This window comes from Budorcas taxicolor, chromosome 15 (genome assembly GCF_023091745.1).
Source record: "Budorcas taxicolor isolate Tak-1 chromosome 15, Takin1.1, whole genome shotgun sequence".
NCBI lineage: Eukaryota > Metazoa > Chordata > Mammalia > Artiodactyla > Bovidae > Budorcas > Budorcas taxicolor.
In genome coordinates, this window is record NC_068924.1 from 15,055,564 (window position 1) to 15,343,921 (window position 288,358).

The 288,358-nt window shown below is 44.6% G+C and overlaps 1 protein-coding gene across 5 annotated transcripts; it reads right to left on the minus strand.

Annotated features, from left to right (window-relative positions):
- Window positions 1–29,805: 29,805 nt before the first annotated feature.
- AMOTL1 (angiomotin like 1) lies at window positions 29,806–229,548 on the minus strand. 5 transcript variants are annotated; one of them, XM_052653103.1, is made up of 16 exons: window positions 229,425–229,489; window positions 213,457–213,506; window positions 193,210–193,344; window positions 179,344–179,394; window positions 118,753–118,899; window positions 111,383–112,316; window positions 94,640–94,931; window positions 87,269–87,413; window positions 85,992–86,081; window positions 61,521–61,666; window positions 57,016–57,165; window positions 50,856–51,046; window positions 45,423–45,548; window positions 44,121–44,347; window positions 36,264–36,539; window positions 29,806–34,590 (listed from the first exon to the last, which is right to left on the minus strand). In XM_052653103.1, exons 3-16 carry the CDS (start codon window positions 193,292–193,294, stop codon window positions 34,484–34,486), a joined length of 2,967 nt encoding a protein of 988 aa, XP_052509063.1. In that variant the 5' UTR covers window positions 193,295–193,344; window positions 213,457–213,506; window positions 229,425–229,489; the 3' UTR covers window positions 29,806–34,483. The 5 variants fall into 5 exon arrangements, with proteins under 5 accessions (XP_052509063.1, XP_052509064.1, XP_052509065.1 ...); XM_052653104.1 differs by lacking the exon at window positions 213,457–213,506 and having other exon boundaries at window positions 229,425–229,548; XM_052653105.1 differs by lacking the exon at window positions 179,344–179,394.
- Between the last annotated feature and the right edge of the window lie 58,810 nt (window positions 229,549–288,358).

A 288,358-nucleotide genomic window follows, 5' to 3' on the forward strand; every position in this document is an offset into this window, starting at 1 on the left:
CCTCCCATGGAGCTCAAGGCTTCAGCATAAGTCCTCTCAGTACTGACTCCATGTGATCTCCCCCGACAATCTCAAACATATTTGCAGGTTTAATTCCCACCTACAGACCTATGACAAGGATATTTACTTCTCTAACCCAGGTATCTCCTCTGACTTCCAGACGAATTCATTCGGTTGCTTCCTTGATGTCTTAAACGCCATCTCAGCGGCATTTCAAACTCAGTTCAAAATGAACACGTGATCTTTACTTTTTTGCACTGTCACTTGTGTTGGCCAATGGCCCTGCCAGCTGTCCGGCTGCACAAGCCAGATTCAACTGTCCTCTCCAACACAGGCATCCTCCTCCAGCCCCATGTCTATCACCGAGTTTTCTTTCCATCTCCATCATTACTACTCAGGAACAAGTGACCACAACATGTCACCGCAGTTATTACAACAGCCTTTCAACAGATTTCTGTGGACCTTTCGATTCTTCCAAGTAATTCCTGTCCACTGAACTGCAGATCTAACTAGCTCCCCACTCCCAACAACCTTAAAAAGTCAGTGGCTTTTCCCAGGAGTCCCAAACTCTCCTGAAGATAAAGATCACCTGGAAAATCATTGAAAACAGTTTTCGGGGGCCTAATACAGATCGATTGAATTAGAATTTCCAGAAGAGATGTCTAGTAATCTGGTTACTAAACAACAATTCCAGCGATTCTTATCACTGGGAAAAATTTTAAATGTCCCATACACCCTCTCCTTCCCTTCTTTAATGCCACCTTTCACGTCTACCTGCAGGCCTTCAAAACTGGATTCATTTATTCCTTCTGGGGCTGGGGGTGGGAGGAGAAGTCAGCACCCGGGATAAAACTGAACCAGACTTCTCCAGGTTTCTAGGACTCTCCAGAGAGCTTGTCCTTCTGCCCTCACTCTCCTGTATGAAATACAGAGCTGACCGATGCAGAGATGACCTTGCCACCAACTAGGGCAGTATCTTTTCCCCTAATGCTCCCTCCCAGCTCTATCACCCTTTCTTTTCAGCTCAGAGGGTTCAGTGCAGATGCTGCTCTCCTTGCCTTCCTGGTCGAGGGGCCAGAGTAAATTTTAAGAGAGCTCTGTAGAGCTTTTTTCCCTTTGGGGTCCTGGCTGGGTGAGGAAATACCTTAAGAGACCACCTCTCTGTTGGGATATGAAAGTGAAAGTGTTAGTAATTCTTTTTGACCCCATAAACTGTAGCCCACCAGGCTCCTCTGTCCATGGAATTTTCTAGGCAAGAATACTGTAGTGGGAAGCCATTCCCTTCTTCAGGGGATCTTCCCAACCCAGGGGTCGAACCCAGGTCTCCTGCATTACAGGCAGATTCTTTACCATCTGAGCCACCAGGCAGGTTGTTGGGATGGAGCCCAAGGAAATGGCTTCTTCCGGTGAAAAGAAGATGATAAGATGGGACTGGTCCTGGGGCAGAAGGATTTATGCAAGAAGAAGACAACCTGTACTGCCTGTAAGATTCGGAGAGAGTCTGGCATCTTTGTACCTTCCCTGTCTTTGCTCCTTCTAATGTCTAGCATAGTGTATAATGTGGGATTAGGCCTGGGATTCAGACCACCTGGGTCTGACTCTCAGCTCAGCCACTTACTAGCAGGGTGATGTCACACAAGTTACTCAACTCTTCTACACCTCCATTTCCTTATCTATGAAGTGGAGATATTGGTGCATATACCATAGAGTTGTTGTGAAGAGTAACTGTGTTATACTCAGAACATGTGAAACAGTGACTAGCCCAGATTAGGAGCTAAGAGTTCATTATTCCTGTTATTGCCTGTATTCCCATTATTAGTGATAATTATCAAGGGCATCAACAGAAGAGATGCTGGGGTCCACTGAGACTCCACAGTGTCTACCTTGTCTAGGGGCAAAGAGTGTGAGGAGCAGAGAAGGTGGCCAGAGGACTAAAGGAGAAAGACGAGACCCTGGATGGCCAAGAGGAGACCCAGGTTAAGCAGAAGCCCAGGGGTCAATGGAGGTCTATGAGATATAGGGGTTCAGAGTGTGAGCCTTAGACTCTTTCAGACCTGCACTCAAATGCCTGAAGGGATATGGATGGACTATGCCCCAGGGTTTGTTTGTCTTTTTTTTTAATATATAATGGAAATAATATTAGTATATGCTAAATACTGTGGAAATAAAGACCACACAGATTGGAACATACAGAGGCCATTGTTCAGAGTTTTCTATAACAAGGGCCAGCCACCATCAGTCGGGCTTGGTAAACAATCAAATGCAGGCAGGGGAATTAGAAGGTCTGTCACGGGTAGAAGAGAAGGCTTCAGGTGATCCCTGACTGGAGGCTGTTGGCACCGGGAAGCTAGAGACTGGCTAAGGAAGCAGAACCTCTTTTGTGATTGGTTAAGGAGGAACATTTGCCTTTCTCTGATTGGATCAGAGTTGGAGGTGGAGGCAACAATTATGGAAGCTGTCAGTCACTAAGTTCTAATTATTTGGGGCTCTTTTGCTACTGGGGTTGTGGTTGGGCCTCTGGGGCTGGTTGCTGTAGAGTTCTATCTTCATATAGGGTTAAGTGATTGTCCATTTGTTTATTCAGGCTCTCAGTATTAACTTCTGTTTATAATTATCAGTGACAGATTCTACTAAAATGACTAAAGTGCTTAGCAGAATGCTTGGCACATTAGTGTTTAAGCATTCTTGGGAAAAGGAAAACATAGTGAAAGGAGATCTTGAGAACATACAGTTACGAACCACATAAATCAAACATTGTGAAATCAAGCTTAGTGTGTTTGACATTGGAAAGGTGGAGGGGCTGGACAAAATGCTTTTCTAGCTCTAAGATTCAAGGACGCCGAAGGGAACATGTGTGCCTCTCATTGCATGAGCATTTATTTGATTGTCAGCATTTCCCAGTGGAAAAAAGCCTGTTCATGTCCGCACTCGCACCCTCCAACAGCACCCAGCTCCTAGCAGACACTCAGGGAGCATCACCTTTTCATTTAAACCCTTGACCAGCATGGGCTGTGCTCTGGCTCATCTTTTTACTTGCAGAAGGAAGCTTGGTCCTACCAAGCACAACCTAAGTGACACTCGACAAGTCATTGCTCCATTTGAGTTTCCTTCTCTGTAATGTGGGAATAGTGATTTCTGCTCACTCAACTTCACGGGGTTTGTAATGAGGATGCAGTGAATCAATGTGCCCGAAAGCACTTTGTACACTGTCAGTAGGGGCTGGATTGTTAATGTGTATTCCTTGTCCTTCTCTGTGCTCCCTTAGACTAAATTCCCCGCGTGCTACCTCTTTGACCAGGAAGTGAGGCTCTGGGAAGGAAGGATCATGGAAGGCCAATTCTAAGAATGACATGAAAGACATAAATGAGCTTGAGGTCGTGGGTGTGATCGGCTCAGGGGCCAGTTAACTCCCCCACAAATGGGACTTCAGTCATAAACAAGCACGGCAGAAACCCAGGAACCTTAGAGACAGGCAGGGCCTCACTTTCAAGTCCTCCAAGCCAGCCCCCACCCAGGGCAGACTCATGTATCCAGGCGTCCCGACAGGTGGTCCGAGACTAACCTGGGAGCACCTTTCCTGATGGAGAGCCCCTTCTCTTTTGGGGGTGTTCTGGTTATCTAAAAAGTCCTCCGTAGGGCATAGTATAGCCAAGACTGTTTCTCTGTTAGGCCATGCTTGGACCACTGCCTCGAGTGGCTCACGGTGAGTAGACATTCCTCACTGCATGGAAGTCCTTCCAGTGTTTCTGAACAATAATTGACCTTATCATTATCGTCAGCTGAAGAGGAATGGTTACACAGCACCAGCCTGGAGCTTCTGCATGTGGGAAGGTTGCCCAGGCCTGGTCAGGTTCCCCACAGATGGAATCTAGTTTAAGCTCAAAGCTCATTTGGTTTAGAACAGTTACACTTCCTGACCCAAAGCAAAGAGAACAATCATGCATTGAGAGGGAGCCATTAACCTACCATGACCAGAAATCAAGAGCTTTATGCAAAGGGCATACTGCTGCTGCTGCTGCTAAGTTGCTTCAGTCATGTCTGACTCTGTGCGACCCCACAGATGGCAGCCCACCAGGCTCCCCCGTCCCTGGGATTCTCCAGGCAAGAACACTGTGGGTTGCCATTTCCTTCTCCAATGCATGAAAGTGAAAAGTGAAAGTGAAGTCGCTCAGTCGTGTCCGACTCGTAGCGACCCCATGGACTGCAGCCTACCAGGCTCCTCCGTCCATGAGATTTTCCAGGCAAGAGTACTGGAGTGGGGTGCCATCACCTTCTCCGATGCAAAGGGCATAGAAAGAAGTAAATCTCCTTAGAACATAGATCATATTTGCCACGAAAAGTGAATTCTAATCTGTAACAAATGCAACATTTTTCAACATTTTAATAAGAAGCACTCTGTTACAGGGAAACAGCTGCTCAGAGCATACTAGAGGAGGCAAGAATAGGGCAGAATAGGCCCATGAAGAGATGTTCAACATTGCTAATTAATAAAGAAATGCAAATCAAAACTACAATGAGATATTACCTCACACAAGTCAGAATGGGCATCATCAAAAAATCTATAAACAATAAATGCTGGAGAGGGTGTGGAGAAAAGGGAACTCGCCTACACTGCTGGTGGAAATGTAAACTCGCACTCTGACAATGGAGAACAGTATGAGAGTTTCTTAGAAAAATTAAAAATACTGAAGAAAACCATAATTCAAAAAAGCCCATGTACCCCATGTTCATTGCGGCACTATTAACCATAGCCAGAACATGGAAGCAACCTAACTGTCCATTGAAGGAGGAATGGATAAAGAAGATGTGGTGTGTGTGTGTGTGTGTGTGTGTATATAAATGTATATATATATAAATTATGGGGGTGGGGATGGTTTTGGTGAAGGGGAGGAGTGATGGCAGAGAAACATGTAGATTAAAAGAGACTGAAAAACATATCACCCAAACACAGTGAGTAGACCTCGCTTGGATCCTTATTTACACCAATGGTAAAAAATTAACATCTATTACATTCTGAGACAAATGAAATTTGACATTTCATTTGATATCAAGAAACCTTGAAGTTTCTTCAGGTGACATTAGTACTGTGGTTTACTTCTTTACTCTTTTGAAAATTTTGTTAAAGTAGATTTACAATGTTGTATTAATTTCTGCTATACAGCAAGAAATACGTATATACATATGTATCAGTTATACATATATATTCTTTTTCATATTCTTTTCCACTACGATTATTAACACAGGATATTGAACGTAGCTCCTTGTGTTATACAGTAGGATCTTGTTGTTTATCCATCCTATATATAATAGTTTGCATCTGTTAATCCCAAACTAGCAATCCTTCCCTCCCCACTGCCCTTCTCTTTGGCAAACACATGTTTTCTATCTATGAGTTTGTTTCTTACATTCATTCATTCATGTTGTATTTTAGGTTCTACATATAGATACCATATAGCGTTTATCTTTCTCTTTCTGATTCACTTCACTTAGTATGGTAATCTCTAGGTCCATCCATGTTACTGCGAATGTCAGTATTTCATTTTTTATGGCCAAGTAACATTCCATTTTAATCTGTACCACATCTTCTTTATCCATTCCTCTGTTGATGGATATTTAGGTTGTTTCCGTGTCTTGTAAATAGTGCTGCTATGAACACAGGGGTGCATGTGTCTTTTCCAATCCTAGTTTTGTTTGGGTATATGCCCAGGAGTGGGATTTCTGGATCATACGGCAACTCTATTTTGAACTTTTTGAGGAACCTCCATACCATTTTCCATGGTTTTATTTTTTTTAATATCCTTATCTTTTAAGGATTAAATTACATAATGCTTGAAATTTGCTTCAAAATGATATGAGAAAGGGGAAATTGATGAGGATACGGGTTGTGAATGGAGTCACGTGGAGCAGCTGGACCGCTCTCAAAAGCGCAATGGTGGAAGGTGCCAGGCCTTCCTAAGGCTCAGGAGGCCTCTGTCTCCTCCTCAGAGGGAGCCACGGGCCGGTCCACGCACCGGCTGGAGTGAGCCATCCTTCTCAGGAGCGCCCTTCTCCGGGGGCCTTCCCTGGAGCCCCTCTCTCTCCTAGCAGGGGCTCAGGCCTCACGCCTCGGAGCCCCACGCACCCCCATCTGCCAGCCCACCCTCCGGAGCAGAGGTCAGGGCAGACTCCCCTGTAAGCGCACCTCCACGGCCCTTGGGATGCAGTCCAGACCCCAGGGAGGGGCCCTCGAGGCCCTGCGCACTTTGCCGTCTCCTGTCCCCCCTGGCCGGGCTCAGCCCGCTCCCGGCCTCCTGAACCCTGGGCTTCCTCTGAACGGCCACACACGCCGTTCCCTCCACCTGCTCCCACCCCCTGCCCAGCTCACATGTGTACCCCGTGTTAGTCCTTCACGTCTGGGCTTGGATGTTACCTGTTCCAGGAAGCCTCCTCCCAGGCAGCCACGAGGCCGGCAGACCCGGATCCGCCTTCGGGGAGGCTCCTCTCGTGAGGAACGCTGCGCGGGGCTGGGGGCGGGGGGGCAGGCCCAGCAGTCTCAGCCCCACCAGGGACCCCGTGACAGGCTGCCTTCTCTCCGGAGCCCCCCACCCCGCCAGCCGGAGCTTGCTGAGGCGACACCGCCGTTCAATTTCTTCCCTGGCCCCATCCTGCCTCCTCACCTTCCTTTCCCAGAAGTTCATCCCACGCAACATCCCACACCCCAAACTCCATCTCAGCATCCTCTTCCCAAGAATCCAGCCTGCCATCCTGCCCCTAGCCCACATCTCTGCTGATCCCAACTCTGGGTAAACGCCTCTTTTAGCTCATCAAACAACACCCACACTCATCCCATTCTTTCAGGTCACCACCTCCCTGCATCATCATTGTCCATGTAAGAGTCTTTAGCCCCCACTGGATGAGAAGCTCCACCTTGCAGGCTCACCTGGCTGCACTCCAGACCTAATACAATTCTCAGGACTTAACTGACCTTCAGTCAACTCACAGAAACCCCAAAGAGGAGGGAATTGGAAATCAGTATGAGAATCCTACTGTTCATGGAATGCATAAATGACTTCCCCACTTTTTTTTGATATTTTGCACCATTTGGTCTAGAAAGCCATTGTTAATGAAATGGAAGCATTAACATTTCAGAGTCATGAGAAACTTTAGAGAAGAAACACTGTTTTTTAAAAATAGGTGGATTATTAAGAGAACCGTGAAAGATGAGTTATGCAATGGACATAGCTATCCTTTGGATCTATTAATAAAGAACTTTGTCGCCTGGGCAAGACATTTGAAGACACCATCCTATAGACAGGTTCAAAGAAAAGTTTTAAAAATACTCATAAAGGCTGAGCAGTGAATGGGAACTGACCTCCTCTGGGATGTGGAGGGCCTGAGGAGTGGTGCAGGTATGTTAAGTCTTCCTTAACATTCACGGGGCTCTTTGGGGCCATTTTAGACCCATTTTTCATAAGGAATCTGCAGTCAGAGAGAGGCTGCCTGGATTCTCTTCCTGAGTAGCTGCACGGTCATCAGAACACAGAGGGAAAAAACCCCTCTTCTCTCTTTCCCGTGCCCTACAAGCAGATGAGCCGAGTCTCCACAGAACAAAATGAGTAAAAAGAATATCTGGCGTGTGCTGACTGCTTCATATGCACCAGGCCTGTGCTGTGAGCTCAGTGTTGGTTATCTGAGTAAACAGGATGCAGGTTGCCTGCAGCAAACCTGGGAGACAAATGTTATCCCCAACCAGATGCAGAAGCTGAAACTGAGAGATGAAGATGCCCAAAGTTTGTGGGAACATCCAAATCAAGGTTTGAATCCAGGGCTCTTTGACTCCATAACCCATCACCTGAGCCACAAGTGACGTCACCTCACCAAGACGGTGCCCGTCATAGGGACTGACAATGGCAGCTCTCAGGGCAAGAGGAGGCCCCCGAGGGCAGAGGGACAGCCGCTTCACTGGGCTTATGTTCTGCTGTGTTGGCAACGACCCGGTTTATAAAGGCCCAGAGCCTGCCTTGTAACTGACTTTCTGAAATATGCTAAATGTATGAAAAGTTCTGGGACCAGTTCCAGTGTTGGGGTGGTAGGGCGGAGGGATGGCGGTGAGGGTGGTTTTCATACATCACCAAGCAATTCTCCAAACACCAGCTGGGTGTCCTACAATTGAACCCAATTCTGACACTTTCAGATTCCAGTCTAAAGGCTGTATCTCCTACGAGACTGCCACCCACTCTCCACCTACTGAAGACGCTAATTGTAAACCCAAAGCAACTGACTACAGACTGGAGCTTTCTCAGGCTTGTTTAATCTGCCAGTATGAACTTTAGATGCCCAAGTCCAGATTGTTACCTATGCTTCTGATCAACTGGCTATAAACTGGAAGTTTCCACAACCCTCTTTTTGAGTTCTGTTAGTTTGGTAGAGGAGTTCATACATGCGTGTGTGCTAAGTCGCTTCAGTTACGTCTGACTCTCAGTGACCCCAAGGACTGTAGCCCACCAATCTCCTTGTTCATGGGCAAGAATACCAGAGTGAGTTGCCATTACCTTCTGCAAGGGATCTTCCTGACCCAGGGATCGAACCCATGTCTCTTATGTCTCCTGCGTTAGCATTCCAGTTCTTTACCACTAGCATCACCTGGGAAGCCTAGAGCAGCTCCTAGAACTCAGGAAACCTGTTTACTTACTAGATTACCAATTTATCTCAAAGGGTATTAAAGGATACAAATCAATAGCCAGATTAAAAGACAGATAGGGTGAAGTCCTGAACAAAGGAGCTTCTATCTTCATGGAGTTTGGAGCCCGGCATGGGGCATAGGAAGTGTCCTGTTTCCCCAATCTGGAACCTCTCTGCACCTCCTTTTGGGTCTTTATGGATGCTTCCTTACACAGGCAGGATTGGTTAAATCACTGACTGTTGGTGATGGCTTTAACCTCTAGTCCCTCTCCCTTCCTTGTAGTGCTCTGGGGTAGGACTGAAAGTTGGAAACTTCTATTCAGGGTTGGTTCCCTTGGCCACCAATCTCCATCCTTCCTGCTTTTCAAAACTCACCTTTTTAATATAAACCAAGTTATGGTGGAAAGTGGCTTGTTATTAATAAATAACAAGACACCCATTTAGCCTCTAAGGCTCTCATGTCAAGAACTGAGGACAAGAGATCATAAATGTAAGGGTTTATTGCTAGGCTCTCGATTCCATTCCATTGATCCACACATCTAAATTTATGTCAGTTCTATACTGTCTTGATAAGTGTAGCTTTGAGGTAAGTTTTGAAACTGAGAAGTGTGTCTTCCCACTTTGTTCTTTGCAAGTTTGTTTGATATATTCTCCATCTTTTGCATTTCTATGTGACTTTTATGCCTATGTCTGCAAAAAAAAAAAAAAAAAAAAAAAAACCAGAAGCTGGGATTTTGATAAGGATTATATTGAATCTGTAAGTATTTGGGGGAACTATTGCCATCCTAATAAGATTAAATATTCCGCTCCCTGAACATGTATGTTTTTCCATAGGTTTGCTTTCATTTCTTTCAGGAGCGTTTTATAGTTTTCAGTGTACAAATCTTATAATAATCTTGTTATATTTATTCTGAAATATTTTCATCTTTTGGATGCTATGACAAATGGAATTGCATTGTTAATTTCACTTTCAGATTATTCATTGCTAGTTTATAGAAATATGATTTTTCATATATTTATTTTCTATCCTGCCTATTAGTAAACTTATTTATTGGTTCTAATTTTTTTCTTTTTCCTGCTATTGCTGTGAACTCTTCAGGATGTTCAATATACATGATTATGTTATCTGTGAATAAAAATAGTTTTACTTTTTCCTTTTCAACCTGGATGCCTTTTATTTCTTTTTCTTGTCTGATTGCCCTGGCTAGAACTTCCAATATAACATTGAATAGAAGTGATGAGATGAGAGCAGACATCCTTGTTTTGTTCCTGAACTTGAAGGAAAAGTATTTAATCGTTCACCATTAAGTATGATGTTAGCTGTGGGTTTTTGGTAATTGCCCTTATCAGGTTGAGAAAGTTTCCTTTCTATTCCTATTTTATTGTGTGTTTTTATCATGAAAGAGTGTTGCATTGTGTCAAATACTTCTCCATATATTAAGATGATGATTTTTTTGATCTTTTATTCTATTAATATGGTTTATCACACTAATTGCTTTTGGAATTTGAACCAACCTTATATCCTGGAGAAGGGAATGGCTACCCACTCCCATAGACTTGCTTGGAGAATTCCATGGGGTTGCAAAGAGTCAGATACAGGTGAGTGACTTTCACTTCACTACATCCTGGGATAAATTAGTTATGATATATAATCCCTTTTATATGTTGCTGGGATTAGTTTTTTATTATTTTGTTGAGGATTTTGGCTCTATATTCACAGTGAATATTAGTCTGTAGTTTTCTTTTTTGTAATGTCATTGTCTGGTTGTGGTATCAGAATAATATTGACCTCATGGAATGAGCTGGAAAGTGTTCCCTCCTGTTCTGTTTTTTTGGGGGGGGGGGTGGAAAGAGTTTGTGGAAAATTGGCATTAATCACTCTTTTAAGCTTTTGATAGAATTCATCAGAGAAACCAGGTTTTCAGTATATTCACAGAGTTGTGCAACCATTGCAGCATTCTAATTTTTGAGCATTTCTGTCATCCCAAAGAGAAGCCCTGTGCCCATTAGCGGTAACTCTTCCTTTCTCCCAGCCCGAGGCAACCAGTGCCCTACTTTTGTCCCTATAGATGTACCTATTCTGAATATTTTATACAAATGAAATCATGCAAAAATATGGCATTTATGACCAGTCTCCTTTACTGAGCATATTGCTGTCAAGTTTCACCATCCTTATATTAATACTTCATTCATTTTAATTATTGAATAACATTGCTGTAGAGACATACTAAATTTTGTTCACTGTCAAATGTGAGACATGGGTCATTTCCACTTTGAGCGACCATGAGTGATGCAGCTATAAACATTTGTGTACAAGCTTTTGTGTGAGTTAGCAATGTTTTTTCTTTTAATACAATTTAAAAATTTCATCTAACACTTTGTTTTTGTCGACTGAACTGCCAGAAACAGAAATCAAGTTGTGCTTTTTCCCACTCAGCTTGTGCTGCCTTTTTAGCCCTCACCCTAAAAAGCATTTGGTGTCCCAGCATGAAGAGAATCTCCAGCAGCCGTAACTGAGGGCTTTTTGCGGGGGAATGCAGGAAATCCGCCCATCCATAAATACCACTCATTAATTAATAGTTCTGAGCATCTACCATGTATGAGAGGCTGAAGATGCAAGGGAGTACGAGACAAATCTGGCTCCTACCTCAGAGTGCTTACAAACCAGCAAGCTGCAATACAGTTTCATAAGTGCAATGAAAAGGGAAGAACAGGGGAATATGGGAGGAAATAGGAGGACTCAGGCCGAGTGTGGAGAGGGCAGGAAGAGCTTCCTAGAGGCAACAGGAGCCACTTCAGTTTGTGTGTGAGGCAAGAGGTTGACATGCGAATAAAACTTCTTGCACTGTTCACAGCCTCTTATCCAGAGACTCTGATGCAGAAACGTATTTGCACAACCCAGGCCCTCCTCCTGGTAGGACGATGCGCTTAGTACAGTGCTTGGCCGAGACATGCAGGTTCTCTCTGTGTGTGCACTGTGTATCCTATGGGACACATGCACACAGGAAACGAATGAGTCCATGCCAACATGAACTGCATCCCCCAGGGTGGCTGTGATCCCGGCATCTTCCTAAACTTACACACCGCTGCATGAAAACTTTCTCCTTCAAGGGCCGAGCAGAAGGGGGGAATGTGAAGTTTGTTCTTCAGTTCTCGAGGCTGCAGGACTGTCCCACAGAACTTTCTGTGATGATAGAAATGTTCTAGACCTGTGCTCTGTAGTACGGTAGCCACTAGCCACACGTAGCTACGGATCACTTGAGATGTAGCCAGGGTGACTGAAGCACCGAATTTTTATTTAATTTTAATCAATTTAAATTTAAGTAGTTGCATGTGGCTAGACAGCATACAGAACTACCTTAACATTTATTTGTGGATGCAGTTTTCACCTCCTTTTTCCTTTACTGTCTCTTTTGATCCTCACAACAATTTTATGAGAGGCAGACACCAGACATCATTAATCTCATTTCACAGATAAGAAAACTGAGCCTAAACTGAGGCTAACGAGTTGCCCCTGCTAAAGACTGAGCTTGGCCTAGAGACCTGGTCTCTTGAACAATCTGAGGGAGTGAGGTTCTTGCCCTCTAGACATCAAAAGATGACTAGAAAGCGCAAATCATGTCTCACCTCATTGCTATGACTGTTTAAAGAGTGAGGCAGGCCGGAAGCCAGCATTGGACTAGCAGAACTTTCAAGTCCCCATCCTAGGAGAATGGTGGCCATTTCCATGGTGAACCACTAGAGGGATTTAGAGCAGCAAGTTCTGACACCAGGTCATCTCCTTTATTCTAGACATTTCAAAAGTAGAACAGATGGTCAACTTCTTGGTGATATTTCCATGTCATATGTAGGAACTGGCTCCCAAATATCTTTTCCTGAGATCCAAACACATTGATTAGATTCGGGTGTTTTTTCTTTTTGGTCTGAAGTTATTTAGAGGCAACTTCCCTGGTGGCTTAGAGGGTAAAGTGTCTGCCTGAAATGCGGGAGACCCGGGTTCGACCCCTGGGTTGGGAAGATTCCCCTCGAGAAGGATATGGGAACCCACTTCAGTACTCTTGCCTGGAAAATCCCGTGGACAGAAGAGCCTGGTAGGCTACAGTCCATGGGGTCGCAGAAAGTCGGACATGACTGAGCGACTTCACTTCACTTTTTCAAAGAATCGTCGTTGTTCAGTCGCTAAGTCACACCTGACTTTTTGTGACCCCATGAAGTTCAGCACACCAGGCTTCCCTGTCCTTCACCATCTCCCAGAGTTTGCTCAGATTCATGTCCATTGAGAATCATTGAGGCTTACCAATCATTTTCTGAAAGTAGATTGAATAGGAGAAAGAATAGAAAAGCAATGAGTTGGGTAGGATTTAGGGGAGGAACTGGTCACTGAGAAAGTAGGAGCAGAGGAAACTAATGGCAAACCTCAATTACTAGCCCAGCTGTCTCCCTATGTTAAAACACATGAGGTGTTAAAAGGACTCCATTATCCCCCCGTGGCTGGTGGAGAGGCTGGAAGGGTTGTGTGTCCTCCTGGGACAAGGCCCCAGCCTCTGATTTTGAGTATTTCCATCTTATTCCAAGAAGCAAAGCTCTCCCTCTGGGTCTTAAGCAACAGCTCTTATGAAAGAGCGTCCCCATTTAAACCTGTGAACAAGTTAGATAGGGGGCCACATGGACTCCATTCCATCAGAAACTGAGCTTCGGTGAGCCCAGTGACCTGCCCAAGATCACTCAGCTGGTAAATGGCAGAACCAGTGTAGAACCGGGACTGTGTGACTTGGCCTGACCAGTATGGTTGTATTGGTTGGGCACTAGCCAATTGCAGGAAGTGAATGAATTTAGGGACCTCCCTAGATATGTATGTTTACAATCATAGGTTTCCAGCAAATGTGCAAATGTTAATCAAAAGTCTTGAGGGAGGGTGCCTTTTTCTAATTTGCTAAAGGGGCCATTTGATCTTTCAGCATTCCTGGCATGGCTGCAGTCACTCCTTTATGAGGAAGTGGAGCCATGGTAGGTGGTTCCAGGTGCCCAGAAGATCAGCCTCGAGGGCTGGTCCTGCTCAGTTGACTCCTTCGTGTACCTTTACTCACCCTAATTCTATGAGGGTCTATGAGAACTTGCTGAATCCCAACCAGGCCTTTGGGTATAGATAGAAGCTGGAAGTCAGTGGAAGATGCCCTTCAGTGAGGAAGAATTTGCTAATAATAATAATTGAAAATAAACAAGAAAGAAAAAGAGAGAGAAATAAAGGAAAGAAGGAAGGAAGGAGGAAAGAAAGAAAAAATGAAAAAGAAAAACCCATTTCTTAAGATATATATATATTTTTGGGGATGTGGACCATTCTTAAAGTTTTTGCTGAATTTGTTACAATATTGCTTCTGTTTTATGCTTTGCTTTTTGTCCACAAAGGATGTGGGATCTTAGCCCCCGACTAGAGATTGAACTCACATCCCCTGCACTGGAAGGTGAAGTCTTAACCACTGGGCCACCAGGAAGTCCCACCCCAATCCCCCACCCCCCACTGTTCCTTCTCGACTAGGAAAGGAACAGAAACACTTTCAATGAGCTTGCATTGTGGAGGCAGCCAGACTGTGGCCAATACTCACCTCCATCACTTACCAGCTGGCTGACAGACAGTAGGTCCCTTACCTTCTCTGAACCTCAGTCTCTTTATCCGTCAATGGTAGACAGGGAGGGGTCACACTTTTTCAAAAGATGCGAGGATTAAATGAAATAAAGCACACAGAGGGCTTGGCATGGTGCCAGGCAGTGTCTAGGCCCCACAGAGTTCAGCCACCACCTTGGCTCGTGGATATCAGATCAGCAGTCAAGGTTGTGGACTTGGAGGGCTGTGGGCTGGGAATGTGGAAGTCACGGACCCAGAGTCAAGAAACCCTTGGCCATCCTGATTGGCCTGGGAAGTTGGGAAGTCCCACCCCAAATTTATCACAGGAAAGTTGTTGAGAGGGATGACATCTCCTGCGTATGCCAAGAATGCAAGGGCCTGACTGTTCTTTATCCAGACCAATTTTCAGGGTTGTATTTGCTGCAAGCACCTTTGAGGGTCAGGGTAGTGTCTCCCTCTGGACAAAGAGGAGGCTTGCTTACCATGCTCTCTGAAAGCATGGCTGCCTCAGTCAAGCTCAGTGATCTCCAGCTTTGAAGTAAACCCACTGCATGGCCAGCATCCACCTGGACCCAGCTGCATGGTCCTGTGTGATGTTGTCCCCAGTGGCATGGGGATGTGGGAAATGCCAGTGTGATGCTCACGCTGCTTTCTGTGCTGTGAATAACAAAGTCATTTGTCTCTGACTCAGGGGTGTCATGCCTTCTTCCAGCCTCCCTGGAACAGTAACAGGCTAGCTTATTACCTGGGAAGTGGGGCAAAATCCCAGACCCAGATAGGAGGGTTGGGAGCCTTCTGTTGGGAGGAAGGACTATGGAGATTTGTCATTTTATAATTCTTTCATTGTTAATTTTTTATTGACATACATTTGATTTATAATATTATGTTAGTTTTAGGTGTACAGTAAAGCAATTCTCTATTTACATGTACACATATATGCTTTTTCAGATGATTTTTCATTATAGGTTATTACAAGATATTGGACACAATTCCCTGCACTACACAGTACATCCTCATTATTTATCTATTTTGTATATAGTGGTAAGTATCTGTTAATCCCAAACTCCTAATTTACCTCACTCTCCACCACTTTCCCCTTTGGTAACCATGAATTTGTTTCTATATCCTTGAGTTTGCGTCTGTTTTATAAATAAATTCATTTGAGTTTTTTTAGATTCCACATAAAGGTGATATCATGTGATATTTTATCAGTATGATAAACTCTAGGCCTATCCATGTTGCTACAAAGGGTATTATTCCATTGTTTTTTCATGGCTGAGTAATATTCCAGTGTGTGTGTGTGTGTGTGTGTGTGTGTGTGTCTTATTGATCCATTCCTCTGTCAATAACAGCATATGATAGCTCTATTTTTAGTTTTCGTTTGGTGTGGTTTTATTTTGTATTGGAGCATAAGTGCTTTACAGTATTGTGTTATTTTCTGCCGTACAGTGAAGGGAACCAGCTATATGTATACACACATCCCCTCCCTCTTGGACCTCTCACCCACCTCCCCGCTTCACACCCATGTAGGTCATCACAGACACTGAACCGAGCTCCCCGTGCTTTATACCAGGTTCCCACTAGCTGTCTATTTTACACGTGGTAGCGGATATATGTCAGGCTTCCCCAGTGGCTCAGTGGTAAAGAACCCACCTGCCAATGCAGGAGGTGTAAGAGACGCGGGTTCAATCTCTGGGTCTGAAAATCCCCTGAAAGAGGGCATGGCAACGCAGTCCAGTATTCTTGCCTGGAGAATCCCATGGACAGAGGAGCTGGGTGGGCTGCAAAGAGTCGGACACGACTGAGCAGGCACGCAGTGTGTGTGTCAGTCCTAATCTCCCAGTTTTCCTCCCCCTTCCCCCTCCCCTGTGTTCATATTTGTCGTCTATGTCTGCGTCTCTGTTCCTTCCTGGAGACAGGTTCATCTGTACCATTTTTCTAGATTCCACATGTATCCATCAATGTATAAAGATGTTTGTTTTTCTTTTTCTGACTTCCTTCATTCTGTATGACAGACTCTAGGTTCATCCACATAACAAATGAGCTAATTACGTTCCTTTTTATGGCTAACGCTTCATTGCATTTACGTGCCATATCTTCTTTATCCATTCATCTGTCAGTGGACATCTAGGTTGATCCCCTGTCCTGATGTACATAGTGCTGTGATGAACATCGGGGTACATGTGTCATTTTGAATTATGGTTTTCTCAGGGTATATGCCCAGTAGTGGCATTGCTGTGTCATATGGTAGCTCTCTTTTTAATTTTTTAGGGAACCTCCATAATGTTTTCTATAGTGGCTGCACCAATTTACATTCCTACCAATAGTGGGAATGTCCACACCCTCTCCAGCGTGTATAGAAATTCTTGAAGTTGCATCTGATTATCAAACACACTAGGGGCAGGAGAGCACACTGAAATTGCATTGACACACCTGCTCCGCCCCACAGATTTCCCCTTCGGCATCAGCATGGTCTTGGACAGTGTCTCATGATTCAGGAGGCAAGTGAGTTGCCTTGGGAGGCTGGTCACCCAGGCCCACTGCTGGCTGTGTCCCAGATGGTGCCGCTGGGCTTGGGGAGGGAATGGGGTGAGCCTGCAACGCTTTACTGATTCTGGAGTGTGCAGACTGTCCTGTCTTCTAGGAAAGTCTGAGGCTGAGTGGCTTGACTTTCAAGAGGTTTTAAAATTCTATGTCACTGATCTTCAGCATTATTAAAGAAGAGCTGAAACTGGGAATTTGAAATCACAAACATCAAAGGTCTCCTATTTTTGTTTTATGAACCATTCTGTGTGTGTACTTTGCTGCTAGCCGCCTGGAATCCTTGTGGGAAAGATAAAAGATAAAAACAAGTAAGCAAACAAATGTCAGAAAGCTCACAATCAGATCTCCTGTGGGAGACGCTGGCCAACTTCAAAGGAGGTGAGAGAGGGGAGGGATGGAGATTTTGAGAACATGAAACTGATGTGCTTTTTGAAAGCTATGTGTAAACAGAAGCATTGTAAAACTCCCACTTGAAACGCACGGTGGGGTGGAAGGGATCGTTTCTTGACTTGGGACTCTCGGGGGCCTGAGTCTGGCATTAAGAAGGTGGAAATGTAAGGTATAGCTATAGTCTTTAATGTTGATTCTTGCTTTTCAAAAAGGAAAGGAGAAAAGGGCAGATTTAGCTAATAAGAAAGCCTGCAGAGTTGATACCATAGAAAGACGGGAAGCATTCTCACATTTTAAACTGTCAGAAGTCTGACAATGGGGTGCACAGTGAGGACACCCCGAGATCTGGTTTTGAGGTGTTTGGAAGGACACCATGCTCTGGATTCTCTACCCTCAAGGTGGGCATGGGGGCAAGCTGCCTGGGCTGATACAGGAGCCCTTCTGTGCCTACCTTACTTGGGACCCTGAGTGATGGGTGACTTCAGGGACACAGGTCACCAGCTTGGGCAAGAGGAGAGATGTTTTGGCACCTCACCAAGTCACCAGAAGGACAGGAGCACGGTGGGGCTGGGAGAGCAGGAACAAAGGACAGGAACCCAGCCGGGAGGCTCGCAGCCTCTCCTCTCTGCTATGATCTTTCAACTCTGATTCCAGACCACTGGGCACCTGTCCACCAGACCCCAGCTCTGCCAGCAGAGAAGGACTGCAGCCTGGCTTGAGCTGAAAAGGTTGCTGCAGAGTGCTGGGGAGGACCAGAGAGCTTTCTTTCTCCTTGAAAGCAAAAGTGGGTTGGGCCAAGAATGGAGGTGATAGGTGGTAAGATGCTAACAATTATTGGTGGCTTCATCCGTAGCACATCCATAGCTCTTTTGCTAACCCAAAGCACAGGAGCCTGAATCTAGGGCCTCTGGCCCATAGGGGATACAGCTGTATGGGCCCTGACTCAGGGCATCAGTCATGCCTCTGTGTTTGGGGCCAGTTCTCTGCACTTTCCAGCGTCTATGAAGCTGCAAGTCTGCAAACTGCTCTCCTCTGCTGTCTCATTGGTTGGCTTATCCCTTGCATCTGGCTGGACAGATTGACTCCATCTCCACCCCAACAAGGCCAGTAAAATCAGTTGCTTCCTGGACTCCTGCAGAAAACAATGCATGACCCTGGACCACGAGAATTCACCAAGAAGCCCTTGGCACCGGCCTGCACGCTAAGAACAATAGCTGGCATCTCTCAATTGCTTTCTCCTGGCCAAGGTCTGCACCAGGTACTACCCAGGGGTGTCTTGTACTTCTGATGGGAACCTCTGTGAGAAAGAGACTGTATTCGCATGTTACAGGTGAGGATGCTGGGGTACTGAGAGGCTGAGTGACGGGCCCAGGCTCACAGCTAGTAAACAGTGGAGCTGGTTTCCACTCCACCAGTCTGACTCCAGAGACAGGCCTTCCTGACCACTCCATGGCCAATGGTGCCATTAAGAGGGGAGGCTATTGCTTTATTTACTCATGTCATCGTGTTGCTGGATGGCAAAGGGATTCATACCAGGTAGGTGGGAAGTCCCTTGGGGGTGATGTCCTCTCTGCACAACGTTAATGAATGACTTGACACCTAATAACAGCACCAGTAATAATACCCGGGAATATTAAATTAGTTAATGCACAGAGAATACTTGGCACAGTGCCTGGCCCTTAAAAAGTGACAGCGGTCAGCTCTGCCTCCTCAGTGGCTGCCCTGCTGACATGGGAAGCGCCTGTCATCTGGCACCATGATGCAGACACAGTCCGAATCTGACTGGTCCTATTCAGCTCATCAGTCACCTGCCCTTCTTCCTGGTGGAAGCATTCGGGAGCAGAACAATGACTCTGAAGTCTGTCTCCATGCTCTCCTCCCTGTGGCTGAAGCTGCAGCAGGGAGCATACACGGGGCCTTGGGGTCATTAGACTCACACACAGAATCCAGCTCTGTCCCTTTGGGCAGACCTCTTAACATCTTCAGGCCTCAATTTCCTGATATATAAAATGGGCAAGCTAATACCTACCTCTTAGGTAGAGGGGAGAGGAAGATGAGAAAATGTATGTAAAACTTCAGGATACTGGGTTGGGCGGGTGCCTAGTGAGACAGACTTTGTTTTCCAAAAGAGTCATGGTAATGGACAGATCTCCAGGCACTTGTGCTCTTCTAGAAGCTTGCCATTTCCACTGGAAGAGATGAAGTCTACCCTGCCCTGCCCCCCACCTGCCCTTGAACCCTGGCAGGTCCTGGCAAATGCCAAATAGTTGTGGCAGAGAGATGCTGTGTGACATCTGGGGCCACGTCATAAAAGGCAGAATGTCTTCTCTCTGGCACTGTCTTCTCATGTGCATTTGGCACTCAAAACTACTATGTCAAAAGCCCATTCACCCCAAGGTCCACCCGTCCTGCATGCTGGAGAGAACCTGGGAGAGACCACAGCGGGAGATGCCTCAGACTCCCCACTCCTGTAGCCTCTATGCTTTTGAGCCACCCCAGCTGAACCAAGAAGAGCCAAGCAGAACTACTCCCACCCCCACCTTAAGTCCTGCCCAAATTGCAAAGTTTTGAGCAAAATAAACAATTGTTTTATGCCACTAAGTTTGAGAGTAATTGGGACATGGCCATAGAAATGGAAACATCCAATGTCTTTACTGTCCCTTCTTCATTGTGAAGACTCAATGCAGCCCTTGGTTACTTTCCTACAACATGGCATTGATGGAATCAGAGTATATACCTTTGCCAGCTCCCAACACCGATGACCACAGGACCAAGGCCAGTGTCTTTGGCACAGCAGACCACTTGTCTCATGCCCACTGGCCCCTGCAGCCCAGAGCCATGGTGTCTGGAGCACACCCGGCCTCTGTGCCTACTGTCCCCTCTGCCCTGACCTCAGCCTTCTCTCATTTTTCTCACTCAGCCACATTCCACCCACACACCACCTACCTTTCTGTTTTCCTGCTCTTTCAGACCAACAGAACAACCTGTATAACCCATGAGTTTGATGTTTATTATACATGGTATTGTGGTTCCCTCTGATCTTTTCGCCCAGACTATGAGCACGGGGTGTGGGGTGTGGAGATCAGGTATAGCATCTGGTTTATCCTTGCATCCTTCCTCTAATGCAATAAGGGTTCAGTTCAGTTCAGGGCAGTTCAGGGCAGTTCAGTCACTCAGTCATGTCCAACTCTTTGAGATTGCATGGACTGCAGCATGCCAGGCTTCCCTGTCCATCACCAACACTGGGAGCTTGCTCAAACTCATGTCCATTGAGTCGATGATGCCATCCAACCATCTCATCCTCTGTCACCCCCTTCTCCTCCTGTCTTCAGTCTTCCCCAGCATCAGGGTCTTTTCCACTGAGTCAGTTCTTCGCATCAGGTGGCCAAAGTGCTGGAGCTTCAGCTTCAGCATCAGTCCTTCCAATGAATATTCAGGACTGATTTCCTTTAGGATGGACTGATTGGATCTCCTTGCAGTCCAAGGGACTCTCAAGAGTCTTTTCCAACATCACCACAGTTCAAAAGCATCAATTCTTCGGCACTCAGCTTTCTTTATGGTCCACCTCTCACGTCCATACGTGACTACTGGAAAAACCATAGCCTTGACTAGATGGACTTTTGTCAGCAAAGTAATGTCTCTGCTTTTTAACATGCTGTCGAGGTTGGTCATAGATTTTCTTCCAAGAAGGAAGCATCTTTTAATTTCATGGCTGCAGTAACCATCTACAATGATTTTGGAGCCCAAGAAAACAAAGTCTGTCACTGTTTCCCAATCTATTTGGCATGAAGCGATGGGACTGGATGCCATGATCTTCATTTTTTGAATGTTGAGTTTTAAGTCAGCTTTTTCACTCTCCTCTTTCACTTTCATCAAGAGGCTCTTCAGTTTCTCTTCGCTTTCTGCCATAAGGGTGGTGTCATCTGCATATCTGAAGTTGTTGATATTTCTCCTGGCAATCTTGATTCCAGCCTGTGCTTCATCCAGTCTGGCATTTCACATGATATATTCTGCATATAAGTTAAATAAGCAGGGTGACAATATACAGCCTTGATGTACTCCTTTCCCAATTTGGAACCAGTCCATTATGTCTGGTTCTGTTGCTTCTTGACCTGCATACAGATTTCTCAGGAGGCAGGTAAGGTGGGCTGGTATTCTCATCTCTTGAAGAATTTTTTAGTTTGCTGTGAGCCACATAGTCAAAGGCTTTGGCGTAGTCAATGAAGCAAAAGTAGATGTTTTTCTGGAACTCTCTTGCTTTTTCGATGACCCAACAGATGTTGGCAATTTGATCTCTGGATCCTCTGCCTTTTCTAAAACCAGCTTGAACATCTGGAAGTTCTCAGCTCAAGTACTGTTGAAGCCTGACTTGGACAATTTTGAACATTACTTGCTAGTGTGTGAGATGAGTGCAATTGTGCAGTTTGAGCATTCTTTGGCATTGCCTTTCTTTGGGATTGGAGTGAAAACTGACCTTTTCTAGTCCTGTGGCCATTGCTGAGTTTTCCAAATTATATTGAGTGCAGCACTTTCACAGCATCATCTTTTAGGATTTGAAATAGCTCAGCTGGAATTCCATCACCTCCTCTAGCTTTGTTTGTAGTGATGCTTTCTAAGGCCCACTTGACTTTGGACTCCCGGATGTCTGGCTCTTGGTGAGTGATCACACCATCATGGTTATCTGGGTCACTAAGATCTTTTTTGTATAGTTCGTCTATGTATTCTTGCCACCTTTTCTTAATATCTTCTGCTTCTGTTGGGTCTATACTGTTTAAGCGTGCTTCTCAGTATGAATCATGAGGGGTTTTTTTTTTTTTAATACTATAAACTAGGTGGTTTTTGGCTTTGTTTTTTGCAGTTAGCTTATTTGGCTGCATTGAGTCTTAGTCATTGCATGCAGGATCTGTGTTGTGTCGTGTGCTCTTTCATTGTGGCGTGCAGACCCTCTGGTTGTGGTGCACGGGCTTAGTTGCTCTGTGGCATGTAGGGTCCTAGTTCCCGGTCCAGGGATCGAATCTGTGTTCTCTGCATTGCAAAGTGGATTCTTAACCACTGGCCCACCAGAGAAGTCCCAAGTCATGAGCTATTGGGATGATTTGGGACTCAGCCTGTTACATGTGATCCCTGCCAGACTGTCATGGGAGGTGCCACTCCAACTCTGTTTCTCAAACACAAAGGGGCCCTGCATCTGCCATCAGCTCTCTCATCTCTGGGAGAGGCCCCTTATCTGTTTCCACATGCTGTCTTGCTGCAGGGTCATGCTCATCTCAGCTCTGCTATAAGGTCATAGGTTTTGAGGCTGTCAGAGGAAGAGTCCTCAAGCACTGTCTTCTGCGTTCCCACGATCCTGGACCCCAGTCTCCTGGATCTGACACTGGGAGAAATCCCAACCTCCAAGTCTGGAAGGATGTCTCTGTGAAATCTCTTGGCTCTTTAGACACATGAGTTAGATGTGAAGCTCTTCTTGGGTGATGCCCTGATTGATCCACTCCACACCCATCACTTCTCCATTCGCTGCTTCCCAGGCAGGAAAGGGTGCAGGGCTCTAAAAAAACCTGATGATGCCCACACAGCATCAGCACAGATGGCTCCATCTGCTCCAAAAAGCACTCAAAGGGCTGCGGGAGGGCCCAGTTCTAATCTGGCTCAGCTGGCACTTCACCATGGCCTTGGGAAGGTGCCCCAGTTCTGTTCTCGTTCTCCCAGCTGTGTAATGAGGAATCGCATACCCATCCCTAGGCGGCTTTAATAGCATATGACCAAAGAGCAATAGGGGTTCCCTGGCGGCTCAGTTGGTAAAGAACCTGCCTGCAAGTGTGGGAGATACAGATGATGCAGGCTCAGTCCCTGGGTCGAGAAGATCCACTGGCAACACGGCACCCGCACCAGGTATTCTTGCCTGGGGAATTCCATGGACAGAGGAGTCTGCCAGGCTACAGTCCTTGGAGTCACAAAGAGTTGGACATGACTGAGTGTGCATGCACCCCACACCAAATGGCAATAAAAGACGCCCTTAGGTTCATTTTGCATAGAGTGGGAATGTTACTAAGTAGAGATTTCACATTTATCAGCCACTCACTGAGGCTGCTGCTGCTGCTGCTAAGTCGCTTCAGTCATGTCCGACTCTGTTCGACCCCATAGGCGGCAGCCCACCAGGCTCCCCGGTCCCTGGGATTCTCTAGGCAAGAACACTGGAATGGGTTGCCATTTCCTTCTGCAATGCATGATAGTGAAAAGTGAAAGTGAAGTCGCTCAGTTGTGTCCGACTCATAGCGACCCCATGGACTGCAGCCTACCAGTCTCCTCCATCCATGGGATTTTCCAGGCAAGAGTACTGGAGTGGGGTGCCATTGCCTTCTCTGCATTGGCTGTCTGGTATTACTCCACAGAAAGCAGGGGTGGGTGGTGTTTGCTACCAGAAGCTCTAATGCAAAGGGCTCCCCTCCAGCTCACTGTGATGGCTTTGACTGAGAGGGACAGAGGACTGAGCAGTCAGTGGCTCTGCCCTTTCGCTGTGTTTATTACTGAGGTATGATGTCAGTTGCACTGCCGGGACAGCCTGAGTTCATGAATCCAGTGGGAAAGGGGAGCAGTGATCAGACAGCAAGAAGAAACGGGAAAGGGAATTTTGTATTTTTTTTAAGATATAAATTATTGACAGAATTTAAAAATTATTATTATTTGGCATCAGTGCATGGCGAAATGTGGGATTTTAGTTTCCCAACTGGGATCGAACTGAGACCCCTGGTAATGAAAGCATGGAATTCCAACCACTGAACTGCCAGGGAATTTCCAAACATTTTTTTTTTTTAATTTTAAATAAAGGCACTGCTTATGGCTATCGGCTCCAACTACCTCCCTTCCAGGTAGAATGAAATTGAGAAGGTAATTAGGCCAGTGAGAGGGGAGGGCAGGGAGCACGCCTGGCTCTTGCCCTTTGGTGGCTCTCCCGGCTCCGCCCCCTCCATGGCCCTCCCGGCCCCGCCCCCTCCGTAGCTGTCCCTGCTCCGCCCCCTCCGTGGTTCTCCCGGCTCCGCCCCCTCTATGGCCCTCCCGGCTCCTCCCTCTCTGTGGCTCTCCCAGCCCCTCCCCCTCCGTGGCTGTCCCGCCTCTGCCCCCTCGGTGGCTCTGCTCCAGAGGCTGGCCCAGGACAGCTGATGGGCCTTGCTGGTGGCCGTGGAGCTTGCAGACACAGCTGAAGGGGGAAGAGAAAGGGAATCTGAACAATGGGGATATGTATATGTATACCTGAATTACTTAGCTGTACACCTGAAACTAACAGAACTATATGTAAATCAACAATATCCAACATAAAATTTAAAATTTATCCCCCCACCCCCCAAAAAATAGAAGAGGGAAAAGATGCAGTCCCAGCTGGGGATGGCAGTAGCTGGCTGGAAAATCAGCCAAATCCTTGCTTCCCAATTGCCAAGGGTGATGGGATCTTAACAGGTCTGTCCAGGAAAGCTGGTTTACATACCCCAACAAGGATGAGCAGGGAGCAATGTATTTCTTGTACCCGCAATCTCAATTAGACTTAAAGGCAGAGGCTGCCTGATATAACGGGAAGATCTTGACTTGTAGGCACCCAAGCCTAGGCTCAAATGCCACCCTGACACTTATCTGGGTAAGGGTGGACCCTGGTTACTTGCAGAAGCTCTCTGAATCCCCCCGTACTTGCTATTCTGAGGCTGCAGTGCAGTGACCGATATAAAATGCTTGCCCAGAGAAGGTGGTCAGCTCACCTGTTCCCCTCCTCTTCCTTCAGGAGAGGAGTCACTAGAGCAATCTCTACCCCTGGTTTCCCCTCGGGATCTGAGACGTGCTAGGTGCATAATTAATTCTCAGTAGTAGCACAATTAAGTGAGGGTTTCCCTGGTGGTGCCATCGTAAAGAACCCGCCCGCCAGTGCAGGAGACACAGAAGATATGGGTTCAATCCTCGGTTGGGAAGATCGTCTGGAGGAGGAAATGGCAACCTATTCCAATATTCTTGCCTGGAAAATTCCATGCATAAAAGGAGTCTGGCGGGCTTTAGTCTGTGGGTTTGCAGTCAGACATGATTGAGCAACTGAGCACACACATGCATGCATGCACAACATGGTAAGTGCATCATGAACTGGGCTTCTGTTTACAGGCTATTCCTAAATCTAAATATTTGAAAAATCTGATAGACGCTTTACAAAATGAAAGTGCCAGGGACAAGACAGGGATCAATGTCATCAACATCACTGGACAAAGTCAGACTGGGCTCACGTTGAGCTGGGTTATGCCAGGAAAATGTTTTTCTCAGGGCGAAAGGCTAGGACACTGGATGGAAAATGAGCCTGTCAGAGCTGGCAGGCTTTCTGGATAGACATAGAGCAGGCCAGGCCGGGCCAAGCCTGAGCCATCAGCTGGGGCCGTGGCATTGTCCAGTCCTTGGGATCCCAATGTCACCATGACAGGAATCACCAACTGGGGCTTGGATGGGCGCGTGGAAATGTTACGAGGCCTTGGAGGAACTCGGGGGCAGCGTTTGGCCAAGCCTGACTCATCCTGCAAGTTTGGGCCTGGTTCTTAGCTCTTAGCTGTCTGTCAACGGCTGGGAAAATGCTATGGGGTAGCTGTGGGAGAGGCAACAACGGAACATAGACGTCAATCATCTCCCCTCTTCCATACAAAACACTACGCAGCCACCAAAGATAAGAAGACAGGCGTATACACACTGGTAGAGAAATCTGCCTGTGATCTATTACTGAGTGGATAAAACACATGTGTGAACTAGCATGATTGTAATTTTAAAATTAATACTCACTCACATGTATCTGTACACCTACCTATTTGGCTGTACACAACTGTCCACAGTGGTGACTTATAGGCGTTTAGAGGGGGAGGTAGCTTCTATTTTGTGCACTTCCTTAAGGGATTGTTTTTGTAATTAATGTGCTTTTTTTTTTTTTCAGCACGATTTTACTCTAGCTTCCCTCTTCTGGTCTGCCTGAAAACTATCCTTGAAGATATGAAAGCAGCAGCTCAGGAGAACTCATATGTGGTTGAAATTTTAATTAGCATCTCCTCTGGATACAGGGTGGAGTACCAGGCAGCTCAGAGGAAAAGAAACTGCCTGCCAGTGCTGGAGGCACAGGAGACGAGGGTTTGATCCCTGGGTCGGGAAGATCCCCTGGAGGAGGAAATGGCAACCCAGTCTGGCATTCTTGCCTGGAGAATCCCATGGGCAGAGGAGAATGGAAGGCTGTACAGTCCATGGGGTCGCAAAAGAATTGGACATGGCTTAGCACCTAAACAATGTGCCATTCACAAACTCCAGAATTTGGGCAAGAGACTTAGTTCTCTGCCTCTTAGTTTTACCTCCAATAAAACGAGGATCTAGTAACAGTGCCGGCCTCAGAGTGACCATAAGAATTCAATGCCCTAAGGCAGGAGTGGTTCACGGGAGCACGTGTGCTCATTCGCTTCAGTTGTGTCTGATTCTTTGCGACCTATGGACTGTAGCCCGCCAGGCTCCTCTGTCCATGGGATTCTCCAGGCAAGAATACTGGAGTGGGTTGCCATTTCCTTCTTCAGGGGATCATCCCGATCCAGGGATTGAACCCACGTCTCCTGCACTGGCGGGTGGATCCTTTTCCACGGAGCCACCTGGGAAGCCCCAGGATTGGGCGTGCTGCTGATAAACTCTGGCTACCTCCTGTGGTGGGTAGATTCACTTTATTTTACTCCTAATTAACCAGCTACTCAGTCTGCGAGCCCTATACTCTGTTTTCACACGAGTTACTTGGGAAGAGTCACTGACAGAAAGCCACATCAGATGGGGAGGGTCTCCTTCTGGGGCTCCCTAAGGGGAGAGTTCGGAGGGAGACAGGCCGGCCGAGAGAGCTGCCTGCCAGGAACGCAGTGGCTAAAGGGAGCATGTGGGAGACAGGGCGGTGCCTGCTTAAAGGGCACCGGAAACGGAGACAGCAAAAGCTCCTGTTTCATCATCACTGAACTCTATATTTTAAGAAGGGCATTTCAGAGCTCTGGGTTTATTTCTCATTTGGGACCTGCCTCCTGACTACGATGAGCCCAGGCAATCTCAAAGGCCTCGCTACTATTCCCTGCAGTGCAGAGGCCCCGGCCCAGGATTCAGGACAAAGGCCAGAGCTTGCAGGCGACTCTCCAGCAGCAGGCACGGGGTTAGGGCAGGGAGATGGTAGAGCAGGGAGCCCAGCTCAGGAGCCCCCCTCTCCTCCTCTGAGCCCCAGGGCATGCGGGTCCTCCAGCTGTCTTCCCAAAGTCACGCTGGGAGGCGGAGGCTGGGGGCTGCCCAGTTTGCCCTTTATTCTCACGTGTCACATCTGCACGCATGCAGGGGTCCAGGGGTCCCCGCAGAAAAGAGTTCCTTTGGGTAGAAGGCAGGACAGGTAAGAACCCAAGCTCTCAGCCCCTACCCACATTTTATTGCCAAGTGCATGGGCTCCTGGTCAGATAGACCTGGATTCCAATCCTGCCATCTTTCACAAGTGACCTGTCCGAGGTTTTTGAGCCTCAGTTTCCTTGTCTTTAAAATGGGGCCAACCAGGTTGTTGTGAAGACTGAAGGCAGGAACATGTGCAGGCCACAACAGCCATCACTGCGGACTAGAGGTGGGCCCCTCTCTCTCCCGGCGCTCACATTGAAGAAGCCTTTGCCAAGCCTGGGTTGGGGGGTGGGCTGGGCGGCAAGAGAGGCTTCCGCTAAGACACAGGACTAGGGAACAAAGAGGGCATCTCGTCCTCCAACAGTGTTCCCAGTCTACTGTCCCCTCGGGACAGTACTACACCTGGGGACTCTCCCGGCATTTATTCTGAAGCCCCCACCATTTACCACGTGACTTCTTTCTACCAAAGCCTCCCACACTTCCTATGACCCTAAGAAACTAACAAGGCAGCAACATCCGCCACGTCCATCATGGGGTGCAGAAACACATCTGACCCCAGCCCAGACTCAGGGCCCAGGCTACTCAGGTTAATTCCTGTGTGACGCTGGTCGCTGGCAGGCCCTGAGCCCACGGATGTCCCAAGGGGAAGCTCAGATGCCATCAAAGTGGCCACCATCTCCCAGGCCCACGTCCCTGTGTTTCCTCTTTCCGTACTTGTCTGGAGGGGTGGGTGGGGGCTGGACGGCAAGCTCCAGTGGCCTGGATGACTCATTTCCTCCTTGGGATCAAGAGCAGGAGTTCCACAAGGAGGGGATGGTGGTGGAGGGGTGCAGTGGGGGACTGGAGGCCTCTGGAAGCAAAACAGCAAGTGAGGCCGCCTCCAGGAGTAAAACGAGATGAAATTCAACCCACACTGACTGAGCACCGGGTACATAAGTTCCTAGGGAAAGAAAAGAGCAAATGAGAGGGAAAGAATTTTTTTTTTTAATCCATTTATTATATACAATATTAAGGCACAAATTTAAGCAGCAAAGGATAGGAAAATCTTTGGCTGACCAACAGGATCAATATTTGCTGTAGGGGACACACCGTCTTCCTGAATTTCCCTGCTCTGTACACAGACCCATCCGGCCGTTGCAGCTCTGGGCTCCCCGCCCCCCAGGACAGACCAGCCATACAAAGATGCCAGAATGTTACATCAGAGTCTGCTGGAGAGAACACAGCACACGCAGCCGGTGGGAAGCGCGGTGGCACCCAGGCCAGTGGAGTTCTGGCCGAGATGGGTGCCTGACCCGCCTTGCCTCACAGAACGTCCCAGATTCTGCTCCGCAAAAGGGGGAAAACACCTTAAATCAAAGAAAACCACTATGGGTCAGTCTGTTCACATCCCAGTTTGTAATAAATACTTGCAGGTGTCTCTGCGTGAACAGAATTCTAGGTAAACCACATGGAAACAGACCACTGGGTACCAGAACTCCAGGAGCTGATACAAGAGAACGCTGTATATGGGCTCCATTATACTGAAAACAGTGTGTTAATTCCATGAAGAAGCCAAGTTTCACGACAAAGAAACACCCCGGTTTTGGCCTAATATGACAATAACATGCACTTAAGTCTAACATGGTTTTATGGAATTCCAACTGGAGGCAGATAGATATGCATGAATGTGCGTTTACATCCGTGTGTACGCAGAGATGGGAACATGTATAAGGCGTGACAAGAGAGCAGCTTTTTTTTTTTCTAATCCATTGGAAGTTACATGTACTAGTGACTACTGTTTTCCTTTGAAGTGGTCACTCTGAAAGGAGTCCAAAGATGCAGCATGCCCAGGCACATCTTAGGGACTTTTTTTTTCTAAAAGAGCGAGCTAAAAGGATGTGACTTACCTTCATCACCCATTTTTACTTATCCAACTGAGTCAATGACTTGGATTTATTTCCAAACTTAAACCCATTCTCAAAGGATGATGATCCCTCATCTCTAAGGACAACCAGAGGAACATGCCAGGCCCCCAGATCCATCCTAACAGAGGTGTTTACAGAACGTTTCTACTTGGACAGCACCGCAGTCATTGGCAAGAGTCTCACAAGGCAGGGTGAGATGAAACACTTGGATCTTCTGGATATTAAGAAAAGAAACTCGACATACAATCTTAGAGCCACATCTCATATGTATGGACTGACAATATATACAGGTGTTTTTTTTTTTAATGCATGTCTTTAGATACCTTTAAATTACCAAACAAGAAAAGGCGGGGGATACTACTTAAAAGTGAGAGGAAAAAAAAAAACTGCTTATTAGGTCCAGAAGAAATCCATTTACTGAAGTGCTAACCTTTTCATGCTCCCAGCTGATCAGCTTCTGGTAACTTCTTAATGACTCTGCCTATCTTCCATGGAGCCACACACACAGGCACCCACTGAACAACCCTCATGTTGAATGAAGACATTCTAAACACACTGATTAATTAGCAAAAAAAAAAAAAAAAACACACACACACACAGAAGAAGAAGAGAAAAAACATTTGTAAAGCATACACCGCAGCTGCGTCAAGCTTGGGGATAAGCAGGCAGCTGTGGGCAGGATGTTCTGTGTAAAAGGACTCCCTCATATCACGGCCACAGTCCTCCCTGGCTCAGGAGGAGTGTGAGATCACAGGGGGCACACAGAAGCACACCCACCGGCACCAGGGCACATACGCTGGCTGTAGGGCTTTTGTTTTGGAAGACACACCTCTCTGCTCACGTGAGCTCCCTGCCTCCAAACCTTGCAACCAGCCACCTACTCTTGGAACCCTGCCTCTTCTGAAGTTTGTATTCACACCAGGCTCTGGGACTCAGGATGCAGTGGGGGGAGTTTCTATCATCATCAGCTACCAAGGAGGAATGGAGAAGGAAATGGCCACCCACTCCAGTATTCTTGCCTGGAGAATCCCTGGACAGAGGAGCTTGGTGGATTACATGCAGTCCATGGGGTCGCAAGAGTCACACATGACTTCAAGACTACATCACCAGCACTGCAGAGGACGAAGCAGGAGACATCTCTAACTGTTAGCACTCAGCATCACAAGGTCAAAGCCACGAGACAACAAACAGCAGGGGTGGCTCACTGTTCTGCAGGGGGCATTCCGGCATGCCTGGATACCCAACCCAAGTCCTGTGTAGTTAAATGCTCACGTGAGTCCCAAAGAGCAAGCTCCGCAAACCTAAAGAGAGAAAGAAGAGCCCCCACTCTCTGCCTCCAACCCAAGTCCCGGGAGGGACATGGCAGCCCTGTCCCACGTGTCCACTTCGAGCAGGTGCAGCGTGACGCTGTGGCTGGCCTCCAACCTGTGGGAAGCCGAAGACAAGCTGAGAAGAAAATGTCAAGGAAAGGCTCTGCACACACTCGGAAATCAGTGCCAGAAAGCAGTGACATTGCCTGTTCCACACGGTACCCCGGGCGGCACGCGGAAACTGCCAGATGACATGCTCAAGGAGGCGGCAGGGTGACTCCGGCATGTCGTCATCACCCAGGGCCTAGGCCTTGACCCTTCACTCTGAGACAGGGACCAGGAGGTCATGATCAGACACCATACTGGGATGTTCTGGAGGAGGCCTGGCCTCTGGATTACATGCAAGTAAGAGCTTTATAAAACAGACTTTGTGGCCTAGTGTAACAGTACACAGACTCCCATCTATAGCTTGTTTACGGGCAGTCCTAGCAGTTCAGAGGGTCAGGGGGATGAAGAAGGAAGCTGTGTGTGTGTGCGCATGTGCACACACACACACGGGGGACAGAGCGGGTCAAGGTGTGACCCCAAAAGATGCTTATCACCCCCAAGTCAGAGGCAGTCCGGCCCGCGTCAAGGCTGCTCTCCCAAACCCTTGGTCCAGATGCCAGTCTCTCCTGCAGAAGGGACTTGACCTCCCTGAGCCCATTTCCTCCTCTGTGAAATACGGATATAAACCTGCCCCTGCTCCCACGTGGTCTGAGGATGCACTGAAAGGTACCCAGTGCTTGCACACAGTTGGCACTAAAAAATGCAGCAAGGATTCTTTTCCAAAGATCCAATGAGATCATGTATCATTAACGGCGAGAACGCACAGCAGGAGTTCAGTATCTGCTTTCTCCTAAAGGCAAGCAAGGCTTCAAGAAATCTACGGAGATGAAGAGCAGTGAGGCCCTTGCTGGGCTGGAAATCTGCCATAAAAAAAGAGATTTCAAAGCTGTAAGTCCCTTTTGTTGCAGAGGAGGCAGGTCAGAAGCAAAAAAGGTGCACAGACACCACAGCACAGTAGAAAAACGGTGACGTCTGTGCCTTGTGAGAGTTACCAAGCCTGGCAACTTGGGGGACCAAGGACAGTCAGTGAGCCTTGTGCCTGCAGTGCCAACAAGATGTGCTGGGGCCTAAAGATGAGGCTCTGGCTCTCACCCATTTCTGGGGGACACAGCTCACATTTGGGGTGGCCCAGGCGTGGACAGCAGTGGTGGTGGGGCCCTCCTATTTCTAGATACTGATTTTTTTCCATTCTCAACATTAATCAGCGGTCAAAAGGTCCTTGAGTCATGTGCCATCAACGGAGCCTCATCACTTGTTGAAAGTGAAAGAGAAGAGAGATGGGACGGGGAGCCCTCTGCCCCTCCACCCCCACGTGTCCATACTCGCCACGGCCTTGCACCACCCATGAGGTTCGCTGCTCTGGCGGAACCCGGGACTGCTCGGCCCTGCAAAGCCGCTCCGGTTCCTCAGGCTGCACAACCCTCAGTGATGCTTAAAGTGGGGCCACAGAAGGCAACACGTGTGATACACAGAGCCCCCCCCAGAGCCAGGCTTGAGGTGCCTCCCTTCTGCTCATTCTGACCACCAGGCAGCTCCAAGAAGCTCCTGGGCAAAGCCAGCAGTTTCCTTCCCTCCAGCCACACTCATCACCCTCTTCTACCATGTGGATCTGGGGAGCCTTCACCCAAGTTACAGGGCTCCCCACAGGTGGCCCTTGTGGTAAAGAACCCACCTGCCAAGGCAGGAGACATAAGAAACACGGGTTCGATCCCTGGGTTGGGAAGATCCCTGGGAGGATGGCATGGCAACCCACTCCAGCATTCTTGCCTGGAGAATCGCCATGGACAGAAGAACCTGGCGGGCTATAGTCCACAGGGTTGCACAGAGTTGGACACGACTGAAGCGACTTAGCAGGCAGGCAGGCACCCAGGTTACACTCCAAAGGCCCACCCTTCAAGGAGCTACCCCAGCCAACTTTCTGAAGTGACATGGTCTTCAGGGTCTCATTTGGGTGGGATGTGAGAAAGTCTCAGATCGTGGGCATGAGGACCTGGGGTGACAAAGATGCCGCTGGCCTGAAGGGAGCAAATTCATCAGGACCCCACAAGGGCATCTGATGGCCTGGCTAGCCTCTTTCCACTGATCCAGCACCTTCCAGGTTTGTAAAGGAAGCTGACATCTGAGAAGTCAGATGTGAAGCCCTAGAGCACGGGGAAAAGGGGGCCACGACCTCACTCATTCCGGGCTCTCTAACCTGGTGCTTCTGTCTTACTTTGGACCAGTTGCTTCAAACTAAACCCTTGAACAGTCCAACCACACTGTATTGATACTGGCCTATCAGGTTACGAAGCAAGTCCCCAGCAGGGCAGACCTGACCTGCTGACAACCACAGAATCTGCGTGCTCACCAACTACATCCAGAAGGATTCAAGGGGCTGGCAGAACAGGGGCCACAAACAGTAGCAAGCGGGACAAGGTGTCAGGGGAGATTCTAGATGCCACCAAGTCAAGTGTCCCTTGTTTCCTGGAGCGCAATCCTGAAAGTCTGACCTCAATGGAGCAGTGAGGTGGATACACCAAACTCCATGCAAGAGCTGATGTGAGGGGAGAAAGCGGTGGTGGCAGGAGCTTAATGCAGGACGTCACAGTGGCCATGAATCCTCTGTCTCATTGGAGCTGACCAAGTTCACTGTCAGAACGTCAACTGCTGCAGCCCAACTCCTCCAAGGCGGAGGAAGCTGCCAGGAAGACACCAAAAGGCTTTGTCCCACTTGTCACGGTGCATGATGACCGATCAGATACTGCTCTGGCAACCCCCAGAGCAAAGGAACTCTGCAAGGCTTATTACAAGAGGAAAAAAAAAATGAAGGAAAAATGGGTAAAATGAAAGAGAATGAAGCAGAGACAGAGATGAACTCAGAGAAGTCGGGGGGGGGGGGGGATGAACCCCAAGACCAGAAAGCTCCCATACTGCTTAGAATATACTGCTCAGTGCAGAAAAGCCAAGAAGGCCCATAACCTCCTGAAAATCCAAACCAATCAGGTAGAGAGGTGGAGATGGCCTTTTAAGACCTCCATCACCCCAAACATTTCTCTTCCCTGCCACACCCACACGCATTCACAGGACACATCACGGAGGGCACAGGTGAAATGATGTTATGTCAAGACAGACTACAAGATTTCTAGGAGGCTCTTCTCAAAACAAGCTAAGAGGCAAGGAGAATGGGCGTATTCCAAGGAAGATCCATGCTCAGGTTTATCTGTTTATAACCAGACCATGGGTGTACACAGACCCTCCCCGAGAGGTACATTTTTCTGTACAATGAAAAAATTTCATTTCCTAGATCTTCTTTGTTTCCAAACCTACATGCATCTTCTCTCTTCCACCATAAGCAGTAAAAATCCACGGCATCCTCTTCATCTTCAGTCATGTAGGTCTCCTGTTTTTGTTTTAACATTTATAAAAAGTATTCTCACTAATCTGAAACCCTTATCTGCTCAAACCATCCCTGATTTCCCATCCGCAACCTTCGTGATCTTTCTTTCTCTTTGCCACGTTCCTCGCGCCTCAGTGTTCCGCTGTTAAATTCAACAGGGAGCCCAGGGTTAGATGAGAACTTCCATCATCTCCCCGTCGGGGAACTCAGGCTTGTGGAGTAAGTTGCTGACGCGGCCTTTGTGGTCAGGCGACTTTCCGTGGCCGGGAGAGTTCTCTGCCAAACAGAAGGGACATATCAGCGGCCCGTTCCCCAGGAGGACCACAGGCCTACCCAGCTCTCTCTCAAATGGAACCACTTCAAGTACCACCCATCACCATCAGTGTACACAGGTTAAGGCCACAGAGCCCAGCTTTGGTGGACCAAAGCTAAATGCCTGCGCCTGGGATTCAGACACAAAGAACACAACCAGGACATGAAGGGAGAGGTCTGAGCGGGGGAAGGGGGCATTAGGACTTTGTGCGGGGACCTCACCCACCCTGTTCCCCTCCTCTCCTCTAAATTAAAATTATCAAGTGCCTACAATGAGGCAGGTCCCTCCCGGGTTCCCTGCCTTCTTGGCAAAAGGGTATCCCAGGAATTACATCTCCAAAAATCGAGAATATTATGTGTACTTGTTTATTTTGGAGGATGAACACAGGGAATCCCGTTGGAGAAAACAACTCATTTATGCCCAGGAGCCCCCACCTCCTCCAAAGGATTCCCTAGCAGAGGGATCCTCACCCCATGACTTTGAACAGTCCAAAGCCAAGTCTGCTCTCTCCAAGGACATTTCTGGACTTGTTGCAAAACTCCTCCCAACCTGTCTTCTATTAAATGTTTGAAAGCAACTCCTCAGAACTGGCCTGAGTGCTGGGCCAGTTCACCTACCTTAAATCTACCTTCTGCTTCAATCGGGACTGAATCAGTGTCTCCTTCAGTCGACACTGAATCCTTGGTGAGTAAACACCCTGAAGGCAACATCTCTGTATCTGATGCTCTTGATGGACCTGGTACCTGGTACCAGGTCCCAAACATACGGGAGGTGGGTGGGGGCGGGGCTAATTCCTTAGCATCCCTCGGAGGGTCTGTTTGCACACCTTCTGGGAAGGGCTAGCTATTAAACATACGCTAAAAGGACAAATGCCAATTTGTTTGCTCTTTTAAATGGTAATAAGTTAGGAGTCTCTACACACATTTTAGGGCTTCCCAGGTGGCACTAGCGGTAAAGAACCTGCCTGCCAATACAGGAGACATGAGACTGGGTCAGGAAGAGCCCCTGGAGAAGGAAATGGCAACCCACTTCAGTATTCTTGCCTGGAGGATTCCATGAACAGATGAGCCTGGCGGGCTACAGTCCATGGAATCACAAAGAGTCGGACACGACAGAAGCGACTTAGCATGCAAGCACACATATTTCAATCCCAGAATAATACAGAGCCTGAAGAGTCTAGGGCATCCCTGGTGGCTCAGATGGTAAAGAATCTGCCTGCACTGCAGAAGACTCAGGTTTGGTCCATGGGTTGGGCTCCCCTGGAGAAGAGAATGGCAACCCACTCCAGTATTCTTGCCTGGAGAATCCCATGGATGGAGGAGCCTGGTGGGCTACAGTCCATAGAACTGCAAAGAGTCAGACACAACTGAGCGACTAACCATATCACAGAAAGTGAAATCACTCAGTCATGTCCAACTCTTTGCGACCCTGGGGACTATAGCATACCAGGCTCCTCCGTCCAGGCAAGAATACTGGGGTGGGTTGCCATTTCCTTCTCCAATCATACCATAAGATAACCCATAAGTGAGAGTAGGTTGGTAGCCCGGCTCCCTCCCCAGCTCAATAGAAGCCCCTCCCCCACCCCTGACAGGATAGGAAGCTCTATGGAGCGTGAGAGCAGGTGGAGACCTCGTACCCAGTTTTTCTGCTGCGCCCTTGGCCGCTGGGTGCTTCAGCACGGGGCTGTTGGAAGGGGTCCCGCTGAGCCTGCTGCGCGTGGGCAGGGAGGCCACGCCGGGCCAGAAGAGCTCAGCACTCTTGTCTGTCTGCGTGCTGCTGTCCTTGCTGCCCGTCTTGGCGTGGGCGCTGCTGGCCGACGTGCCGGGGGCTGAGGGTGACAGCGTGGTGGCAGAGGGGGTGGGCAGCACGGGGGTGGACGCGTGGTCGTGGTGCTCCTTCCCCAGCAGCAGCCCTGCGGGTGGAAGAACAGCTTCTTCAGTGTCACGCCTCAAGAAGCAAGACCCATCGGCTGGGCAGGGATACAGACGCCAGCAAAGAGAACGGACGTCTGTACAAGGCTGGGGAGCCGTGAACCGGGAGATCAGGACTGACACACGTACACCACCTAGGTGGCACCTGTGGTCAAGAATCCGCCTGCCAGTGCAGGCGATGCAGGAGACTTGGGTTTGATCCCTAGGTCGGGAAGATCCCCTGAAGGAGGGCACGGCTACCCACTCCACTATTCTTGACTGGAGAATCTCATGGACAGAGGAGCTTGGCAGGCTGCAGAGCACGGGGTTGCAAAGAGTCAGACATGACTGAGCTTACACACACGTGTGTAAAAGAGGCAGCTAGTGGAAACCTGCTGTATAGCACAGGAGCCCTGTGCTCTGTGGATGGGATGGGATGGGGGTCCCAGTGGGAAGGGGGTCCAAGGGGGAGGGATTATATGTATATGGTTGGCTGATTCACTCTCCTGTAGAGCAGAAACTAACACAACATTGTAAGGCAACTGTGTTGCCAACAAAGGTCCATCAAGTCAAGGCTATGATTTTTCCAGTAGTCATGTATGGATGTGAGAGTTGGACTATAAAGAAAGCTGAGCGCAGAAGAATTGATGCTTTTGAACTGTGGTGTTGAAGACTATTAAGAATCCCTTGGACTGAAAGGCGATCTAACCAGTCCATCCTAAAGGAGATCAGTCCTGGGTGTTCATTGGAGGCACTGATGTTGAAGCTGAAACTCCAATACTTTGGCCACCTGATGCAAAGAGCTGACTCACTGGAAAAGACCCTGATGCTGGGAAAGATTGAAAGTGGGAGGAGAAGGGGACGACAGAGAACGAGATGGTTGGATGGCATCACCAACTCAATGGACATGAGTTTGAGAAAACTCTTGAGAGCTGGTGATGGACAGGGAGGCCTGGTGTGCTGCAGTCCATGGGGTCACAAAGAGTCGGACATGACTGAGCAACTGAACTGAACTGAATACCCCAATTAAAAACCAAAAACAAAAAACCTAGCATGGGGCAGGGGAGGAGCTGTCACATAAACTGGTTATAATGTAACATGACAAATGATAGGATGCTACTATTCTGAGGATGCTATGGAAAGAAGGAAGAAGAGATGCCTTACAGGCAGAGGGTCGAGGGGCGGGGGCACTCTGCAAGGCTTTCTGGAGACAATGCTTTCTTTCCGTATGCAGCCCAGGAGGGCTAGTCCTGAGCAGTGGCAGCCTGTATCGGCTTCTCTGCTCCTAGACACAGCCCTGTTGGCCTGCTGCTCTGCTCAACAGCCCCCAGCTCCACTCCTCTCTGGTAATGAATTATCTCCCCAGGGCCTGGGTCAAAACAAGCATGCCTCCTGGTCACGGCAACAGAGTTGTGTACAATATTCCCCAGAGAGCTGCCTGTGATGAAGAGCCATGTCCTCCAAGAGGCAGGAAGCCAGCTGGGTTCCTGCGGAGGGCCGCTCAGCCCTCTCCTCCCCACCCGTCCCAAGACCAAAGTGTCGGGGGTGGGAAGAGGGCGGCTGGCTGGGCGAAAGGGAGGCGTGATGTGCCCCGTTTCCTCAGTCTTTCTGCGAGCTGGACAGCACAGCAATTGTTCTAATTGTGAAATACGGCCCTCGTTCCACACCAGCCTACACAGAGTGCAATAAGCACAATCAAGTGTCTGTTCATTTAACGAAGTTCACAGTCTCCTTGCTAGGGCTATTTCAGGGTGCCCATTCATAATGCAACACAACTCAATCCAGTCTGTCTACAGTGATGCTTCTCAACATGCTCACACACACATCAATTACTTGCATATAGTTAAGATGAAGATTCAAGTCAGCGGGGGACCGCGAGCTTCTGTTTCTCTAATAAGCTCCTAAGTGATGCTGGTGGTGCTGGCCCACAGACCACACCTTGAGGAGCAAGAAGCCTTGACTAGGTGCTTCCCAGACATCATCTCACTTCGTATGAGGTAGGTCCTGTTGCTATCTTTTGTTTCACAGAAAAGGAAATGGACGAAATTAGTGTCTCACCTTTGAGAAGTAGCAGAAATGGTATTTGAAGCCAGAGGTGCCTGCCTTTAAGTCTACTTTGTGTCCTTTTCCGCCTCATCACCCTACCCCTGCGTGGAGAGCCACAGTCTAGCGAGGATACTCCTGTGCAACTAAGCCACTGGCCGGTCATCTCACCTGAGAGCCCGAGCCATCAGAAAGGGGTATGTTATCACCTCCACCTCCTTCCAGAGGTCCTCAGACAAGACACCGTGGGAACGCTGCGGGGCCTGTGCAGGAGGTCTGTGGGAATTGAACGTGTGCCTCCCTCTGCAGTGGGAGGGCTCCACTGTCTTGTGACATGTGGATGTTGATCATAGCAAGGAGGGGGAATACGAGTGTGGAGAACACAGGAGCTCTTCCTGCAGCTGAGTCCTCCGCTCCCTGGCCTGGCTGAGGCACATCAAATGCTAGGGCTACGGGCACAGCCCCCATGGAAATATCTGCCTGGCTGGATGTCACAGACAGGCTTCTGCCAGAGAGGTTTCTATGGGAGCTGAGCACGTGCTGAGTCCCCTCCCAAGGCCACATAAGCACTGCTGCTGAGGCTCTCTAAATGCGGAGGGGAGCTAAGAGTCCTTGGGAGGGGCTTTGAAGATCCCAGCTGCTGTCCACACGCCTCTTCTTTGAAGTGCATTTCCTTGGAGGGCAGGGGCTACAGAAGTAACCCATGGGGGGATTTCAAACGGAGATAATGGCTGGGTGCCTTTGATTCTCCCCCAAGTCTGTCAGCTTCCTCCTGGAAGCTCTTATCCCCTTTGACATGAAGCAGCCAGGCTCCTCCACCGTCCTGGGCTAACAAAAACAGGCTCTCAGCTCCATGGATAAACAAAACACACTCTGACCCAGGGAAATGCATCAAAGAAGGGCCAGGCCCCTGGGGCTGCAGAGTCAGGGACAAGAGCGGAAGACGTGTGACTGGGAGTGCCGCCTGTGACCTGGGCAGCTGTCTCATCCTCTCTGACTCAGCGAGCTGGGCTGCTGGTCCCCGTCATGGGGACCAGTTCATGGCTATGACTGTGTTTGCAGAATGCTCTTCCAAACTCTGCCTGTGCAACAACAACCCAACAAAATACCACCAGCAGCCCCTTATGCGAGAGCACTGCTTGCAAAGCGCTTTCTCTCTAGTATGTCATTTTGGCCTTGCAATGACCCCATGAGGTACAGCAGGGAAGACACCTCTAGACACCACCCAGCTTTTCTAGACACAGAAGCAGAGGTGGAGTAGTCCTGCCACTGGTTTGGGGCAGAACCAAGTTCAGAGGCCTGAAGTCTCAAAGTCTTCTTCCTACTAAAAATTTTTATAGTGTAAGACACCTTAGCTTTCAGTCATAATGATAATGATTATGATGTGAGTCAACTCATGGCTAACAGTGACTCTGGTGGGGTGGCCTTTGCTTCCACCACCAAAGTATGATGCATTATCCTTTCCACACCTCCTCTGGAGACTCCTGGACACTCACAGGCAATTCTGGCTCAGTCTCTTGTGGGGTCACTGCTCCTTTCTCCTGGGTCCTGGTGCGCACAAGGTTTTGTCTGTGCCCTCCAAGAGTCTGTTTCCCCAGTCCTGTGGAAGTTCTGCAATCAAATCCCACTGGCCTTCAAAGTCAAATTCCCTGGGGGTTCTCAGTTCCTTTGCCAGATCCCCAGGTTGGGAAATCTGGTGTGGGTCCCAGAACTTTCGCAACAGTGCAAAAACTTCTTTGGTATTAACTGTTCTCCAGCTTGTGGGTTGTCTGCTGGGTGGCTCTGTGGTGGGGCTCACACCCCACACCTCCCAGGTCTGCTGCAGCCAGAGCTCCTGTTCCCGTGGCAGGCAACTGGTGACCCATGACCCACCCATCAGAGCAAGACTCAGATTCCCCCACAGCCAGTCCCTCCCATCAGGAAGCTTCCACAAGCCTCTTATCTTCATCCACCAGAGGGCAGACAGAATGGAAACCACAGTCACAGAAAACTAACCAAACTGATCATGAGGATCACAGCCTTCTCTAACTCAATGGAACTATGAGCCATGCTGTGTAGGGTCACCCAAGACTAACAGGTCATGGTGGAGAGTTCTGACAAAACATGGTCCACTGGAGAGTGAATGGCAAACCATTTCAGTATACTTCAGAAGAACACTGAGAAGAACCATATGAACAGTATGAAAAAGCAAAAGATATGACACTGAAAGATGGACTCCCCAGGTCTGTAGGTGCCCAATACGCTACTGGAAAAGACTGGAGAAATAGCTCCAGAAAGACAGACGAGGTTGAGCCAAAGTAGAAACAATACCCATTTGTGGATATGACTGGTGTTGGAAGTAAAGTCCTGTGTTGTAAAGAGCAATATTGCATAGAAACCTGGAATGTTAGGTCCATGAATCAAGGTAAATCGGAAGTGGTAAAACAGGAGATAGCAACAGTGAATACTGACATTTTAGGAATCAGTGAACTAAAAAGGACCAAATTGGGCAAATTTAATTCAGATGACCATTACATCTGCTACTGTGGCAAGAATCCCTTAGTAGAAATGGAGTAGCCCTCACAGTCAACAAAAGAGTCCAAAATGCAGTACTTGGGTGCAATGTCAAAAATGAGGTTTTTTTTTCTGTTCATTTCTGAGGCAAGCCATTCAATATCGCAGTGGCCGAAGTCTATGTCCCAACCACAAATGCCAAAGAAGCTAAAGTTGAATGGATCTATGAGGACCTACAAGAACTAGAACTAAAACCAAAAAAAAAAAAGTCTTTTTCATCATAGGGGACTGGAATGCAAAAGTAGGAAGTCAACAGATACCTGGAGTAACAGGCAACTGTGGTCTTGGAGTACAAAATGAAGCAGGGCAAAGGCTAACAGTTTTGTCAAGACAATGTACTGCTCATAGCAAACACCCTGTTCCAACAACACAAGAGGTGACTCTACACATGGCCATCACCAGATGGTCAACACCAAAATCAGATTGATTATATTCTTTGCAGACAAAGATGGAGAAGCTATATACAGTCAGCAAAAACAAGACCAGGAGCTGACTGTGGCTCAGATCATGAACTCCTTATTGCCAAATTCAGACTTAAATTGAAGAAAGTAGGGAAAACCACTAAACCATTCAGGTATGACCTAAATCAAATCCATTACGATTATACAGTGGAAGTGAGAAATACTCAGGGGAGACGATCTGATAGAAAAGAGTGCCTTAAGAACTACTGACAGGGGTTTGTAACACTGTGTAGGAGGTGGTGATCAAAACTATCTCCAAGAAGGAGAAATGCAAAAAGGCAAAATGGTTGTCTGAGGAGGCCTTACAAATAGCTGAGAAAAGAAGAGAAGCTAAAGGCAAAGGAGAAAAGGAAAGATATACCCATTTGAATGCAGAGTTCCAAAGAATAGCAAGGAGAGAAAAGAAAGCCTTCCTCAGTGATCAATGCATAGAAATAGAAGAAAACAGTAGAATGGGAAAGACTAGAGATCTCTCCAAGAAAATTAGAAATGGCAAGGGAACATTTCATGCAAAGATGGGCACAATAAATTACAGAAACAGTATGGACTTAACAGAAACAGAAGATATTAAGAAGAGGTGGCAAGAATACATAGAACTAATATACAAAAAAGATCTTAATGACCCAGATAACCACGATGGTGTGACCACTCACCTAGAGCCAGACATCTTAGAGTGCGAAGTCAAGTGGGCCTTAGGAAGCATCAAGATGAATAAAGCTAGTGGAGGTGATGGAATTTCAGGTGAGCTATTTCAAATCCTAAAAGATGATGCTGTGAAAGTGCTGTGAGCCAGCAAATATGGAAAACTCAGCAGTGGCTACAGAACTGGTAAAGGTCAGTTTTCATTCCAATCCCAAAAAAGGCAAGGCCAAAGAATGTTCAAACTACCACATAATCGCACTCATCCCACATGCTAGCAAAGCAATGCTCAAAATTCTCAAAGCTAGGTTTTAATAGTACATGAACCGAGAACTTCCAGATGTTCAAGTAGGACTTAGAAAAGGCAGAGGAACCAGAGATCAAATTGCCAACATCCTTTGGATCATCAAAAATGCAAGAGAATTGCAGAAAAACATCTACTTATGTTTCATTGACTACTTTAGTCAAAGACTAAAGCCTTTGACTGTTCGGATTACAACAAACTGTGGAAAATTCAAGAGATGGGAATACCAAACCACGTGACCTGCCTCCTGAGAAATTTGTATGCAGATCAAGAAGCAACAGTTAGAACCAGACATGGAACAATGGACTGGTTCCAAATTGGGAAAGGAGTACGTCAAGGCTGTATACTGTCACCTTGCTTATTTAACTTACATGCAGAGTACATCATGGGAAAAGCCGGGCTGGATGAAGCACAAGCTGGAAGCAAAACTGCCGAGAAAAATATCAATAACCTCAGATATGCAGATGACACCACCCTGACGGCAGAAAGTGAAGAAGAACTGAAGAGCCTCTTGATGACAGTGAAAGAGGGGAGTGAAAAGTTGGCTTAAAGCTCAACATTCAGAAAACTAAGATCACGGCATCTGGTCCCATCACTTCACGGCAAATAGATGAGGAAACAATGGCAACAGTGACAGACTTTATTTTCTTGGGCTTCAAAATCACTGCAGATGGTGACTGCAGCCATGAAATTAAGTTGCTTGCTCCTTGGAAGAAAAGCTATGGCAAACCTAGACAGCATACTACAAAGCAGTCATATTACTTTGCCGACAAAGGTCCATATACTCAAAGCTATGGTTTTTCCAATCATCCACTCACGTATGGATGTGAGAATTGGACCATAAAGAAAGCTGAGTGCTGAAGAACTGATGCTTTTGAACTGTGGTGCTGGAGATGATTCTTGAAAGTCCCTTGGTCAGCAAGGACATCAGAGCAGTCAATCCTAAAGGAAATCACTTCTGAATACTCACTGGAAGAACTGATGCTTAAGCTGAAGCCCCAATACTTTGGCCACCTGATGGGAAGGTCTTTTCATTAGAAAAGGCTCTGATGCTGGGAAAGATTGACAGCAAGAGGAGAAGGGGACTACAGAAAATGAGATGGCTGGATGGTATCACCGAGCTGATGGAAATGAGTTTGAGCCAAATTCTGGGAGATTGTGAAAGACAGGGAAGCCTGGTGTGCTGCAGTCCACGGGGTCACGAAGAGTTGCACACAACTGAGCGAGGGAACCGAACTTCACATGTGAGTAAACTGAGACTTGGAGATACTCAAAATTCCTATTTTCACAAGGGGGTCTGAACTCCATTGGCCAACTGAGGTGCCTCAGTGTTTATGTGACTCCTGCTCTTCAGAGGCTCACATGAGGAGAGGATAGGCTCACCTATGCAGGGGTGGGGCTTGCCTGGGAGTGAGTGGGGCTCACTTACGGAGGGAGGACCTTGCCTGAGGGGGTGGGGCTCACCTGCAGAGGGGCATGGGTTGCTTGGGGAGGGGCGGGGCTTGTTGAGGGGTGGGGCTCACCTGCAGAGAGGCAGGGCTTGCTTGGGGAGGGGCAGGGCTTGTTGAGGGCGTGGAGCTCACCTATGCTCCCCTTCCAGGTCTTCTCCTCCTTTTTCTCCTCAGCCAACTGGCTGCTAGTGAGCGAGGTCTGGCGGGAGTGAGTCCCGGTGGCTGCTGCAATGGATGGCACAGAGCGGGCGGGTCTCAGGCTGGAGGAGTCCGTCTTTCCGGCATCTTTACGGGATCGCTGTTGAAGGACCTTAATCATGGCGTCCTTCTCTATGATTTTGGCATGGAGATTTTTAATACTGTGTAAGAAAACAAAACAGTCATGATCAAAATCCATGGAATGACAGGGATATTTATATTTCTCTCAGGACCCCACAGATTTTAACTATAATTCCAAGGACAGAGTTAATTGCCGCCTGAGTCTTCAGGTACAATCTCCATTGTAGAAGACTGATCTTTTATAGTACCTGAAAAGGGGGCACCTTCTCTGGCCCCTTAGGAGGCTCTGGGACCCTGAGGACACACAGTTTGAGTGCCTGTGGCCACCTGGCAGGGAACTCTTGACTGAAGTGTGTCTAGAAGCCTGGCAGTGGGAAGGGCGCGAGGAACTACGGGGAAACACACACAAACTCAAGCCTCACACAGGGTAGGCAGCTCACGAGAGTCAATTTGCCTATTTTCTGAGCGGGGTTGGGGGTGGGGTGGGCAGGAAATGGACAAGTTTTCTGTGAGAAGATGACGTTTTCCTCCCTGAAGGTCAAAGATGAGAATTAGGAGACACGTGAGTTCTTTTTCACAACCTAAGTAGTAACTTGCTGAGCTTATCAACGACTCAGCCACGCAGTTCTACTTTCACAGAATGAGAAGCTCAGCTTCCCAGGGCTTGACGGAGAGGGCTGGGGGTGGGTGGCAGGCTAGCTCTGTGATGTCACAAAGCCTGCTGGAGGACTTCTTGTTTACTTCAGGAGAAAAACACATTAGCTACATATGTTCTTTATTACTGGCTGGAATATATAAATACTGGCTCAAAAACTCTGAGACTCTGGCATATGATGGTTCCCTCTGTCCAGCTGATAATGTCAAGTAGGCTGTTGAGACAGACACCCAGAAAACACATGGGCTTCTAAATTCTTGTTATTAGCCTCCACCTAAATATCTGCATCTGACATGAAATTAGTTCCCAGAGACCTCGGGCTCCAGGCCCCTTGTTAACAGGACCCTTTCCTTGGAATGCGGACTGGGAGGGCTCAAGCTGAAGGGTTGTCTAGATGGGAAAGGGCTGGAGATGAGTGCACACAGTGGGCTGGTGGCCCTGCCGGGCTCATGACGGGTGGCAGGCGTGGGGCCCAGGGGCTGGGCACCGCTGTCCCTTACGTGTACTCCATGTCCTGACACCTCCTGGTGGCCTGCACCACCTCCTCCTCCTCCTGCCAGATGTGGGCCTCCAGTGAGCTCTCGCCATAGCTGCCATTCCTCGAGTGGTTGACGATCGTGGTGTCCCTGGCAACACAGGACACACACACAGACTGATGTCAGTCAGTTCTCTCCCTGAACCGCTAGAACGAAGCTAGTATCTAAGGAACATAAAATGCAAAATTCCAAATTCCCTGCCCTTTCTACCAACGATCCTGAATCACAAGCGACGTGGTGTGTGCTGAATACAGACACTGTATACTTACAGGTGTAAGGGCAAGTGTCTCCTAGCATGTGGACACCGGATAGTATCATGTCAGTTAGTATGTCCATGCTTTGTGCTCTTTCACACTTCTCCTTTCTTACTTTCTCAACCAGCATTCAGGTGTCATTCTATTTCTCCCCCATTTAGGAGCTATCTCAGTGTTTACAGTAAATGGGGACTCGGGAAATCCCTGAGATGGAGACTGGTCCTCCTGGACAGCAAGGCCCTGGCTGGAGTCCCCTCCACGCTTACGTCCTGCTCGCTTCTCCTGTGAGCTCCTGCCTAGGATTCAGGTCCGTTCAGTGTGACAACCATGCTGGGCAGCAGGACACAAACGTGAAGAAGACATACCCTATGTCCTGGCAAAGTCCAGTCGAGGGGGTGGAGTCGGGGAGGGACAGACAGAGGGAGACCGCAAAGCAGTGCAGCTGGCAGCAGGTGCCTGGCTGGAAACAGCCGCTCAAAGGGGACTGCTCTCCTGTCTCTGCTTCTGTCAATATAATTACTCCTAACAGGGCTTCCCTGGTGCCTCAGACGGTAAAGAATCTGCCTGTAATGCATGAGACCCGGGTTCGATCCCTGGGTCAGGAAGATCCCCTGGAGGAGGGCATGGCAACCCACTCCAGTATTCTTGCCTGGAGAATCCCACGGACAGAGGAACCTGGCAGGCATGGTCCATGGGGTCATAAAGAGTCGGATACAACCAACACTCTCTTTCAATGATGACTGGTAAAGACAAGATAACCATGTCATCTAAGTCAGTGGTCCTTAACCTTTTTGGCACTAGGGACAGGTTTCACGGAAGACTATTTGTCCACAGGGGTGGGGTAGGGTGGGGTGGGAGAGGGTGGATGGTTCAGGCGATGATGCAAGTGATGGGGAGTGACAGACAGGTGCAGAAGCTTCAGTCGCTGTGTTAGTCGGCCGCTCCTAAGAGCCCACGGTACTGGTTCTCGGCCTGGGGGTTGGGGATCTCAGAATTCTAAGAGATCTAAGCATGTCTGAGGCTGAAAGGCACAATCTTAAACTAGGAAGTGAATCTTTAGTAAGAAGTGATCCAGCTTCACATCCCTTTAACTTCACATTACAGTGTTAAAATCTTAAAGCTCTTTTCTGGAACACCTAAAAGTAGCAAAAAGAGGGGCCTTCTTGCATGTGTCCATGAGGGAGTGTTTCATCATGCCCGGACCTGGGTGAAGCACATTACCCGAGGTATCTCATGTAGCTCTCTCAGGAACTTGGGCAGTAAGCATTATTATCCTCATTTTACAGATGAACAAACGAGTGAGTTTCCAAGAGCAAATTTGAAGGCACATGGATTCAAATCCAGATATCCCTGACTCCAAAGTCCATGCTCTTAACCATCACTTCACACTCCTGAGCGTCCCGTGTCTTTATGAAGAAGGCCTCAGCAAAGGTACGCGAATGACAAGATAAACCGACAAAGAGGGCACACGTAAGAATGTGGCCAAGTGCAAACTGACTAAGACAAGTCCGAACGCCTAACGAGACAGGGAGCCAGCAGAGTGCTTTAAACATACTGACACAATTACAAATTCACTCCATGGTGCTCAAAACTCATCAATACAGGGAATTAGAGCCAGAAACATTTGCAACTGATTTATTTTTAGAGAATTTACTGGAGACATATTTAAAAATTCATATTTACACTATCAAGGACAGGAGGTACAATTAGATGAAAACAACTTAGAAGGTATACACGCACAACTCTCAACAAAATATTACATTGCTTTGAAATGTTTAAAAAGTTTCAAAAGTTCCCCACCCCAAAAAACAGCCTAGCCTCTCAAACTTATGATCACTGGTGCCAAAAATCCATCAAGGTGGCAAAAGCAGTTGGTACACAAATATCACACTGCCTATAAACATGAAGTATACAGCAGTCGCTGCGAAGTCACTAAGCTAATGGCTGGGAATAGTCATCTTTACCAGTTCTTACGTAGCCATTTAGCATCTCAGCAATAACAGCTCAGAATTTTGACCTTTCTCAAAAGTTTATTTTCCCTTTCTCCCTTTTTGTTAACAGCAAAGCCATGCGAAACTACAGAGGTTTTCTTTGAAAAGAACAGTAAGATAGGAGTTACAAATGTGATGTCCTCTGAACTGACTTTTCGTAAGACTGGGGGAAAAAGTGGTCAGTAGAAGGGAGGGAAGTTTCCCACGGAATTGTTAGATGCTCAGTAATGACATGTGAAAGCAAAGAAAGGGGAAGGGAGGGATGGTGCAAAGCATCCCCATCCACCTACAAATCCATCCATTCATCCATCCGGGACTTTAAACAGAGCTAAGGAGGAGAGCAACAGGGCTGGGTAAATCCCACAGGATTATTGCCTGAGTGCAAGAGGCCTTTCCCCTGCTTGAAGGACGACAGACGGCCAAGGCTGGGCCTAACATAGTGGGATGGGGCTGACTGCGTGTGGGCTCTGGCTGGTTCGACTCACAACACTCTGCCACCCCCATCCTGTGCCCACTGAGCAGTCTCATGCCTCAGACCTGTTCCATCCCCTACTTCTGACTTTACATTCCAGTCCCATTTGTCTCCGGAACCCCTCTTCTTTTTTTTTTTTTTGGTTGTTTAGTTACGAAGTCCTGTCCAACTCTTTCACGACACCATGGACCATAGCCCACCAGGCTCCTCTGTCCACGGGATTTCCCAGGCAGGAATACTGGAGTGAGTTGCCATTTCTTTCTCCAGGGTATCTTCCCGATCTAGGGATCAAACCTGAGTTTCTTGCATTGACAGGTGGACTCTTGACCACTGAGCCATCAAGGAAGCCCTCCTGGGGATCCCAAGCACGCATCTAATCTAATAAATCAGGAGTTGAGACAACAAGGACCCATAACAGCCTTGGGTCATGCTTCCAAGGTAGCGCTATTGGGGTTTCTGTGTTCTCAGCCAGGGGAATACAGTCTGTTTCCTTGCACATCACCAGTCAAGAACTATAATTTCCATTTTAGAAATTAGGTAATTTCTGTAAAGTAAGTGACACTCAGAAAGGCCTTGTGCAGTCACACACCTATAGTGGGCAAAAAGCAGGCAGTGAGAGCCCTGACTGGCAGAATGCACAGCCTTGCAGGTCAGCACAGTGAAAATGCATGCTGGTGAAACAGAAGGGCTGAAAGTGGATGTCCTGCCTGCCTACTCGGTGTTCTTTCCATCAAAAGTCATGCAGAAAGACAATTCCCAGGGCAACCACTGACAGGCAGGCGTGAGACTAAGCTGGCAAACAAGGCCACATCCTTCCATGCAACTTTATGATGGGCTGTTCTCTGCATCGGGATCCAGAGGTGATTTAGTTATTAGCTCAGAAAACAAAGAGCTGAAGATAAAAACATTTCAGTTATGTAAAAAATCAAAAGTGTTTCCAAGGGCTTCACCAATGTCACCCACACATTTAAAGGGCTGGCCTGAGGCTGCAACTTCCTCCACAGCTGGAGTTGCAACTCACCAAGCGATTGATACGCATCCTGAATGCCTATTTCCACTCCCAAAGACACACTAAGAGGGGACACTGTGGGCTGTTTTCCCTCACAGCACAGACATACAAAATCAACACTTGAGCACTAATAAAAGATCCCCAAATAGTCATTTTTCACTTGGGTCTGCAGATGCAAGTGTGTTGAGCACCCAGAAGGAGGCATCTGTGCCCACGTGGGTAGCACTGGTCTAAGTTCCTGGAGGTGCCATCTGGGCATTCAGCTAGCAATTCTCTACCTGGGTAATGAACATGCCAGCCCACGCTCAACTTATAAAGTAACTTCCCCGAACCACAAGGGACCTTCTCTACCTCATTCAAGAAGAAATCACACAGCCCAAGAAGTGGAGGGCTGACTAAACGACAGCATTCTCTTCTCCTGCCTGGTTCATACCCTACCATCCCCAAAGGTACAACAACAACCCTTATTTAGTCCAGGTTTATTGATGCTCAGTTTTATCTGAGGCTCTCTGCCAAATATGCTGACTCAAAATTTTGGTAAATTCCAAACAACTCTGAACTCAATGCCCACAACTTACGGGCAAAAAGGAGGGTGGTGAGAATCTGGACTAGCAGAGCACACAGCCTTGCAGGTCAGCGCAGCGGAAGTGAATGCAGGCTGGGCCCAGCAGTTGAGGGAAACGACCTGCTCATTCAGACAAGGGTAGAACCTAACAGAATTATCATGTGAATTATCAAGCATTTTGAGCTAATTTTTAAAGAAAGAATAAGGCTGTGCACCCACAACAAAGGAAATAAAGCAAGAGAGGTAGTAACTGATAGTCGCAGAAAACCATTTCAAACCAAGTGAAATCAGGCTTTAAGCCGGGCAAATTTCAATTTGGTGGGTGGTACCACCAATTACTACCACTGTGTCTCTCTAAACCCCAATTCTTCACCTGCAAAATGAGGATAATAGTAGTTCTCACTCTCAGGGCTGTTATGAGGATTGCATGTTCTTGTCTGGCCCATGAAACATACCCACTGTTAAAAAGAGCATAAAGTATACTTTTCCAGCATCATTCTGAAAGACCACATAGTACTTTGCTGAACAGATGGACTTTAAAGTATTGACTGACTCCTACTTGTTGGGCTCTACTCTGTTTTAAATGTATTGATGTTTTCAACCACACTGAGATGAACGTCCTTGGACATAAGTCTTCAGGCACTTATATGATTTCCTTAAAAGAAATGGTGAGAACCAGAATTGTGGAACCAAAGCAGAGGTGGTGCTGCTCAGTCGCTAGAGCCTATCCAACTCTTTGTGACCCCATCTGTCCACAGCAGGCACGCTTCCCTGTCCATCACCAACTCCCGGAGTTTACTCAAACTCATGTCCACTGAGTCAATGATGCCATCCAACCATCTCATCCTCTGTCGCCCCCTCCTCCTCCTGCCCTCAATCTTTCCCAGCATCAGGGTCTTTTCCAATGAGTCCTCCAAAGAAGACGGGACAGATTACCGAAATCATTCTCCAGAAATCTTACACCACAGCTTGCTCTCCAACTAGCACTACAGCCACGTTGAAATTACTTTTAACCGCTCTCACTCCCTGGGATGCACCCGTGAACCATTCCGGACACCCCGCGCTTCTTTCCAGTGTTTTCCGAGCCGCGCGGTGCCTGGCCTCACCTCTCTGCGGCGGCGGTGGCCGCGGCGCTCATGGCGAAGTGGCGGATGGCGCTCTCCTCCACGTACTTCTGCTCCCACTTAGTCATGTCAGCCTCCAGCGCCAGGATGCGCTCCTCCTTCTCCCTCACGAGTTCCATGAGCGCGGGAGCGTTGTACTCCGGCAGGCTGGCTGGCTGGCCGTTGCCGTGTTTCTGGAGAAGCGGAAGAAATAACACCTTGATGCTAAACCTGGCTGCAAAGGAGATCGCGCGTGGGCAGAGCTTCCCCCGGGGAGAGCGCGCGGTTCACGCAGGTCCTGCTGCGCGTTTCATACGCATCCGCATGCCCTTGCCTCCTCTCCAGCACTGGTGACCCTAACGGGTGGATTCCCACACTGTCAACCCCTATGTCCGGTTCCTCTAGCTCATTTAATTCTCCTGGAACTCTACCAAACGCACAATGTGATCCCAATTCTGCAGATGGGAAAACGAAGCTGTCGAGGAAGCTTGAATGCACTGTTCTGTGTCTCTAAGGCTATTCTTAAGCAGGTTCAGGATTTAAACCAGAAGTCTGTCTGGCTACATTCAGCTTCACCTGTCAGGAAGTGCCTTTGTGCAATGTCTCCCAGTTGATTTATCCCAAGAGTAAGAACAAGAAAGAAGACTGGGCCTCTGGGTCTAGGGCATTTCCTCCAGAGTTCAAGGAAGTGATTCAGCTGTTTGCTTTCCCTGAGGCTGGGAGTCAGAAGGGAGGCACAGGAAGTGGGAGTGAGGTGCCCTAAGGCAGCAGACCTCAACCTTTTTGGCATGGGGACTGGTTTCCTGGAAGACATCCACAGACTGGGGGTGGGGCAGGGGGAAGATGATTTCGGGATGATTCAAGCACATTAATTTATTGTGCACTTTATTTCTATTATTATTACATCAGCTCCACCTCAGATTATCAGGCATTAGATCCCAGTGGCTGGAGACCCCTGCCTTGAGGGCATGCTGCCCAGCCTCACCGCTGTCATCTGGGAAACAGAAATTAACACCTACCCCACGTGGAAGCCAAGTAATCAAATAGGACAACTATGAAAGCACTTAATACAATTTAAGGGGCTAAACAAAGTGCTACCAGAAAACCTCTGATGCAAGTCAAGCTCATTTCCCAGCCCCTTCTCTCCATCTGGGTCCATAAGAAAGCCACCTCTCAGTTTCTGTCTAAATCCCGTGTTGCATCTGAGGCTGGTGGCCTTCTTGGGTTAAGAGCTATTTCAGCAAATACATGCACTCAAGTGTTCAGAGACAGCACAATCTAATGGGTAAGTATGTTGGCCAGAAAAACATACGAAGAGTCAGGCAGGCCAGCTTCTGCTGCCTGTTCGCTAGTCACCAAATATTTACTAAGCATGCACTCTGTACAGGGGTACCACAAAGAACAGTGCAGAGAAAATCTTTGCCCCCAATGTGCTCACCTGGGAGAAATGCCCTAATTAGCACCTTGACCTTGAAATGGTCTCTCAGCTGTCCTTGACCTCATTTTGCTCTTCAAGGATATTTCCCCTAGACTTCCCTGGTGGTGCAGTGGATAGGAATCTGCCTGCCAATGCAGGGGACAAGGGTTCAATCCCTGGTCCTGGGAGATTCCACATGGCGTGGAACAACTAATCCAGTGTACCACAGTGATTGAGTCTGTGCTCTAGAGCCTGAGTGCCACAGCTACTGACCCCACGTGCTGCAGCTACTGAAGACCACGTGCCTAGAGCCTGTGCTCCGCAGCGAGAAGCCATCCCAGTGAGAAACCCATGCACCGCAACCAAGAGTGGCCCTCACTCATTCCAAGTCTGCACTGCAATGAAGATCCAGTGTAACCAAAGCAAAAATAAGTCAGTATATATTTTTTAAAAAGAATATTTTCCCTTCTCTTCTACCTCCTAAGACCACCTGAGCTCTGTTCAGGAAAGAGAAGATTGTGAGTTCTAAAAATTTTAATTTCCCTTCCCTTTTTACTGTTACTCTATTTCACTTTCTCCCAACTTCTAATAATGCTTGAGTACTACACTTCACCTCCCAAAGTAGAGGGAGGTGACTTCTAAAAAAAGAATCTGTTCGTGGAGAACTGCTATTTCCTGCTGGTCCTAGCGTCTTGATCTATCTTCCTCTTCCCTCTTCTCAGTCCAGCCACATTTGTCACTTTTTATTTCAGTGGCATTGGAAAAGTTGGAGTAATTCGATCAAACGACTCTGAAGGTAATGATGAGAAAAAACAGCAATGATAGTTATTCTTCCTTCATCAGTTGCTAAGTGTCAATCACTGTAAGGATTTTGTGCAGATTCTTATTTGTAATTACAAGTATATGGTAAGTATAATTTATGTGCCCCATTTTAGAGACAAGGAAGTGAAGGCTCAGACAGATGACTCTTCCAATAGGAGAAGGCAGGATTCAACACTGGTCAGCCTAACCTCAGTGTCCATGTTCTGAATTGATTTACGATTCCATGCCACTCTGCTCACCTCCAGTCTAACCATCCTTCTGGAAGGTTCCAGGGCACCTTGCAGGGATAATGGAGCTCATCTGGGGCTCGGTGTTGTTAGAGGGCTGGGTGGAGAGAGTCAGCAGTGTCTTGATGTGTGTCTAAAGGCAGAGCCCTTTTGCGGGGCAGTTGATTCAAAAGTGCTCTAAGCTGTTCTCTCAATGGTCCTTCCAGAATGACTTTCTATGGGGAGGGTGGGCAATGTGACCTTACTGCTTTGTTGAAGAGAGAGATGACCGGGAGCTTTATTCCTTTTGTGTAACCTCAGTATGCCTTCTGATAGGGTCAGATAAGTACTTGAGTGGCACTAGGGTGAAGGAGCAGGGTGCAGCGTGGGCTGCCCACATCCCAGGCGGGCAGATGCGTGAGCTCCTCACAGTGAATGAGGAGAAAGCGGGTCAGAGTATGAGTTCCTTGGGCGACGCCGAACTCCAGAGTGGATACTGGTCATCCCTGCTGAGGGTCAACAGAACTGTGATCGCCACACTTATTCACAGACTACAGGCAGGAATTGGACCAATCTATACAGCATCTTCCACATGGAACTATTAAAACCCCAAGGTGTTCTGGTGGGTTTCTTTGAAACAACATTTTTGCCTTTTCTGGTTATAGAATAACGTATGTGAAGTGTTAGTTGGTAAGTCGTGTCCAACTCTTTGCGACCCCATGGACGGTAGCCTGCCAGGCTTCTCTGTCCATGGGATTCTCCAGGCAAGAATACTGGAGTGAGTTGCCATTCCCTTCTCCAGGGGATCTTCCTGACCCAGGGACTGAACCTGGGTCTCCTGCATTGCGGGCAGATTCTTTACTGTCTGAGCCACTAGGGAGTATGCTCACTGGTAAAATGAGAAAATGAAGCATGAAAGGAAAAAAAAATTATCTTTTTAATGAGTAGGGAAAAGTAGGGAAACCCTCAAGTGCCTTTCATAACAGAGGAGACAGATTAACACTCTCATTAAAAAACAACAAAAAAACCCCTGTAATATTAATGTAAAGAAATGCTGGGCAATTCTGTTTGAAGATTGTTTCCCCTTTCTCTGGTCTCATGTCAGCCACACACAGCTGGGGTCTGCTATCCCCTCCAAAGACAAGTCCAAACTATAAGCCACATAAGAGTCCCAATTCTGAAACATCCGTCTTCCCAGTGCGTGCATGCAAAGCTAAGTCGCTTCAGTCATGTCCGACTCTTTGCAACCCACTGGACCCACCAGGCTCCTCTGTCTTTGGGATTCTCCAGGCAAGAATACTGGAGTGGGTTGCCATGCCCTCCTCCAGGGGATATTCCCAGCCCAGGGATGGAACCTGCATCTCTAACATCTCCTGCATTAGCAGGTGGGTCCTTTACCACTAGCACCACCCAGGAATTCCTCTGTCCTCCCCACGTAGCCTAACTACCTCCCCTAGCAGCTGACTTTATGTACAGCAGGAACGTTGTGTTTGCTGGTCTAAGGAAAAAATGGATGTGAGCGTGCAAGGGTCTAAGTGTGCATATGGGAACGGGCCTCTGTGGCAATATAGTTTCCAAATAATGTTAACTTCACATTTCTTCTGGATATATAACAAGGATAATGGAGTTGAGTCTGGCTTCTTTCTTTCCTCTTTTTTTTTTTTTTAAGAAAAAGACATCGTACAAAACTAAATGTTGTGGATAATGTACAGGAAGATATTCTTATACACTTCAGGTAAGAAATTGGTACATTTACTTTGTAGAGCGATTTGGCAATATCTAGCGATGTTTAGCATATGCATTCGCTATCCAGAAATTCCACTTTTAGGTATATCCTCTTGGGAAACTCTCACATTCTTTAGCAAGAAGACATGTAAAAAGGCAGCTCACTAGAGTAGTCTACAACAGCAATACCACTGACAAAAATCCAGAGAGTAATCAGTGGGGGAGAGATGGTTGAGAATACACAGAGGAGCTGAAATGAAGAGTCTGGTTTCATGGCACTCAGAAGATCCACGGGTAAGTAATTTAACTGTAGGGTGTGGGTGGCACATTAACTGGAAAGGAACATTCCTTTTTGCTCTAAGTACTGAGATGTGCCTATTCTGTCAGCCAGAAACTCGTAAATACCCACCAGGTGCCAGCACAGTACCAGAGGGTCTGGCACCAGAGAGCCTACCCTTCAGTTGGGAAGCTTAAGATCTCAATAACCGAGCAACAGAGACAGCCGAAGGGTGGACTTGAAATGCTGAGGAATGTGGCACAGGTTAGATAGATCGGAGACAGACTCACTTCTTCCTAAGAAGCCAAGTTGGTGGGGGCCTGGGTGGGCTCCTGAATTTTCCGGGCAATCTCGCCAACACCTCCATCTCCAGCCAAGTACACATGTGCAGAGGGAGCTGTGTGTGCTGCCACAGAAAGGGCTGAACTGGCCTGAGCCTATGCTTTCAAGCGTTTTCAAGTGTTTCAACCATAACCACTATGCGCTGTCCACTAGACAATTCCATGGAGCCTTGTCTTGTGTTTCCCTGGTTCCAAACTTACAGCACACCCTTCACCAGCTGCACAGAGGAGTGGGCCCACAGCGCTGGCCGATGATATGCTGGGAGCCCCTGACCAGCCTGTAAAGGGGTCTGACCCAGCTGGCGGATGTCTGCCCTTGTCGAGGCCCACATGGACCCTGGGCTGGGGTGTTTTCATCTGAGCTTCTTCATAGCTGCATTACAGGAACAGGTGTTACCAGGAGAAACAGGGAGCGGCAGACTAAGCGCCTATAGCCAATACTAGCTTTTCGGGATAGTCCTGACTTCTTTTGTCCTTTACCTCTGAAAACTCACTGATGGTCATGTCCTCCTTATTTCACCTCCATTCTAGGTACCTCCCCCACCCCGACTCCCACCATACCTACCCCCTTGAAGACATTAAGAGCCATTCAGGCTGGCCTTCCTGACTCTTGACACCTGTCCCTCCGGCCCCTCTGACACCACTGGAGGGCTCCTCCCTCGATCCTACGGGGGTGGGGGCAGGGGTGGGGATCCACTTTCCCAACCTGAGCAAACGCCCTCCACAAACTGGCAGTTGCCTCCTTACCAGCCAGCTCCTTGGACACACTCCCCCGACTGTCTTGGACTCACCGCGTGTCTCACACCTCTCCTCTATGCACTGAACTCCTCTGTCTCTGATGCTTCCTGCCGAATGGCCAACAAGCTCTTCTCTCCGAGTCCTACTCAAAGTCATCTTCTGTGAAGTCGTCTATACTTGCATTACCCCACGCTCAGCCCCCAGGGGTCACCTACTTCTTTCTGTAAGGACCTCTGTCCCTCCAAGGGAGTGGACTGACTGCTCCACTGGCTAGACCACCGAGCACAGACGCTCTCACTACCCCTGAGCTCTCAGCGCAGAGCGCAGCCCACCGACAGCAGGCACCCCGCTCCACGCATGCGCCCCCGCTCCACGCATGCGCCCCCGCTCCACGCATGCGCCCCCGCTCCACGCATGCGCCCCCGCTCCACGCATGCGCCCCCGCTCCACGCATGCGCCCCCGCTCCACGCATGCGCCCCCGCTCCACGCATGCGCCCCCGCTCCACGCATGCGCCCCCGCTCCACGCATGCGCCCCCGCTCCACGCATGCGCCCCCGCTCCACGCATGCGCCCCCGCTCCACGCATGCGCCCCCGCTCCACGCATGCGCCCCCCCCCGCCCCGCCCCGCCCCTCACCTGCTGGGTCCTCAGGGCGTCCAGCTCCCTCTCCAGCCAGGTGCGAAGCCTCCGCTCCATCTGCTCGCGCTTCTCACATGCTGACTGCAGCTGGGTCAGGGCCTGCTGCAGCTTCTCGACTTTCTCCACATATGCCTGCTTCTCTCGGAGCTGAGCAGAGTAAAAAGGAACGCGGGATTTAGACAGTGACTCTCGAAGCTGGGGTGGAGGTGAGGGCGGGGTGGGGGGAAGAAAAGGTCAAAGTACCTGGAGATGCTGTCCTTTCCCCACTCCTATACCTCAGCCGTGCTGAAACAGAAAAGATTTAGGCCAAGGCCAGCATTTACACCTAAAACGGCTGGGATGCTCTGAACTGAAGACCCTAGGAGGGCACCTGCTTTCAGTCATTTATATAGCTCTGGTTATTGCTTAGTAATTACAGCATGTATGGGCATTGGAAATGAGGTTAATAAAGAATTTTTAATTGTCATGAGGAAATGATTATTCTATAATGTTAACTGAAAAATCTAGAGTCAAAAGTTATATACAACATCATCACAAATATGTCTATCATCAATGTATGAAAAAAGACTGAAAGGAAACGAAAGCATTGTGTTTACCTGTATTGCAGAATAATAATTTCTCATCTTCTTTACTCTCTTCTGTATTTTTCAAATTTTCTATAGTATCAATTACTATTGTAACAGAGAGATTGTGTCTGTATGTACATATGCATGTGTATCAATTTGTGTATAAACATTTCTTATTATAGATATTTGGAAGTAACTTTCTCCTAAAGATTTCAGAGCCCTTTACGGATGAATAGCTGACAGCCCTGGAGAGAAGGAAGGGCCTAATGAATATGCAAACCACACAATAACTGAGGAGAGGCAGATTAAGGTAAAAATGATTTATGTAAATATCATGTCAGGTATGGATTTAGAACCATCAATCAACAGCTTCAAATTCTTACCCTCAGAGTTTGTTTCCTCCCAATTAGGTGTCTGGTCCATGTTCGTAAATTCCAGGCACATTTCTAACTTGCTGGGGATTGGCTGGGGCCAAAAATCAGACTGAGGCATTTATCTGATCTGGTCCTGGGTGAGAAGACACCAGATGCTACTTCCTGTCACTCTGCACCTCAGTGTACAGACACTTGGCAGGTGGTTCAGATCCTGAGTTCAACCTGACTGCACTGGCAACATGCTAGTGGAACACGCTAGTGATTAAAGTACTTGCTCACTGCAAAGGTCGGTGTCTGACTTCAGCAGGCAGTCCTGCCGTGACCAATGCCTGTGTCCTAGCCAAAGCCAATGCAATAAAGAAAGGAGAGGCTTCTGACCTTTTGCAGGGAGTGCAGACAGCAACAGCCTTTTCCACACCTGGTCTTGGGCTTAGTTTTCCTCTGGCTTTTCCTTCACTGTGACTTTGGTTGCTTGAGGACCTACTGACTGCAGGTTCCTGTGCTAGAACAGCCTCATCTGATAGAGTATTTTGTGAGTACTGTTCATATACCACTTACCACGTCCTGGATTTTATACCGTTCTGAGTGTGTAGCCCCTAACATACTAATATAAGTGCCACAAGACCTGTCTCCCCGGGGCAGAGTGCGCAGTATGTCCCCAAGGCTTGGGACAGTACCTGCCATCCAGTTCAGTAAATATTTGTTAAATGAATGAATTAATATTAACTCTAACTGCAGGATTCCTGAAGACATGGTTCTCTCTCATTCACCCTTGTAATAGCCCTAAGCTCAGCAAGGAGTATGTAATGATGAGGGTGATTAGTCATAACAGTAATTAATCACCCAACATTTTACAAGCACAGCATGCCAAGCCTTGTGCTTTATATGCAATATCTCGTTTAATCTGCCCAGTGACAGTAGAGAAGGTAAACTCTTACTGTCTCGATATAACAGATGAGAAAACTGAGGACTGAATAGGTTAGTGATTCACTCAAGGTTACACAGCTGATTTACCAGTCCTGGGGTCAGGATTCTAACTCATGTGGTCTGCCTTTAGAGTCCAAACACTTAAAGCGTTGTGGAAAGTTATGGTAAGCCCTCAGTGTGAGCCATCTAAGCTGAGTTAACACCCTTCTTTAATAAGAACAAGGAGGAATACTGGAAGCCAGACACATGAGACATTTTGGAGAAGTTATGTACAATCAGTCGAGCAAGATCTTATATAAATATAATGACAAGGGAAGATCCATAGTAGTGATTATAAAGAACCTGTCTTCAAGGAGTTCACAACTTTGGCTTTAACAGAAATATTAAATGAAAAGGTTAAAAAATAATCATTTTTCTTCACTCCACACATGGAGATGGGCCCTTGAGAAATGATCTTAGTTATACCGATAATGAGTCCCAGCCTCCATTGCTCAAAGCAGGCCTCCTGTCCTTCAGGGGTTAAGGTCACTTTCTGTAGCAAATGTTTTCCTATTTAATGAGCTGCTTGGTGGTGACAGGGAAAACTGTGGGGCTGTTGCCTGAGAAAACTCATGTAGGCATTAAAACTGTATGCGGGGACATTCCTGGTAGTCGAGTGGTTAAGATGCCACACTTCCACTGCAAGGGGCATGGGTTTGATCCCCAGTTGGGGAACTAAGATCCCACATGCCACATGGTGTGACCAAAAAATAGGGGGAGAAAAAGAAAATTAAGCATAAGTTGCTAGAAAAAAAATTGTACATAACACTTGTGGGATTTAACAAACAGATCTAATGGATGAAACCCTACTGACTAAAACAGAATGGGAAAAAGTGGAAATAGTGACTGATTTTATTTTCTTGGGCTCCAAAATCACTGCTGACTGCAGCCATGAAATTAAAAGATGCTTGTTCCTTGGAAGGAAAATTATGACAAACCTAGACAGTGTATTAAAAAAGCAGAGACATCACTTTGCTGACAAAGGTCCACATAGTCAAAGCTATGGTTTTTCCAGTAGTTATGTACAGATGTGAGAGTTGGACCATAAAGAAGGCCAAAGAAGTGATGCTTTTGAATTGTGATGCTGCAGAAGCCTCTTGAGAGTCTCCTGGACTACAAGGAGATCAAACCAGTCAATCCTAAGGAGATCAACCCTGACTATTCACCAGAAGGACTGATGCTGAAGCTCCAATACTTTGGCCACTTAATGGGAAGAGCCGATGCACTGGGAAAGACTGATGCTAGGAAAGATTAAGGGCAGGAGGAGAAGGGGGCGGCAGAGGATGAGATGGTTAGATAGTATCACCAACTCAATGGACAGGAATTTGAGCAAACTTCAGGAGATAGTGGAGGACAGAGGAGCCTGGTGTGTTGCAGTCCATGGGATTGCAAAGAGTCAGACATGACTGAGGAACTGAAAAACAACAGCTACTACTGACTTAACAATCTTTGCCTTTAACTGCTTCAGGCTTGAAGTTTGCTGAGACACTCGAGTCCCTTGGCACCAGGAGATGTTTTTGGAAGGAACAGTTTTTCATTTTCAACAAGAATAAAAGCACTTAGATTAATAACAATACTGCATCCTGAGTGTCAAGCACCAACTGGGTTCTGATGGAGTGTATTTCAGTCCTGTATCTCTCTGACTTCCAGTTCTTGCACTCCACAGCAGGTCTGTTCAACCCAGCCCCACCACACAGGGGCTTGTGCAGCCGGCTTCTCTGTGCTGTGGTATCTATACCCTGGATCCTGGAACTGGGGCCTCAGGAGTGGTCATTCTCCTTCCCTGGTCAGGCTTAAAGGAAAAAGTGCTTCCCTGGTGGCTCAGATTGTAAAGAATCTGACTGCAATAAGAGAGGCCTGGGTTTGATCCCTGGATCAGGAAGATCCCCCCTGGAGGAGGGCATGTCACTCCAGTATCCTTGCCTGGAGAATTACATGGACAGAGGAGCCTGGTGGGCTACAGTCCTTGGGGTTGCAAACAGTCAGTCACAACTAAGAGATGAATGCTTTTCCTTTCTACTTCTCAAAACTTCACCTAAAGGCTTGATTTCAACAAAAAAGCACTAAACCCATAATGCTTGAGCAGCATCGATATTTCCTGGACCGGGTGGGGGGCAGGGGTGTGGGCGGTGGTCGTTGTTAACTGAGCCAACTTCTAAAAACTGGAGACAGGTTTACTGAACAACACTCCTACCCCACCCAGTCAGAAGACTGGGCCTTTTTTATGTACGGGAGAACCCAAAGACACAACACTTGAACTGTTTTCTTAATTGAGTCTCTTTTCTGCACAGGCACCAGTGGTTCCCAGTCCTTCCATTTATTTCCAGCCCCTGGACACCTGCCAGGTGGTGGGCGGCAGGCTGGGTTTATCGCTAAGACTGAGGTCTTTGCTGATGGTATTCACCACTGCCTCTCATCCTTTGCCCGATGCTGGGGTGGATAAGCTCTGTTTTTACTCATTTTTATTTGAGAGGTCGCCTACATTGCTCCCCTGGTGTTGGCTCTGGTTAAAGTTGCTGGGTTAGGAAATGGACATGGAGGCCCTTGGGGCTCTGGGCACCACCCCTTGTACCCCCTAATTCCCCCACGAGCTCACCTCCTCTTCCAGCTTGATGACCCTGGCCTGGGCGTTGCTCAGAGCCTGGTCTAGGATCTCGATGTGTCTCCGGTGGTCCTCACTCGCGGTCCGCACTGCCGCCAACTCCATCTCTAACTTCTCCTTTTCCTTCAGGAATTCCTTGTCTAGAAGGGAGACAGGAACAAAACGAGCTCTATCAGAAAGCACTCCCCGTCTGGGCTCCCCGCCAGTCTACATCTGGCAAGGATTAGGAGCTGAAAAACATGCACAAAGTGGAGGCTGGAACTACTGCTTCTGCTTCTTGTTCATAGGGGTGGTGTGTAAGGCAAGGATTTTCTTACAAACCACTGGTAACTCTAGACATATTCCTGGTCACAGCTCCAGAGATGTACGGCACACACAGACCTAGTGAGCCCATATTCTCAGGGGTTCATTTCTGCACAACATTTGCTTTAAGGCTTCAAATTAACCTTGGGCCTACGATTTCCTTTTCAGCTCAAAAGCTCTCCCACTTCTAACTTCCAAACCAGTGATGGAAAGGCAGGCAATACTAATGATAACACTAACACTCCCATTCACTGAAAAATAAACCCCGGTCCAGGAGGTTCCGCTTTTGCTCTGAAGCCAGGCAGCAGAGGGGAGCTTCAACCCAGGCCTCCAATCTCTGGCTGGGTCCTCTTCCATGTAACCCAGCTTCACCTTTTCTCTTGGTTCTGTTCATGAGAGGAAAGATGAAGTGCTCTGGATGTGTGCAAACAGCCTTCCTCTCCTCCGCTGACGCTGTAACTGAGGGTGATCACATCTCTCCGCATGTGGCGCACAAAGGGCGCCTCCCCCTTGCCGCTCCCACCTGGCCCTCCAGTAGCCTCGCCTGCCATTTGACAAGCAGACAGGGCCCACGGTGTCATGAGGTCAGTATTTTTTAAGGAAAACATGACTCCTGTTACAAAGCAGTGCAGGCATACCTCAGAGATGCTGTGGGTTCTACTCCAGACCACCATAATAAAGCAAGTCACATAAATTTTTTTGGTTTCCCAGTGCATATAAAAGTTATGGGCTCCCCAGGTTGGTAAGGAACCCGCCTGCCAATGAAGGAGACGTAAGAGACACAGATTCAGTCCCTGGGTCCAGAAGATCTTAGATTATATTGTAGTCTACTAAGTGTGCAATGGGCTTCCCAGTGGATAAAGAATCCGCCTGCAATGCAGGAGACACAGGTGACACGGGTTCAATACCTGGATTGGGAAGATCCCCTGGAGAAGGGCAGGGCAACACACGCCAGTATTCTTGCCTGGAGAATCCCATGGACAGAAGAGCCTGTCGGGCTACCGTCCACAGGATCCCAAAGAGTCGGACACAACCGAAGCAACTGAGCCAGCACAAGCGTGCAGTGATGGCACTGTGACTAAAAACAATCCTCATACTTTCATTAAAATAGACTTTATTGCTAAGAAAGGCCAAACCAAAACAGTACTGTCAAAGATCACTGATCACATCACCATGACAAGTATGATAATAATGAAAAAGTCTGAGATATTGTGCGATTTACCAAAACATAACACAGGAACTGGAGTAGATACTTCTGGAAAAACGGCGCCAAGAGACTTACTCAAAAGTTTGTAACTACAAACCTTTAATTTGAAAGAAAAAAAAAGGCAACAAAACAAAGTGCAATAAAGTGAGACATGCCTGTATATTTTATTTTTAAAGTAACTTAGAATATTTAGATATGTTGATTTTAATATGGAGAAACTTGAATGGACTTAATGTGTAAAATTAAGGGATTGGTTAAATAAAGTACAGTAAACCCTACAGTAGAATAGGATGCTGCCATTAAAACTAAATAAGCGAATATTAGTGATGAGGAAAAAAAAATCTGCATTGTTGAAAAAAGGTGGTTACAAAACCCTGTGCATACACTTTCATATTTGTAGAAAACAGGGCATTTAACAGCAACAACAATAGTTACAAATTGACTTCTCCATACATGGGATTTTTAAAAGTATCTTTGATATCAATTTCTCATTTAAATGAGATTCTTCTCATTTAAATGAGATTCTTCTCTTTTAAGAAAAAAATTATTTCTTCTCTGCAATCACCCTCTGTGTTTTTTCAGTCTTTTAACTTTATTGAGGCTTTCAATGGCTAAGTCAAAGATCTCTCTTGGTAAATGTCACACAGAACCTGAAAATATATTGGTCATTTTCAAATATCTTTTGATATTGATTTTTAACATAATTCCACAGTGATAAGAGAACAGACTCTCTATGATTCCAGTATCTTTAGATCATCAAATTTCTGCACCTTGTTTTATGCCCCTGGATATGTTCCAATGTCTCCTGGTTTAGAGTCTATGGGAACTTGAATAGAATTTGTATCCTCTTGTTGTGTGAAAAATACATAAATCTTAATTATGTTGAATCGTTTCATAGTGCTTTTCAGGTCCACTATATCCTACCTCTATATATTCATTCTATTACCTTTTGAGAGTTTAATACTGAAACTCCAACTGAAAATCTTAATTTATCTACTTAAAAAATAACTGTAACATATGGTGGAACTATATGTAACCTTGTTCTGTATTTTTCAAGTCTCCTGTAAATGTGTTATCATACTTTCATAATTAAAAAAAAAAAAAGAAAGAAAAAAAAAAAGAAATTGATTTCCCTGTGCCCACACCACTCAAATGCCTCATCCTGGTTATATAGTCCTCCTAGCGAACCAAACTGAAACACTAAGAACCAAAGTCTGGAAGCTGTACAAGCTTGTGACAGTGGTTCCATTCATTCATGATTTCCTTGGATGGCCACTCATTCATTTAGCAGAGTTATCAAACATCAAGGACTGGTCTTACAGGCACTGAAGCAGTAGAAGGAATGCCGCTCGTAAGGAGAAGGGAAAGTGTGGTTCTGAATACAGGGCGAAGACATTTTAGGGCTGCTTATTATTGTTCATTTGCTCTGTTGTATCCAACTCTTTGAGACCCCATGGACTACAACACGTCAGGCCTCCCTGTCCATCACCAACTCCTGGAGCTTATTCAAACTCATTTCCATTGAGTCGGTGATGCCATCCAACCATCTCATCCTCTGCTGTCCCCTTCTCTTCCTGCCATCAATCTTTCCCAGCATCAGAGTCTTTGCAAATGAGTCAGTTCGTCGTATCAGGTGGCTAAAGTATTTGGAGCTTCAACCTCAGCATCAGTCCTTCCAATGAATATTCAGGACTGATTTCCTTTGGGATTAACTGGTTTGATCTCCTTGTAAAGGGACTCTCAAAAGTCTTCCCCAACACCACAGTTCAAAAGCATCAATCCTTTGGCTAATACTCAGTAAACAACTCACAATTTTAAAGCCAGAGGGAATCATAGGAAATATCACCATCCAGTTCTGTCCCCTTTGTTTAACGTGTGAGGAAAGGGAAGCCCGGGAGCAAAGGCACTTGCCCAGTGTGCCCGCCAGCTGGGGCAGAGCCAGGGACAAAGACCGGTCTCCTGACGGCGGCTGCGATGTCCTTCCCGCCTGACTGCACTGTCCTTGCCCTGTGAGCTTATGTCAAGGCAATCAGCGTACAATGGAACAGCTTCAGAATGGATGGCATGAACGAGCACACTTGTAAAGAGAGCACTGGCTGTGATGGCGAGAAATAATGGCATCTCTTGAAAACAGAGTGAGGCCACCAACATCCTGACCCGGAAGAGAGCATTACTTCTGGGCGCTCAGATCCCACTGCAACGGCCAACTGCCTCCTCTCTTCTCCCTTTCAGTGGCATGAGACGCCACTTCTGAAACTTCCTTCCCAGTGCGCGCAAGAGGCCTAAACAAGTGGGCCAGAAGCTCTGGGCATCCCCATCCACAGCCCCGGGCGGACCAGAGTATTTCACGCCTTCTGTGCAAAATTACTGACATTTGAGCACTAGCTCCCTGGGTTTGGACAACATCTGAACAGGCATGGTGCCCACTGGCTTTGTCCAGGCTCTGGAGGGCACCCAGGGGTTAGTTTCTCAGCAGGCAGACCTGGGGATGAACCACTGGATTTCAGAGTTTCTGCTTGGTTATCAACCTAAGTTTAACAGTTTCTATCTTTGTTGAGCGCAAAGACACCTCAGGTTTGACCAAAGGCAAAGTCTAGAAGCCACAACTAGAGCTTCTTGCAGCTTGCAAGTCGATGATCACAAACACTGCCTTGTCACAATGACAACTATGGCAACTCCTTGGATTTCTGGATTAATGAATACCTCCCACTTCCCCAACATATACAAGTCCAGCTTTTGCTATTCCTTTGATTGGCAGTATCAACCTGTGGATAGAGAATGGACTTGGCATCTGAAAGAACTGGATTCAAATCCCAGGTTCACCACTTTCCAGCTTTGAGGCCTTGGGCGAGGAATAACCTCTTTGAATCTCAGAGCCTTCATCTATCAAATGGGAAAGACAAAAGCTACATCATGGAATTGTTGTGATGAGTCTGTTGACAAAAATGAGGCAGATAAAGACTAAAAGGACGGAAATAGATAGATCTTTATCTCTTTAGGTCATTATTGACTCCGTGAGCCTAGACCATTGCCTGGCTCAGTAAACGTTGAATGAATAAGTGAATGAACGAATCTCTACTGGGTGCCAAGTTCACTGCCAACAGTACAATAAACGGCAGCTCTTGTTAGCAGTTAGCATTTGGCCTCCTTGAGGTCTCCTGACAGCCTTTGCTATGCAGCGGTCCACTTCACCTCTGAAGCCAGCACTCATCAGGTGGCTGCTACTGACCTGGAAGGCCTCTGGCTCCCTTCTCTGCACAGGCTCCCTGCATCTCACAGTTGGCGCATCAGGACAAAGATGTGCGTACTGGGTGGAGACTGCATTAGCTCGAATTCCTGCGTTCAGACATCTCTGCCCTGAGTTTGATGACCTTAAACTTCAGGCTGAAGCAATGTTAGTGTCATTCACACTGGCTCAGAACTCCTTGTCCATCGACAGGAAGTAGTGCTCCTATTTTAAAAACAATGTTCATGACAGCTCGTGTTTGTGAATGGCTACTGTGTCCCAGGAATGGTGACTTACATTATTCCCTTTCATTATTTCATTCTTGATCTCTCCTTTCAACTTACTCTATGAGGGAGGCACTGTTAGGATTCCCATTTTCCAGTGGAGAATAAGTAATGTGCCCACAGAGGTGACGCTCGTCAGTGGGAGAGCCAGGACCCTCACCACACCTCTCTAATGTACGTTCACAGGCAAAGTGCCACATGCCTCTGCTGTACAAGCATGAAGAGTGAAGACCCCCGGAATGACAGAACAGGAGGTGTGGGAGAGCACCATCGCTACCCAGCTCATCATGGCACAAGTCATGTCGTAAGTATGTCACGGGTCATATCATCATCTCAATACACAGCAATTGATACTACACGTGTATCTTTTTGCAAATATTAATTAAGTATTTGCTATGTGGAGGATTCAGAGTACTGGACAAAAACATGAATCTTTTTTCTTTTAATTAACTTTTACTGGAGCATAGTTGTCTTTCAATTTTTTTTTTAAACACTTTAAACTTTTTATGTTGTACTGGAGTATAGCCAATCAGCAATGTTGTAGTTTCAGGTGAAGAGTGAAGGGACTCAGCCATACATATACATGTAATCCATTCTCCCCCAAATCCCACTCCCATCCAGGCTGCCACATAACATTGAACAGAGTTCCATGTGCTATACAATAGGATTTTGTTGGTTATCCATTTCAAATGTAGCAGTGTATACATGACCTTCCCAAAGTCTCTAGCTATCCCTTCCCCTCTGGCAACCATAAGTTCATTTTCTAAGTCTGTGAGTCTCTTTCTGTTTTGTAAATAAGCTTATTTGTATCATTTCTTTTTACATTCCACATATAAGAGACACCATATGTTTTTTTCTCTGATTTGCTTCACTCAGCATGAAACTCTCTAGGTCCATCCATGTTGCTGCAAATGGTATTATTTCATTCTTTTCAATGGCTGAGTAATATTCCATTATAAACAGGTACCGCATCTTCTTCATCCATTCCCCTGTCAATGGACATTTAGGTAAAGAGTAAACAGTATGTTTACTGGTAAACAGTGCTGCAATGAACACTGAGGTACACATATCCTTTTGGATCATGTTTTTCTCCGGGTACAAAAGCACGAATCTAGTATCAAGTTTCCTATACAGTTTTGTGACTCAGAATAAATGAACATCTTTGTGCCTCCGTTTCCTTGTCTTTAAGGTAAGTATCCTACTCACCTACTCACCAACAGTACCTATTTCAAAATGCATATATGCATATAGCAAGTATCAACTATGACACGCTAAAGCTGTTCTTCTTGTCCAAAAAGTGTGATAAATACTCGAGCTACAAGGTGAGTAGGCCAGAGCACCCTGCTCTTAGTCGGGTGGGAAGAGAGGCACGGACACAGGCAAAGGCCCTGGGACCAGCTGCTCTAAGAGATGCTGGCGCAGTTTCTATGACAACACAGGGAGGACCCCTGCCACAGGCCCAGGGTAGGAGGAAGAGGGGGTGTCAAGGCAGTGAGCCTATGTGGTGGGGTCACTGTGCCCCTTAATCCTCTGGAGACACAGGGACTAGGTATGTCAGAGCCATCTAAAAAAGTCATCTCTTGGGAGATGCCAAGGGTAAGTCCTATAAATGAAACCATCTCATAGGAAGGGTCCCTCCAGTTTATTAGTGAAGCCCCTTGGGATGGATCTTGAGAAAGACCAGCCTCACACTAAACTTCTGGTTGAGCTCCAAGGTATATACTGAGAATTCTTAGAACAGGCAAGTTGACACAAGGGAACTCACGCCCAGAATGGTCTGTTTACTCAGTGGATATGAATTACCCTCGACTGTGTGGAGTGGGGCGTTGTTTAGCCTAATGGCTCCAGTCCCATTTACACAGAGGATGTCTGCTCGCACACTGTTGACTCTGGAAACCACAGTGATGGCATGAGCTTTGTAGCTGGCCGACCTGGTACGATTCTGGCACCTTCACAGAAGGCTGGCTCACTTTAAACACGTGACTTCCCCTTGCAGACTCCATCTCCTCCGATGCAACTAAGAAGACTGATTTTGCAGGAATGTAGTGAGGATTAAAATGACGACCTAGGTGGCACTAGTGGTAAAGAACCCAGCTGCCCATGCAGGAGACATAAGAGCCATGGGTTCACTCCCTGGGTCAGGAAGATCCCTGGAGAAGGGACTGGCAACCCATTCCAGTATTCTTACCTGGAGAATCCCATGGACAGAGGAGCCTGGTGGGCTACAGTCCATAGGGTTGCACAGAGTTGGCCATGACGGAAGCGACTTAGCACATAAAATACCTACCGTGGGGCTTGGCACTTAACAGACACTTAATAAACAACAAGAGCTGAGACGCATGACACTGGTGCTTCTCCTGCCCCGGGAACTGTGCCTTCAGCTTTACCACACAACCTCATTTCATGAATCCTCGCATCAACTCCATTTGCCAACTGGAAAATCTGAAGCAACATGAGCTATGACACTTGCGACAGGTATAACGGTAGCTTCATTTGTGCCTCTACCCATAGGGTCATCTCTTGGCTTGAAAAAGAGCAGAAGTCGATGGAAATGAGAACTGGGTCCAGAATTCAAAGAAGCTCCCCTCCCATCTTACCCTTCACCTTTGCCAGTTCTGGGCAAAGTCTGCAGTGGACTGTCTGTTGCAAGTGTTCCTGCAATTACTATTTGAGCACCAAGCTTAACTGCTGGCTGAACCACAGGGTGATGCATCCTAGTAACCTCTGTGGTTACTAGGGTAACTGAGGGTGGAGCCTGGGCTGTGGGGTCTGGCAGTGGGGGTGTCAGGGCACCGTGCCCTGCACTGCTGGGTTTTTGTTGTTGTTATTTTTAACTGGAGGATTATCACTTTACAATGTTGTGCTGGTTTCTGACATACTATGATGTGAATCAGTCATATGTATACATATATGTCCCCTCCCTCCTGAACCTCCCTGTCACCTCACCCACCCCTCCAGGTTGTCACAGAGCACAAGGCTGGGGATCCTATGTCATATAGCAGCTTCCCACTAGTTATCAATTTAACATATGGCCAGTTAGTCAGTCAGTTCAGTCGTTTAGTCGTGTCCAAGTCTTTGCAACCCCATGAACTGCAGCACACCAGGCTTCCCTGTCCATCACCAACTCCTGGAGCTTACTCAAACTCACGTCCATTGAGTCGGTGATGCCATCCAACCATCTCATCCTCTGTCGTCCCCTTCTCCTCCCGTCTTCAATCTTTCCCAGCATCAGGGTCTTTTCCAATGAGTCAGTTCTTCGCATCAGGTGGCCGAAGTATTGGAGTTTCAGCTTCAGCATCAGTCCTTCCAATGAATATTCCAGACTGATTTCCTTTAGGATTGACTGGCTGGATCTCCCTGCAGTCCAAGAGACTCTCAAGAGTCTTCTCCAACACCACAGTTCAAAAGCATCAATTCTTCGGTGTTCAGCTTTCTTCACAGTCCAACTCTCACATCCATACACGACCACTGGAAAAACCATAGCCTTGACTAGACAGATCTTTGTTGGTAAAGTAATGTCTCTGCTTTTTAATATGCTGTCTAGGTTGGTCATAGTTTTTCTTCCAAGGAGCAAGCGTCTTTTAATTTCATGACTGCAGTCACCATCTGCAGTGATTTTGGAGCCCCCCAAAATAAAGTCTGTCACTGTTTCCATTGTTTCCCCATCTATTTGCCATGAAATGATGGGACCAGATGCCATGATCTTAGTTTTCTGAATGTTGAGTTTTAAGCCAACTTTTTCACTCTCCTCTTTCACTTTCATAAAATTTCACATATGGCAGTGTATATTATATGTTTCAATGCTACTCTCTCAAATTGTCCCACCCTCTCCATCCCCTGCTGGATCCATCAGTCTATTCTCTATGTCTGTGTTTCTATTCCTGCTTTGTAAATAGGTTAATACAATTTTTCTAGGTTCCTTACATATGCATTAATATATGGTATTTGCTTTTCTCTTTCTGACTTACTTCACTTTGTATAACAGGCTTTAGATTCATCCACCCAACTAGAATGGACTCAAATTCATTCCTTTGAAGGCTGAGTAATATTCCATTGTATATATGTACCACAGATTCTTTATCCATTCATCCACTGATGGACATGTAGGTTGTTTCCATGTCCTAGCTATTGTAAACAGTGCTGTGATGAACACTGGGGTACCTGTGTCTTTGTCAACTATGGTTTTCTCAGGGTATATGCTCAGTAGTGGGATTGCTAGGTTATATGGCAGTTTTTTTTTTTTCCCTTAATTTTTTAAGGAATCTGCATACTATTCTCCATAGTGACTGCATCAATTTACATTCCCACAGCTGTACAAGAGGGTTCCCTTTTCTCCAGAGCCTCTCCAGCATTTATTGCTTGTAGATTTTTTGGATGATGGCCATTCTGATCAGTGTGAGCAAATACCTCATTGTAGTTTTGATCTGCATTTCTCTAATAAATGTGCTGCTGGTTTTTAATGCAGAGCTCCAACTCATGGCTGGAGCTGATGAGGGGAGCAAAGCTACAAACTGGCCCTTCTCAAGCAGGAATTAATTTTTTAGGCCTTTCTTTTTAAAAATTTATTTATTTTTAATTGAAGGATAATTGCTTTATAATATTGTGTTGGTTTCTGCATAACATGAATCAGCCATAGGTACACATATATTCCCTCACTTTTACACCTCCCTCCCATCTCCCACCCCTTCCCACCTCTCTAGGTTGTTATAGGCCTTTCTTGATATAAAGGTTTTTTAATAAGTTTTCCCCTAAGCCCAATATAGCTAGAGGGACAGAGGAGTCTGGCTACCACCAGCCTGACCAAGGGGTGACTAATTCACTAGAATGCTTGGAAGGCAAAAGAGAGGTCCCTTTCCAAATATCACATGATGTAATTTTTTTGTGGAATCTAAAAAAAACAAAAGAACTTATTTATAAAACAGAAATAGAGTCCTAGACATAAAAAACAAACTTATGGTTACCAAAGAGGATGGTGCTTGTGTGTGTGGGGGAGATATTAATAAATTAGGAGTTTGGGATTAACACATACACACTACTGTATATAAAATAGATAACCAACAAGGATGGACTGTACTGTATAGGAATAAACTCAATATCTTACAATAACCTAAAATGAAAGAGAATCTAAAAAGGATGATGATATATATATATATATACACACATATATATTTATGTATGTATATACATAAAGTTGAATCATCTTGCTGTACACTTGAAACTAATACGAAGTTGTAAATTAACTCGATACCCATCTACATAAAGAGGCAAGTACATCTTTACCTGGAGTAGACAGCTGTCACAGTGGCTGCTCAGAGAACTCTCCACTTGGAAAAATGTCTACTATGGTCCCTGTTTTGCAGGGCTAAATTCCAAGCAGCCACATCTGCATTACAAAGCCCTTCTCATCCCCCACCCCACTCTCCATGTGACAGGAGAAAACCTGAAGGGCCCCGTGATCCAAGCCAGGCGAAGCGAAATGTCTTCTCTGGAACTGCATGAGGGGGCACCTGGGCGAGGCGGGTGCTGACACAGACCGGCAGCCCAGCTCTGAGGCCAGGGACCACATCCCACATGCGCGCCGGACAGAGCGTGTACATGCAGAGGTTGAAGAATCAAACAGATGGACATGGAGAGGCCATGGTAGGAAGGGGAGAGGGAAAGGAAAGTCACCCCAAACCATCTCCCCTTGGATTCTCACAGACAGGCTGGCCTGGGCCCCTGGCCTCTGCAAAGCGTGTCTACACATCTCGCCTAGGGCCTCCTTCACATACAAAGATACTAAAGAAACAAAACAAAACAAAAAACCCAAATTCAACAATAATAGTTCTCTTATCCAGGGCTAAGCTAGCCCAATCAAATTTTTCTTTTTGTAAACAAAAGGTCACTAACACATTCACTGTTCTTTCTTTATACCTCTATTCTCTCCTCCACCAAAAAAGGACTTGGACTGCAAGGAGATCCAACCAGTCCACCCTAAAGGAAATCAGTCCTGAATATTCATTGGAAAGACTGATGCTGAAGCTGAAACTCTAATATTTTGGCCACCTGATGTGAAGAACTGACTCGCTGGAAAAGACCCCGATGCTGGGAAAGATTGAAGGCAAGAGAAGGGGACAGAGGATGAGATGGTTGGATGGCATCACTGACTCAATGGACGTGAGTTTGAGTGAATTCCCGGAGTTGGTGAGGGACAGGGAGGCCTAGCGTGCTGTGGTTCATGGGGTTGCAAAGAGTCGGACACGACTGGGCAACTGAACTGAGCTGATTCCCTCCTCCACCAAGAAAGGACCTGGTAGTAATGCCTCAGGACAGCCTGCCCAGGACTCATGGCACCAATTCTGGTAACTGGACACTGCTTCACCATGCCGATAAAATGGAGTCCTTCTTCTGGAAAGACATCTGAATAATTATTTGCCTTACTATCCCTTCTTAAAATGTCCCCTCCTGTTTCTTCTCCCTCAGGATTCTTTGGCCATATCCTGGTACCGTATCTTGTAATTCTGAGCAGACGTGGCGTAAGAGTTTATTCTAAGGGTTGGCTACGATTCACGGAATAACTGGAGAGTCAGATCCACTTGCAAGTCCCCTCTACTGGGGTTATGAGAGTGGAAAGACAAGAGGAAGGTACTCCAAGTACTTCACTATAAGCCAAGCTATTTAGGTTCATTCTGCCTCAAAGATATTCTCTTAATGCCCTCCGAAGCTCCTTCTTCCATCTGCCCTCACTCCCTCACTCCAGTTTGAAAGCCACACTGACACATCCAGAAAACATAATCCAAACAGAGCACTGTTTACAGCATGTAAGAGCGATCTGTTCACGAGGTTTATCTGATGCAAAACCACCTGAGAGATGATCCCCCTTTAAAAGCCACACTCATTCATTCAGAAATGCAAAAGTGACAGAATACAAAGCTGACCCCATATCCTCCTGGTTTGGCTTTTTGCTGTCTTTGTAAACTGAGCTGATAAAAGTTTCTCAGGTAAGGAAGCTCATTATTTCAGACCAGGCTGTTGGGCTCCCTGCCATCCTCGTATGCGCGTGCGTGCTGCCACGGTTCACGGCAACAGGGAGACCCGAGTTGTGAGTGGGCGGCTAAATAGGTCTGTGAACAAACACAGAACGCTCTAAGCCAAGATTTGTTTTAAATGGCTGAGAGTGAACTGTTTCAAAACGAATTCTGTAGTAAGAAAGATTAAGGACCAAACTCTGTTCTGCAGAGTCCTGTGGGGAGGAGGGGGAGGGGAGAAAAGGGATGCTGGGCCAGGCAGGAAGGAAGGGGCTCCTGACAAATGCGCCCCTGTCTTAACCAGAAACCTGTTCCGGCTTCGTGCGTTTTATCTGGGCTTCCAAATAAGCGTTCTTTTCTTCTTTATTTTGGCCGCACCACTCAGCATGGGGGATCTTAGATCCTTGACCAGGGATCAAACTTGCACCCCCCTGCCTTGGGAACATGGAATATTAACCCCTGGACCACCAGAGAAGTCCCCGGATAAACTCTCTTTAAATAAGACCTCTGAGGTTGACAGCCAATAGTTCAGACATGACAAGGGGAACACAGATTAGTGGATATGGCTGCTGTTAAAATGTAGGGAAGACACTTGGAGAAATGAATCAATCAATCAATATGGGAGGTAAAGCCTTAAGCGTGAAGGATTCATTCAGTCTTCATTGCCCAAAGTTAAAAAGAAAATAGAAAATTTACCTTTTACAAATGGACAAAGAAATGGCAACCCACTTGAGTATTCTTGCCTGGGAAATCCCATGGGTAGAGGCGCCTGGTGGACTACAGCCCATGGGGTCACAAAGAGGTGGACATGACTTAGCCACTAAGCAGCAGCATGGCAGCTAAATTACTCTAACATACAAACCTGTTTTCCAGGCCCACACTGAAGGCTACACACTGATTCTTGCAATAAAGGAGACCTCTCCTGCACGGGAGAACCTGCACACATACACTCTGAGGGGGAAAGTAGTTCTTTCACGAGTCTTGACAGTTTTCTACTTGTACTCCAGGGACAGTGGCCAACGTCTGAGTTAATCCTTCCACCTCCTGGACTTACTTTATACTTTGTCTAAATCCTTCTATCTTTGTAGGATTTTAGGGATCTAAGATAGTAGAAATGTTTCCTATGGGAAGAAATATAAAAAGTTTAGGCAACACCTCACCAAATGAGTATTAATCTATTAAGACATGATCAAATTCTAACTTAATCTTTAAAATGAAATTCAAAAATAATCCTTTTCGGATGCTTTTCCCTGGAAAGTAACGAACTCAAACCACAAAATCTATTGATCTAGTTGAGGAAAACAACAGATTTTGGTCTTATCATACTCTATTTATCTGTTGCTCTTTAGTATCTAGAAAGTGAGTTTAATACCCCAAAGTGCTTTTTATAGCACCCAATGTAAAATATCTCAGGCATGGATTTGGTAAAATATTTGAATAGCAGTAAAAGCTCTCTCAATATAACTTTTTCTAATCTAATCATTTTTAGTATTGCATTTTTATTTTAGAAACTATACTTATACTTTCAAGTATAATTCATAGGTATTTTTTAACCTGCCTAAATATATACCCAACCTGCAAACTTACTCAGCAAAGCCTTCTATATTCATACATTCATTCACCCGGCTCAGCCTCCTCATGCGCTATTTGACCTTCCACTTTATAATTTTAACATGAAGTAAAAACGTACTGCTCCTTCTGTGTCACTGCAGACAGCATAATAAATTATGCAATGCATTAAAAATGCCAGGACACATAGGGCATTTGATTTTGACTATACACCTATGCATGAACTGACTGTCAATGAAACCTGATGGCTTATGCTTTCTATAATCTCCACAGAAGTCCTTTTTTGCCTTCTCTCTTCACACAAAAAGATAAAGAACAGACATGTCTGTTTCCAAGTATGACAGTCAGAATCTACCAGACAATTTTGCTGCCCCTGCAGAAAACCACCACAAAGCCTGGACATAATGCAGAGACCAACGACCTGAAGGGAGTAAAACATGAGGCAGGCAGACAGATGGTGTGGGGAGGCCTTTCACTGCAGAGGTCAGAGCTGCACATGCTCGACCTGCATTGGGGCTGGACTGTGACAGCTGTCACGGCTTATCGCACTGTACACTTAAAATGTGTAAACTTTACTGTATGAAAATATAGGTATGTGTTATAAACCTATATGTGGTTTAATTAAGGGCCTCCCTGGTGACTCAAATGGTAAAGAACCTACCTGCAATGTTGGAGACCTGGGTTTGATCTCTGGGTCGGGAAGATCCCCTGGGGGAGGGCATGGCCACCCACTCCAGTATTCTTTCCTGGAGAATCCCATGGACAGAGGAGCCTGGCAGGTGACAGCCACGGGGTTGCAAAGAGTTGGACACAACTGAGAGACTAATACTTCACTTTCACTTCAAGGCATTATTATAATATGTATAATAAAGCTATGCTTTCTAAACGGGACCTCTGAACGGCAGATACGGCTTAACACCAAAACCTGGGTGAAAGAAGTAGATGCTGGGGAAACTGTTATATGTGGGAACAGAAGTGGTTTAATCTCCTGATCAGGGAGAAAGAAATGAGTCACCTGCAATTACAGATTCTCCCTTCCTTTAGCTTCTGTGAGCTCTTCCATTGTCAATTTTGTAACTTGCTTTGAGCAGATCCTTTTCTTCTTTCTACCAAACCACAGTCTTTGTCGGCAAGAAGCAAATTAGAAGCAGATGCAAGCTTATTTTTAATGGTCCAAGACCAAATTTTCTGAACTTAAAAGAAACACTTTGTCCCCTCAAAGTTCTTGGATTCCATTAAGATACAACCGCATATTCTCTTTCCAATTCATGAACCAAAAATAATTTCAAAAACTAATTGTAAGAAACCACACCCCAGGGTTACTTATTGTAATTTCTTTTTTAAATTCTTATCATCCAGAGAACAAAGAGTTTAATTTCATAGATATTTGAGAAAACTTTTAAGATTCTAGGCTGGTCTCAACAATTTTCTTGTTTTAGTATCTGAGGAGATATACTGAATTATCCAGCAAGGCTTTTTATTATAATTGGCTCAGGTTCAAAGACAGATGTAAAAGGTTAAGAAACAAAAAATGTTCATTCCAGTAGCTAGAACTCATTTGAGATGACTTGAATACACTATCATTAAGTTACAGTACTGGGCTAAATAATTTGCAGTAAAAATTCTAGTACAAGAATTATTTATGTTTGCTTACTAAGCTGGATTCTTCTCTGGGTAAAAAATGTGAAATCTCTTATTACTCCCAGAGCTAACAGAGATGACCTTTGGAGGCTGGGAAAAAAAAAAAGAAAAAGGAGGTCCCTATTCTTATCACGGTCTTGCATTAAGTACTGAGGGAGCCTTGGTCAAATCGTTTAGTCATCTTTGGTCACAGTTTCTTCTTTAATGAAGCATGGTGGCCACACTAAGTGAGCCCTAAAATCACTGGGAATCCAACTCTGCTACCTGTCTCCAATGCCCGGTACACAGGAAGCGGCTCTCGAGAATCAGGATGCCCTGGGTTCAAAGCCTGTCTACTCCACCTGCCTGTATGACCATGGACAAGTTCCTTAACCTTCTTGTGCCCTAGTTCCCTCATCCGTTAAAGACCTGTAATACCCACCTCACAGGGCTGCTTGCAGGATGAACCGGGACTGCGCACCAACAGAGGTCAGCACGGTGGTTGGTGAACAGGAAGTGCTCAATCCGTGGTGGCCACCTCACCATTTCTGCATGATCTGAACAAGGACCTGAAGGCTAGATTACGAGGGAGCATGCCTGCAACTCCACCTAAAGGTAAACTTTGAACCATCAGATCAACAGTCTCTGAAATCACTGTCACTCATAATGGCCATCAGATGGCTTTTAACGAGCTCCAGTTCAGAGGATACACGCGCTGCTGGTACGGCCATTCAGATACTCCTCAACCCAAGAACTGTAGACTTCACCTCACAGCAGGATGCTTATGGGAAGATTAATGGCCCCGCTGGGAGAGGGATGCCTAAGACCTCGGCACCCAGGAGGCTACCACCGGTGGCTAACCACAGGACTATCCTGCCCAGCCCTGTTTCCACCATTAGCTAATTATGGATTCCCACTGGGCTAACAAAGGCTTGTAACTGCATTCATACGTGTCTCAGTTTATCTCACGTGAAATAACCATGCTCACCTAATTAGGGATGAAGTAAGAGATGACTAAAACCCTACCAGGAAAAGAAAATAACAATTAAATCCTGATTTATAAATTCAGACAATTAACAAAATGAGATCTAATAAATGTTTCTGAAGTTCTTTATTTTCCATCCTCCTTTTTTGTTGGGGCTTCTTCTTTCCCTTCCTCCTCCATAGGCATGCATGCTAAGTCACTTCTCCATAACCAGCGCCTAAAACAGAAGTCCATACACTATGGCCTGCAGGCTGAATCCAGCCCACAGCCACAGCATCTGTCCATGGCTCATCTACGGTGACTTTCAGACCATAGGGACGGAGTTGAATAGCTGTAGCCCCCAAGTCTAGACTTATTTACATTTTGTCCCTTTATGGAAAGAGTTTCCTGATCCATGGTCTAGAACACAGCTCATTCATAGTAGGTAGCTAACAGCCCTGGGATTTCTTTGGGAGGAATGATGCTAAAGCTGAAACTCCAGTACTTTGGCCACCTCACGCGAAGAGTTGACTCATTGGAAAAGACTCTGATGCTGGGAGGGATTGGGGGCAGGAGGAGAAGGGAACGACAGAGGATGAGATGGCTGGATGGCATCACGGACTCAATGGACGTGAATCTGAGTGAACTCCGGGAGCTGGTGATGGACAGGGAGGCCTGGCATGCTGCGATTCATGGGGTCGCAAAGAGTTGGACACGACTGAGCGACTGAACTGAACTGAATAACTGTTTTGGACAAAATGATAATGGCCATCATTTCATTCAACATCCAGCAAGTGCTTATTAAATGCTTCCAAGCACCAGGCACTGTGCCAGCTTCTGGAAACATAGTAACTGAGACTATAGTGGTGGGAATGACAGGGTCCATGCCCTCATGGTGCAGACAGTTTAGAAAGGGAAGGGAGAAAATGGTCATCCGAATGGTTCCTTATTTACAGTATGATGAGTGTTTATAAAGGGAACGGGGGACTGGAGGGAAATATAAAAGGAAGACTGGAACTTATCTCAGGCAGCCTTCTCTGAGTAACTGCCATTTAATTTGAGCTGAGACCTGAACGTGGATTTCCTGGATCTGAACTGTCAGCAAAAGTGAAGGGTCCCTGATGCCACATGGAATGCAAATGGGTTTCAGTCTGTGCTTTTTCCATCCATCCATCTAGCTATGAGTGCAAGGAACACAGATCATAATGAAGTTTAAGACACTTGATTTTTCAACCCTCAGACAGGAATAGTAAGCAAATAATTTAAAAGCCAATGACGTGAAAATCATAAGCCACGTTCGCTCGTTAGAGACTGGACATCAACACGTGACCGAGAGACAGTTCTGTCATCAGCCAGCTTAAATTGAATAACATTAATTTTCACACTTGGGGAGAAGATTTGATGGAATGTAAACAGACACCCTGCAGGCTGGATGCACTGCTGGTGTCATGAAGGTCTGAAGTTTCTCAGTGCTGCCTGTCAGGGTTGATCAAGGGGTGTAAGCAGTCACACACTCTGCTTTCAAAACCTAGCAAGGCTCGGCAGGCCACACAGGCATTCCTTGGGAACACGGCCCATTTCCCCACCCTGAAAACTGGCAGGTTCTTCCAGAGAAGGTGGAGGAAGGATGCAAAGGAACAGGAAGAAGCGTTGCAGAATAAATGTATAGCCTAACAAATCCATAAATGCAAGTCTGCAGAATAAATGCATAAACTCTTCTTTGCATTTCCTATCACTGATGAGCCCACAGGGCTCTGCTGGCTGAATTGGGAAGATTTTGTTCTCTATTTCTTTAGATGAAATGTAGGTACAGGGAGATTAAGCATCTTACTTCAGGTCACTGAGCATGTGAGTGAGAACCCAAGAACTGGAAGATGTGGTGACTGATCCAAAATTAGGTTGCTTGAGCTTGTGCCTATAAAGCCTTTGCTTTTTAGGACTGAATTTTTAGTCCTAGTAAAGCAAGGAGATCAAACCAATCAATCCTAAAGGAAATCAACCCTGAATATTCATTGGAAGGACTGATGCTGAAGCTCTGATACTTTGGCTACCTGATGCAAAGAGCTGATTCACTGGAAAAGACTCTGATGCTGGGAAAGATTGAGGGCAGAAGGAGAAGGGGATGACAGAGGATGAGATGGTTAGATAGCATCACTGACACAATGGACATGAATCTGAGCAAACTCTGGGAGATAGTGAAGGACAGGGAAGCCTGGTGTGCTACAGTCCATGGGATCACAAAGAGTAGGACAGGACTGAGCAACAACTAAATGCAGAGGCCATCTAAAGGTTAATTTAGGGCAAGAAAATTTTCTCAGTTTAAGAAATGTACCTTAGCAGGCTTTTGCGGACATTCCCTTCCTCTGTGCCCAGGAGCTGATCTGTGGTGTCTGGCATGGTCTATGGACTGGTCTGTGCAAGAATATGGCCGGCTGCCCCCCAAATTTTTATATACCACAGTCAGCTCTCAACTTCAACACAACCACAGCAGAGTAAAAAAGGAATCTGGGAACCAACTATATTTTAGTACATAGTAGTCATTTTCATGAAAAATACTACTGTTCCTGGAAGTAGAAGGAAGAGTCCCTTTACCTGGATATCTTCGTATTTGAAAAAGCAAGAAAGGAGGTGAAGGGGGAAGGTGAAAGGCAAAAAAAAAAAAAAAAATCAAGCATTTTTAAGTTGCTTCTATTCTATTCTCATTAACAATTTCACCTAATATCTTGAAATAATTAAGCAGAACCAGAGGTAGCTCCTAACATGGGTGGGAGCTAAAAAGAACATTTTGATACTGATGTGCCATGATGAAAATTTCAAGCCTGTTCTTACAAGGATTTCCCACTTTTACTCATTTCCTCAATAAACATTTATTGAGCTCCAGGTACATAAAGATCCAAGGGGTTTTAATGAAGGCTGGGGCTGGATGTTGACAAAGAATGCCTGTAATTCTTTCATCTAGTGGAGGAGATTCACATTAAGAAATGGTGCCCACAGAGAACGTAGGCAAAATAAGTGCTGCAGTACGGGCTTTGCGCCCAGGTGGCAGCTGCAAGCACCATCGGGCCCACAGAGGAGGAGGGAACCCAGATGCATCCACGTGTGACAACATCTAGCCTCTCCTTCCTAATGAAGCCTAACAGAAACCCACAACAGAATGTAATGAAACACAATGAGGATTCAGAATAAGCTCCTTAGGCTCTATATGGGTCAACAGAATTAATATTTATGTCATTGTAATTTCTGCTTTGGGTTTCACATAGGCCCTTAGAGGAAATACAAAAAGAAGGATTTTCTTGTAGGGAATTATTTTTGTCTCTTTTATGTTCTAAAAAAGACAGAAAATCAAAGTATCTAAAGTAAGACTTAAAGATAAGATGATGATTGTAAGATAAATTGAAAACGGCAAATTATTGTTATTTCTAAAACAGTGGTCCCACACTTTTTCTGGGGGGTTCATTTTTAAACCCATGGGGATTATAAAGGAAATCAAATCCTATGAATTACTCTTATTTATACCCATAACTTATTAATTTAAACAAATAAATGAATGTCCCCAAAATATTTTTTTTCTTAGAGAGGGACATTTAACAGACAGAATTTAATGTACACAGACTTCAGTGTAACCAAATATGCTGAACCCATGAGGCCTAAAGAATCCCAAGGAGTGGATGGGAAGCGAAGTCTCTAGCCATCCTGTAACACACATGGGTTTTATCCTGGAATAATACAAGCTGCCAGAGCTCATCAGCTGCCCCTCCACTCAAGAACATAAGATCTCTGCCAGTCTAGTTTCCCCATATCTAATATTTTATTTTTGGCTTTCTGACCTACTAGTATGGGCTTCCCCGATGGCTCAAGCAGTAAAGAATAAGCCTGCAATGTAAGAAACACAGGAAATGCAGGTTCAATCCCTGGGTCAGGAAGATCCCCTGGAGGAGGAAATGGCAACCCACTCCAGACAGACTAGTGATAGAAATTCTGCAGAGTTACTAATTTTCAGAAAGAAACAGATAAAACGTTTCACTTATTGACAAGACAGAGCTGAGAGTGATGACAGACATTCCTGGGGAACTTCATTTGGTGGACAGTGGTCTCTTTGCTCCGTGTGTGTGTGTGTGTGTGTGTGTGTGAGAGAGAGAGAGACAGATGAGTAAATGGGGAAACCAGGAATCTCAGTAAGTTAAAAAAGCTGAAGTACCCAGTTTCACTCAGCCAGATCAAAAAAGAAATTGTCTAGATGCCCTGTTTTTAAGGAGTAATTTGGCTGTAAACATATTTGGAAAAACAAGAAGTAAAACCAGAAAAGGCTTCCCAGGTGGCTCCACTGTAAAGAATCTGCCTGCCAATGCAGGAGACTCAGGTTCGATCCCTGGATCAGGAAGATCCCCTGAAGAAGGAAATGACCAACCAGTCTAGGATTCTTGCCTGGGAAATTGCTACAGACCATGGGCTTGCAAAGAGCTGGACATGACGGTGCAACTGAGCACACACACGGAATCAGAAAACACACATACAAATTTTTGAATTCTTTGATAGAGAAAAACACTCCCCTGACTCTTGAGAGTCCCTTGGACTGCAAGGAGATCCAACCAGTCCATTCTCAAGGAGATCAGCCCTGGGTGTTCTTTGGAAGGAATGATTGAAACTCCAGTACTTTGGCCACCTCATGCGAAGAGTTGACTCACTGGAAAAGACTCTGATGCTGGAAGGGATTGAGGGCAGGAGGAAAAGGGCATGACAGAGGATGAGATGGCTGGACGGCATCACCGACTCGATGGACGTGAATCTGAGTGAACTCCGGGAGTTGGTGATGGACAGGGAGGCCTGGTGTGCTGCAATTCATGGGGTCACCAAGAGTCGGACACAACTGAGCAACTGAACTGAACTGAACTGAGTTTTAAAGCTCCTAATCACTTCATTCAGAGAGATTTTTAATTCAGACAATCTCATGTCCGAGAGAAGCATAATTATCACTCTGTTGAATGCTTATTTCGACTTGTAGAGCTACGTGTAACGACCCAGGCAGACCAACGAAGAGAAGAGTTTTGTCTTTAAAGGAAAACTACTCTGGGCAGCAGAGAAACTTGGAAATCAGGCCAGGGAGGACATTCCCTTCCATTGGTTGAGACTTTACAGAAATCCTCCCAACCGCTCATATTGCAAGAATGCCTTGGGTGTGTTGGGACCTGGACTCTGAGCTTCCGCTGGAACATGGACCAAAAACATCAAACATGTTATTCTCTATTTTCCCCTTTCCCTCTAACTTTTCCATTGGCCAAGGTGGTTGTCAGGGCCTTCCCAACGTAGCCTTAGCTCCTGGTAGGTAGGATCCAGAGACATCACTACTATTTGCTATGCAGTCAGTCTTACCTTTCTCTTAGCCAAGCATTAGACTCTCAAAAGGCTCACCTGGAAAACATGGCTCCTCTTGAGTGTACATTCAGTGTTTATGATTATGATTCTTAGGCACTGAAAAGTATTCTTATAATAGACTTTCTAAAAGACTATACAGATAATGGAACACATTAATAACTGAAGATATAGTGATTTGTGCCTGCCATTCTGTGCCCACGTGCTAAAAGGAAAGCCTGACAGAGAGCACCTCCCATCACCAGCCTCCAGGGTACGTCTGCACCTTTGTCATTACAGCTGCTCACTTAGCTATGGGCTGCAGCAGGAGATGACTCAACATGCTCAAACCTTCACTTGTTCCTGAATCCCCATGTCTCCTCCTCCTCTTTCTGCTTTTTATTGGTAAAGGATGACCATACACCCAGTGGTTCTAGTCACCCTCATTTCACTCTCTGTCATTATTCGATTGGTCACCAAGTCCTCTAATTTGTCAACTGTTGATTTGTCTCCTACCCTCCACTACTACTTCTTAGTTCAGGACTTCTACCTCTCTCGCCCAGACACTAAATTATCTGTTAACCAGTCTCCTTGCCTCCAGATTAGTTCTTCATGAATTTCCCTTCTTTTGTGCCTCCTTAACTAGCTTCTAAAACATAAGCCTTATAAACAATGAAATCATAAACATGCATGAAGAAAACACAGGTGAATATGTTAATAATTTTGGAGTAGAAAAAGTATTTCTCAGCATGACCTAAAACCTAGAAGGCACAAATATAGTCACTTGAAAAATCTATAAGGTAAAGGGCACTATATTCAAAGATACAAAAACAACTGGGGAAAAAATACCTGCACTATATACGGCAGGAAACATGCTAATTTTCTTCATACAAAGAATTCTTCCAACTCACTAAGGAAAAAAACTATTTGTAAATTTGAAATAACATCTCAAGTCCACCTCTTGGCCACTCCAGGAGAGGAAAAGCTAATGCAAATAATTATAAAGCTGGCAGGCAGGCAGGCACAAAGTGTCCTGCAAAGACTAGGTAATGAAACATTGGTTAGTTATCAGTGTCAGCAACCCTGCTTCAAAGGCCCTGCCGAGATGCAATTACATCACACATCAACACTGAGGCACCCTTCAGCAGTTGAAAAATGCCCCTGGACTCTCTTGTTTATACCTTTGGAACAGCAGAACATATTTGCACGGAACAACTCATTCCTTGTAAAGCTGCAAGGGCCTCTTTGCCTGCACTATTGATGCTTTAGCTTTGAGCCAGAAGGTTAAAGTTGTCGGAACATTTCTGAACTCACACAACACCAAAACCTATTAGTCCATCAGCATAGCCTGAGCTGGGAGGCTACAGCAAATGCTCATCTGATGAAACTCACTGACTCTTCCATTTTGACCTGAACTACATGACAAAATAATATCTCCTGACAAGAAGGCAGAGTATCAGCAGAGTGACATTGCTGACATAACGGCCACAAGGATACTTACTCTACCTAGTAATATGATCATCCAAAATTAAGGTGTCAAACCCAGAGGAACAGGGTGAGGAGGAAGGTGGGTGGGAGGTTCAGGATGGGGAGGACATATGTACACCTGAGCCAATTTATGCTGATGTATGGCAAAAACCATCACAGTACTGTAAAGAAATTATCCTCCAATTAAAATATAAATTAATTTTTAAAAATTAAGGTGTCAAAATCCTAAGTGCTAACAGTACAGATGACTCATTTATCAAATGAATGTTCAGATGAAACAGTAAATCCACTGCATCTATAAGTAGAAATAACTTTTGTTAGGAAAGTGAATAACTCAAGATGCTTATATATATATATATATAGCTTTGTACACAAGTCTGGAGCACAGGCCAATTCACCTAATGCAAAGGAATCTGGTGCAAAAGCTCAAGACTGTATGAGTGTCTATTTGCCAGAGAGAGTTTTAAAAATGAAGCTGAGACTCAAGCTGGAGTCTGATCATGAGAAAATCTGGGAAAAACTGGAGTGCAATTGTGAGTTAATTGGGGAAAAAACAAAGAAAAAACATTAACCCCAATGGACAGTACTGGAAATTAGAAAATGTAACCAAGCATTTCTCAGCTTCGAAAATGTAGACCTGTATTGAGGGGTCCGTGCACCAGAATATACTATCACTATACAGTGGATGGCTAGTGTTTGAACAAGACTTTTTGCTGTTAGAACTGTCTTTCGCTGTGAGCACTTAACTCACAATGCTGCTGAGAATTATGACAGAGAAATGAATTCAATTTTCTATACCGTTTCCCAAAAAAGACAGCTGGATTTTTTACGTTTCTGATTTAGACAATGAATTTGCAGAAATTCAGACCTTAATTGATGGTTTTTCAAAACCCATTTGCTTCTATTATTTGCCTCTGATGAAATTAGTAGAGTATTTCCCAATAAATCTAGAGGCAGAGGAAGCCAATTTCTGGCTGAAATGGGCTCGCTGGGTTCACCATCGAGCATCACCAATGAAGACCCATGCTGGGAACATCTCTATTGCTTCATGCTGCCAGGGGCGGACAGTTCAGAAATGCTCAACCTGCGTGTACACACAGCATGACAAAAGAGCAAATCCCACCACAGACCTCCTTCCTTTTCCATGGAGATAGAGAACTATGCCTTACTTCAGGTGGTGCGTGCCAGGGAATACCGCAAGAGTGCTATTCCTCGGAGGGTATTGTACAGAAACAGAAACTGGAGGTCAGAATAAACACTACTGAAGTATTACAACCTCGGCTTTGTCTTGGGCAGGCCCCAAGACATCTTTGGCCCAACAGCTTATTTCCCTAGTTAACAAACGAAAAGCAAGCAGCAGAAATCTTACTTAAAATGAACAGGCTACTCTCCTTAGGCCCTGAGCTTTTAAAACCACACAGTTGGGAAAGATAAGCAAGGAGACTCACTCTGGGACGCGTAAAGCCCCTCAGCCGCCCTGTCTTCATGTCCGTCATACTCCCTGCTGGACAGCTGTCTGTTGGCTGTCTCCAGTCGATCTGGACATAGAGAGGAGATGGTTACAAAGACACGCATGTGGATCTAAGTCATCCTGCGACTGACAAATGACCTGGGTGCTGAGAGCTGGTAGGGAGAGCTGCTCAGGCAGGAGCCCCAAACTGAACAACTCCTGGGGAGGAACAAGATGTTCCAAAACATCGAAAGGAAAGTCTTCAGTGGCCACGCTGTGTCTTTATGCTATCTACTGCCAAGGGGTTCACCAGCGGCAGGCAGTGAAGAGCAGGTACCTGCAAGCCTAGCAAGGTCCTCGCAAAGGGCTTGAGTTCCCCTGGCCTCAAACGCAGCCCTCATCTAAACTTGACTATCAGTTCTCTGTAGCTAGGAAACAAAAAAATTAAAAATAACAAATGAATAAATACCAGAAAACAAGTTAAGATGACCTAATGGATGAGGACTCTACTCAGTGAGTTCTAGGTTTGCTCATGCCATTTCGTCAGTCTTCATTTATTCAATTAAATAATTCAACCTAACAAGGTTTTATTGAGCATACAGCATACCCCAAACTGAAGGGTTTACAGTAATTAAAAACAAAAATGTAGGTTCCAGCTACAGAGTCCAAGTACACTGAGTCTTTTGACATGAGAGAACTGAAAAAAATGGCTTGGCTGACTGAAAGTGATGTACAAGTTCATGGGTCAAATCAATCTGCGTGTGGGAGGTTGTCAAGATCCTGCAACATGGGACCCGAGCTTTCAGGAAACTGATGTATGTTTACTCTTCTCATAACCGTGGGTTTGTTTTTTCTCCAAGAGGGACATGTGTCTAGCTCTGTCTTCTACACTATATATTGACCAAGTGTTAAGTGTTGGCTTTCAAAGAATGCAATCAAATGCTTCAGCTTGACATGATAAGGGTTGTGCATGCAACACTGGTCTTTTCAGACATTCCCATTCACAACAAGAATCATGCTAAGTACTTCTGAAGCAAGAAGGAGCTGCACACATATTCCCTCCCTTTCAAGGACTCATGCATACAGGTTGTCACTTCTCAGGCTCAGTGCTGCACTGGACAACCCATAAGGTGAAAAGAACACGTCTGCTCTTTGGTGCCCCTTCCCCAAGAGTTTGGGATTTACAAGGTTATCTAACACAACTTAGACTTGGAGTTAGACTGTCAGCTACATGGGGCGAGGGTGTTTAGGGCAGGGAAAACGTGGGTGATGTACCTCGGAGGTCTCTGTTGAAGTCATGGAGCCTTCGAATCTCGCCTTCGAGTTTGTTCCTCATCGCTTTGTCCAGCGACTCTCGCTTGGTGGTAGACTTGACCAGGCTCTCGTAGGCTTCCGAGATTCTCTGAAGTTCTTTCTCAAACTGAAAGAAAGAAACAGCATGGAAGTGGAACCTCTGACATTCTCAGCCGTGACTTAGTTATACCGATTCTTGGACATTCCCAATGTGAAGGCTGTATCTTCAACACAGCCTTTCTGCACCTCAAGTTTGGCTAGCAAATCCTGTAGTCAACTTTGCTCCCCGTGTCCCCCAGGACCACATTAGGATCCTGTGAATAACAGACTTGCAAGTCTGGTGGGACCATCTGATGTCACCTGGTACATCAGATGTCTCTCAGCACAATGTCCATCAGATGTCTATCAGGAAGGGGTGAATTTAAACATAACTCATACTCTTACATTTTGTATGCTAATTTATAACTATTATTTTTCCCAGTTAACTTAAGAAAAATGTTAAAGTACAAGAAAATGAAAGGATCACAGCTAGAACCCAAACTGCCTGAGTCCAAGTACAGTACTCTTCCTGAAACCCTCATCCCCAAAGAAATATAAAATCCACATGAAGAAAGGCTTCATTGCTTAGTTTTGTTACCCCTTTGTCTATGAAATTATCTATATAAAGGACTAATGGATTTGTATCTAAGTGTAATCTGCCAGATTGTTTCTCTTTATGTGAGGGAACTGAAAAGACATGAATTAAAACCACCTTTTCTCTTTCGTATTTCACTGAATCCGGGGCTGTCACTGGTAAACTCTTTAATCTATGGCATGTATAAATCTATAACAAGTAGCTGAAACTGTTATAACAGGAGTCTAACACAATAGCATGCTTTAAAGTAGATATTAATAAATCCCATTTTATTGCTGTGCAACATACATGCAGGAGAAAAAGTAAAGTGAAAGTTGCTCTGTTGTGTCCGACTCTGGACACTCTACAGTCCATGGGATTCTCCAGGCCAGAACACTGGCCAGAATACTAGAGTGGGTAGCCTTTCCCTTCTCCCGAGGATCTTCCCAACCCAGGGATTGAACCCAGGTCTCCCACACTGCAGGCAGATTCTTTACCAGCTGAGCCACAAGGGAAGCCCACAAAAAGTAAAGAGTGCCTGAAAACTTGGCTACTAAAAGTTGGAATCAGAGGCAAAGTGGCGGGGTTGAGAACTCCAGCACCCCTCCCTGGGCACAGAGACCTACACCGCGTTTTGGTCTCTTCAGAGGAGAGCTATGTCACCATAAGCCAGGTACCCTGATTGCCTCCAAATGCCCAGATCAGAAAGTCTCTGCTTAGAGTCCTGTAACTATTGCTAAACCAATACCTACCCTAACAGACACCTACCACACACTCACTGCGTGTGTGGGTGCCAGGGGAACAGAAATAAAACAGTGTCTGCTCTTGCGGGTCTCGCAGCCTTGCTGGCCTGTGTGTAGGCACACATGCCTCCTCTCCAGTGCAGTCGGACAAGAGGTGTGGTGTTAATGCTATGGTAGTCTACAGACCCCTTAGCAGGGGTAAGAAGAAGTTTCTTTAAAATAAGATTTCAGAGAAAACGCCATTTAAAATGAGTCCTGAGGGATGAACAGGAACTTGCCAAGCAGAAAAGAAAAGGCTAAAGGGCTTTGGCATTCAAGGCAGAAGACAGGGAGGGCGTGAGCCAAGACAGAGCCACGAATGAGTGTGTGTGTGTCTAAGAGGGCAGGTCATCTGAGGATGCCAGCAAGGGGCGAGAGGCAGGAGCAAGGCAGCCCAAAGGCAGGGCTTTAAAGAGAATGATGGGGATGGGAGAGCTTGGGGAGGGCAGGGCAGACAAATCTCACCTGAGGTTTTACAGAGTTCAGACTAAAGGACGGGGCTGCCGAGACAGAAGGCAGGAGAAAGGAGTCCAGGTTACAGCTACCGTAAACAGTTCAGTGACACATGACAAAGAGTGAACCCAGACAGCCAAAAAGACAGATCCCAAAGACACTGTAGAGAAGATTCAGTAAGCCTCCGTGACGGGTCTGGACGGGCAAGGGAGAAAGAAACCAAACACAGCCACAGCTTAGAAGACAGAGTAACGAGAGTCAGCCAAGATAAATGACGATAAGGCGAACACGTTTACCAAAGAAAGAAAACCAGGCTGCGTTTGGAGATACCAGGCCTGAAGTGCCTGCAGAACAACATGGCAAAGATTTCCAGCTAGCCGGGGAGAGACAGGTCTGAAAGTCGGGAGGGCAAAGTTGTGCCGCTGTGTGTAGAGGACAGATGAGGCCACGAAGTGGAGACTGCTTAGGGAGGTCACCAGATGCTCCTAGGGCCGAGGATGGAGGGCTGACACTGCAGGAGAAGGTGGGACAGGAGGACCCGGGAGAGAGACCAACACAGGGCCGCCTCAGCAGCCAGGAAGCCAGAAACTAAAGGAGAGTGTGGTCACTGCCCCAGAGGTTGCAACGGAGCCAAGACACATCAGAGAAGAGGTGGGTGACGAGGCTGCAGGGCGTCGGGCCTCCTGCTCGGTGGCCTCCAGCTGGGGCAGGGCCGAATACCGAGGCTCCACTCGGCATGGATGTTCCCAAAGGCCTCCGAATACCAGAGTGGGTTCCTCCACAGTCCCCTTATTTCAACGAGGCCTTTCTATCTCTTCCAAAGATATCATGAATTATTGGTCAAGTGGCAGCAGAAAGAACAGCCTGTCCTGAATCCTGCTCATAGTCCTACCGCAAAATTATGTTCCTTCCTTTTAATTTTGTTTTCAGAAGAGATGGCTCCAAAACATACCACCACTTCTATGCTAATTTCATCTGTAAAAGGTAGCCTTTGCTTGCAGACAGATGGGCAATGCTGCAGGGACAATCGCCCAGTAAGACAGGGCAGCGGTGAAGCCTTCTTCAACTAGGCCACCCATAGGAACTTCCCTCCACCTGATTTCATATACTCTCCTATGTTATATTCAGCTGACTGGAATTCTGATGCATTCTGTGTCTCTGATTTGACTGTCAACTCCTTGAGAGCAGAAACAGCCCCAAAGCCCTAGACTTGTGCCCTGCCTCATGACAAAAGTACCAACTGCATAATTAACCTTTAAATGTCTTACAGAACTAGAACTGTATGTAGGAAGTTAGCAAGATGAAATTGTGATTCAACCTCAGGCAAAATTTCCTAACAATCTCTTCCAGAAGTCTACCCAGTAGTGAGCATCTCTGCTCTGGAGGCATTCAAGTGAAAAAATGAATGACCTCCTTTCAGAGACATGAGATTTCTAAGGAGTGGGAACATGGACTAGAATCACTTTAAGAATTTTTAGTCTAAAGCTCTGTGGTTTCTGACTGCACGCTCCTTCAGGAGGACGACCACACCCTCTTCTTCAGCGCCTTGGGTCAAAATATCTTAACGCCCTCTTAATGTCACTTCCTAGGTGGTGCTAGTGATAAAGAATCCACTTGCCAATACAGGAGACATAAAAGACATGGGTTCGATCCCTAGATTGGAAAGATAACCTGGAGAAGGGCATGGCAACCCATCCAGTATCCTTGCTTAGAGAATCTGATGGACAGAGGAGCCTGGGAGGCTGCAGTCCAGAGGGTTGCACAGAGTTGGACATGACAGAAACGACCTAGCACACACACACAATGTGTGTCAGAGGTGAAAGGAGTTGGACAGGTTGGTCTTGATATACAGACCATTTGGGCCAGTCCCGAGTCTGAGCAGGAACATATGAAGAGAGTTTGCTTCCACAGCTCCCAGCAAAGACGTCAGAAAGCTCTTAGGGCAGGCTGCAGGAGATCCGGGAATCTCCGAGAAGCAATCTCTGGCCCAGAAACGGAACTCCAAGCAGAGTGCAAAGCTTACAGTTTCAGCACGGGCTGCCACCATGAAGCAAAGGGGCAGAGAGTGGCTGTGAGAAAGTCTCAGCCCTTCCCAGTTTAGAGACTGGCTTGTTCCCAGACACCTTCACATGCACAACTCAGGGACCTATAGGGTTGAAGACAGACCTGCCGTCCACGCCTCAGACTGCCCAACCACAGCCACTGCTGCTTTACTGACAAAAGAAGAGGGTCTTTGCTAGAGCAAGCACAGAGGAACCATCGACATGTGGCTCTTCAAACATCCACCTACACCCTGGTGGCTTCTGAGGCCAGCCTGCTCAGGAGCCCACAGTCTGGTTCTGCTGGAAATTCCATGCATGAATTATGCTTCAGGGAAACTGGGAGGAAAAAGCAGCAAAATGAGTGGCCGAAAGGAAGTGATGAAAAACCGCCACTCTCTCTGGGGGTCCGCGGTCCTCATTCCAACACTAACAGGGGTAATCACCACCCTGCCCCTCTCTGGAAACAGGGTCTTCACTTCCAGGTGGTTCTTTGGCAGCCTCTGAGCTCAGCCATTGTTTCCTGCTGTGTTCCTGGCGTGCTGCACATAGGCTAAAGCCCTGCAATTAAAAATTTATCTATTTTTGGTTCTGCCCTGGAGATGAATCTCTGAGCACTCCCAAGGCTGTGAAGAAGGATTCCAGAATGGGCGTTCCTGCCAACACAGGGTGGCCACATCCTACGATGTGGCACCACCCAAAGTGGGGGTCTTCATCCCTGAGGAGTAGTCACCTCACTGGACAAGCCTCTCCCCAGACCTGGGGCTCAAATAAGAGACACAGCTACAGAGACACACAGAGCAGTGGGGCCTGGACTAGGGCGACCTCGGGAACACAGGCCTTGAACCACCCAGTCACGATTTCAGGCCGCTCTTGTGTCTCTTGGTCCCAGTTGCCGAGAGCTACAGAACTAGTGCTGAATATGGCTCGTATCCATCGAAATCTGAGTTTCCAAACCCACAATTTCAATTAGATACACAACTAATTAGTGATTAATGAAATGTAATATTTACAGACCCATTCACAACATTCAAGGGACTGAAGGAGTTTGGGATTTCAGAAGGGGTACAGCCTTCGATTTTTCCCCTTTTCCAGAAGTTACCAAAATGCTTTTGGCCACGAAACTTAAGGATCATACCCGTGCAGGGAAATTGAGTCCCTGCGAGGCTGATTTTGGTTTTCAAAAACAAAAATGGTTATTGACATCAAGAAAGATGTGTGTTACAGGCCAATAAAGATACGTATGAATTTTTGAAAAGTCAATGAAGAATAATAAGAACTCCCAGTTTCTGCATCTTCCCTGTAACTGTTCAAAAATATTTATGGAAAAGCGGGAGAATGACACTGGGCCCTCAGGAGTCTGCACGGCTCCTGGACACGTTTGCCACTGGGCTCCCTCAGAGAGACAGAGAGGAAAAAAAAAAAGCGACAGACTTCCCAGGAAATGCTGAGGTGGCCCGTCCCAATTTTCAGCCTGGACCAGGAAAGAAGCTGCCCGGGAGGCGTGAGAGGCAAGCCGAGGCCTGAGCGTGACTTGCAGGCACTGCCAGGAGCCCGCACACGCACAACCGCGTGACAGGCCCAGGGCGGAGGCCGCCATCTTGGGCAGCCCACCGGTCCCCGCCCCTCGTCTGCCGCCTCCAGGAAAGGCGGTCAGGCCTCTCGGAGCCAAGCCTGGTCTTGACTTGGGGGAGCTCCAGACCCTCGCCGCGGAAGCTCCACACAAACGCGCTGGGACAGGTCCCGTCTGTGAACGGCTGCATCATCCCACCCACAGCACCCAGCCCTCGAGGGGCTGACGGCTCTGACACCCGGACCAGCAGAAAGGCCAGGCTTCACGAAGTCAACACTGAGCAGCCTTGTCATACAGACGCAGTGACCACTGTGGTCCAGCTGGGAGCAAGCCCTGGCCTGAGGAACCAAAGGGCAAGGCTGCTGTGCTCAGGGGGGTTTACGGTCCCACCTTTTCTCTTTACAAAAGCCCCCACCTGCCCAGGACAGAGAAGGCCCCTAGACTCTTATGAGATGGCCCCAACCACACATGCCGCTTTGTCCCCAGAAAGGAAACTCCGGTGCCCTGTGGCTCTGCTGCCTGAAACCATCCTATGACTTTTGTCCCTGACCTGCAGGGCCTTTCTACCCGCAGCTTTTTGGGTGCTGGCGTGTGGGTCATGGTGAAATCACTGCCTGTAACAGTTCACTCTGGATAGATGTCTCCCTGTTGACTTTGGGTCTCGGCATAAAGCCCTAAGAATGAAGGCTGCCGTGCGTCCTAATGATCCCATGACAAAGACACGGGCTGGAATTCTGCAGCATCTCCCCACCTGCTGAGTCACAAGCAGAAGGAGAGCATGTCGGAACTCGCACTCTGCCCTCGGTGCTGAGGCATCACTGCTTTTTTTTTGCAGAGACCAGCTAATGAAACCAGCACGGCAATCACCAGGTTCCTGTGTGAGATCCTAGATGTAAAGAAAGAACCTGTCTCTCTCAGCTTGCTGCTCTATATCCCTCTCGGTGTCCCCTCTCCCACACTGTCCATTTGGGGAGATGCTGTTTAGCTGCTGAGTCCCTGTCCAGGGGCACCTCTCCTTCTCTCCTGTAGCCCCTTGACATTCTACTGCAGGTTTAGCTTGGGTGACTCCCCCCCAACCCCTGCTTTTTTTTTACATAATCAATAGTAAAAGATGTATATCAGTTTTCACAATCAATAGCCAGACAAAAAATACAAGATAATTACAACTGCAAGCCATAATGGGAACATGAGTAACCTAACAATATAAAATAATTACCATTTGGCAGGAGGCCGTCAGGCAGAGTGATGAGGTAAGTGGAAGTACATATATGCACAGATTTTCATCTGCTCAGCCAGCCTATATCTTTTGGTTGGTGCATTTAATCCATTTATGTTTAAGGCAATTATCGATATGTATTATCCTATTACTGTTTTCTTAATTGTTTGGGGTTTATTTTCTGTAGTTAGGTCTTTTTCTTCTCTTGTTTCCTGCCTAGAGAAATTCCTTTGGCATTGGCGATAAAGCTGGTTTGGTGGTGCTGAATTCTCTTAACTTTTGCTTTGTCGGGAAAGCTTTTGATTTCTCCATCAAACCTGAAGGAGTGACTCTCCCTCTTTTGGAAGATAAGCTCCTCCAAGGGAGGCACCCTGGCATATTTATTTTTGTCTTCCTAAAGCCTTACATGGTGCCTGGCATAAAAAGGTGTTGAATTAAACGCTGGCCAGTGAGTCAGTGAATCAACCGCCTTGAGACGTAAGGAACTATGTGCCTTTCGAGAACCTTCCCTCCGGCCTCATCTCGTGCTGTTCCGACAGACTGGGCTCTGTATCCACTTGCTTTCTCCTACTTGATCTGCTCCTCTCACTCCTGCCTTAGGTCCCGCTAGCCCCGGATTCGATCTGTCTACCTGGAGTACTGAGAACCTTCCCCCGCCCCGTGCCAAGCTCCCCTACCTTGTGGAGCTTGTCGGCGTTGTCATAGTAACCCTGAAGCTCCTGGTGCAGCACGCGGTTCTCCTCCGTGAGGATCTCCACCATCTGCTGGGCTCGCTCCACTATCGCGAACGCGTCAGGGCCAAGCTGCTGGCTGGGCGAGGCGGCGGGCGGGGGCGGCGCGGCGCCCAGGGCCATGGGAGGAGCGAGCGGCAGGGGCACGGAGTGCAGCGCCCCGCTGACCGAGGAGTTCTGCGAGGACACCGGGCTGTGCTGCTGCGCCGTGGACGGGAAAGGAAGCTGGCATGGGCGGCTGCAAGGGAACAGACCAGGAGTCAGGGCCAGGGCCACAGGCTGGGGCGGGGGTGGGGGTGGGGTGGGAGGAAAGCCCACAGCACAGGCACTGTGGGTGGTCCCCACCCACAGTGATGCCAGGGGTCAGCATCAACGCAGGGTCCAGGCTGGGCTGAGAGATGCAGCTTCAACCCCCCATCCCACAGATATTCAGCGCTCTCCCTCTGAATCTGCACTGCTCTGGCCATCGGGAAAAGGTGGACCAGACAGACAAGGTCCTTCCCTGCTCTCATGAAGTTTATGTTCTTGGAGAGAGAGAGATGGGCACACCACCAAATGATGAACACACAAAGCTGGGTATTGAAAAGCAATGACACCTCTCCAAGAATCAACCTGAGGGACAGGGACAGGGAATCACTGAGTGGCCAGTTCATACAAAGGGGTCAGGGAAATGGTCTCTGAGAAGCGGACACCTGAGCTGAAGTCTGTTGACAGACATGGAGTAAAGAGTGGCTGGGAGCAGGGGGTGGAGAAGCGGGGGAAGTTTTCCAGGATCAGGGGCGAACGGGACCTAAGGCAGGACGGAGAGGAGCAGATCAAGTGGAAGAAAGCAAGTGGACACAGAGCCCAGATGGCAGGAGCAGCGAGATGAGGCCAGAGGGATGGGCATGGGCCTCTGGGAGCCAAAGCCAGACCCTCCCTTGGAGTGTGGAGGGGGCAGGGGAGGAGCTGTCTTCATGCCTGTGGGTAGGATGTATGTTGGCAAGGATGGACCAAAGGTGCCCAGTGAGGAAACCTGGGAAAGACTGAAGGCGAAAGGAGAAGGGGGTGACAGAAGATGAGATGGTCAGATAGCATCATCAACTCCATGGACGTAAATTAGAGCAAACTCCAGGAGACAGCGCAGGACACAGGAGTGAGCTGCCATCCACGGGGTCACAAAGAGACAGATATGACCTCGTGACTGAACAACAACAGCCAGGTTAAGAAAAACACAGATGTTCCTTGATGGTTCAAATTCTGGTACGAGCTTCTTTATCTGAAGCCATGAATTTTCATCTCCAATCCCCCCTTCGAAGGATCCCCGCCTCCTGATTCTGTTAATCGGTTTCCTAAGAATCACTGTATTTTCTTCCAGCCTACGCCAAGAGCTCCTAACAACAACTCTATAGTATAAACAGCAAAGACAGTCTTGGCATCTAGTTCTGCAACCATGGCTATCTCTGCTCTGTAGACTTGGGGAAACTGGTGTTCTTGTTTACCCCTTCAACCTTTAGGTCTCAGTCTGGGAACTGGGGTGCTAAGAATTATCAGCAACCCCCAAATCACTGACTTCTTTATATCAAAGGGTTGAGCGCCTTCTAGTCCGTAACAGTTTCATGTGTTACCTCCATTCCTTTTGATCCTCCAGGGCCAAATCTCTCAGAACTACCTCCCTTTATCCTCAGGGGTCATCTGACCTTATATTTCCTTTTAAGTATATTTAAGTATATTTGCCGCAGCGTTTTTGGACAGCCTCCATATCTCACTGTGCAAGTGTATCTTACAGCATTAAGCATCCTCTGAATGCTGACTTCTGCAGCTAAACGTCAAACTCTAGAAGAAAGGGTGTCACCTTAGCCCTCCCTACATGGAGATGCAAACGCCCCTAAAGATAACCTCAGAAGAAACCCAGGGATCCCACCCGAGTGACTAACCACTGGCTCTGTTCTGGTACCCAACATCAGAGTGCTCCACCGGGCTCCCAAGCCAGTTTCCAACTAGATCTCCTTATGGTTTTGACCTAGGAGCCCATCCATTTCATGTTAAAATAGCTGGGGTCTAAGCTCCCTGAGTCAAAGTAGGGAACCATGGAGCTTAAGGTGGTTCTTTACTCCTTAAGGGCCTCAGATTTCAGAAAGGAGTGCTCGGGGTGGGGAGGTGTAAACCCTCCCCCTCCCTCCCTTTCCACACCTGCGATTACTATCTGACCTTCTCATTAGAAATAAAGCGTTTCTGCAGTTTGATGAATTTGTGCCTCTTCTACACTGAAGTATATGTGAACGTATTGTCTCGTGTGCATGAGATGTCTGTGTGTACGAGGTCCAACTCCACAGTGAGAGTGAAATGCCCTTGGCTGCCTTTCACAATGCCCAACTTTCACCCCCACACAGGGATTCCTATCAGTTGTGGACCCAAAACACCACAGGTCCTTTGTGAATAAGTGCATTCCTGCAGCCTGGCTAAATTCTACAGTGTATTTTTCATGCAAAGAGGTTACCTTGACAAGAGACAAAATATCACAAATTACACTGCCTCAATCCAAAGGCAGACACCCATTCCCATCTCCAAGTTCTCCCTTCCCACTTCATCCAACGCAGACAACAAGCGTGGCATGTCTCCTTGGAGCTGGGGTGGGCACAGATGAAGCATCAGGCCCCAACAGGACCCTTCAGGCATGGGCTTCAGGGTGGGGCTTCTACCTTTTGATATTCACTGGGCTCTGGCATTTGGAACTCACAATCAAGGATGGGCCTATGTTCTCGGTCATCTTCCCTTATATAACAAAAAAGAAGTTTTCATAATGCCAGCCTAAGTCATCCATGATGGTGACTAGCCACCTGAGTGGCAATGCAGGAAAAAGGTTCTTGCCAAGTTCAGGGACAGAAAGAATGGGTTTTTCAAAATAGGAAGTCTTTTATGATAAGTAGAGAACACTGGCTTCAAAAAATAACCCAGTTACACATTCACGAAGCATGGTATTAAACAACGGACGATGTATAGCCAGGAGACCAAACCACTGTTCCTTGGCTCCACTTCTCAGCCACTGGGGCGGGTGGGCTCAAAGGTCCGTACAAGGCAGATCTGGATGAGAATAAACGAAGGGGAAAGAATGGTGTGTGTGTGTGGCGGGGGGGGGGGGGGGGGGGTGGGGTGGTGTGTGGTGGGGTGTGTGTCACAGGAAAATGTCACACACCATCAGACCAGCGCTATGAATCAAGATATCCTCCACTCCCAAAGATAATGCTACTGATCGGCCACCATTAGGGTAAAGACTTCTTCGCAATGAGGACACAGAGAAAAAAGAAAAAGAGGAGATGGGAACCAATATTTATTGAGAAACTACCTTGTATAGAATTCTATGTTGTGCTGTGCTTAGTAGCTCAGTGGTGTCCGACTCTTTGCAACCCAATGGACTTAGCCCGCCAGATTCCTCTGTCCATGGGAATTCTCCAGGCAAGAATACTGGAGTGGTTGCCACGCTCTACTCCAGAGGATCTTCCTGACCCAGGAACTGAACCAGAGTCTTATGCATTGCAGGGAGATTCTTTACCAGCTGAGCTAGTAAAGGTAAGCCCAGAATTCTATGCCACAACTGTCTATTTGACTAGAGTTCACTTCCTCTGCTGGGGTTTCCCTGGTGGCTCAGATGGTAAAGAATCTCCCTGCAATGTGGGAGACCTGGGTTCGATCCTTGGGTCGGGAAGATCCCCTGGAGAAGGGAATGGCTATCCATTCCAGTCTTCTTGCCTGGAGAATTCCCATGGACAGAGGAGCCTGGTGGGCTGCAGTCCATAGGGTAGCAAAAAGCAGGACACAACTGACCAACTAACACTTTCACTTACTTCCTCTATTAGAATGTGCAGGCAGAGAGCTGTTACTTGACACCTGTCTCGGTGTCCTGGGACTATACCACCACTTGGCTTAAGTTAAAGGACTGAAGGAGTTAATACGTATAAAGCTGGGCACAAATTAAGCACTGGACAAACGTTAGCTATTACCACTATAATTATAATTAGTATCATCTGTATCCCATAGAAGGCTGAGCACTGAAGAATTGATGCTTTTGAATTGTGGTGCTGCTGAAGACTCTTGAGAGTCCCTTGGACTGCAAGGAAATCAAACCAGTCAATCCTTCACTTAATCCTTAATCCTTCACTGGAAGGACTGATGCTGAAGCTGAAGCTCCAATACTTTGGCCACCTCATGCAAAGCGCTGACTCACTGGAAAAGACCCTGATGCTGGGAAAGATTGAGGGCAAAATGAGAAGCGGGTGACAGAGGATGGGATGGTTGGGGGACAGAGGATGGGATGGTTGGATGGCATCACCGACTCAATGAATGTGAACTTCAGCAAAGTCCAGGAGACAGTGGAGGACACAGGAGTCTGACATGCTGCAGTAAAGAGTCGGACACAGCTCAGTGATTGAACGACAACAACCCAGAGCCTAGCCCTGAGTGTGGCTTTCATGAGAAGTCCAATAATTTTCTTCTGTTACAGCTAACATTTATTGAGCACTTTTGACTCCAGCCACTGTAGTATGCACTGCTACACACACCATCTCACCTTGACCTTCATAACTGCCTTATAAAATAGGCATCACTATCAAGTCTCTGTATTTAGGTGAGAAAACAAGGCACAAGAAGGTCTGTGCTAAGTCGCTTTGGTCGTGTCCGACCCTTTGCGACCCCATGGCCTGGAGCCCGCCAAGCTCTTCTGTCCGTGGAATTCTCCAGGCAAGAATACTGGAGTGGGTTGCCATTTCCTTCTCCCAAACAAAATAGAGCAGAGATAACAGAAACATAAAGAAGATGCAAGCACAGGCTTTGGGATTCCAGAGCTTGCAGCTCACTCATTCCGTAAACAGTGCGGGGGAACACAGGGAGGACAGGCAGGCACCCTGTGACCTCTGCTGCCAGGTGCCACGTCCCTGACTCATACTCTAGAGAAAGCATCAGAGCTTTCCGTACGTTCGAGCCCCCTCAGGGGAAGCATGAAGGCTAGAAACCTGCCCCTGTGTTGTTCTCTTGGACTGTTACTTACCTTCAATGCTATTGTCTTTCGCAGGTTAATCTCTTCTACAGAAGCACTCAACTAACACTATTAAGGGTCTATACCATCTGCCAGGAAGCACAACTCATCACCTCGCTTTATCCTCACACACACCAAGACAGGACCACCACCAGGTTCTGCTCCTGTCTCACGGAATTGGAGAAATCTTGGAACACTGAAGAAAGGGATCTTTTCCCGCCTGCCATCGAACTGACTATTAAATATATCTGAGCAGGGCTGAAAAGCCTCTTTGCCCCAAGTCCACAGTGAGGTATTAGAAACAAGAATCAAGGAACATTTAAAGAGCCACATCTGGGATTTCTCTGGTGGTCCAGTGGTTAAGATTTCACCTTCCAATGGAGAGGGTGCACGTTTGAGCCCTGGTCAGGGAACTAAGATTCCACATGCCTCATGATCAAAAAAAAAAAAATCAAAACATAAACCAGAAGCAATACTGTAAGTAATTCAATAAAGACTTTAAAAATGATTCACATCAAAAAAATTTTAATAAAAAAAAAACAAAGAGCCACATCTATGATTCAAAACAGGGTCATACAGGGAATATATATGGGCTGATCTTCCGTCATCGATGATTTGGACCATGACTTTAAAAACGATCCACATCAAAAAAATTTTAATAAAAAAACAAAGAGCCGCATCTATGATTCGAAAATATAGGGTCATACACGGAATATATATGGGCTGATCTTCCATCATTAATGACTTGGGACCGTGACACATAGCCTGACCTGGAATCTGCACTCATTTCTTGCTTGCTAATTTATAGCCCTGCCTGACTCACAGTCTTGACAACCTACCACCACTGGCCTATGTCATGGTTTTGTTCTCTTGAATTTTTATTTAAATATAATTTCATTTTTCATTCATTATTATTCTTCCTAATTAGTAGCATGCATGTTTTCTGAGGGTAGAAAATTATGACTTACACTAAATTGGTACCCAGTACATTTTTGTCAGTTGATTTGGCCCCAGAGCCCAACAGCCAGTTAGGAGGTCATATATGCTCTATGAACTTCAACACTGTTTTATTGAGGAAGAGACCTCTGGTATTTATATTTGATCTGGATAATATAGTTAGAATCTCCAGTCAGGACATTGCTAATTTAATAACACAGCTCCATGTTGCTTCCTTTCTCATACACAAAATGCAGCTCAAGACTGAAGTGATAATGTAATTTGGATTAGGGAAGCAAGGTCATTGGTGACAGCTACTACTCAACAGCCCCTTTGCTTCTCTCTGCACACAACAAGCCTTCATAAATAAGCTTGTTTATATATTCTCTTAAAAAATTTTTTTGGGGGCCGTGCCTCACAGCATGTGGGATCCCCAACCAGGGATCAAACCCATGACCCCTGCATCGGAAGCACAGAGTCTTAACCATTGAACTACCGGGGAAGTTCCCATAAATAAGCTTGTTTAAACATTTGTATTTACACTACACCTAAATGTGTAACGTACTAAACGTGCCATGAATAGCACTTTACCTCCACTGTCATTTCATTCTCACAAGCTTGGACATTCCCTGCTCTCACAACATATATTATTATTCTGTTTTTAAAGTATGCAAACTAAAGCTCAGAGGATTAATAAACCAGAGATCTCAGTCTTTACAAAGCAAAACAATGGGCTATGAACTGGGGGTTGGAACTCACATACCTCTACCACACCAGGGCTATCGCCTCATGCTGGGACATGCAGTATTCCTTAATATGGGCCTCTTTTCTCTGCTTCTTTCTAGCCATGTAACCACGGGCAAGTTTTTAACTTCTTCTTCACCTTTAAATGGGGATAACGGTAGTTATCTACTTCACAGAGTTGTTATGAGAATTAAATGAGACCATGTATATAAAGCACTGCACACAGTGTCTATCATTGGGAAAATACTTAATAACTGCTAGCTAGCCTCTGTTATTCTTATTACACTGCTAATGGGTGTCAGGAGAAAAGCGAAGGATAATGCACCCTTGGGTGTCCCTTCCTCTTACACCCTGTGTGGAGAATCCCAGTCCCTAACACTAAAGCTTCAACCTGGAAACAAAGCAAATGCTAGCACCATAGAAGCTTCTATTTCTGAAGAGATTTCTTGTAATGCAATGCAGAACAAGAGTATAATGTGAAGGTGATGCACATGCATGTCGGGACACTCTCTTGAACACAGATCCTCACTTTCTTCTAGACCTGTACTGTTCAAAACACTAGCCACAAATCACATGTGGCTACTGAACACCTGAAATGTGTCTCATCTGAGCTGAAATGTGCACAAGATATAAAAGGCACATCAAAATTTTAAGACAGTACAAGAAAGGTAAAATATCTCAGCAATTGTTTTTTATGTTGATAACCTGTTGAAATTATAATACTTTAGATATAATGGGCTAAATAAAACATGCATCTAAATGTACGTTTTAAAATGGATTAACTAACGGTACGGAAGTTTCTTAAAAAAACTAAGAATACAGTTACTGTATGATCCAACAATCCTGCTCCTGAGCATATATCCACCAAACACAAAAACCGATTTGAAAAGACACATACACCTCAATGTTCACAGCAGCACTACTTACAATAGCCAAGACATGGAAGCAACCTAAGCGTCCACCCACAGATGAATGGATAAAGAAGATGTGCTAGGCGTACATAGTTGAATATTACTCAGCCATAAAAAGAAAGAAATGCCATTTGCAGCAATCTCTACGATGGACCCAGAGATTCTCATAGTAAGAGAAGTCAGACAAACACAAATGTATGATATCACCTGTATCTGGAATCTTAAAAAAATGAAACAAATGACCTGACTGACAAAACAGAAATAAACTCACAGACACAGAAAACAAACTTATGGTTACAAAAGAGGGGAAGGCTTCGCGGGGGCGGGGGGGGGGGGGGGGCGCGGGGCGGGGGTTGGATAAATTAGGAATTTGGAATTAGCAGATACAAACTACTATACATAAAACAGGTAACAAAGGGAACAATATTCAATAGCAGAAAAAAAATTTAATGTAGTAAGTAAAATGTATAAATGAATCACTTTGCTTCATAGCAGAAACTAACACAAACAACACTGTAAATTAACTATATTCAATTTTTAAAAACGAGTTAACTAAAACATGTTTTTAAATTAATTTTACCTGTTTCTTTTAACTTCATAAAAACGTGGCTGTGAGAAAAATTTTAATTAGATATCTGACCCACATTATATTTCTTTTTTTAAAGGATGTCAATGTCTTTAGTTTTTTAATTTAGCATTTTAAATTTTTAAATTCTTATTATTAGAGTATAGCTGATTTACAATGTCATGTTAGTTTCTGCTGTACAGCAAAGTAAATCAGTTACACACACAGGCACACAAACACACATCTAAAAAAGAGTGTGTGTGTGTATATATATATACAGATATATATATATATATATATACACACACACACACACAAATCTATCTCCACTCTTTTTTAGATTCTTTTCCCTCATAGGTCATTACAGAGTACTGAGTAGAGTTCCCTGCGCTACACAGCAGGTCCTTACTAGTTATCTATTCTATACATAGTGGCATCTATACGTCAATTCCAGTCTTCCAATTTATCCCTCCCCCCTCCCTCCTCAACAGTATATTTCCATTGTTCAGCACTGCTTTGGTCCACACTACATGTACATCAAAAGGTTTCATTTTGGAAACAATTCCAGAATTCAGTGAGCAACAGAGCATTTCATGCAAACAGACCAGTAGTCCCCACTCTACTAACCCCAGATCTGCAAGCATCAATGGTGACCAGCAACCTATATTCAAAATACTATATGTTTTGGGGGCTTCCCAGGTGGCTCAGGGGTAAAGGGTCCGCCTGCCAATACATGAGATGCAGGTTCTGTCCCTGGGAGGGGAAGACCCCCTGGAGAAGGAACTGGCAGCCCACTCCAGTATTCTTGCCTGGAAAATCCCATGGACAGAAGAGCCTGGCGGGCTACAGTCCATGGGTCACAAAAGAGTCGGACATGACTTAGTGACTAAACAAAAACAACAACAACAACATGTTTATCTACAATTAGGCCATCGTGCTAACATTTAATATGGCTTGTGTGATTGCCAAAAGTTGTCTAAAACATAACAGGAAAAGAGATATCAATGGATAAGAAGGATGTGTGACCAAGCAATTCAAAAGAGAAAATGCAAACAGCTAAATAAATTTCCCAAAGCAAAGTTATTAATAGACAACTAAAGTCAAAACAACTTTTTTCAATTTTTCAATATCAACAATCAGTTCAATGAATGTTTACTGAGCTTCAAAGCAAAGATTCTTTAAAATTCTCAAGACATGATACATATTAGGACTTTGCTTGAGTAAAACATTACAGAAAAATGACTAGAAGGAACTATGAAAAAGGACAGAATGACTATCTCCAGATGACAAATTCATGGATTTGTTTTCTCTCTTCCTATTTTTCTATTCTTTATGTAATCTCTACAATGAATATGGGTAGCTATTCAAAAAGTTCTGCACTAATGTATATGTTCATCATAGAAAAACATATACTAGCCACAGGGGCTTCCCTTGTGGCTCAGCTGGTAAAGAATCCGCCTGCAATGCAGGAGACCTGGGTTCGATCCCTGGGTTGGGAAGATCCCCTAGAGAAGGGAAAGGCTACCCACTCCAGTATTCTGGCCTGGAGAATTCCATGGACTGTATAGTGGGGGTCACAAAGAGTCAGATATGACTGAGAGACTTTCTCTTATAGAAAAATTAGAAAATAGAGATAGTAAAAAAATCAGCACTGTTATTTTAATAATCAGAGGAAGTAAACATGACAAAATAATTTTAAAATGAGGTGAAATAACAAATGGCAAGGTTCAAATTTTAAGACTTCTCCGTCAGTAAAAATACCTCTTCCCTAGAGGTTTCCAATTTAGAGTATTTTCTTATATTTTCTGATTGTGAAAGCAACAGTGAACAGAGTATTTAAGAGTGGTTTTGCCTGGATAATGGAACTGCAGGCAATTTCTATTTCCCTTCTTAACCATTTTTTAGGGAGTGGGGAAGTGGGAGTTATAGGATCTATATTACTAGATTTTTTATAATGAAAGCGTTTCATTGTTGTAAGGAAGAAAATCAGTCACTTTCAGGAAACATCAGCTACAACAAATTACAGATAAAGAAATTGAGGCTCTGAGAACTTAAGCAATTTGCTACAAAGTGGAAGAGCCAGGACTTAAAACCCCTCAAATCTTCTTTCCCAAACCCACAGCCTTCCCACCTGGACCCCTCTGGTGGTGTGACACAGGACTCTTAAGTGTTCAGACTGAGTCTAGACTCTTGGGTAAACTAAAACCCAAACTATGGCGAGGCAGGATGCGTATGGATGATCCTCTTGTTTGGAGAAGCCACGCATTTAATGCACTGCAGCTGGAGTTGTGTTACATTTCCTGAGAAAGCAACCTAAACTTGACCCCAGCCTTTTCAAATTCCCACACCGCAGAGTTGCTCCTCACAATAAACAGGGCATTTTACTTGGCTCACCCAGCCACAATTCAGCTTAAAAATTGTACAAACTCGTAAATTTGAATGCTGGTATTCAAAACACATGTTTAGCTGGTGGAATTAAAAAAAAAAAACAAAAAACTCCCTGGCCTCATTTCTGTTCAGAGCAACGCATGGTGGTTAATCCAAAAACTTTGGATTTAGCTCACCTTTTAATGCCACATAGCAATTCATTTTCGTTAACTATCTAAACTGCAAATCCGCACTTTGGAAACACACTCACTCCGAAAATCCCCCTTCCTCCTCTAGCCTTTTCCAACTCAGAGTGAGAGAGGGCCACTGAACATTCTCTGTTGTACTGCACAGCACATTTGAGACCTCACACCCACCCAGAGTAAAGCTGCTCTTCAGCCCGAATTCTCACGCGTGTTGCACTCTGGCCACACTGCCGTGTCTGCGTGGGTTCCTGGCGAGAGGCATGGTTTCTCTCTAATCGGCCACGTGGGCTCCAGGACTCTCCTCTTTGCTCCCCCTCTCCCCACTGCACTGTCTGACACGTTCCCAGAGAGCATGGGGGCTTCCCTGGTGGCTCAGACAGTGAAGAATCCATCTGCAATGCAGGAGACCCAGGATCCATCCCTGGGTCGGGATGATCCCCTGGAGGAGGGCATAGCAATCCACTCCAGTATTCTTGCCTGGAGAATCCCAGGGATGGAGGAGCCTGGCGGGCTACAGTCCATGGGGTCGCAGAAAGTTGGACACAGCTGAAGCACCTGAGCACCAGAGAGCATCAGGAACTTTGACTCTGTGCTAAATAAAACCAAACCAGGAGGTTTTTCCAGAGGAAAATTCATCGTGAATATTCTAAGGAAAACATGCATGATTTGGGAGGCTGAGCACACCGCAGGGTCCCTCCATGAATGCAGGAAGCCATGAGCCCCCTGAACTGATGGGAAGGATGGCAGTGGTGATAGCTGGCCTGTGAAGAGACAAAGCAAGCATGTTCTGTGGAAGGGGATCCATGGCACCACTGGCTCTGACGTCATCTCTTTTTAAATATTTATTTGGGGGATCTTTGTTGTGGCATTTGGAATCTTGAGTTGCAGCATGCAAACTTAGCTGTGGTGTGTGAGATCTAGTTCCGCAGTATTCATTCATGCCTTCACTTCCATTAATGGGACAGACCAGTCAGTCCTAAAGGAAATCAATCCTGAATATTCATTTTAAGGACTGATGCTGAGGCTCCAATACTTTGGCCACCTGATGTGAAGAGCTGATTCATTTGAAAAGACCCTGATGCTAGGAAAGGTTGAAGACGGGAGGAGAAGGGGACGACAGAGGATGAGATCGCTAGATGGCATCACTGACTCAATGTACATGAGTTTGACTAAATTCCAGGAGCTGGTGATGGACAGGGAGGCCTGGCATGTTGCGGTCCATGGGGTCACGAAGAGTCGGACACGACTGAGCAACTGAACTGAAGTGATGAAAGTCAAGGAGGCCTTGACCAGTGACCTGTCCATGGGGTTTCCCACAAGAAGAGACCATGACCTGTTACACAGCTCCCATGGTCCGCGAATCCGAGCAGGTGAGAGAATCCGTAAGCTATGGTAAATCAGTAACGAAGGCCAGAACTCCAGGTTCTTACTCATCCTAAGCTCTGTGCCCTTCAGACCTTTCCATCTCTAGACAGAAAGCAGTGAAGTCTCGACAGTGTGTGATGGATGGGGTGAGAGCGCTGAATATCCACAACATACTGAGCCCATCTTTGCAGCTCGAGGCCAGAACACGAGCCCAATTCAGACAAAGGCCTCCCTGACTCAAGGGCCGTCCATGACGCACTGACCCAACAGCCGGCGGCTTCCCAAACCATCACTGTTAATGACAAACTGTTAAGCACAAGGGAAGGTCACAGTGAAGTTAAAGGGAGACCTGCTCTTCTCTGGGCTCCCCAGGTGGCTGAGCGGGAAAGAACCTGCCTGCCACTGCAAGAGCCGCCGGAGGCATAGGTTTGATCCCTGGGTCGGGAAGGTCCCCTGCAGGAGGGCATGGCAACCCACCCCAGTATTCTTGCCTGGAGAATCCCATGGACAGAGGAGCCTGGCGGGCTGCAGTTCACAGGGCTGCAGAGTTGGAAATGACTGAGCACGCATGCAATGGCTCTTCTTTTGGGTCAAAGATAGCTTGAACATCACACCGTGCTGAGCTTCAGATCCAGTCCTTGGAGCTCAGACCACACTGAATGTGTCTGAAGCAGGGCTGGTGTGGACGCAACTCTGTTTACCCTGCTTGCCAAAGGCTGCCCTGGGGGAGCCATGCTGGCGAGCTGCGGCCAGGCTCACAAAGCCACCTTGTAGCTCTGGGGCTGAGCCTCAATGGTCTGTCTGTTACATCTTCTAGGGCATTTTGATGTGTCATGTGGACCCAGCTGCCAAGCCCAGCAACCAGCTCAAATCCTTCAGACACTGCTTCTTCTTTCTGACGTCATCACATCGAAACACATGACACCGCCCACAAATACCTGGGCAGCCCTCCAGGAATAGCTTCCTCCTCCCCCTTTCTGTCTTCCACTCACAGCATACCTACTGCCAAGTAGTAAAAAAGCAGCAAGACCCCTTTATGCCCTGCCACGTAACCAAGAATAAAGCCCGAGAGAAGTAAGGAGACTGGGGATATTTCCACTTTTGATCAAGCTCTAGACACAGGGTTAAATGATTAAGAGAAAGAAAATGTGAACTATCACAACCCAAACTCTGATATGACTCTGCAATCAGTACCATGGATTATTTAACTCTGGCAAATCAATGTGCTAATAACCAGAGATTTGAAGATATATTTTTCCTCTTCCAACCTGATAGCTTTTAAATTTCAATTTCTCCTTGGCTTAAAGATTCATAAAAGGGTGAGAACAAGAGCTCTCCCAGGCTGCATTTGGACACCCCAGTGGGGTCACACTGTGTCCACTGCATCCTGCTGCCTGTCAGGGGCCTGCAGGTCAGTACATTGCTTCAAAACTGCCACTGCCACCGAAGGCAGGGAAACGGGTCAGCAGCTGCCAAGTGAGTGACAGGCCAGCTCACTCTCTCTGCCAAGGCCCAGTCACTCTCTTTTCAGAAGATGTACAGCCAAAGTAGGCCCTGCACCCAGCCATTGGGGTCACTCGGGAAAATCTCAGCTCATTTGATTTGGAATCTGATCAATAAAGCCTCTGGCGAGAATGAAGACACAGCCATAACAGGCAGTGACCCACTTGTCTTCTGTTATGCTCCACAGTCTCCCCAGGCAGAGCAAGCTCAGAAACATCTGCTGCTGCTGCTAAGTCGCTTCAGTCGTGTCCAATTCTGCAACCCCATAGATGGCAGCCCACCAGGCTCCCCCGTCCCTGGGATTCTCCAGGCAAGAACACTGGAGTGGGTTGCCATTTCCTTCTCCAATGCATGAAAGTGAAAAGTGAAAAGTGAAACTGAAGTCACTCAGTCATGTCCGACTCTCAGCGACCTCATGGACTGCAGCCCACCAGGCTCCTCCGTCCACAGGATTTTCCAGGCAAGAGTACTGGAGTGGGTTGCCATTGCCGTTTCCGAAACAAAAACATCTAAACTCTAGCAATTTCCAAATGGGTATCTCCATAGCCAACTTCTCTCCTGAGAGTTTGCTTTCCAACTGCCTTATTTCCAAGTGTCCATATCTAATCAATCATTAAATGATGTCAGCTCTATTTCTCTTAGCATATAACGCTCCTCCATACCTACGGTCTCAAAGCTGGGCTACCCTCCCCAGGTCTTAACTGGACACAACTGACCCCATCTCTGATGGTCCTCATGGCTTCGAGGTTCCCCTTTCTCTAATTCATCCTTTGCTGCCGTTAACATTAGCCTAGTAAACATCAATACAGTCTTTACTGAAAAGCACTGGCTCTTGCAATTGTTTATGGATAAATTCTAAACTCTTTAGTATGACACTCGAAGATCTTCATCAACTGGTCTCAGTTGCCTTGTCCAAACACACTTTCTGCCACTTCCTACCCCGCCATGGCTCTTCATGACTGCAGCTCATGCCAGACAAAACCCCCTAAGCTCTGGTCTGAAGTAATGGCCTTTCCCTGCATAGCATCTCTGGCTACTTCACCTCTATCCCACAGCTCTGATTTATTCTTCAAGACCCAACTCAAACGTCACCTCCTCAATGCAGCTCTCCCCAAGCCCTTGAGCTGTGAGTCATAGCACTCTGTCCGGTTCTCGAATGCTCTCTGCACCTTTCTATCCTAAAACGGTACCCTGTAGCCCAAGGATCTGTTCAGATGCTGGCTTCCCTGAGACGATGCTGGGAGGACCTTGAGGGTGGAAACTGTATCTTTATCTCTGAACTGAGTACAGGGCTGCACAGACTACACACACGGTAAGTGCTGCTGAACCCATCAGTAGGAGCAATTAGGGCGATGGAGGGAAAATGGTTTTGAGAGTCAGGATACCTGAGCCTGACTCCAGCCGCCTCAGAGTTGAGTAAACTGAGTTTCTCATCTCTCGAATAAACAGAGCTTCTTCCCTGGTGGCTCAAACGGTAAAAGAATCTGCCTGCAATGCAGGAGACCTGGGTTCGATCCCTGGGTCAGGAAGATCCCCAGGAGAAGGGCATGGCAACCCACTCCAGTATTCTTGTCTGAAGAATCCCATGGACAGAGGAGCCTGGTGGGCTACAGTCTACAGGGTCACGAAGAGTTGGACACGACTGAGCGACTAACACTTTCACTTTTCTACTGATTAAAGGGGTGAGGCTGTATGATTTCTAGGTCCCTTTAGCTCCTCTGTTCTAGAATTCAGACTACATTTTCCTTTAAAATCTACAGTGAAGAAAGACTCTATAAAACCCCATGGTAATAACATGTTCCAGAAGTTTGGACACTCTCCACAAAGCCAGCCAGGAAAACCACTGCTCCTCTAGCCCACTGGGCCAAGCTCCCCAGGGACAGCCCGCAATGGAGGCTCCGCCCTAAACTCAGAAATCCCCACCCGCCTTCTGGAACACCTGGAGAAAATCCCCAGTTGACCTCTATTCTGTCTTACTCTATATATTTTGGCCAAAATGCTGCTTACTAAATATTGTGCACAGACCAAAAAAAAAAAAAAAAAAAACTGATGACAAAAACCTAATATGCCTTGAAAATAATGAGTGTTAAAACCATGAGTGAAACCACTAGGCTTACTGTGGAAAACGGTATGAAGGTTTCTCAAAACACTAAAACAGAACTACCGTATGACCCAGCAATTCCACTCCTGGGTATATATCTGAGAAAAATTAAAACACTAATTCAGAAAGACACATGCATCACAGTATTCACAGCAGCATTCTAAGTGGCTCAATGGAAAAGAATCTGCCTGCTAATGCAGGAGACACAGGTTCGATCCCTCTGCTGGGAAGATCTCCTGGAGGAAAAAATGGCAACCCACTCCAATATTCTTGCCTGGAAAAATCCCATGGACAGAGGAGCCTGGTGGGCTACAGCCCACGGGGTTGCAAAGAGTTGGACACAACTGAGCAACTGAGCACGCACGTTCGCAAAAGTGTTCAAAGGGGCACAGATCAAGAATCGTGCGTTCACAGATGATGCAACTTCACAGAAGATAGGGAAGCAACCCAAGTATCATCAACTGATCAATGGATAAAGAAGCTGTGGTAGATACACATGACGGAATACCACTCAGTCATATTAAAGAATGAAGGTTCGCCGTTTGCAGCAACACAGATGGACCTGGAGGGCACTCTGCTAACTGCAATAGGTCAGACAGAGAGAGACAAGCACTGTTTGATATCACTAATATGTGGAATCTAAAAAAATACAACAAACTAGTACAAGTGATATAAAAGAAACAGACTCAGGCATACAGCGAACAAACTAGTGGTGACCAGTGGGGAAGGGAAGGAGGAGGGGCAGTGTAGGGGCAGGGGATTAAGAGGAACAGACCATTAGCTATAAAACAGGCTACAAGGATACACTGTAAGACATGGGGAATATAGCCAATATTTTATAATAACTATAGACGGGGCATAATCTTTAAAAATTATGCATCACTCTATTGTACATCTGCAAAATAGTAATAATATTATCTATCAACTAGACTTCAATTAAAAGAATAAATTTTTTAAAATTCTCTAGGCTAGATAATCACCTTGTTACCCCGTACTCTGGGGGTGGCTGGTACCTCAGGACGGCCACTTCTGTCCTTGCAGGCTGGGGCGCAGGGTAAGGCTTGACCATCTCGTGGAGCAGCCCGGGGTGCTGGTCACTGTAGAACAGTCCATGCTCCTGGGTCTTGCTGACCGGGGACACCATCTGCTTGGTCTTGAAGGGGTACTCAGGTGGAGGTCCTCGGGGGTCCAGCATCTTGGCTGCAGGCTGGGCTGGGGAGGGGCCCCCTCCCGCCTTAAACGCCTTCCCGTTCCCGGGGCCAGGGAGGTGCTGCTTGGCGCCATTCCTCTCCAGCGACAGCTGCATGATCCTCTCGCTGAGAGAGCGGACGTGGCCCTGCTTGAGCTCCTTCAGCGCCTCGTCCTTGTGCGCCTGTCCGCTGTTGGCGCGGCTCACCGTCGGCCTGCCCTCAGTCCGGGCCTTCTGACTGGTGCCCCCGGCCATGTAGTAGCTGTGCCCCACGGCCCCTGGTTGCTGCTGCTGGGGCGGCGGCGGCGGCTGCTGTCCCCGGAAGAACTGGGACTGCGCCTTGGCCTCCTCGTACGTGGGCAGCTCCTCGTTGTTCTGCTGAGGCTGTGCGGACCGCACCTGTTTCTCCATCACAGTGTTGTCCACCTGGTGTTCCTGACCCTGCGGTTCCTGGCGTGCTGACTGGTAGACCATTTGTGGGTCTTCTTGAGCGAGGTTTTCCGTGGAAGAAAAGTTGTTGGTGGGGTGGGCTGGCCCTGCACTCCCTGTGGCCTGGTGCTGAATGGCCAGCAAGTTCATGTTCTCGGTCGGGGTGCCATAGCGCAGTTGCTCCTGGATCAGCCGCTGTAACACTGTTCCAGCTGCCGCATCCTCGGAACCTCTCATCTCCACCTCTGGGATCCTCGGGAAGTTCGGGGGGTGGAAGTTACAGAGAGGATCCTCAACTGGAAGATAAACATGGGAAAAACATGTCAGGCTGTTCCATACAGGTCTCAGTGTATATTGTGAATAATGAACTTTCTAATGATAGAGGCATTTAAAGTGTTCCAATACCCCGTCACCCCCATTTACCCTGCCGTTTATCCCAGGGAGCCTCTCTCCAGCTCAGTGCGCCTCTCCCACTCTTCCTCCCCTCACTTCCTGCTTCCTTCTAGACCCTGGTCAGGCCTTCACGCTCTCCCTTTAAGCTCTCCACTGACCCCTTCTCTTCATCATATAAACAGTCTTTCCCATCTTAAAAAAATAAAAATCAGAACAACAACAACAACCAAAGAAACCACCTTCTCACAGCCCAGTGTAAACCTCTAAGTGCTACCCGGCTTCTCTTCTCTCTTCTTTTCTAACTGTCCTCAGAAAGCAAGCAACCGACACTTGCCGTCTCCACTTTTCGAACACTCCAGCCACTGCCCGCCCTACTGCTCTGAGAGTTCAAGTTCCAGCAACACACCAAGAACATAGAGTTCCCAAACATGCTAGCTCTCTCTGGCCTCCAGGACTTTGTCCCCATTCATCCCTCTGCCTGGAAAGATGCATCTCACTACATTTTTCTTGGGAAAGTCCTAGATGTGCTTTGAGTGATGGCTCTAAGGCTGCCTTCTAAGTAAAACCCTTCTTGCTGCAGCCCAGCAGGCTTGAGCCCTCCTTCTCCGATATCGAACCTCTGTTGTCATATATCCCAAAGACCAATCATCACAAGCTGCGGTTTAGTTGCTAAGTTGTGTCAGATGGCACTTATTTATGTAAACAAGACTTTGAACATCTTAAAAGCAGAGATCGTGGCTCCTCATCTGGGTCTCCCTAGCATACAACTCTATGGTTTTTCCAGTAGTCATGTATGGATGTGAGAGCTGGACCACAAAGAAGGCTGAGCACTGAAAAACTGATGCTTTTGAACTGTGGTGCTGGAGAAGACTCCTGAGAGTCCCGTGGACTGCAAGGAGATCAAACCAGTTAATCCTGAAGGAAATCAACCCTGAATATTCAATGAAAAGACTGATGCTGAAGCTGAAGCTCCAATATTTTGGCCACCTGATTCAAAGAGCTGTCTCATTGGAAAAAACCCTGATGCTGGGATAGACTGAAGCCAGGAGGACAAGGGGATGACAGAGGGTGAGATGGTTGGATGGTATCATGGACTCAATGGACATGAGTTTGAGCTAACTCTGGGAGATGGTAAAGGACAAGGAAGCCTGGTGTGCTGTGGTCTATGGGGTTGCAAAGAGTTGGATTCAACTTAGCAATTGAGCAACAACAAGCAACCTAGTGCCTGCATGTAATGGGTGTCAAACATTTAACCAGTAAAAGAATACCATGAAATATATAATTCATGCCTTTTCACAAAAGTACTTAGAAGGAGTGTACTGAGGATATTTATAGCAACAGGCTAGTAAACATTCTACTACTTACTACTGATAAGACTCTGAGCAAATCACTTGCTGTCTTTGGGCTCAAAATCCTTACTTGTAAATGGAGGGAGCTAAGTGAGCCCATCTCTAAGTAGCCTTCAGCCCTACAATTCCAAGCAGTGATGGTTCTGTGTTTTATATATACGAAGGACACATTATTTCCCCCCAAACCGTCTCTCTTCCCCAAAGTTGCCTTTTTTCTGATAAATGGCATCCTCATCTATGACCAAAGAGTCATCCAGACACAAAGTGCAGATACCATTTTGTCCCTTTTGTTTCCTTTGCTCCCTCCATTTTTTTAAAGAAGTTTTTTTTTTTTAATTGTTGAATTGTAGAGGTACTTCATTAATTTATTTATCTATGTATTTGGCCACACCACATGGCATGTGGGATCTTAGGTCCCCAACCAGCGGTCAAATCCATGTCCCCTGCATTGGAAGCATGGAGTCGGAACCACTGAACTGCCAGGAAAGTCCCCTTTGCTCCCTACATTTAATCAAGTGCCAAGCTAGGTTTTCAGTTTATAGTAAAATAAGAAAAAAATGAAGGTGGTTGCGATACTCTTACAAGATATATAAATACACACATACTCACACATATATATGTGTATATACCTAGATACACATAAACTGAGTTTACTACCTTCTTTTAGCAGGGGCTGCTATCAAGGACTATATTCCTCTTATACTTTTCGGTATTAAAATATGAGAAAAGGTGACAGTAGATGATATTTTGGGTGTCTTTGTAACAGCAAAGACTGCAGCCCCAGCTTCTATGATCTCAACCATTCCCCGGGTTCCAGCTCCCCTACTGCTGCTGCTGCTGCTAAGTCGCTTCAGTCGTGTCCGACTCTGTGCGACCCCATAGACAGCAGCCCACCAGGCTCCCCCGTCCCTGGGATTCTCCAGGTAAGAACACTGGGTTGCCATTTCCTTCTCCAATGCATGAAAGTGAAAAGTGAGAGTGAAGTCGCTCAGTTGTGTCCGACTCTTAGCGACCCCATGGACTGCAGCCTACCAGGCTCCTCTGTCCATGGGATTTTCTAGGCAAGAGTAATGGAGCGGGGTGCCACTGCCTTCTCTGCCAGCTCCCCTAACCAGTTGCTAAATGTCCTGAACAGCCTAACATCTGGCCTTGTCACTGGCCTTCTCTTTCAATCAACAGTGTATTTATTACCTGTCTTCTACTAGAATTCTCTAGCACCAGGGAACAGACAGCCTTATCTTAACACATGCGGTGAACCCACTGTCTACAACACTACCACGATACACAAAAGGCATTCAGGAAAGAACTGCTGGGGGGGTGGGAGATATCTTAGAAGTTTGCGATTAACATATACACAGTACTATAGTGGCTCAGACGGTAAAGCGTCTGTCTGCAATGCAGGAGACCCGGGTGCGATCCCTGGGTTGGGAAGATCCCCTGAAATGGCAGCCCACTCCAGTATTCTTGCCTGGAAAATCCCATGGACCGCAGAGCCTGGTAGGCTACCGTCCATGGGGTTGCAAAGAGTCGGACACGACCGAGTGACTTCACCTTCACATCCACTTTTCATATATGAAATCAGTAACCAACAAGGACCTACTGCATAGCACAGGGAACTATATTTGATATCTTGTAATAATCTATAGCTGTGAAAAGAAGAGAAGTGAAAAGCCAAGGAGAAAAGGAAAGATATAAGCATCTGAATGCAGAGTTCCAAAGAATAGCAGGAAGAGATAAGAAAGCCTTCTTCAGCGATCAATGCAAAGAAATAGAGGAAAACAACAGAATGGGAAAGACTAGAGATCTCTTCAAGAAAATTAGAGATACCAAGGGAACATTTCATGCAAAGATGGGCTCGATAAAGGACAGAAATGGTAGGGACCTAACAGAAGCAGAAGATATTAAGAAGAGGTGGCAGGAATACACAGAAGAACTGTACAAAAAAGATCTTCACAACTTGGATAATCACGATGGTGTGATCACTCACCTAGAGCCAGACATCCTGGAATGTGAAGTCAAGTGGGCCTTAGAAAGCATCACTACGAGCAAAGCTAGTGGAGGTGATGGAATTCCAGTAGAGCTATTTCAAATCCTGAAAGATGATGCTGTGAAAGTGCTGCACTCAATATGCCAGCAAATTTGGAAAAATCAGCAGTGGCCACAAGACTGGAAAAAGTCAGTTTTCATTCCAATTCCAAAGAAAGGCAATGCCAAAGAATGCTCAAACTACCACACAATTGCACTCATCTCACACACTAGTAAAGTAATGCTCAAAATTCTCCAAGCCAGGCTTCAGCAATACGTGAACCATGAACTTCCAGATGTTCAGGCTGGTTTTAGAAAAGGCAGAGGAAGCAGAGATCAAATTGCCAACATCCGCTGGATCATGGAAAAATCAAGAGAGTTCCAGAAAAACATCTATTTCTGCTTTATTGACTATGCCAAAGCCTTTGACTGTGTGGATCACAATAAACTGTGGAAAATTCTGAAAGAGATGGGAATACCAGACCACCTAACCTGCCTCTTGAGAAATCTGTATGCAGGTCAGGAAGCAAGAGTTAGAACTGGACATGGAACAACAGACTGGTTCCAAATAGGAAAAGGAGTACGTCAAGGCTGTATATTGTCACCCTGCTTATTTAACTTATATGAGGAGTACATCACGAGAAACGCTGGACTGGAAGAAACACAAGCTGGAATGAAGATTGCTGGGAGAAATATCAATAACCTCAGATATGCAGATGACAACACCCTTATGGCAGAGAGTGAAGAGGAGCTAAAAAGCCTCTTGATGAAAGTGAAAGAGGAGAGTGAAAAAGTTGGCTTAAAGCTCAACATTCAGAAAACGAAGATCATGGCATCTGGTCCCATCACTTCATGGGAAATAGATGGGGAAACAGGGGAAACAGTGTCAGACTGTATTTTTTTAGGCTCCAAAATCACTGCAGATGGTGACTGCAGCCATGAAATTAAAAGATGCTTACTCCTTGGAGGAAAAGTTATGACCAACCTAGATAGTATATTCAAAAGCAGAGACATTACTTTGCCGACTAAGGTCGGTTGAGTCAAGGCTATGGTTTTTCCTGTGGTCACGTATGGATGTGAGAGTTGGACTGTGAAGAAGGCTGAGCACCGAATAATTGATGCTTTTGAACTGTGGTGTTGGAGAAGACTCTTGAGAGTCCCTTGGACTGCAAGGAGATCCAACCCGTCCATTCTGAAGGAGATCAGCCCTGGGATTTCTTTGGAAGGAATGATGCTAAAGCTGAAGCTCCAGTACTTTGGCCACCTCACGCGAAGAGTTGACTCATTGGAAAAGACTCTGATGCTGGGAGGGATTGGGGGCAGGAGGAGAAGGGGACGACAGAGGATGAGATGGCTGGATGGCATCACTGACTCGATGGACGTGAGTCTGAGTGAACTCTGGGAGTTGGTGATGGACAGGGAGGCCTGGCGTGCTGCAATTCATGGGCTCACAGAGTCGACACGACTGAGCGACTAAACTGATACTGAGCTGAATAATCTATAATGGAAAAAAATCTGAAATATAATCGACATATACAGATATACAGATATAACTGAATCACTTCGCTATACACTTGAAATTAGCACAGTATTGTAAATTAACTATACTTCAGTTAAAAAAATGGTTTAAAAAACAAGAAAGAATTGCTGAGTAAAAACTCTACAGACTGGTTTCTGAAGCTCACCTCTGATCTACCCTTCGTGAGCTCAGGCAATTACTTGGCTTCTCTGAACCTCTCTCTCCTCTGAGGTCAGGCTTCATATCTACTTCACAGGATGGTATGTGGAATAAATTCAAACTCACTGCTCATTTTCAGAGAATGTGCACAGTAACTGAGATATAAACCTGAACTTCAACAATTAGAACTTCGCAACAACAAAAACAGACCATTGAAAGTTCACCCAAGATGAACTGCTGAGTAACTGTACTAAGTGATGCACAATCCTAGGAAAGCAATTAACAGCGTGGGTTGAGTTGAGCCATCACTCACCCCACAAATACCAACTGCCAACCTGTGATATTCAGGCATTCTGACAAGTGCTGGGTTAGGAGAGTAAAGAAGACAGTTCTTACCCTCAGGGTTTGATGAACAAGCAAATTCAAATAAAAAAATCCACACTTTAAAACAAAATGGATAAAAATTTAAATAAAAACATATTTCCAAAGGAAAATGATTTTTTGGATGAATCATAAAAGGAATGGGGTCTCATTAGACCCAGAAACTACTGAATCTCCTTTTCATGAGCACATCTGGCAAGAACCTTAAGATCCTTCTTTAATGTGGTTTTGAAGAGTTCTTCATGGTGTAACCAATCTCATAAACCCTTAAAAATAGGCAGGAAATTTGTACAAAGGAAGCGGTTCCTTTCCAAATATAGTTTAGAATTACTCTGAATTTCTGAATTACCTGCAAAAAGAGGTATAAATGAAAGCAGAGAAGAAAAAAGAAATGAAAGATTCTAGGAAAGAGTACAAAAGAATATTTAGGAATTAGAGAAAAATTAGGCACTCAATACTATAATCTGGAAGTTCCTACATACTCAGGAACTCTCTCTGTTGAGTGAGTCATGTATTATAATAAATTAACACCAGTGGTAAAGAATCCGCCTGCAATGAAAGAGCCACAGGAGACAAAGCTGCCATCCCTGGGTCAGCAAGATCCCCTGGAGGAGGGCATGGCAACCCACTCCAGTATTCTTGCCTGAAGAATCTCATGGGCAGAGGAGCCTGGCCAGCTACAGTCCATAAGGTTGCAAAGAGTTGGACACTGCTGAAGCAACTTAGCATGCACGCACACACAATGTTAATAGCAAACATTAAAAATAAGGCACCTACCAATAAAGAAACAACCAGTAATCCAATATGCTGCTTTTTAAAAAGAGGATAGAGAAAAAATTATTCAGAAGAGTGAAAAACATAAAATCATCCTGCTTTGCCAAAATGAGTGCCAGTGAAAGAACTTACCAACTTTTTCTCTGATGCTACTGTTTGCCTCCACTGTCAAAGATGCTTCATGCCTCCCAGGATAGAGCTGAAAGTCTGGGAAAAAGTAGCTGGGGTCCTCCAGAATCTGGACGGGACTGCTGGGGCTGTAACAGGCTGGAGGGGCACCTGGGGGCAGAGAGTAAAGTACACCTTAGTGTCAACGAAGTCCTCCTCACCATGTGACTCACACCAGCCATTCTCCCCCATGCCTTTCCACTGGCAGGGGTAGCTCTGTCTTTTTGACTCATAAAATTCCAAAGTAACTATTCAGAATCATCACAAGTCTGGCACCCACCACAATGACCCGTGAGGTCATAATCATAATTTTCAAGACACACTGAGCAAAGGCAGGGGCCCTTTCACACAACTCATTACCAAGGCCAGCGGTAGCAGCACCCACAAACATTAAGCCCCCTGTGGAGCTGGACAAGCCACCAGGTTCGGAGTAGTCAAAGGGAAGGGGGCGGGGAGGCCAGACAGGGAAAACTAAAACGGAAAGAGCAGCTGTCTCTTGGAGCATCTTGAAGATGCAGAGGAGTGGTCATTTTGCCAGACCATGTGTTAGCAAGGGCTGGTTGCAGCCCAGCACAGCACGGCCCCACTCCGGGGGTTCTGGAGCCTTGTGCAGCAGTGTGAGCCTGGGTCATGGGTTCTGGCCCTCTGCCCAGCACTGGCCTTTCGGATCCCACGTGTCTGTTTCACACACAAAGCTGAAAAGGCTTCCTGTTTCAATTAAACGTGACACTGGGTTCAATCCTGCTCTCACTGAACATGAGGTACCATGACATGACGCTGATACACCACAAACAACACTGAGGGAGCACTCAGTGTGATGAGTGGGAGCACTCAGTGTGAGGGGAGAGTCCAGGCTCCGCCCTCTCTGCACTGACTTCTCCCCGTGGGCCAACAAGTTGAAGGCTCTTTTTGGCAAAGGTAATTTAGTTTACTCTGGGGAAAGAGTCATGCTTTTTTAAAAAATTAAAATCCCTGCCTCCAAGATCATTCCATTAGTAAAAAATACAGTTTTTCAGCCATCACATCAAATGGGTCATTCGTAATTTCTTGCTAGGAAGGTTATCTATCCATTTCCCATAAGACCAAAGCACCTAATTATTCCGAGAGGCCACAAGACGGAAATTTACTCATCCTCTTCCTGAGTTTCTCTCCCTCAACCCATGAAATGACATTTGGACATGTGCTCACATGTAGCTAAAGGCTTTCCTAGTGGCTCAGTTGGTAAAGAGTCTGCCCACTATGCGGGAGACCTGGGTTCGATCCCTGGGTTCAGAAGATGCCCAGGAGAAGGGAAAGGCTACCCACTCCAGTATCCTTGCCTAGAGAATTCCATGGATAGAGTGGGATACAGTTTATGGGGTCACAGACCAAGTGATTAGCTATCTTTCTTTTCACACGAAGCATAAGCATGTCTAGACTACAGAAAAAAAGAGAAAAAAAAAGATTTTGACAACTAGAATATTTATCTTACAATGTTAAAATAAATAATGCAGTTGTGAGTTAGAGCTTAAGGTTGAATATAATCCGAGTATGAATGACATACTATATAAAGATCAGCCTAAAATGACAGTTCCAGCGCCTCTGACAGCATCTGTCAGCACTCTTTCTGGCCAATCCGCAGGGACTACCATGGAAAGACACTCAGCCCCTTTTGGGCTTCACCCTCTCCATCTATAAGTCTCAAAGTCGAGAGTTAAAATTAGAAATCGTCAATGGCCTGGATCCAAAGGCAAATCTAGGCTGGCTTCTAATTCAGACAGGTGGAAAATGTTGGTGGAAAGTTGGAGAGCCGCATGGAGCAAGCGTGGCCGCCCGAGAGGATCCCCTGGGGAGCTCTCCAATGCCAGCACCCCGGCCTCACCCAGACCTGGCAGTCAGCGTCCCAGGATAGGACCCGGGCATCTGCATTTCATAGAGCTTTTCGTATGATTCCGATATGCAGCCACAGTTGAGAAGCCCTAAGCCAGAAGGAGAACAGTGTACACAGACAAAGAAACAGGCAAACACAAACACACCTGCTGCACCCGCAGCCCCTCTCCCACCAGATGAGTGTCAGGGGCAGCTGAGGACCCACACACTTCGGCAAAGAGGAGAGACTGCGACAGATACATACCACTGTGTATAAGATAGATAAACAACAACATATTATATACAAAATAGATAAACAGTAGCTAAACTATACAGCACAAGGAGCTGTATCCAATACCTTGTAATGAGCTAAATGGAAAAGAATCTGGAAAAAAATTATATATATATATGTATATATATACGCATACAACTGTATCACTTTACTGTACACCTGAAAGAAACACAACATTGTAAATCAATTACACTCCAATTCAACTTTTTTAAGTGTGGTATTCTCTTACAGTAGATCTGGTCAGGAAAGGCATATGCCGGCGGATTACAACTTCAGGCCCTACTATCAAATTGTATTATCAGATTGACCTCAAATTATAAGTGATAACAGAGAGCAAACTGCCAATAAAATTGAGGCATACCTAAGAATATACATGAATATTGTAGGGGTGTATAAAGGAATGTGTAGGGGATGTGTGTATGTATGGATACATGCTTTCAACATGGATGCCAGCTGTCATGCGCTCCAGGAATCCCACTCTGGGCATACATCCAGACAAAACTGTGAATTCAAAAAGACTGATGCACTGCTGTATTCACAGCAGCACGATTCACAACAGCCAAGACCTGAAAACACCCTAAATGTCCATCATCAACAGATGACTGGATAAAGAAGACATGGTACATGTAGACAATGGAATATTACTCAGCCATCAAAAGAACAAAGCAATGCCATTTGTAGCCACATGGATGCAGCTAGAGATTATCATCTTAAGTGAGGTAAGTCAGACAAAGACAAACACCATATGATATCAATAAAGTGCGGAATCTAAAATAAGACCCAAATGAACCTATCTATGGAACAGAAACAATGTCACAAAGAGAGCAGACTTGTGGCTGCAAGGGGGAGGGGGCTGGAGGAGGGGTGGGGTGGGAGGTTGAGATTAGCAGAGGCAAACTATTACATCTAGAATGGATAAACAAGGTCCTACTGCATAGCACAGTGAACTACATTCAGTAGTGAATCATCATGGAGAAAGGAGATTAAAAAAAGAATGCGTGTGTGTGTGTGTGTATATGTACATATATACCTGAATCACTTTGCTGTATAGCAGAAATTAAAACATTATAAATCAACTAGACGTCAGTTAAAATTTTTTTTCAAAAATAAATTAATTGGGGAAAAAAAAAAAGAAGCCCACACTAAGTCACTCCTATCACCACCAGACTGGTATAAATCACTTTTCCACATCTTATCCAACGGCCTACCAAGTGACAGCAAGCTCCCGGGCTCCAGGCCACAGAGCGCTGGATGCTGGGCGTGAGCACTGAGGACATCAAAGACGTGCCCCTGTCACCATTTCTTCCACAGGCTTCAGTATTAGGAAATAGAATGCAGTTCACACTCGTGCATGAACACACGCACCTATGGAGACTGAAGGACAGGATGCCCAGTTTCTCACCGACAGTCATTTAAGACGCGGCAGCCCCTACACTGAGTCCTGTTCCCACTCTGCCCCTCTTAGAGGGCGAGAGAGAAGGCTGGCCAAGAAGATGATCAGGACAGACCCTGCGGACAGACAGGCCCAGGGTTCATCACTCCACTGGGCGCAGAGATCCCTCCCCTGGAGCCGGGGGCCGGGGGGGTTAGGCGGGGCGGGGGGTCGGGTACTGCCACACCCAAAAGGAATCACTTTATTTCCCTTCCTTCGCTGGGAAGACAAGGGCAAACAACAGTAACACGGATCACAGGCTCTGAAAGAGCTTCCTGGGCTCTGCGGCAAAAAACACATACCAATCCCAGGCCCACGAGCACGTAATCTTTCCCTTCCTGTTCAGTTCAGGATCTTCATTAGGAACACTGGTCGTATAATTTGCATCTGTTTTCCTATGTAAAAACACACTGTCCATAATCTAACCAGTAGGGTCAAGGGTCTCTGAAATCAGAAAACTGGATGTCAGCATCCGTCATGAACAGAAACAGCGGTTTTCCTTGTTAGCACTTCTCCAGTCCTGGGAGCAGGAACTGCAAGAAACCACAGGAGACGCCTGGACGCCACCCCTTCCCAGAGAGTGCTGCAGGGCCTGGCTGGGGCCCAGGGCATAAGGAACACGGCAGTGTTTAGGGGCGTCCATGAAAGCTGGACCATAAAGGTTGAGTGTGGAAGAACAGATGCTTTCGAAGTCTCTGGAGAGTCCCTTGGATTGCAGAGATCAAATCAGTCAATCCTAAAGGAAATCAACCTGAATATTCATTGGAAGGACTGATGCTGAAGCTGAGCTCCAATACTTTGGCCACCTGATGCAAAGAGCCCACTCATGGAAAAGACCCTGATGCTGGGAAAGATTGAGGGCAGGAGGCGAAGGGGACGACAGAGGATGAGATGTTTAGACAGCACCACTGACTCAATGGACATGAATTTGCATAAACTCCGGGAGACGGTGGAGGACAGGGAAGCCTAGCATGCGACAGTCCTTGGGGTCACAAAGAGCTGGACACGACTGAGCAGCTGAACAACAACAACAGTGGCTGAGCGAGGATTCTGCTTCTGTGTAATCTTTACAAGGAGTTGCCTCTAGGGTTTCCAACAGTCAATCTCCACATAAGGTTCTCTTGACTCAGTAACCTGCAGTTACCTGCTTTCAAGCCAGACCTTCATCTAAGGACCACCAAGGGCACAGCTTTGGTCTGCATGGGGAAAGTGGCAGGAGCAACAGAAAACAAGCTCAGGGTCTCCCTCTGGGCAGGGGCCCCCACCTGAAGGAAAACCAGACATCTGTTTGTGTTGCAGTCCACAGAGGGTGAAATTCTGCAAGTCCAGTTTCAGGGTTCAACCTTTCTGCCTTGATTGATGATGACCCATTTCACCCAGAATAGTTTCTTTCTCTTTGCAAAAACTGTATGTTATTTGTCAACAAGAAGAACCCTTTGCTTCTCTATAAGCATGACTGCTTCTGGCTAGCTTCTAAAGCACTGAAAACTTCCTTCCCATTATGGTTCTACACTCTTACTTTCTTTGTAAATGTCCAGAGGCCTTTAGGCAACGCGACAAAGAACGAAGGAGGCTTTTTTCTGCCTCACTCCATAGTAGTGATGACAAAGGCCTCCTTGTTGAGGGGAAACGAGTCAAGGGAAAAATGAAGTGAGTTTCCTGGTGGAAGAGAGGCACAAGAACCCTGGTCACCTGCTCACCAGCTTCACCTTCACCGTTAACTAGTTTGTTCCCTAAGACTAGATCCAGAATCCACAAACAGACTAACGTAACAGGCTCGGGAGCCTCCTTCAGGTGTAGACAGCAGAGGACACACAGCTGGGAATCACCCGTCCTTAATTAAACTGCACTGCCAGCTTGTCAATCCCCTATACATAACCATTTCAGCTATAGCTTCAAGTTCAAACTCTGCTTGGTTTTCAAGGCCACTACACTCAGACCTTTCCTTTAGCTGTCACCAGTCTCGCTGGTCCCCTCAGCATTCCAGCATCCCATGAACATGCCACCTTCATTCTCCAAGGCCCAGTTTCACACTCCCTTCCTGAGGTCCTCTAAAGTTCACCCCAAGACATCTACCTCTTCAGGTAACTCCCTCTAGAACACCTCCCCCTACAATGGCCTGCCTGCCCCCAACAGCCACAGCAATTATGATCGAAAGCGCACAACTGAGCACTTAAACTGTCCAGCAGTTTGCAGTAGTCATTTAACACAGGCTGGTGCATCCAGCAATTCCACTCCTGGGCACATATCCAAGCAAAGCTGTAATTCAAAAAGAGACATGCACCCCAATGTTCATTACAGCATTATTTAAATTGCCAAGAGATGGAAATAGCCTAAATATCCATCCACAGATGAATGGCTAAAGAAGACGTGATTATATATGTATATATGGGGCTTTCCCGGTGGCTCAGCAGTAAAGAATCTACCTGCAATACAGGAGATGTGAGTCTGATCCCTGGGTTGGGAAGATCCCCTGGAGGAGGGTACGGCAACCTACTCCAGTATTCTTGCCTGAAGAATCTGGCAGGCTACAGTCCATAGGGATGCAAAGAGTCGGACACAACTGAAGTAACTAACCATGCAAGCATATGTGTGTGTGTGTGTGTGTAAATAATGGAGATTTACTAAGTCATTAAAAAGAATGAAATACTGCCATTTGCCGCAACATGGATGGACCTAAAGATTATCAGACTAAGCAAGTAAGTCAGAAAGATAAACACCAAATGATACCAGTTACACGTGGAATCTGCATATGACACAAATGAACAAACACAGACTCACAGATACACAGAACAGACTTGTGGTTACCAAGGGTGGGGGAGAGATGGGGGAAGGACTGGGAGTTTGGGATTAACAGATGCAAACTATATATATAGGATGGATAAACAAGACCCTACTGTATAACACAGCGAACTACATTTAACAGCCTATGATAAAACCATAATGAAGAATATACATATGTAGAATTGAGTCACTTTGTCATAACTGCAGAAATTAAACACAGTACCGCAAATCAGGTATACTTCAATAAAATTTTAAAAATACATATAGGCTGGGGCCAGTGTCCTGGAAAGCCAGGAGCTGGGCACTATCCAAGTCCTTGCTCCTTTCTGTATACGGCCTGTGTTCTCTTACTCCCTCCTTGCTGACTGATGGAGAGACTTGGCATATCCTCTGGGATGCAGTCACTGCCAAGTTTAAAGAGGTCCTTCCAAAGTGGGTCTCTGAGAGTTCCCGATGACTCCCAGGCCCTCTCAGTCCCCTAAGAGGAGGAAGCACTCACTATTCCCACTGTAGCTGGCAGTGATGCTCTGGGGTCTGCAGGCCAGGTTCCTCAAAGCCTTCACTCACTGCAAAAAAAAAGACAAAAAAGACCCAAAAACCTCCCAGGTGTCACTGCACCCAAGTGCAAGACTTTCCGCCAGGCCCACGTAAGCCAAAACCACCTAATGCCTTCAAAAACAACTTTACCAACGAGATGAGAATAACCTCCTCTAACTTTATAACAGAGATTTTAACCACAGGCAACAGAACAATTCTGCGGCCTCCACCTTCCTTTTCAAAGAGCTGAGGAATTTACTGAGTATGCCAGCGTCCTCAAAGTCAAACGTAAGCAATCAAGCCTTCTGATCCTGGCAGGACTGGAGGTTTCCCTGGGGAGCCGAATACTCCACTCCAGAAGACAGATGCCCTAGAAACGTCGTCTTAGGAGGAATCTGGAGACCCCACGGCCAGTACCAGAAAAATAAGGGCTGGTCTGTTCACAGGCCCTCATGTGAAGCCAAGCTCCCTCCCTGGGGTAGCCAAGTCACACTTTTGAACTTGAGGTCTGGGGGAAGACAGGTCCCAGCAACCCAGGCTATGAATACCTGCATGCATTGTAAAAGGAAACAGGAATCTCCAAAACAAAACTGAAGGCACATACCTGAAGAGGCCTTCTCACTTACTTTTCCCCAAGGAACCAGTATGTGAAACCTAAGGTAGGGTTGGGAAGAGGGTGGGAGCGGGGAAGGTTTCCAAACTTCCCAGTCCCTACAGGGTATGGTCATCCTGGGCACTGAACTTGAATTTGAATCCTTGGACCATCATAAAGTACACATACAGTAAATATACTTATTTAATTTAGACTCTCTCAAGGTGGAATTTGTGATGAATAACTTTCTCTAAAGTTGTGTGAAGTATAACTCTGTAATGCTTATTTAAAAATATCTCTTGAGATATTATCAGTGTGAACCAAAATGCGAATGTATGCTTAACCTTTAAAGTAACAGCTGAGTTCAACAAGGCACTGTGCTGGGAGCTATAAATAACAAAGAAATGACTAAGACTGTCCTTGGCCTTAGGATGTTATGATTTGGTTCTGGAGACAAGGTGCACACAGCGATCCAAATTTCACTGCAGAGCAAGTGCCCTATTACAGGGACACAAAGTTTTGGAAACTCAGGAGTAATTCCTTCCTACCTGTTGATTGATGGAGGTGATTTGGGACCTGAAATGACAGGGAGAAAGAGACTCCTAAGCTGAAGTGGAAAAAAGGAGGAGGCTGTTAATCCAATTCAGGGTGAGGAGAGGGTGCTAGTGAGGAAAGATGAGCCCAGTGAGGTAAAGGTGAGGCATAGGGACTGACTCCCCGAGATGCCTGGGCACTTTAAGCGATAGGGAGTCCACTGGCGCTTAAGTACGGGTAAGGAGCACGACGAAGCTGAATCTACAGATCCAGAATCCAGTATTTAAGGGAGGTTTTCAAAATCCAATAAAGTTATCATAGGATCCAGCAATCCCACCCCTTGGCATATACCTAGAAAATTCAAAAAGATACCTGTACCCCAATGTTCACAGCAGCACGACTTACACCAGTCAAGACACGGAGGCAACCTAACGTCCATCAGCAGAGGAATGGATAGAGAATATGTGATGCAAAATGGAATATTACTCACCCATAAAAAAGAAGAGAATAATGCCACTTGCAGGAGCATGGATGGACCTAGAGATTATCATACTAAACGAAGTCAGAAAGAGAAAGGCAAATACCAAGTGGCATCACTTACATGCAGAATCTAAAACATGATACAAATGAACAGAAAGACTCACGACATAAAAAACAAACTTATGGTTACCAAAGGGGAAACAGGATGGGAGGAGGAATTGTTTGGGATTAGCAGATACACACTACTAAATATGAAACAGATAAACAAGATCCTACTGTACAGGGAACTATATTCAATATCCTTTAATAAGCCATAATTGAGGGACTTCCCTAGTGGTCCAGCAGTTAACACTCCATGATCCCAATGCAAGGGGCCAGGGTTCAATCCCTGGTCAGGGAACTAGATCCCACATGCCCCAACTAAGAGTTTGCATGCCACAGTGAAGATCCCACATGTGCAAATAACGCACAGCCGATTAAATAAGTATTAAAAATAAACCATGATTGAAAATAATGACAATATATATATGTGTATCTATAACTGAATCACTTTGCTGTACACCAGAAACTAACACAACATTGTAAATAAACTGCACTTCAATAAAAATAAATAAATAAAAGCCCTAGTGCATTATAAACACTATAGAAATGGAAAATAATTTAGAATTACGTGCGTGGTTCAACTTTCAACTATTACCTATCATATTCCTGGTAGGCTGCTGCTGCTGCTGCTGCTAAGTCGCTTCAGTCGTGTCCGACTCTGTGCAATCACCTCTAATTAAATACTAAATTAAATAGTGTTGGAGAACTCTGAATTCACTGTGTAAGCCTTGGGGCTGAGTCTATCTCCTGTTACAGAAGCCAAAAGGTCCCCTCTCTGTTCTAGCAGTTAGAAGGACCTAGGCCTAGTCAACTGATATTCCAACCAAAGACTCTGAATCTCGAGGAAATGACACAAAAACAAAGGGTGTTGCTAACGTGTCTATGGTAACAGAACCCCCAAGAGTTTAAGAGCAGCAGTGGTGTCTATGGTGACCGCCATCATCACAAGACAAGTAGTCTAGCCCTGCCTGGCTTCCCAGTATATCTTCACCTAAAGATATACTGTTCATTTTCCGAGCCTTTTCATTAATATGTGAGCTGCCCAAGGTACTTCCAATAAATTCTTCTATTGCTTAAGTTGGCCACCTGATGCAAAGTGCTGACATTAGAAAAGATCCTGATGCTGGGAAAGACTGAAGGCAGGAGGAGAAGGGGACGACAGAGGACGAGATGGTTGGATGGCATCACTGACTCAATAGACATGAGTTTGACCAAGCTCTGGGAGATGGTGAAGAACAGGGAAGCCTGGCATGCTGCAGTCCATGGGATTGTAAAGAGTCAGACACGACTGAGCAATGACAACAAACTGCTTAAGTTAGCCAAACTTACTTTTTGCAACTTCCATCAAGAACTTCTGACAGACATACATCATATGATACCACTCATAGGTGGCATTTAAAAAAATTATACAAATGAACTTATTTACAAAACACAAAAAGACTCACAGACAATAGAAAACAAACTTAATGCTTATCCGAGGGGAAGGAGAAAAGGGATAAATTAAGAGTTTGGGATTAAAATATACACACTACTATATATAAAATAGATAAACAACAAAGACCTACTGTATAGCACACGGAACTATATCAGTACCTTGTAATAATCTATAATGGAAGAGAATGTAAAGAAATAATACATTTATACATATATGTATAACTGAATCACTTTGCTATACACCTGAAACTAACACATCGCAAATTAACTAAATTTCAATAAATTTTTAAAAGAGAACTTCTGATATCTAACTTACTAAAAAATTAATTGTTGTCACACCTATTCTAGGAAAATAATAGTTAATATCTAAAGTACTACACGACTTAGCACAATCTCGTGTCTATTAACCCAGATATCCTTTGCACAAAACCTAGAGTAAATACTTGCAGTTCCTCCAGAGTTTTCTCCATCTGGAGGGCCTTTCTTCCTGTATAAGTTGAGTCAAGGAAATTCTAACTTTAGCACACACTAAACACTACAATATACACCCTGACTATCCGAATGTCTCTGGAAGTCCTCCTCTAGTGCCACTTCCTCCAGGAAAGCATCTACTCCTCCTCTCCCAATTTTTTACATGCCACTCACTTGCGTTCCCATCACAGTTCATGCACGCTTATGCCACAACATATTAAATTCCCTGTGCATTTAATTTTTTAGTCCATCCCCCTAATAACTTATAATTGATTAACAGCAGGGGCCATGTCTTATTCATCTCTGTATCTCCAGTTTCTAGCAGGAATAAGACCAAAGTAAGTGCTCAATACGTATTTATTGGATCAATGACTCATCTGCACACATTCACGATAAGTGAACGTAGCAGTCTCTAGCATATAATGGATACTCAATGAAAAAGAAAGAAAAAGGAAAAATGTTAGTCACTCAGTCGGGTACAACTCTACAACCCTGTGAACTATATAGCCCGCCAGGCTCTTCAGTCCATGGAATCCTCCAGGTAAGAATACTGGAGTGGGCAGCCATTCCCTTCTCCAGAGGATCTTCTTGACCCAGGGATCGAACCCGAGCGTCTTGCATTGCAGGCTGATTCTTTACCATCTGAACTACCAGGGATACTCAATAAACATATATTAATGGAATTAAGGTACATGTAAAAATAACCAATTACAAACATATTCTCAATTCTACAGAGCTTAACTCAAAGGTGAGTTGTCCCTTTCAAACTGCTCAGGAACCAAGGCTTGGTAAAAGCTACTGGGGCAAAAAAAAAAAAAAAAGATAGCCATCTAGTGCTAAAACAGGTTAATTACAGGCACGTGTGTGTGCACGCTTAGTCGCTCAGTCATGTCCAACTCTGCGACCCCATGGACCGCAGCCCCACCAGGCTCCTCTGTCCATGGGGATTCTCCAAGCAAGAATACTGGAGTGGATTGACATTTTCTTCTCCAGTGCATCTTCCCGAAACAAAAATCAAACCTGCATCTCCAGCATCTCCCACATTGGCAGGCAGATTCTTTTACCACTGCGCCACCCTGGGAGCCCTGGGATTGTGTTCTCAATGCAGCCCTTAATTTCTGCTTCCTTCCCACAGGTCTGAGAGCTGGTGCAAAGTCAGGATACCTCTGAGGGTATCCACCATGCCCCATTAAAACAAACAAACAAAAAAGGAATCATCCCAGTCCTACCACCTGGATTCACAATGACAGAGTCCATGATAAAAGAACTTTACCTACCAAGAGGAAATAATTTTTTAAATTTGAGGTTTTTTCTGTCTAAGCTGGATCTTCACTGCTGCATATGGAATCTCTAGCTGTGGCTGGCAGGGGGCTACTCTGCAGTAGAGGTGCTTGGCTTCTCATTGCAGTGGCTTCTCTTGTCTCTGAGCGCAGGCTCTAGGGTGCAAGGGCATCAGTAGTTGCAGCTCTCAGGCTCTAGAGCTTGGCCTTCAGTAGCTGTGGTCCACGGGCTTAGTTGCCTCTTGACATGTGGCATCTTCCCCGACCAGGGATCGAACCTGTGTCCCTTGCACTGGCAGGTAGATTCTTAACCAGTGGACCACAAGGGAAGTCCTAAATTTGAATTTTAATATCAAATCCAAAGACTATGTAAATATCTTGACTCAAATGCACATAATATTATAATTGATATTTCACATTGATGTATTTGCTGTTTAACTTACTTAAAACTAGAGGTACCTAGACTTCAGAGATTCTTTTCCTCAAGTGTTTTTTTAAAACCATTTTATTAAGGTGTTATAAACACGTAAAAAGCTATACATGTTTACTGTATGCAACTCAATGAGTTTGGGGATAATATACCATGAAATCATCACCACCATGAACATATCCATGACCTCCCAAAGTTTTCTCTCACCATCTCTGTTGTTTGGTGCGAGAGTGATGTGTCCATGTGTGTGTGGTAAGATCTACATTAGACTCATCCTCTTAGCAGCTTTTCACATCACAATACAGTACTGTCAGCTCTAGGCACTACGCTGTATGACAGATCTGTCTCTAGAACTTATTTACTCGGATCAGTTTCAATAAATAAGTCCTATATAAATTGAATGACTGAAATTTAAATCATCTTTAAACATATGTATTTGCTTATTTCAGGACCACAAAGGGATTCTTTCAGGTACCCTGGCTCACATTTTGTTCCCGCTGAGGAAGAAAAATTATCACCAGCACGTAAGCTTCAAACGTGTTTCTATCACTGTATGCAGACAGTAAGTACTTAATGCTTGGGGAGCAAAGGAAAACAACAGGATGAAGAGCCTTACAACAAACCCCAAGACAGAAAATAAATGCACAGTTGTGCTCCTCATGGCTCCCTCTCACCCACACTGCGGCGAGAAGAGCAGCCCAGTCACGCCTGGCCCTGTTCCTTCAGCTTTCCAGATCTTACGGACGCAGGTTGCTGCGGCTGAGTGACACCCAGAGGCCTGCCAGGCAGCAGCGTCTTGTGGGGACTGGGACTCTCAAGAGGCAAAGTACCTTTCTTCTCATCACACTCACCACCAACTTCACAAATCAACATCGGCTCATGAATGAACTACACAATTTAAGCAGCCAATATCCCTCCAAGAAATTAAACATCTCTTTGGTAATAAGAATATAACCATTCAAGCAGGAGCTACCATTTATTGAGGGCCTATTAAGTGCAAAAGACTCTTGAGTGTTCCTAAACTGCAAGATCAAACCAGTCAATCCTAAAGGAAATCAACCCTGAATATTCATTAGGACTGATGCTGAAGCTCCAATACTTCGGCCACCTGATGCAGAGAGCCCACTCACTAGAAAAGACCCTGATCCTGGAAAAGATTGAAGGCAGGAGGAGAAGGGGATGAAAGAGGATGAGATGGTTAGATGGCATCACTGACTCAACGGACATGAGTTTGAGCAAGCTCTGGGAGACAGTGAAGGACAGGGAAGCCTGGTGTGCTGCAGTCCACAGGGTCGCAGAGTCAGACATGACTGAGTGACTGAACAACATTAAGTGCAAGGGTGATATAAAAATTACTGTATTTAATTATCACAACACTATTCCCATTTTGTAGACAAGGATACCAGGCTCATAGTGGTTAAGTCATGCCCAGAGTCACAAAACCAGCCAGCAGAAGAGTCCCTCAGCCCCACCAACAACAAAGTTCTTCTTACTAAGCACTCCTGCCTTCCAAAGATCAGTCAGTCGTGCACACAATTTATCAAATTATAGTTGAGGTACTATATTATATGTTACAAGTGTTCAATACAGTAATACACAATTTTATAGGTTATACTCCATTTTTAGTTATAATAAGATATTGGCTATGTAAGCTAAGTATATCCCTGGAGCTTATTTTAATCATAATAATTTGTATCTCTTAATCCTCTCCCCTATATTGACCTTCCCCCTGCTTCCCTCTCTTCCCACTGGTAACCACTGGTCAGGTTTCTCTGGATCTGTGAGTCTGCTCATTTTTGTTATATTCACTAGTTTGGGGTATTTTTTAGATTTCACATATAAGTGATATCATATAGCATTTGCCTTTCTCTGTTATGTCTTGCCCTCCAAGTCCATCCATGTTAGTGCAAATGACAAAATATCACTCCTTTTTATGGTTGAGTAGAGAAGGCAATGGCGACCCACTCCAGTACTCTTGCCTGGAAAATCCCATGGGTGGAGGAGCCTGGTAGGCTGCAGTCCATGGGGTGGCACAGAGTCGGACATGACTGAAGCAACTTAGCAGCAGCAGCAGCAGCAGTATTCCATTGTGTATACATATCACATCTTCCTTACCCATTCCTCTGTTGTCAGACACTTAAGTTGCCTCCATATCGTGGCAACTGTAAAAAATGCTGTTATGAACACTGGGATGCATAGATCTTTTTGAATTAGTATTCTTGGGGGTTTTTTGGATATATACCCAGGACTGGGATTGTAATGTATACTTAATTCTCTCTTTTTAACTGAAGTCGAGTCAATTTACAATGATCCAGGTATACAGCAAAGTGCACACTTGATTCTAAGTCCTCTTTTCCTGCCTAATTTCTTACATCAATATTAGAGGAGTTTTAATGAAATGTCCTTGCTTGTGAACAATGGGAAAAGGCTCAGAGAAAGCTTCCTTCTCTCCCTATATGCCTGCATAAACGCCAATATATACAAGCAGGTTTGTGTTATTACTTATAAAAGCTTAGGAGAGCAAGCTGCTGCCAACCACTGCAACACCAAGGCAGAGGATGAAGCCGCCCCTCCCACCTCTCTCATTTAGCCACCTATTATTTTCACGATAGTGTCTCCACTTTACCAATGAATTCCAGACCTGTGGTGCGTCAAAGTACTCAGGGACATTTTTAAAATGTCACCTCCAAGTCCCCATGTCAGACCTGTAACATCAAGATCACCTCAAGTATGGACCAGAAATGAATTTTGGAGAGCCACACTTCACAATTGATTTGAATGCAGATCAGGGTTGGGAAGTTTGGACTTCCCTGTCATATAAGATCTTGTACAACACACGAACTGAAAAGTTGTGGTAAACTGAAATTTTGTAAATCAATCATGTTTTAAGCCAAAACGTGTTAGATTTATGAACCAAAATGATGATGAACAATTAAAAGTGATAACTTTTCCTAAAATTAGTGAACCAACTAATCTGCATTTACTCCTTTAACGTGAAGAATTCTTTGCATAAATTTGTTACTTTTTAATAAATTTATATTTGAAGTTGATAGTTTTGGTACCCCGTTATTTCATAACTGCTAACCTGAATGACTGGTTAGCATAATGGAATATGGCTATTTCAGTTACATCTAAAATATTGTTATAAAGATACAATAACAAAGCAATCATACAAAAAATACATCTAATTCAATACGATGGAAAAAAGCCTGGGAAACTGCCTATCATATTATACAATAAATATGTCTACCTCTGAAACTCAGCAATCACATGGCCAACTATGTCACCAAGCCAAACATGACAAGCAGCTATCTAATTACAGGGAAGGAAGGCAGAGAAAGTAACATTATTGAGCACGATATGGTACAAACATTACCTCAGATAATTCTCACACCCCTGAGAATTAGGTTTCATTATCTCCTTTTTGCCTAAACAAAAACAGGAATGACACTCTGAGTCACAAAGCTCAGAGCCTTAAGGTTAAGATGCAAACTCAGCTTGGACTGTTCCAGAGCACACCACAGAATTTAAATGATATTTTAAAACACGTAGGTATCTGTGATAGTATCTGGGTTTCTTACAACTGCTATGAGTTACAAAAGCTCACGGGTCTGTGAGTTGGATTAGCAGCACCGTGCGGAATCACTAATTCACTCATCTCCTCATGCATGGGCTTCCCTGTTGGCGCAGTGGTACATAACCCGCCTGCCAATGCAGGAGAGGCAGCTTCAGCCCCTGGGTCGGGAAGACCCCCTGGAGAAGGAAACGGCTACCCGCTCCAGTATTCTTGCCTGGAAAATTCTAGGGACAGAGGAGCCTGGCGGGCTGCAGTCCCTGGGATCACAAAGAGTCAGACACAACTTGGCAACTAAACAACTCATCTATACATTCCACAAAGATCTATGACGTTGAGTGTCTGTCAGGGTAAAAGAGTGCCCAGTATGAGGCTTGTGACAAATATGACACGCTTGTGAGAGACAGCTGTACAAAGTGGAGGGCTGCTCACCGGTACGGAAACGTAACAACGCAAGCAGCTGGATGGCGGCGTGGAGCAGCGAGGAGGGATAGAGTCCCACATCCCTCTCAGGGCACACACACTGGATCTACTGGGCCACGCTGACCTTCCTCTCTTTCACCTGCATGTTTGGGATCACGGACAACACCTTTCAAAGACTCTGTCAAGAGCTACAGAGCTAGGTCAAGAAGAATGCACACATACTGAATTCATGAAGTTCACACACAATAATGCCAGTAGAAAAAACACTATTTATTTATTTTTTTAAGGTCTATGACATTGCTTTTATTTCTGCTGTTCAATTTCCCTTAATTCACATCTGATGACTTATTCAACTTCTAATTTTGTATTGGAGCATAGCTGATTAACAATGTTGTGATAATTTCAGGTGGACAACAAAGGGACTCACCCATACATATACACGTATCCATTCTCCCCCAAACTCCCCTCCCCACCAGGCTGCCATATAACATTGAGCAGAGTTCCCTGTGCTACACAGTAGACCCTTGTTGGTTATCCATTTTAAATATAGCAAGTGTACATGTTGGTCCCAAACTCCCGAATTATCCCTTCCCCCGACCCTTACCCTCTGGTAACCATAAGTTCACTCTCTAGGTCTGTGAGTCTATTTATGTTTTGTAATAAGAACCCCCAATTTATACTAGAACAGAGGGAAACCTGCTGCAAAATACAATTTCCTGGAGGCAAATGAACTACATGTCTTGGAAAGAGGGAAATGGAAGTAACCAAACACTACTGACAATTTCCTACGTGAAGGGCAATGAGTAACTCACATGAACTCGTTTAGTCCTCCTAATCGCTTTATGAGGCTTATCTTCATTTGTCAAATAAGGAAACTAAGGCACAGAGCATAACTTGCTAAAAACTTACATAACTAGTAAATGGCAAAAAAGCCCAGCTGGTCTGGCTCCAGAATCTATAGTCTTTGCCACTCAGAAAGGAAAAAAGTGCTCTCCTTTACATTTTTTAAAATTATTGAGGACCCATAAGTTTTTGTTTCCAGAGGTCAAATCTATCCATATTTACTGCATTAGAAACTAAAACTGAAAAACATTAAAATTTATGTTAATAAAATATATGTCAACCATTTAAAACCGATAAACCCAGTATAAGTTACACATTAGGAACACTCAATTCTAAAACAAAAAGCAGTAAGTGGAATGGTATTGTTTTATAATTTTGCCGATTTCTTTAATGTTTGGCTAATCAGAAGACAGCTGTACTCTAACATTCGCTTCTGCTGTCAATCTACCGCTACACAATTTTTAGGTGAAGTACATGAAGAAAATCTGGCCTCATTCAAACACACAGTTGGAAAAAGCATTTTAATACCCTTCTCATATATTTGTGACTATTCTTTGAAACTATATCAAAACACAGCAAGTGATAATTCTTTAAAGGTAGTTGCAATGTGCATTTTAAAACCATATCATAGACATTTCTCCAAAGAAAAAACAGAGATGGCCAAAAGGCACATGAAAAGATGCTCAACATACTAATTATTAGAGAAAAGGAAATCAAAATGACAATGAGGTATCACCTCACACCAATCAGAATGGCCATCATCAAAAAGTCTACAAATAATAAATGTTAGAGGTGTGCAGAAAAGGAAACCCTCCTATACTGTTGGTGGGAAAGTAAACTGGTGAAGCCACTATGGAGACCAGTTTGGAGGTTCCTCAAAAAACTAAAAATAGAGCTATCACATGATCCAGCAATCCCATTACTGGGCATATATCCAGAGAAAACCATAATTCAAAAGATACACGTACTCGAATGTTTACTGTAGAACTATTACAATAGCCAAGACATGCAAGCAACCTAAATGTTCATCAACAGATGAATGGAAGAAGATGTGCATATACATACATATATATATATATACACACACACATACACACACAATGAAATGTGTGTGTCAGTTGCTCAGTCGTGTCTGACTCTGCAACCCTATGAACTGTAGCCTGCCAGGCTCCTCTGTCCATAGAATTCTCCAGGCAAGAATACTGGAGTGGGTTGCCATTTCCTTCTCCAGGGACAATGGAATGTTACTCAGCCATAAAAAAAGAATGAAATAATGTTAACTGCAGCAACATCATGGACCTAGAGACTGTCATACCAAGGTAAAGTAAGTCAGACAAAGATACATATCATACACTTATATGTTGAATCTTAAAAAATGATACAAATGAACTTACAAAAGATTGAAACAGACTCATAGACTTAGAAAACAAACTTATGGTTACCAAAGGGGAAAAGTGGAAGGGAGGGATAAATTAGGAATCTGGGGATAATATATACACACTGCTGCTGCTGCTGCTGCTACGTCTCTTCAGTCGTGTCCGACTCTGTGCGACCCCATAGACGGCAGCCCATCAAGCATACACACTACTATATGTAAAACAGATAAATAACAAGGACCCACTGTATAGCAAAGGGAACTATACTCAATATTTTACAACCTATATAGGAAAAGAATCTGAAAAAGAATAGGTAATAGAACTGAATCACTTTGCTGTATACCTGAAACTAACACAACATTGCAAATCAACTACATTTCAATAAAAAATAAGCTTTTCAAAAAGCCATTTCAGGTGAACGTTTCCTGGATATTTCTCTATATTCTGTTATGTTAAAATCTATCAGTCCACCTTTCACTTTGGAATTTTCTTTATCAGTGCAGGATTTGCTAACATCATAGGTTGGTCATAGAAAAATAATGGTTCATTGACCTATACAAAATCTTCCATACATGGAAATATTTCAAGTAAGCAATATCAAGAAAATCACATTGTTAATACACCACAGATCACAATCATCAGAAAACTCTTTCACATATTGGGTAGCTGTCAAGCTCACAGTTGGCAAATGCCAAGTTTTTCAAAATTCTAATTTTCACTTGAAAGCTTGAGTTTTACCATCAGTAGCAAATGCTGTCCATTGATTTTCTTGACGTCTCCCTTTATTCACTTTTGAGAAAACAGCAGCTACCAAATACCTAACTTAGAATAACCATAGTTTGTCCACTGTTCTTTCAGCTAAACCTGAGAGAAGCTGCTAGTTAAACTCAGGACTCAAGTGCTTGTCACACAAGGACTCTTCTTCCCTTTGCAACAGAAGTACTTTATGTGTACCTCCCACTTGGTCACACATGACACTGAAAAGATGTACTTGAGCCTGGAGATTTAATAGAATTGATCATTTGTACCACTTCCACAAGAACATTCTTAAGTGAAATGGGCTTTCTATACCATGTTGGTTAGAAGTGGCCTGATTTCCAGTACAGTCGGAGGCCTCTGCCTTGATTCATATCAATCTGCCTGCAGTTTTACCCACTGTTGTTTCTGTACCATCAGTACAAACATCAATACAGTGGAAAAGACACACATCTTAGTAGTCTTAATATTATTATGAAGATAGTTATTAGGTCTCAGAAACCCTCCTGGTGTTCCACAAGACACCACTTTGAGAAACACTACTCTGTTCTATAACCTCTTCCAGGAAAAGATGTGAAACTTAAGGATAACTTTAAGATGAAAACGGCTGCAAGCCAGTCATACCTGAAAATGAGTTACCTCCCTGCTCAGGCAAAGAAAGATGCCCACAGCCCTCAGAAGCTGGTGAAACTTACAGAGAAGACGCACACAGCCCCTTTGATGCAAAGCCCTGCTTGAACTCTATCAGATGAACGAATCCTGCTGATTAAAGGAAATGCATCTGAAGAGAGAGAGCAGCCTCTCTAGAAAACACCTGCACAGGAATATATTTTCTTGCCCTTGAGGAATTCTTATAAAAAGGAACACAAATCAACAATGATATGTGATTGGCAAAAAGGCTCCGTCAGATTACTTTTAAGAGGTGGGAAGAAAAGAAATTGTAATAACTAGCTCAGCAGGAAGTCAGGCAACCCTTGGACAAAGGGAAGGATGTAAGAAAGGATGACTGAAAGGAAAAGAGAATGATACTCTCAAGCCAGAAGACCAGAGTATTAGAAAGATTTAAAGAATAAAAATGACAGAAGAGAAAATATCTACTAAATGGAAAGGATGTGCCACGCTTTTCATTTTATTTTGGCAAATCTGCTTCTTAAACAATGTACATTGAGTCTTAAACAATGTAAGAATCCAGGCTCTGCCATATATTAAACTACCTGAACTAGAGCAAATGAGTTAACTTCTTGTTGGCCATTACATTGGTATTAATAATTGGGGATAATGGAACCTACTACACGGGGCTGTTATAAAGTTTAACTGAGACAACGGCAAGGGCTACAAGCAGTTGCTCCAGCACAAAGTGTATGTTCAATACATTTTGGCTTCTTTTACGAGAATGGGGAAATGGAACAAGAATCATGGCTATTGGATGGAGATTATCAGACTAAGTGAAGTAAGTTGGAAAGAGAAAGACAAGTATCATATGATATCATTACATGTGGAATCTAAAATATGACATAAATGAACTTATCTCAACTTAAATGAACTTCTCTATGTCAGACGTAGAGAAGAGACTTGTAGTTGCCAAGGCAACTGGTGGAAAGATGGATTGGGAGTTTGGGATTAGCGGATGCAGACTAACATAAAAGGCAGAGCAGTTTCTACCTTGCTTGCTGGGACACTCACAGCTGGAGCTCTGAGCCACCATGTAAGAATTCTGACTAGCTTGATACTGAGAGGAAAGGCCACTTGCAGGAGCTCCAGTCTGCACACCTAGCCTTGAAGTGCACCCCAGCCCTGGGGCCAGGTTAATGAATGAAGGAGTCTCCAAATGACCCAATGCCAAATCATCCAGTCACCTCCGGCCTCTTCTCAGCACAGAGGACAGAAACAAGCCATCTCTACTAGGCGCTGCCACAGTCCAGACCCACGGCATTGGCTGTGAGCCTTAATTCTATTATTATTACTTTATACAGCTGAAATAATTATACAGGTGACCATACGACAGAATCAGGGGGAGTCCTGAGCTTGTTTCCCTGAAACTAGACAGTCCCATTTGGAGGTGATGGGAGACAGTGGCAGCCACTCCCCAAGGCTAGCCTCACCAACACAGATCATCAGACATTAGATTCTCCGAAGGAACCGGCAACCTAAATCCCTCACATGCGCAGTTCACAGTAGGGTTCGAGCTCTTCTGAGAATCTAACGCCACAGCTGATTGACAGGGGGCGGAGCTCAGGAGGTAACGCGATGGGGAGCGGCTGTAAATACAGACAAGCTTTGCGGGCTCACCGGCTGCTCACCCAGTTCCTGACACGCCACGGACCACTACAGGTCCATGGCCTGGGGGTTGGGGACCCCTCACCTTTAACAAACCTCCAACTTCTTACCCTCACAATCCCCACTGTCCTCAAGGTTTTGTGTAAATGGTATTGTGCTGCTGGTTACAGTACTTTCCCAGGTGCCTTCATTTAAGCCTACTGTGATTTCAGAAGGCATTTTCTTTTCCTCTTCTAGTGAAAGGAACATTAGACCACTCTTTTTTTCAGAAACTAGAGCGCAGTTAGGTGTGTTCTGCAGGGAGTTAATGTACAGACAGATGTCTACTGCATCCACAAGGTTCCATGATTCTGAAAAAACATTTCCTAGTCTCGGTTTCTACCCTTCCTCCTTCTTGACCTGTCCCTCAAAAAAGACCCCAGAGAGGCCCTCTTGTCTGCCCTCACATCTTTTTCTTTGACAATTAATGGCTCATCCTTCAATGTATAAGGAGATCTTGCAAATCAATATGCAAAAGTTTCACAGAAATAGAAAGTTCTCAGGAAAACAGTTTATAAATGTCTAAAATGATGCTAAATGCCACTCATAATACATAAATAAAAATTTAAAATATAACAGTTGTTTTGTTTACCAGTCGGTAAAATTTGAACAAAACTGATTTGAGGAGAATTTATGGAAAAAAACAGAACCTCTGGAAGGTAACTTGGCAATATCCATTAACATTCAAAAGGTACTCATATGTGGTTATCATTCTATGAATTTATATTAGATATATATTAGCACATTTGCAAAAAGGTAGGCACAAAGCTATTAAACTACTGCCTGCAATATCAAGCACCGAAAACAAACCTAACATCCTAAAATAAGGGTTGATTATAAATTAAAAGTTCATATGAATGGACAAATTGCCCTCACATCTTTCAACCAAATTTTCCCCCATCACCAGGATGAACAACCTGGGGGCCGTGATACTAGGAGGCCATCCCTCAGGAAACAGCCTCACTGGAGAATATGACATTCCCTCCTTTCCCCAGATTGCCCAGACAGAAAGGCTGACTCACGAGAAACCTGGATCTCAGAGCCCTTCAGAGCATGGCTCCTGTGAGGAAGGGCAAGGCGGGTCCACACCTGCTCCGGGGCCCCATGCCTGGGCCTCACCTCCCGGAGCAGCCCTTACGGCTGAGCAGCGGCTGCTGGCAGGGAGGTGCCAGGGGCACGTAGGGAGGCGCAGGGCCACGGGGCGTTTGGGGGCCTGACCTCACGCTGAGGAGGCAGAGCGGGCCTGGAGACAGGACACCTGCCATCCTCGTCTGGCTCTGCCAGTTCTGAGAGGGGTAGGGGGGAGGACCGGGCTCATCGGAAGAGGTGCGAGACAGCAGAGAGGGGAGCGCCTATCGCGTGGCTCCCACAGGAGCCCAGGTCACCAGAGTCCAGCCAGCGGGGCGGTGGAGACACGTGAAGGAAGGGGATGGGTCCAGGAAACTTCCTGGGGCCCACCTGGTGACTGAGCGGGCGCGGGTGAGGAGGGAGAGGCACTCGGTAGTCTGCGGAACACCTTCAAAGGCAGCAACAGCCAGAATGACGCAGTGGGGAATGGCATCCGAGCAAGTCCGAACCGGCGCCCTGAACCAGATGAACGAGCCCCCCGCCCACCACCCGCTGGCACAGGCTGGTGCAACGGAGCTGCCGACCCGAGGTGGAGGAGGCCAGGCTGATGGCAGGGCCTCCCCAGGAGAGGGGTTCTCAGGGCTAAATCCCACACCAAGAGAGGGGCTTCTCGGGGCTAAATCCCTCCCCAGGAGAGGGGCATCTCAGTGCTAAATCCTGCCCCAGGAGAGGGCATCTCAGGGCTAAATCCTTCCCCAGGAGAGGGGCATCTCAAGGCTAAAGCCTTCCCTAGGAGAGGGGCATCTCAGGGCTAAAGCCCTCCCCAGGAGAGGGGCATCTCAGGGCTAAATCCCGCCCCAGGAGAGGGCATCTCAGGGCTAAATCCTTCCCCAGGAGAGGGGCATCTCAAGGCTAAAGCCTTCCCTAGGAGAGGAGCATCTCAGGGCTAAAGCCCTCCCCAGGAGAGGGGCATCTCAGGCCTAAATCCCGCCCCAGGGGAGGGGCATCTCAGGGCTAAATCCTTCCCTAGGAGAGGGGCAACTCAGGGCTAAAGTCCTCCTCAGGGGAGGGGCATCTCGGGGCTAAAGCCCTCCCCAGAAGAGGGGCATCTCAGGGCTAAACCCACCCTGACACTTCCATTTGTTTCTCTCAAGGACTAGATTCCTGGAAGAACCCCACAAACAAATGTAGGAATACCCCTGAGAAACAGTAGACCCCCCTCCCTTGACAGCAGCCTGCTCAGTCGGTAAGCTCCACACCCAGATGCCTCACTGACCTACCTTCCAAGTGAAGAGTCTCAGAAACGCCAAGCGGCAAAGCGAGGTTCAAGCTGACAAGAGCATCCCCCATGGTATTTTCTCCCCATCAGTCCACACCAGACCTCCAAGGAGGAGTGGTTCATTTCATTCAGAAACATGTCCTGGTCCCACAGTACGAAGCGCAGTGATACTGCCTTCAGACAAACAGGGTTAGTATCTCTCTAGAATAGCACTGGCCAGTGGAACTTGCTGTGACGATTGGAAATGGTTCTTAGGCACCTGAATCGTGACTAAACTAAATTGAAGGTTTAATTTCATTTAATGCTCATTAATTTTAGATGGCCACATGTGGCTAGTGGTTACTGAGGACGGAGGAGATCTAGAACTTAAAAAAAGAAAAATAGACAGGGGCCAGATTAAGCTGCCAGGGAAAAAAAAAATCATGGAATTCTACTTCCCTACTGTGAGGAAGTGAACTTCCTTAACAGTGCAGCATCCGCTCAAGCATTTTTCCAGCCCTGAACTCTTCTCTGGTCATGACAATTATATATCAATGTGCCTCCAACACATCACAACTCGGAAGGCCCTTAGAGACTCGAGCCCAAACGGTCCACTGTAGGAAGCCACTCTACAATGTACCTACCATCTTTACCAGGTGCCCTCAGCAGCGGTGAGACTCAGCATCAATCCACCCCCAAAATCCTAGGATACTCTTTCAAAGGGAAATCAAGGATGCTCAAAATAATAAAAAATAAATTTTGCACCATGCTTTACCTCTTATGTGGTCCTTTCACATGCATTATCTCAGGTAAGCGTCACCTAACGTCAGGATATAAGCATTAGTAACACATTTATTTTACAAAAGTGAATTGGCCAAGGCAATATCGCCGGCACTTGGTCACCATGTACCCTAACCTCACATGTCTTCCAAGGAGTGAGAGGTCAAAAGACAATGGAAAAGTCGTGGTGGTAAAGGGGGAAGGCGTGGAGGAGGGATTAGAGGATGCAATCAGGCATATCAGCCAGGAGCCACAGAAATCAAACTGACGTTAATCTCAACTATTAAACAGGACAAACTCAGTTCCAAAGAGTAAAGCACCAGTCTAGGCTAACTTATAGGGGCGGGGAGGCTATGCCCTAAAATAGTGCTTCTCAAAGTGTGGTCCCCGAACCAGAACCAGCAGCAACAGTGGCCCCTGGAAACTTGTCTGAAGCGCAAATTCTGAAGCCCTCTCCAAGCCCTGTGGAAACAGAAACAGCCAGTGGGGCCCAGCAGTCCGGCTTAAAACAAGCCCTCCTGACGATTCCCATGTCCACCCACGTTTGAGAACCACAGCGCCACAATTCTACATCTGAAGCCCAGGCCATTTCCTCTGGGAAATAAACAATCTGGTCATCAAGGGAAAGGAAAGGGAGCCGCCAGGAGTGAAGTTTGAGACACGTCCTGGTGACATCAGCCCTGATGTACTGTACTTTGGGTAATAAAGGACTCAGTCCAGTCAGTGAAGAATCTGCCTGCAATGCAGGAGACCTAGGGTTGAGCCCTAGGTCGGGAAGATCCCCTGGAGAAGGAAATGGCGACCCATTCTGATATTCTTGCCTGGAGAATCCCATGGACAGAGCAGCCTGGCGGGCTTCAGTCCATGGGGTCACAAAAGTCAGACACAACTTAGTGTCTTAGTGACACCACCACCAAGCTCTGAACTAGCTCGGGACCGCACACACCTCCTGTGGTCAGGGCACAGAGGAAATTGTTCTTTACCAGGAAATCTTGGTTTAGGAGCTTTCCTGTTGGCCCAGTGGATAAGATTCTGGATGCAAGTTCCATCCCTGGTCTGGGAGCTAACTACATGCTGCGGGACAACTAAGCCTGTGTGCTCAGCCACGAGTGCAGCCAAAAAAAATTTTTTTATATAAATTCTAAAAAAGAAATTGGTTTAGAAATAGGGGAAAGGTATATTCTATAGGGAATACTAGATTGTGAACAGAGTATCCTAGCTTCTAATCTCAATAAATATTTGCAAACAGCAAGGTCTTACTGTATAGCACAGGGAACTATATTCAATATCTTGTAATAAGGCATCATGGAGAAAATATGAAAAAAATATATATATATAAATCACTTTGCTGTACAGCATAAATTAACACAATATTGTAGATCAACTATACTTAAATAAATTTTAGAATAGTATTTAGTACACAACTGTGTTCCCAAGTGTGAAAAGACGAAGTTCTATGGCTTTTTTTAAGCATCAATGATTAAGAGCTGGTATTCCAATTTCTCAGAGAAAGAAATGAGAATATACAAAACAAAACCATTTATCTCCTGCTATTTTAAAATAATAATAGGCATTTATTGAATGTGCCCAGCACTGTGCTAAGTACTATATATATGCATCATTTCATTTCACCTGCACCCTCCTCCCCCAGGTGAGCACTACGACTATCTCCACTGTCTCTGTGAGGCTGCACAGGTCACATTCGCTGAGATCACACAGCAAGGAGGTGGCAGGGCCAAGAAGCAAACCAGATCTATCTGACCTAAACAATCCAAACTACTACTGCTTTTTTCATTTTGACACATATTCTAACTTTAAATCTATTCAACCTTACTCATACTCTTTATGTTATTCAGTTTTAAGTACTTCCTTTTAAACGCCAGTATGCCACGTGCTGTTCAAAAGAGTCCTCAACCACTCGGTTTACCCAGAGTCCTTCAGCCCGTGCTCAAGAACCAGGGTAACTTACACTGAAGAATTAATGCCAGTAAAATATTCAAAAACTAGATCAAAGGCAAGAATCCACTGTCTTCTCACCATGCTCAGGCAACATGCCCAGGGAAGCCCTCCCTGACCACCAGATCAGAGCGGGAACTCCCTGAGGCTTCTCTTCTCTGGGTTCCCACATACGCCTCGCTCTTCTCTATTCCGACAGTAACACCTGGGAATGTCCACACACCACTGCACCAATAGTGAGCTCGGGAGAGTGGGAACTATATCTGATTCACCAGTGGGCTTCCAGAGCACTAAAATACACAATCGACACCTAAGAGATGGTTGATAACATGGATAGCAAGACATACACATTATTAAGAGAACTGCACTGTATAAGGGAACTGCAATTTGAAGACGTAAAATATGAGACTTTAAAAAAAAACAGAAAATCTTTGGGAAATTAACTTGGGCAAAATGTTCTTAGATGTAACACCAAAAGCACAGTTCATAAAAACAAAAAAAAAAAAAAAAAGAATAAATTGGATATTAGCAAAATTTTTAAAAATTTTGTTCTCTAAATGATCCTGTTAAAAGTTCAAAAAGACAGGATACGTGTTGGAAAAATATATATACTCAAGCCACATATCTGACAAAGGACTCATTTCTGGACTACATGAAGAATTCTCAAAGCTCAATAGCAAAAAAGAAAAAATACACTTAGAACATCGGCAAGGCAGGAGCAGACATTTCACCATAAAGGACACACAGATCACACAGATGACAGATAAGCACATGATGGTCCAATACCATCAGCCATTAAAGAATGCAAATCAAATCCATGATGAGACTAGAACATTTACTGGGACGCTAAAATAATAAACAGATGGTGGTGTGGACGCAGAAAAACTGCACCTCTCACACATTGTTGGTGGGAATGTGAAACAGTATAGCCACTCCGGAAAAGTTTGACGATTTCTTTAAAAAAGAAAAAACTAAACATATGCTTACCATCCAAAACCCAGCAATCGCAATCCAAGGCATCTGTCTTAGAGAAATGAAAACTCTGTCCTCATCAAAACCTGTACATGTATGTTCACAGCAACCTCGACTATAAGAGCCAAAAACTGAAAACAAGCTAGGTGTCCTTTAGTGGGTAAATGCTTAAACAAACTGGTATATCAACACCAAAGAATACTACTCAGCAATAAAAAGGAATGAACTAGTGATGATGCAACGGTTTGGGTGGATCTCAAGGGTGTTATGCTGAGTGAAAATGCTAATCTCAAAAGACCACATATCGCATAAAGCTATGTATGTAGCATTCTCAAAATTACAGATGGCGAAGGGGTTGAGTAGTTACCAGGGTTAAGACGTGGGGCGGGGTTAAGGGAGGCGTGACTACAAAGGCGTGGTGCAAAGAGCTCGGAGGTGATAGAACAGCTCTGTGTCTTGACTGTGGAAGTAGCTACAGAAGTCCACACAGACGAACGATTCTACACGCCACCCCCCATACACAAAATGTCCGCATGTAAAACTGGTGAAGTGTGAATATGGTTTCGATTGTACCAACGTTTATTTACTGGTTCCACTGCCATGCTCTGGTTACGTGAGATGTTACCACTGGGGGAAACTGGGTGAAGTGAACACGGGACCTCTCTACGATTTTTGCAACTTCCCATAAAGCAACAATCATTTCAAAACTAAAAGTTAAACAAGGGAATTACAGGCATTTCACTTAAAACAAACAAACAAAGAAGTATACATAGCTGCACGACTGGCCAGCGAGGTCCCAAATACAGATTTAAACACACAAAGTAGGACCACTGGCTTGATTTTTTTTTTTTTAAGTTAAACCCAATTCTCCATGTTGGAGCTACTCCCCCATCCCCCAATAAAGAGAGGAAAGATGCCTGATGTGTGAGCCACTTTGGGAATCCAGGAGTCTGGTCCTAACAGCCTGGCATGAACAGACCCTAAAGTTTCACAAGGATGGAGGCCAAGGGCCCACAAGTCAGAGGAGAACTGAAAGTCGTGCCAACACACAAGCCCAGGCGAGGCTCTCTTTCAGAAAATGCCCTGTGCGGATCTACCCACGATGGCCAAGATTTAAATTCTGCCTTCCTTCCGAGACAAAACAAACCAACAAAATAAATTTTAAAAAAATAAATTGCTAAGCAAACAAATAAAAAACCTCAACAACGCCAGACTATTTCCAACAAAACTTATAATTAAATATGTCCTCTTCCATGACCTCCAAGCTATCCCTTGCTTTTCAAGTATTCCACTGCCTAGTTAATTCTGGGACATAAGAACCTACCAAAATTAGTGAAAAACTAGGAGAAAAATTATTGAAAACACTAGAGAATTTACTGATCTAAGCTTCCATATCCATTTAAAATGCAGACAGATTCTTGGAAGTGGTGAGGGGTTGTGGGGGGTGGGGCTGGACAGGAGAATGCTGTGAGAATTTTGCTTATCAGGACTATTAACAGGTCTTACAAAGTTACTTCCTTTTTCATTTACTGGCCTGGAAAATCAGATTTTTACAATTTTCACTAGCAATCCCCTCCTTTCCTAAGTCATTCATTATCATTTTTTCTTTGAAAAGCTTTATGCCACACAATACTTCATCATTTTCAAAGCATTTTCACAAATTACTAAGAAACACAGCACTGGTACCCATGGGCTGTACTTTTCCACAAAACTCGCCAGCCAGACTGTCATCTAATTTCAATTAGTTCAGCCATGTTTCCCCCAGGCACTGGGTCCACACTTCTCCACAGGGGTAGACATCAAAAAAAAAAAAAAAGGCAGAGTACTCTACACATAAGCCTTCCAGACAAACCAGTCAAGGGCAGACACTCTCAAGTTTAATCAGCAGAGTGCCTTCTCATAAAATTATTCACATTTCTGCATTCCTGTGCTTTTCTTAAGGACAGTACTTTAAAATTTCATTTAAACTCAAAGTCCTCCATTAGTTTCCATGAAAAAATGCATTTTTAAGTGCTTTGATCTCCACATGTCCTTCTGTACATTAGCATTCTTCACCCTCCACCATCTGCACAGAAGCAAAACACCAGGACTTGTGCACATTTTAAAAAGAAGGGAGAGGGAAGTGGAGTACCTTCTCAGGACTTCCCTGGTGCTAGAGTGGCTAAGACTCCCTGATCTCAAAACCTGGGACCTGCGTTACATCCCTGGTCGGGGAACTATATCCCAGTGCCACAACTAAGATTGCCTCCCCACCTAAGTCAAAATAATTTTTTTTTTTAAGAGCGCCTTTTCTCATCCTATCCTACTTATAGAGTTCACAAGGGTTTCTTCATTTATCTTGAAAAAATGTATCTCACAAAAGCAAAGTATATACATCCAAACACTAAGCATCCACCCACACCTCACCAGGGAATAGAGGCAGGCGGCTCTAAAGCTTTCTCCTCTATGCCCTACTCCTTTTTATTCTGATCAAATCAGTGGTTTCCAATCCTCTGCTCCCCTGCAGAACAGCTCAAAATGTGAGAAGTACTATGACCACACTTCTTCCATAAAAAGCATTATAGTAGATGTACTATGATGATCCGAGCCCGGTCCTGGGGGTTAAATGTCACACTGGTCTAGATGCTTCAAGAACTTGCAATCTAGAGAGACTCCAATCCCTACCATGGGTTAGATATCCAAGGAGAGCTGCGGGGTCCAGGAGAGGTGGGCAGTCAGGGGAAATCTTAAGTCAGTCTGGCAGGGACACACTGGCCAGTTCTGGAAGCAGAGAGAGGAATGACTGTTCAACATTTCAAGTCCAGACTTTTCACTTCCCGAAAAGGAAGGACATTTTTTGGAATAGGAGCTATGAATAAGCCCTCTATTCTGGTTGTATTTGCTTATAGCAAGTACCCTTATTGTTTGGGGGTGGTCCAAAATCATAAAGGGCCCTCCTGATTCCCTACCTCCAGTGCCTGGTGTGTGTGTGTGTGTGTGTGTGTGTGTGTGTGTGTGTGTGTGTGTGTGTGTGTGTGTGTGTGTGTGTGTGTGTGTGTGTGTGTGTGTGTGTGTGTGTGTGTGTGTGTGTGTGTGTGTGTGTGTGTGTGTGTGTGTGTGTGTGTGTGTGTGTGTGTGTGTGTGTGTGTGTGTGTGTGTGTGTGTGTGTGTGTGTGTGTGTGTGTGTGTGTGTGTGTGTGTGTGTGTGTGTGTGTGTGTGTGTGTGTGTGTGTGTGTGTGTGTGTGTGTGTGTTTAGTTGTCGAGTCAGTGACTCCTTCCGACCTTTTGGACTGTAGCCCCCCAAGCTCCTCTGCCCATGAGGTTTTTCTGGCCAGAATACTAGAGTGGGTTGCCATTTCCTTCTCCAGGGGATCTTCCCAACCCAGGGATGGAACAAAAACTCGATCCTCCTAACACGCCTTGGAAGAAGGAAGTGGGCAACCATGTCCACAGTCCACCAGGACAGGGCAAAGGAACTGAGGGACCGAGAGCAGAAAGTGTTCTGTCCCAACCGCCAAGTCTCCGAGGCCGGCCCATCACCAGGACCACGTCTACAGAAGCCCCAGTCCAGGTGATCCACACACCAGCCGGGCATTTTCCAAAGCACGTGCCACCTGGGGACAGTAAACCAACACCGAAGTCAAAGATGCAAAAACCCTTGGAACCAAAATGTAAAGTCTCTACAGCCATCAATCAAGATACTACAGGGCAGGGCGTGGCGAGGAGCGGGAGCAGCGGGCCGCCACCCAGGTTCTCAGCCCGAGCTCCTAAAGGGGAAACCTGGAAAGGTCGCCGCGGCGGGGGCCCCGGAGGTGGGTGTGCGCCAGCAGCTCGTCGGTTCGGCCGCCCGGTCCTCCAGCTCGGCTGCCCACGGGGCACGTCCGGCCCCTGGCCCAGCGCGGGGCCCCGGCTCTGCCCAGCTGTCATCAACCAAAGTGCCAATCTCCCTCCTGCCACGGAAGTCCCATTCCAAGAAAGGCCAGTGCCTTGGAAAGTTTAATGTTTCTCCCACCCCGAAAACAGATGCTTTTGAAGCAACAGTAACAGCAAGGGAGAGAAAGGGATCTAACTCCCCAGTTTCGGCCAAAGAAACTTGTCCGCGGAGAACAAAGAAGGGGCAATCGGAGACGGCGAACCGAGGCTGGGGCGTCCCTTCGCCGCCCCCACCAGCCGGGACCGAGAGTTTGGGGCCGTAGGAAGGTCCCGCGTGTCGGGCGGGCGGGCGTGCGCGCCTTTGTCTCGCGCGCCAGGAAGCGACCGCCGGCCACCCGTTCCCTCGGCCGTCGGGGACCGCGCGCGGGCGGGTCGCGCGGAGCGCGGCCATATGGCAGCGCCCCTCCGTTAAAGGCCCGCCCCACGGCTCGGGCGCCCCTGCACCCCGGGTCCCGGGCCGCGACGGCCAAACGACTCCCAGTCTGGGGCCTGCAGAGTGGCGCGGAAACGGAGTTCTAATTTTTTTTTTTTTTTTTTTGAGTAATCTGGGTAAGGGAGATCAAGATTCCGGTGGCGGGCACTCTCGGTCCCAGGGGCCGAAAAAAGGCTGCCCAAGTCGCTCTGGAGCCGGGCCGACCTCAGCCCGGAGCCCCCCGGGAAAGGAGCGCTCCCCCACCCGCCTCCCCCGGCCCGGAGTGGTTGAGGGCGGAGAGCATCGATCGGCTGGGTCCTCGGCGCTGGAGACTCGGGGGCGCCCCTCCCTGCACCCCGAGCGGGGACTGGTTACCTCTCACCGCAGACTCACAAGTTCCCCGGCGCAACTTTGCCCTCCACATGAGGCGATCATGGCCAGCTCAGCTCCGTGACTGGGGACGGCGGCCGCCAGGCAGCGAGCTGGGCACGGCGTGGGGGCAGCCTGCGGAAGCGGCGCCCGGCGATCGCCCCCATTCACACGGGAAGCGGAGACCAGCGCGGGGCTTCCCCTCCAGCCCCAAACCCCAGAGCCGCCTCTGGGTCCTAGAGCGCCCCGCGCCCGCGCCGCCGCCCGGGGAGGGTGGTCCGGGCTGGTCCGCGTAACCCTATACTCCACCCCCGCCGGGCGCCCGGCCGCTGGGCCCTAGAGCCCGCCTTCACCCGCTCGCCGCCCCTCCCCATGCCCCGGAGACCGCCTGCTGCCACCGCCCAGGGCTCCAGCTCGAGTGTCCGCCCTGGAGTGAGGAGGGCGACGGCCTCTCTCGATTCGGTCTCCTTCCTGCGACTTTCTCTTCCTCCCCACCAGGCCAACTCCGGCCGAAATCGTTTTCCCGATCTGCCCTCAAAGTCCAGATGAGGTCTCCATAGGATTCTTTTTTTTCTTCTTCTTCTTAAGAAGCATTTTCAGATGAAAAGTGGCCAGAGTTTTCTCTCTGCATTGCCCTGGTCTCCAGGGCTTCTATCACGCACTGGGATTGGGCGACCAGCCGCTGCGATGGGCTCCGTTGACAAGCAGAAGGGCCCAAACATATTCTACAACCCGAGAGCCTGCAACCGGTGGTCATACCCCCTCTAGGAGCCGAGGCAAAGAAAGGAACTCTGGGAAAAGGTTGCTGATTCTGCCTCAAGTCTTAAGTCAGGCTATATTGAGTATAATACTCAACCGCTCCTGCATATCCAATTAATGCATCTCTGGAGCCTTGATCTGGGGACCCGAAACTCACCCACATCTTGTAACATTCTCCCTAGTTTCCAGGAGCTGGCTCTGCTGCTCAGGGGAGGAGAGTCAGGGCATTACAAACCTCTCACCTTGTGCTCCTCTCTAGACCAGGATTCTTTCAGGGATTCCTGCCTGGACTGAGGCAATGAGCTAACCAGTCCACCAGCAGTTTTACTTCTCCACTCAATCCTAGTGGGTTGTGTGCCCTTCTGATTCCAGTCTATTCTCCTAATACATCCCTAATGGTTCAGGAACCTCTGCTCTCAAGATTTGTTGTTGTTCAGTTACGAAGTCCTGACACTTTGTGACCCCAATGGACTGCAGCACGCCAGGCTTCCCTGTCCATCACCAACTCCCGGAGCTTGCTCAAACTCATGTCCATCGAGTCAGTGATGCCATCCAACCATCTCATCCTCTGTTGTCCCCTTTTCCTCCCACCTTCTATCTTTCCCAGCATCAGGGTCTTTTCCAATGAGTCAGTTCTTCACATCAGGTGGCCAAAGTATTGGAGATTCAGCTTCAGCATCAGTCCTTCCAATGAATATTCAGGACTGATTTCCTTTAGGATTGACTGGCTTGATCTCCTTGCAGTCCAAGGGACTCTCAAGAGTCTTTTCCAACACCACAGTTCAAAAGCATTAAGGTGCAATAATATATAACAATTATTTACCAAATACCTATCACATTTAGAGTTTGATACCTTAGTACTTGATAACACACAAAAGAAACAGCAGCTAACCAGCCCTTCAAGGATTTATTTATTTAAAATAACAAAATATGCCACCACAGAGCAGGAAAGCACTGAAGATACTTGGAAAAACTGAGAGGACGGAGTTACATGCAGGAGAAAGGAGAGCCTTGAAGGGTTCTGGAGCTCAGAGCCACTGGCACTGTAGGGATTTAGCCATCGGCTGGGGCTTCTTCAAATCAAGCTTCCTTGGTGGTTGAGATGGTAAAGAGTCTGCCTGCAATGCAAGAGACTGGGTTCCATCCCTGGGTCAAGAAGATCCTCTGGAGAAGGGACTGGCAACCCACTCCAGTACTCTTGCCTGGAGAATCCCATGGACAGAGGAGCCTGATGGGCTACAGTCCATGGGGTCACAAAGAGTCAGTCGTGACTAAGTGACTAACATAGGCTGAGGGAGAATGATGTATAGAAAAAGGAGGGAAAGTAGGAAGGAAACTAAAATGTATTAATTGCCCATGATTCTATATCACTATATCCCGAGAGACAGCAGAATTTAATAGTTAAAAGTATCCACTGGAATGAAACCTAGATGGATTGGTGAGTCACAGTTCCACCACTCTGTCTGTGGACACTTGGGCAAGTCACCTAACTTTGCTAAATCTCAGTTTCTTCTTTTGCAAGATGAGGGAAATAGCGTCAAACCTCACGAGGTGGTTGTAGGAACTGAATAAAGTATTAAATATAAAATAGCACAATGCACATAAGTGCTCAACACACATTTGCTATTATATCAAGCAACACTCCAACAGCCCTGGAGATAGGAAGCCCATCAGGGAAATAGCTGCAGAAAACAATGACACGTGAGGTTGGGCAAAGGAGGTAGAAAAGAGAGATATCAAATCTTTGAAGATACGAAATAAAGGGAAGATAACCAAATCTTTGAAGCAACATTTTATCTCTTTTCATTGACTGGACAGCTATCGTGGGAGAAAGAACAAAGTAATCAAGTTAACTCGGATTTTGTGGCTGGGTCATAGAAAGAATGGATCATTCTTGGAAGATTTATAAATGAGTTAATCCAATGGATGGACCAAGGATGGAAGAAGAAGAACTGAGAGGGAAAATTGGTTTGAAAAAGATGTTGAAGGGCTTCCTGTCCTCTGAACAAGATAAAATAAGGCACAAGGGCCTTAGCTGAGAAGTCAAGAACAGAATTATAGAGAAAAAGAGATGAAACTGGGAAGATCAGTTTACTCGGAGAATGCCCATAACAGAAAATTCAGGGAAGAAGGAGGCAAAAGAGGCCGGAGCTGGGGAAGAACATGGGTCTCCCACGTTGTAGGCAGACACTTTACCATCTGAGCCACCAGAGAAGTCCAGTAGAAGAGCTAGGAAGGTTTAAAGACATGTAATCCCAGGGACGGGGGAGCCTGGTGGGCTGCCGTCTATGGGGTCGCCCAGAGTCGGACACAACTGAAGCGACTTAGAAGCAGCAGCAGCAAGACAGAGGGGGTTTTAAGAAGATGCTATCAAATACTACAGACTCTTAGGCTTCTGAAGAAGTGACAGGCACAGTATGTGGGCTCAAGAATCTGCTGATCCAATCAAGCAGATGACACCTAGAATTTTCAAATTGATCCCGAGTGATGACTAATTTGGCAGGCAAATTTTTCCCCTCCAAACGTTTTAAGTTTCTCAACCATTAATAATCACTATATCAAATACAGAAAATGAATAGTCTTCTACATCAAATATATGTGACTATTTTTCAGGCGCTAAGACCTGAGAAAAACACTTTAGATTTGACCAGTAAGAGGTCATCAATAACCTTTTACATATATTTGGTTTCAGATTCCAACTATGATTGGGACCAAATAGAAACAAGGTATGTTTACATTAAAAACTGAATGCAGCTCTACGGGCAGAAAGGTAGTTAATGAGTCAGCATCTGTGGTTTTGGATCTACATACCCTACATTGCTTTCAAACTGTGGTGCTGGAGAAGACTCTTGAGAGTTTCTTGGACTGCAAGATCAAACCAGTCCATCCTAATTTCTTGGACTGCAAGATCAAACCAGTCCATCCTAAAGGAAATCAGCCCTGAACATTCATTGGAAGGACTGATGCTGAAGCTGAAGTTCCTGTACTTTGGCCACCTGATGTGAAGAGCTGACTCATTAGAAAAGACCCTGATGCTGGGAAAGACTGAGGGCAGGATGAGAAGGGGACAACAGAGGATGAGATGGCTGGATGGCATCACTGACTCAATGGACCTGAGTCTGAGCAAACTCCAGGAGACAGTGAAGGACAAGAAAGCCTGGCGTGCCACAGTCCCTGGGGTCGCAAAGAGTTGGACACGACTGAGCAATTGAACAATAAAACAAGCAGGGCCAGGCCCTGTGCTGTCATCCTACGCAGGCATTTGGTTCATTGAGTGAATGATGGATATGAGGCCGGTTCGTCTGGATGTTTCAGCTTCACACCCATGGTGACACACTGGTCTCTTCTTGCCTCATGAGCACACTACCTAATATTCATTAAATATTCATTAAACACATGTGCGTGTGTGCTAAGTCTCTTCAGTCATGTCTGACTCTTTGTGACCCCATGGACTGTAGTCCACCAGGCTCCTCTGTCCAGGGAAACCTCCAGGCGAGAACACTGGAGTGGGTTGCCAGGCCCTACTCCAGGGGATCTTCCCTACCCAGGGATTGAACCTGAGTTTCTCATGTCTCCTGCATTGGCAGGCAGGTTCTTTACCAGTAGCACCACCTGGGAAGCCCGTTAAACACATAATCTGATCTATATAAAACACAAGAAGCAGAGGGTGGATACCATCATGTACAGGGAAAATGCACCGACATTAGAAAGCTCATAGGGAAGAGGAGAGACGTTAGCTGCAAACAAACCCAAAATCCTGACTGAGACACTCAGTAGCTCAGAATATAAAGCACCTGGCATGTCACAGGTATTTATTAAATGATAATCATTGTTATTTGCTATTCTTACTACAGAAACTTTCAGAATATTGAAAGCTCATACTGTTTTGGCTGAATGGTTGTTTCAAGGTTTCTCAACCTTGGCACGTGTGACATTTGGGGTTGAGATTTTTTGTGATGACGACTGCCTTCTGCATTGTTAGATGCTTAGCAGCATCCCTGCCTCTACCCATGTGATGCCAGTAGCAACCTTCCCACTCCACGTTGTGGCAACTAATAACGTCTCGTTGTCATTGTTCAGTCACTCAGTCGTGTCCAACTCTTTGCGACTCCATGGACTGCAACGCGCCAGGCTTCCCTGTCCTTCACTATCTCCTGGAGTTTGCTCAAACTCATCTCCATTGAATTAGTGATGCCATCCAACCATCTCATCCTCTTTCGTCCCCTTCTTCTCCTGCCCTCAATCTTTCCAGCACCAGGGTCTTTTCCAATGAGTCAGCTCTTCACATCGGGTGGCCAAAGTATTGGAGCTTCAGTTTTAGCATCAGTCCTTCCAATGACTATTTAAGGTTGATTTCCTTTAGGATGGACTGGTTTGATCTCCTTGCCATCCAAGTTTAACTCTCAAAAGTCTTCTTCAGCATCACAGTTCAAAAGCATTAATTTTTTGGTGCTCAGCTTTCTTTATGGTCCAACTCTCACATCCATCTAAACTATTGCTTTAACCAGATGGACCTTTGTTGGCAAAGTAATATGTCTGCTTTGTAACATGCTGTCAAGGCTTGTCGTAGCTTCTCTTCCAAGGAGCAAGCGTCTTTTAATTTCATGGCTGCAGTCACCATCTGCAGTGATTTTGGAGCCCAAGAAAATAAAGTCTGTCACTGTTTCCATTGTGTCCCCATCAATTTGCTATAAGGTGATGAGACTATGATGCCATGATCTTTAGCAATTTTTGAATGTTGAGCTTTAAGCCAGCTTTTTCACACTCCTCTTTCACCTTCATCAGGAGACTGTTTAATTCCTCTACACTTTTTGCCATAAGGATAATGTCATCTGTGTATCTGGTAATGTCATCTGGTTATTGATATTTCTCCTGGAAACTTTGATTCCAGCTTGTGCTTCATCCAGCCCTGCATTTTGCATGATGTATTCTGCATATAAGTTAAATAAGCAGGGTGACAATATACAGCCTTGAGGTACTCCTTTCCCAATTTGGAATCAGTCCATTATTTCATGCCTAGTTCTAACTGTTGCTTCTTGACCTGCACGCAGATTTCTCAAGAGGCAGATCAGGTGGTCTGGTATTCCCATCTTTTTAAGAATTTTCCACAGTTTGTTGTGATCCACATAGTCAAAGGCTTTAGTGTGGTCAACGAAGCAGAAGTAGATGTTTTTCTAGAATTCTCTAGCTTTTTCTATGATCCAACGGACCATCAGGCTCCTCTGTCCCTGCGATTTCCAGGCAAGAATAAGGGAATGGGTTGCCATTTCCTTCTCCAGGGAATACTGGCTCCAGATATTGCCAAATGTCTCCTGTGGGCAAAACTGCCCCTGGTTGAGAATGTCTAAATTAGCTGAGTAGTTAATGTTGCCCAGCTTACAAGCTCCCAAGCTTCTAACTATATTGATCATTCCATTGAGTTGTTGGGTGAATCCAATTGCATTACTAATATGAGCCAGCCTCATTTTTGTTCATTCTACAGTTTATGTCATATTATGACAATTTCTTTCTCTTTCTCTCTTCATGAACAAAAAACTAGTTAGGTTTTATTCTGTTTCCAAAGATGGTATAGAAAGTGTCTTTTTTCCCTAAAAACTGGAATCATACTGAGTTTCTAAAACAACAGCGACAGACAATCACTATTAAAAACAAGGACTGTTATAACTGGAGATAACTTTGATCAGAATGTTTACACTTATGATTGCTTACAGTTACCATTCTGAAAAGTATGCTGGTGTGTTTTATTCCAAAAACATGCCCTCTCTGTTCATAGCTAGAAACAACAGCGAGAAGAATGGCCCCTCCATGGCCTATCCAGCAGTTCTGGTTCTTCTCTTTCTAGAATATGTATTAAAGACAAGAACATCTTCCAGTACATCTTGTACCTTAAATACCAAAGACAAAGAAATGGGGAAGCTCTCACCGTTCCCAAGGACTCCAGCCATTCTGTATGGTTCAATTCAAGAGAAAAAAATTCTTTTACAGCATAATCTCAGAGTGGGGGTTTTTGTGGTTGTTCAGTTGCTCAGTCATGTCCGACCCTTTGTGACCCCATGAACTGCAGCACACCAGGCTTTCCTGTCCTTCACTATCTCCTGGAGTTTGCTCAGGTTCATGCCCATTGAGTCGTTGATGCCATCGGACCATCTCATTCTCTGTTGCCCCCTTCTCCTCCTGCCTTCAATCTTTCCCAGCAGTGGGGGTGAGGAGTTAAAATTCACATCTTATACGTGATCCATCCAGAAATCAAAAATTACTTATTGTGCGTCAGTGACAGAGCCAGTATTATGCTAAGCAGAACATAATCTTCAGGAAAGTCCAAGGTCAGGAGGGGAAAAATTAGAAATAACTAGAAAAAAAATTAAGTCCTAAACAGAAAGACTACGTGAACGAATTAACAGAAAGCACAACAGGGTTTGAAAGGAGGCAGAACCATGTGAGAGCTGCAGTGGTTCATTTATTCATTCATTTACTCAAAAAATATTATCAATTACATTGAATAAGCCACACCCTCCACTAGGTGTGCAAATACCCTACCACAGGCCCTGCTCATTACAATGTATACAAATCTATAACTACAAACGGGTCTACCTGTGATGAAGAAAAGGAACAGGGTTCAATAACAAAGATTAGTGATGGACAGGGTAGCTACTGAGAGGCAGTGGAAAGGAAGGCTTCTCCAAGGTGACAAAGAAGAGGATGCAGAACAGTCCCGTTGAGCAAATAGCCTGAGTGGGGATGTTAAAGCAAGAAGGAGCTTAAAGAAGGCAAAGCAAGGGGTGCCTGTAGTGACCCAGGCCAGAGCACCCCGTGTTAGTTGTTCAATCATGCCAGATCTTTGCGACCCCATGGGCTGTAGTCTGCCAGGTGGCTCTGTCCATGGGATTTCCCAGGCAAGAATACTGAAATTGGTTGCCATTTCCTTCTCCACTAGGAAGTGAAAGCCACTCAGTCATGTCCGACTCTTTGCGACCCCATGGACAGTCCATGGAATTCTACAGGCCAGAATACCGGAGTGGGTAGCCATTCCCTTTTCCAGGGGATCTTCCTAACCCAGGTTCAAACTCAGGTCTCCGGCATTTCAGGCAGATTCCTAACCAGCTGAGCCATGAGAGAAGCTCAAGAATACTGGAGTGGGTAGCCTATCCCTTCTCCAGGGGATCTTCCAAACTCAGGAGTTAAACTGGGGTCCCCCGCACTGCAGGCAGATTCTTCACCAACTGAGCTACCAGCCTGTGGGAATGGTCCCTTTCCAATCATCCTTCCATGGTGGCTCAGATGGTGGAGAATCTGCCTGCAATGCAGGAGACCCTGGTTCAGTCCCTGGGTTGGGAACAGACCCTGGAGATGGAAATAGCAACCCACTCCAGTATTCTTGCCTGGAGAATTCCATGGACGGAGGAGCCTGGCAGACTACAATCCATAGGGTTGCAAAGAGTTGGACACGACTGAGAGATTAACACTTTAACTTTAGGATGTATAGTTTATGAGTCTCCAGCAACATGAGTTTCAAATTAAGTGGAAGAGAGAAAAGGAACAGCAGAAAATGACCAATTTGGCTCATCTCACACGCTAGCAAAGTAATGCTCAAAATTCTCCAAGCCAGGCTTCAACAGTACGTGAACCGTGAACTTCCAGATATTCAAGCTAGATTTAGAAAAGGCAGAGGAACCAGAGATCAAATTGACAACATCCACTGGATCATTGAAAAAGCAAGAGAATTTCAGAAAAACATCAACTTCTGCCTTATTGACTATGCCATAGCCTTTGACTGTGTGGATCACAGTAAACTGTGGAGAATTCTTCAAGAGATGGGAATACCAGACCACCTGACCTGCCTCTTGAGAAATCTGTATACAGGTCAAGAAGCAACAGTTAGAACTGGACATGGAACAATGGACTGGTTCCAAATCAGGAAAGGAGTATGTGAAGGCTGTTTGATGTCACCCTGCTTATTTAACTTATATGCAGAGTACATCATGAGAAACTCTGGGCTGGAAGAAGCTCAAGCTGGAATCAAGATTGCCAGGAGAAATATCAATAACCATATGCAGATGAAACCACCCTTATGGCAGAAAGCAAAGAAGAACTAAAGAGCCTCTTGATGAAAGTGAAAGAGGAGAGTGAAAAAGTTGGCTTAAAGCTCAGCATTCAGAAAACGAAGATCATGGCTTCTGGTCCCATCACTTCATGACAAATAGATAGGGAAACAGTGGAAACAGTGACAGACTTTATTTTTGCAGGCTCCAAAATCACTGCAGATGGTAACTGCAACCATGAAATTAAGAGATGCTTGCTCCTTGGAAGAAAAGTTATAAGCAACCTAGACAGCATATTAAAAAGCAGAGCCATTACTTTGCCAACAAAGGTCCATCTAGTCAAAGCTATGGTTTTTCCAGTAGTCAAGTATGGATGTCAGAGTTGGACTATAAAGAAAGCTGAGCACTGAAGAACTGATGCTTTTGATCTGTGGTGTTGGAAAAGACTCTTAAGAGTCCCTTGGACTGCAGGATCCAACCAGTCCATCCTAAAGGAAATCAGTCCTGAATTTTCATTGGAAGGACTGATGCTTAAGCTGAAATTTCAATACTTTGGCCACCTGATGCAACGAACTGACTCATTTTAAAAGACCCTGATGCTGGGAAACATTGAAGGCAGGAGAAGAAGGGGATGACAGCAGATGAGATGGTTGGATGGCATCACGGACTTGATGAACATGAGTTTGAGTAAGCTCCAGGAGATGGTGATGGACAGGGAGGCCTGGTGTGCTGCAGTCCATGGGGTCGCAAAGTGACTGAACTGAACTGAACTGTAAAAAGTTTAAGATGCGAACAACCTGAACATGAACTCCACATTGGTCACCTAACCACATGAAAGGTGCAGGCTCTCTAGAGCCTTCAAGTGAGTCCTGTTGAAAACAGAGAAAGACTCAGGATGCTCAGTGCCTACAGGGCAGTGGTTCTTAAACTTTAGCTGCATGAAAGTCACCAGAAGAGCTTGCTGAAACAGACTGCTGTGCCCCACCATGGAGTTTCTGATTCTGTCGGTCAGAGTAGGGTCCAAGGATTGCACTTCTAACAAGCTCCCAGATGCTGCTGATGCTGCTGGTCTGGACCACACTTTGAGCACCCCAGGTTTAGAATATTTGAGGACCTACATTTCAATGCACTCAGAATCCCAACCTAAATGAGGGAGCAGGTAAGTGATACTGTAGGAGGAGATTGATCAAAACTCAGTTTTCTTTCTGGAGCAAGCAAGTACGGAGGAGCATCTCCTGTGTCCCAGGTGATGTCGTGCATTACGTGTGTTACCTTGTTTCATCGGTACATGACACACTGCATGGGAGGCATCATTATCTGTGTTTTACACCTGAGGGAAAGAGGCTGGGCCAGGTTATGGGAATCTTCCAAGATCCCATGGCTCTAAAGTGACAGGGCCAGGTTTCAAACCTGTTCTTCAGTGCAGAGCTCTTGATCTCGCTGCTACACTTTGTAGCCTCCCAAGCACACGTCCCCTCCTCCAAGCTCCCCTGGAGAGGAGAGATGCTTCCCTGGCCCCACACCCACCACACCACTGCAAAGCACTCTGGGGCCTACCCCATGCAGTCAGTGATGGATACAGACAGTTGTCACCTGGGCTTCCCCAGTGGCTCAGATGGTAAAGAATCTGCACGCAGTGTGGGAGACCCAGGTTCGATCTCTGCGTTGGAAAGATCCCCCAGAGAAGGGACTGGCAACCCCCTCCAGTATTCTTGCCTGGAGAATCCAATGGACAGAGGAGCCTGGCGGGCTACAGTCCATGGGGTGGCAAGATTCGGGCATGACCGAGAGACTAACACTTTCTTTCTCTGTCTCTTGAGGGCTGCTAGGGACCTGAACTTGTTATTAAGTTCTTCTCTTTCCTTAGGAGACGGAATAAGCTCTATTAAGCCCCTACAAATGCAATGCCCAAAGTATGTTACAGGGCTTCCCAGGTAGTGCTAATGGTAAAGAATCTGCCTGACAATGCAGGAGATGTCAGAGACAAGGGTTTGATCCCTGGGTTGGAAAGATCCCCTGGAGTAGGAAATGGCAACCCACCCCAGTATTTTTGCCTGGAGAATCCTATGGACAGAGGAGCCTGGTGGACTACTTACTGTCCAAGGGGTTGCAGAGAGTCGCATATGACTGAGCCCGTACTGGGTAGGGGGAAGCATGTTACATACATTATCTCTTTCTAAACCAGCAGAAGTGGTTTTCACTCTGTGGGGTGCAGTTAAGTATTTTAAAACTCAGGCTGAAGACTGAGATGGTTCTGGGCTTAACTTCCCTTCTGTCACTTATTAGTTACACGACTGGCCAAATTAACTGACTAAAGATCAGGTTTTCTTCTTTTGAGAAAGTAGTAATTACAACAGTATTTGCCTCAAAGGGTTGTGAGAAATTCATGAGTCAGTTTCGTGAAAAGCTGCCAGCTCTTACCATGCAGCAAAAACTCCATAATTATTAGCAATGATTGCTAACCTGTTACCCATTTTTTTCAAAATACAGCCATTTTAGAGGACTTTTAATTATTGATGTGCCAGACAGCGCCAGACACACAGATTCTTCTTGACATTTTTTTTTTTTCTTTTGGCCATGCTGTGTGGCATGCAGGATCTTAGTTCCCTGATCAGGGGCAAACCTGTGCCCCCTGCAACAGAAGCACAGTGTCTTAACCACTGGACCGCCTGGAAAGTCCCTTTTGACATGTCTTGAGTTTAAGAACATTTGGTTGGTGGATCCAGGAAATATGAATGATGGTATCTTGATTTGAGCCTCTCCCACATCCCAACTAGGAAACACATCTCCAGAGACTCTTAACAGACAAAACAGGAAAAATGAGTGATTTTTTGATTAGGCATTTTGGGTACATAAAAAAATTAAATACGCACACCCAATAGGTACTGATTAATGGAGTGATATTAACTTGAGTGGCCTTTTCTGGAGGCTCTGTGGTAAAGAATCCGCCTACCAGTGCAGAAGACGTAAGAGACTCGGGTTCTACCCTGGGTCAAGAAGATCCCCTGGAGGAGGAAATGGTAACCCACTCCACTATTCTTGCCTGGAAAGTCCCATGGACAGAGAAGCCTGGTGGGCTATAGTCCATGGGCTCAAAAAAGAGTCAGACACAACTGAGCAACTAAACAACAGCAAGAGATTAATTTGGGTGGGGGTTTGAGGTCAAGGGTTCTGATGATCCCACTATGACAAGTATCGGTCAAGTCATACGTGAGGTCAGGCTCAGTTCTTAATGACAAGTTAAAACCAGATTCTTCTCTTAGAAAGCACCTGGCAGAGGTTGAGCAGGATGGGAAGGGATGGCAAACCAGAGCATGTTAAAAAAGAGACCCACAGCCACTGTGGAAAACCGTATGCAGGTTCTTTTAAAAACTAAAAATAAAAGTTACCATATGATCTAGCAATCGCACTCCTGGGCATACATCCAGAGAAAACCCTAATTCAAAAAGATATAGACACCCCAATGTTCATAGCAGCACTGTTTACAATAGCCAAGAAATGGAAGCAACCGAGGTATCCATCAACAGCTGAATGGATAAGCAAGATGTGGTCCATACATACGACGGAATATTACTCAGCCACAAAAAGAGTGAAATAATGCCATTTCACAGCAACACGGGTAGACAGACCTAGAGATTATATACTAAGTGAAGTCAGACAGAGACAAATGTTATATGATGTCACTTAAATGTGGAATCTACAAAATAATACATATGAATCTATATACAAGACAGAAGAAGACTCACAAACAGAAGAAATATATGGTAAACAGAGGGGAAGGAGGGAACCATAAATTGGGAGTATGGGATTAACAAATGCACACTACCGTACGTAAAAGAGAGAAGCAAAGATTCCCTGTATAGTGCAAGGAACTATATTCATTATCCTGTAACAAACTATAATGGAAAAAATAGAAAAAAGAATATACATATATATGTGTAACTGAATCGTTTTGCTGTATACCTGAAACTAGCACAATATGGTAAATCAATTAAATCTAATTTTAAAATTAGAGGTAGTAGGGAGGAGATTAAGATACAATTTGATAGCCATCTTTGAATATCTCTAGAGCTTTCAAAACAAGAGGAACAGATTTACCCTATGTTTGCTATAAAACCTCTAGAGCATTCTTTTTCAAACAGTAGTAGGCAACCCATTACTGGAAATCAATTGAACAGGTTAATCAACATTTTAAATAAATAAAATAGAACAAAATAGAAAATATCAGATGCAGTCAATCTAATAAGAGGTAATGGCTATTCCACGAAACTTCTGTTTTAGTTATATTTATATTCAAATTTGTGTGAGTCTAATATAAAATGTATCCTTATGTTGGGCCACAGTAAAAAAAAAAAAGTGTGAAAGCTCTTGAAGGGAAAACATGGACAAGTGGGCGCAAGAAACAAGAAATCAGGTTTCAGCTTTTTCAAAGAAACTAAAACTTCTTTGATTATAATAATCAGTTCAGTTCAGTCGCTCAGTCATGTCCAACTCTTTGCGACCCCACGGACTGCAGCCCGCCAGTCCTCCCTGTCCATCACCAACTCCGGGAGCCTACTCAGACTCATGTCCATTGAGTTGGTGATGCCATCCAACCATCTCATTCTCTGTCATTACCTGCCTACATGGGTGATGTCTCTAAACTTGCTTTAGAGGATCCCTCAGTCTCTCATTTGGCAAACAGTCTGGAATGTCAAGTTGACAGTCACAAAAATAATGATGATTATAATGGAAAAAGCAGTGAAATTCAAAAGGACATGGTTTGAAAGCTTTGTCCCACTGAACCCTACCACTCCAAATTTGAGGGCCAAACAAGTGGGACAAACATAGGACCTCCCTGGTGGTCCAGTGGTTAAGACTCCACCCTCCCAATGCAGGGGGCCTGGGTTCGATCCTGGTCAGGGAACTAGGTCCCACATGCCCCAACTAAGAGTTCGCATGCCACGACTGAAAGATCCAGCATGCTACAAAGCTCCTGTGTGCTGCAACTAAGACCAGATTCAGCCAAATAAATAAATAAAAATATTTTAAAAGGAAGAGAATTATCTTATATATATATATATGAAAGAGTGGGACAAACAGACCCCACAGGATGTGCACAGAATTTGAGGAAGGGGTTAATGAGGTTACAGTCTCACTTTGTAGAGTTTCCATGCTCAAACTGGGCTCGTACCAGAAAGAAGATCCTGCCTCATTCACCTGCACCCCAGCATTCAGAACTCAATTTCAGGGAGCCCAGAGGAGGAGTTGACTTTAGCTGCCACCAGCTGTTCTAATACAGACATAACTTGTTCATACCCTATATCTTTCCTCTTGCAGCTCATGCTGGTGGCTCTCCTCCAGGAAGCTTGCCTGGCTTCCCCTTGACCTCCATGGCTGAGTCAGGCTCATCTTCCCTGGGGTCCCACGCCTCCTTGAATACTTCCCTTATGCACTCATCATCATAAAAAGTAACTGAAAACACTCCTGGAGTGCCAACTGTTAATATGTGCTAAGCACATAGTTTGCATAGATCATCTCATTTAATCCCTTCCTTGATGGCTCAGCAGGTAAAGAATCCACCTGCAGAGGAGAAGAGACTGGAGACACTAGTTCAATCCCTGGGTCCGGAAGATCCCCTACAGGAGGAAATGGCAACCCACTCCAGGATTCTTGCCTGGGAAATCCATGGACAGAGGAGTCTGACAGGCTACAGTCCGAAGGGTCACAAAGAGTTGGACACGACTGAGTGAATAAGTGCATCTCTACCCTGTGAAGTATTTGCCTTCCCATACCAAAGATGGGTAAACTGAGGCCTCGAAAGGTCAGATAACTTGCACAAGGTCACACAGTCAGTAGGTGCCCACTGGCCTAGAGAAGCCAGAGCTCCTAAATTGTAAATTTTTCTGTCTATTGAGCTTTCTCCTCGAGTTAGTTTATCAAGTCTCTGAGGGAAAGATTGGGTCTTATTCACCCTCATGTCTCCAAGCCCAGCCTGCTGTGTCTGGTAAGCTGCAGGCAGTATTATAAATGGGTCAGCCCATAATATATAGTCAAACAGGCCCTTGGACAGCAAGGAGATCAAACCAATCAATCAAAAGAAAATCAATATTCATTGGACAGAATGATGCTGAAGCTGAAGCTCCAATACTTTGGCCACCCGATGTGAAGAGCTGATTCACTGATAAAGACCCTGATGCTGGGAAAGATTGAGGGCGGGAGGAAAAGGGGATGACAGAGGATGAGATGGTTGGATGGCATCACCGACTCGATGGACGTGAGTTTGAGTAAGCTCCAGGAGATGGTGATGGACAGGGAAGCCTAGGGTGCTGCAGTTCATGGGGTCACAAAGAGTGTGACATGATTAGTAACTTAACAAGAACAAGCCTGGATGCAAATCATGGTTCTGCCAAGAATCTGCCACTGAGTATCTACCACTAGAATCAAGAGTCCGGGTTCTAGTAATTTGCTCCAGAGTTGAGGACAGAGGTTAGGAATTCCAGCAAGAGAGAACAGAACTGGCTCAAGCCCTGGCTCCCTGACTCCCCAGATGTGACTTGGCAAGTTACTGAGCTAGTCTAAACTGTTGCTCTCCATCTGTCAAGTCAGGGAAATCTCCTACCTCAGCGCCTACCTCACAGGATTATTTTGAGATGCCTGACATAAAGTTCTTAGTGAGAAACCTAATACGTGAAAGGCACTCCACAAAAACTAGCTCTTTGTAAAGTTAATTAATTAATTAATTTGGCTGCACTGTGTCTTAGTTGTGGGATGTGAGATCTTTGTTGCGGCATCCAGGGTCTTTCGTTGCAGGGCGCAGGCTCTCTCTCTGTGATCTTTGGGCTTAGTAGTTGAGGTACATGGGCTTAGTTGCCCCAAGGCATATGGGATCTTAGTTCCCCAACCAGGGATCGAACCCACGTTCCTTGCACTGCAAGGAGGAGACTGTCAACCATTGGACTGTCAGGGAAGTCCCAACTCTTTTTATTATTAATATACTGCATTTTATAAAGCCACTTGAACTGGAGTAAACAAATTTTAGTTAACTATTGGCATAAGTATTGCAAGTTTTAGACATAGCTTTTATTCAGGAGATCAGAACTTGGGGAAAATGTGTAAACAATTTTGGGGAAATTTCTTGTATAATTAGTTATTTATTTGGCTGTGCCAGGTCTCAGCTGTGACCTGCAGGATCTTGATTCTTCATTGCAATGTGCCATATCTTTTCGTTGTAGCTTGTGAGATCTAGTTCTCTGACCAGGGATTGAACCCAGGCCCCCTGCACTGGGAGCAGGGAGTCCCAGGTACTGGACCATCAGGGAAGTCCTGGGGGAAATCGCTTTTAAAGAATTACTCCAAGAAGAATTTGGGCTTTCTTGTATTTACACAACACTGAAAGAGCTCCCAGAAAAGGAGGGGGAAAAAAAATCCATGAGAAGGTTGGGGATGAGGGCTACCATGTCCAGTTACATAAGCTGTTCACTGCACTAGAGTGCCTGGCTGAGGGTGTGTATGAAACAGAGGCATGGAGCCAGAATCTAGCTTGCCCTCTACTCATGAAACTGGGAACACAGTCTCTGCTTTTCACCCACTTGGAGAGCATGCTTTTTTCTCTTTTGCTCTAAGGCACTCTTTGGGCCTGTGGCGGCTCTAGCTTTATGCCTTTGTGATTGATCCAGTTTGTTCTTTTCTTTCAGTGTTGCTTCCCTGGTGGCTCAGATGGTTAAGAATCTGCCTGCAATGCAAGAGACCTGGGCTCCAGCCCTGGGTTGGGAAGATCCCCTGGAGGAGGGCATGGCAACCCACTCCAGTATTCTTGCCTGGAGAATTCCATGGATAGAGGAGCCTGGTGGGTCCACGGGATCGCAGAGTCGGACACAGCTGAGCGACTAAGCACCAGTACAGATGACAGAACAGGGGAGGAGAAACAGAATGGAGCTCAGAGAAGGAAAGCATACTTGAAAGTGACGAGGGACGTGAAGGAAGGCAGGGACAAAGGAAAGCAGTGGAATGAGGGTGACGTTTAGTAAATGCTGGCCATTTGTCGGGCACCGTTCCATGTGCTTTAGTTGTGTTGACGCACTGGGTCCTGGTTACACTCCTACACGACAAGGAGAACCACTGGAGAAGGAGGCGGCAGGTGGGCACGTGAGGTTAACCCACACGTGCATCTGCCCAGGACAGACACTGCTGGCTACGCTCCTTAGTCTATGAAAATGTTCAGAATCTGGAATCTCTCTTTTGAGTCTATGGTGGAAATGGCTTTTAGAGCCAAAAGGAAAATAGTTTTTTAGAGGAGACAAATCTGAGTTCTCAGGTGGGTGGCTGGCCCACCACCAGGGCTACAAAATGGACTTCTATTTTTGATCAACAGCCGGTCCTTTGGCAGACAGAAGCAAAGGCCCCCTGACAGGTTACAAGTCCCAGCTTGTAACATGGTCCCAGAGTTCGACCATGAACTTTCCATATGGTTCATCTCAGACCAGGTTCTGACACACAAGCTCCTTCTCTATTTTCTTAAGAACCTGTGAGTGCATGCTATGGTCTATAGCCCACCAGGCTCCTCTGTCCATGGGATTCTTTGGGCAGGAATACTGGAGTGGGTTGTCATATCCTTCTCCAGGGGATCTTCCCGACCCAGGGATCGAACCCCCCATCTCCTGAGGCTCCTGCGTTGCAGGCAGATTCTCTACCGCTGAGCCACCTGGAAGAACCTGAAGTTCCATAAGATATTTGCTGTTAAACAGTGACCTGAAGGTAGCTCCAGCGTCCAGTCTTCCTGGTGGTCTTTCAAAGAAACCCTTCGAGGGTGTGGTAGGGAACCGTCCTACACTGTTGGTGCTATGGAGAGCAGTATGGAGCGTCCTTAAAAAACTAAAAACAGAGCTTAACTTAAAATCCAGCAATCCCACTCCTGGGCATACACCCAGAGAAACTGCGATTAGAAAAGATACACGCACCCCAATGTTCACCGTAGCACTACTTACAATAGCCAAGGCCTAAAACCTTAGGAAGTAACCTAAGCGGCCATCAACAGATAAAGACGATGTGGTATATAGACAGTGGAATATTACTCAGCCTTAAAAAAGAATGACATGATGCCATTTGGGGCAACATGGGTGGATCTAGAGATTACCATACTAAGTGAAGTAAGTCAGACAAAGACCAAAATTGCTTATGTGTGGAATCTAAAAAAAATTAGTACAAATGAAGTCATTTATAAAACAGAAATAGATGCACAGACATGGAAAACAAATTTGTGGCTACCAAAGGGGAAAGTGGGAAAAGGGATAAATTAGAAGTTTGGGATTATACACACTATGGTACATAAGATAGGTAACCAACAAGGGTCTACTGTATAGCACAGGGAATTCAATATCTTGTAATAACCTATAAGGGGAAAGAATTTGAAAAATTATATGTATATAGATAGAGAGAGAGAGAGCTGAATCCCTGTGATGTACACCTGAAAACCAACACAGCATTGTAAGCCACCTATATTTCAATAAAAATATTTGTAAATAGATACAATAAAATTTTCTAGGGCCCCCTCCAAAAAAATAACCCTTCTGAAAAGAGGGTGAAAATAAACCTTGCTGGCAGGTGGTCAGTAATCTTGCCTACTCTGGATTTGGGGCTACAAAGGTGACGGCGGGATGAGAATTGAGCAGAGACAAATACATATACATACACAGATTTGATGTTAAAACCACCACACGTGTGACATGATGATGAATGCCCACATCTAGCTATTCTGTAAGGAAGGTGTGTCAACTGACAGCCCGAGACAGCAAAACCACCCCTGAACATCTGTCTCCCCCATTTTGCCAAAGAGCATTCTTTTTTAATCCTTTTTAAATAATTTGACCTGTTCCATTTTTCTGGCAGAGGGCCCTGGCAAGGCAAGCACTGGCTTTTCTGTCTGTATTCCAACTTCAGATGGGAACAGGGAGGAGGCAGCAGGAGGGGGAAGGGAGAGGAAAAGACAGAGGGGAACTGAGGCAGACACCGGGGAGAGGGTATGCAGGGATCCAGAGGCGGGGAGAAAGGAGAAAAGGGGAGGGACACCCGGGAGAGAGAGAGCCGAAGAGTCCCAGCAGGCCGCTTTAATATGCCCACCCCGGGGGGCGGGGGCACGACTGATTTGAAAGAAACCCAAACCGACAGGACATATTCCAGAAAGATCATCCAGTACAAATGTGACCCAGAAACCCGTAATCACGGCATTCTCGAACAGATCAAGCTGGTTATTTAACACTCTTTAGACTCGGAAAGTCTTTAACAATTGATGAAATATCATCATTTCTAAGTGGTTTGTGTTTAACATTCAGGAATAAATGGACACAGTCCTATATTTTTCTAGTAAAACATCTCTTTGGCAAGGAAAATGTCCTTTCCATTGTGTGTGTGTGTGTGTGTGTGTGTGTGTGGAAAATGTCCTTTCCAGTACGTGTGTGTGTGTGTGTGTGTGTGCGTGACTTTTATCTCACTATTCCATACCTCTTTTGCCCTTTTAGCCTAGATAGACAACCATTTGGGCTTCCCAGGTGGCGCTAGCCGTAAAGAACCTGTCTGCCAATGCAGGAGATGTTAAGTGACTCGGGTTCGATCCCTGGGTCAGGAAGATCCCCTGGAAGAGGGCATGGCAACCCACTTCACTATTCTTGCCTGGAGAATCCCATGGACAGAGGAGCCTGGCAGGTTAACAGTCCATGGGGTCACAGTCAGACACGACTGGAGCGACTTAGCACAGCACAGCACAGCACAGATAATCACTTACCCGCCGCCCCCCACCCTCGCCAAAAGTGATTCTCATTTTCTCCTGCCTACTCCATTCTCTCTCCCAAGGAAAACACCTCAAAATAAGACCTCGCCTCCTGCGCAGTGAGCAGTATCACTTCGCCGACAAACACCAGGGGAACTGGGATGAGTTTTACACCCAGGCCGGGGTCCACCTGCCCTCAGTTACACTTTCAGACATTCCCCTCCAGGCTGCCCCTGCCCTTCCCCGAACTGCGCTGCCGCCAAGCTCTGGTTTCCTTAGAAATGGCGTTGGCACCATCCGGAAACGGTAAGAGCTTTCCTGTCCCAGCGGCTCCGCGCTGCTGAAACACGGATAGGAGAGCGGGAACTGGATGATGGAAGATAGGAAGAGTTATTCTGATTGCCGTTTCAGATCCCATTATGGAAAATTCCTTTAGAATATATTAATCATTATTTGGTGGTCTAAAGAAAAAAAAATATATATATATACACACATACACATATGGCTTTGCGCACCTACTATTCATTCATTTATTCAACAAGAACATATTGGACAGGCTTCTACTGTGTAATCAAGCCCTGTGCCAGTTACTTTTACATCATCTATAGAAACCAAATCCTCCTGCATGCATGTTCCGTTGTGTCTGATTCTGCAATGCTGTGAACTATAGCCCGCCAGGCCCCTTCTGTCCATGGAACTTTCCAGGCAAGAAAACAGGAGTGGGTTGCCATTTCCTTCTTCAATCCCCCTGGGAGGAGGGCAACTTCTATATTCTCCTCTCCAAGAAACAGAGACTTGCTTCTGGAGCCAGGAATTCTATTTCGAGTGGAAGTTTTCCCTCTAACTAGCTGAGGGACGTGGGGCAGATAACTTAATCCCTCTGAGCCTCTGTTTCCTCCTCCATGAGGTGAAGATAATTCCTTCTGCCTCACTGAGTTCTTCTGCATTTGAAACGAACTGATAAACTCAAGGAGATCCATCATGCAAGAGGCTGAGTGCCCAGATTTCGGAAACTGTAACAATGGTGAGCCACTCTGTAATTGTTTTGCTGGAGCCAGGAGGCCAGACCGCGCCTTGCGGTAGGGTGAGGTTTCCTGTGAAGAGAATTGAATTTTCCACAGTCAATCATCCTGAGAAAAGTTAAACTGGAGTGAAAACTCCCTCCCTCTCAGAAGCCACGGCCAGGGGAGGAGGAAGGCAGGCCAGACGGGCTTCGAAGGCTGCAGAGATCTGGGACAGATCCATGGGTGGAGTGAACAGCCCTGGCCGTTTAAAGACCAGCTCAGAGCCAGGCATGTGGCCAACCTAATCCCAGCCCCTAGGTGAGTGGGGGCTTGTGTAGTGACTAGAAAGCCCTGGGCCAACTCTGCAGCATTTGGAGAGGGGTGCCCTTGGCCCTTTGGCCAGCCCAAGGCAGGTCACTGGGAAACCAGTTAGGCTCCGGGCAGGCGAAGGCCAAGCCCTGGGTTCTGTCCTGAGTAGAGGCAGCAGCAGTGATGCCTGTGTCGTGGGGTCACTGGTTTCTGGAGAAAGAGGTTGTGAGCAGTTACCAAGGTGTCCACTGGCCTCAATAAGGTGTATCTGGATTCCAGCTCCCTTGGCAAAAGACTGGAACAATCAGAACTGACTCTGTGGATGTGAACAAGCACCCCTGAGAATTACTGGGCTTAAAATTAGAGGGTAGCCTTAGAAAAAGACTTGATTTGTTAGTAATGTGTGCTTAGCCGCTCAGTCGTGTCCAACTCTTTGCAACCCTTTGGACTAGCCTGCCAGGCTCTTCTGTCCATGGGATTCTCCAGGCAAGAATACTGGAGTGGGTAGCCATTCCCTTCTCCAGGAGATCTTCCTGACCCAGAGATTGAACCCAGGTCTCCTGCACTACAGGCAGGAGCCATCAGGGAAGCCCAATTTGTTAGTAATTTGCACAGGAAAATCCTTGGAAATTGTTATTGGGCTATCAGTGTGGTTGGTATGATTTAAACTCCAAGCTGGGAAGCTGGGTAGACTGTTTACACCCCTACAGAGCCCAGCACAGGGTAAGTGAATAATAATAAAGGTCTGGGACTTTTCTCCTTATTTCTCCCCACATGATGAGAAGGAAGAAACTTTGGTTGCAGGAACAGATCTGCAACCTCTTGCTGCATCCTCTTAACACAGGGTGCAGAAGAGGAGACGAGTGGCCATATTATTTAATTTATGTCAAAAACCAGGTCTTTCAGAAGGCTTGACCATGCCTGTATGGATCAGGGCATTCGTCCAGGGACATGAAACATAGTAAACATTTAATTATGGTTACGACATTCAGAAGACTCGAGTCCCTTGGACTGCAAAGGAGATCAAACCAATCAATATTAAAGGAAATCAACCCTGAATATTCATCAGAAGGACTGATTCTCAAGCTGAAGCGCTAATACTTTGGCCACCTGATGCAAAGAGGCAACTCACTGGAAAAGACCCTGATTCTGGGAAAGACTGAGGGCAGGAGGAGAAGGGGTGACAGAGGGTGAGGTGGTTGGATGGCATCACTGACGTGATGGACATGAGTTTGATCAAGCTCCGGGAGATAGTGAAGGACAGGGAAGCCTTGTATGCTGCAGTCCCTGGGTTCCCAAATAGTTAGACACGACTGAGTGACTGAACAACAACGACGACGACATTCAAGTGTTCCTTCTAAAACCCCTTTGCTCCTCACCACTATGGTCTGAGGCTGGTACTATTATTAGCCCTATCATATCAGAGAGAGTCCCAACAGGAAATGGGTGGTATACTCTAAAAAAAGTGGTTGAAGGGCCTGCTGATGACAGTGTGATGGGCAGGGAGAAGGGAAAACAGGCGATGGGGGAGCAGCCTGGGGCGAGCCAGACTGGGTGTGGCTGCCACCCCTCATTCAGAAGGGGAGGTTCCAGAACCCAGCAGGATATGCTGCAGGAGAGCAAGCAGTGGCCTAGACTGATCCAGCCATGTCATCCCACAGCCCCATGGGAAGGGACTAAGTACCTTGACATCCCTTGGTTTCCACCCTCCCACAGCCTGGTGGTACCTTTCACTGGCCAAAAAGGAAGCCAGGGGTGTCCATCCAGAAAGGTAAGTTTTCCAGGGCAGTGAGCAGGGTGGTCAGAAGAGAGCTGACACATGAGTTTATAGATTAGGAAACAGACATATAGATGACATAACCTGTCCAATGTCACAGAGCAAATAAGAGGTGGGATCAAACTGAAGCCCACACAGTATGACTCTGAATTCATGCTCTCAACCACTAAGACATGCACCCTAGAACTGACTGAAAAGATTACTCATTATCCAGCACCTTTTCCCCCTGCATCCAGCTCAGTCATCCTTCCCCTAATAGACTCCACTTACTCCCACCCAGATTTTCCAGCCTTCTTGGAGCAAGGTATGGCCATCTGACTAGAGTTGAGGCCAAAGGAATGCAAATGAAACAATGTGAGCAGCTTTTAGATAACACCTTCCACTTTTCTTCTCTCTTTCCTATAGACGGGGATGTGGGATGTGATGGTGCGATCTGAAGCAGCCACCTTAGCCCACGGCAGGGAAACTCCATTTGAGGTTATCAGAGGATGGCGAAGCCACTATATCAGCGCTGAACTGCTTATGCTCCAAGTGAAAGACAATTTAACTTGTTTCTTGTTTCACTCACTGTTATTTTAGCCTTGGTTGTAGCAGCCAAACCAGTAACTTAAACAATACAAAGACCAGGATGTAGCTCAGTCACTGTGGTTAAAGCAGTAGGAGACGTGACCGGTAGAGGTGGTTAGTGATCACCAATGCAAGTGCGCTCCTCTTCTTTCTGGCTGTTGCTGCTGCTGCTGCTAAGTCGCTTCAGTCATGTCTGACTCTGTGCGACCCCATAGACGGCAGCCCAACAGGCTCCCCGTTACTAGACTACATTTCCCAGCCTCTTTCCATCTGCGTGAGGCTATGGGACTAGCTCCCACCTCTGGAATTGGAGGGAAGGTGAGTGTGCTACCCCCAGGCTGAGACAACCATCAGTGAGCGTACCTTTGTCCCGCTCACCTTAGTCACTTGTCTGCCAAAAGTATGTAAAGCATCCAGTGAAGGAACGTGATGTTCTAGAGTAGGATGGATGAAAACAGGAAAGGAGCCTGGGGTTCTCCATGACCACATGGATCAGAGCCCTCCGACAACTCAACACTTGACTACAATACAAGCAACAAACACCACCTCTATGGTGTTAAGTCACTGACATTTGAGCTTGTTTGTTACAGCGGCAGTTCGTCTGTCTATTCTGACTATTTTCATACTTCCCAGTTGCTGCACTCTGACAGACGTGAGTACTACTATCCAGCAGTGCAGTCTTAGCCCCTGTTTTAGGAGGGCAAGGGGTGGGCTGGCAAACATTTACTGTTTTAAAGAAGTTACACAACTGTTACCAATTATTGTAATAAAGCCCCTACATCCTGCTTGAATAAGGAAGGCAAGAATAGTACAAGAAAACCCTTTCTCATGGTACACTGGCCCTGGGGGCACTGGCCTTGATCTCTCAAGAATGCTATTCCCATGAACATTCCTTTGGGGACTCAGGAAAGTTCACAGAGTCTGAGCAAAAAAGAGCATCAACTGAACACACTGAGGCATTTCAGAGGGTCAAGAAACCCCAAAGGGCAGCAAATTAGGGAAAGTTAAGGAAACAGCGACCCATCCATGTCCATGTCCTTTTCAGTGGTAAGGGAGTGGACTCTCTTCCATTCTTCCTAATGTCCAAATTTTCTAAAGTAAGCATGTGCTACTTTTATATTAAAAAGTGGCTTTAAAATTTCCATTTTTAAGAAACAAGATAAACCGATTAAGCCTAAGGAATGAACAGATGAGAGAGATACAGGTCAAAGGATACAAGTGCCCCAAGGCATTGGTATGACAAACAGACAGTTCAGTCTTAGGAATATACAACGATGAAAAAACAAAGCATCTCACAGGTGACCCTCATTCACTCATTCAATAAGCATTTCCTGTACCAGGTACTGGGCTGGCTGCTAGATCTGCAAAGAAGAATGAAGTGGCCACAACCGCATACAGTAGCCGACAACCCTGGCTACACACCAGAAAAACTTGGGATTCAGTTTTTAAAACATACAGTGATAAAATACGGATGCTTAGGTCCACACTCCAGGGATTCTAATGTAATTGGTCAGGGTTACGACTTGGTCTTAGGACTCTTAATAGCTCCCCTGATTCTAATGAGCAGGGTGGAGAATCCCTAGGAGCATGTGACACATGAACTAAGTGTTGAAGGAAGGGTAGGAGCCAGCCAGGAAGGGAGGAGAGAAGGGGCGGTATTATGTAGCCAGAGCTGCATTTAGACTGTCCCGTTGTTCAATGTAAACAGAGGTTAGGGTGAGCGGGGATGATGCAAATGGTGGGCGTTACCTCATGGCTAACTGAATGTCTATCTTCTAGGTAGTAGGAAGTTGATAAAGGTTACTAGACAGGGGCAGACATGATCACACCTGGCTTCATTCCAACTCTCCATGCATTTTCTCCTACCCTCTCCGATGGCCATCATTTCTACGTACACATGGGGCTATAGAAGGGCTATGGAGAGACGATGCAATCTTGCCTCTAGAAGATGGTACCATCACAGGAGAGAGGGCATATTTCTGGACTCTCCATCAGAAGTCACCTTCAAGACAGCATTCATCTCGAGTTAGACTCCTATTTTCACTGCCTTTTCAAAAATTCCTTTCTGTTTTGTAGGGGGAAACAAAAGTTTATTTTACTCACAGGCCTGAGAAACAGGAAGTGTGACGAACTTCTGGGGGGCACAAGAGATGCCTCAGGGTGGTCAGAGGGCCGAAAGTAGGAGTGCAGGGGAACAAAAACCCCTTTTTGGTTACTTAAATTCATTACGGGATCTTGCTGCAACACTGAGAATAAATGCCCCAAAGCGCTAGTCATAGCTTATTTGGAGACTGATATGAAAATTTGGAGTTGAAGCAAACTACCTATCGCATCTCAAAAAAGTAGTGGGACTGTCACTGAAGACCCTCAATGGAACACCATTCCACATGCAGCTCCAAAACAAATCACTAAATAATTCACATAACCTGATCACCATTTCTGAGCATCTGTTTGAAGAATAAGCAAATTACAGAGGCATTTCTCGAAATAAAAATGGTTTCAGTTAATAGGTTGGGACAGTTGGTGAGAGCTAGTCCATACTTTATGTATTGGAAATGTGTATTTTAACTGAATAATAATAATAATAAATTAACAGCCATAGCACTTTCTGAATATCTGCACGTACAACATGTGGGGCTAGGACTTTACACACACCACTGACCATAGTCATGCAAGGTCTGCTATTAGGCTGAGAGATAACCGAGGCTCAGAGCAGTTTTGTCATCTGCCCAAGGTCACAGGTAAGTGCAGTGATAGAATTCAAACTAAGTCTTCATGGCCTCCCTCCATCTCTTCTCCAGGTCCCTAAGATCCTGGCCAAGGGGTGAATCTGTGTTCTTTCTTGCTTCAGAAAGAATGGCTGCTTGACAAGCTCACCAACTGCTGTAGGGTAATCTTTCCTGCTGTGTGTCTAAGGAAAGCACCGAAAAGTATCACGATTCTTTCCAAGGAAAAAAATGCCAGCTCCCTCTTTGACCTGAATAGCATGGAAACAATGCAGTCTCATCCAGTGAGCTGCTCTGTCAGGAAGAGGAAATCCATCTGGAGACACCATGCACCCAAGCAGCATGGCACCCGGTGTAAATAATAAACATCCAATAGCCACACGCCTCCTTTGGCTTAAGATTTCAGGAGGCTGGAATTGGGGGATGCCTTAGAGGCTGCTTGGCACAACCCCTGCTTTTCAAAGATGAGAAAACAGACTGGTTAACAAATCTACTAAAGCAGGCATGGCTCCGCAGGGAGCTCAGTGGTAAAGACTCTCCCCATCAACGCAGGAGACGCAGAAGACACGGGTTCAATCCCTGGGTCGGGAAGATCTCCTGGAGTAGGAAATGGCACCCGACTCCAGTATTCTTGCCTGAAGAATCCCATGGACAGAGGAACCTGGCGGGCTGCAGTCCATGGGATTGCAAGAGTCAGACACGACTGAGCACAAGCCTAAGGAAGGCATAGCAGCCAGAAACTTGGTCTCAAACTCTGACTCTGTATTTTATATTATTTTGTATTCTCAATCATCTTGCATCCCAGAGCCCAGGAGGGAACCCCATGATTCCTATAACACTCTCACCTCCTCATGAAAAACTGGGCTTTCCCCACAGAGAAGCTGAAGGGGGAATAAAAATGCTGTTTTCTGAGTTTCTACTGCTGATTTGAAGGGCTCCCCCTACTGATCAGCTGGGCCATCCAGGCTGTGTTAGTCCCAAAGGGAGAGATGGAAACAAAAGAGGATCAATCACCTGGGCCTTTCAGGTACATAAATCACTCTGCCAATGCAAACAATTATGTGTTTATACAGGTGGTTTCTCGGAGGAAGGAATGCTCATTCTGCCATGGCTGACACTTATCTATAATTTAAGAGAACCAAACAGCTTCTGTCCCACGTAAAGCACCAATGCTGGTGTCATTTACACACAAGTAGACACGTATAGAGCAGATCACCAAGAATCTGCCCTCTTCAGAAACTGCTTCATGCAAAGCTATGGTTTAGATGTCATTTTCATTTCATAAAAAGGCTCACCACAGTGTCCCTTCAGAAGCTAGTTTTGTTCATGCATTTAATTTGTGATTCCATTTCCAGAGATGTGATTGCTTCATAACTTGTCAGAAACATTTTCTGAATAAAACAAGGTCCTCTTCCCTGCCTCAGAACGCCTCCCTTGATCCAGACCTATTTTGGGGGCCTGGCTCCTAGATATGGATGAAAGTCCTTGCTGCGGTGGAATTTAATTAACTTCAGCCAGCGTGGGTCTTGCCGAGGACACACAGACAAGGAGGAAAGGATGATCAGACACATGGTACCCGAGGCTCAGAGCCTCACTGTGGATAAACATTCTTAAACAGCTGTCATTTCATGGAAGGAAGGCGAGATGTTCAAGCTGGTGATAGAAGAACAGCAGAGACAGACTTGACAGCCCAGATTGTCAGCGGCTTAAGGAAACCGAGAATGAGAAAGAAAACCAAACCCGAAAACCGTCAACCACTGAGCTACCAAATGAGGCTGGGTGGCAGGAATACGCGGAGGTATCCCAACAATGCAAATGTCTTTCTCTTCACGGGAGGAAGTCTGTCTCTGACAAGTGTGTCCTGGCTCACCCACCACAAATCTACACTTACAATGACAGGCGGAGGAGGATGAAATGCCCTATTCCCAGACACCTGGAGGAAAAACAGACGTCAAGGACGATCGCAGCTCCAAGGTCTTGGAATTTAATTACCAGAACGTTTTTGGCCCTGGACTTCATTAAATTCAGGTTAGGGAGTAGCCACACGATGTCCTTCTTGTGGCATTTACCTGCTAGCTTCATCTTTCCAGGCAGGATGAGACCGCCTGCTTGCAGGGGCCCGCTGATCAGGAAGTTTGCTGTGGCGCGCTCCTGGGAGCATCAGCAAAGACCAGGATACACACACACACACACTGCACAGCCGACTCACACACACTCCCCTCCCCCGCCACCTCCAAAGCACACGCTCCAGGAAAAGGCCAGTTCTCACCCCAAAAGGAACGTGCAGCAGGGCCAGAGCCCCCAGCCAGCCCTTTCTCTCCGCCCCTCGGGCTTGGACTCCACATTCGCGATTCCCAGGCTGGGTTCTAATAAGAAAAGGCAAAAAGGGCAGACTTACCGAACTCCTCCGGGCTGTAGGGCGCGGGAGAGGCTTCCACAAACTCGTTGTCTGGAGGAAGAAGAAAAGCAGAAAACAAAAATAGAATCTCAACCATTCAGGGCTAATCGATTAAAAATCAGTTACCGCGCAGATCCCTTAGAAAAGCGCGGGTTTCTCTCTCCCAGCGACGGGAATCCTTGAACCCGGGGCCTCACGGAGTTCCAGATGCCAGATCCACTGGGGGGAAGAAATCGTTAAAGAAACTTGGCGGGGAGCATTTCGGCCCAGGAACCAAGCGTCTTCTGGGCGCACGCAAGTGTGCGCCAACTTTCCGTAGGTGCGAGCCCATGGATACCCCAGGCCGGGCGCGCCAGGCAGCGACCTCCCCCTCTGCCCTCAGCCTGCGGGGCGCATCGCGGCGTCCCCCGGGTCTAGTGTTGACGCCCGGCGCCCAGGAGCCCCAAAGTTTCCTGGCGGGTCCGGGAGGCCCGAGAGCGCGCAGCGGCGGCGGCGGCGAGCTCCCTGCGCCCACCCGATGGAGCGCCCGTGCGCATCCCCACTACCCGTTGCTAGGAGACCGCGGCCTTCACGCTTGGCAGTGGCGCGCGCGCTGCCTCTCGACTCCCGGTGGGAGGGCATCTTCCCCACCCCCACTCTCTCTGACCATTTATGACAAAAGAGCGGGTAACCATTTGTAAAACGATTTCTGCAGCATTTTTGTATTATGTCTGTCCTGTTCCCATGCTTGAGAAATCGTTTTTTTTTTTTTTTTTTTTTGCTTTTCTTCTCCTGGGGAAAGGCAGGAGTTTCAGAGCTTGAATATTCCCTGCAGCAAGGAAGGGTTTCCAACGCCCCCAACCCTCTCCTTTGAACCTGAATTTTGACTCCACTCCAAGCAATATTTTCTTCTTCTTAAGAGACTAGCAGGGAAGATAATATGCCTTCATTTCATAGATAGGGAAACTGAGGCTCAGAAGTTAAGTAACTTATATATGACTGCGCACCGTTGTTACACTGTGTGTGTGTGTGTGTGTGTGTGTGTGTGTGTGTGTTTGCGCGCGCGCGCGCGTACACGTATCAGGAAAGAGCAGAGCCATATTCCTTCTAATATAAAAAGAGTTGAGCAGTCTCACGCACAGAATGTAGAAACAAAAGTTTGGATCTGAAAGTTTGAGTTGTAGGTCCTAAAGAAATTGATGTCAGGTTGCGGGAATCTCCCTCCCTGGGTCAGTGGCCTGAATAACTTGTACCGATGGATTTTGTGTTTCCTATCGGGACTGACTGACACCTCACTCAGGAGGGCCCTGGGCTATGGGAAAGTACTCTAGAGATGCTGGGAGGAGGCAGAGGAAGGAAGGTGCAGACATAGAAAACGGCTCTCTATTCTCCATCCCCGGCCTTGGACACTGATAGTTGGAGAGTTAACAGTCTGGGCAACGTCCCGGGGACCTTATACAGTCTCAGACTGATCAGATCGCCAGCTGCAGCAGCCCAAGGGCCCATGGACCTGTGCTGAGGTGCTCTCATTCTGTAAACCTCGGTCATCTCTGAGTGTTCTACAGTCAGTCTACAATTTACCATGAAGAACAGAAAGAAGGCACCCTGGCCCCAGTACCCACAGAGGAATGGCCGGGGACCAGGCTGAGACTGTCCTCCTTCCACATCAGGGTAACCGTTCTTCTTCTTCCTTTTCTGTTGGCTGCCCTGAGAGTGGCTTGAGGGATATCTCAGTTCCCTGACCAAGGACTGAACCAGGGCCACAGCAGTGAAAGCCCAGAATCCTAACCACTAGGCCAAGGAACTCCCCAAAGCAACTATTCCTGAACTGCCTAGCCTATCTCTCTATCCTCTTCTGTTTTCCCCACTCCTGACAGTCTGAGCTCTGAAATCCAAGAAGTGAATGTGCTTAGGTGAATGTTTGCCATATCAAGACATCCCCTCCCATCTCCTGAAAACCTCCATTTGCTCTCAGGAATTCATGGATTTCCCTGATGGCTAGTTGATAAAGAATCCACCTGCAATGCAGGAGACCCCGGTTCGATTCCTGGGTTGGGAAGATCCCCTGGAGAAGGGAATGGCTACCCACTCCAGTATTCTCGCCTGGAGAATTCCATGAACTGGATCCCAAAGAGCTGGACACGACTGAGCGACTTTCACTTTCATTCATGGTTCGTCAAACTTTCTTTCAGCTCCTCACTCTGCTGGAAACCTGGCTCTCCTTGAAAATAACAGAGCACGTTGTCCACGACCTTTACTCACTGCAGCCGTCTACAGACCTCTGTGTTATTCTACCTCATTTCTTGAAGGTGTTGGCATCTGGCTCACTGTCACTTTCCCCAATACCGTTCCCATGATAATTTTTATTTCCAAATCTACCAGTGGATTCTTCTCATACTCTGGTCTCTCAGCTCTTCAACATCCTCTCCGTTCCTGCAGCTCCAGCTATCCCAGCTTCCTGCCCTCCTAGTAACACCATCTGTAATCTCAACACCAAGCATTCCACTCTCCTATCACCATCAGTCAGCCTTCCAAGCTTTCCAGCTTATTCTTCCTGTTATCCTCACCCAATGTCTCCTTGACCCCAACCGCTCCTGTAATTTGCTGATCCTGTGACCTTTTTTGTGTCCCTTACTGTCCCTCTTGACATTCTTTTCTCTTTTAACCAGCCTAGTTTCTAGGTTTACTATTATCATTTCTCTTATATGTGCCTTCAAATCCACCTCTCTCTATGTCTATACTAAGTCTTTGGGAAAACTATACCCCTGATAAAATCTATTTCTTTATCTTCTCTCTGCCAGCACCCAGTGAAACATGATCAGAGAAGCATAGCATCATGCTGATTGGTCTTATTTTCAATGTGTGACCACTAGCCTCAAGTGGACATTAGTGCAGCCCAGCAATCCCTCTGTGTTTGCCTGATTTACTTCTCTCCTGCTCTCTTGTTACTATGGATGAACCATCCGTTCTCCAGCTAAGGCCAACTCCTCCGTTGTATATCAGATCCTCCGTGCCCTCTCACATGGATCTCTGCCCCCTCTCTTCTCTAGGTTGATGTTCTCCTCTGTTCTGGATCATTCCCATCAGTATACAAATATGCTACTATCTTTCTATCTTTAAAAAATTTTTTCCAACTCTACCTCTCTCTTCCAATTACCGATCTCAAGTCTCAGTGACAATTTACCACAAAATTCATCAAAGAATTTTTTACACTCATTGTTTCCACCATCTTCCTTTAATCTTAAAGGCAAACAGGCTTATAGCTCATCACTCTTCCAGAGTAGCTCTTGTCAGGGTCAAGACTGACTTTGGCATTGCCAAATTCCAATGGCCAGTTCTTGATCTGAGAAGGAGCCTTCGACTCCCTGATGCCATGAGGAGGTGAGCTCAGATGGCGTGTTTGCAGGACTAGTCGCCTCCAATTCCCCGTCAGATCAGGAGGCAACTAGCCTTTGTGTTCCAAGAAAGACAATCTACAGAGGGCTTTGGTATGAGAGCAAAGGTCTGGTTAGGGGTCAACCAGACCTTGGCTCTAATACCAGATTCATTATTAACTAGTAGTTTAATTTCTGCTAACCTTAGTTTTCTATAAAAATGGAGATAATTACACCTAACTCATAAGGTTGTAGCAAGAATGCAATAAACTACAGCATTTAGAGCCTGTAGAATAGAGACTGTCACACTGAAAATCAAGTACATGTTAATTATTATTAGATGGTATGCTCTTTCACAACTGAGGAAAATGAGGCTCTTCTCTTTAACGGCTTCGAGTTACTGAAAGAAATCACTAACCACAGATTACGCTTCCAATTAAAAGCAATGTACATGGTCCCACCTCTTAGTTTGCTTTCTAAGAGTTTCCTTGAAAGTCGGTTATGTGGAATTAGGATCAGCCATTCCCCATAGGAAGAGCATTACAAATATTCTACCAGGTGATTAGGTTCTGGAGCCTGCCAGATTGTTCTAACTCACAATGGACTCCCTTTCAATTTGTTCCCTATAAATGGATGACTCATAAGCTAAGAACTTTTCTTGCAGCCTTTCAGTTATTTAAATTTCCTAATCAGCTGAAAGTTAATGAAAAAATATTTTTCTTGTTTTAATATTTGTTGTTGACAATTTTTCTAAAATATATGATTCCAATTTTCTATCTTAGGAAGCAAAGCAGAGCAAACAATAACATTTCCTGTTAGTTAAACAATATTTATGGGGAAGTACCATGCTTCTCTGGTGGTTCAAATGGTAAAGAATCCGCCTGCAATGCAGGAGACCTAGATTCCATCCCTGGGTCAGGAAGATCCCCTAGTGAAGGGAATGGCAACCCACTCCAGTATTCTTGCCTGGAGAATTCCCATGGACAGAGGAGCCTGGCAGGGTACCATCCATGGGGTTGCAAAGAGTCAGATACGACTGAGCAACTAAGCATACACACCATGCTGCCAGGATGGTAGGCAATGCATCTGCAAGGCAAGGCAGATACAATAGTGGTCAGAATGGGTTCCTGTCCTCATGTTGCTCACCTTCCAATAGGTTCAGAAGACCTTCCTAACCTTAGGCAATATCTCAAACTGGATTCTTATAGACCTCTTATAAAGAAATGGTTCTGCAAATAAGTTAATCAGTTCCATTTTTCTAGATTCATATATATGCATTAATATACAATATTTGATTTTCTGACTTACTTTACTCCACATGACAGGTACCATTCAATTTGCAGGACACAAACAGAGATGCAGATGTTGAGAACGATCACGTGGACGTAGCGGGGGGAAGGGGAGAGTGAGGCAAACTGGGAGAGTAGTGTTGACATATGCACTATCATGTGTAAATAAACAGCTCGTGGAAAGCTGCTGTATAACACAGGGAGCTCAGATCGGTGCTCTGTGATGACCTAGAGGGGTGGGATGAAGGGAAGAGGCTCAGGAGGGAGGGGATGTATGTATACATACAGCTGAGTCCCTTTGTTGTACAGCAGAAACTAACATAACATTGTAAAGCAATTATGTGAAGTGAAGGTGAAAGTCTCTCAGTTGTGTCTGACTCTTTGCAACCCCATGGACTATAGAGTCCATGGAATTGTCCAGGCCAGAAAACTGGAGTGGGTAGCCATTCCTTTTTCCAGAGAATCTTCCCAATTCGGGGATCGAACTCTGGTCTCCCACATTGCAGGTGGATTCTTTACCAGCTGAGCCACAAGGGAAGCCCAAAGCAATTATACTCCAATATAAAAAGAAATTGTTCTGCTGGGAAGTTATAAAAGAGAGTACACAATATTATAGGTTGGAATCTCAGTTCTGTCAAATTATTAGGGGAGAAATCACAGGGCTGTTACTAGATCTCCCAGAGCTTCAGTTTCCTGACGATAATACTTAATACTGTATTGCTGGGAGAAGCTGAGCAGGTCAAGTGTGAAACAGACCAAGCACAGTGCTGGACACCGTGGATGCTGAGGAAGAAATGTTCCTTTCTCTCCCACACAGAAGGCTTGGGCATGCTGGAGTCCCTCTTTTTGGGCTTCCCTTGTAGTTCAGTCGGTAAAGAATCCGCCTGCAAGGCAGGAGACCCAGCTTCGATTCCTGGGTTGGGATGATCCCCTGGAGAAGAAAATGGCAACCCACTCCAGTGTTCTTGCCTGGGAAACCCCATGGACAGAAGATCCTGGCGGGCTACAGACCATGGGGTCTCAAGAGTCACACATGACTTAGCAACTCAACCACCACAGAAGGAGAGTGGGCTTCCTGCTGCTATGGCCTCTAAAGACAGGGACGTAATCTCTGATCTTATTTCTAGGGCAGCATTTATTAGAAAGTGGGACATATGGAGAGAAAGCAGCAAGAAGGAAATATTTCTGGGGCTCAGGGTGAATTATTTCTGGGACTCAGGTTTTCCACAGAAGCAGAGTACAACAAAGGGCTGATGGCTAATCTCCACTCTTACTATTATCCTCTACGTGAGGTGAGCAGACTTTTGAGAGCTAACCCGGGAACCCAACCCCTAGCTTTAATATTTCTTTGTATATATAAAGTTAAGAATACATCAAACTTTAAATGTTTTAAATTAATTTTATTTATAAGCAAATAATTTTATTTTATAAGCAAATAATATGTATTCAAGGGGAAAGAAAAAGATATTTATTCCCCATGGGTATAAACTGCAAAAATGGAAGTCCTCCTTTCTCAGTTTCCATCCACAAACTGAAATACCATCCACAGCTTCTTGTGTGCTCATCGAGATTGCTTTTTAGGCACATTCAAACATGTTTATGAATTATTGAAACAAGTTAGGTATCCTATGATGGCTTCTAAATGAAAGACACAGTGCATCTCTAAATGAGATCTTGGTCCAACCTTAATCATAAACTGAGGTATGACTATTTTCTGTTTAGTAGTAGGGCAAGAAAGTGTATAAACAAATCTTTGGAAAAAAGTCTTATCAACTGTTATGTACAGAACAGTAAAATCTTGAACAGTATGTAGGCATTTAAAGGGTTCTATTTCAGTTATCCTGGAAACTCACTAAGCAGAGCTCTCATCCCTCCACCCAGGAGCTGTGCTCACGTGGCAACATGGAACATAATGCTAAAATCAAAGGAATTCTTTGATCCATTTTTCTAAAGCTAAAAGCACTGGAAAATGCTTTTGTAGGTGTTTCTAGCAAAGCAGCCATCACTAATATCCTGCATGGTGGGCAGGACGGCAGCTGTGTACCAGCCCCTGCCCCCAGGAGGCTGGGAATGCCATCAGCCCCTGGCTGGCCTCTGCTGCGACGGGGCCAGGGCCTGCCTTGCTGCAGCGCTGCTTAGAGCAGAGGCCACAGGGAGGGCCAGCCTAGATGGGCTGCTTTGATACCGCAGGCCCCTTGGTCAATGGAGAAAAGGAGGAGACGGACCTCATACAGGAGGTGACTTCTTCCCCCAAGAGATGGATGAGAGGTCTAAATGCCACCCTAGCAAGGACTTCCCTGGTGTTTCAGTGGTTAAGACGCCATGCTTCCAATATACGGGATGCAAGTTTGATCCCTAGTCGGGGAACTAAGATTCCACATGCCCTGTGATGCCGCCAAAAACTTAAAAACAAAAAGTTAAAAAGAAAAAAAAAATGCCACACAGGGAAAAGGTTATTTTTCGGCCAAGGTATGCTATCAATTCCCTTTGCAAGAAAAAGCTGCATGGATTCCGTAGTAAGTTAGGATGGTAGCCACAGGCTAGCATCTGTGCACAGCCTTCCGATCCCTACCCCTGGGAGGTCACCGATTTCAAGCATGAAAGACAAGGAGGAGGGAGCTAAACCTTCCCTCTGCCTCCCTCTTCTCCCTGATGTTGCCCTTTGCTCATCTTCTCTGTGGGTAGCCTTCTGTCTCCTGTAGGCTCTCTGCTAGTTAATGGCAGAAGGGAGTGGAGATGCGAAGCTTCTCCTCCCCTCCCCACCCTGGGAAGCGAGGGCGAGACTGATTTAGGAGAGAAGAGATAGGCTGTGGCTGCCCGGGCCAGTCTGACTCTCTGCTGTTATCCCATCTGTGTGTGCATCCTCTTAGGACAAGCAGACAGAGGACAGCAGGGACACATATGCGCCCACCCATAGGGCTTCATCAAAGAAAATTTTCATTTAATTGGTCTCAGCATTAGCTCCAGGGATGAAATGGCCCAAAGGACATCTCTCTTCTCCTAGGGTTTAATATTCTTTTCTTTAAGCACAACCCCACTTTTTTTTTTTTTAATAATCCTTGATGAAAGGCAGAAAGAAAACAGAGTTGCTTCGTTCCCTTTAAATGAAAATTAAGCCTCAGAGAATGCTTTAAGTGTCTGATACTGTCCAGAAGAAAGAATTGGCCCTAACGGAAGAATTGTGGGTACGTGCATGCTAAGTTGCTTCAGTCGTGTCCGACTCTGAGACCCTATGGACTGTAATCCGCCAGGCTCCTCTGTCCATGGGATTCTCCGGGCAAGAATGCTGGAGTGGGTTGCCATGCCCTCCTCCAGGGACTCTTTCCCACCCAGGGATCAAACCCATGTCTCATGTCTCTTGCATGGGTAGGCGGGTTTTTTTTTTTTTTTTTTTTTAACCACTAGTGCCACCTATATGTCACTATATGTCACTTGAAAAGAAAAAAAAAATCATTCTTCTTACAGAAACAGTACAAGCCAAGAGATGATATGGTACTAAGTCTGACAGGAAGACAAGGATTCATTTTGGTAAAAATGCTTAGTATGTTCTCTGAACAATTCAAATACCAATGCAGTAGACGCTACTAACAACAGCAAAGTGTTTTATGAAGTATATGAACTGGGATTCATCCAGCCCACCACCCACCCCTAGGTAACACCCCCTGTTACCAACTATGGAATAGAGGTGAAGATTTAAAAGACTCTTCACTCAGCATCATATCAAAGGAAATGAACTCTGGCTGAGCCAAGAAGCGACTAGAAAGGTATATGTGGCTATGACTCAGAATAAACCATTCCAAAAATACACACAGAAAAAGGTCCCTGCAGAAGAAAATCATACACTTCCAGCTTGCATTCAGCTGGATCTATTGAGTGAAATCAGACAAAATACCTTGGGTTAAGACGAAAGGTAAAAACATTTGGTGTCATTGAAATCTATAACTAAACCATTATGAGAGGTCCATAGAATGGATGTGAGTTTCTGCTGACATGCAGAGACTGTCCTCATCTCCCATTTTGGACTGAGGCCTTAGAGGGAATCACTTCTTTCAGACATTGCAAATAGAGTCTACCTGGTGCACAAAAGCCTCTCTTTGTTTCACATTAAAATGGTTTTTCCAACAAACTATGGTCTTAGCAATGTAGGTGCTGAAAGGAGAAGCAGAAGCCTGAGTTCTCGCCTTAGTTTTGCCACTAAATCTTTGACAAGTCTCCAGACCCACTTAGCCTATGATCTCCTCTGTAAAAAAAAAACAACAAAAACTGACATTTATGAAACTTGTTAAAACAAATGCCAATAGGAGACCAGGGATGACAGATTATGTTGTATCAATCTTTTTACCAGCCTGTATGCAGGAGAAACACACACAAAGCTCAACTATATCCAATTTTATTTTATAAAATAAAATAATTTTTTTTAAAAAAGAAATAGGACTTCCTTGGTGGCCCAGCAGTTAGGAATCCAGCTGCCAATGCAGGAGGCACGAGTTCAATCCCTAATCTGGGAAGATTCCACATGCGGGACAGCTAAGCCCACGTACCCAAGCCACCATAGTGAGAAGCCCTCACCCTGCCATTAGGAAGTAGCCCCACTCACCCAAACTAGAGAAAGCACGCAGAATCTTCCTGGACATGTTTCATGGAGTGCTGCCTTCAGGTTGTCTAAGTCAGAGCAGTGCTTATTGAAATTAATCATTTCAGGGGGTTCCTGAATCATTGGAGGGGATTCCATCTTCATCTAGGAAGACGCCGCGTGCTGCAGGGCGACTAAGCTGGTGGGCCACAGCTACTGAACCCACGTGCCCTAGAGCTCATGCTTTGCAACAAGAGAAGCCAGAGCAATGCGAAGGTCACAGACTGCTGCTGGAGAGTAGTCCCTGCTTACTGCAGCTACAGAAAGCCTGCACACAGCAACAAAGATCGAACACAGCAAAAGTAAGCAAATAATATATATATATTTTTTAAGAAATAGACTCAAAGGATCAAGCTTCCTAGACACGTGGCGCTGCCCCCTTGAAACTGACAGGGAAGTGAACTGGATGGTGCAGAGCCCTGGAGAACAAAGACCTAAGTGTGACTGTGAGCTCTACTGTCGTTTGCTGTGCAAGCTGGACTTCATATTTGTGTCTTCACACACCTCAGTTTCCTCATCCGCAAAATGGGGTTAATAGTAACTGCTCAAAGAGATTTTGGTGAGGATGTGAACAAAACGAAATAATGTCTACAGCAGTGCTTGGCACTCAGACCACACTCGGAAAAATCTCCTTCCTTCGTGCAGGAGGGAAGTCCGCCCCTTCCTGTTTTTATAACCAGAATGGGGAAACAGTGCCAATGAATTTCTAGACACACCTGGCTCGGGCTGCCAGGTTATGTTCCCCACACTTCCTGCCTCTTCCCTGATGATAAGTTTAAGCAGGTTGGGTCCCCTGGGAATAGTGAATGACAGCAGGGTTCCCAAACAGCTGAATGAACACATGTATAACAGGAAGATGTGTTTCATGGATTCACTGTGAAGGTCTGAGGAAGCCTCCCTTCCTGTGCCAAATCCCCACATGTCTGATGGGGCAGCTGGTGAATCAGAGGCGCCTACAGCACAGCGGTCAGAACCAGGGCTCGGGCCCCCTTCTATTTTGTGTGTCAGGCTCTGCATTTGATTTCATTTGGAAAATGTGTTCCAGGCCTTTAAAATAAATTTGCGTAACCACTGGCCCAGGCCCTTGAGGGGATTTTAAGAGTGTAGGCATTGGGAGTGGCAGAGGGACTTTCCTGGAGAAATTCTGTATCTCCCCCAGACATCCTGGGCTCTTCCCAGCCAGCTTTCCAGGAGGTGGACCCACCCTCATGGTAGCTGAGAGGCCCAGATGTTGCATGGAACTGGCCTTGCCTCCAGGCTCATGACTCACCAGGATAACTGAGCCTCCCTGGCAGATAACACGGTTTTTAAATGACTCCAGGAAGCCAAGAATAAGATCTCAAGGCCTGGACACTTTCGGGACTTTCTCTGGTAGCTTGCTAGAAATGTAAACCCCACTAGCCCACAGTGAGCCTCCGACATGGAGCAGCTGGCACCAGCCAGTGTTGGGAGATGGGGGACGTGGGGTAAGGGGTGGAGGGAGGATGGTCCAAAGCAGGTGGATCAAGGCCTTGGCAATGTATTAGCTGAGGTGGCCATCGGTGGCTCTTGGATGGTATCCACACATTGCGACAGCACTGTTGGTTTTCGGGCCTTGTTAAGAGCTAGCTAGTTTTCTTTTCTACTGTGACAACAAAAAAAAGCAGCAAAAAAAAGAAAGAAAGAAAGAAAGAAAGTCTGTAACTGGGCCCCCAGAGCTTTTAATTGAGAAGGCAGAGTACCTAGTTTTGGAGGGTGAATTGTCAGGCAAAAAGTTGGCATGGCTAAGTGTTAGGCAGACCTCCGTTCAAATCCCCACATTGCCCGTGACCGTGAGCAAGTTTCCCAGCATCTTCAGGCTCAATTTTTTTCATTCATAAAAGGAGAATAAGGTTGTGTGAGAGTGAATAGTGATGGTCTTTATACTAAAACAGGGTGTAGTATCACATCCCGTGTAAGGTATCTATCTAATGAGGGATTACAAATATTCTTTTGTAATTCATCCAGTTCTGACTTAAGTCTGGCACAGAAGTCTCCCACTGTGCAAGTCTGTTTGTTTCTGAGTGTGTTTCCTCACCTCGTTTCAACATTTCACCATATTTCCATTTTACCACCCTACCTAGTCCTCTCAGGACCTGCATCCTTTCCCTGAACCCTGACCTAGGCCTCTGGTGGTGGTGGTGGTTTAGTTGTTAAGTCATGTCCAACTTTTGAGATGCCATGGACTGTAGCCCACCAGGTTCCTCTGTCGATAGGATTTTCCAGGCAAGAGTACTTAAGTGGATTGCCATTTCCTTCTCCAGGAGATCTTCCCAATCCAGGGATAGAACACTGGTCTCCTGCACTGCAGGCAGATTCTTTACTGACTGAGCTACCAGGGAAGCCCAGCTTAATCCAGCCTGAGAACCACCCTAATCCAGCCACTCACAAGAACTTTCACATTTCAGCATACCGCTTCCTTGTGAGGGTGCTTCACACACACAGGACAACACAGCCAAACTCTGTCTTGGACACCTCCAACATCACAGACAGACTGTCTGAACTGGGGCCAGATAACATGGTATCTGCTGCCCATCTGAGCCAAGCTTTTCCATCAGCTCCAGAGGCTCATCACTTACCCAAAGTGCCTCTCCATCAGGCAGATCTAGACACCGGCCTGGGTCCCCTTCCTACAAGCCTGTAGATACATGATGTGGTGAACTCAAGGATATGTGTGGTAATGCTTGGAACTGCTCACGGTAGAATTTCCAGCCACCCCTTTGTCACAGTGACCCCTGAGGCTTCTTTCTGCTCTAAACTTCCATGATGGATGATGCAGACAAACCATACTTACTTAATTCTTTCTTATGCCATCCAGCTTTGATGAACAAGCCTGGGGTCACCGAGCAAAATGCTCTAGGTGTGCCAAAAGCAAGGTGAAGTGTTGCCAGAAGCAGTTGTGCAATGCATTGGGCTGCCACAGTTCAAAAACATTCTCAGTGACCACAGAAATATGCAGAGGACCTGGTCTCAGCCATCATTCATTCATACATCCATTCATTCATCAAGTCACCCAGCCAGCCAGCCACCAAATACGTATCAAATATTTGCCAGGCTGTTTGTGAAAGGGAGGCAAAGGCAAATAAAAGAAGATGTCTGCCCCTGAGAAGCTCACAGGTCATCTAGGATGCAGGCAGTGACAATACAACATAGCAACTCTGTAACATGGCAGCTCGTTCAGATGAGGATGGGGGTGGATGGGTAAAGAGATTCCAGAAGAGATGACTGAAGCTGGAGCTTCAGAGATGAACAGGACCTGGCCAGGTAGAAGGCACATACTAATGACAGTCTTTGCAGAGGCTCACAGGTGTGTGAGGGCATGCGGTACTCAAGGATGCAGGGGGAGGTAGATACAGTGATGAGGAAGGGCTTCATGTTTAGTGAGGAGCAGCAGGAGGTGAGTCTAGAGAGGCAGGCAGAGGTCAGACCAGGAAAGGCAGGCTGTGTGTGGAGCTGAGGAGGTCCAACTTTGTGCCCTGGGCTGTAAGGAGACATGGCTTAAGAACCTCTAAAAAATGGCTCAGGTGGCAATGTGACAGGGCGTAGGAGTGAACAGAGATTGGTTTTTGTCTGGACTGCATCCAAGTTTCTTCTCTCAGAACCTAAAGCTTCCCTCTGGGGAAACTTCCATTGTGTGTAGTCGTCTTGGTTGGAAAACGTACCCTAATGCAGTGCAAAAACTAAGTAAGTGTTTATTGCTATCTAAGTTACTGCATTTTCGAGATGGGGCACAGTAGGGAGTGTAGTCTGGTGATCTCTGTGTCTATCTTAATCTCTTTCTTATATTCCCAGTGCTTGGCACGTAGTAGCTGCTCATTATTAATTGAGTGAATGAATAAATAACAGTGAATGATAGGCATACCATTTCTAAAAAGATCATGTGAATGCATTAACTTCAGTGGCCTCTGTTTTCTCATCCACAGATTAGCTCCTACCAAAGTGGATCCCCATTAGATCTGGGGGACGGGCAATGGGGCAGACCTTGGACCTGACAGAGGACCACTTGCCTGTGTCAGGGGTATGGTTTTGACACCTATATGCTCCATGCCAGGACAGTAACAACTTATCACTGAGTTGCATTAATCAGATGCTAGCATGTGGACACAGAAGGAAATCTACGCCGGTTATACTGGTTGCATTATCCCCAGTTTTAATCTTTGCATGGCTGTGGAGAGGAGATGAGAGGGAAGAGATGGGAGACAGGCAAGAAAATAGCGCCTGGATGTTAGGTGCTCAAAGCTATGTGACCGGCTTCCCACCCAGCTAGGGTAAGGGCTCAGTCAATGACAGCTTACATTATTTAACAGTGCTCATCACAAGCCTCCAAGTAGGCTTTCTTACTCTCATGTTAAAGCTGAGGAAACAATAGAGTTTCTTAAGGCCCCATAGTGTATAAAGAGAAAATCCTGTATCTGAACCTGGGTCTGTCTGACTCCAAAGTCCATGCCTTCGCCTCTCCACCCAGCTGGTTTTGAAAAGGCACTGGGCACGTAGTGTGTACAGCTGGGTTGACCCAGTGGGTGCATGAGTTGAAGAGGACCGTGTGTATCTGGGACAGCAAAAGCAGCCATACCCCCTCTGGTGTTGGCAAAATGATGAACTCCAGCGTGAGACAGCCAGGTTCCTTCCTCCAAAGGCCATGTTTCACTAAGGTCCATGCTTCCCGCAGGCCTCTTGTATGTGCAGCTCTCTCATCAAACGGAATCTCCTGAAATAATGAGCACGAAAAAATGGAGATGATTGACTACTGATACTCTGCCGGGGCGGGAACATATTCTTGAAGGGAAGCAGTGAATTTCTAGTTTATTATGTTTCTTTAGCATGTGAAGATCGTTGTCAAGATTCAGGCATTCACAATAGCCAAGACAATCCCACTTCTGGGCATCTATCCAGAAGAAAACTCTGAATTCTAAAAGATATACACACTCCTATGTTCATAGCAGCTCTATTTACATTACCCAAGACATGGAAGCAACCTAAGTGTCCATTGACAAATGAATTGATAGAGAAGAAATGGTGCATATATACAATGGAATATTACTCAAGCATAAAAGAGAATGAAAAATGCCATTTGCAGCAACAGGGATGCAACTAGAGATTCTCATACCAAATGAAGTACGTCAGGGAGAGAAAGACAAACGCTATATGATATCACATATATGAGCAATCTAAAATGTGACACAATTGAAGGTATCGATGAAGCTGAAACAGACATAGCGAACAGACTTGTAGCTGCCAACAGGGAAGGAGGGTCGTGGGGGATGGACTGAGGGTGGAGCTAGTAGAGGAAAACTGTTACATATAGAACAAAACAGATAAACAACAAGGTCCTAATGCATAACACAGGGAACTATATTCAGTGACCTGGGATAAACCATAATGGGAAATAATATAAAAATGAATATATATGTGTGTGTGTGTGTGTATGTGACTGAGTCACTTTGCGGTACAGCAAGAATTCACACAACATTGTAAATCAACTATGTGCGTGTGTGCACGTGCATGTGTGCGTGTTAGTTGCTCAGTCATGTCTGACATTTTCTGACCCCATGGACTGTAGCCTGCCAGGCTCCTCTGTCTATGGGATTTTCCAGGCAAGAACACTGGGATGGGTTGCCATTCCCTTCTCCTGGGGATCTTCCCAACCCAGAGTTGGAACCCAGGTCTCCTGCATTGCAAGCAGATTCTTTACCATCTGAGCCACCTGTACTTCAATAAAACATAAAAATTAAAAGATTCAGGCATAGTCTGAGTGTGAGATCTTCAACAAGTTTAATCGAATCAAAAAACCATGGTTCCCCTTTTCATTCAATTAGCATGTTTGTGGAACAACAATCACATTCAAGGCTTTGAGCAAGAAACTTACTGTATTTAGTTCTGCATGTTTTATAGAATCCTAGAACTTCAGGGTAGGATAAGAGTTTCATTAAAAAAAAACTAAGTATATACTTCTATATGTGACTAAGAAACAGACTGGAAAATCTGAACTAAACTTTGGAGGTAAATCCCATCATATTGGAAATATGAGTACTTCTCATTTTCTTTGTAATCTTCTGCATTTTCCATAAGAGACAAGCATTACTTTTATAATCTGAAAAAATAAATAATAAATATTATTTTGAAAGAAAATCCCAGGGCTGAGAAGGACCATGCATTTTCCACTTTCTCTTGAAAACCATGATAGAATGTCCATGTCATGAGGGCTCTAGTTTTCATAAAAAGGACACTTCACTGGCTGTCTCCAAGAAGTCCAGCCTGGGAATCCCTCCCAGTAAACTGTATCTGGGAAGATTACAACTCACAGCCAAACTTCTCCCTACATTAAAAAGAGACTTTATAATGCTCTGCATTGCAGGTCTGAATAATTGAAGGTGACTGATGGACCTAATCTGTGAATGCAGCCAATGAGACATTCTCCAGGGCAGAAACCCTGTCAGCCTCATTAGGATGGGCCCTGGTGATCACCAGCTGCAATCAGAGCAGCTGGCTTCCTTCAGTCTCAAGAATGCTGCTCAGAGTTGCCCTGCAGGTTCCTGCACAGCCAGTCTGTCTGTGGACAAGGCAGACTGATGTGATGGGTTTTGGCTGTCTGCCTAGAAAAGGGTGGTACTCTTGGAGAGTTGCAACAAACATCCACAAATCTCTAGTCGAATACCAGGAGGCACCAAAGATTGTACTGCACTTAATTGGGTCCTGGCTCACTAGGGGTTTGTGTTCAGTCCAAGCACCCCAAAATTTTAGAGGGGAATTCTAGACCAGAATGGGTATATACTAATACCATAGGGACAACACTGGATTTGTCATTAGACTCAGATTTTAATGCTAATGCTGGTACTGACTGGGTGACTTTGGGAAAATCCATTTATACTCTTGAGATTTAATTTCCTCAACTGCAAATGAAGGAATTAGGACTAGATGATGTCAAAGGTTTGTGAAGTCTATAATACTATGCTTTTACATACAAAGGTCACCTATCCAATCACGTTAGTAGGCTGAGAAAGCTGTGTTATTTGTCCACTAGCAAATTTGAAACTTCAGCCTCAGCATGTGAGAGAGGTGGCTGATGAGACTACAGGTAGTCTGCCTTTGGAACAAGATGGGTGCTCTGTGCAAAACTAAAAACGTGTTTGGAACAGAAATTCAATCCTGGGCCATGATCATACCAGTTTCTTGTTCAATCACTAAGTTATATCCAACTCTTTGCAATCCCATGGACTGCAGCATGCCAGCTCCCCTGTCCTTCACTATCTCCCAGAGTTTGCTCAAACTCATGTCCATTGAGTTGGTGATGCCATCCAACCATCTCATCTTCTGTCACCCCCTTCTCCTTTTGCCTTCAATCTGTCCCAGCATCAGGGTCTCTTCTAATCAGTAGGCTCTTCACATCAGGTGGCTAAGTATTGGTGCTTCAGCTTCAGCCTCAGTCCTTCCAATGAATATTCAGGACTGATTTCCTTTAGGATCTATTGGTTTGAACTCCTTGTAGTCCAAAGGACTCTCAAGATTCTTCTCCAGCACCAGTTTGAAAGCGTCAGTTCTTTGGCACTTGGCCTTCTTTATGGTCCAACTCTCACATCCATTCATGACTACCGGAAAAACCGTAGCTTTGACTATATGTATCTTTGTCAGTAAACTGATGTTTCTGCTTTAATACACTGTCAGTTTTGTTGTACTTTTCTTTCCCAGAAGAAAGTACTTTTTAATTTCATGGCTGCAGGTCATACAGGTATCATCATTTAATCAAATAAGCTAAATATTCAAAGTCTTATATCTTTACCAATTGTAAAATAACATTAATAATAATATTACATCCTTTAAAAGCAACATGTATTTGTCATATATTGTTCATTCAAAATCATTTTATTAATCTTGAGAAGTGAGTTGGAGATTATAATAACTTTGTTTGACGAAGATGGAACTTCACTGAATCATTGGAGAAGGGTTTTCAAAGTAGATTCTTCATCTCTCTTGGTCCAATGGCCTAGACAGCCACTTCCCTTCTCCAGGGGATCTTCCTAACCCAGGAATTGAACCTGGATCTCCCACATTGCAGACAGATTCTTCACCATCTGAGCCACCAAGAAGGCGGGGGGATGAAACCCACTGGACCCCAGGAAAGAGATTTGTAAGGTGCTATCTTCTGGATGAGGGAGGTTAGGCTCTCACACCCATACATTTCATTTTATTAATCTGAACTACATAGGTTCATGTTGAGTGTTTTATTAACTTCAACTTGAAAGCCCTGCTGGTTTCTCTGATGCTTGAATGTCACACCTCAACTTGGGAAATTTAAGCACAAAATGTGAAATGAAATCGCATCAAACACAAGTATTTCAAGGAAGACTGATCAGTTGCATCTGTTCCTGAAATTCTAACACCATCACACCAGTCACAGAGTTGCTCACAAAACTCTGGAGGCTAGTGGATATTTTCCTAGCTTCTAGCCATATAAGACAACTTATCCAGAGTTTTCTATAAAATGTTTAATCTGTAGCCCAGTCAAAATTCTATCAAGGACCAAGTCCATGTAAAAGAAACTAAAAGGCAAAAAAAAAAAAAAAAAAAAAAGGCAAGCATAGGAATAAGAAGTAAAGAAAGTTTTCTGTAAAACAGCACATGGCAGCTCAAACAATAATACATACGATAAGGCAGAGTAGAGGGCATGAGTGGGAAAGTACTGGAAACTTACTGTTGTAATTCTGACTTTGAGAAGCTCTTTTTTTTCCCAAGAGATATCTGTACTCCCATGTTCACTGATGCATTATTCACAATAGCCAAGATATGGAAACAACCTACGTGTCTTGTCAGTGGACGAATAGATGTGGAAGATACATACAATTAAATATTATTCAGCTGGGGCTTCCCTGGTGGCTCAGCGGTAAAGAATCCACCTGCATTGCAGGAGACCCAGGTTCAATTCCTGGGTCAGGAAGATCCCTTGGAGGAGAACATGGCAACCCACTCCAGTAATCTTGCCTGGAGAATCCCCATGGACAGAGGAGCCTGGTGGGCAACAGTCCATAGGGTTGCACAGAGTTGGGCACGACTGAAAAGACTTAGTGCATGCGCGCGCGCACACACACACACACACACACACACACACACATTATTCAGCCATAAGAAAGAAGGGAATCTTGCCATTTGCAACAACATGGATGGACCTGGAGGGCATTGTGCTGGTGAAATAAACCAGACTGAGAAAGACAAATAGTGCATGGTATCATGTACGTGTAAAATCTAAAGAAAAGAAAGAACTCATAGAAACAGAGTATAAAAAACAGTTGCCAAGGGCAGGGTGGCAGGGGAAATAGGAAAACGTTGGTATAAAGGGTAGAACTTTCAATTATAAGATGAACAAGTTCTAAGGATCTAATTGTATAACATTGTGACTATAACTGATAACGCTATTGTATAACTGAAAGTTTTTAAAAGAGTTGAATTTAATGTTCTCACTGAGAGAAAAAATAAGATAAATATATGTGAAATGATGGATGTGTTTACTAGATGGGAGAATCATTTCACAATATGTGTGTGTATATATATATACATCTCAAATCATCATGATGTACACTTTAAATGTCTTCCAATATTATTTGTCAATTATACCTCAATAAATCTAAAAAAATTAAAATAATAAATAGCAAAAAATGGGGAGAGAGACAGAAAGAACTGAGCAGATTTGGACACTGGGATCTATGGAATACTGGAGTGCTTTGAGCTTAATATTGATATTTAATAAATACTGGATGATTCAGTTCAGTTCAGTCCCTCAGTCGTGTCCAACTCTTGCGACCCCATGGACTACTGCATGACGGGCTTCCCTGTCCATAATCAACTCCCGGAGTTTACTCAAAGTCATGTCCATTGAGTCGGTGATGCCATCCAACCATCTCATCCTCTGTCGTCCCCTTCTCCTCCTGCCTTCAATCTTTCCCAGCATCAGGATCTTTTCCAATGAGTCAGTTCTTCACATCAGGTGGCCAAAGTATTGGAGTTTCAGCTTCAGCATCAGTCCTTCCAATGAATACTCAGGACTGATCTCCTTTAGGATGGACTGATTAGATTTCCTTGCAGTCTAAGGGACTCTCAAGAGTCTTCCAACACCACAGTTCAAAAGCATTGAATGAATGAATAAATGATAATGGCCAGTGTGGGTAAGGACCCTAGTCAGATACTATATTCTATTAAGCTCCCAAAGGCAACCTATCTACCCTAAGAGAGGGTGTGAAGCCAAATGGGTCTTCGGACTTGAGTTTAGGGCTCAGGTTCTCCAACCACCAGAATTCTTTTTGGAGCTGCCTCTAGAGCAAGCCCCCTCCCCAGCCGCCTGAGGGATCTTAATTCCCAAGCAGGGATTGAACCTGGGTACCGGCAATGAAAGCACCGAGTCTTAATCACGGGACAACCAGGGAATTCCCTGGTCATCCTTGATTAGTTGATTGCATCTCACATCCAGTCAATCACCAAACTTTGTCCAGTGTAACATCTAAATATCTCAAGATTGCAATTGCTACCCTCTGCTTTCATTGCCTCAGCCTTACTTCAGCCGCCATCCCCTCTTACTGAGACACTGTGGTGACTTCAGTGGGTCCCTGGTCTTTCTTTCCTCCAACCCTTTCTCCACACTTTGCTGTAATATTTTTAGAACACAGATTTGATCATGTCCCTCCTTGATCAAAATACTCTAATGATTCATTATTCCCAGGAGAAAGTCTGGACCACTTAACATGGCGTATAAGGGCCAACTATTGCAAAGTATTTGCAACCCCTGAATTAGCTCCCTTCTTGGATTTTTGGATATTCAGCTATTCCTGGAGCTGAAGCAAGAGTGCTCCTCCTTCCTCACCTTGCAATTTATCCTTCACATTTCATCTTGTATTTGGTTCCTTGTCTCCCAGACTGCCCTGTGCTTGCTTCATTACAGTGGTATCACACTGCACTGTAATTATCTGTTAATATGTATGTAGAGTTTAGTTCAAGTTTATGTACATAAGAGCAGAGATTCTATTTGTATCCCTAGCATTGATACAGGGGTTTCACAAGCACTGATTATTTGTTTGTTGAATGAATGAATATGTGACTGAATGGTGGTGTTTGGTGCAAGCATGCCTCATTTTTTTAATATAAATTTATTTATTTTAATTGGAGGCTAATTACTTTACAATATTGTATTGATTTTGCCATACATCAACATGAATCCACCACGGGTATACACGTGTTCCCCATCCTGAACCCCTCTTCCACCTTCCTCCCCGTACCATCCCTCTGGGTCATCCCAGGGCACCAGCTCCATGAAACGAATCGCCAGTCCAGGTTCGATGCATGATACTGCATGCCTCATTTTAACATGTCCCTTTAGCAAGGATTCCCTTTGCAACCTCAGCTACCTTCTCTGCTTCTCTGGTAATTTCTCCACCTAAAAGTCACACCCTATCTGCCTCTGCTTCCTGGCTTTATTCTTACCTTCTCATCTGGTCTAACTGGCTGAGATTCTCCCACTTATGCTCCCACTTCAGTGTACATACCTGCTCCTCCACCCGGCATGCCTCTGCCCATTGTACACCTACCTGCTTCCCTTCCCAAGACTGGATGAAGCTACACTTCTGATCATCCACAGGAGACTCCTGCCCACTGAATGCAGCCAAGTCACACCTAGACCTCTAACCAATACCTCCAGGGTCTTTTCTAGTGGTGGTGGGTTTAATCTAGAAATACAAATTCATAAAAACCCTGTCCCAACATTGATTCTGCCTTAGCTAGCGTAACAGAGCTCCATTTTGTAGAGAAGTGATGAAATAATTAGAAGTGCCATGTTTGGAGATTCGTATGGCATATTCCATCATTCAGGCATTCAAGCAGCCATGGAACCCATGAAGAATTTGAACACCCTCCACTTGCTGATAACTTACACAATAAATCAAGGTGTATATATATATGTGTGTGTGTATATATATATATATATATATATATATATACACATACATACATGTGTGTGTGTGTGTGTGTCTAGCTAGAGATATCAGTATATAAAATAAACTTGTTCATTCATTTGATAAATACTTACTTGATGTCTCCTCTATACTGGTCATTGTGCTAAGTGGTTGGGATAGAAAAGGATAAATCTTGCCTTTCCTTCAAGAAGTTTTCAACTCTGAAGGGGAGACAAATATCTTGCATATTACTACAGAACAATGTACTAAGTGCAAGCTTTGAGGCATGCACAGATAAATCAAGGATCTGCAAATAATAGAATCAAGAAGTTAGACAGCAGCTGAGGACCTTTAGTCTAACCCTTCCATTATGCACGACTCTCCAGTCTATGTCTTTACAACCTGTACTTCAGTACCCAGTAAGGAGTTAATTTTCTCCCAGACAGACATTGTATCTGTGAACTCTTCTGTCAAGAAATCCATCTTAAAATTTTCAACACAATATCGAGTCACCAAAAGTCCTCAGTGCTGCTAAGCCATTCTGGGACCTCCTGCCCCTCGTCCTGTTCTTCAGCGGTTGCTGAAGATGAGATACTCTTCCTGGAATATTAAGATTTTACCCCAGTTCTAATGCCCTCCAAGCTTTGCAGATCTGGGCCTTATTCTTCAGTGAGTCAGGAATCAGAAGGAATGCTCCATCTTGGGTTTGAATAGGGAGGGCTTTGAATGTAATCTGTCTGATTACATCCAGAAAACAACTAAATTGAAGCACAAGAGGGAAGAGGTCATGTGATGAGATCTTCCTTCTCAACTAGGGATTTCTAGCTAAGATCTCCATTACCTAGAGGCTAGGTGTCTTTGTCAAGATGGGACGTTATAACCGAGTACCCCAGACTGGATGGCTTATAAACAACAGAAATGTGTTGCTTATAGTCCTTGAGGCTGGAAGTCTGGGATTAGGTTGCTAGCACAGTCAGGTTCTGGAGGAACTCTCTTCCATTATAGAATACTGATTTCTCATTGCATTCTCATATGGCAGGAGAGCTAGAGAGTTCTCAGGGAGGGGGGTCCTCTCATAAGGGCACTAATTCCATTCATGAAGGCTCCACCCTTATGACCTAATTACTTTCCAAAGGCCCCACCTCTTAAGACCACCACAGTGGGCATTAGGACTTCAACATATGGATTTTGAGGGAACACAAAATCTCAGTCCATTGCACAATGTCTAGCCTGGTATTAGCTATCAGAAAACTCAATCATAGGCACCCTTATGGACCACACTAAAATAGAGGACACTCTCCTCTTGGACTGCCCCAAGGGTTTGACTCTGATGAGTTTCAATTTCTAAACTTTGACGGATATTTTCCTTTGGTTGTTGTTGTTCAGTTGCTAAGTTGTGTCTGACTCTTTGTAACTCCATGGACTGCAGCACACCAGGCTTCCCTGTCCTTCACTATCTCCCGAAGGTTGTTCAAACTTATGTCCATTGAGTCGGTGATGCCATCCAATCATCTTATCCTCTGATGCCTCCTTCTCCTCCTGTCCTCAATCTTTCCCAGCATCAGAATCTTTTCCAATGAGTCAGCTCTTTGCATCAGGTGGTCAAAGAACTGAAGCCCCAGTATCAGTCCTTCCAATGAATATTCAGGGTTGATTTCCTTTAGGTTTGATTTTAACTCCAAATAAAACAAACACATTAGAGTGTACATCTGGGCTCTTGATATTCCAATGATTAAATTCAGTAGCACATACAAGACTCTAGCTTGGTTGGAAGAGAAGAGAGAGTAGAACACTCTAAATATCCCCTGTGAAAGAAAATACCTCTTTGATGAATAAAAGGACATGGAATCTAGAGGCATGTAGTCTTTCTCTGAAATGGGCTGATGTTTAGAGAGTTGACATGATTCTTCTGGACTTCATTTGTTTTTCCACATAGTCTTACCAACTTTGTAGAATTGGAAACCATTCTTTCAAATTGGCTTAACCAACTGGGTGGAGTATTCATGAAATTCCTATGGAATTTACTGATGTTAATATTTTAAGTACTCTACTGAATAATTCATGCTACTACTCTCTAAGGAGCTGTGGCAACAAGCATATTTTTAGGAAACTTAATGAAGTTATAAGATGAAGAAGTCCTTTGCAGAACACTCAGTGACTCAGGCTTTTCATCTCTAAAGTCAGTCCTTTGAAACCAGAACTCAGAAGTTCCCTCCACCATGAAACTCCCAGGGAGAGTTATTTCCTTCTCCCTATCCGCCTCTCCTAACTTTTAAAATTCCATTAAGACTACACTTTCCCATTGGATAATACTCTCTTTGCAAGATGATTCCTGTCCTTGTTAGAAGGTAATCTTAGGACAAAGTCGTATCTTATTCACCTTTCCATGCCCACTGTTAGCACAATGGCTTGCCAGATTTAGGGTCAGGAAATTTTGCTGAATGAATGAAACTGACACACCTACAGCTGAGAAACTCGTATGAGTCTGTACCTGCAAACACTTCCCATAACTTACATTAAATCAGGCATCATAACACATGATTTGCCACCATATTCTGCCATCCAAGCAGCATAATGCCTAGTATACTCTGAAGAGGAAAGAAAAAGGAGAATAAATATTTCCAGAAAACTGGGTTCTTGCCTGGCTGGGGATTGTTACTCAACTAAGTAACCCCAGAAGAATTATTTCATCTTGGAGCTCAGTTTTTCCAGTGTGTGAAATAGGGCTTATAAAGCCCATTATAATTTTTTAATCAAAGTTTTGTGAGAATTGTATGTCAACTAGAGAATCATCAAAACAGTATACAAATGCACATCACTGTTATCCTTCAGCAAATTTGCTTATACATGTCACTTGCTATGAGGCATTAATCCCAATTTTGAGTTCCTAACTTGGGAGATGACACAGCATGTGGAAGGCAGTGTTAAGTGTAATGGGTAAGAGCAAGGACTTTGAGACAGATGTGGATTTAAATCCCGGGGCCACCATTTCCCAGTGATAGGTAAGCAAGGACTGTGATGTCATTAAATATAACTTTTCCCATTTGTCATAGGGGATCACAGCATAGGCTTTGTGGGATTGTTGTCAGGGTTAAATGAAAACTATCTGTAATGTAACCAGTATAGATCCTGGCCAGTAATAAAACTCAATAAATAACAGTAGTTGTTTTTATTAAGATCATTATTAATTTTTGAAGCTGATACATCTCCAGAAGTGACTTAGTTCCATCCACAAACTTCATTCCATGGGGAACAAAGCTAAAGGGTGACAAAGCATTAAGAAACAGACATTTTTCCCCAGAGGAAAGGACATTTGTAAAAAGTGGGCAAAAATACAAAGGCAAGCTATTTGCTGTGGGCCAGTCCTGGGAAGGAAGGAGGGAATCGAGGCAAGAAAGAATAACAGAGACCAAGAGGCAGAGTAAAGCTCTGTAAGGATTCTCTGAGGCAGAGCCATAGACAGGGCTGCCTGTCCAGGGGATGTTGGGAAACCAAAGGAGAGGATTAAGTGTTTCTCTTTGAGAAAAGCAATTGGGCCGCAGTCTATGAGGCAAAGAGAAAGAACCAGAGTAGGATGAACTGCCACAGCTCTAATTACGAACCAAGAATAAGATACAGACTTGGGCCCCGCAGCAAAGACCTGTCATTTATATACAGATCTTTACAGCCAAATCCGTGCAGGGGAAAACAGCAGAGTTACCATCTAACCTAGCTGTCTCTGTGTCCATAATGTGAGCCATATGTGTCATTTAAAATTTTCTAATAGACATAGGTTTTTCAAAAAGTAATACAGATGAAATTAATTTTAATAATATATTTTCTTTAACCCACTATACCCAAAATAGTATGTGGTTGGCCAAAAAGTTGGTCTGGATTTTTCCATAACATCTTAGGGAAAAAGAACTTTTTGGCCGACATAATATTTCTATATGCATTGAATAAAAAAAATTACTAATGAATATGTCAGATTTCTTTTCTTATACCAAAGCTTCAAAATCCAGTCAATTATAGCACATGCTGACTTGTACCAGCCACACCTCAAGTGCTCAGTAGCCATGTGTAGTCCAGAGCTAATCCCAGGGGAAAATGAATTCCATTCTCTTGACCTCCTAGGCTGCTGTTTAAGACCTTTCAAAAGCTCAGATTCATAGAGCAAGAAAAGACCTTTGGAGATGTACTATGGGCAAGGGCTATCTATTTATTCCGAACAGTTTTTCTTTAACATCTCTGCTTCAATTTAAATAGTTCACACCCCACTGAAAACCTCCTCTAATTGAACACTCGCTGATGACTGACTAAGTGCTTGGTGCATGTGCTAAGTCAGTTCAGTCGTGTTCTACTCTTTGCTCCCCATGGACTCTAGCCTGCCAGTCTCGCCGTCCATGGGATTCTCCAGGCAAGAATGCTGGAATGGGTTGCCGTCTCCTTCTCCGGGGCATCTTCCTGACCTAGGGGTCGAACCTTCGTCTCCTGTATCTCCTGCTTTGGAAGCGGATTCTTTTACCACAGGGCCACTGGGGAAGCTCAAGTGCTTGGTCTGGGCAGGTTAATCATGGTGGATGTTCTGTCCACTCTCCCATTCAAAGGGAAACTGCCTGACCCACACTTTCTCTCTGCAATCCCAAGGCAGCTTTAGGTACCCACCTCTTCTCGCTATACCCTCTCTGGCTCAGGTGACCAGGGATGAATAGGCACATGACTCCATGAACTGTTGGATTTATCTCTATAGTCACCTGGTGTGGAGAAAAGCTTGTCCAAGCAGAGACTGACCACTGAGGACTAGTTGGGCCAATCAGCTCCCCTGAGGAATATGGAGGCAGAATCAGACTTAGAGAGAAGCATCAGAGGAAGACACACACACAAGAAGCAGAAAGAGCTTCAATAAAATTGTGTTTTCAGTTAGTTCTTCAGTTTCTTCAAGTTCCTCTCAGATCTACTTTCCACCTCAGGATTCCCAAGGCATTTCATTTTAACAAAGCACTTCTCCAGGTGAAAGAATTTTGAAAGCCTCCTATGGGAGGGTCTCCAAGTAACCCCGGTTCTTGGAACTCTGTTGGAACCTTCTAGTATCAACCACATTCTGGGCTCCTAAAGCATAGCTGTTTTGCTGTTTCTAGTTTACCGTGAGATTCCTGTATCTTTCATGGTTATGATTAGCTTATAACACTCCCTTATGTGTGATGCAGTGGTAAAAAATCCGCCTACCAGTGCAAGAGATGCAAGAGACGCAGATTCTATCCCTGAGTTGATAAGATTCCCTGGAATAGGAAATGGCGTTCCATTCCAGGATTCTTGTCTGGGAAATCTCATGGACAAAGAGTCAGACACGACTAAGCATGCATGCATGCATACGTGTGGAGGAATCCTTAATGAGTCTATACCTTTCAATAAAAAGGCCTACCATAGAGATGGATGCTTCTACACACATTCAAGCAAAGATCTTTTCCATCACGCCCCTCCAGTCTTGTTTGCAGTCTGTCTCATGCTTACATTTAGCCTGACAGAGAAATGATAGATTGCTTTGGGTTGCATTCTCAAATAATTATGCTCTGAGAAGACCTCATTTCAGTGACCTTCCAGGGACCCTTTTAAGCCGCACATCATCAACAGTAGTGATTCTCAACTATGACTTCACACCACAAACACCTGAGGTACTTCTAAAGTCTATCGATGCCCACAGCCCTTCCCAGACCCATGAAACAAGAATCTCTGGGAGCAGGTCCCTTGACATCTGGATCTCTTAAAACGTCTCCAAATAATTCTAATGTGCAGCCACAATTGAGAAATACTGATATACAGGATATGCCCTTCTATAGGTTTGGGTTTATGGCAAATCAAACCAGGTATTGTCTTAATTATAAAAGGAATGTATATTTGTTTTCTAAAGAATACATAAAAAGTGGAGAACAGTTCAAAGTGGGAAAGTCTCTTTCATCAATAGAATCCCCAACAATCTCACTCCCTGGAAATGACTATTTTAGCTTCCTATGTGCCCTTCCAAAAATTGTCTGTCCCAATCAAATACATGGGGTTTCCCAGGTGGCTCAGTGGGTAAAGAAGCTGCCTGCATTGCAGAAGACACAGGAGATGCAGGTGAAACCCCTGGGTCAGGAAGATCCCTTGGAGAAGGAAATGGCAACCTGCTCCAGTATTCTTCTTTGGGAAATTCCACGGACAAAGGAGGACAGCACAGCATGTAAATATAGGTATGGATATATGTATATCAGTTCAGTTCAGTCGCTCAGTCATGTCTGACTCTTCGCGACCCCATGAATCATAGCACACCAGGCCTCCCTGTCCATCACCAACTCCCAGAGTTCACTCAAACTCATGTCCATTGACTCGGTGATGCCATCCAGCCATCTCATCCTCTGTCATCCCCTTCTCCTCCTGCCCTCAATCCCTCCCAGCATCAGAGTCTTTTCCAATGAGTCAACTCTTCTCATGAGGTGGCCAAAGTACTGGAGTTTCAGCTTCAACATCAGTCCTTCCAGTGAACACCCAGGACTGATCTCCTTTAGGATGGACTGGTTGGATCTCCTTGCAGTCCAAGAGTCTTCTCCAATACCACAGCTCAAAAGCATCAATTCTTCAGCTCTCAGCTTTCTTGACAGTCCAACTCTCACATCCATACATGACCACAGGAAAAACCATAGCCTTGACTAGAGGGACCTTTGTTGACAAAGTAATATCTCTGCTTTTCAATATGCTATCTAGGTTGATCATAACTTTCCTTCCAAGGAGTAAGCATCTTTTATATATGTATATATGCACATGTATTTGTATACAGAAACATAGGTATATCTGTGGAGAGAGGCATACATATAAACTAGTATATGTGCACATATACTTTTTTTCCTATGGTTGGCTTTTTTCATGCTAATATATTTTAGTTATTAGCCTAGAAATTTGTGATTTAAAAAATAATAGCAGGGGGCTTCCCTGGGGGTCCAGTGGTTAAGAATTCACCTTCCAATGCAGGGGATACGAGTTTGATCTGCAGTTGGGGAACTAAGATCCCACATGCTACAGAGTAACTAGGCTTACATGCTGCAACTACTGGAACCCACGTGCTCTGCAGCCCACATGCTGCCAACTATTGAGCCCACACCACAGCTCGAGAGTCTGTATACCACAAGGAAAGGTCTCACATGATGCAAGGGAAATCCCAAGTACTGCAACTGAAACCTGACACAGCCAAATAAACAAATAAGCTTTGCAGATGACACTGGAGACACAGGAGACACAGGTTTGAGCCCTAGGTTGGGAAGATCCCCTAGAGATGGAAATGGCAACCCACTCCAGAATTCTTGCTGGAAAATCCAAGGACAGAGAGGGTGGGCTATGGTCTATGGGGCCACAAAGAATCAGACATGACTGAGCAACATCCTATTAGTTGATATAGGTATATATATATAAAATAAGGGCAGTGTTTGAGAAGTTATTTACTTTCCCAGATAACTCAACAAATTATAAAGCTAAAGTGATTAAAACAGTGTGATCTTATTCCTAGAATAAGTGGTTTGTTTGACTAGAATAAAAACTTAAAAAATAATGAAATTGATTTGGTATATGAAAAAATTGGCATTTCAGATCAGTAGGGGAAAAGATAGACTACTCAATAAATTGTTTTGGGGTAATTGGCTACTTTTTAAAAAGCGGACTCTTTCCAAGTGGTGGTCACTGGTGGATTCCCAATTCTACTAGATTGAAATGCTACCTTGACAGGTTTATTGGATCTATTTCTGATTGCTTCGGTGCTTTTCCATAATCTCTCTAGTGTTGCACCAGTATTTTAATTATTATATGTTGTGATATTTAAAAATATCTAGTATGATTAGACTTCCTTCCTGACATTACTTTTCCCCCCAAATATTGCCTGGCTAGGGATTCATCACCTGCTCCACACTGACTAAGCAGCCCAGGAGGCACTTACAATAATAAAGTGAAAGTGAAAGTGTTATATGCTCAGTCTTGTCTGACTCTTTGGGACCCCATGGACTGCAGACTCCTCTGTCCATGGACTTCTCCAGGCAAGAATACTGGGAGTGGGTTGCCATGCCCTCCTCCAAGGGATCTTCCCGACCCAGGCATTGAACCTGTGTCTTCTGCGTTAAAGGTGGATTCTTTACCACTTAGCCACCAGGGAAGCCCAGTAATAAAGCAAGAGCCCAAATAATACCAAAACAAAGTATCCCATATCAGTACTGAAGGTGCTCTGAAAACAAATTGTCATTGCAACTATAGCTCACAAAAGTTGGCCAGAACCTACACTCTAAGTCTAAATAAGGTGACTGCTACTAAAATAAAATATTTAGGTACGATCAAGAGTCTCCTAACATGTTATCCAAAATGTCCAAAATATAGTTGGAAATCACTCTCATACCAAGATCCAGGAAAAGCATAACTTGAATGAGAAAAGACAATCAGACAATGCCTACATTGAGGTGAATCAGTTGTTGGAAATATCTGACAAGAATTTTAAAGCAGCTGTTATAAAAATGTTTCAAGAATAATTACAAATTCTCTTGAAACGAAACAATCTCAGCAAAGAAATGAAAGTTATGGTGGTTTAATCACTAAGTCATGTCTGATTTTGCAACCCAATAGACGGTAGCCTGCCAGGCTTCTCTATCCATGGGATTCTCCAGGCAAGAATACTGGAGTGGGTTGCTATTTCCTTCTTCAGAGGATCCTCCCAAGCCAGGAATCAAACCCAGGTCTCCTGCATTTCAGGCAGATTCTTTAGCAGGTGAACTTCAAGGGAAGCCCCTTTAATAGGATATTATGTAGTAGTAGACTGAACTGAACTGAACTGAGACTACATAGTACCCCACTGTATAGATAGACTATAATTTAATTAACCCATCTCCCACCATGAAAATTTAGGTTATGTCTCAGTACTGTGATGAACATCTTTACACATATATAGTTGTGTGTTTCCATGCTGAAGAATTTTTTTAAGTGTAAAAATCAAGCCATTAAGTATACAATAATAGAAATTAATAAACAGGAAAGAAGTAATAAAGATAACATCAGAAATAAACTGAAAACAGTAACACAATAGAGAAAATCAATAAAAACAAATATCCGATTGTTATAAGAAAAAAATCAAGATTAGCAAACCTCTAGCTAGACTGATAGATATGAAAAGAAAAAAGACAAATTACCAACATCAGGAATGAAATAGGAGACATTGCTACAAATCTGGTAGCCTTTAAAAGGATAATAAAGAAATAAATGGACAATTTTGCAGTTTTAAATCCAGAAAAGAAGTGGACTAATAGCTTGAAAACCATGAATAATGAAAATTCAAGTCAAGATGAAATGTCATCTAAATAGTTCTGCAATTATTATAAAAATTGATTTTATAATTTAAAAGCTCACAAAAAAGAAATCTCTAGGTTCAAATTATTTCACTGGAGAATTTTATCAAGCATTTAAGGAAGAATTAACACCAATTTTAGATAATCATGTCCAAAAAATATAGAAAAGGAATCACTTTGTAATTCATTTTATGAGACTAGTATTACCTTGATATCAAAAGCAGATAGTACAAAAAAGGAAAATAGCAAATCAGTAACTCACAAACTGATATACAAAAATTGTCAACAAAGTATCAGTAAGTTGAATCCAGCAGTTTTTTCTAAAAAAGAATAATATGACCAAGTGGGGTTTTATTTCAGATATGCAAAGCTTCCTCAAATTTCAAAATCATTCAAATGTAATCCCCTCTATCAACAGGCTAAAGATGAAAAATCATATGATCATATCAATTAATGCAGAGAAAACTTTTTAAAAAATTCAACATTCACTCATGATTTAAAGAAAGAAACCTTCCAATGAGCTAAAAATAAAGGAAAACTTTCCCTACTTGATCAAGAGCACTTATAACAAAATCTAAAATGAACATTATTCTTAATTGTGAAAGAAAGGCTGAAGGTTTTTCCTTTAAGATTGGGACCAACTAATAAACATGGAACAACAGACTGGTTCCAAATAGGAAAAGGAGTACATCAAGGCTGTATATTGTCACCCTGCTTATTTAACTTATATGCGAGTACATCATGAGAAACGCTGGACTGGAAGAAGCACAAGCTGGAATCAAGATTGCCGGGAGAAATATCAATAACCTCAGATATGCAGATGACACCACCCTTGTGGCAGAAAGTGAAGAGGAACTAAAAAGCCTCTTGATGAAAGTGAAAGAGGAGAGTGAAAAAGTTGGCTTAAAGCTCAACATTCAGAAAACGAAGATCATTGCATCCGGTCCCATCACTCCATGGGAAATAGATGGGGAACAGTGGAAACAGTGTCAGACTTTATTTGTTTGGGCTCCCAAATCACTGCAGATGGTGACTGCAGCCATGAAATTAAAAGATGCTTACTCCTTGGAGGAAAAGGTATGACCAACCTAGATAGCATATTCAAAAGCAGAGACATTACTTTGCCGACTAAGGTCCGTCTAGTCAAGGCTATGGTTTTTCCAGTAGTCATGTATGGATGTGAGAGTTGGACTGTGAAGAAGGCTGAGCACTGAAGAATTGATGCTTTTGAACTGTGGTGTTGGAGAAGACTCTTGAGAGTCCCTTGGACTGCAAGGAGATCCAACCAGTCCATTCTAAAGGAGATCAACCTGGGGATTTCTTTGGAAGGAATGATGCTGAAGCTGAAACTCCAGTACTTTGGCCACCTCATGCAAAGAGTTGACTCACTGGAAAAGACTCTGATGCTGGGAGGGATTGGGGGCAGGAGGAGAAGGGGACGACCGAGGATGAGATGGCTGGATGGCATCACTGACTCGATGGACGTGAGTCTGAATGAACTCCAGGAGTTGGTGATGGACAGGGAAGCCTGGCATGCTGCGATTCATGGGGTCCCGAAGAGTCGGACACGACTGAGCAACTGAACTGACTGAACTGAATAAACAGAAATCTCCTGCATTCCTATACTCTAACAATGAGAAAACAGAAATGAAGGAAACAATCCCATTCACCACTGCAACAAAAAGAACAAAATAAATATAAATAAAAATACTTAGGACTAAATTTACCCAAGAAACAAAAGCTTATATATAGAAAAGTATAAAGTACTGATGAAAGAAATCAAAGATGACACTCATAGATGGAGAAATATACCATGTTTCTGGATTGGAAGAATCAATATAGTGAAAGAGTATACACCCAAAGCAATCTATAGATTCAAAGCAATCCCTATCAAACTACCAATTGTATTTTTCACAGAACTAGAACAAATAATTTCACAATTTATATGGAAACACAGAAAACCTCTAATAGCCAAAGCAATCTTGAGAAAGAACGGAACTGGAGCAAACAACCTGCCTGACTTCAGACTATACTACAAAGCTACAGTCATCAAGACAGTATGGTACCGGCACAAAGACAGAAATATAGATCAATGGAACAAAACAGAAAGCCTAGAGATAAATGCACACACCTATGGAGGCCTTATCTTTGACAAAGGAGGCAAAAATATATAATGGAGAAAAGATAATCTTTTTAACAAATGGTGCTGGGAAAACTGGTCAACCACCATGAAAGAATGAAACTAGAACACTTTCTAACATTATATACAAAAATAAACTCAAAATGGATTAAAGATCTAAATGTAAGACCAGAAACTATAAAACTACTAGAGGAAAACATAGGCAAAACACTCTCTGACATAAATCACAGCAATATCCTCTATGACCCACCTCCCAGAGTAACAGAAATAAAAGCAAAAATAAACAAACGGGACCTAATTAAATTCAAAAGTTTTTGCACAATGAAGGAAACTATAACCAAGGTGAAAAGGCAGCCTTCAGAATGGGAGAAAATAATAGCAAATGAAACAATTGACAAAGAATTAATCTCCAAAATATACAAGCAGCTCATGCAGCTCAATACCAGAAAAGTCAATAACCTAATCCAAAAATGGGCCAAACAATTAAACAGACATTTCTCCAAAGAAGACATACAGATGGCTAACAAACACATGAAAAGATGTTCAACATAACTCATTATCAGAGAAATGCAAATCAAAACCGCAATGAGGTATCGATTCACGCCAGTCAGAATGGCTGCCATCAAAAAGTCTACAAACAATACATTCTGGAGAGAGTGTGGAGAAAAGGGAACCCTCTTACACTGTTGGTGGGAATGCAAACTAATACAGCCACTATGGAGAACAGTGTGGAGATTCTTTAAAAAAACTGGAAATAGAACTGCCTTATGACCCAGCAATCCCACTGCTGGGCATACACACCGAGGAAACCAGAAGTGAAAGAGACACATGTACTCCAGTGGTCATTGCAGCACCATTTGCAATAGCTAGGACATGGAAGCAACCTGGATGTCCATAGGCAGATGAATGGATAAGGAAGTTGTAGTACTTATACTCAATGGAATATCACTCAGCTAAATAAAAGAACACATATGAGTCAGTTCTAATGAGGTATACAAAACAGGAGCCTATTATACAGAATGAAGTAAGTCAGAATGGAATTTAGAATGACAGTAACAATGACCCTATATACAAGATAGAAAAAGAGACACAGATGTAAAGAACAGACTTTTGGACTCTATGGGAGAAAGAGAGGGTGGGACAATATGAGAGAAGAGCATTGAAACATGTATATTACCATATGTAAAATAGATGACCAGTGCAGGCTCAATGCATGAAGCACAGCCCTCAAAGCTGGTACTCTGGGACAATGCAGAGGGATAGGGTAGAGTGGGAGATGGGTGAGGGGTTCAGGATGTGGGGCACACCTGTATACCATGGCTGATTCATGTCAGTGTATGGCAAAAACCACCACAATATTATAAAGTAATTAGCTTCCAATTAAAATAAATAAATTAATTTAAAAATCACAATAGGTAACTTACCTTAGTTAATACACATCTGTCTCAATTTTCTAGGAAGTTTGTCACTTTTCCTACAGATTAAAACATTTGATTGAAAAAAAAGATTGGGAACAAGGTAAGGATGCCTGAATCACTACTCATACTCAACATAGTACTGAAAGTTCTAGCCAGTGCAATAAGACAAGACAAGGAATCAAAATCATACAGATAGTAAAGGGGAAATTAAAACAATCTCTATCTGTAGATGATATGATGATCTATGTAGAAAATCTCAAAGAATCTATTAATAAAAGAGAAAATATCCCAAAACTATTGAGTTAAGCATGATTGCAGGATTTAACATCAACACACAAAAATTAATTGTATTTTGAAGAGATACTGATCAAAGTATACATTCAGTTATAACATGAATAAACTCTAGAGACAGAGTGTATAGGGCTTCCCAGGTGGCACTACACAAATCTATCTCAAAATGGATTACAAGCTTAAATGTAAAACTATATGGCATTTAGAAAACACAGGAGAAAATGTTTGAAAACTAGGACTAGGCAAAAAGTTTTTATTCTTTCCTCTAAAAGAAAACCTACAAAAGAAAATATTGATAAATTGGACTTTGTCAAAATTTAAAACATTTGCTCTTTGAAAGATCTTATTTAGAGGATGAAGTACAAATTTACCGAGTGGGAGAAAATATTTGTAAACTACACATCTGGAAAAAAGATATTTACCAAGAATATGTAAAGAACTCATGGAACTCAATAGTAAAAAAACCCCCCAAAACAAACTAAAGATCCAATTTAAAAATGGATAAAAGTCATTAATTTGACATCTTATTGAAAAGGATGTATAGATGGCAAATAAGTACATAAAAAATGTTAAACACTATTAGCCATTGGAGAAATGCAAGTTAAAATCACAATGAGATATCACTACCCACCTATCAGAAAGTCTGAAGTAAAAAGTAGTGATAACACCAATGCCGACAAGGATGCAGAGAAGCTCCATGACTTCTGCACTGCTAAGAGTAATACAAAACATTACGGCCACCCTGGAAAACAGTTTGCAGTTCACCCTAAAACTAGAAATGAACTTACCATATTGTAAGTATATTGTATGCCTCAGATATTGTACTCTCAGGCATTTATCTCAGAGAAATGGCAATTTATGTTCATGCAGAAACATATACACAAATGCTAATAATTTGTAGTTCCCCCAACTGGAAACTACCCAGATAGCCTCCAATGGGTAAATGGATGACTAATTAAACAAACTGAACAATTCCACATGCTGAGGAATACTATTCAGCAGTGAAAAAAGAATCAACTATTGATACATGCAACAACTTGGATAGGTCTTAAGAAAATCTTGCTGAGTGGAAAAAGACTGTCTATACCATGTAATTACTGCATGATTGCATTTATATAATGCTTCTGCAATAAAATTATCCAGATGAACAACAGATTAATGATTTCAAAATGTTAGAGATGAGTGGAGTGTATGCAAAAGGATAGTGAAAGAGAGCCTTGTGGTGATGATAGGGTTTTATATCTGAATTGTTGTGATAGTTATACCATATAATTATATGATATTAACATCATAAAATGGCACACAGTTATAAACATGTACACAAATAAGTTCATGTATAACATAAAATTCTAATAAGGTTGATAGATTGTACCAAGGTCAGTTACCTAATTTTGATATTGTTCCATAGTTATGCAAAATGTTAATATTGGGGAGACTGATTGAAGTGGGCACATGTCAGGAAGCATTTAACAAGAGTCTTTCTGTGTACTGTTTTGGATCTGTTAGGAATTCTCTGCTCCTTATTAACTCCTGAATACTCAGGAATTAAGAGGAGAGGCAAGCCTCTCCCAAGGGCTGAAGAATCCAGGCATTTCCTTCATTAGTTCTTCTATACAGTAATAAGAATCCTCTTCCATCTTGTGAACCATATGGTAAAAGTGATTGTTTACAACCCTCTCTCTCTTTAATATGGATTGCCTATGTTTTGTAAGTCTGGAATTTTAATCTTTATCTTTTCTGAGAATAACTACCTTGTAAGACAGTATATTTGCCCACAAAACCTTATTGATTAAAACACCTTTGCTCCATCAGAGCTCTGGTCCCTGTGTCTTTCTTTCCCTCTCTCTCTCTCCCCCCCCCTCTCTTTTTCAGGCTGATCCCCTGGAGAGCAGAGGCTCTCTGAGTTCACTTTCCTGCCCAGGCTTCTAAGACCCTCTCGAGAAGGTGCTCTGCACCTTCACCCCATCGAGAGGGAGCCTGAGGTCTTTGTGAACAGAGCAAGCACTGTGTAGGGGCTTTATTGGCTTTCTGTGTAAACCAAGGAATATCAGCTTCTTTCTCTCTTTACTTTCTTATCGTCGACTCCGGACCACCAGGTTCTGGTCCAATAAAGGACCTCAACAGGCACACAGTCATGAATCAATAAATATTTCACTAGAAAAAATTTTTAAAGAAGTACACAGATTACTTCAGTGATCAAGTGAATCACAACCTTGTCTAATTCAATGAAACTATGAGCCATGCCACGTAGTGTCACCCAAGACCAACAGGTCATGGTGGAGAGGTCTGACAGAATGTGGTCTACTGGAGAAACGAATGGCAAACCACTTCAGTATTCTTGCCTTGAGAACCCCATGAATAGTATGAAAAAGGCAAAAAGAAATGACACTGAAAGATGAACTCCCCAGGTTAGTAGATGCCCAATATGCTCCTGGAGAAGAGGGGAGAAATAACTTCTGAAAGAATGAAGAGATGGAGCCAAAGCAAAAACAATGCCCAGCTGTGGATGTGACTGGTGATGGAAGTAAAGTCTGATGCTGTAAAGAACAATATTACATAGGCACTTGGAGTGATAGGTCCATGAATCAAGGTAAATTGGGAGTGGTCAAACAGGAGATGGCAAGAGTGAAAATTGACATTTCAGGAATCAATGAACTAAAATGGACTGGGATGGGCAAATTTAATTCAAATGACCATTAAATCTACTACTGTGGGCAAGAATCCCTTAGAAGAAATGGAGTAGCCATCATAGGCAACAAAAGAGTCCTAAATGCAGTAATTGGATACAGTCTCAAAAATGACAGAATGATCTCTGTTTGTTTCCAAGGAAAGCCATTCACTATCACGGTGATCCAAGTCTATGTCCCAACCAGTAATGCTGAAGAAGCTGAACGGTTCTTTGAAGACCTACAAGATCTTCTAGAACTAACACCCAAAAGAGATGTTATTTTCCTCATAGGGGACTGGAATGCAAAAGTAGGAAGTCAAGAAACACCTGGAGTAACAGGCAAATTTTGCTTTAGAATACAAAGTGAAGCAGGGCAAAGGTTAACAGAGTTTTGCCAAGAGAATGCACTGGTCATAGCAAACACCCTCTTCCAACAACACCAGAGACGACCCTACATATGGACATCACCAGGTGGTCAACACCAAAATCAGATTGCTCTATACAGTCAGCAAAAACAAGACCAGGAGCTGACTGTGGCTCAGATCATGATCTCCTTAATGCCAAATTCAGACTTAAATTGAAGAAATTAGGGAAAACCACTAGACCATTCAGGTATAACCTAAATCAAATCCCTTAAAATTATACAATGGAAGTGGCAAATAGATTCAAGGGATTAGATCTGATACACAGAGGGCCTAGAGAACTATGGACAGAGCTTAGTGACATTGTACAGGAGGCAGTGATCAAGACCATCCCCAAGAAAAAGAAATGCAAAAAGGCAAAATGGTTGTCTGAGGAGGCCCTACAAATAGCTGAGAAAAGAAGAGAAGCTAAAGGCAAAGGAGAAAGGGAAAGATATACGCATCTGAATGCAGAGTTCCAAAGAATAAAAGGGGAGATAAGAAAGCCTTTCTCAGTGATTAATGCAAAGAAATAGAGGAAAACAATGGAATGGGAAAGACTAGTGATCTCTTCAAGAAATTAGAGATAACAAGGGAACATTTCATGCAAAGATGGGCGCAATAAAGGATTGAAATGGTATGGACCTAACAGAAGCATGTATGGACCTAGCTACACCCGCCTGAGGCCAGGGGCGGCCAGGACGAGTGACCCCACATCCAAGGAGCGGTGGCTGCGTGGGTGCCGGAGTGCCTAGAGGAGCTATTCCATGTTCAAATTCAGGAGGGGTGGCGGTGAGGAGATAACCCTTGTCCAAGGTAAAGAACAGCGGCTGCGCTTTGCTGGAGCAGCTGTGAAGAGATACCCCATGTACAAGGTAAGAGAAACCCAAGTAAGATGGTATGTGTTGCAAGAGGGCAGACACATTGAAACCATAATCACAGAAAACTAGTCAATCAAATCACACTAGGACCACAGCCTTGTCTAACGCAATGAAACTAAGCCATGCCCTATGGGGCCACCCAAGACGGGCGGCCATGGTGGAGAGGTCTGACACAATGTGGTCCACTGGAGAAGGGAATGGCAAACCACTTCAGTATTCTTGCCTTGAGAACCCCATGAACAGTATGAAAAGGCAAAATGATAGGATACTGAAAGAGGAACTCCCCAGGTCAGTAGGTGCCCAATATGCACTGGAGATCAGGGGAGAAAGAACTCCAGAAGAATGAAGGGATGGAGCCAAAGCAAAAACAATACCCAGCTGTGGATGTGACTGGTGATAGAAGGAAGATCCGATGCTGTAAAGAGCAATATTGCATAGGAACCTGGAATGTCAGGTCCATGAATCAAGGCAAATTGGAAGTGGTCAAACAGGAGATGGAAAGAGTGAACGTCGACATTTTAGGAATCAGCAGACTAAAATGGACTGGAATGGGTGAATTTAACTCAGATGACCATTATATCTACTACTGTGGGCAGGAATCCGTTAGAAGAAATGGAGTAGCCATCATGGTCAACAAAAGAGTCTGAAATGCAGTACTTGGATGCAACCTCAAAAACGACAGAATGATCTCTGTTTATCTCCAAGGCAAACCATTCAATATCACAGTAATCCAAGTCTATACCCCAACCAGTAATGCTGAAGAAGCTGAAGTTGAATGGTTCTATGAAGACCTAAAAGACCTTTTAGAACTAACATCCAAAAAAGATGTCCTTTTCATTATAGGGGACTGGAATGCAAAAGTAGGAAGTCAAGAAACACCTGGAGTAACAGGCAAATTTGGCCTTGGAATACGGAATGAAGCAGGGCAAAGTACTAACAGAGTTTTGCCAAGAAAATGCACTGGTCATAGCAAACACCCTCTTCCAACTACACAAGAGAAGACTCTACACATGGACATCACCAGATGGTCCACACCGAAATCAGATTGATTATATTCTTTGCAGCCAAAGATGGAGAAGCTCTATACAGTCAACAAAAACAAGACCAGGAGCTGACTGTGGCTCAGATCATGAACTCCTTATTGCCAAATTCAGACTTAAATTGAAGCAAGTAGGGAGAACTGCTTGACCATTCAGGTATGACCTAAATCAAATCCCTTATGATTATACAGTGGAAGTGAGAAATAGATTTAAGGGACTAGATCTGATAGATAGAGTGCCTGATGAACTATGGATTGAGGTTCGTGACATTGTACAGGAGACAAGGATCAAGGAAATGGAAAAGAAATGCAAAAAAGCAAAATGGCTGTCTGGGGAGGCCTTATAAATACCTGTGAAAAGAAGAGAAGTGAAAACAAAGGGGAAAAGGAAAGATACAAGCATCTGAATGCAGAGTTCCAAAGAATAGCAAGAAGAGATAAGAGAGACTTCCTCAGCGATCAATGCAAAGAAATAGAGGAAAACAACAGAATGGGAAATACTAGGGATCTCTTCAAGAAAATTAGAGACACCAAGGGAACATTTCATGCAAAGATGGGCTCGATAAAGGACAGAAATGGTATGGACCTAACAGAAGCAGAAGATATTAAGAAGAGGTGGCAAGAATACACAGAAGAACTATACAAAAAAGATCTTCATGACCAAGATAATCACGATGGTGTGATCACTCACCTAGAGCCAGACATCCTGGAATGTGAAGTCAAGTGGGCCTTAGAAAGCATCACTACGAACAAAGCTAGTGGAGGTGATGGAATTCCAGTTGAGCTATTTCAAATCCTGAAAGATGATGCTGTGGAAGTGCTGCACTCAATATGCCAGCAAATTTGGAAAACTCAGCAGTGGCCACAGGACTGGAAAAAGTCAGTTTTCATTCCAATCCAAAAGAAAGGCAATGCCAAAAAATGCTCAACTACCACACAACTGCATTCATCTCACATGCTAGTAAAGTAATGCTCAAAATTCTCCAAGGCAGGCTTCAGCAATATGTGAACCATGAACTTCCAGATGTTCAAGCTGGTTTTAGAAAAGGCAGAGGAATGAGAGATCAAATTGCCAACATCTGCTGGATCGTGGAAAAAGCAAGAGAGTTCCAGAAAAACATCTATTTCTGCTTTATTGACTATGCCAAAGCCTTTGACTGTGTGGATCACAATAAACTGTGGAAAATGCTGAGAGAGGTGGAAATACCAGACCACCTGACCTGCCTCTTGAGAAATCTATATGAAGGTCAGGAAGCAAGAGTTAGAACTGGACATGGAACAAGAGACTGGTTCTAAATAGGAAAAGGAGTACGTCAAGACTGTATATTGTCACCCTGCTTATTTAACTTATATGCAGAAGTACATCAGGAGAAATGCTGGGCTGGAGGAAGCACAAGCTGGAATCAAGATTGCTGGGAGAAATATCAATAACCTCAGACATGCAGATGACACCACCCTTATGGCAGAAAGTGAAGAACTAAAAAGCCTCTTGATGAAAGTGAAAGAGGAGAGTGAAAAAGTTGGCTTAAAGCTCAACATTCAGAAAACCAAGATCATGGCATCTGGTCCCATCATTTCATGGGAAATAGATGGGGAAATAGTGGAAACAGTGTCAGACTTTATTTTCTGGGGCTCCAAAATCACTGCAGATGGTGACTGCAGCCATGAAATTGAAAGACGCTTACTCCTTGGGAGAAAAGTTATGACCAACCTAGATAGCCTATTCAAAAGCAGAGACATTACTTTGCCAACAAAGGTTTGTCTAGTCAAGGCTATGGTTTTTCCACTGGTCATGTATGGATGTGAGAGTTGGACTGTGAAGAAGGCTGAGCGCCGAAGAATTGATGCTTTTGAACTGTGGTGTTGGAGAAGACTCTTGAGAGTCCCTTGGACTGCAAGGAGATCCAACCAGTCCATTCTGAAGGAGATCAGCCCTGGGATTTCTTTGGAGGGAATGATGCTAAAGCTGAAACTCCAGTACTTTGGCCACCTCATGCGAAGAGTTGCCTCATTGGAAAAGATTCTGATGCTGGGAGGGATTGAGGGCAGGAGGAGAAGGGGACGATAGAGGATGAGATGGCTGGATGGCATTACTGACCCGATGGACATGAGTCTGAGTGAACTCCGGGAGTTGGTGATGGGCATGGAGGCCCGGCATGCTGCAATTCATGGGGTTGCAAAGAGTCGGACACGACTGAGCGACTGAACTGAAATGAACTGAACTGAACTGACAGAACAGAAGCAGAAGATATTAAGAAGAGGTGGCAAGAATACATAGAAGAGCTATACAAAATAGATCTTCACAACACAGATAACCATGATGGTGTGATCACTCACCTAGAGCCAGACATCCTGGAATGCGAAGTCAAATGGGCCTTAGGAAGCATCACTACAAACAAAGCTAGTGGAGGTGATGGAATTCCAGCTGAGCTATTTCAAATCCTAAAAATATGATGCTGTGAAATTGCTGCACTCAACATGTCAGCAAATTTGGAAAACTCAGCAGTGTCCGTAGAACTGAAAAATGTCAGTTTTCCTCCAATCTCAAAGAAAAGCAATGCCAAAGAATGCTCAAACTACCGCACAATTGCACTCATCTCACACGCTAGTAAAGTAATCCTCGAAATTCTCAAGCCAGCCTTCAACAGTATGTGAACCATTAACTTCCAGATGTTCAAGCTGTATTTAGAAACAGCAGAAGAATTTGAGATCAAATTGTCAACATCTGTTGAATCTTCAAAAAAGCAAGAGAATTCCAGATAAACATTTACTTCTGCTTCACTGACTATGCCAAATCCTTTGTGTAAATCACAACAAACTGTGGAAAATTCTTCAAGAGATGGGAATATCAGACCACCTTACCTGGCTCCTGAGAAATCTGTATGCAAGTCAAGAAGCAAAAGTTAGAACTGGACATGGAACAACAGATTAGTTCCAAATTGGGAAAGCAGTATGTCAAGGCTGTATATTGTCATCCTGCTTATTTAACTTATATGCAGAGTCAGTCAGTCAGTCAGTTCAGTCGCTCAGTCGTGTCCGACTCTTTGTGACCCCATGAATCACAGCACGCCAGGCCTCCCTGTCCATCACCAACCCCCGGGGTTCACTCAAACTCATGTCCATTGAGTCGGTGATGCCATCCAGCCATCTCATCCTCTGTCATCCCCTTCTCCTCCTGCCCCCAATCCCTCCCAGCATCAGGAGGGTCTTTTCCAATGAGTCAACTCTTCGCATGAGGTGGCCAAAGTATTGGAGTTTCAGCTTCAACATCAGTCCTTCCAATGAACACCCAGGACTGATCTCCTTTAGGATGGACTGGTTGGATCTCCTTGCAGTCCAAGGGACTCTCAAGAGTCTTCTCCAACACCACAGTTCAAAAGCATCAATTCTTCTGCACTCAGCTTTCTTTATAGTCCAACTCTCATACCCAGACATGGCTACTGGAAAAATCATAGCCTTGACTAGATGGACCTTTGTTGGCAAAGTAATGTCTCTGCTTTTTAATATGCTATCTAGGCTGGTCATAACTTTCATATGCAAAAGTACATCATGTGAAATGCCAGGCTGGGTGAAGTATAAGCTGGAATCAAGAACGCTTGGAGAAATACCAATAACCTCAGATATGCAGATGACACCACCCTTATGGCAGGAAGCAAAGTGGAACTGAAGAGCTTCTTGATGAAAGTGAAAGAGGAGAGTGAAAAAGCTGACTTAAAACTCAATATTCAGAAAACTAAGATAATGGCATCTGGTCCCATCAATTCATTGCAAATAGATGGGGAAACAATGGAAACAGTGACAGACTTTATTTTCTTGGGCTCCAAAATCACTGTTGATGGTGACTGCAGCCATGAAATTAAAAGAGGCTTGCTCCTTGGAAGAAAAGCTTTGACCAAACTAAACAGCATATTAAAAAGCAGAGACATTACTTTGCCCACAAAAGTCCATCTAGTCAAAGCTATGGTTATTCCAGTAGTCATGTCTGGATGTGAGTGTTGAACTATAAAGAAAGCTGAGCACTGAAGAATTGATGCTTTTAAACTGTGGTGTTGGAGAAGACTTTTGAGAGTCCCTTGGACTGTAAGGACATCAAACCAGTCAATCCTAAAGGTAATCAGTCTTGAATATTCATTGAAGGGACTGATGCTGAAGCTGAAAGTCCAATACTTTGATCACCTGATTCGAAGAACTGATTCCTTGGAAAAGACCTTGATGCTGGGAAAGATGGAAGGCAGGAGAAGGGAATGACAGAGGATGAGATGGTTGGATGGCATTGTTGACTCAATGGCCATGAGATTGAGCAAGCTCTGGGAGCTGGTGATGCACAGGGAAGCCTGATGTGCTGCAGTCCATGTGGTCACAAAGAGTTGAACATGACTGAGCAACTGAACTGAACTGAACGCAGATTAGTGTTTCTTAAATAGTCAGAATTCTTGCATTATTCTTCATTAAAAAAGATCCACATAACTAGACCAATCATAAATTCAACAAAACAAGTCTGCCTAATGTCAACTCATAGTTTGAGGTTTTAGTAAATCTTAGGGCTTACCTGGTGTCTCAGACTGTAAAGAATCTGCCTGCAATGCAGGAGAACTGGGTTTGATTTCTGGGTTGGGAAGATCCTCTGAAGAAGGGAATGCCAACCCAGTCTACTAATCTTGCCTGGAGAATTCCATGGACAGAGAGGCCTGGTGGGGCTACAGTTCACGGGGTCGCAAAGCATTGGATACGACTGAGCAACTAACACTTTCACTTTTTCATTTCATTCACAAAGTATAAATAAAGCAGGAGAACTTGACACTCACATTTGCTCTCAAGAATCATATTATCCTTCACCCTGATTTCCCTACCAAAGTGATGGCATCTGCAAAATGGTCTTGACATTTCTGTAGCACCTTGGGCTCAGGATTCCTGCAAAGTCACCCAAACTTATTAAATAGAATGCTTAGAATAATGAGTTAAAATGTATTGATTGTTGAACTGCTCAACTTCTATGCAGTAGAAGGTCAGAAGATGACTCATGAAAAAATAAGAAAATATGATTTTAGCTTATTGCTTAAGATACAGGAGAAGTAATGCACAGTCACACTTTTAAAGCCTTTGGAAATACATTCGGGAGAAAATAAGAAAAAACATTGGTGGTAGATTAAATAGTCAGAATATAGATAGTTGGTCTGTACTGAGTACTCATTGAACACTTCTCCTGGCCATCTGTGGTGTGGCTGGTTGACAGTCTCTGGTCTTGTGGGGAGCCTGTGGCTTTGGCACTTGTGACAGCAGTAACCCATAGGACTCCAACACTATCACTACTGATGGGTTGACTGCTGTTCATTCAGCACCATGTATTAAACATCATCTCAGTCAATCATCATGAGACCTTTATGAGATGGTATTATTATCCAGCTTTCAAACATGAAGAAATGGAAAAGACAGCCATAAAAAAGAATGAAGCAATGCATTTACAGCCACATGAATAGACTTAGAGATTATCATACTGAGTGCAGTAAGACAGACAAAGACAAATATCATATGACATCACTTACATGCGGAAACTAAGAAAAGGACATGAACTTATTTACAGAGCAGAAATAGAATCACAGATGTAGAGAACAAATTTACGATTACCAAAGGGGATGCTGCTGCTGCTGCTGCTGTTAAGTCACTTCAGTCGTGTCTGACTCTGTGAGACCCCATAGGCGGCAGCCCCCCAGGCTCCCCCGTTCCTGGGATTCTCCAGGCAAGAACACTGGAGTGATTTGCCATTTCCTTCTCCAATGCATGAAACTGAAAAGTGAAAGTGAAGTTGCTCTGTCGTGTCCGACTCTTAGCGACCCCATGGACTGCAGCCTACCAGGCTCCTCTGTCCATGGGATTTTCCAGGCAAGAGTACTGGAGTGGGGTGCCATCGCCTTCTCCGCCAAAGGGGATGAGGGAGGGATAATTCAGGAGTTTGGGATTAACATGTACACACTACCATATATATAATAAAACAGATAAGCAATAAGGTCCTACTGTATAGCACAGGGATTCAGTATCTTATAATAACCTATAATGAAAAGATTCTGAAAAAGAAGATACATATATAGATATTGAAATAACTGAATCACTTTGCTGTACACTTGAGTCTAACACAACAGTATGAATCAACTACTGTACTTCAATAGAAAGAAAGAGACTGAGAAGAGAGATGCCTAGATCCTTTCCAAGGTCAGCCAAGTAGAAAAAGTCAGAATCCAGATTGGAACCCAGGTCATGTGATTTCAAAACCCGTGCTTTGACTACTCATCCCTGTGTCCAGACAAGAGCGTGTTTTTAAATCCTCCTCTTGGTTGCTCTTTTCTAAGGGTTTCACTTGCTTTCCCCCAGGGTTCTGGGCATTTTCTCAACTCCACGTTTTTTTCTGCCTGTTTCTCCCAGCAAATTCCAGGTGGAGGATGGAGCAAGTGAAGGAGCGCTTCCAGCAGAGCTTTGCATGCGTGGAGTTAGATGCAGAAGTGATGGGGCAGATGGCAAGAGGAGAGAGAGACAGAGTTCTTTCACCGATTTGGCTATAAGGGTAAAACTAGGTAGTAAAGTAGTTGAGTCTCTTTGGCAAGCTTTTAAAAAATAATATGCTAAATTTTTATTTTATTCATTTTATTTATTTTTGGCTTCCCTGGGTCTTCACTGTTACGTAGGGGTTTTCTCTAGTTTCAGCGAGCAAGGGTTACTCTTTAGTTGCAGTTAACGGGCTTCTCATTGTGGTGGTTTCTCTTGCTGCAGAGTACAGGCTCTAGGGCACACGAGCTCAGTAGTTGTGGTGAATGGGCCTGGATGTCCCGTGGCATATGGAATCTTCTCAAATCAAGGATTGAACCCATGTCCCCTACATTGGCAGGTGGATTCTTAACCACTGGACCACCAGGGAAGTCCTCTCAGGCCTTTTTAATCAAAATGTTTTCTCCCTTAGTGATCTGAGGCCTGAGACTGCTGCTGCCGCCGCCAAGTCACTTTAGTAATGTCCGACTCTGTGCGACCCCAGAGACGGCAGCCCACAAGGCTCCCCCATCCCTGGGATTCTCCAGGCAGAGGCCTGAGACTACACATGGACAAAGAATTCTCTGGATAGACCCCTCTAGACCTCCAACACTCTTGGAGGCTTATTCTAGGCTGGCTTCTGCATAAGCAAGAATACATATCACCTTGTTCCAGTTACTTTTGCTGTGTAACAAACACCCCTAAACTCAGAGGATACGAATTGTCACATCTCTCAGGATGCGGTGGGGTGAGTGGGCTGAGCTGACAGGCTGTCCCTCAGGGTCTCCTATACAATGTAGTCAGACAGTGGCTGAGTCTGGAGTCATCTGAGAGTTTTTTCCCTGTAACCTAAGTGTGGATGGCTGGAAAATCTGGAGCAGGTTGGGTTTCTCTCCATGGAGCCTCTCCATGTAGTTAGCTTGGACTTTCTCACGGTGTAACGGTCTCAGAGTCACCAGCAGTCACGCCCTGGGGCTGGCTTTTACGCACTTGTAAGAATTGCTTCTATGTATTTCTTTCCAACTCTTGCTTTCAGTGCTGTTACTCTGGTGGTTTGAAATCAGCCATGGTGGGATGGAATATTTATATCATGAAAACTGGTAAATAGTGCAAATTAGGGGGATTCCCCAACCCCCAGAGATCCAGGTTACCAGCACATGATTTTATATGGTGGTTGGCTTCCCCTAGAATATGCCAAGAAAGTCAGGAGGAGGCTGCAAAGCTTCTGAGAACCTATCTGGATGCTCCCATAGTTCACTTTCTTTTTATCCTATTGATCATCAAGTCCCTAGGGCTATGCCTGATTCAAGCAGAGGAGAATTACCCATGTCCCATGGAAGAGTAGCAAAGAAACTGTATAATAGAGGAGCCAGTGCAGAATAGGCATTCAACAAGTGTTTGATGAATGAATGAATGAGCAAAAACACTTCAACTCTAATCTGTGTCTCCTTATATCACCCTGAAAGTGTAAAGCCTTCTGGAAAGTTTTACATCAACATCAGAGAGGCCAGTGACCTTTAAGTCCCCAAAGAGCCTAAATCTAACACTGCTTGATATAGATCTGTTTACACTCTGTCTGCCAGTGTTCACAGACCTGTTTACTCAAGCCCGTCCCACTTCTGTGCTTAACTGGGACTGTACACATAGCAATGGTAGATTGCTTGTTTCATTGATGTTTTCATCCTAGGTACGTTTGCTCTACAACTGTAAGTAAACTGCAGATTCCTTGAGAGAGTTCACATGTATTTCTTTGCCATTCCTTCTCCCCACCTTACCCAAACTAGATAATCCTACATACACATACACATGGCTACTTATAAGAGATATGATAATTGGAGATTATAAACCTTAAAGGATAACGAAAGAAGGAAAAGAACTAAAAGCTCTCAATGGCTGTATTTCATAACAATTCTCATTTAACTCATATTCATCCAGTGAAGTAAGCATTATCATTTCCATTTCACAGTTGAGGAAAATGAGTCTCAAGAAAATTTAACCAGTTTGGTCAAATCCACACTAGGAAGCAGGGAGCTAGGATTCCAACCTAGACCTGCATGGGTCCAAGCCAGAGCTTTATGTGTTCTTTCCCATTGAAATATACACTCCCATCTCCCCTACTTCTCTTTGCCCCCCCACCACCTTGAAGTAGTCACAAAAGTCATAGAAATGCTAATGTTTTTAAACCCCAGATAGACTAATAGCTGTTTCAAGTTCTGCTCTTGTAAGAAATGTCCTTAAAAAGCTTGGGAGAGGACTTCCCTGGTGGCACAATGGATAAGAATCTGCCTGCCAGTGCAGGGGACGTGGGTTTGATCCCTGATCCAGAAAGATCGCATAGGCTGCAGAACAACTGAGTCCACGTGTTACAACTACTGAGCCTGCAGGCCATAAATACTGAAGCCCGTGTGCCCTACAACCACACACCACAACTACTGAGCCCACGTGTGCAACGACTGAGGCCTGAACACCTAGAGCTTGTGTTCTGCTGCAAGAGAAGCCACAATGAGAAGCCTGGACGCTGCAACGAAGAGTAGTCCCCGCTCACCGCAACCAGAGAGAGCCGTTGGGCAGCAACAAAGATCCAGTGCAACCAAGAGCGAAAATAAATTATTAATTAAAAAAACCTCTACTGTTTAAAAAGGAAAAAAACAGCTTGGGAGAGCAAGACGCTTAAAGTGTCTTACACTAGGAAGGGAGTGAGTCCAAGAGGTCAGCTAAGCAGCTCTTAACAATAGTTCAGGCAAAAAGCATTGATGGGATGGACGAAGGTAAGAGTGGTGGGATGGGAAGGTGTGAAAACTATTAGAAGACAGATCAATAGACTAGTGATGGTTTGGATTGTGCAGGCGCTGATCAGTCATTGTAGAATCGCCGCTATGGCTGCTCCGGGAGAACGAGGCTGGAGAGAGGAAGCCGGGATGGGAGATTTCCGTATTTCGTGGAGAAGATGATAGGGCTGAAAGTAGCCGTGGAAGTGGGAGAGAGGATGGACCTAGAAAGAACATGGAAGAAGAATCTACGGGACGCGCCGCCAAGCTAGTCGTGGGAATGTGAGGGTGAAGGAGGGGTCAAGGGTGAAGTCCAGAAATCTGTTGGGGACAGCCGGGTGCTTTTCACAGAGGTGGGGGACGCAGGGCTGGGGGGAGCGGAAGCAGCTTGCAGGCAAAGAGGGATTCTGGATGTGCCAGGTTTGAGGTGAATGTGTAAGCTGTCACTGGCAGCCAGAATGCAATTACATTTAAAACAAAACAAGCCTCTCTTATCTCAGTGAGATTCTTTGTCTCCTTCAGAGGCTGTGGATGAAAGCACTGAAGCCTGTGTGACGCAGGGTTCTGCGTCAGGTCATAAAGCAACTCTGCAGTTCCCAATGTCTTCACTTTATTGTGGTTCAACTCTCTCTCAAAAGCCATTTATCACCCAGTTAGGGGCCTCTGTCATCACCAAGATGTCTTTACTTCCAAAGCTCATAGGGGCAGTATGATTCGATCAGTGGCAGTGACTCACATAACTCATAGAAATTGTGGCAGGGAGGTTTCAGCGGCCCCTAGGGCCACAGGTTGGCCGTACACACACACATACACACACACCCCCCCCCCCCCCCCCCCCCATAGGTTAAAACTCGCATGGACAGGCTCTAAGACATTTTTGCATGCTTCTGCCCCACAAAAGAGCACTGGCATTGTTTACACAAGGCCCCTGCATGTCAGGACAGGGAGCCTGGGCCTTCGTGCCTGCTACAGAGGAAGAAGGGAAGCATTCAAGCGGGTGAATGAGCAGATGAAGACTCCCCAGGGAGCTACTGCTTTTCCGCACATGAACTTTCATCATGAAACCCTCTACCCCAAATCCAAAGCCAGTTGTTGGGAAGGCAAATTGCATAGGGTCTCCCAGCTCAAGGAGACTACTCGTAGTTGCTTCCTCAGTGTATTCACTGTGCCCGTGTTAGGACACCCGAAACCAAGCCCTGGTTAAACTCCCATTGCAGTGTGAGTTAAGTGGTCACCCAGCTCAGGGCCTGCCAGCCCACCAGGTGGGGACCAGCTGCCTGAGAACCAACTGCCCTCCTTATTCAGAATGTCCTTTGACCCAACTCCAACTTTACCCAGAGAGGCCCTAAAAAGTTCCCCCTCAAATCAAGCTTTCTTGCATGGAAACCCTCTAAAAAGGAGCTTCCTTACCTGAGAGAAGGTCCCCGTGCCCGGCTGTAGGGAAAAAAAAAAAACCAACCCAAAAACCAAGTTCCGGCAGACGTGACAGGGACTCATAGAGCAGATCTGTTGCTTTTAAAAGAAGAAAGGTGACTTCATCCCCGGTGCCGTGGTGTTTAGAAGAGCAGTGAATGCTGCCTGGCTGAGCCAACTCTGTCTCACCAGCGATGACTCCATCCAAATTATGCAGCCACTGCCCAGACATGCTCAGCCTTCAGAAGGTGGATCGCTGGAATCTGACTTGCCCCGTCATTTTCAGTAAGTTTCAGAAAGTCCGGAAGCACCAGTAGCCTTCACTGGCACCAGGGGTAGGGAAACCACACACTTCTTTCCCCCCGAGTCATATTATTATCTCCCAAGAATCCAACACTCTAGGGAAGGAAAACAGGTATTTAAACTTCCGAGAGGTAGCAATTCTTGGGAAAGAAGGGGAGAGAGAAGAAGGAAAATCTTTCAAGCAGGATGCGGGTGGGGGGCAGTAAGAAGCTGGGAACGATCACCGTGCTAAGAGGTTTGCAGAGTTGGTGAGTTTGCGAGCCTACAAATGTGACAAATAGGTGATGGCCTGGACTTTTCAGGAGGGAAAGTATCTAGTTCAACAAAAGGAATGAGACACTGTAAGAAAGGAAAGGTGATAGTCTTTCTTTTTTTTAAGACTGATGTGAACTTTGAATTATCACTGGAAAACTGAAGCGAAGGTAATTTGTTAATAATACAAATGGTGGTAACACTTGGTCTAGAAGACAGGACCTCTGATTTCTCTTTTTTTTTTCTTTTAAAATTTTATTTTGTGTTGTGATTGTTTCAGGTGAACAGTGAAAGGACTCAGCCACACATATACATTTATCCATTATCCTTCAAACTCCCCTCCCATCCAGGCTGCCACATACCATTGAGCAGAGTTCCATGTGCTATACAACAGGTCTTTGTTGGTTATCTATTTTAAATATAGCAGTGTGTACATGAAAGAAATGATTGTAATGGTAATGGTATGGGGGAAATGAGCTTGAGTTTAAACTTGGGAAAAAGGTGACAGTCTTTTAAATGAAGGTGACATATTTTTGTTTTCTTTTTATTGAATATGGTACCACTCAATCCATTTGGAATCATCTGTAACATTTATGTATTAGCTTATAACAAGCCCACATTCCACCAAGCTTTGGGAAGAGACATTTATTTAAGTCAGGAGTTGTCTCTTTTATATGTCAAAGGTAAGACTGAAGCAGTGGGATTTGGAACATGGAATTCAAGGCCACATCAAGCTACCCAGTAAGCTGGGTGCCTCTGCCTGATGCCACGTCCTTGGGTTAAACTTTGGGCAGACCTTCCGGCTGTGATGCCAGGATGAGACATGGTAATGCCAGTGACCTCCGTTGGAAGTAGGACAGAGCTTAGCACCTGGCTGCCTTCCCTCTCACGTCTGTACTTTAGGAGAGTGTACGGTGACTTTGGGTCACTACACACATGTCCAGTTTCTTGCTGAACTATTTTGAGGCTTTGGGGAATCTTCCTGTGTCAAGTTTCACTCCAGAGAGGATAAAACAAGGGAAAAAAAAAAGTTCTTTCTATTGAAATGAAGACATTCAGTTCCAACATTAGAAAGGAGTTTTTGAATTCAGAGATTTAAGCAATGTCAACATGGCCTTATAGAAGAAACCTGCAAATCTCTTAGTCGGGGTATAAACATTCAGAGTAGAAGAGGAGCAGAGTTTCATCAATGATAAAGTCAAAAAAGGGCAGGAACTACTTTTATTTGGTTTATCACGGACTCCTCATATCCTTGCACAGAGGGTAGTACATAGTAAGTGCCCAGTAGCCAGAGAGTAAATGGTGTCTGACAATCCCTTCTGTTCCAGATTTTTAGAACAGATCTGTTGAGGATCTTTCTTTTTTTTAAATTGAAGCATAACTGACATACAATAGCATAGTAGTTTTATATGTGTTCATCATAGTGTACATCATTATGATTTGATATTTATATGCATTAAGAATTCTTAAAGTCCCTATCTGGTAAGCAAAGCAATTGCAGAGAGCATGAACCAGTGGGTCTTAAGAAATGCAAGAGGCATTTTGTCCTTTGCTTTGTCTTAGTCTCCAGGTTCATTGCCACAGTTAGAACAAAGCAAAGAAAGCCAATATCTGGACCCAGGAGCCCCCTTTTTAACCCTATTCCCTCTACATCAAGTAGACTCTGGTGTCTTTCCTCAGGCCCAGGACTCCATCTCACAGGCAATCTGCCAATTCTCCTCAGTTTTCTTTTGTTGTCAACATTCCAATATAGAATGTTCAAACTTACAGCTATGTTGAAAGAATTTTATAGTGAACACCCAAATACATACCATGTAGTTTCTTCAACTGGCATGTTACAGTATTTGCTTTATTATATATTTATTCTTTATACACTCAGCAGCTAATTAACTTTGTTACTAAATTTCAAAGAAAGTTCCAGACATTAACACATTCCCCCAAATACTTCAATGTTATTAATCAGAGTTCAAAATTTGTTTACAATTCTTTTATCTCTTTTCAGATGAAAATCTTGTACTATGCAATGCAAAAACTGTCAGTATATCATTCGATGAGTTCCTATAAATGCACACACCTTTGCAGCCCAGACCCTATCAAGAAACAGAACATGGACCATTGCCCTAGAATGTTTCTCTTGTCCTTTCCCAGCAAACTCTAGCCTTAACACTCCTAGAGAGATCCAACCTCCTCTTATTCTCACCAGATATCAATTTTACCTATTCTAGTACTTCATATAAATAAAAGCAAATAATTTGTATTCTTTTGTGAAATTTGTGTTCACTCAGCATGTTTTGAGATTCACCTATCCATGTTGTTGGTTTCTTTTCTTTGATGAATAGTATTTTATTGTATGAATATGCCAAACTTTTTCAAGTCTCCTGTTCATGGACACTGGGTCCTCAAGTTTATTACGACTTATTATGACTTTATTATGGGGTTATTATGAATAAAGCTTACATGAACATATTCTAACCAATTTTTTGTGGACATGTATTTGTTTAGGTCAGTTCAGTCGCTCAGTCATGTCTGACTCTTTGCGACCCCATGGACTGCAGCACGCCAGGCCTCCCCCTTTTTCCCCTGGGTAAATATCTAGGAATAGAATTGCTGGGTCTTAAAATTGTTGTAGTTGCTCCATCGTGTCCGGCTCTTTGCAACCCCATGAACTGCAGCACACGAAGCTTCCCTGTTCTTCACCATCTCCTGGAGTTTTTTCAAACCCTTGTCCATTAAGTTGATGATGCCATCCAACCATCTCATCCTCTGTGGTCCCCTTCTCCTCCTACCTTCAATCTTTTCCAACATCAGAATCTTTTCCAATGAGTCAGCTCTTCGCATCACGTGGCCAAAGTACTGGCTTCAGCTTCAGTCCTTCCAGTGAATATTCAGGGTTGATTTCCTTGCAATCCAAGGGACTCTCAAGAGTCTTCTCCAACACCACAGTTTGAAAGGATCAATTCTTTGGGTCTTAAAATAGGTATGTATCTTTCCCAATGTCATAATCATTTTTCCCTCCTACCAACCATGTACAAGAGTCCTAGTTGCTTTGCATTCTTCTGACAACAGTTGGTGCTGTCAGTTTAATTTCAGCTCTGTTGGTGCATGTGGAATGGTACCTCACTGTGGCTCAATTTGTATGTCCTTGATGACTAAAAAGTTGAACATCTTTTCATGTGCCCGTTGGCCATTCATTTACCATCTTCTATGAAGTGTCTGTTCAAATCTCTTGGCCATTTAAAAACTGATTGTCATTTTATTATTGAGTTTTAGGAGCATTTTGTGTATTCAGAATACCAGTTCTTTGTCTGACATGTTTTGCTGATATCATCTCCTGTCCTGTGGCTTGCCTATACATTTTATTAATGATGTTTCTTCTGATAAACAAAAACTTAATTTTGATTAAGTGCAGATTTTATTATTATTTTTTAGCTTTTGTCTCCCCCCTGACCCCAAGTCATGAAAATAATCTATGTTTCTTCTAGAAGTTTTATAGCTCTGGCTTTCATGTTTAGATCCATGGTCAATCACAAATTGATTTTTGTGAATAGTATGATTTAGGGCAAGATTAATTTGTTTTCATATGAATACGTAATCATTTCAACACCGTTTGTTCCTTTCCTAACAGGGTTGTTATAACACCTTTGTCAAAAATAAAATAAATGTCTAAAAATGGACCTATTTCTGGACTCTATTCTGATTTACTCATATGTTGATCCTTGTGCCAGCGCTGCACTGTCTTGATTATTGTAGCTTCAGGGTAAGTCTTGAATCAAGTAGAATAAGTCTACAACTTTGACTTCTTTTTCTCAAACCTTCTATTAATGTTCTAAATTCCTTACATTTCTGCAGAAATTTTAGAATCAGCTTGTCAATTTTGACTAAAAGGCATACCAGGATTATGATTAGGATTGTAGTGAATCCATAGTTCAAGTTAGTAATTACCGTCTTAACAATACCAAATCTTTCAATCCATTAATGTAGTATATTTCTCCATTTAGTTACATCTTCAATTTCTCTCAGCATTTTGTTGATTTTCTCTTTATCATTGATTTTTAGCAGTTTGACTGTGATATGCATAAAGGTTTTATCTTTCTTTTGCTTGTTTTTGATATTAATCTTTCTTGGCATTTTTTGAAGTTTTAGAGTCTATAAATATCTGTCTTTTCCCAAATTTATAAACTTTTCACCTGTTATTTATTCAAATACTTTTCTGTGTTGTTCTTTCTCTCCTCTCCTTTTGGGACTTCAATTATATGTATATAAGACATTTTGATATTATTGCAAGGATCTATGAGTCTCTGTACATTTACTACATCTCTGTTCCTCAGTTTGAATCATTTCTTATCATCTGTCTTCTAGCTCACCAACTTTTTGTTCTTTCGTTTCCTTTGTGCTTTTAAGCACACACTGAATTTTTATCTCAGAAATTTATTTTTCAGTTCTTATGTTTTCATTTGATTTATAAAAATAATTTCTATTTATCTGCTAAGATTTTCTAAATTTTCCTTCATTATAGACATTTTCCTTTGGGTACTTGAGCATACTTACAATAACTTCTTGAAAATTCTTGTTGGTTAATTTCATCATGCAAATTGTCTCAGATGTTGGTCTCTGGTGATTGTCTTTTCTTTTTAAAATAAGTCATGTTTTCCTACTTTGTTATATGGTGAATAGTTTTGGAGTGTATTATTGTCTTTAAGAATGACATGCTGTGGAAAGTCTGGATTCTATATTGCTCTTCTGATGAGTACTAACTTTTCTTTATTCAAATATTTGAAGTGGCTGAATTCAAACTACAAAACTCTATCTCCCCTGTAGTAGCTAGAATTTTAATTCAGTTCTTTTAGCTTAGCTGGGACTTTTAAAGTATTCTTCTTCTATATATGGTTCACGATCAGCCATACATCTGGGCAGAATTTATCCATAGAGTGTAGGGCTTCCTTTTTTCCCTGTTTATGACAGATAGGGCCCTATTCTTAGGCTAAAAGCTGTAAATCACGGAACTTAACCCATGCCGTTTTCTTCTTCCAATGACTCAGTCTCCTGTGGTTTCTGTCTGTTTTTTTTTTTTTTCCTCTTTAGCACCTTCAATTAGACATTTTTACATTTTGTCCAGAGCTTATATTTGTTATCTATAAGATGTATGATCCAAGAGGAGCTACATGGCCATAACATTCAATTACTGTTTGAATCACCTAGTTTACCTTCAAAAAGATAATTCATAGCTCTTTTCTGGGGTACTAGTTATGTTTTATTTCAAGTACCACCACAGATTGAATGATTATGTTGAAATGGATACTGAGTTACAGCAGAAAAGTGTGACATAATCAATAAGCAAAGGAGGGGAGGTGTAAGCTGGATGTTTGCAATTTCTATTATGGTTATTTACAAAACAATATAATACTCAGCTGTTTGTACCTACCAGAACATCTTCCTGAAGTTTGTACTTACTTGTTTGACTGTTAATCTTCTCTGTTAAATTGTAAACTTCCTGAGAGCAGGGATTTGTATTTGCAAAATTCACATTTATATGACCAGTGTCTGTCATCTGGAATATAGCATGTTCTCAATAAATATTTGCTAAGTGAATGAGAATAGTGTGCGATCAGGACCCATTCCAACTTGGTACAAGTTATCATTGTTAGCAATTTATCTCTGAAAAAAGTAGACAATTTAGAAATACTGAATCCAGTTTTTGGGCTTCCCAGGTGGCTCTAGTAGTAAAGAACCGCCTACCAATACAAGAGACATAAGAAACGCAGGTTCAGTCCCTGTGTCAGGAAGATCCCCTGGAGGAGGGCATAGCAACTGACTCCAGTATTCTTCAGTGGAAAATTGCATGGGCAGAGGAGCCTGGTGGACTACAATCCATGGGGCTGCCAAAGAGCTGGACATGACTGAAGTGACTTAGCACAGCACAGCACAATCCAGTTTCATTTTTACCTTAGTCTTACTTTTTGAAATTGTATAACCAATGTGGAGAAATAGAGAACACAGATCAGCAAAAATAAAATAAATGAACAAACCCCATTTTTTCCCTTCACAGACATAACCATTTTAATCATTTTTTTTCACATAGCTTTTTATTATCCTTCAGTTTTGCTTCTCAGCCTTGGGTGCATATTCTAATTCTCTGGGCAACTTTGAAAAGTGATAATGTTCATATCACATCTAGGACCAATTTAATCACATTCTCAAGGATTGGACCCAGGAGTTAGTACTATTTTTAATTTCCAAGATGATGCCAATATGCAATTAAGAGGACCCAAAGATGTCCCAGCTGGGACTATCAGAGGTTTTTCAGATCTTATTTTCTGTCTCCTAGATGATACAGTCCCTGTTTTCCAGGAGACTTCAAACTAGGCAAGACTTGAAGCAATTAAATATGAAACAAGTAGAAATCAGAACATTAAAGATACATAATCAAGTGCTAAACTGCATAGAAGCTGTTAAGTTAAATGTGCCTGGACAGACATTCCTGAGTGATAGCAAAAGTGCACTCATCTGTACTTCTTACTTCTTGGCTGGGAGCCCTGCGAGTTACATCAAGGGACTCTCCTCCCTCTATAAAGTTTTGGTGAAATGGGCACAGTGACACGTTAAAATGATAGATGATGCTGATTCTTGTCCTCCCGATTTTTCTTTTTATGAAGGGTTGTTGAGAATGCTTTGTGATTTTATTTATTTATTTATTTAAATTTACTGTTTTATTGAATTTTGTTGCTTTCTGTCAAACTTCAACATGAATCAACCATAGGTCTGCATATATCCCCGTCCTTTTGAACCTCCCTTCCAGCTCCCTCCCCATCCCACCCCTCTATGTTGACACAGAGCCCCTGTTTAAATTTCCTGAGACATACAGCAAGTTCCCTGTTGGCTATCTATTTTACATATGCTAATGTAAGTTTACATGTTACTTTTTCCATTCATCTCACCCTCTCCTCCCCATGTCCATAAGTCTATTCTCTATGTCTATTTCTCCACTGCTGCCCTGTAAATAAATTCTGTATCATTTTTCTAGATTCTGTATATATGCATTAGAATACAATATTTCTCCTTTTCTTTCCAACATACTTCACTTTGTATAATAGGTTCTAGGTTCATCCACCTCATTAGAACTGACTCAAATGTGTTCCATTTTATGGTTGAGTAACATTCCATTCTGTATATGTACCACAACTTAAAGAATGGATAAAGATCCATTTATCTGTTGATGGACATCTAGGTTGCTTCCATGTTCAAGCTACTGTAAATAGTCCTGCAAAGAACAGTGGGATACATGTGTCTTTTTCAATTTTGGTTTACTCAGAGTATATGCCTAGGAGTAGGATTGCTGGGTCATATGGTTGTTTTATTCCTAGTTTTTTTTAAGGAATCTGCATACCATCTTCCATAGCGGCTCTATCAATTTACATTCCCACCAATGGTGCAAGAATGTTCCCTTTTCTCCACACCCTCTCCAGCATTGATTGTTTGTAGACTTTTTATAATGGCCATTCTGACCAGTGTGAGGTGATATCTCATTGGAGTTTTGATTTGCATTTTTATAATAATGAGTGATATTGAGCATCTTTTCATGTGTTTGTTAGTCATCTGTATGTCTTTTTTGGAGAAATGTCTGTTTAGGTCTTTTTCCACTTTTTCAATGGGTTGTTTCTTTTTCTAGCATTGAGTTGTATGAGCTGCTTGCATATTTTGAAAATTAATCCTTTGTCAATTGTTTCACTTGCTATTATTTTCTGACATTCTGAGGGTTGTCTTTTCACCTTGCTTATAGTTTCCTTTGCTGTTCAAAGGCTTTTATGTTTAATCAGGTCCCCCTTAGTTTTTATTCTCAGTATTTTAGGAGGTAGATCATAGAGGATCCTACATTGATTTATGTCATCGAATGTTTTGCATATGTTTTCCTCTAAGAGTTTTATAATTTCTGTTCTTACATTTAGGTCTTTAATCCATTTTGAACTTCTCTTGTGTATGGTGTTAGGAAGTGTTCTAATTTCATTCTTTTACATGTAGCTGGCAGTTTTCCCAGCACCATTTATTGAAGAAGCTGTCATTGCCCCATTGCATGTTGTTGCCTCCTTTGTAAAAGATAAGGTACCCATAGATGCATGGGTTTATTTCTGGGCTTTCTATCTTGTTCCATTGGTCTATATTTCTGTTTTTATGTCAGGACCATACTGTCTTGATGACTGTAGCTTTGTAGTATAATCTGAAGTCAGGAAGGTTGATTCCTCCAGCTCCATTCTTTCTCAAGGCTGCTTTGGCTACTCGGGGTCTTCTGTGTTTCCATATGAATTGTGAAATGTTTTGTTCTAGTTCTGTGAAAAATGTCATTGGTCATTTGATAGGAATCACATTGAATCTGTAGATTGCATTTGGTAGTATAGTCATTTTCACAATATTGATTCTTCCTACCCAGGAACATGGAATATCTCTCCATCTGTTTATGTCATCTTCGATTTCTTTCATTAGTGTCTTATAATTTTCTGTGTACAGTCCTTTTTTCTCCTTAGGTAGGTTTATTCCTAGATATTTAATTCTTTTTGTTGCAGTGGTGAGTGAGAGTGATTCCTTAATTTCTCTTTCTAATTTTTCATTGTTAGTGTATAGAAATGCAAGAGATTTCTGTGTATTGATTTTGTATCCTGCAACTTTGCAAAATTCACTGATTAGCTCTAATACTTTTTTGATGCTATCTTTAGGGTTTTCTATGTACAGTATCAGGTCATCTGCAAACAGTGAAAGCTTTACTTCTTTTCTGTTCTCGATTTCTTTTGTTTCTTTTTCTTCTCTGATTGCTATAGCTAGGACTTCCAGAACTATGTTGAATAATAGTGGTGAAAGTGGACACCCTTGTCTTGTTCCTGATCCTAGGGGTATGCTTTAAGTGTTTTACCATTGAGAATATAATGTTTGCTGTAGGCTTATCATATATGGCCTTTACCATGTTGAGGTGTGTTCCTTTTATGCCCATTTTTTTGAGTTTAATCATAAACAGGTGCTGAATTTTGTCAAAGGCTTTTTCTGCATCTATTGAGATTATCATATGGTTTATATATTTCAATTTGTTAATGTGGTGTATCACATTGATTGATTTGCATATACTGAAGAATCCTTGCATCACTGGAATAAACCCAACTTGATCGTGATTATGAGCTTTTGATGTGTTGCTGAATTCTGTTAGCTAAAATTTTATTGAGGAATTTTGCATCTATGTTCATCAGTGATGTTGGCCTGCAGTTTTCTTTTTTTATGTGTTGTCTTTGTTGGTTTTGGTATCAGGGTGATGGTGGCCTCATAGAATCAGTTTGGAAGTGTTCCTTCCTCTGCAATTTTTTTGGGAGTTTTAGAAGGATAGACATTAGCTCTTCTGTAAATGTTTGATAGAATTCTCCTGTGAAGCCATCTTGTCCTGGGCTTTTATTTTATGGGAGATTTTTGAATCCAGCTTCAATTTCAGTGCTTGTAATTGGGTTGTTCATAATCTCTATTTCTTTCTGGTTCAGTCTTGGGAGGTTGAACTTTTCTAAGAATCTGTCCATTTCTTCCAGGTTATCCATTTTATTGCCACATAGTTGTTCATAATAGTCTCTTATAATCCTTTGTATTTCTGCACTATCTATTGTAACCTCTCCTTTTTAATTTTTAATTTTGTTGATTTAATTCTTCTCTCTTTTATTCTTGATGAGTCTGGCTAAACATTTGTCCATTTTGTTTATCTTCTTAAAGAACCAGCTTTTAGTTTTGTTAATCTTTAGTATTGTTTCTTTCATTTCTTTTTCATTCATTTCTGCCCTGATCTTTATGATTTCTTTCCTTCTACTAATTTTGGGGGCTTTTTGTTCTTCTTTTTCCAGTTGTTTAAGGGCTAAAGTTAGGTTGTCTGTTCAATGTTTTTCTTGTTTCTTGAGGTAAGATTGTATTGCTATAAACTTCCCTCTTAGAACTGCTTTTGCTGCATCCCGCAGGTTTTGCATTGTCATATTTTCACTGTCATTTGTTTCTAGAAATTTTTTGATTTCCCTTTTGATTTCTTTCTTTCTTTTTTTTTTTAGTTCCAGTGATTTATTTATTTAAATTTAAATTTATTTATTTTAATTGGAGGCTAATTACTTTACAATACTGTATTGGTTCTGCCACACATCAACATGAATCTGCCACGGGTGTACACGTGTTCCCCATCCTGAACCCCCCTCCCACCTCCCTCCCTGTACCATCCCTCCAGGTCACCGCAGTGCACCGGCCCCAAGGATCCTGTATCAAACCTGGACTGGTGATTCGTTTCTTATATGATATTATACATGTTTCCATGACATTCCCCCAAATCATCCCACCCTCACCCTCTCTCACAGAGTCCAAAAGACTCTTCTCTACATCTGTGTCTCTTATGCTGTCTCGCATACAGGGTAATCATTACCATCTTTCTAAATTCCATATATATGCATTAGTATACTGTATTGGTGTTTTTCTTTCTGGCTTACTTCACTCTGTATAATAGGCTCCAGTTTCACCCACCTCACTAGAACTGATTCAAATGTATTCTTTTTAATGGCTGAGTAATACTCCATTGTATTTCCTCAGTAACCTGTTGGTTATTGAGAAATGTGTTGTTTAATCTCCATGTGTTTGTTTCTTACAATTTTTTTTCTTGTAATTGATATGTAGTCTCATAGCATTGTGGTGGGAGAAGATGCTTAATACAATTTCAATTTCCTTAAATTTACTGAAGTTTGATTTGTGACCCAGGATGTGGTCTGTCCTGGAGAATGTTCCATGTGCACTTGAGAAGAAGGCTCTTATTCTTCTGCATTTGAATGGAATGTCCTGAAGATATCAATGAGATCCATTCCATCTAGTGTATCATTTAAGACTTGTGTTTCCTTGTTAATTTTCTGTTTTGATAATGTCTCTTGGTTTGAGTGGGGTGTTAAAGTCTCCTACTATTATTGTGTTACTGTCAATTTCTCCTTTTATGTCTCTTAGTGTTTGTCTTATGTACTGAGCTACTCCTATGTTGGGTGCATAGATATTTACAATTGTTATGTCTTCCTCTTAGATTGATCCCTTGATCTTTATGTAGTGTCCTTCCTTATCTCTTGTAACATTCTTCATTTTAAGGTCTATTTTGTCTGATATGAGGATTGTTACTCAAGCTTTCTTTTGCTTCCCATTTGCATGGAATATATTTTTCCATCCTCTCACTTTCAGTCTATATGCGTCTTTAGGTCTGGAGTGAGTTTCTCTTAGACAGTATATATATAGATCTTGATTTTGTATTCATTCAGTCAGTCTGTGTCTTTTGGCTGGAGCATTTAATCTATTTACATTTAAAGTAACTATTGGTATATATATTCCTATTGCCATTTTCTTAATTGTTTGGGGTTGATTTTGTAGATCTTTTTTCTTCTCTTATATTTCTTGACTATATAAGTCCCCTTAACATTTGTTATAATGCTGATTTGGTGGTACTGAATTTTCTTAAGTTTTGCTGTCTGAAAAACTTTTTATTTCTCCATCAATTTTGAATGAGATCCTTGCCAAGTACAGTAATCTTGGTTGTAGATTTTTTCCTTTCAGTACTTTAAATGTATACTCCCATTCCCTTCTGGCCTGCAGAGTTTCTGCTGAACGATCAGTTGTTAAATGTATGGGGTTTCCCTTGTATATTACTTGTTTCTTTTCCTTTGCTGCTTTTAATATTCTTTCTTTGTGTTAGTCTTTGTTAGTTTGATTGGTATGTGTCTTGGCGTGTTTCTCCTTGGGTTTATCCAGCATAGGACTCTTTGCACCTCTTAGACTTGACTGACTATTTCTTTTTCCATGTTGGGGAAATTTTCAACTATAATCTCTTCAGAAATGTTCTCATGCCCTTTCTTTTTCTATTCTTCTTCTGAGACCCCTGTAATTCAAATGTAGGTGCATTTGATATTGCCCCAGAGGTCTGTGAGACTATCCTCAGTTCTTTTCATTCTTTTTACTTTATTCTGCTCTTCAAAAGTTGTTTCCACCATTTTATCTTCTAGTTCACTGATTCATTCTTCTGCTTCAGATATTCTGCTATTGATTCCTTCTAGAGTATTTTTAATTTTAGTAATTGTGTTGTTTGGTTCTGAATCCTTATTCTTTAATTCTTATAGGCCTTTGTTAATTGCTTACATTTTCTCCATTTTGTTTTCAAGGTTTTTGATCACCTTTACTTCATTATTCTGAATTCTTTTTCAGGTAGTTTGCCTAGTTCCTCTTCATTTATTTGGATTTCTGTGTTTCTAGTTTATTCCTTTATTTGTGTAGTATTTCTCTGCCTTTTCATTTTTTTTTTTTTAACTTGTTGCATTCAAGGTCTCCTTTTCCCAGGCTTCAAGTTTGAATTCTTTCTTCCTTTTCATTTCTGCCCTCTTAAGGTTGATCCAGTGGTTTGTGCAAGCTTTGTATTAGGTGAGATTTGTGCTGAGGTTTTGTTTGTTTGTTTTTTCCTCTGATAGGCAAGGCTGAGTGAGGTGGTAATCCTGTCTGCTGATTATTTGGTTTGTATTTTTGTTTTGTTTGTTGTTTAGATGAGGTGTCCTGCTCAGGGTGTTACTGGTGGTTGGATGATGCCAGGTTTTGTATTCATCTGGTTTCCTTGGTGTGAGTTCTCACTGTTTGATATTCCCTAGGGTTAGTTCTCTGGTGGTCTAGGGTCTTGGAGTCAGTGCTCCCACTCCAAAGGCTCAGGGCTTGATCTCTGGTCAGGAATGAAGATTTGGTTTGTTACGGCATTAAGTGAGATTAAAACAAATACCCAGAAATGAGAAACCAAAGATGAACTCCAGACAAATGGCAGTTACAAATTCAGGCAAATAATAATTAAAATAATGGAATATACACATATGCATATATACCCAGAAGCAAAGTCAAAACAGTCCAACAAAAATAAAGTACAGTAGATTAACCTGGTGAGCAAAGGAAATAAAAAATTATATTTACCAGTTAAGAACAAAACTAACTAAAGCACAAACTGGAAAACAAAACTAAAGCAAGGTGCCAAGTGGGGAATAAAGCAGTGAAAACAAAACTAACAAACATTTTGAGAGGAAAGGAAAGAATGAAAAGAAAGAAAGAATAGGTATGCAAAATTAAATAGAAGTAAATGAACAAGATTTATATACATTAAGGATTAACTGCAAGGGGAAAAGAACAGTACACCCTGGGTGGGGTCCTACTCTGTAGGTCAGTGGGTCAGGCATTTGATGGGCCAGTCTTTCTATCGTTCAGCTGCTGATGCTGGTGCGTGGGAAGAGAGAGGCTATGGTGATGGCTCAGCCCCATATGCGTGATTCAGCAGTATCGCCTTGCTTCCATGGCTGCCTGGCTTTCCTCCACAGGCATTTCCCACCAAAATCTCCTCCCTCACGTCCCCTCAATCTGTCTCTCCGCAGTCAACAGCAGCCCTCGCCCTGGGATTGCTCCACAATCCCTACACTCCAGCTCCCAGCTGCTGTGCCTTCCTGCTGCGCAGGACACCTGCGTCCCTGTCCAGGATATGCATAGCTGTGGCAAGGACTGTCTGATTCTCATTCCGTTTAGGCTGCCACAGATGAGCTATTTCACTCTTAGCCTTAAATCTTTCTCTTCTGACTCAGACAATTGTCCCTATGTGGGGATCGGACCCCTGCTTTAGTTCCCCCACCCGCCAAGGGCAGGTCCAATTCTACTAATAGTCCTGTTTTTCCCCCTAGTTCTTTCATCCTACCGAGTTTTGCATGGTTCTAAATATTCTTTTCCACTGTTCAGGTACTCCTCTCTGCTCTCAGTGGCTGTTCTGCATGCACTGCTGTGTCTTAAGGTATATTCCTGATGTATCTGCAGAGAGAGATGTATTCAATGTCCACCTACTTCTCTGCCATCTTGTTCTCCCTTCCTCCCATTTTTGAAATTTTCTGCTTTATAGAATCCTTTATAGGTTCCTGGCCTCTATCCTCTCTTTATGGGGATGTATGTTAATTTTTTACCTGACTTCATAGATGATCAATCCTCAACCAGACAATCTTCTATGGAAAATGGCCATTACCGACCAAGTAGCCAGCTAGTCTGGAGTGGAACCCAGATAAGTCAGACATAAATGGGGGAACTGATCAGCAATCAACCATAAGAGCCTTGTTCTTGACCCAGGTAGCATAAGAGACTCTCCCAGGAGATTGTAAAATACCTCTGCTTAGGCCCTGCCCCAGAGCAGTTACACAGAAGTACTGGGTGATGGTGCCCAGGCATTGGTACTTTGGTCAAGGCTCCCTAGGAAATTAGTACATGATCCAAGGTGAGAAATACCGATGAGGCAAATTAGTGATCCATTCTCATGGGCTGTGGGTGGATTTGAAATTTCCCTTACTGCTACTCCTAGAGGCAGCCACGCCTTATGTTGAACAGGCTAGGGTTTGAATCCCTGTTGGGCTGTGTATTGACTGTGATATTGGCTAACTTACTCAACAGCTCTGACATTCCATTCAGTCAATGCTAAAAGAGGCAAAGCAATAGTTCCCAGCAATAAAATTCCACGTGTGTGTGTGTGTGGTGTGTGCTCAATCGTGTCTGACTCTTTTGGACCCCATGGACTGCAGCCCAATAGGTTCCTCTGTTCATGGAATTTTCCAGGCAAGAATACTGGTGTGAGTTGCTGTTTCCTACTCTAGGAGATATTCCCTACCTAGGAATCAAATCAGCATCTCTTGCATCTCCTGCATTGGCAGGAGTGGACTCTTTAACACTGTGCCACCTGGGAAACCCTCCACAAAACCCCATATACAAAGCATCCAGCACACTCTTTATCTAGTAAACATCCGACTTCCTTCTTTCCCTGTACCTCCCATCCTCACCCTACCTTAGCATTGCAATAAGAGGTATGGGCAGCTCTGGTTTGGTTTTGTGCTGTTTCTCCTTGATTTGACCATGACCCTGGATCACTCTGGATTTGCAGCCCTGGACCTTGGATCTGGCATTCTGATCCCGGCCCCTGAACTTGATATGGCTCTTCTTTCCTGCCTTGCAAGTTACAGGCGGCCCAGTTTCCAACACCTGTTTTTGTTGCTCAGCTCTAAGCCCCAAAGTGATGGTTTCTAAAAGTAACTGGCCTCATCGTGGCTCCAGCTGAGTTTAGCACTGGGAGGGGATGGGGCTAATTTTACATTTGTCCTGGACTAACATCTGAGAAAAAGCAAGGCCAGGCAAGTCCAACCTTAGTACCCACCCCTCTTTAATATCTGGGTTGGAATTTACAGAGAAAAGTTGTGCAGGTGTTGCCACAGGGTTTGTGTCTGCATCCTACCGGGTACCTTATATGGAAACATAATTCAAGAAATCATTTGCCTCAAAATCTGTTTGGATATGAGCCTCAGGGGCTGTGCTGAGTGGGAGTAGCCACAATGTCAACCTGAGTTTTTGATATGCTAATGCTTGTTCTAAACTGGGATGGATTCTTTTCTGCCTCCCCAGGGACAAGACCAGGCAGGCAGGCACAGGGCCCCCAGATGTGACAGCTTGCAGAAAAGAGGCTAATTAAGAGAAAAGATAGAAACGGTTATTGATTTATTTGTGTTTTGGAGAAACTGAGAAGGAAATAGGATGAAGCAGTATGGTGACAGAAAGCCCTGATTGAGAAAACTAAGGATGACTTGGCAGCTCCTAGAACAGGCCTGGCCCAGAGGAAGCTTTTAATGACTATTTGCTGCATAAGCATAGAGGGAAGGCCTTCTAAGGTAGAGAAAGAGAGACACTTTGGGAATGCCCAGTGAGCATCTCGTGCTTTGGAAGGAAGGGCAACCAGCTTGGAGCAAATTGGGTGTCAAAGGACGGTCTAGGGGATCCACAACATCAGAAGGAATTTGTGGCCTCTGAATCAAGAGGGAAATGGAAGGAGAAATTAACTCTTACAGGATCAGGCCCATAGGCTAACAGCAAGGAAGTGCTGAGGTTCCCCAGGGCTAATAAAGAAGATAGAGAAGATCAGTGAAAAGAATAGTCTTTAGAGTGAGTCAAACTACTTTCCTCATTCCATCACTTAATGCTGTATGATGTTACGCAAATTGCTCAACTGCTCTGAGCTACAGTTACTCCATATATTTATGGAACATTCACCAGCAGTGTACTGAGCATCTATTGCGTGACCCAGACAGTTGGATATGTGGTAAATAAACACATTTCTTGTGCAGATGCATCTAATGATATGGAAGAAAAGGCAGATGAGAGCACAGAGCAAGACCAAGACAGATGGTGCTGAGAGCTGTGAATAAAATGAACAGGCTGAAGGGTGGAGGGTCATTTGGAGAGGGGTAAGGAAAGCTTCTTGGACTGCAAGGAGATCAATCTTAAAGGAAATCAACCTTGAATATTCATCAGAAGGATTGATGATGAAGGTGAAGCTCCAATACTTTGGCCACCTGATGTGAAGAGCCCACTCACTGAAAATCCAAGACCCTGATGCTGGGAAATGTTATGCACCGAGCCCGTATCTCCAAACCAACCGAGAGAGTGAACAAGTCCACCATGGTAATGCAAAGGCAAGAAGGGAATTTTTATTTCTAGCGCGCTAGGGCTCAAGCCTCATCCGACGCAGCGGAATCAGACGAGAGCCTCGAACAAAGCAGTATGGCGGTTTATATACAGTCAGTTCTTTGTCTCAGTTACAGGGTACTTGGCGATACCTGATTGGACAGGCAGAATGAGCTCATGCAACGCCTTCCTTATGCTATCGCATGTAGAAAATTTTCCTTATTTGGTTAAGGAATGTTCTTCAAGAAAACAGGAAACATGACTCAGGTCCCTGGCGCTGTTATGCACCTCATTGAGCCGACCACCCTGCCTAACAGGAAAGGCTGCAGGCAAAAGGAGAAGGGGGCAGCAGAAGATGATATGATCAGATAGCATCACTGAGTCAGTGGACATGAATTTGAGCAAACTCCAGGAGACAGTGAAAGACAGAGAAGCTTAGTGTGCTATAGTCCACGGGGTTACAAAAACTGAACAACAATCAAGGGAAGCCTCTGAGGAAGAGTCTTGGGACCCAGCTCTCAATGGTAGGCAAAGGCGGCCCTGCAGAACACTCTAGGTGGAAGGAAGATCCTGTGCAAAACCCCCCAAATAGCAGAGAGCTTGACAGTCTGCAGAGTAGGAAGGAGGCCTGTGTGGATGGGGGATAGTGAGCCAAGAAGAGGCAGACTGAGGTCAGATGAGAGAGAGAAGGAGGACACAGGGCCTTGAGAAGGAGTCTGAACTTGATAAGAGGAGAACTCCCAGCTCCGGGAACACGAGGACAGGCATGAATTGGTTGGCTGGAGGCCTTTTCTTTTGCCACAAGATTGTAATAAAACATTGACCTGTGCTGTCAATGAAATTTTCTGAAAAGTTGCCTCTAACACCCTGGCATGGTGACCTGTAGACAGGCAAAGACTTCTCCAAGTTTTCTGTTAATCCATGACCCCTTTGCCCTCTGACCTCCTGCTTATAGCTCCTGTGTTGTCTCTGATTGTACATCGTTTTATCCGTGGGGGTTCTGCTAAATAAAATTCAATTCTTATGAGCCCTGGTGATTTGGTGAGGAGTGAGAGGAAGGCTGCTTTGCATTGAATTGTGTTCCCCCAAAAAGATATACTGAGGTCCTAACCCCCGTACCTCTTTACAAGATCTCTTCTGAAGGTAAGCTTTTTTGGTTTGTTTTCTTAAATTTTACTTTATTTATTTGACTGTGTCAGATCTTAGTTGCATTACACAGTAATTCATCGTGTAGTGTGGGATCTTTCATTGCAGCACATGGGCTCCCTAGTTGTGGTACGCCAGCTCCAGAGCATGCAGGCTCAGTGGTTACAATGCACAGGCTTAATTGCCCCATGGCTTGTGGGATCTTCGAATCCCCAACCAGGGATTGAATTCATGTCTCCTGCATTGCAAGGCAGATTCTTAACCACTAGACCACCAGGGAATTCTCTGGAGGTAAATTCGTTACAGAGGTCATGAAGTTAAAATGAAGTCCTTAAGATGGGCCCTAATCTGACTGGTATCCTGATAAAAAGGATGCATTGGGAGGTACTCCACGCCCAAGATAAGAGAAACCCAAGTAAGATGGTAGGTGTTGCAAGAGGGCATCAGAGGGCAGACACACTGAAACCATAATCACAGAAAACTAGTCAATCTAATCACACTAGGACCACAGCCTTGTCTAACTCAATGAAACTAAATCATGCCCGCGGGGCAACCCAAGACAGGCAGGTCATGGTGGAGAGGTCTGACACAATGTGGTCCACTGGAGAAAGGAATGGCAAACCATTTCAGTATTCTTGTCTTGAGAACCCCATGAACAGTATGAAAAGGCAAAATGATATGATACTGAAAGAGGAACTCCCCAGGTCAGTAGGTGCCCAATATGCACTGGAGATCAGGGGAGAAATAACTCCAGAAAGAATGAAGGGATGGAGCCAAAGCAAAAACAATACCCAGCTGTGAATGTGACTGGTGATAGAAGCAAGATCCGATGCTGTAAAGAGCAATATTGCATAGGAACCTGGAATGTCAGGTCCGTGAATCAAGGCAAATTGGAAGTGGTCAAACAGGAGATGGCAAGAGTGAACGTCGATATTCTAGGAATCAGCAAACTAAAATGGACTGGAATGGGTGAATTTAACTCAGATGACCATTATATCTACTACTGCGGGCAGGAATCCCTCAGAAGAAATGGAGTAGCCATCATGGTCAACAAAAGAGTCTGAAATGCAGTACTTGGATGCAATCTCAAAAATGACAGAATGATCTCTGTTCATCTCCAAAGCAAACCATTCAATATCACGGTAATCCAAGTTTATGCCCCGACCAGTAACGCTGAAGAAGCTGAACTTGAACAGTTCTGTGAAGACCTACGAGATCTTTTAGAACTAACACCCAAAAAAGATGTCCTTTTCATTATAGGGGACTGGAATGCAAAAGTAGAAGTCAAGAAACACCTGGAGTAACAGGCAAATTTGGCCTTGGAATGTGGAATGAAGCAGGGCAAAGACTAATAGAGTTCTGCCAAGAAAATGCACTGGTCATAGCAAACACCCTCTTCCAACAACACAAGAGAAGACTCTACACATGGACATCACCAGATGGTCCACGCTGAAATCAGATTGATTATATTCTTTGCAGCCAAAGATGGAGAAGCTCTATACAGTCAACAAAAACAAGACCAGGAGCTGACTGTGGCTCAGATCATGAACTCCTTATTGCCAAATTCAGACTTAAATTGAAGAAAGTAGGGAAAACCGCTTGAGCATTCAGGTATGACCTAAATCAAATCTCTTATGATTATACAGTGAAAGTGAGAAATAGATTTAAGGGACTAGATCTGATAGATAGAGTGCCTGAAGAACTATGGACAGAGGTTTGTGACATTGTACAGGAGACAGTGATCAAGACCATCCCCATGGAAAAGAAATGCAAAAAAGCAAAATGGCTGTCTGGGGAGGCCTTACAAATAGCTGTGAAAAGAAGAGATGCGAAAAGCAAAGGAGAAAAGGAAAGATACAAGCATCTGAATGCAGAGTTCCAAAGAATAGCAAAAAGAGATAAGAAAGCCTTCTTCAGTGTTCAATGCAAAGAAATAGAGGAAAACAACAGAATGGGAAAGACTAGAGATCTCTTTAAGAAAATTAGAGATACCAAGGGAACATTTCATGCAAAGATGGGCTTGATAAAGGACAGAAATGGTATGGACCTAACAGAAGCAGAAGATATTAAGATGAGGTGGCAAGAACACACAGAAGAACTGTACAAAAAAGATCTTCATGACCAAGATAATCATGATGGTGTGACCAGTCATCTAGAACCAGACATCCTGGAATGTGAAGTCAAGTGGGCATTAGAAAGCATCACTACAAACAAAGCTAGTGGAGGTGATGGAATTCCAGTAGAGCTATTTCAAATCCTGAAAGATGATGCTGTGACAGTGCTGCACTCAATATGCCAGCAAATTTGGAAAACTCAGCAGTGGCCACAGGACTGGAAAAGGTCAGTTTTCATTCCTATCCCAAAGAAAGGCAATGCCAAAGAATGCTCAAACTACCACACAACTGCATTCATCTCACATGCTAGTAAAGTAATGCTCAAAATTCTCCAAGCCAGGCTTCAGCAATCGTGAACTGTGAACTTCCAGATGTTCAAGCTGGTTTTAGAAAAAGCAGAGGAACCAGAGATCAAATTGCCAACATCTGCTGGATCATGGAAAAAGCAAGAGAGTTCCAGAAAAACATCTATTTCTGCTTTATTGACTATACCAAAGCCTTTGACTGTGTGGATCACAATAAACTGTGGAAAATTCTGAGAGAGATGGGAATACCAGACTACCTGACCTGCCTCTTGAGAAACCTATATGCAGGTCAGGAAGCAACAGTTAGAACTGGACATGGAGCAACAGACTGGTTCCAAATAGGAAAAGGAGTACGTCAAGGCTGTATATTGTCACCCTGCTTATTTAACTTATATGCAGAGTACATCATGAGAAACGCTGGTCTGGAAGAAACACAAGCTGGAATCAAGATTGCTGGGAGAAATATCAACAACCTCAGATATGCAGATGACATCACCCTTATCGTAGAAAGTGAAGAGGAACTAAAAAGCCTCTTGATGAAAGTGAAAGAGGAGAGTGAAAAAGTTGGCTTAAAGCTCAACATTCAGAAAATGAAGATCATGGCATCTGGTCCCATCACTCCATTGGAAATAGATGGGGAAACAGTGGAAACAGTGCCAGACTTTATTTTTTGGGGCTCCAAATCACTGCAGATGGTGACTGCAGCCATGAAATTAAAAGACGCTTACTCCTTGGAAGAAAAGTTATGACCAACCTAGATAGCCTATTGAAAAGCAGAGACATTACTTTGCCGACTAAGGTCCGTCTAGTCAAGGCTATGGTTTTTCCTGTGGTCATGCATGGATGTGAGAGTTGAACTGTGAAGAAGGCTGAGTGCCAAAGAATTGATGCTTTTGAAGTGTGGTGTTGGAGAAGACTCTTGAGAGTCCTTTGGACTGCAAGGAGATCCAACCAGTCCATTCTGAAGGAGATCAGCCCTGGGATTTCTTTGTAAGGAATGATGCTAAAGCTGAAACTCCAGTACTTTGGCCACCTCATGCGAAGAGCTGACTCATTGGAAAAGACTGTGATGCTGGGAGGGATTGGAGGCAGGAGGAGAAGGGGACGACTGAGGATGAGATGGCTGGATGGCATCACTGACTCGATGGACGTGAGTCTGAGTGAACTCCGGGAGTTGGTGATGGGCAGGGAGGCCTGGCATGCTGCGATTCATGGGGTGGCAAAGAGTCGGACACGACTGAGTGACTGAACTGAACTGAACTATACACAGGAAGAATACCTTGTGAAGCCAGAAGGCAGAGATCAGGGTAATGCTTCTGTAAGGTAAGGAATACCAAAGATTTCACCGGATGCTAGGGGAAAGGCGTGGAACAGTCTTCCTGCAAGAACCAACCTGGCCGGCACCTTGGTCTCAAACTTCTAGCTTCCAGAACTGTGACACATATATTTCTATTTAAGCCACCCAGCTTGTGGTACTTCATTATGGCAGCACTGTTGCAGGAAAGAGAACGAGGCGTGAGAGGCTGGTCACGTCCTAGGTCTCAGGTGAGTCCCTGGGATGGGCACCAAGTGTGGGTCCTTGACTTCGGGCAGGAAAGAATTCAAGAACATGCCATAGTGAAGTGAAGGAAAGTTTATTTAGGGAGGAAACACACTCCATGGACAAGAGTGTGGGCCGTCTTGGAAGGCAAGAAGGGTATTAGGATATGGGATTGTCAGTTTTTGTAGAGATGAGTAATCTCATAGACTAATGATTAGGAGGCGTATCCCAGCTATTCTGGGGAAGGGGTGGGGACTTCCAGGAATTGGGCCACCACCCACTTTGAGACCTTTTACGGGAGGCCTTGGAACTGTCATGGCCCTGGTGGGTGTGTCATTTATTATTTTTGTCTGCGCTGGGTCTCCGTTGCTGCACGCAGTCTTTTTCTAGTTGCGGCAAGTGAGAACTATTCTAGTTGTGGTGCGCAGGCTTCTCATTGTGGTGGCTTCTCTTGTTACGCAGCATGGGCTGTAGCATGCAGGCTCAGGATTTGTGGCCCATAGACTTAGTTGGCCTGAGGTATGTGGAATCTTCATGGACTAGGGATCAAACCAGAGTCTCCTGCATTGGCAGGTGGATTCTCATCCACAGGACCATCAGAGAAGCCTGACTGTCATTCTTCTAAAGGTTGTGCCCTGCTTCCTTCCTGTCTCAGCACTAGCAAACTAATACAAAGACATTAAAGGGAGCTTTATAAAACATGATACTAAAGTCCCGCTTGGGGCTTTCCAGGTGACATTAGTGGTAAAGAACCCTACAAATGCAGGGGATGTAAGAGATGCAGGTTTGATCCCTGGTTTGGAAAGACCCCCTGGAGGAGGGCATGGCAACCCACTCCAGTATTCTTGCCTGGAGAATCCCATGGACAGAGGAGCCTGGAGGGCTACAGTCCACAAGGTCACACAGAGTTGGACATGACTGAAGTGACTTAGCACAAAATCCTCCTGAAGCACCTCCAGTATGGAGTAGCACAGAGTCTTCGACCTACCTGGTCCCAGCCTCTCTCTTTCTTTCTGGTTCTTTCTCCATCTCCCTTATACCCGGTCTCCTCCCAACTCCATCCCTTCTCCCTCTTTCTTCTCTCATCTCCTCAGAAAAAGAAGATTTCTTACATCATGCATGACGGTCTTGGTCCCATCAGAAAGAGCTTACCACATTTTAAAGTAAATTCTTATAGAATTATAAAAAATGTCCACAAATCTTAAAAAGGTAAAACTTAATGATGCCCAGGCTTCCTGCTGAGACTTCCCTCCCTCCCCTTCGTGGTGGGTCCTAGACACTCAGTGTGCTGCCTGTGGCCTTCAGGGCTGCCACTTTCCAATCCTTGAGGCTCTCTGTTCATCCGAAGAAGCCCTTTCCATTTTTACTCACTTGAGGAAAACATGCTGCAGGTATTTTTTTAAATGTGGAGAACTGATAAAAGATTATGCTATCTTTCCATTGCTCTTTTTCAGCTCCTGACTTCCATGAAAGCAGAAAATGCCTCTGGATTTTTGTCTTCTTCTCTTATTCTTGAGTGTGGCTCCCACCTTCCACACTTCTAGAAGGGCATGATGACCCTTCCCCATAAAGCATTGGTTCTGTGAGGTAATTAGAGCAGAATAATGGGTGCCCCATCAGTCAGCTCAGTTCAGTTCAGTCACTCAGTCATGTCTGACTTTTTGTGACTACATGGTCTGCAGCACTCCAGGCCTCCCTGTCCATCACCAACTCCTGGAGCTTACTCGGACTCATGTCCATCAAGTCAGTGATGCCATCCAACCATCTCATCCTCTGTCGTCCCCTTCTCTTCCTGCCTTCAATCTTTCCCAACATCAGGGTTTTTTCAAATGAGTCAGTTCTTTGCATCAGGTGGCCAAAGTACTGGAGTTTCAACTTCAACATCAGTCCTTCCAATGAATAATCAGGACTAACTTCCTTTAGGATTGACAGGTTGGATCTCCTTGCAGTCCAAGGGACTCTTAAGAGTCTTCTCCAACACCACACACCACAGTTAAAGAGCATCAATTCTTTGGTGCTCAGCTTTCTTTATGGTCCACCTCTCACATCCATACATGACTGCTGGAAAAACCATCGCTTTGACTAGATGGATCTTTGTTGGCAAAGTAATGTTTCTGCTTTTTAATATGCTGTCTAGCTTGGTCATAGCTTTTATTCCAAGGAGCAAGCGTCTTTTAATTTCATGGCTGCAGTCATCGTCTGCAGTGATTGTGAAGCTCCCAAAAATAAAGTCTGGCACTGTTTCCATTGTTTACCCATCTATTTGCCATGAAGTGATGGGACCAGATGCTGTGATCTTAGTTTTCTGAATGTTGAGTTTTAAGCCAACTTTTTCACTCTCCTCTTTCATCCTCATCAAAAGGCTCTTTTGTTCCTCTTCACTTTCTGCCATAAGGGTGGTGTCATCTGCATATCTGAGGTTATTGATATTTCTCCTGGCAATCTTGATTACAACTTGTGCTTCCTCCAGTCCAGCGTTTCTCATGATGTACTCTGCATATAAGTTAAATAAAGAGGGTGACAATATACAGCCTTGACGTACTCCTTTTCCTATTTGGAACAAGTCTGTTGTTCCAGGTCTGGTTCTAACTGTGGCTTCTTTACCTGTATACAGATTTCTCAGGAGGCAAGTAAGGTGGTCTGGCATTCCCATCTCTTGAAGCATTTTCCACAGTTTATTGTGATCCACACAGTCAAAAGTTTTGGCATAGTCAATAAAGCAGAAATAGATGTTTTTCTGGAACTCTCTTGCTTTTCTGATGATCCAACAGATGTTGGCAATTTGACCTCTGGTTCCTCTGCCTTTTCTAAATCCAGCTTGATCCACGGGTTGAGTTAAATTTGACACAAAACGAGACCTTGAGAGTTAGCATACGAGGTGAAAATTGCATAGAATTCAAAATAGCATAGGAAATCTCTTATAAAGCTATCAATTTTGGAGACTGAAGTGCTATTTTTCAGTAGGTCCAACACAACAGCTGCATCCTATACAGAAGTAAACTCCCATTTCCTCAGTTAAGGTAGCTGGCTTTTAGACAAACAAGCGTTGTGCTATCTCTTTTTATTTAGAATCACATTCAGGATGGCAAGTATCTATCTGAAACTGAAGCTGACAGAGGCAGCCTGAGATTCATGTCTCCCATTCCTTCTGGAGCACATTTATTATATAGAATTGTCTATTAAGTAGAATTGCCCACAATATTTAAATGGTTGTTCTCTCTCTTGAACCCCAAGTTCATAGAATTTGATTTGCTTTATAATGAGCTGTTACCATATAATAATTCAAATTTTTCATCATCGTAAAACCTATTGAGAATTTGTCGTTAGGTGGAAACTACCTTTTAGTGGAATTTTTTTAAAAGGGTGGGGTGGTGGGGGGGAACTGGCTTTACTTTCAGTGGTGTCAACTGCATCAGCCTGATTTGCAAGAGACCAACCCTCCTATTGCCAAACAAGCAAGCAAGCAAACACATAGCAGAAGGCTAGACTTTAAAAGGGTCTGAAGGCATTAGAATGTTTCCATGGAAGCCAGAACTCGAGGGGCCAAAGTCTCTGAGTGAAGAGGAAACTCTCACTCAGGTGAGCCTGATAGTCTATCCTGCTTTTCTCCTCAAAGGATTTGTCAGTTCATAGTCAGTTTAGGATGAGAGACTGAGGAGCCAAGCAGAAAGCAAAGCTTAGTAGAGCTTTGGGCACAAACTGAAGTTCAGGACCACCAGGGGAGGCAGGAATCGAGGGATCAAGAGAGAAAGGAGTGTAGCCAAGTGATCTGACTATCTGAGATGCTTTTCTCCTCAAAGCATCCCTCTGTTCATAAACTGCATGCTGTCATGCTGGTCAGCCAAGCCAAAAGCATCAAATAAGAGGCTGAGAACTGAGACTTCAGCCACTTAAGCATGGTAAGGAGAGGGGACCTGGAAATCTCAGCTTTCCATTTGTTATTTTGAAAGCTGTGCCCCGCCAAATTAGGGCAAATATGAAAGACGCTCAGTGTTACAAAAACTGAAATGCAGCCTGAAATCAGTCTACTTCCCATTTGGACTGCCTTGGAGAAGTAATTTGGGCTGTAAATTCACAGTAGGTGGCTATTGCCCACTGACTGCTGTCTGCGAAAATAAGCAGAGGCTGCAAGGCAGGCGGCCTTTGTAGGAATTCTAAAACAGCTGTGATATGAAAGAAAATTGGGAGTTGGACCTGGCTGACTGGACTTGGTGATGAAGATGACAGAGGAGTTAAGGATGACACCTAGGTTTCTAACTTGGGCAGTTGGACTAATTTTCTCATGACAAATAATGTTAGTCAATGCTTTGTTTATCCACCTCTACAGTGAAAGTATCTTAGATCAAGAAATCCCAAACCACAAAAATATTAAATACTGGCTACTTGTCAGAAACCTCCATCATCCCTTTCATTTCTAACAAGCTCTTATCATTAAGCCTTTTTAGGAGATTGTGCTTGGATTTAGCTATGGTTTTTCCAGTAGTCATGTACAGATGTGAAAGTTGGACCATAAAGAAGGCTGAGTGCCAAAGAATTGATGCCTTTGAACTATGATGCTAAAGAAGACTCTTGAGAGTCCCTTGGACTGCAAGGAGATCCAACCAGTCAATCCTAAAGGAGATCAGTCCTGAATATTCATTGGAAGGACTGATGCTGAAGCTGAAACTCCAAGACTTTGGCCACCTGATGTGAAGAACTGACTTTTTTGAAAAGACCTTGATGCTGGGACAGATTGAAGGCAGGAGGAGAAGGGGACGACAGAGGATGAGATGGTTGGATGGCATCACCGACTTGATGGACATGAGTTTGGGCAAGCTCTGGGAGTTGGTGATGGACAGGGAAGCCTGGTGTGCTGCAGTCCATGGGGTTGTAAAGAGTCAGACATGACTGAGCAACTGAACAACAAGAAAGCTGCCCTATAAGAGGTGGAATTAATTGGTATTTCCAGGTCCTCTTACACTGGGAGCCTTAGGTGTTGTATAGATGAAAAGTGACCTAGTGGTCAAGTGGGCCGAGCCCTGGGAAATCCTGGGATGTGAGGTTGGTTTTCAGCCTCTTTCCCTCTGTGGGTGCCATCCTGGGAGACTCAGAAACAGGAGCTCTGCCCAGCCATTTAGTGCTTCTGCTGAGCAGCCAAACGTGCCACAAGAACCAATTAGTGTCAACTGGGCGTGCAGGCACTGTTCCCAGGACAGTGGCCCTGAACAGTGCTCAGCAGTGTGGAGGTGGGTAGGGAACTCATTACATTGGAGCTTCCATCCCATCTCTCTTCCTCCAGAAAATGAACCCAGAAAATGCTCTATTGCAGCAGTCTTCAAGCTTTTTGGCACCAGGGACTGATTTCATGGAAGACAATTTTTCCATAGCCAGGGGGTTGAGGGGATGGTTTGGGGATGATTCAAGTGCATTACACTTATTGTGCAGTTCATTTCTAGTCTAATGCTGCTGCTGGTCTGACAGGAGGCACTGGTCCTCAGCCCAGAGGTTGGGGACCCCTGCTCTTGAAATCCCTCTCCGAAAAGACAGAAGCCCCCTTCTCTTTCTAGCCCTCCAATGGCAGGCAGGCACATTTTAATCAGCACATCCGCATGACTCCAGCTTGTCTTCAGCCCTCACCTGAATTCATCGTCTGGGTCTCTGGGCCCAAACTAGGCAGTGGCCATAATGATCCTGATATTAACAATAATCATCCTCATGAAAGTGAAATGAAAGTGTTAGTCGCTCAGTCGTGTCCGATTCTTTGTGGCCCCATGGACTGTAGCCCACCGGGCTCCTCCTGGGATTCTCCAGGCAAGAACACTGGAGTGGGCAGACATTCCCTTCTCCAGGGGATCTTCCCAAGCTAGGGATTGAACCCTGGACTCCTGCATTGCAGGCAGATTTTTTACCATCTGAGCCACCAGGGAAGCCCCATCATCCCCATAATCACAGTTTAGAATTTGCAAAACACACTTGGATGAGCTCCTGTCGTCCTTGCTGCCGGGCAGGGTGGGTATTATCACTGCCCTAGCTTTGCAGTGGAGGAAGCCAGGACAGAGCTACGACATGAAGCTGATCAGCGTCCGCCCCACGGCGAGCTCTGCTCTCGCAGGATGACCTTAGAACCCGGTGTCACTGAAGGCTGGGTACCCTAGCCACAGGAGTGGGGTGAGGTGGATTCTCAAAGGCTGTGTGGTGGGTGATTCCTTGGAAAAGGAAGACTTCTGAGCTGTTCCCCTTTAGTGCCCAGGGTGCATTTGAGAAGCTGCCTGGGCCCAGCCTGAATCTGTCTGCCCAAGTCTCGCCCAGTCTCCCCTGCCAATTAGAGGGCCAGAGTCTTCATCCAGAGCTGTTGACACAGCTCTAATCGCACCCTTGAAAGTGAAAGTGACTTTCACTTGACTTTCACTTTCAGGGGCGATTAGGGCTGACTTTCATTTGACTTTCACTTTCAGGGGGCGATTAGAGCTGACTTTCACTTGATTTTCACTTTCAGTGGGGCGATTAGAGCTGTGTCAACTGCTCTGGATGAAGACTCTGGTTCTCTAACCGGCAGGGGAGACTGGGTGAGCCTTGGGCAGACAGATTCGGGCTGGGCCCAGGCAGCTTCTCACCTAGTTCACCCCAAAGAGGAACATCAGCCATCCCCAGTGCCATGCTGACTGGCTGCTCTTCAAAGCAGCCTCAAGAGAAAAGCCTGGAAATGGGACCTGCTGTCTCTCTCACCCTGGGAGCTTTTCACATCAAGTTGGAATGGAGTCTAGGGCATGGCAGGCAAACTGAAGCATGTTTTCCTGTAGACATGATGATTGCTGCCTCCCTGAGCAAGGTTATTTGGATAAGGCTTACACGTCCACTCAAAAGATGCATGTTTCTATCTGCAGGCACAGTTGTGGGTGTGCCAGCGCCCTGCCCTGGGCCCCCAGAGCTCTTTATGAGGTCTGCATCTGTTAAAGACAGCTCTCATCACCTTGGATTAAGTCCCCTGACCCAGAACCAGTCTCTTCATATTCCCAGCATTCCAATAAGTGGAAGGGAGGCAGGAAGGAAAGGGAGGGTTAAAGGGGCCCCAGTCAACTGCATCACCTTGCTGCAAGGGCAGCAATACAGAGTAAAGTTCAAGAGACCTGGTGTTGAATCCTGGTTCTGCCACTTAGTTCTACATTCGTGAACAAGTTCTTCCACATTTTTGAGTTTGCTTTCTTTAGTTATAAAATGGGGGTATTAACACCTGCTCTGCCTGACTCAGAAAGATGTTGTGAGGATAGCATACCATAAAGCATGGCCCAGTGCTTTAGTGTAAGCAAGCCTGGAAGAGCAGCGTTGCTAGGGTGTGACCTATCCCCAGTTCTGATGGGGAGAGCTACATTACCAAGCCGGTGTGGGTATGGGGGTTGGGGAAAACAGAAAAGAAGCAGTGGGTTGGTGGGCTTCAATTCAGGAAGACAGGCAGGCCTGGGACCTGAGGGTAGAGGAAAGCCCTGCCCACAATTTCAGCTTTTCTTTGGACCTTAAACTTTTACACAAACGGCTATCTGCCACAATTATGATCTTACTGAGCCTCACATGGTTCTAGAAGGGGAAACCTTGAAGGAACAGTGCCACAGGAGCTAAGGGACAGGGCTGAAACTAAACTCTATGCCTCCTGAGGCTTATTCCTGTACCCAGTCTCCGTATCAGCCACCCCAATGGGGAGGGACATTCTGATTTGGAGATAAAGCAAGGATGCCCATGTGTTCATGCTCAGTTGTGTCCGACTCTCTGAGACCTCACAGACTCCTCTGTCCGTGGGATTCTCCAGGCAAGAATATTGGAGTCGGTTGCCATGCCCTCCTCCAGGGGATCTTCCTGACCCAGGGATTGAACTCGCGCCTCCTGCATTAGCAGGCGACTCTTTACTGCTGAGCCACAGGGAAAGCCAATAGAGCAAGGAAGGGTGAGATTATTTTGGAGAATGGGCCACTTCAGAGAGCTTAGGCTTGGGCTGGTAGAAACCTTAGGGAGACTCGTCTAAGACCAGAGCACAAGATGAGGGCCCTGGGAATCTGAACAGAAAGTTGTTGTTCAGTCACTCAGTTGTGTCCGGCTCTTTGCAACCCCATGGACTGCAGCACGCCAGGCCTCCCTGTCCCTCACCATCTTCCAGAGTTTGCTCAAACTCATGTTCATTGAGTTGGTGATGCCATCCAACCATCTCATCCTCTGTCATCCCCTTTTCTTCCTGCCCTCAAGCTCTCCCAGTATCAGGGTCTTTTCCAATGAACAGAAAGTAGGGGAGAAAGTATGGAAATGTATTCACTCTATCATTTGTTCACCCACTCATTCATTCATTCTCATAGCCCTTCCAGATAAGAGGGAGCTGGAACGATCAGATCTAGACTGGCAACTTGGGGGCAGGAGTAGCTCATGGAGTGAGGGCAGGGGGATGAAGGGAGGGAGGAAGATGCTGTTTGACCACCCCACAGGGGTTATTGGAGCCATCAGGGTGAGTTTGAAATAATAAGCAAAGCCAGGTAGATGTGTAACCAGTTCATCAACCCAAAGGGACTGGTCAGAGAAAGACCCAGTTCCCAGGGCTTAGAACTGAAACACAGGACTCCAGAGCAGAGTGAAAAAGTCTTAAGGCTGGAGTTGAAGGATGAGAAAGAGTTGGAGAGGTGAGGAGTTAGATGAAAAGGATGCCAAGGTAAGGCTTGTATGTATTCCTGGGACACTGGGAACCCCGGAACGTTTTCAACAAGGGGAGGGGTGTGATTGGGTTTGCATTCTAGAAAGACCACTCTGGCTGCAGTAGGGTCACTGCGGGGAGGGTGAGTAGTTAGTTAGAAAGCTGCTAAGGGCCCAAACTGATTTAGTGACAATGGCAAGAGAGAGAGAGAAACGAGAGGTGTGAAGAGGCAGAATCCACTGAATTGAGAAATTCTTAGTATATAAGATGCTGTGTGAGCAGAGGGAGACATCCAGGATGACTTCCAGATTTACTGGCATGAAGACCAGAGAACTGGATCCAAGCCCGCGCTTGGCCATTATTTTGAAACTGTCACAGCGCAGATCACCATCCCCTGGTAGGCCTCGGCTTCTACTTCTCAGAAGAAGAAAGTTGATCTGGGGTAGTTGGCTTTCTAATTATAGTCCCCAGGGCCATCCTGTGGGTGTGGCCGGACCTCTGAACGAGCCCTGGGCTGGAGTCAGAAGATCTGGCTCACGTCCGGGCTCTGTCTGTGACATTAGGCAGACACAATATTCCTGAACCCGGGTCTTCACTTGTATAAGTAGAGATAATTATCCATTTATGCAAGAAATAAATACACTCGGCAAAAGATGAAAATAGTGAAACTTGGTCTGTGCCTCAGGGAACTCACAGCCCAGGAAGAGAAGCAGACATATAAACAAATTTTTACAAAGGAGCTTGACCAGTGCCAGGATGCTGAAAAATGTAGATGGAGGGAGGTGGGCCAAAGAAGGGAAGGACCAGCAAGAGCAGGAGCAGAATCTAGAGATAGGATGAGGACAATCAGGAAGAGGGTGGGAGGGCCAGCTCTGCCACAAAAGAGTCAGATTCAGCCTCCCGTGCCCTCCCCCAACTCTTGTTGCCCTTCCGTGACCCTTACCTCTCCCTCCTGCCATCTAAATAGCAATCCTCTTCCTTACCTGCAAGTGAGACCCTGAGGGATTCATCAAAGAGAAAAACGTCAATTTAGTCCATATTATTAACCCCCAACATCACGAGCTGGATGCACCAATGGTGGAAGGTTCCACCTTCCATAAGCTGACATCAACATATGGAGACGAGGTACGGTAGTTTCCGTAGAGCTGGCACTGTGTTTAGTTCATAGTTGTGTTCTTAATGCCTCATGCCATTCTCGGGATATGGTAGGTGACCAATACTTGTGTGCTGAATAAACAAAACTCCATGGGCTCTTTCAATTTCAATCATTGCCTCATTTATTTCCCAGCTTCCAAGGAAAAGTGCATCTCAACCACCACACCTGGACCACTCAGTCTCTTTAACAGATTTAATGGAACCAACCCAAGAAATGTCTCTGCTTTTTCTACTCTTCTCAGAAGAGGAAAGTTGATCTGGGGTAGTTGGCTTTCTAATTATAGTCCCCAGGGCCATCCTGTGGGTTTGGCTGGACCTCAGAACGAGCCCAGGGCTGGAGTCAGAAGATTTGGCTCACGTCCAGCCTCTGCCTGTGACACTAGGCAGAATACAGTATTCCTGAACCCAGGTCTTCATTTGTGTAAGTAGAGATAATTATCCATTTATGCAAGAAATAAACACACTCGATAAAAAATGAAAAGAATGAAACTTGGTCTGTGCTTCAAGGAACTCACAGCCCAGGAATAGAAGCAGACATATAAACAAATTTTTACAAAAGACTTTGACCATTACTTTGCCAACAAAGGTCCATCTAGTCAAAGCTATGGTTTTTCCAGTAGTCATGTATGTATGTGAAAGTTGAACCATAAAGAAGGCTGAATGCTGAAGAATTGATGCTTTTGAACTGTGGTGTTGGATAAGACTCTTGAGAGTCCCTTGGACTGCAAAGAGATCCAAACAGACAATCCTAAAGGAAATCAGTCTATGGACGGAGGTTTGTGACATTGTGCAGGAGACAGTGATCAAGACCATCCCCATGGAAAAGAATTGCAAAAAAGCAAAATGGCTGTCTGGGGAGGCCTTACAAATAGTTGTGAAAAGAAGAGAAGTGAAAAGCAAAGGAGAAAAGGAAAGATATAAGCATCTGAATGCAGAGTTCCAAAAAATAGCAGGAGATAAGACAGCCTTCCTCAGTGATCAATGCAAAGAAATACAGGAAAATAACACAATGGGAAAGACTAGAGATCTCTTCAAGAAAATTAGAGATACCAAGGGAACATTTCATGCAAAGATGGGCTCAATAAAGGACAGAGATGCTTCTAACAGAAGCAGAAGATAGTAAGAAGAGGTGGCAAGAACACACAGAAGAACTGTACAACAAAGACCTTCATGACCAAGATAATCACGATGGTGTGATCACTCACCTAGGGCCAGACATCCTGGAATGTGAAGTCAAGTGGCCTTAGAAAGCATCACTATGAACAAAGCTAGTGGAGGTGATGGAATTCCAGTAGAGCTATTTCAAATTCTGAAAGATGATGCTGTGACAGTGCTGCACTCAATATGCCAGCAAATTGGGAAAACTCAGCAGTGGCCACAGGACTGGAAAAGGTCAGTTTTCGTTCTAATCCCAAAGAAAGGCAATGCCAAAGAATGCTCAGACTACCGCACAATTGCACTCATCTCACACGCTAGTAAAGTAATGCTCAAAATTCTCCAAGCCAGGCTTCAGCAATCATGAACCGTGAACTTCCAGATGTTCAAGCTGGTTTTAGAAAAGGCAGAGGAACCAGAGGTCAAATTGCCAACATCTGCTGGATCATCAATAAAGCAAGAGAGTTCCAGAAAAACATCTATTTCTGCTTTATTGACTATGCCAAAGCCTTTGACTGTGTGGATCACAAGAAACTGTGGAAAATTCTGAAAGAGATGGGAATACCAGACCACCTGACCTGCCTCCTGAGAAACCTGTATGCAGGTCAGGAAGCAACAGTTAGAACTGGACATGGAACAACAGACTGGTTCCAAATAGGAAAAGGAGTGCATCAAGGCTGTATATTGTCACCCTGCTTATTTAACTTATATGCAGAGTACATCATAAAAAACGCTGGGCTGGAAGAAGCACAAGCTGGAATCAAGATTGCCGGGAGAAATATCAACAACCTCAGATATGCAGATGACACCACCCTTGTGGCAGAAGTGAAGAGGAACTAAAAAGCCTCTTGATAAAAGTGAAAGAGGAGAGTGAAAAAGTTGGCTTAAAGCTCAACATTCAGAAAACTAAAATCATGGCATGTGGTCCCATCACTTCTTGGGAAATAGATGGGGAAACCATGGAAACAGTGTCAGACTTTATTTTTGGGGGCTCCAAAATCACTGCAGATGGTGATTGCAGCCATGAAATTGAAAGACGCTTACTCCTTGGAAGGAAAGTTGTGACCAACCTAGATAGCATATTTAAAAGCAGAGACATTACTTTGCAGCAAAAGTCCGTCTAGTCAAGGCTATGGTTTTTCCACTGGTCATGTATGGATGTGAGAGTTGGGCTGTGAAGAAAGCTAAGCTCCAAAGAATTGATGCTTTTGAACTGTGGTGTTGGAGAAGACACTTGAGAGTTCCTTGGACTGCAAGGAGATCCAACCAGTCCATCCTAAAGGAAATCAGTCCTGGGTGTTCATTGGAAGGACTGATGCTAAAGCTGAAACTCCAGTACTTTGGCCACCTCATGGGAAGGGTTGACTCATTGGAAAAGACTCTGATGCCGAGAGGGATTGGGGGCAGGAGGAGAAGGGGACGACAGAGGATGAGATGCCTGGATGGTATCACTGACTCGATGGACAAGTTTGGGTGAACTCTGGGAGTTGGTGATAGACAGGGAGGCCTGGCGTGCTGCAATTCATGGAGTCGCAAAGAGTCGGACATGACTGAGAGCCTGAACTGAACTGAACTGAACTGATGCTGAAGCTGAAACTCCAATACTTGGGCCACCTGATGCCAAGAACCGACTCATTGGAAAAGACCCTGAGGTTGAGAAATATTGAAGGCATGAGGAGAAGGGAGCAACATATGATGAGATGGTTGGATGACATCACTGATTCAGTGGACATGAGTTTGAGTAAGCGGGAGTTGGTGATGAACAGGGAAGCCTGGTGTGCTGCCATCCATGGGGTTGCAAAGAGTCAGACATGACTGAGTGACTGAATTGAACTGAACCCATGAAATGGGCAGGGATGTAGTTCTGTAGTGGCTCATATAGTAAAGAATCTGCCTGCAATGCAAGAGACTCAGGTTCGATCCCTAGGTCAGGAAGATCCTCTGGAGAAGGGAATGACTATCTGCTCCAGTATTCTTGCCTGGAGAATTCCATGGACAGAGGAGCCTGGCAAGCTACAGTCCATGGGGTTACAAAGAATTGGACATGACTGAGAAACTAACTCTTTCACTTTTTTATAGTTAATTAGCAATGTTGTGTTAGTTTCAAGTATACAGTTAAGTGATTCAGTTAAACTTATATATATATTTTTTCAATTTTTTTATTATAGTTTATTAAAAGATAACTTATATAATATACTCAATATAATAGTTATATACTCAGTTACTATATTGAGTATGGTTCCCTGTGCTAAACAGTAGGTCCTTGTTGTTTATCTATTTTATATACAGTAGTGTATATATCTTAATTCCAAACACCTAATTTATCTCTACCCCCCCCCCCCCCCATCCTCTCTGGTAATCACAAATTTGTTCTTTATGTCTGTGAGACTATTTACGTTTTGCAAATAAATTCATTTGTATTATTTTTTCAGTTCAGTTCAGTTGCTCAGTCATGTCTGACTCTTTGCAACCCCATGAACCGCAGCACACCAGGCCTCCCTGTCCATCACCAACTCCCGGAACCCACCTAAACCCATGTCCATTGTGTTGGTGATGCCATCCAACCATCTCATCCTCTGTCATCCCCTTCTCTTCCTGCCCTCAATCTTTCCCAGCATCAAGGTCTTTTCAAATGAGTCAGGTCTTCGCATAAGGTGGCCAAAGTATTGGACTTTCAGCTTCAGCATCAATCCTTCCAATGAATATTCAGGACTGATTTCCTTTAGGATGGACTGGTTAGATCTCCTTGCAGTCCAAGGGACTTTCAAGAGTCTTCTCCAACACTATAGTTCAAAAGCATCAATTCTTTGACGCTCAGCTTACTTTATAGTCCAACTCTCACATCCATACACGACCACTGAAAAAACCATAGATTCCACATGGCAGTGATATATGATATTTGCCTTTCTCTGTCTGACTTAGTTCACTTACCATTATAATCTCTATGTTTGTCCATATTGTGGCAAATTGCATTATTTCATTTATTTTTATGACTGAGTAATATTCCACTGTTTCACGTCTCATATCTCTAAACTTTATTTTATTTGACAAATGTGCTTTGGGCATCTTCTCTGTGCCAGTCTCTGGAAACAGAGATGAAAGTGACCTCACGAATGTCACAGCCCAGTTGGACTACAGATATGGCATTCATAATTGCCATTCATAATTGCCTCCTCAAGGAGGAAGGGATTGGCAATCTAGTTGGGAGATGCTTGAGCTCCATCTTGAAAAATGTGCATGTGTTCAGCAGGCTGTAGCCTAGTATGTGGCTAGGCTGGGAGGGCCAGGGGAGAGCATACGGTAGCTGGAACAAGAGCATCTAAGACAAAAATCCCCATAGGTATCATGTTTACAGCAGTGCCACTCAAAGGGCTAAGGAACTCACCCCAGCACTGCTTCCTTTCATGAAGAAGTCTTAGGATAAACAAACTGTTGGGCTGCATCCCACAGGCCTGCAAATCCTGTACTTGCCCAGTTCAAGGCTGAAGAGAGAGCCTCTGGAGTCAGAGACAGAGACATCACTGGTTTAATAGATGGAGACGTGTACATGCCTGAAGCAAGCTCCTAGAGTGACAACCCACCATGTATAGCAGATGGCAGGACATGGCAGCAGACTTCACTCCAGGGGCAGAGGGTGGAGACTGGCAGTTATAAGGGGAGTTGACCTCATGTTGGCTCATTTACTACCAGGGAAACCAGCAGAGGGGCAGGCCTCTCAGTGCGCCCTTTTTATTTATTTTTTTGAAACGTGCATTCTTTATTCTGATATTTATACATGTGTGGGGAGTTGGAAGGAGAAGCCATAAGCAGCATTTCAGCTGCAGTTGACTTGAGAAGTTAAAGCACATACACTTTTTTAGTTGGTTTATTGCATATCAGGTACAGTCATATCTGGTTCTTCATTCAAATAACTTGGAAAGACCTATTTCAATACTTTTCTCTATATATACAGTTTCCACAAGTAAAATTCTAAATATTTTATACACACCACTACAATATAAACCATAAAATATGTACTTGGCAATCAAAATTTCTTGATAATCACATTTGTAAACAGATGAAAATTAATTTTTTACCCTGGGAGCTGTGCTTTTTCCACAACAGGGACAGCAACATTGTAAGCAATGAGGAATCCATGTTATGTTGCTATTGGCTGCACCTACCAACTTCTCCTGTAAGAACAGTTACTAGCTATGGCCTGAGGCAAGAATGCAGGAAGTTCAGTCATGGGAGTAGTGTGTTGGTGAAGCAGACGCTGGTTGGCATGGGATGTACAGAGAGCAAGAGAGCAACCATCTTGAGTGGCCTGACCATACACGAACCATCCTCTCAATTGTGTGGTTGGTGACCACAGATTCACATTCTGGCCCAAGCTCCTTCATGGAATCACTAACAAATGGTTTTTAGATGGAGGTTTTGCCCTCAGAAAAATCCTGTGAGCTTGGCAAGGCAGGTTTCCATGTATTCATTTTACAGGAGGGAAGGTGAACTTCAGAGAGGTCAAGGTTCAAGTCACACAGCAGGTCAGCAGTGAGGCCAGGATTTTTTTTCCCCAATTCATTCTTTTTAAAAAATAATTAATTAATTAATTTTTATTGAAGGCTAATTACTTTACAATATTGTGGTGGTTTTTGCCATACATTGACATGAATCAGCCATGGGTATACATGTGTCCCCCATCCCAAACCCCCTTCCCACATCTCCCCCCATCCCATCCCTCTGGGTTGTCCCAGTACACTGGCTTTGAGTGACTTGCTTCATGCATCGAACTTGGACAGGTCATCTATTTCACAAATGGTAATATACATGTTTCAATGCTATTCCCTCAAATCATCCCACCCTGCCTTCTCCCACAGAGTCCAAAAGTCTGTTCGTTGCATCTGTGTCTCTTTTGCTGTCTCGCATATAGGGTTATTATTACCATCTTTTTAAATTCCATATATATGCATTTATATACTGTATTGGTGTTTTTCCAGCACCACTTGTTAAAAAGATTATCTTTTCTCCATTGTATATTTTTGTCTCCTTTGTCAAAGATAAGATGTCCATAGGTGTGTGGATTTATCTCTGGGCTTTCTATTTTGTTCCATTGATCTGTATTTCTGTCTTTGTGCCAGTACCATACTGTCTTGATGCTGTAACTTTGTAGTATAGTCCAAATTCAGGCAGGTTGATTCCTCCAGTTCCATTTTTCTTTCTCAAGATTGCTTTGGCTAGTCGAGGTTTTTGTATTTCCATACAAATTGTGAAATTATTTGTTCTAGTTCTGTGAAAAATGCCATTGGTAGCTTGATATGGATTTCATTGAGTCTGTAGATTGCTTTGGGTAGTAGTACTCATTTTCACTATATTGATTCTTCCAATCCATGAACACGGTGCATTTCTCCATCTATTTGTGTCATCTTTGATTTCTTTAATCAGTGTTTTATAGTTTTCTATATATAGATATTTTGTTTCTTCAGGTAGATTTATTCCTAAGTATTTTATTCTTTTCATTGCAATGGTGAATGCGATTGTTTCCTTAATTTCTCTTTCTGTTTTCTCATTGTTAGTGTTTAGGAATGTAAGAGAGTTCTGTGTATTAATTTTATATCCTGTAACTTTACTATATTCATTGATTAGCTCTAGTAATTTTCTGGTGGTGTCTTTAGGATCTTCTGTATAGAGGATCATGTCATCGGCAAAGTTTTACTTCTTCTTTTCTGATCTGGATTCTTTTTATTTCTTTTTCTTCTCTGATTGCTGTGCTAAAACTTCCAAAACTATGTTGATTAGTAGTGGTGAGAGTGGGCACCCTTGTCTTGTTCCTGACTTTAGGGGAAATGCTTTCAATTTTCACCATTGAGGATAATGTTTGCTGTGGGTTTATCATATATGGCTTTTATTATGTTGAGGTATCTTCCTTCTATGCCTGCTTTCTGGAGAGTTTTTATCATAAATGGATGTTGTATTTTGTCAAAGGCTTTCTCTGCATCTATTGAGATGATCATATGGTTTTTATCTTTCAGTTGGTTAATGTGGCATATCACACTGATTGATTTGCAAATATTGAAGAATCTGTGCATCCCTGGGATAAAGCCCACTTGATGATGATGTATGATCTTTTTAATATGTTGCTGGATTCTGTTTGCTAGAATTCTGTTGAGGGTTTTTGCATCTATGTTCATCAGCGGTATTGGAGGCCAGGATTTGAAGCCCAGAGGCCTCTCCCAGCCTCCTCTCTTCCAGGCTGTGTGGAAAAGCACTGCTGAGAGGTAAGAGGGCTTCATGGCCAGCATGTCCCTAGAAACAACTGTCAGAAAGAGAATCTGGAATAGGTGGCCACATGTGTGACCCCATATGACCTTTCTCATGTTCCTCTGTCTCATATTTCTGCAGCATCATAAATAGAGGCCCTTTCCATCTGCTCACTGTGAAGCCATCCCAGGAGGGCCTCTTCCAGCTCTGCTTGAATGCTTGACATTTCACTACCTGAAGGGCTTGGCATCAGCCCCGTGGGAGAGATTATCTCAGAGATACAGCAGGCAGCTAATCAAAATAGGCTTCATTTTCCACAGATCTGATTCTCGGCATGTTGCTCTTACCCTGCCAGGTTGGGCCAAGGTACTATGGTGAGTGACCCCCTCTACTCCCTTCTAATACAGTTCCCTGGACAGAACCTCTTTTACTTTTTTTCCCCCTTTAGATGAAGAAGCCAAGAGCAAGTGGAGACAGCTATGGGAGAAGTCACACAGGACAGGAGAGAAGGGATCCTCCAGGCCTAAGGAATTATAAATCTTCAGTTATTAAAAAAAATAATTTATTGATTTAGCTACATTGGGTCTTAGTTGCAGATTTGGGATCTTTGTTGTATCTTACACACTCTTTCATCACAGGGCATAGATTCTCTGGTTGTGGCATGCAGGCTCTGTAGTTGCAATGTGCGGGCTTAGTTGCTCCATGGCATATGGGATCTTAGTTCTCTGACTAGGAATTGAACTCATGTTCTTAACCACTGGACCACCAAAGAAGTCCCTAAATGTGCAGTTATGATCTAGCCATTCCTCCAAGCAGCAAGCTGTGGGGAAAGCTCCGAAGTTCAGCTCTGTGGTTTCCACAGCCATTTGACTGTTGGACATTTGATGACCCTGGCGTGAGTTGCAGAAGGTCAAGAGCTCTAACCCAGCCTCCTGAAACACAGCCACAAGTCCTGTCCTGGAGAAGTTTCTGCCTTGTAAGGGCTCTGACACAGCTCCTCCCAGCTGCAGACTGTTAGCTGAGAAGCAGTCTGGGTTTCCAGACTGTTAGAAGCTGAGCATGGAGTGTCAGGAGGATAAAGAAGTAAACTATTAGAGAGAGTCTTCAGTTCAGTTCAGTTCAGTTCAGTCACTCAGTCATGTCCGCCTCTTTGTGACCCCATGAACCGCAGCACACCAGGCCTCCCTATCCATCACGAACTGCCGGAGTCTACCCAAACACATGTCCATTGAGTCGGTGATGCCATTCAACTATCTCATCCTCTGTCGTCCCCTTCTCCTCCTGCCTTCAATCTTTCCCAGCATCAAGGTCTTATTCAAATGAGTCAGGTCTTCGCATCAGGTGGCCAAAGTATTGGACTTTCAGCTTCATCAGTCCTTTCAATGAACACCCAGGACTGATCTCCTTTAGGATGGACTGGTTGGATCTCCTTGCAGTCCAAGGGTCTCTCAAGAGTCTTCTCCAACACTACAATTCAAAAGCATCAATTCTTCAGAGTTCAGCTTTCTTTATAGTACAACTCACACATCCATACATGATCACTGGAAAAACCATAGCCTTGACTAGACGGACTTTTGTTGACAAAGTAATGTCTCTGGTTTTTAATATGCTGTCAAGCTTGGTCATAACTTTCCTTCCAAGGAGTAAGCGTCTTTTAATTTCATGGCTGCAATCACCATCTGCAGTAATTTTGGAGCCCCCCAAAAAATAAGTCAGCCACCGTTTCCACTGTTTCTCCATCTATTTGCTATGAAGTGATGGGACCGGATGCCATGATCTTCGTTTTCTGAATGTTGAGCTTTAAGCCAACTTTTTCACTCTCTTCTTTCACTTTCATCAAGAGGCTTTTGAGTTCCTCTTCAGTTTCTGCCATAAGGGTGGTGTCATCTGCATGTCTGAGGTTATTGATATTTCTCCTGGCAATCTTGATTCCAGCTTGTGCTTCTTCCAGGCCAGCATTTCTCATGAGGTACTTTGCATAGAATTTAAATAAGCAGGGTGACAATATACAGCCTTCACATACTCCTTTTCCTATTTGGAACCAGTTGTTGTTTCACGTCCAATTCTAACTGTTGCTTCCTGACCTGCATACAGGTTTCTCAAGAGGCAGGTCAGGTGGTCTGGTATGCCCATCTCTTTCAGAATTTTCCACAGTTTATTGTGATTCACACAGTCAAAGGCTTTGGCATATTCAATAAAGCAGAAATAGATGTTTTTCTGGAATTCTCTTGCTTTTTTGATGATCCAGCAGATGTTGGCAATTTGACCTCTGGTTCCTCTGCCTTTTCTAAAACCAGCTTGAACATCTGGAAGTTCATGGTTCACGATTGCTGAAGCCTGGCTTGGAGAATTTTGAGCATTACTTTACTAGCGTGTGAGATGAATGCAATTTTTCAGTAGTTTGAACATTCTTTGGCATTGCCTTTCTTTGGGATAGAAATGAAAACTGACCTTTTCCAGTCCTGTGGCCACTGCTGAGTTTTCCAGATTTGCTGACATGTTGAGTGCAGCACTTTCACAGCATCATCTTTTAGGGTTGGAAATAACTCAACTGGAATTCAGTAAGAGAGAGTCTTACTATACACTATATATCTTCGTCTCAAGCCAAAGTCCCATATTCTGAAATAGTAGAATAATAGAAAGGGAAAAAGAATACTAGGTAGCAGTTAGGAAATATCCTGATCTGAACACAAGCTCTGCTTTGGCCAACCAGGGCAAACCCCTTAACTTCTCTTAGTCTCTGCTCTCTGGTGTATAAAATGCGAATTCTGTTGACAAGTACAGCTGCTTCAGGAATTGGAGATTACCCAAACCAATGCCAAGGGCTATAGGGAGGCATCAAACTCCAACTGACCACTGCCCTGTCCACAGTGCCTGCCACAGTGTTTATTTCTTCATTTTGTTTACTTAGATCCATTGGCCCCACACACTATGATTGTTCCTTTCTTTGTTTTCTTTAAAACAACCTTATATGACCCTCCCATACAGAGAAATTTTGTTAAAAAACCAAACTTGGGTCCGCTCACCCATGCACAGTATAGCCAATTTAGTGAAAGCATGTTGTGGTGAAGGAAAGTGCAGCATTTATTGCAGGGTCCAGACAAGAAGTCCAGGGCAGCTAGTGATCAAAATGCCCAACTTCCTTAATGGGTTTCAGAGAAGCATTTTTAAAGGCAAGGTGATGGAGGGGAGTCCCAAGATAAGTGATCAGCTTATTCACAGTTCTTTGATTGGTTGATGGTGAGGTAACAGGGCAGTGTCATGTCATGATCAGTACTTGCTGCTGCTGCTGCTAAGTCGCTTCAGTCGTGTCTGACTCTGTGCGACCCCATAGACGGCAGCCCATCAGGCTCCCCCGTCCCTGGGATTCTCCAGGAAAGAACACTGGAGTGGGTTGCCATTTCCTTCTCCAATGCATGAAAGTGAAGAGTGAAAGTAAAGTTGCTCAGTCATGTCTGACTCTTCGTGACCCCATGGACTACAGCCCACCAGGCTCCTCCATCCATGGGATTTACCAGGCAAGAGTACTGGAGTGGGTTGCCATTGCCTTCTCTGTGATCACTCCTTAGGTGCCAGTAAGTCTGGGCACTAAATGCTCATGGTCATCAAGTAGTAAATTTCTTCCATTTGGTGGTGGTTTATGCATCTGTAAAACAATTCAGGAAATGTTCATCAGATACTATTATTGAGTATCTAGGTACTTCAGAGAGGACCCAAAGCAAAAGACCTAGGGTGAGGGCTCTATCATGGGAAAGACTAACAGTGTCCTGCTTGGTTACAATTTCCCTCTTCATCCGGTATGACCATCTTAAACGAGGATTATTGCCTGTTTGTAATCAGGATCTAGTGCAGTGCCTACCTGATCCAATAAGTGTCTGTTTAGCGAATGATATTTTCTATCAGAATCCCCATGACTCCAAAGTATTTATTATATATATAACACACACTTAATCTTAGGCTCACTATACCAGGCAATATTCTGAGCATTTAACATGTATTAACTTATTTAGTAAGCATTATTGTTATATCCATTTTATGTATATTTGATTTTATGTATATTCCATTTTAAGCATATTCCAGTAGCTGGATCGCTCATTGGTCTATTTCTCTTGTCAATCTTTCTCTTGACTTTGCTCCTTTCTGCTCTTGATTCCTGGTATGTCTGATGATTCGGGATTGAATGCTAGTAATTGTGCATGGAAAATGGTAGAGATAGCTCAAGGTTCCGGAGATGTTATTTTTCTCCAGAGAGGATTTACTTCAGCTTCTGAAGGCAGTCAAGATAGAAGCAGATCAGGTTCACAGATTCCGAGATTAAGCTGATTCTAAGCTGTGCCTCAGTCTGTGATGTCTAGTGGTCTTTTTTTCTGGGGTTTTTCATCTTTGTTTCCGTATGTCTCCATCCTGGGGACAGCCAAATTCGATTTTTAACTTTTCCAAACCCAGGTGACTACTGAAACCCTGCTCAGCTTCTCAGCTCCTTGGCTGCTCTTTACTGTTCTTGGGCTCCTGGCTGCTGCTGGAAACCAGCAAATACCTTGGGGGAGAAAACTGCTTCCAAATGTTGGGCTAACTTCCCTTTTTCCTTCTCTTTGGGGTTTAGACCGTTGGAGTCCTACTTTTCTTGTTCCTGCCAATACCCTTTAAAACTATATTTTATCTATATACAATGTAATTTTTAAAATATGCATTTATGTAATGGTATATGTATATATACACATATGCACATAAATAGATATTTTTAATATAATTCAAATATATATAGTTCTGCTTTTATACTTTCCTTAACAAGAGAGATATTCTGATACAAACTAGTCCACCAGAGTTGGAAAAAGTATTTAGTCCCTATTTCATACATGAGGAGACTGAAGCATAGGAATGTTCAATGACTTCTCAGATTACTATGTTTAAGTAAAACATCTACTCATTTATTAAATATATATGTGTGTGTGTATATATGTATATATGTGTATATATATATATCTATATATATGTGTATATATCTTTTTATTAAGCACCTAACATGTATTAGACACTGTCTTGGGCATTGAGGATACAAAATTAATAAGCCAACACCTTGTGTTCCAAGATCTTGGAGTCGAGTGGACATCACTTATAATTCAACATAGCCAGTGCAGTTACTGAGGAAGGTACTCCTGGGGCTCAGCTTAGGGTTTATCATGCTTACCTGCACTTCTTTCTCCATAGAAATTTCCTTCCTGGCGTACAGTGAGCTTCTTCTGATCAGAATCTATGATTCTTCACCTTTCACCTCTCAAACAGTGCCCGGGACAAGGCAGGTCCTCCATAAACACCCCTTATATCAAGTTTAACTAATTCTCAAACAGGGAAGAAGGAAGCTAGGATAGTGTGAAGGCCATAAGATGATGGAGATTATATTAGCTGGGCAATTAGAAAACCGTGGCCCACCAACTGGGTCAATAACTCTGCATGAACATGGCAAGTCACTTCCTCTGTCTGAGCCTGGTTCAGGTTTAGGTTCCTCCAACCTCTCAGCAGGTTGGAGAGGTTGGACTCTAGAACATCTTAAGATCTCTCCTAGCAATATGTTCCTGAAGTGAGTGTGACCCAACAGAGAATGAATGACCACAGCTCACCCCAGTGTGTCCCCATGTAGCCCGTCAGGGCTGCAGTACTGGGCCAGACAGGGTCAGATAAAACCAGTGGACAGTTCCTACGTCAGTCTCCCCTGCTTTCTCCCATGGAAAAATGAGGCATGAAAAGGTTTTCCCGAGTTCACCTGGCAAATGCCAGAGATCTTCTCATGCAACAGAAGCTGGCTAGAGAGTAGAGCAGAGAGACATTTTCTGGGTCCTCTTCCTCTGGGACTGGATCCAGCCAGCCTGCTGTCCAAGCCCGGAGTTTACTCCCGTGTTTGAGAACATAGTGCTGTCTCTCTGGAGGCACAGCGCTCGTTCTGGCTCGTGTATGGGAAGGAAGCTGAGTCCCTCTGCTTGTTTGGCTGAGGGAGGCTCCTCTGTCCAGAGGCCCATTTCTGCATCTCCCTGGGGCCTGGACATTCTCACAAAGGCATCCAGAGAAACAAGTGGACATAGACTCACCATCAGCTGATTAGTAGGAGAGCTCTTTACTCCCTGAGAGGGCAACTGTCCCCAAAAGGCTCTGTCAAAGCACAGAGGAGTTGGCATAAAAGCAACAAGGGGTGGTGTAGAGGTGCAGCCGGCTCACCTCCTTTTATAAACGAAAGATGGGCCCAGAGAGGGCCAGGGGCTCTCCTGAGGTCACACTGTTGACTTGCAATGTGGGACTGAGTTTAGTATCACAGTGAGATAGCGCACCAGCCCCCTGGGCCAGGAGCATGGCTTGACTTTGTTATTGGATCACACAACCAACTTTGGGGCCCTTTTCTCATCACAGGTCCTGTGGGCAGCAGAGCCTACCAGCCACCCAGCATTCCAGGGCTGGGTTCCCACCCAAACCCTGAAGTCAGCCAGGGCCAATATCTGGGCCCAATGATTTATTTCCAAACATCCAACTAGAGAAGTGGGAGGAGGGAGACAGGCAGCCAGGGTTGCTTTTGTGGATTCTGTAGTCACTGACCTAAATTTCACACTTGGGGGAGAATTTTGAAAAATAGGAAGAACTGCCACAGGTAATACTGATACATTAGAGAAAGTGCTGAGGATATGAAATGCCTGACTGGGGTCTTTGAAATGTTGTCTGTTTTAATTGGACATGTCTCTTCAGAACTAGCTGGTGGCAGGCCCATCATGGGCTGCTTTTAAACAGTGAAATTCACATTTCCCCACTGCAACTGAACACAGAAGAAAGAGCAATGGGGCAGGGGCCAAGGGGGAGGAGGATGTGATTCCAATTTGAAATACTTTAAAGGAGGATAAGTGTTTTATTTAAAAGAGAATTGCCAGGTTCCTTCTACTTTATGCCTTCGTGAGGAGAATTTTTTTTTCCCTAAGGAGCAGGAGCCCAGAGTCATCTTCTGGCCCATTTTCTCCTCTTTTTCTAGAATATATGTGTATGTGGGTATCCTTCCTTCCCAAGGTTCCCAGCATCAGAGCTCACTGTTCCCAGTCCAAAGGGCAGTGAGTATAGAGACATGTCAGGGGTTCAGGGTGGAAAGGAAGAGGAGCAGGAGGGATCAGGCAGGAGCAGAGAAGCCCTTGGCCTGGGACTCAGACTCTGGGACTCACAGCCAGACCTGCACCTTCCTTCTTTAACTTCAGGAAAGAGAATCTCTGGTCAGGATAGAGAATCAGATGGGGGACCTGGATTATCCTTACACTCATTTATACACTCGACAAATGTTGGTTGGACAGAGCTACTCATGGCTCAACACTGGGACTCACACGTTATAGCCTAAAGGGTCCCATTTCTGGAGTGAGTCAGAGATCTAGGTCCTAAGTTCATCTTGGGACCATCCTGTAGCAGATCCAAACACTTGGGAAAGTGTCAGGACCAACAGTGGTACCTGGAGCCTATGAGCATCAGACTGGAGTACGCTATGGACTACCTACATCCTGAGGGTAGCCTCAGAGCCGTTTGAGACTGAGACACAGATGTAGGAAGAAGTAAGAAGGGAGAGACACAGGGTGGAGAGAGCGCATGCTGTCAGCTATAGAATCCAACCAACTAGCAGAGAGACTCTTTTGAGCCTATAGCTTAATCTATAAGGAACGGGCCAGGTGGGGTGGATTGATACCTACCTCTGATTTTCCTATTTCTGATTTAAGGATACTCAAATCAGATTCTTTCAACAGTTACTTAATAAGCACTTATGGTGTGTCGGACTGTAAGGTGATCCATATATATTCTTTTTCAGATTCTTCCCCCTTATGGGTTATTATAAAATATTGAGTATAGCTCCCTGAGCTATACAGTAGGTTCTTGTTTATTTTATATATAGTATTGTGTGTATTTTGGGCTTCCCTATTGGCTCATCAGCAAAGATTCTGCCTACAATGTAGGAGCCACACGAGATGCAGATTTGATCCCTGGGTTGGGGAGATCCCCTGGAGGAGGGCATGGCAACCCACTCCAGTACTCTTGCCTGGAGAATTCCATGGAAAGAGGAGCCTGGGAGGCTACAGTCCATAGGGTAGCAAAGAGTCAGACACAACTGAATTGACTTAACCTGCATGCAGTGTGTATATTTTAATACCAAGTTCCTAATCTATCCTTCCCCTGAAAGTCTCTACCTTCTGTTGTGGGAGAGGGAAGCTGACAGTAAACATGTAAGTAAATAAATAACACATAACAAGAAACAAGAGAATTTCAGGTAGATAGATGCTAAGAAGAGAAAGGGATGTGTTCAAGAGGGAATGACTGGGGTGAGGAGTGAATTGGATGAGAAGGTGGAAGAGGGCCACTAGTGGGGGTTGACAGTCAAGCTGAGAGATGGGAAGGAGCTGACAAGAGGGTACCGTTGGGAATAGGCACAAGGAAGAGCCAGGACACAGGCAAAAAGCAACCCATTCAGCATGTTCGAGGGCCAACAAGAAAGCCAGTGTGGCTGGAGCTAAGGAAATAAGGGGGAGCGTGCAGAAACAAGAGCAAAGTGGGGGTCCGTGCTTGACTCATGGAGAGCCTAGATTTTGTGTCATGCATGATCCCATCGAGAATTCAGGGATCTGTGTCTCTTCCTCTTCCTTTGTGGCTGCCTGGCCAATAGAAATCAGGAAACATGACACTGTGTCAGGTTTTAAAAGACAGCTTCTACTTCCTGTCTCTTAGAAACTTACTCTTGGAACCCATGCTACAAGGAAATCCAAACAGCTCCTTGGAGAGATCCACAAAGGGGAACAGAAATCCTAGAATAAGAATTCAAGCTGAGCTCTCAGAAAACAGAGGATATCAATGTGTGAGCCGTGGGAGTGGACAAGCCAAGCAGTGACCAGTTCTCAATCTCCAGAGGCAATGGAAATAACAGCAAAAATAAACAAATGCGACCTAACCAAACTTACAAGCTTTTGTACAGCACAGGAAACTGTAAAAAACAAAAGGAAAAACAACCTACAGACTGGGAGAAGATATTTGCAAATACTGTGATCAAAAAGGGCTTAATTTGTAAAATATACAAATAGCTCATACAACTCAACAACAGAAAACCAAACAACCTAATCAAAAAATGGGCCTATGACCTACATACATGTCACTAAAGATGGACTACAGATAGTCAACAGGCACACTGAAAAAAATGTTCATCATCACTAATTGTTAGAGAAATGTAATCAAAACTACAATGAGGTACCACCTTCCACTGAACAGAAAGGCCATCATTAAAAAGTCTACAAATAAATGGTAGAGAAGGTGTGGCAAAAGAGGGAACCCACCAACAGTGGCCTTTAAAAAGCTAAAAGTAGAGTTGTCGTATAATCCAGCAATCCCACTCCTGGGCATATATCTGGAGAAAACCATAATTGGAAAATATACATGCTCCCCAGTGTTTATTGCAGCACTATTTACAACCTAAATATCCATCAACAGATGAATGGATAAAGAAGTTGTGGTACATTCATACAGTGGAATACTATTCAGCTATCAAAAGAACGAAATGATGCCTTTTGTAGCACATGTATGGACTTAGAGATTATCACGCTAAGGAAGTAAGTGAGATTAAGACAAATAGCATATGATATCACTTCTATGTAGAATCTAAAATATGACACAAACGAACCTATCTACAAAACAGAAACAGAGTTACAGACATAGTGAACAGTCTTGTGGTTGCTAAGGAGGGAGGGAGAGTGAGGGAAGGATAAATTGGGATTTGGGGGTTAGAAAATGCAACTATTATATGTAGAATGGAGAAACAGCAAGACCCTACTTTATAGCATAGAGAACTATAGTCAGTATCCTGGGATAAACCATGATGGAAAAGAATATGAAAAGAAGGTGTATATATATTTGTATTTCTACCTATATATATATAACTGAATCACTTTACTGCACAGCAGAAATTAACACAACATTGCAAATCAACTATACTTGAATACAATACGTTTTTTTTAAAAAGTGGACCTTTCACCCCAATCATGCACCCAGCTGACCTCACATGGAGCAGAGCAGCATTGCTCCTATGAGCCATGTGCTAATTGTATATTCATGAGAAAAATTAACAATTGCTGTTGTTCAGTCGCCTATGTTTTGGGGTGGTTTGTTATGTAACTATAGATAACCCAAACAGATGGGATGCTGATAAAACAGGAGTTCTTCAGCAAAGTTTTTCTGTACAGAGCTACATGGTAAATATTGGGAGCCTAGCAGATCAGAGGATCTCTGTGGCAACTCCTCAGCTCTGCTGTTTCACAGCAAAAGCAGTCACTGACAATACATAATAAATGAGCATGGCTGTGCTTCAGTAGAACTTTTTGTTACAAAAACATGTCCAGGGCCATTCAGCCAACCAGTTGTAATTTGCCAGCTTCTGCATAGAGTTTTAAGCAATAGTGATATATTCTCATTTAGATCTAGAAAGCTGCTTCTGACTGCCATATGGAAGATGGACTATAAGGGAACAAAAGCAGAAAAGAAGCTGTCACCAGGTGAGAGAGGGTGGAAGGCTTGGCTAGTAGTAACGGGGGATCTCTGTGGGAGGTGGTATCAAGAACTACCAAGACAGTTAATAGCCAGTTAGTCAATGCTTTGAAAGAAATATGAAAAAGGAAGCTATGGGAACTCAGAGCAGGAGCACCCACTCTGAAGATCAGGGCACACTTCCTGGAGTAGGCAACTGCTGGTTAGCAATTAAGCAAGGAAAGAATTATCTTCTCCATGAGTAGAGCAGAGTAGCAGTTCAAAATGGCTAGGCTTCAGGGCGTTGGGAGTTTCAGAAATAAGAATAATAGAAAGTAAAGACTCTGGAGAGTGATCAGGGGCCAGACCTTGAGGGATCAGGAGGCCATCCCCAGCAAGATCAAAGGTAGACCAGCCTGCTAGAGTCCTGTGTGTTTTTCTAGGAGTTTTTCCTAATCATTCTTCCCAATGTTTCCCAAGACCATCTTCCCACCATGAGTTTTTTTAAAAAATATAAATTTATTTATTTTAATTGGAAGCTAGTTACTTTACAATATTGTATTGGTTTTGCCATACATCAATGTGAATCCGCCACAAGTATACACGTGTTCCCCACCCTGAACCCCCCTCCCACTTCCCTCCCTGTACCATCCCTCTGGGTCATCTCAGTGCACCAGCCCCAAGCATCCAGTATCATGCATTAAACCTGGACTGGTGATTCGTTTCACATATGATATTATACATGTTTCAATGCCATTCTCCCAAATCGTCCCACCCTCTCCTTCTCCCACAGAGTCCCCTACAATGGGAACTCAGATGTGTTATCAGAGGCTTTGGTTGTATGTGGAGATTGGGTCCTGTCTGTGGCTCTTGATATATAGGAGCCAGATTTCAGGTCCCTCTGAGCATGTTTCCTTATTAGTAAAATGTTGATGATTCCAACTTCACAGGGTGGTTGAGAGGACCAAATGGGAAAAGCATATGAAAATGCTTTGGAAATGCCAAGGTTTGCTAGAGTTACAATGTTGATTATTAAAGCTCAGCATGCTGCCTCTCCTACAGGTGTCTTTTGTTGCTTTTCTCCTCCCACCATCCTCCTAACTCTTCCTCCTAATTGTTTTTCTGAGTTTAAGGGAGAGCACTTTGTTTCTCACTCTGAGGGTCTATGGGACATGGCCAACACTTTCCAGCTGAGAAGAAAGCCCTGCCAGCTTTGTTCACTTCCCCAAGATGCCCGGGAATCAGTGAGGATATTTCTCAAGCAGACATGGATGTATCTGATGCAAGCTCCCTGGCCTAAGGAGTAGTTCTCACTACACTTTCTCAGTGCCCCTAGGAGCCTTCCTCCTCCTGTGGCCAGCCCATCAACACATCCTCCTGCTTTACACTGAGAAAAAGCGCTTTGCCTTGAGATGAGTAAGTGTGGCCTTTGACTTGCTCTGCAAAGCTCCTGACCAGCGTTCCTCCTCTTGTTCTGTTTTACTGGCAGCATTTCAGAGCGTTTTGGAAGGTCAGCATGAGTGTGGTATTTCAGTACCACGGCTAAGTGGGTCATGGGGCTTGACCATCCATCCGAGGTGATTTAGCTGTCTGTCATTCCACAACTTGCAGATGTTCTGGCTCTGCTCAGGGCTACAGTCCTGGGTTCAGTGCAGGCTCCAGTCTTCCAGTCTCTGTCACAGCACAGTGTCTGGTATAACAGTTCATGTGGACTCTAATGTGAATGACACCTCCCGGGGTTGACTGTACAACTTGTGCAGCTGTTTGTGACACTGTTTACTCATTCTTAACGCTGTGTTTTATGGTAACCAGCAGAGCTCAGGCTCTCACTTTATGGAATCGTTGTGAGAATGAACATTTTACAATCAAATCACATTTTACAAATAAAGGACACAGAGATGGAGGGTTGACTTGAAGCCAGGTGTTGATACCAGGTGGCATATAATAGGCCCTCAATAAATGCTAGATTAATTGAAAGTGGGTTAGTCACTCAGTCATGTCCAACTCTTTGGAACCTGTAGCTCGCCAGGTTCCTCTGTCCATGGAATTCTCCAGGCAAGAATATTGGAGTGGGTAGACATTCCCATCTCCCGGGCATCTTCCTGACCCAGTGATCAGACCCAGGTCTCCTACATTGCAGGCAGATTCTTTATCATCTGAGCTATTAGGGAAGCCCAGATTAATTGAGGAATCACACTAACAACAAGTCTTCAGGTGAAGTCTCAGTGGGAATTTTATTTTATCTTTGTAATTATTAATGCTTTCCAAATTTCAAACCGTGAGTGTGGATTACTTTTTTAATTAAAAAATCCAATAAACATGAGCAAACAAGTGTAAGCAAGAGGTCAAGAGAAGTTAATGAAGATCAGAGATGAATTTGACCATAAAAATTATATGCAAATTAGTTAACTGTCACTATTGTGGTATCCATCTTTGTTGAACTTTGGAACAAATTCTTATGATTTTCCACTTGGCTATTTCCTGTCTCACCAAAAGAGCTTACTCTCTAGTGGAAAGAAAGTCCTATAATTAAAAACGTGTGGTAAGGATAAAATATCTAGGAATAAATCTAATTAATGAGATAAAAGGCCTGTACTCAGAAAACTATAAGACATTAACAAAAGAAATTGAAGATGACACAAATAGAAAGATATACCATATTCATGGATTGGGGGAATTAATATTACTAAAATGACCATACTGCCCACAGCAGTCTAAAGACTTAATGTAATCACTACCAAAATACTAATGGTATTTTTCACAGATCTAGAACAAATATGGAAAAAGCAAGAGAGTTCCAGAAAAACATCTATTTCTACTTTATTGACTATGCCAAAGCCTTTGACTGTGTGGATCACAATAAACTGTGGAAAATTCTGAAACAGATGGGCATACCAGACCACCTGATCTGCCTCTTGATGCAGGTCAGGAAGCAACAGTTAGAACTGGACATGGAACAACAGACTGGTTCCAAATAGGAAAAGGAGTACATCAAGGCTGTATATTGTCGCCCTGCTTATTTAACTTATATGCAGAGTCCATCATGAGAAATTCTGGGCTGGAGGAAGCACAAGCTGGAATCAAGATTGCCTGGAGAAATATCAATAACCTCAGATATGTAGATGACACCACCCTTATGGCAGAAAGTGAAGAACTAAAAAGCCTCTTGATGAAAGTGAAAGAGGAGAGTGAAAAAGTTGGCTTAAAGCTCAACATTCAGAAAATGAAGATCATGGCATCCGGTCCCATCACTTCATGGCAGATAGATGGGGAAATAATGGAAACAGTGGCTGACTTAATTTTTCTGGGCTCCAAAATCACTGCAGATGGTGATTGCAACAATGAAATTAAAAGACGCTTACTCCTTGGAAGGAGAGTTATGACCAACCTAGACAGCATATTCAAAAGCAGAGACATTACTTTGTCAACAAAAGTCCGACTAGTCAAGGCTATGGTTTTTCCAGTGGTCATGTATGGATATGAGAGTGGGACCATAAAGAAAGCTGAGTGCCAAAAAATTGATGCTTTTGAACTGTAGTGTTGGAGAAGACTCTTGAGGGTCCCTTGGAGTGCAAGGAGATCCAACCAGTCCATCCTAAAGGAGATCAGTCCTGGGTGTTCACTGGAAGGACTGATGTTGAAGCTGAAACTCCAATACTTTGGCCACTTGACGTGAAGACTTGACTCATTTGAAAAGACCCTGATGCTGGGAAAGATTGAGGTCAGGAGGAGAAGGGGATGACAGAAGATGAGATGGTTGGATGGCATCACCGACTCAATGGACATGGGTTTGGGTGGACTCCAGGGGTTGGTGATGGACAGGGAGGCCTGGTGTGCTGTGGTTCATGGGGTGGCAAAGAGTTGGACACTACTGAGCAACTGAACTGAACTGAGAACAAATAATTCTAAAATTTGTGTGAAACTAAGACTCTGAGAAAAACAACCTTGAGAAAGAACAGAGCTGGAAGTATCATGCTCCCTGGCTCCAGACTATACTACAAAGCTACAGTCATCAAAACTGACACACACACACACAAAGACACACAGGTCAATGGAACAGAATGGAGAGGCAAAAAATAGACCCACGCACGTATGGTCAGTTAACTTACAACAAAGGAGCCAAAAATATTCACTGGAGAAAAAACAGTCTCTTCAGTAAGTAGTGCTGGAAAAACTAGAGAGTTACATGTAAAAGAATGGAATTAGAACTTTTTTTCTCCCCACACTGCATGGCTTGCAGGACTTTATTTCCTCTACCAGGGAATAAACTTAAGCATGTAGCAATGAAAGTGAGGAGTCCTAACCACTGGACTGCCAGGGAATTCCCAAAATTAGAACATTCTTTAACATCACAAAGAGACATAAACTTAAAATGAATTAAAGACTTAAATGTTAGACCAGAAACCATAGTACTCCTAGAAGAAAACATAGACAGAATATTCTTTGACATGAACCATAAGTGAAAGTGTTAGTCACTCAATTGTGTCTGACTCTTTGCTATCCTATTGACTGTAGCCCACCAGGCTCCTCTGTCCATGGAATTCTCCAGGCAAGAATACTGGAGTGGGTAAACATTCTGTTCTCCAGGGGATCTTCATGATCCAGAGAGCAAACCTGAATCTCCTGCATTGCAGGCAGATTTTTTTCACCATCTTGGCCACCAGGGAAGTCTCCTCGGGCAAAATAAACAAAGGCAAAAATAAACAAATTGGGTCTAATTAAACTTAAAAATTTTCTCACAGCAAATGAAACCAATAGTCAAAATGAAAAGACAACATGAATCAGAGAAAATATTTGCAAATGGTATGACCAATAAGAGGTTCATATCTAATATACATATAAGTAACTCTTACAATTCAATATAAAAAAAAACCCAATTTTTAAAAGTGGACTGAAGACCTGAATAGATAATTTTCAAAGAAGACACTAGATGCCAACAGACACATGTGATGTTTGACATCACTAAACATCAGAGAAATGCAAATCAAAGCTACAATGAGATATTACCTCACACCTGTCAGAATCATTGTTGTCAAAAAGACCACAAATAACAAATGTTGACAAGTATGTGGAAAACAGGGAACCATCATGCACAGTTGGTGGGAATATAAATTGGTGCATCCACTGTGGAAAACAGTATGGAGGTTTCTCAAAGCCTAAAACTAAAACTACCATACGACCCAGAAATTCCATTCCCAGGTATGAATACAAAAAAAAATCCAAACAAACCCAAAACATCAATTTCAAAACATACATCCTGATGTTCAGTTCAGTTCAGTTCAGTCTCTCAACCATGTCCGAATCCTTGCGACCCCATGAATTGCAGCATGCCAGGCCTCCCTGTCCATCACCAACTCCTGGAGTCCACCCAAACCCAAGTCCATTGAGTCGGTGATAACATCCAACCATCTCATCCGCTGTCGTCCCCTTCTCCTCCTGACCTCAATATTTCCCAGCATCACGGTCTTTTCAAATGAGTCAGCTCTTTGCATCAAGTGGCCAAAATATTGGAGTTTCAGCTTCAACATCAGTCCTTTCAATGAACACCTAGGACTGATCTCCCTTAGCATGGACTGGTTGGATTTCCTTGCAGTCCAAGGGACTCCCAAGAGTCTTCTCCAACACCACAGTTCAAAAGCATCAATTCTTCAGAGTTCAGCTTTCTTCACAGTCCAACTCTCACATCCATACATGACCACTGGAAAAACCATAGCCTTGACCTTTGTTGGCAAAGTAATGTCTCTGCTTTTGAATATGCTGTCTAGGCTGGTCATAGCTTTCCTTCAAAGGAGCAAGCGTATTTTAATTTCATTGTTGCAATCACCATCTGCCGTGATTTTGGAGCCCAGAAAAATTAAGTCAGCCACTGTTTCCACTGTTTCCGCATCTATCTGCCATGAAGTGATGGGACCAGATGCCATGATCTTCATTTTCTGAATGTTGAGCTTTAAGCCAACTTTTTCACTCTCCTCTTTCACTTTCATCAAGAGGCTCTGTAGTTCTTCTTCACTTTCTGCCATAAGGGTGGTGTCATCTGCATATCTGAGGTTATTGATATTTCTCCCAGCAATCTTGATTCCAGCTTGTGCTTCCTCCAGCCCAGAATTTCTCATGATGTATTCTGGATATATGTTAAATACGCAGGGTGACAATATACAGCCTTGATGTACTCCTTTTCCTATTTGGATCCAGTCTGTTGTTCCATATCCAGTTCTAACTGTTGCTTCCTGACCTGCATCAAGAGGCAGATCAGGTGGTCTGGTATGCCCATCTGTTTCAGAATTTTCCACAGTTTATTGTGATCCACACAGTCAAAGGCTTTGGCATAGTCAATAAAGTAGAAATAGATGTTTTTCTGGAATTCTCTTGCTTTTTTGATGATCCAGCAGATGTTGGCAATTTGACCTCTGGTTCCTCTGCCTTTTCTAAAACCAGCTTGAACATCTGGAAGTTCACGGTTCACGTATTGCTGAAGCCTGGCTTGGAGAATTTTGAGCATTGCTTTATTAGTGTGTGAGATGAGTGCAGTTGTGCAGCAGTCTGAGCATTCTTTGGCATTGCCTTTCTTTGGGATTGGAATGAAAACTGACCTTTTCCAGACCTGTGGCCACTGCTGAGTTTTCCATATTTGCTGGCTTATTGAGTGCAGCACTTTCACAGCATCATCTTCCAGGATTTGAAATAGCTCAACTGGAATTCCATCACCTCCACTAGCTTTGTTTGTAGTGATGCTTCCTAAGGCCCACTTGACTCCACATTTCAGGATGTCTGGCTCTAGGTGAGTGATCCCACCATTATGGTTATCTGGGTTGTGAAGTTCTTTTTGTACAGTTCTTCTGTATACTCTTGCCACATCGTCTTAATATCTTCTGCTTCTGTTAGGTCCATTACATTTCTGTCCTTTATCAAGCCCATCTTTGCATGAAATATTCCTTTGGTATCTCTAATTTTCTTGAAGAGATCTCTAGTCTTTCCCATTCTATTGTTTTCTATTTCTTTGCATTGATTGCTGAGGAAGGCTTTCTTATCTCCCCTTGCTATTCTTAAGACCTCTGCATTCAAATGGGTATATCTTTCCTTTTCTCCTTTGCTTTTCGCTTCCAGTCTTTTCACAGCTATTTGTAAGGCCTCCTCAGACAGCCATTTTGCTTTTTTGCATTTCTTTTTCTTGGGGATAGTCTTGATTCCTGTCTCCTGTACAGTGTCACAAACCTCCATCCATAGTTCATCAGGCACTCCGTCTATCAGATCTAGTCCCTTAAATCTATTTCTCACTTCCACTGTATAGTCATAAGGGATTTGATTTAGGTCATACCTGAATGGTCTAGTGGTTTTCTCCACTTTCTTCAATTCCAGTCTGAATTTGGCAATAAAGAGTTCATGATCTGAGCCACAGTCAGCTCCTGGTCTTGTTTTTGCTGACTGTATAGAGCTTCTCCATCTTTGGCTGCAAAGAATATAGTCAATCTGACTTTGGTGTCAACCATCTGGTGATGTCCATGTGTAGAGTCTTCTGTGGAAGAGGGTGTTGGAAGAGGGTGTTTGCTATGACCAGTGCATTCTCTTGGCAGAACTCTATTAGCCTTTGCCCTGCTTCATTCTGTACTCCAAGTTATTTTTAATATTGAACAGAAAATGAGCGTGTGACAAGGGCAGTGATTGTGAAAGGTGAAGGGACAGAAGAGAGGCCCAACCTGGCCTGTGAAGTTAGGAGTCAATGGGTCAGAACAGGCGCTGAGAGGCGGAGAGGAATCAACACTTGAGCTAAACATTGATGAATGGCCAAGAACTATGCAGATGGAGAGGTGAGAGCAGGATGATCTGAGGATGCGGTGGCTGGGCACTAGATGTTTTGATCCAAGCAAGTCAGTAACCTGGCTTGATCTCAACATTTCTGTGAGATGAGATCTTCGCAACAGTTCTTGAGTTTGAATCCTGGCTAGAGGTGAGAATTGTCTGGGGTTCTTAAACCAATGTCAAAGCCCAAGCCCCACCTCAAATCAGTTAAATCAGAGCCATTAAGGTTAGAACTCAAGTGACAGTATTTTGAAAGGGCCCCAGGTAATTATGAAGTGCAGCCAGGGTCATGGGCCACTGGAACAGCAGGTCATTAAGTTTCCTGAGTTTTTCTCTTTCATATTGACATAAGCCTGATACAGCTCTCCCCTTCATTTTTTTCACTAATAAAAATCTAATAATATATGATATTATAGAAAGGAATATACATGCATTTCAAAGAGCTAAATGAAGGCAAGTCAAAATAGAAAATTTCTAACAACATATTTATATGTTCCCCAAAGATATTTGGGGGAAAAAAGTATGCATCTACCTTACTCTAGAGTGCTGGGAAAAAAAAAAAAAAAGCAGCTTTTCCTAAGTTCGAAAACTTAATATCATAAAACAAAATTTAAAACATCAAGTTGCTTTTTTTTTTTTTTAAACCATTCACAAGTACAAGTGGAAAGAGAGGGATGGGAGAAAGAAATCAACAAGAAGGGTGTTCTTGTACCAGTAGTTCATTAGTACAGTCAGTTATATGACAGAGGTTTCAAGCCTGCTCATTTGGGAACATAAATGGATGAAACCTTCACTCCAGACCTCTTATTTCAAGGTCTCCTCATTGTCTCTTAGCAGTCTTGCGGACTTGGCAGATCGTTTATCAAACCTCAGCAATAAGCCATGTGCCTATCACAGTGACCAGCCCCAGCTCAAATGAGCCAGTGCGAGAAGCAGCTGTATTTAGTTTGCTGGGGCTGACATGACGTGAAAGTGAAAATGTTAGTCACTCAGTTGTGTCTGGCTCTTTGCGACCCCATGGACTGTAGCTTACCAGACTCCTCCGTCCATGGAATTCTCCAGGCAAGAATACTGGAATGGGCTGCCGTTCCCTCCTCCGAGGGATCTTCCCGACCCAGGGATCGGACCCTGGTCAATCTCTCACATTGCAGGCAGATTCTTTACTGGCTGAGCCACCAGGAAAGCCCAATACCTTAAATACACAAATACACAAATACACAAACCCCATGCCTTAAAGCAAC

Bases quoted from the DNA above. Each gene is read 5' to 3' on its own strand.
- AMOTL1 (XM_052653104.1), bottom strand. From the start codon at position 193,294: ATGGACCTTAGTGAAACATGGCCTTTGGAGGAAGGAACCTGGCTGTCT. The intron at 86,082-87,268 runs GTACATCACCCA...CTCTATGTCCAG, and splicing joins CTTCAACAGAGACCTCCGAG to ATCGACTGGAGACAGCCAAC. The intron at 61,667-85,991 runs GTGAGTCTCCTT...TCTCCCTTCTAG, and splicing joins GGGGCTTTACGCGTCCCAGA to ACAAGGAATTCCTGAAGGAA.